At 50.0% G+C, this 264,958-nt stretch overlaps 17 protein-coding genes across 29 annotated transcripts; 7 read left to right on the forward strand and 10 right to left on the reverse strand.

The window, feature by feature from the left end:
• Positions 1-12,842: 12,842 nt before the first annotated feature.
• Actg1 (actin gamma 1) lies at positions 12,843-15,689 on the reverse strand. The gene is given in 7 exon segments (XM_028853566.2): positions 12,843-13,574; positions 13,576-13,689; positions 13,787-13,968; positions 14,075-14,513; positions 14,796-15,035; positions 15,123-15,251; positions 15,580-15,689. Coding segments are annotated over 6 exon segments (1,128 nt in total). The 5' UTR covers positions 15,246-15,251; positions 15,580-15,689; the 3' UTR covers positions 12,843-13,544.
• Positions 15,690-27,188: 11,499 nt separating this feature from the next.
• Positions 27,189-33,225, forward strand: Fscn2 (fascin actin-bundling protein 2, retinal). The gene is given in 6 exon segments (XM_028853597.2): positions 27,189-27,826; positions 27,829-28,293; positions 31,671-31,827; positions 32,298-32,419; positions 32,634-32,885; positions 32,965-33,225. Coding segments are annotated over 6 exon segments (1,560 nt in total). The 5' UTR covers positions 27,189-27,468; the 3' UTR covers positions 33,171-33,225.
• On the reverse strand, positions 32,514-45,303 carry Faap100 (FA core complex associated protein 100). Of its 3 annotated transcripts, none has more exons than XR_005090314.1 (11): positions 44,104-45,303; positions 43,890-44,008; positions 42,298-43,253; positions 40,971-41,127; positions 39,513-40,282; positions 38,655-38,791; positions 37,592-37,708; positions 35,686-35,772; positions 35,251-35,386; positions 34,578-35,031; positions 32,514-32,871 (listed from the first exon to the last, which is right to left on the reverse strand). XR_005090314.1 is itself a non-coding variant. In XM_028853596.2 (10 exons), the coding sequence occupies exons 1-9, from the start codon at positions 44,266-44,268 to the stop codon at positions 35,255-35,257; spliced, it is 2,640 nt and encodes an 879-aa protein (XP_028709429.1). In that variant the 5' UTR covers positions 44,269-45,303; the 3' UTR covers positions 32,514-35,031; positions 35,251-35,254. The 3 variants fall into 3 exon arrangements, 1 of the variants encoding a protein (XP_028709429.1); XR_005090313.1 differs by having other exon boundaries at positions 32,514-32,851; positions 32,947-35,031; XM_028853596.2 differs by having other exon boundaries at positions 32,514-35,031.
• Positions 45,304-45,905: 602 nt separating this feature from the next.
• Positions 45,906-105,258, reverse strand: Nploc4 (NPL4 homolog, ubiquitin recognition factor). The gene is made up of 17 exons (XM_028895379.2): positions 105,090-105,258; positions 99,119-99,199; positions 95,013-95,125; positions 88,415-88,591; positions 85,995-86,043; positions 85,196-85,290; positions 82,594-82,717; positions 80,463-80,642; positions 77,058-77,144; positions 75,107-75,178; positions 74,247-74,373; positions 68,939-69,099; positions 56,879-56,950; positions 53,673-53,768; positions 52,264-52,380; positions 50,459-50,561; positions 45,906-48,179 (listed from the first exon to the last, which is right to left on the reverse strand). The coding sequence occupies exons 1-17, from the start codon at positions 105,102-105,104 to the stop codon at positions 48,022-48,024; spliced, it is 1,827 nt and encodes a 608-aa protein (XP_028751212.1). The 5' UTR covers positions 105,105-105,258; the 3' UTR covers positions 45,906-48,021.
• Positions 105,259-110,182: 4,924 nt separating this feature from the next.
• Positions 110,183-115,299, forward strand: Tspan10 (tetraspanin 10). The gene is made up of 3 exons (XM_028853647.2): positions 110,183-110,304; positions 112,732-113,363; positions 114,721-115,299. Exons 1-3 carry the CDS (start codon positions 110,260-110,262, stop codon positions 115,082-115,084), a joined length of 1,041 nt encoding a protein of 346 aa, XP_028709480.2. The 5' UTR covers positions 110,183-110,259; the 3' UTR covers positions 115,085-115,299.
• Positions 115,300-116,767: 1,468 nt separating this feature from the next.
• On the reverse strand, positions 116,768-119,327 carry Pde6g (phosphodiesterase 6G). The gene is made up of 3 exons (XM_028853581.2): positions 118,909-119,327; positions 117,820-117,860; positions 116,768-117,359 (listed from the first exon to the last, which is right to left on the reverse strand). Exons 1-3 carry the CDS (start codon positions 119,052-119,054, stop codon positions 117,283-117,285), a joined length of 264 nt encoding a protein of 87 aa, XP_028709414.1. The 5' UTR covers positions 119,055-119,327; the 3' UTR covers positions 116,768-117,282.
• A 4,189-nt stretch (positions 119,328-123,516) lies between these two features.
• On the reverse strand, positions 123,517-124,963 carry Oxld1 (oxidoreductase like domain containing 1). Of its 2 annotated transcripts, none has more exons than XM_037200781.1 (2): positions 124,804-124,963; positions 123,517-124,082 (listed from the first exon to the last, which is right to left on the reverse strand). In XM_037200781.1, exons 1-2 carry the CDS (start codon positions 124,864-124,866, stop codon positions 123,675-123,677), a joined length of 471 nt encoding a protein of 156 aa, XP_037056676.1. In that variant the 5' UTR covers positions 124,867-124,963; the 3' UTR covers positions 123,517-123,674. The 2 variants fall into 2 exon arrangements, with proteins under 2 accessions (XP_037056676.1, XP_028709411.1); XM_028853578.2 differs by having other exon boundaries at positions 124,690-124,963.
• A 5-nt stretch (positions 124,964-124,968) lies between these two features.
• On the forward strand, positions 124,969-130,434 carry Ccdc137 (coiled-coil domain containing 137). The gene is given in 7 exon segments (XM_028853577.2): positions 124,969-125,127; positions 125,464-125,597; positions 126,577-126,799; positions 128,823-128,905; positions 129,126-129,205; positions 129,382-129,412; positions 129,415-130,434. Coding segments are annotated over 7 exon segments (867 nt in total). The 5' UTR covers positions 124,969-124,993; the 3' UTR covers positions 129,597-130,434.
• A 1,723-nt stretch (positions 130,435-132,157) lies between these two features.
• On the reverse strand, positions 132,158-134,591 carry Arl16 (ADP ribosylation factor like GTPase 16). Its single transcript, XM_028853580.2, has 5 exons — positions 134,463-134,591; positions 134,288-134,346; positions 133,767-133,880; positions 132,909-133,024; positions 132,158-132,753 (listed from the first exon to the last, which is right to left on the reverse strand). The coding sequence occupies exons 1-5, from the start codon at positions 134,521-134,523 to the stop codon at positions 132,582-132,584; spliced, it is 522 nt and encodes a 173-aa protein (XP_028709413.1). The 5' UTR covers positions 134,524-134,591; the 3' UTR covers positions 132,158-132,581.
• A 126-nt stretch (positions 134,592-134,717) lies between these two features.
• On the forward strand, positions 134,718-150,810 carry Hgs (hepatocyte growth factor-regulated tyrosine kinase substrate). Of its 4 annotated transcripts, none has more exons than XM_028853567.2 (22): positions 134,718-134,853; positions 136,138-136,222; positions 136,899-136,974; positions 137,359-137,451; positions 138,536-138,659; positions 139,643-139,695; positions 140,604-140,672; positions 141,327-141,451; positions 143,828-143,906; positions 143,988-144,086; positions 144,216-144,311; positions 145,088-145,126; positions 145,211-145,354; positions 145,443-145,502; positions 145,920-146,130; positions 146,464-146,636; positions 146,711-146,851; positions 146,930-147,104; positions 149,424-149,557; positions 149,640-149,759; positions 149,893-149,979; positions 150,242-150,810. In XM_028853567.2, exons 1-22 carry the CDS (start codon positions 134,817-134,819, stop codon positions 150,350-150,352), a joined length of 2,331 nt encoding a protein of 776 aa, XP_028709400.1. In that variant the 5' UTR covers positions 134,718-134,816; the 3' UTR covers positions 150,353-150,810. The 4 variants fall into 4 exon arrangements, with proteins under 4 accessions (XP_028709400.1, XP_028709401.1, XP_037057398.1 ...); XM_028853568.2 differs by having other exon boundaries at positions 145,923-146,130; XM_037201503.1 differs by lacking the exon at positions 134,718-134,853 and adding an exon at positions 134,902-135,081.
• On the forward strand, positions 150,689-155,939 carry Mrpl12 (mitochondrial ribosomal protein L12). The gene is made up of 6 exons (XM_028853652.1): positions 150,689-150,697; positions 151,310-151,656; positions 152,156-152,342; positions 152,584-152,670; positions 155,289-155,426; positions 155,556-155,939. Exons 1-6 carry the CDS (start codon positions 150,689-150,691, stop codon positions 155,670-155,672), a joined length of 885 nt encoding a protein of 294 aa, XP_028709485.1. The 3' UTR covers positions 155,673-155,939.
• Positions 155,940-158,737: 2,798 nt separating this feature from the next.
• Slc25a10 (solute carrier family 25 member 10) lies at positions 158,738-166,604 on the forward strand. 2 transcript variants are annotated; one of them, XM_028853629.2, is made up of 11 exons: positions 158,738-159,230; positions 161,838-161,957; positions 162,325-162,439; positions 162,531-162,579; positions 162,862-162,903; positions 163,969-164,012; positions 164,170-164,240; positions 164,538-164,630; positions 164,865-164,942; positions 165,382-165,438; positions 165,533-166,604. In XM_028853629.2, exons 1-11 carry the CDS (start codon positions 159,141-159,143, stop codon positions 165,632-165,634), a joined length of 861 nt encoding a protein of 286 aa, XP_028709462.1. In that variant the 5' UTR covers positions 158,738-159,140; the 3' UTR covers positions 165,635-166,604. The 2 variants fall into 2 exon arrangements, with proteins under 2 accessions (XP_028709462.1, XP_037056744.1); XM_037200849.1 differs by lacking the exon at positions 158,738-159,230 and adding an exon at positions 159,332-159,861.
• A 36,166-nt stretch (positions 166,605-202,770) lies between these two features.
• Gcgr (glucagon receptor) lies at positions 202,771-211,581 on the forward strand. 3 transcript variants are annotated; one of them, XM_028853639.2, is made up of 15 exons: positions 202,771-202,906; positions 203,387-203,585; positions 207,246-207,383; positions 207,471-207,573; positions 208,533-208,640; positions 208,719-208,840; positions 208,936-209,042; positions 209,131-209,287; positions 209,369-209,528; positions 209,603-209,663; positions 209,919-209,988; positions 210,323-210,411; positions 210,519-210,657; positions 210,724-210,765; positions 211,065-211,581. In XM_028853639.2, exons 3-15 carry the CDS (start codon positions 207,324-207,326, stop codon positions 211,305-211,307), a joined length of 1,461 nt encoding a protein of 486 aa, XP_028709472.1. In that variant the 5' UTR covers positions 202,771-202,906; positions 203,387-203,585; positions 207,246-207,323; the 3' UTR covers positions 211,308-211,581. The 3 variants fall into 3 exon arrangements, with proteins under 3 accessions (XP_028709472.1, XP_028709473.1, XP_028709471.1); XM_028853640.2 differs by lacking the exon at positions 203,387-203,585; XM_028853638.2 differs by lacking the exon at positions 202,771-202,906 and having other exon boundaries at positions 202,972-203,585.
• Positions 211,582-217,767: 6,186 nt separating this feature from the next.
• On the reverse strand, positions 217,768-224,279 carry Mcrip1 (MAPK regulated corepressor interacting protein 1). Of its 3 annotated transcripts, none has more exons than XM_028853609.2 (5): positions 224,227-224,279; positions 219,696-219,748; positions 219,499-219,617; positions 218,762-218,863; positions 217,768-218,610 (listed from the first exon to the last, which is right to left on the reverse strand). In XM_028853609.2, the coding sequence occupies exons 2-5, from the start codon at positions 219,701-219,703 to the stop codon at positions 218,546-218,548; spliced, it is 294 nt and encodes a 97-aa protein (XP_028709442.1). In that variant the 5' UTR covers positions 219,704-219,748; positions 224,227-224,279; the 3' UTR covers positions 217,768-218,545. The 3 variants fall into 3 exon arrangements, with proteins under 3 accessions (XP_028709442.1, XP_028709444.1, XP_028709443.1); XM_028853611.1 differs by lacking the exon at positions 224,227-224,279 and adding an exon at positions 223,901-224,115; XM_028853610.2 differs by lacking the exon at positions 224,227-224,279 and adding an exon at positions 223,781-223,884.
• A 100-nt stretch (positions 224,280-224,379) lies between these two features.
• Ppp1r27 (protein phosphatase 1 regulatory subunit 27) lies at positions 224,380-225,745 on the reverse strand. The gene is made up of 3 exons (XM_028853653.2): positions 225,421-225,745; positions 225,170-225,320; positions 224,380-224,869 (listed from the first exon to the last, which is right to left on the reverse strand). Exons 1-3 carry the CDS (start codon positions 225,608-225,610, stop codon positions 224,746-224,748), a joined length of 465 nt encoding a protein of 154 aa, XP_028709486.1. The 5' UTR covers positions 225,611-225,745; the 3' UTR covers positions 224,380-224,745.
• Positions 225,746-232,496: 6,751 nt separating this feature from the next.
• Positions 232,497-244,998, reverse strand: P4hb (prolyl 4-hydroxylase subunit beta). Its single transcript, XM_028853582.2, is given in 12 exon segments — positions 232,497-233,468; positions 233,995-234,081; positions 234,183-234,364; positions 234,478-234,598; positions 234,930-235,130; positions 235,342-235,467; positions 235,573-235,677; positions 240,763-240,900; positions 241,014-241,147; positions 243,639-243,818; positions 243,821-243,844; positions 244,762-244,998. Coding segments are annotated over 12 exon segments (1,527 nt in total). The 5' UTR covers positions 244,913-244,998; the 3' UTR covers positions 232,497-233,390.
• Positions 244,999-249,768: 4,770 nt separating this feature from the next.
• On the reverse strand, positions 249,769-253,477 carry Arhgdia (Rho GDP dissociation inhibitor alpha). 2 transcript variants are annotated; one of them, XM_028853604.1, is made up of 6 exons: positions 253,377-253,477; positions 252,003-252,214; positions 251,627-251,710; positions 251,338-251,414; positions 251,187-251,250; positions 249,769-251,101 (listed from the first exon to the last, which is right to left on the reverse strand). In XM_028853604.1, exons 2-6 carry the CDS (start codon positions 252,190-252,192, stop codon positions 250,902-250,904), a joined length of 615 nt encoding a protein of 204 aa, XP_028709437.1. In that variant the 5' UTR covers positions 252,193-252,214; positions 253,377-253,477; the 3' UTR covers positions 249,769-250,901. The 2 variants fall into 2 exon arrangements, with proteins under 2 accessions (XP_028709437.1, XP_028709438.1); XM_028853605.1 differs by lacking the exon at positions 253,377-253,477 and adding an exon at positions 252,829-253,096.
• Between the last annotated feature and the right edge of the window lie 11,481 nt (positions 253,478-264,958).

Below are 264,958 nucleotides of genomic sequence, written 5' to 3' on the forward strand. Positions count from 1 at the left end.
TCAGAGATATTCCATAATGGCCCTGAAAGAAAGAAATACGAACTCAGATAGTCACAAATGGTCACTTATCACCGGTCAACCTGGCAAGCATTCCCTGATGTAAAGGCAGATCTTGTGTGGGGAAGCTGGAGGGCACCTTGGGGAGAAGACGGGCTTAGGCGGTGGGATCTGCTGTTCCAGACCCTGAGCTTCCCACTAGGGAAAGGGAGGGGAGAAGACAAGTCAGTATCGATGTGTGCAGAAACTGAGCCCCAAGTGTCCGGAGTTTAGACTCTGCGGGACAATGACAATACAGCTCTGGCCAAGAGTGGCCGCAGGTGGAGGACAGGCTGACCTGATGTCTGCGCCCCTCCTCATTTTCAGTTCGGTTACTGTCAGATGTTTCCGTGACACCTTTGAGGAGGAGCCTGGTCTGGGGCTGGCCAGGGGCACTACGCTGGTGTAGGACCCCCTTGTGGTCGGTGGGAGGAAGCCAGAGCAGCCCCCAGAACACTGGGCATCCGCTCCAGTGACTCTCCGCCCCTCCCTCTGCGTCGCTGCCTGAAGCGTGTAGTGTGGGCACATTTAATTTAGTTATTTAAATGCTGCGGACTGAATATTTGATCTCCTCAGAGACGTCGTGGGACAAATACCTGAAAAACTAACTCCTGAGCTTCAAGCGTCTGATGCCACAGGCCCCTGGAGTTAAAGGCTATTTCCCAGATTCTGATGATCGGTTGACTGTGCTCCCTGCTGGGCCTCCTCTTGTACAAGCTTTGCTAGTGGGCTCATGTGCCTGAAGCCTGTGGCTGGAATCTCATTTTCGTGTCTTTGGGGTACCTAGGTAGGGGTGCAGCCCTGGCCCCTCCTTGGGGCTGACAAAATTGTGCTTGTCCCTCACAGAGATTCTACCCATTCCTCAATCTATCATCAAGACAGGCGAAGTCAGAGTGTCAAGGCAAGGGTTTTATTTGCAGCCAATGTGGGTATTATCAGCAAAAAGAAACTGAGAAAAAATATTCAAGTCTTAGTATACAGTGGGAAGGCCAGAGTGGCCTGAGCTGCAGGACCTCTCATGGAGGGCTGGGAACGAGCCATATTCCACTTCCGGAGCGTGACTCACAAACTGCAGCAAATCCTGGAGCTTCCTTACAAAACTGTGTGACAAGAGACTAAGACGGACACAAGCAGACACACAGACACAGAACAGCAGCCTCCCAGTGCTCAAGCCCGGCCTGAGTCTCCTCGCCCTCTGTGTCTGTGGCCACAAAAGTGATAATGCCTGTGGAATCCGGCCGTGGAAGCTGCCGTAGTTTCTGTCTCCCCCTTTCCATGAGCATTGCATCTGGCAGCGGGTAGAGCCACCACCGTAGCCCTAGACCCAGCCTGGCCGCACACCTCATGGGAGACCCTGAGCCAAGACCACTCCAGTCTGCCGACTGCCAACTCTCAAAACACTGTGTGAGGGAAGTAACAGATGTCTGCTTCAAGCTCCAGGGTTGTAAGGTCATTTGTTGCCTGGCAATAAAGAGCTGACGCACCATCTGCATCGGAGTATTTTTCTTTATTATAATGAAATACGGGAGATGGGCTCACTTATAAAGAAAAAAGCATTGTATACAGTTTTGGAGGCTGGAGGGCATGACATTGACATCCACTCTGCTCTGATGAGGGCTCAGTGGCTGTGTGTGTGTGCGTGCGTGTGTGTGTGTGTGTGCGTGTGCGTGTGTGTGTGTGTGTGTGTGTGTGTGCGTGTGTGTGTGTGCGTGTGTGTGTGTGTGTGCGTGTGTGTGTGTGTGTGTGTGCGTGTGCATGTGATTGTGAACCACACCACACAGGCAAAACTGAGGCATCGAGGCTGCGAGGCTTAATTCCGTAACTGGTAAGTGAGCGAGCCAGAATGAACTGACGTTGGCGACTGGCTCTGGGTCCACGCTCGGGCTTGCCTGGGGCAAAACCACCCGCTTTGCTGCGGTCTGTCTCCCAAGACGTCCGGCGGACCAGACAGGAGGGGCTGGGCATTGCGGGCGTCCATCCTGCCCAGCACCAGCACGAGCCAATCAGGGCACACCTGCCTGCCCTGCACTGTGATTGGCTCAGGTCATCCGGGCCTCGCCCAATCATAATGAAGTTCTCTTTGACCGCAGGGCTGCGGGGAGCCCCAGGCTTTTGTTCCTCCTGAGCTGGAAGGTCCAGATTTGCTGTTTGCTGAGCCACCGGGGTTGGGAACAGGGGTGGGGAGTGTGAAGGGCAGAGCTGGGGAAACGGAAGGGAAGCTCTACCTGGAGATGTAGCCTAATGTTGAACACTTAACCCCCGAGTGGAGCCGCACACGCGGCCCCGGACCAAACTATGCCTGAAGACTGTGGTTGCTGGATGCTAGCCGCACACTGCCTGGTTTTAGTTGTTTGAAACGGGGTCTCCCTGTGTAGTTCAGGTTGGCTTAGAACTCACTCTGTAGCCCTGAATTTGGAACATTTCCCCCTCAAGCCTCCCTAGTGCTGCCGCATACCCCATGCCCACCTTCAGGGCTTGCTTTATATACAGAAAGGCCACACAACTGGCCATGGTCAGTGGCTTGGGGTGAGCCCAGTTGTCCGCGAATCTCAGGCCCCACAGGATAACATGATGGCGAGGTGGTGGGGACTGGGCCATCATAGATGCCCATGCTCACCTTCTGAGAATGGCCCCCTGGGTTTCACTGGGCGCCCAGCCCCCCAGACTGTCTCCTCACTCTGCTACCCAGCGCTGGGGATCAAGTACCTACAGGCAAGAATCCTGCATGCTTTAGCGTAACTCCTCAAAAGCCATGGCTTCTGCTCCCCCAGGCTCTCAACAGAGCTGGCGTTCACCACAGAGGCATGCCCGCCCAGGAGGCAGCGCTGCCTCAGTCACCAGGAACGAATTTGGTTGCAGAGAACAGGATACCAATTAGCAGGAGATTCCGTTTACAAGAATTGTTTTTCTCATGTAATTCTCGATGGGGTGGGTGGGGGAGTTGGGGGTGGGAGTTAGGAGTGGGTGTGGTTGTCCAGTCAAGGTCCCGGATTCTGCTCTTTCCCCCTGCAACATCCGGGGCAGCTGGGCTTCCCTCCTTTCCTGGTTGCAAGGTGGCTGCAGGGACTACAAACACTGCAGGCCTCTCCAGAGTCACAGCACAGAGGCACTTCCTGTCTCTCAACATGTCAGCCCTGTGCTGCCTGGGGACTTAGCCGCACACTGCTCCCAACCTTGACCCAGAATCATGAACCAAAATAAATCCCTTTCCCTTATAACTTAAAAAAGATGAGGAAGAAAGAGGAGACAATGGAAGTCACGTCTGTCCTTTAAGAGAGAAATGGTAGGAGAAGATAACGGGAGGTGAGTAAATGTGACCCGAACACACTGTATACATGTGTGAGAGGGTCAAAAATACACACAGGCACGAATTCTCCAGGGGCCTCAGGACTGCAGGGTTTGCATGGCTTCACGGAGCCTGTGGTGGGACCTGATATTTACGAGGTGGGTGAAGCAGGTCTGAATGACTGACCAGCGTGTGAACTGGTTTTGTAGAGTGCTAAAGCAATGAACGGGTACAAAAATGAAGACGAAACACACAAGGGCGTCTGTCCCAGTCACCTGAAGGCAAACGCCAAGATTTGTGATAGGCTGGAATTCCCAGGGGAAATGGACAGAAAGCCAAATGCTGCACTGGTGAACTTCTGGGAGGCTTTAGAGCCTCAGCGGAGTTCACAGGACACTCGAGTGACGCAGCCATGAAGGGAACAGTTTAAGCCTACTCTAGCAGTGAGCAGTCACACCTCCCAGACCTGAGAACCACCACCACCCCACCCCACCCCCGCAAGAAAGGATACTAGAACCCAGAAGGGTCAAGAATTCTGGGCTACCTCAGCTACATAACAGATTTAAGGTAGCCTAGGCTACGTGACACCTTATCTCAAAATACTAGTACAGTAAAATTAATTAGGAGACAATACATGTTCAATCTAAGCAAACAAAGATAAAAATGACAACTGACTTACAAAAAGAAATATTGAAAGATAAAAGAGAAAAACAGAAAGACATATTAAAACTGCTAAAAACCAAAGTCTCAACCTAGAATTCTATCCAGAGAAAATATTCTTCCAACATAAAGGTACCTGGTAGTGGTGCAGGCAATCTCAGTCTCAACATGAGATGGGAGGGTCACAATCCCAGGCCTTCCTGGGCCACAGAGCAAGATCCTATGCCTGGAGAGACAGCTCAGTGTGTACTGCACTTGCAGAGGACCTGAGTTTGATTCCCAGAACCTGTGTCAGGAGCTCACAGCCTCCTATGACTCCAGCTCAAGGCATCATCCAGTGCGATCGCGCTCTCTCTCTCTCTCTCTCTCTCTCTCTCTCGCTCTCGCTCTCGCTCTCGCTCTCGCTCTCGCTCTCGCTCTCTCATTCTTGCTCTCTCGTTCTCACTCTCTCGGTTTGGTTTTTTGAAACAGGGTTTCTCTGTGTAGCCCTGACTGTCCTGGATCTCGCTCTGTTGACCAGGCTGGCCTTCAACTCACAGAGATCCTCCTGCCTCTGCCTCCTGAGTGCTGGGATTAAAGGCGTGCGCCACCGCCGCCGCCGCCGCCGCCGCCACCCAGCTCCAATGTCCTCTCTTGTCCTGGAGGGTACCTGCACTCATGTGCACATGCCCACCCAAAGACATACATACACATAATTAAAAAGAAAGTAAGTCCTTAGAATAAGCCGATACATTAATAATAAAAGATATTCAATATTACTACTCATAGGACAACACAGACAATGACCACATTGAAATAACACCCATATCTATGGGAATGACTTAAACTGACCAGCAGTGTCATTCAAGGGAAAGAGGGTGGGGCTACTGGAACTTTTCAGACATTGCTGATGTGTCAATGAGCAAACACAGTGTGAGATCATTGACAATTTGTACCAAGTTAAATTCCTACTTACATATGACACAGCAACTCCACTGTTTACCCAAGAGAAACAGAAGCCCTGGGTGTGGAGAGACACACTTGCCATCCCAGCACTGGGGACTGAGGTGGGCAACAGTCAGCAGCTTCATTTGCAAAAATGGCCCAACAGGCCAGGCATCGGTGTCGCAAACCTTTAATCTCAGCACTCGGGAGGCAGAGCCAGGCAGATCTCTGTGAGTTCGAGGCCAGCCTGGTCTACAGAGCGAGATCCAGGTCAGGCACCAAAACTACACAGAGAAACTCTGTCTCGAAAAACAAAAACAAAAACAAACAAACAAAGATGACCCAACAGTCCATCAGTGAGCAGTGATTGGCAGGATGCCACTTGTATATGTACACAGTTATAACCAACTCACTTTTGTTTTTTGAAACAGAGTCTCACAATGCAACCCTGGCTGTCCTGGAACTCTATACGTGCTGGGTTTAAAGGTGTGCGCCACCACGGCCCAGCTAGGGCAGCAAGTCTTTTTGTTTTGTTTTTGTTTTTGTTTTTGTTTGTTTGTTTTTGTTTTTTTGAGGCAGGGTTTCTCTGTGTAGTTTTGCGCTTTTCCTGGAACTCACTTGGTAGCCCAGGCTGGCCTTGAACTCACAGAGATCCGCCTAGCTCTGCCTCCCGAGTGCTGGGATTAAAGGTGTGTGTTACCACCGCCCGGCAGGGCAGCAAGTCTTAAGCTGCATGTATTTTACTACAAAATTTCAACACTTACCCACATCAATGCTGCCGAGGACATGGGACAACAGGGATTCTCTTCAACAGTGTTAGGAATGTGAAACAGTTCACCTTGCTGCTTTGCAGTTTGTGACAAAGGAAAACAGACCTTGCCTTACAACTCAGAAAACCCTCTAGGTGTTTTACCCAAATGACTGGAGAACACATCCACATAAACCTCAGTGACGTTTATTCATAATGGCTGGAAACGTAAAGGAGTTCTCCCTGGTCAGTAGGTGGAACACACTCGGGTTTTCTGGTGATAACCAGACTGTGGTAACAAGGGACCAATGTTGGCACAGAGCCTGAGGAATCCTAAATGTATACTTCCCAGGGCAGTAAGCCAATTGTAAAGGCCACCTACCATCTAAATCCACCTATGGGGCATTCTAGAAAAGGCAAAACTATACAACCACAACCACTGAGGGCTTGAGATGGGGCAGATTGAAAAGACAGTGAAGGTGCTTTAGGGTGGTGGACATGTTCTATGTATAATGATGGATGTCTCACATTTATCAAATTCTGCCAAGGACTGGGGTTGTGGCTTGGTGTCAAAGTACTTTGTGTAGCACATGGCTAGGCCTTGGGTTGGTATGGTACTGTCACTGCACCAGACAAAGACCAAAACAAAGAAACTGACACACAAAGAAACTTCCTGCAAGAAAAGTGAGTCATAATGCACACACAACTCAGGCATGGTGTTTCACACCTGTAATCCCAGTACTTAGGCTGGGACAGACAATCACGAGGTTAAGACCAGACTTGGCTACACAGCAAAGCCCTATCACACACACACACACACACACACACACACACACACACACACACACACACACAGAGAGAGAGACAGACAGACAGACAGACAAAGACAGACAGAGGACACATTTTTAGAAAAACAGGATCCCAGGATGGAATTCAGACAGTGACAGACAGGAATCTGCATTAAGAAATGTGCTGCATACCCTTGCTGAAGGGGAAGGTTGACCTCACTGAAAGGGGAACTGATCTCAGAAGCTGAAAATGAGTGCAAAGTGTAAGAACAAAGGCCAAGGTAGCTGGAGAGACTCTTGACTCTAGCCAGTGAAATCATCTTCATGGCTGGCCACACTGTGCCCACTATACCTGCACTCAGAACCCCAGGCAGAGCCAGGGAAAGGGGTGAGGAGAGGGCAGCGAGGGCTTGCTTGAGAATGCCCTCAGTGGGAACTGGTGTTCAGCGTCAGCACATGCTGCAGGCTACACACAGAGAAACATTGGTATGTGTGCAGACACACAAGAGTGAATACACACACAGGTACTCTCAGCTTCTGTCAGCTGGGAGGGTCCAGCAGCCAGCACACTCAAGGCCTTCGGGGGATACTTGTCTGAACCACGGCACGCAAGCACCAGGGGATCCTGAACTGCCTGACCTTCCATGTCCTGTAAGTCCCAGGATCCTCCACACCACTCAGACTCTTTGGGACATAGATAGCTCTGACCTCTCTTTGGGTTGGTTCTGCTGCCTGAGTTCTGAGGTGTTTCCTGGGCTGGGTTTCTGGTTTCTATAGAGCAGTGTCAAGTATTTCTTGAGAGGCCTGGAGACAATCCATCTGTCAGGGTTTGCAGCACACTTCCAGGGTGGCCACTTCTGGAGTCATGGGATGCAAGAAAGCTAACTGAGCGTGGGGCCTTGGGCCCATCCACATCAGCATGGCAGCTAGGTGCCCATCCACGTGGGCCCTAAACATAGTGGAAGATCTTTGTGTTTTAATAAGAATAGAGTATCAGCTCTAGGGATGGAGAGTTGGCTCAGTGGTTAAGAGCACTTGTTGTTCTTGCAGAGGACCCAGGTTCAATTCCAAGCACCGCATGATGATTCACAACCATCTATAACTCCAGCAAGCACATAAAATACTCATAAAATAAATACATCTAAAATAATAATAATAATAAAAGAATATCGGCTCTGGAAGATGAAAAGATTCTGAATGAGGAGTGGAGAAATGACTGAGTGATTAGGAGCACTTGCTGCTCTTGCAGAGAGGATCTGGGTTCGATTCCCAGCACCTATGTAGTGTAAGTCCAGGGGATTTGGTGCCCTCTTCTGGCCTCTGTGGATACCTGCACACATGTGGCATAACACACATGCACATAATTTTAAAACTACGTATTTATTTAATTGTTTTGTGTGTATGTGCCTGAGTGTTGTATGTGCACCACGCAGGGGTACAGGAGCCTCGGAAGTCAGAAGGGTGCCAGGTCCCCTGGAACTGAGTTACAGACAGTTATGAGCTGCCATGTGGATGCTGGGAAATGAACTCTGCAAGATGAAGTAAGTGCTCTTAAAATCTGAGCCGTCTCTCCAGCCCACATAAATTTTTCAAAAATTTAACAATGAAGAAATGAGTGCAAGCAGTGCCCTAACATAACTGTATACCTTTTTGTTATTTGGATGTTTTAAGATTTATTTTGCCGGGCAATGGTGGCACATGCCTTTAATCCCAGCACTCGGGAGGCAGAGGCAGGCAGATCTTTGTGAGTTCGAGGCCAGCCTGGACTACAGAGTGAGGTCCAGGACAGGCACCAAAACTACACAGGGAAACCCTGTCTCAAAAAAAAAAAAAAAAGATTTATTTATTATGGAGCTGGGCGTGGTGGCTAATGCCTTTAATCTTAATACTCAGGAGGCTCAGGCAGGTGAATTTCTGAGTTTGAGGCCACCTTGGTCTACTCTAGAGAGTTCCAGGACAGCCAGGGCTATGTAGAGAGACCATGTCTCAAAAAAAAAAAAAAAAAAGGAAAAAAGGGACTTATTTATTTTCATTTTGTGTGTATGAGTGTTTGCATGTATGCATGTATGTGTGAACACAACATGTTCCATGTGCCCTTGGTAGCTATCAGGTTACTGGAACTGAAGTTACAGAAGACTGTGAGCGGTAATGTGGGTTCTGAGACTGGACCCAGGCCCCTGCAAGAGCAGCCAATGCTCTTAACCAATGAGCAATCATCTCTCCAGCCTGGTGCTTGTTTTGAGACAGGGTTTTGCTCTTTAGCCTTGAACTCAAAGCAATTCTCTTGTCTCAGCTTCCACAGCACTGGTATTATAGGCGTGAACCACCACACCCACCTTTTAGATGTATACTTAAAAATGGTGGAGAGGGAGAGGGAGAGAGAGAGAGAGAGACCAGGAGCACCAAGGAGAGCCTGGGCTCATGAGTCAGAGCTGTAATTCTGGCTACTCAGGAGGCTAAGGCAGAAATATTTCAAGTCAAGGCCAGCCTAGGCTAAACTTTCTCAAAATCAAAATCAAAGAAGACAGAATCTATAGGTCAGTGGATAGCACTTCCCTAGCATACTCAAGGGCGTGGGTTCACTACCTAATACTGGTGGGGAGAAAAGGATTAAAAGGATAGATTTTGTTATGGATATTTGCCACAATTTTAAAGCCCTCACACAGCAGCTCACAACCTTCTGTAACTCCAGGTCTGGGGCACCCGATGCCCTCTCGTGTCCTACATAGGCTTCTGCATTCCTGTAGTGCACACAAACTCAAGCAAGCACATACATACTGATAATAAATCATTTTAAAGCCTTGGCTGGGTGAGTGGCTCAGTGGATAAAGTACTTACTGCACAAACTTGAAGACCTGAGTTTGAATTCGAAGAACCCACACACAGCCACACACAGAGGTGTGTCTGTAAGGGCTCTGCAGGCAGAAACAGGAGGATCCCCAGAAGTATATGCAGTAGCCAACAACAAAGATCCTGTCAGACGGGGTTATAATAGCACGCCATGCATGTGTGCACTCTCTCTCCTTCTCTCTCTCTCTCTCTCTCTCTCCTTCTCTCTCTCTCTCTCTCTCCTTCTCTCTCTCTCTCTCTCTCCTTCTCTCTCTCTCTCTCTCTCCTTCTCTCTCTCTCTCTCTCTCTCTCATACACACACACAGGCACACACATACATGGACACACACAGGGATACACAGACAAGCACACACATACACACATGGAGGGAGTCACACAGGCACGGGCACGCGCGCGTGTACGCGCGCACACACATACACAGACACACAGGCACAGACACACACATGGACACAATGGACACACACAGGTACAGGCACACACACAGACACACACACAGAGGCATACACAGAAAAGCAAACAGACACACACACACATGCACACACAGAGGCACACACACACACACACACACACACACACACACACACACACACTCTACTGAGGATGCAATTCAGTTGGTAGGGTTGTTTCACATGCACAAAAATGTGAGATTCAAACCCCAGCACCATATAAATCAGGATTGGTGGCCCACTCATGAGATGTAGGCAGGGGGGGTCAGGAGTTCAAGGTTATCCTTGGCTACACAGTCAGTTTGAAGCCAGCCTCTGGGATACCTGAATATCTCTCTCTCTCTCTCTCTCTCTCTCTCTCTTCTCTCTCTCTCTCTCTCTCTCTCTTCCTTCTCTCCCTCCCTCTGCCCCTCCCTCTCTCTGTCTCTGTCTATCTGTCTGTCTGTCTCTCTCTCTCACACATACACACACACACACACCATATACACATCTTAGCTGAGCATTGTAATGCATGCTTATGAAGCTGCACTTGGATGGCTGAGGCAGGAAGGTCAAGGTCATCCCTAGTTCTGAGGCCAGCCTGAGTTATTTGAGACCCGGGAGACCCGAGTGTTCCAGGAGCCCAGGAATGGAGTGATGAGATGGAAATGCTCTTCTTATGCAGGATGTGAGCTACACAGCTGGTGTGCCCAGGGCTGCATGGCTTCAGAGTTAACCTGGCTGGGGTAATGAGATCAGGTGGAGTCGCATCCAGCTGTAACCTGGAAATGGGTTTATTTTAGGCAAGTTTACTGAACACAGCTGAACGAGGAGGAGGTGGGTTAGCTAATCTTGGTGGGAGGTCTAGGGTTTCCGTCACCTGGGAGGAGGAAGCTGTGGTTGATGATTTCTGCATGCACAGGTTAATCGTTCATAATGTCTATACTTGAACCTGGGAGGCTTTGCCATTTCTCTGAAACCTACCTGGAGAAGGTTTTGGCATTTCCATGAGTCTGAGGCACTGAAATCCTTGATAAATGGCTGTTCCCATGTCAAAAACACATTCACTCTAGACTTCATCCACTCCCCACGATGGTATGCCACCCAACTCTAGGGAAGCCACTGGCATGTGCTACACTTCTTTAAAAAATATTTATCGTCAGCCAGGCAGTGGTGGCGCATGCTTTTAATCCCAGCACTCGGGAGGCAGAGCCAGGCGGATCTCTGTGAGTTCAAGACCAGATCAAGACCTGGTCTACAGAGCGAGGTCCAGGACAGGCACCAAAACTACACAGAGAAACTCTGTCTCAGAAAAACAAAAACAACAACAAAAAAAAAGAGGACAAGATATATTGACAATGGTGAAGGGTTAGAGGCCAGAGACACCCTATCCCGAGTCTGGGCCTGCTCTCCACCTCTTTAAAGAACATGTGATCATATCCCCAGAGCTAGTAGATTGCTCTTGCAAAATAAAACTAAGTAAAATAAAAAATGCCTTGATGTGACCTTCTCCTGTCATCTTACAAATACACATTCCAGGCAGGGCTGGCTTTGTGCCAGGTGTGAGGGTGCCCCCAGGCCTGGATCTCTATGAACCCCAGAATACAGGCTGGCTTTGGCTCACACAGAGTAGGTTGAGGACCAACACAAGGCTTTGGGCTAGTCTGGAGCTGGCGAGGAAGACCTACACATCAGAAACAGAGGGCAATGGGGGCTGGCTGTGGGTGGGCCTGAGCTCCACCAAGGCCAGTGTTCCAGGCCTAAAAAGGACCGGATGGATTGGATTTTCTGAATTTTTGGATTTTATTAATAAGAACTTTTAAGATTCCTGCTACACCCACTTTAGAGGTTCCAATCCATCCAGCATTGCAGCATTGTTCTATTATCTATCCATCCATCCATCCACCCACCCATTTTAGTTTTTTAGACAAGATCTTACTATGTAAGCCTAGCTGGCTTGGAACTCACTTGTAGACCAGGCCTCAAACTCAGAGATCTGTCTGCCTCTGCCTGGAGTGCAGCCACACCCAGCCCTTTACATTTTGTTTTTAATTATTTTGTTGATGTGTGTTTGCCTGTGTGTTATGTGCACCAGATCTTTCAGGAGCCCAGAGGCTAGAAAGGGGCATTGGCTCCTCTCTAACTAGTTAACAGTTGTGGGTCACCACGAAGATACTAGGAACTGAACCCAGAACCCAGGTCCTCTGCAAGAGCGCTCACTACCTGCTCCTAACTGCTGAGCCATCTTTCCAGTTCCCGGCAACCCCTATAGCCTGTTCTGATACAGGGTCTCAGGTAGGCCTGGCTGAACTCACTGTGCATGCAACACTTTTGAACTCCTGATCCTCTCGCTTCGAGTGCTGAGATAACAGGGACCTGTGCCCACACTCAATGTATATAGTTTCAGAAGATTCAACAGAGCCTTGTGTGTGCTGGCAAGCACTCCACCAGCCCTAATTCCAGAACCTCCTCACCCCAAACTGTTCACATTAAGGAGTCTCTCCACTGCTCTCAGCCCACACATGCTAACCAGCCTTTCAAGGTCCACCTGCACTGCAGCAGCACCTGCCAGAGCGCCACGCCTTGATGACTGTTCTACTGCCTGGCTTCTTCAAAACCTTCACTCAAGGCATCTGGGTTTTCTTTTCAGCTGTTAGGGTTAGTGCTGCTGTATTATTGGAGCAATTTTCCTCTTCTGGGGGAGGACACTGTGAGACTCCTAGACATGTGGTTAACCAACCAAGGACCTGCCCACAATGGACAAGGGCTGGTTCTGCCTGCTCTTCCCCTCCAGCACTCCCACGGCTGTCCTAGTAAGCAGGCCTTCCATTGACATCCAGCCCATTTCCTGACCTTAGTGGACAATATGGCCTGAAGCAGCGGTGGATGGATCCAAGGGGCAGGATCTGATAGAATATGCCGGCTTTAAGTTGTGGGGAACAGACACAAAACCCTGGTAATTAATTACAAGTCCCAGAGTATATTTTTGATGGGAAGGCTTTCCAGTGCTGAGCAACCAGGCTCATTTCACTCCTAACCTGCTCCTCAGCTTCTGGAAGCTGACCACAGGCCTCCCAGTGCCCCACCCAGCCCAGCCCCATGGCCCTTCCCCAACAGGACAAAGGTCGGTTACTGCAGCACTTTTATTTTCCTTTACACAATGACGTGTTGCTGGGGCCTAATGTTCTCACTGAACAGTAGAAAACCAAAATTTGTCATTTCTGAAAAGAATTGAGTACAAAAAACCTTACATAAATTAAAAGGATGAATACATTTACAGGTGACAATGCAAACTTTCCCAACTCAAGGCAAGTAACAACCCACGGCGGTCAGGAGGGAAACACCAGAACGGAAACCGGGTCCTAAGGCTCGGACTTTCCCCACCGTTAGACCGGCAAGACGGAAGTGGTAACTGGTTCAGGAACCCTTGCCAGCCTCGAGAAATCCTGGAAGTCAGCTGTTGGTTTTAATACCCTGCACAGATCACTGCATGGTGATTCACAGATCCACTAGGCTGGGGTTCTCCTCCACAGCTGTGCTCTCCCCAGCCACCAAGTGACCGAGCCACATGACTAAGGACTAAATCAAGATATGCACAGGGTATTAAACATATACCAAGGGAACAGTTAACTTGAATACAAGGTCAAAAATCAGCAACAAGTTCTACGATCCAGTGCTGATATTGGATACAAGCTTCAAGGACAAATTTCTTTTCAAAGGCTTATTCCAGTTTCATGAGGCTAGCATGAGGTGTGTACATTTGCCAGGGCAAATTGATACTTCAGAATTAGCTCATGCAGCAGATGCCTGGCACCTGCTCAGTCCATCTAGAAGCATTTGCGGTGGACGATGGAGGGGGCCCGACTCGTCATACTCCTGCTTGCTGATCCACATCTGCTGGAAGGTGGACAGTGAGGCCAGAATGGAGCCGCCAATCCAGACTGAGTACTTGCGCTCAGGGGGAGCAATGATCTGCAGAGGAAATACAAGGAATAAGGACCTGTCTCTCGGAGTTCCAACTCCCACCCACAGGTGCTAGGCCTGCTCAGGCGGAGTGGCAGGCACTTACCTTAATCTTCATCGTGCTGGGTGCTAGGGCTGTGATCTCCTTCTGCATCCTGTCAGCAATGCCTGGATACATGGTGGTTCCACCAGACAGCACTGTGTTGGCATACAGGTCCTTGCGGATGTCCACATCACACTTCATGATAGAGTTGAAGGTGGTCTCGTGGATGCCACAGGACTCCATACCTAGGGGACAGAGCTCGATTAGCCACTACCTCCCATGTGGTCTGTCTGTCCCTTCCAAGAATACAAGAGCCCTGGGCTCCTGCATGCACATGTTCAGGACACCTACCCAGGAAGGAAGGCTGGAAGAGCGCCTCTGGACACCGGAAGCGCTCATTGCCGATGGTGATCACCTGCCCATCAGGCAGCTCATAGCTCTTCTCCAAGGAAGAGGACGACGCAGCAGTAGCCATTTCTTGTTCAAAATCCAGGGCAACGTAGCACAGCTTCTCCTTAATGTCACGCACGATTTCTCGCTCGGCCGTGGTGGTGAAGCTGTAGCCCCTCTCAGTCAGGATCTTCATGAGGTAGTCTGTCAGGTCCCGGCCAGCCAGGTCCAGACGCAAGATGGCGTGGGGCAGGGCGTAGCCCTCGTAGATGGGCACAGTGTGTGTGACCCCGTCCCCAGAGTCCATGACGATGCCAGTGGTGCGCCCAGACGCATACAGGGACAGCACCGCCTGAATGGCCACGTACATGGCTGGGGTGTTGAAGGTCTCAAACATGATCTACGGAGGGACAAAGGAGACCTCAGTGAGTGACACGGACCCACAGCCACCCACACCCACACTCTACATGCTGCATGCCACAAATGTGATGTGTGAAGGAAAAAGGAACAGAACGCAAGCAGAAACGCAAACAGAAACCTGGAGGCTTCAGGGAGGAAATGCCAGGAGAGGAGGAACAGAACCCTGGAAACACCAAAGAAACACTTGAATATCAGGAAATGAAGCCGAACAGAAAATGACTCGTCAGACTCAAGGACAGCAGAGGCCCGGACTTAAGCGTACCTGCGTCATCTTCTCTCTGTTAGCTTTGGGGTTCAGGGGGGCCTCGGTCAGAAGCACCGGGTGCTCCTCAGGGGCCACACGCAGTTCATTGTAGAAAGTGTGATGCCAGATCTTCTCCATGTCATCCCAGTTGGTGACAATGCCGTGCTCGATAGGATACTTCAGGGTCAGGATGCCTCTCTTGCTCTGGGCCTCGTCACCCACATAGGAGTCCTTCTGGCCCATGCCCACCATGACGCCCTGCGAGAAAAGCGCCGGTCAGGTTTGCCCCACCCACCGCGCACCTGGGGCCTAGGGAGGACCCGGGGGAGTCCACTCTCCACTAACCTGGTGCCGGGGGCGCCCGACGATCGAAGGGAACACGGCCCTGGGGGCGTCGTCGCCAGCAAAGCCAGCTTTGCACATGCCGGAGCCATTGTCAATGACGAGTGCGGCGATTTCTTCTTCCATGGCGATCTGTGCGGGGACGCCACGGAATCAGCGCAGCCCTCACCCGACCCGGAGGAGCGCAGCTCCCACCCCACCCCACCCCACCCCGCTCCCAGGGCGGCCTCCGGGCCCGCGTAACCGTCGGCAACCGGCGGCCCCCGTTCCGCCGCGGCGCCGAGGGGCTGCGCACTGCGTCGGGCCCCGCCCTGCCCCCAGCGGGATCCGGAGCCGGGGATGCAGCCCTCGGTCCACCCGCCTGGCGCCCTGGGCTCCGCGGAGGTGCGGCAGGGCGGCCCGGCAGGAAGCGAGCCCCAGAAGGGGTCCGAGGCAGGGGCGAGGGGAGCGGGCCGCTTACCGGCGAAGGACGGGGCGACGGAGCAGCGAAAAGACACGCAGCGCGAATCGGCGGCGGAGTGTGAGACCGACCGCGGCCTCCCCCGCCGGTATTTAAGCGGGAGCGGGCCGCGCGCGCGGGCGGAGGCGCGCGCGGCCCCAGAACATGTCCATATATGGCGATCTTTCCAAAAGCCGGGCGCCTATTGGCCCGCCCGCCAGGGACACGTGGGGCCCGGGGCCCGCCCGCCCTAGCCCGCGCCTCCGCCAACGGCCCCGCCCGCGCCGCCCCCGCGTGCTCGAGACCGGGCGCGGGCCTGGCCTCCGGGGGTCGCGGCGAGTGGCGCGCACCGGTGCTAGGCCCTGCCCTGCCCCGGTACTGCAGCAGGGAGGGCCCGGGCTGCGCCCCGAAACTGCAGGGCCGCAGGTGGGCCGCGCCCCGAGCTGGGGTGAGTCCCGTGGCCCCCGCCCCTCTGAACTCTGCGCCCCGTGCACCCCCCGGAGCTCTCCCTGCAGGCTCAGTGCAGATCTGGGCCTCAGCAGCTGGTGCCTGGCTGGGGAGGGGCCGTCGGGGTCCCCGGGGGTCCCGGGAGCGGCCACCCCCGGGTCTCAGCCACGTGGGAGGGGTCACTGGTTACAGCCACGTCCGCGTAGGCCCCTCCACCGGGGGAGGGTCGTACACATGCGGCCCGGGCTGGTTATCCCTGGACATCCTCATCAGCGGAGGTGGTGGTGTGGGGGGCATCGTGTCTCAGGACATTCCAGGGAAACTGAGGCGAGGGAGAACTTCTGACTTTCAGAGTGGTCCAGCCCCGCCCCCCGTCTTAGGCAAGCTGGGCGAGACACCTCTCCATTGATAATGAGATCCGGGTCAAACTGGTTTTGGGCACAGAATGCATGTACCTTAGTCGCCTCCAAACAGGCGCGCGATGGGGGGACATCACTGCCCTTCTCCCCAGGAGACAGCTCAGGGGACCCTGTCACCCTTGGCAGGGTCGTGGCCGCACCTTCCAGTGCTCCGTCTAGACTAGACCCGGAGGGGAGCTGGCACTGCCCTGCCCTGGGTTTATTTGTAAGCCTTGGAGTGGCTCAGTGCAGCGTTAGGCAGAAGGGCAGCAGTGAGGGGCGGACCCCAAGGTCACAGGACGTGCAGCTAGCGGACGGGGCAGTGCCCCAGCAGCCCTCCCTCGCACGGGCGCCCTGCAAGGTCAGCTCCCGTCCGAGACGGGCCCGCAGCCTGCGCCGGCTACCCGCTGTCCAGACCCGTGCAGCAGTCACCTTGTCATCGGGCCCAGAGAGAAGGGCGCAGGGCCCGCGAGGAGCCTGGCGTACAGGGGTGGCCGGGGGGCTGGACTCCCCGACCAGGAGAACCACGAGCCCGCAGGGGCTCCCGCGTGTCGGTGGGGTGGGTGGACGTGACTGCACACCCCGAGACGGGACGCGGGTTTCGGTCGCCGCTCTCGCCCAGTGACCGTCTGGCGCACGCCCCTGGCCACCCGAGCGCCGCCCGGGGCGGGCGCTGCGAACCCCGGCTCGCTCTGGAGCGCCTTTGTCTGCCTTGTGCAGAGGGCACTGGGGCTCGGGGCGGCCTCGTGCGGCCGGCTTCCTCCCGCCGCCGGCGGGGCGCCGTGTCCCCGGCGGGCGGCGGGCGCGCGCGGCGAGGCCAGGTGCGGCTCAGGTGTGCGGTGGGGGCGGGGCGGCGGCGGGCGGCGCGGCCATATTTGGCGATTTCGACCCGCGCGCTCCGCCCGCCGCCGCCGGAGGCCCGCGGCCGCCCTGAGTCACGGGGGCGGACGTAACGGACGAGGCGCTCCTCGCCTTATTTAGTCAAGCAGGCTACCCATTGGCCCGCGGGACAAAGGGGCGGCGGTCGCGGCCGGTGCGCGCCGCAGACCCCCTCGGCCGTGCGCTGGGCTCAGCCCCGGCCCTCCCCGGGGGCCGCGGGGGAGGGGCATCCGGGCGGAGCGGAGCCGCGGCCGGGCCTCCCCGCGCCCCGCACCGGGTGGGGGAGGTGCGGGGGGGGGCGTTGTGTCCGCGCCGTGATTTTTCTGCTTTGCAACCGGGCAGTGCGAGGCCTCACCCAAGGTCAGGTCGGGGCCGCTCTTGGCTGCCGCGGAAGCTGGGGGCCCCACCCCTCTTGGAGCGGGCAGGCCGGGGGCAGCGGCTGCAGGTCGGCCAGAAGTGGGCGTGCCCTCCCGTTGTAAAGAGAGACTCAGTCTAGAGAAATGACAGGAATTTTTGTTTTCCTGTGTTGGCTTTGGTCGGTTTTTATTGTGACCTCGATGCATCTTATTTCACATTCTGGTCGCTTAATGGATGAGAAAACAGCAGTTCAAAGAGGTGAGGAGGTAGGGAGGGTTAATGCAGGCCGCCCCCACCCTGAAGCCCTCCCGTGTGTTCTCTGCAGCCCGTCAGTCCCTTCCCGCTGCGGCCACTTTGGATGCTCCCTGGACTCCTGGTCACCTCTGTACTTGGTCCCTCCATCCTCCAGCACGTGCTCCACCACTGGCACCCTCCGTACTCCTAACAGGATGGCTTCTTGTTAGGCGAATGGAACAAGAAACTTGGTCTTGGGTCTACGCTTGGTCTCTGCTATTCCTGCCACCAGGGATGTCAGCCTGACTCTGACAGAGAAGAGACTAAAAGCTTTGAGACTCAGGGCAGGTTCGGAATGTAAGTACCAAGGCTGACCTTTCGGTGAGGGCGGGCTGCGGCGCTGTAAGGTGCTGTCGGGGCGAGAGCCGAACTCCTCTGCTGTCTTTGAAACGTTTCTGTAAGTCTAATTAACCCATAATAAAAAGTAAAATGTCTGGGGAAACCAAAATCTAAACACCCTGAGCTCACTTTCCTGCCCTAGGCCTTTGCAGACACATCACTCGAAAGTGGGTATTTCTTGTCTGTCCAGGGCCGGCAGGCCAGGAGGCACAGGACTGGCCTTGCCCCTGAAGGGGGCACTAAGCTGAGGGTGCGGCTGACCAGTCTCCAGTGGAGGGCATTGAGCCAGAACTCGGCACATTACAGCCATGAAGGTCAAGGGTCTGCGGACATCATGGACACGCACCACATGTAACACAGCATGTGAGCCCACTGTGAGCTCGCCCCTCCCACTTTGGGGAGGGCTTCTGCCCGGCCTGAGTTGATTCCCAACTGCTCCGAGATGTTCCCAGGTATTCTGTGTTCACTTAGTGCCCCTCTGTGTCAGACCTGAGGCTAGACTAGGCAGGACTGCCCATCTGTGCCTTGGCCTACTCTCACAGACACAAAGAGAATAATTCTCCCCCAGCCAGGGGTGGTGGCCCACACCTTGATTCCATCACTGCAGCTGCAGAGGCGGGCAGATCTCTGTGAGTTCAAGGCCAGCCTGATCTACACAGTGAGTTCCAGGACAGCCAAGGACCTTGCTCTCTGTTGGCTCCACAAAGTAGCCCTATAGCCCAGGTGTCCTCTGCCCTTCATTCTGCTGCTCTGGGGGGTGGTGTGGTAAGTGGTCCCGGGAGAGTGTGCTGAGGACACCCTGCTTCCTCCTCCCCAGCCCAGCACACTGAAAGCTGACAGTTCTTATTCTCAGCGCTCTCTTTGTGAACAACAGAAGGCCGCCAGTGGCCACCCCAGTCCACTGACCCACCACATCTGTCTAAACCTGCTTCTGGCTCAGCAGCAGGCTGGTCCGTCACCACAGTGAGTTCTGCATCTCCCATTTCTGTCGCTCACACGGCCTCATGCTCTGCGCCCTGCCCCGGGGCCCTGGGGCCCTGGTGTAGGTTAAGCCTGAAGCTCCATTCTTGCTTACTGAACCTTGCTCCTGACCACTGCCTGGCTTCCACCGCTGCCCCCACCCCTCGGCCCAGAGATCTGAGGCTTCCAGTTGTACCCACTGAGTAGCCACAGAAGCCCTGCCCTGCTGAAGCTGGATACCCTTATGCATGGGAAGCCTGAGCGGAGCCAGATGGAGGAGAGGAAGGGTTTCCCAGCTCTGGAGGAAGCAGAAGTGGGCAGGGCCTGGACAACCAAGAAAATGGGGCAGATTGAGTTTCAACTTCCACCCTGACCTCAAAATGCAGGGATTGGAGCAGAGGGAAGGAGAGACTCCCATTCTCCCAGGGTCCCTTTCCCGTTCCCAGTTCATCACCATTCATCGGCTCTAGTGACCCCATACAGACCAAAGAGCAGCTACCTGGCTGAGGGCTGCAGGGGACAGACAGGTTAACCGCCACACCATACAGGGAGTAACCTGCAGAGCTAGTCTGGGTCAGGGCCAGCAGCCACCCTGAGGAGGCGGGGCCAAGCACCTGACTGGGAGGCAGGTCAGGTGGACAAAGGGCACTCAGGCCAAGTCCAGTGTCTGGCCCGCTATGATAGTGCGCCAACCAGTCCAGCTGCTAGCCTCGCGCCACCTGCATCCTCGGAACCGCTGGTATCCCGTGGAGAAATCTATCTTTAGAGGGCACAGTGGGCCTCGGAAGGAAAACCAGTGGGGTGGGTGGTCGGGAGTGCGTAAAGGCCGCCTGCCTCCCCCTCACAAACTGCAGGCAGGAGGAAAGCTAGGCGCTGCTGAGGCTACACCTCCCCTCCCTGAGACCTGGGCCTGGGCGGGGATGAACGCAAGGCTGGCTTTCCAAGGTGGGCGCAGGCTAGGGGCGGCTTCCCGGGGGTTCAAGCTTGGATTACACGGCCCAGCAGATGGCGCCCCTGGCACGGGCCATGCGGAAGGCAGATGAGTGGCAGGCCAGTGTCATTCCTGTGTGGACCGCCAGGTGAGTCCTGCTACTGCACTGAGGTCGAGAGTAGGGCAGCTCAGTGCTTCATCCTCACCTGAAGGCCGGCCGAGAAGGACCCTGAAGCTAATAACCGTGCAGGCCAGGGCTGCCACATCGCTGAGTCATCTCTACCAGGGTAACCAAGGCTAGGTTGTGGCCAAGCACGGGTGACCTCAGCTGGTACTGACGCACGGGGGAAAGGTGGGGCTGGCGCACCCAGAACAGATGACTCTCGGCCAGATAAGACCAGCCCATTGGCTGTCTGGAGCACACACAGGGATGCCCTGACCCAGTGTATGTTTACTAGTGTGTGGGGGCGTTTGCTCCCAGCTGCCTTGCCTTGCACCCCTCGGTGTCACTGGTCACGCCCCGTCCCTGAGCCACCTACCAGCCATCATTTCCCAGAAAAGGAAAAGGGCGGCTCAGAGTGCAGAAGGCAGTGCAGGTCACGGAGCGGAAGTGGTCTAGAGTGGAGGTTAGGGCTCCGAGTCCCCTCCACACGCACCTGATCTGCTCCCCATTGAGTCAGAGGTGTTTTGTTTTGTTTTGTTTCTTCTACCTCTTTATCTTTGGTTTTTGATTTTTGAGACAAGGTCTTACTATGTAGCTGCTCTGTAGACCAGGTTGGCCTCAAACTCACAGGGATCCACCTGCCTGCCGCTCCCTCCTGAGTGCTGGGACTAGAGGTGTGCACCACCACTGCTCAGCTACAACTAGATCTTTTAATCCCAGCACTCGGGAGGCAGAGGCAGGCAGGTGGGTCTCTGAGTTCTTAGTGTCTGATGTGGGAGGACCCAGCCCATTGTGGGTGGTGCCACTTGTTGCCTGGCAGTCCTGAGTGGTCCAAGAAAGCAGGCTGAGGAGCTGGAGAGATGGCTCAGAGGCTGAGAGCGCTGGCAGCTCAGCAGAACACTATGTACATAATAAGTAAATCTATGCTTTGTTTTGTTTTTTTCTAGACAGGGTTTCTCTGTGTAGTTTTGGTGCCTGTCCTGGAACTCACTCTATAGACCAGGCTGGCCTCGAACTCACAGAGATCTGCCACCACCGCCGAGCTATAAATAAATCTTTTTTTTTTTTTTTTTTTTTAAAGATTTATTATGTATACAATGTTCTGTCTGCATGTACACCTGCATGTCAGAAGAGGGCACCAGATCTCATTACAGATGGTTGTGAGCCACCATGTGGTTGCTGGGAATTGAACTCATGACCTCTGGAAGAGCAGTCAGTGTTCTTAACCGCTGAACCATCTCTCCAGCCCTATAAATAAATCTTTAAAAAAAAAAAAAAGCGAGCTGAGCAGCTATGGAAAACAAGCACCCTGTGGCCTCTATTTTATCTCCTGCCTCCAGGTTTCTGACTTCTCTGGATGATGGGCTATAAAAATGTAAGATGAATAAACCCCTTCCTCCCCAAGTTGCTTTTGGACATGGTGTTTGCCACAGCAATAGAAATCCTAACTAAAACAAGTAGGTTGCAGCAGTGTGTGCCTGGGATCCCTGGGGAGGGAGGGATCCCTGAGGCTTGCTGACCTACCAGTTTAGCTGAATCGGTGAGCTCCAGTGAGAGGTCCAGTCTCAAAAAGAAAGGTGGGGGCTGGAAACATGGCTCAGGAGGGAAAGGCATTGACTATAAAAACAGGATGACCTGAGTTTGATCTGGAGAACCCACGTAAAGGTGGGAGGAGAGAACTGACTCCACACAGTTGTCCTCTGATCCGCACACACACAGGATAAATAAGTAAATAAATAAAAAAGAAGATGGAGAGCAATTGAAAGTCACCCAGCATCGATTTTTGGCCTATTCATACATCCATGCACACACAAAAGACACACACACATTGAAAGTCTTTGACTGATGTGAGGAGGGTCTGGTTCATGGAGAGCAAGCTGATCTCCTCAGGCAGTTGTTGCTGTGTGCCTGGGCATATCTGGGCCTTTGTGTCCATAGAAATGGTAAGATCTCAAAGATGGGAGCTAGGCGGTGTTGAGGGCTCACATTGTCCACACAGGTGTCTGTCTCCTAGGAGCAGACCTAGTGAAGCCCACACATTGAGGGACTTGGGCTCAGACATCTCATGAGTGCTCCCTCCTGCCCTGAGGTCACAGACTTGCTCTGATGCCCGCCCTCTGTTGTCCCTGTGTTCGTTCCTCTTGGAGACTCTAGGTCTTGCTGGAGCCTTGGATTTTCTGACATGACAGAGTCCCTGGTCCCCGTCCCTTGTCTTAGCTTATGAAGCATCACTACTTTATGGTTTTTAAAGTGATGGAAGCCAGGAGATATCATGGCTTCTGTTTGTGAAGGGGACTGGGGTGGCACAGGAGTTGACATACAAAAGATGTTTTGGTCTTTTGTGTGTGTGTGCTCTGGTGGAACAAAGGTCTCACGTCTAACAGGTAAGGAAAGGTCTGTCACTGGGCCAGAGCAGCAGCAGAAACGGGTACTTTAGCCAGACATGGCTTTTCATGCCTGTCATTTTTTTATGTGCATTGGTATCTTGCCTGTGTGTATGTCCTATGAGTTTGAAAGAGCAAACAGTGGTGTAAGAAATGATGTAATTATATTATAATCTCAAAAATAAAAGACAAAATGGAAAACGGCAACAAAAAGAATCCAGGTGTGTCAGTGAGCTGCCTTGCTCAGGTTGGGGTCAGGGAGTTTGCAGGGGAGGAGTGGGAGGGGAGGGAGGGAAGAGGAGGGAGGGGAGGGAAGAGGAGGGAGGGGAGGGGTGGAGGAGAGGGGAGGGAGGTGCTCACTGTGCAGTCAAGAAACTCTCTCCCCATGCTCTTCTTTCTGACATGACCCTCCCTTGTCGAGTGGAGCCTGTTACCCTAAACCAGGTCTGCAGGCCTCGGTAAGTGAACCTAGGCAGAGTAAATAAAGCGAGGCCCCTCCCCCTTCGCCGTGTGTAAGTGGAACTGCAGAGCCTCGCATGAAAAATTGATTCAGGAGCCCCGCGAGGGAGAGCACACCAGGAGGCGGGGCTTGGAGCTGCGCCAAGCGGGACCCGGGCAGGAGCAGGTGCCCTGCACAGAGATGAGGAAACCAGGGTTGTGGGTCGTGTTGGGCAGCGTGGTGCCAGTTGGGTAGCCCGCCCTTTTTGCAGGGCCAAGGAGCCTGGGAGAGCAGGGAGGGGTCGGCTACAGGGGTTGATGGGGCCGAGATCTGAGCCTTAGCAGCCGCTGAGCAGTGTGGGTGGAGAGCGTCTCTGGAAAGGTGAAGAGCCGGGGTTTCCTGGTTTCCCTGAAGAGCTGTGAAAGGTCAGCCCTTGGCCACAGGTCTGCCCAGCTGCTCCCCAGATTCCAGGGCTCTGGGCCATCAAGGGGGGAAACACCCATTCCTGCATTGACGGGCCTGTACCAGCTCGCACCACTAGCATCAGTGCTGCTGGGCACCAAGCCTGGCCCACGTGCTGGTTGCCATGGCAGGCAGCATGCTGGCAGGAGCCCCAGATTGGGCTAATCTGGATGGGGATGGGGAGTTATCTGGGTTCTGGGGTACTATTAACGTTATTGGGGGCCAGCTTGGGGGAGAGGGCAAAGAGGCCCTGTAGTGGTCAGGGAAAACCACACCCCAGCACTCTGAGAAATGTTTCCTAAAAGCGAGGTGTGTGGTGAACACCTTGAGTCTGGGGGCCTTCAGGGCACTCTCTGCCCCTGCCCCCCCAGCTGGACTCTCATTGAGAAGGGCAGACCCCTGCCTTTGAGTCCCAGCTATGATTAGAATGGCCCACTCACAGTGGACTGCTCTCTGAAGTAGAGGTTGGTCATTGCTCACACCAATGGCCTCTCAGAGTCCATCAAAGGTGCTCCTCCCCCAAGACATACATGCTGAAGTTGGTGCATCAGGTAGCCTGGCATCTGCGCCCAGACCTGGTGCAATAGCGTCAGACGGCCATACTTTGGGCATACCATCTTCCCCTCTGGTTCAGGGTGGATAGAGGGGATCCTAGAGGGGAGGTTCCCAGGGTGCAGCCTGGACAGCCTGTAGTGCAGACACATACGTGAACCCAAAATAAGAGGTGTGCATGCCGAGCAGTGGTGGCCATGCCTTTAATCCCAGCACTTGGGAGGCAGAGGTGGTCTGATGGTCTGATCTGTGAATTTGAAGCCAGCCTGGTTTACAGAGAAAGTTCCCAGGACAGCCAGGGCTACACACAGAGAAACTCTTGTCTCAAAAAATGGAAAAAAAAAAAAAAAAAAGGTGTGCATTGGGGCTGGATAGATGGCTCAGTGGTTAAGAGCACTGGCTGCTCTTCCAAAGGACCCAGGTTCAATTCCCAGCAACCACATGGCAGTCTGCAACTTTGTGTAACTCTAGTTCCAGTGGATCTGACTACCTCACACAGACATATACACGGGCCAAATACCACCACACATAAAACGTAAATGAATAAATAAAAATTTAAAAGGAAAGAAAAAAGAAAGGTATGCTTTCTATCATCTAAGTACCTTGAAGACGGGCGGGAGAACCCAGCCTGTCTAGACTTGTGTATAGCTGGAATGTGACCTACACCCTGGGTAGGGGAGCCTGTAGACGGTGCCCAGCCTGACTGTTACGCCAGCATACACATCAGCTGGTGTCTAGGGCAGCCCCTTCAGAGGCTGGTCTGACTCACCAGGTGACTACAGTGACTCGGCCCAGCCCCTCCCTGTGAACCTTCACACACACCAACACAGATAGACTCAATACCCAGACCTGCCAACAGTATCACGACTTCCCACAGAACCACAGCTCGTTACACAGGAACTAGACCCAGCATCAGTCAGACACCGAAGAATCACCTAGTCTGTGACAGAACCCCTGGAGGGATCCTTAGTGGGCAGTGATCATAGGCTTTGGAGTCAGCAATGGAGGAGACCCAAGAAAGCTGCCTCCCTGCAAGCAAACCCTCCTCACACACCCTGGGCCCACAGGCCTCAAATCACACAAACACCAGTAGCTTTGCTCCACCTGGGGCTGTTGGGGGGAGTGTTCCAAAATTAAGCAGCCACACACTTCTGGCTGTATTACCAAGAGACTGTCCAGAGCCAGGCCACTTAGCGCCTGGCGGCCAGGCCTCCTCCCGCTAGGCACCTGATGCCGGGGAATCCTGCCAGCACCAGTCAGGCTAATGAAGCCATTATGCCAATCAGAGGGACAAGACACACAGGGATCTTCTGCAGCCTGGCTAGGTGAGGCTAGGGCACATTTGGCACAGCTGGCGCTCAGGCCTCCCCCCCAACCCAGACCAACCTAACTAGTCCCTTGGGACCTGATTGATGTGAGCCTGCTCCAAGCCAGGGACACTTCTCAGTATGGACACCAGCCTGGTAACGGGGGGCTTTTGCATGGACATCATGTCACCCCAGACTGTCTCTAGGGCAGTACTTGGCACACAGCCTCATCACACTTTCAGATGGTGCCTCATATATGTGTGGGTCACAGACGTGAATAAAGCAGAGAGAGCTGAGACCAGAGCGGTTAGGACATGACCATCATTCATGAATCCCACCCTGAGCCCTCTGCTGAGGACAGCTCCCTTAGCTCCTCAGTGTCTCCACGTGTTGGATGGATCTACCTCACCCTCTGCATGCTTCGTAAACACAGACACCTGTGCCAGTCTGCCCCTGCATAATCCCTACCAAGGCCACTTGAGGGTGGAGGGCCCAGGCAGAGGGCAGGACTGGGCTGTGGCTGGAAGTGCTCCACGTCCTTCTGTTACTGACCCCCACGAAGGCCTTCACACACTGTTATGGGCTTCCCAGTCCACAGCAGTCACACACTGTTAGGAGGAAGAAGACACCAGTTCTGGCTCAGGTCCAGGATGGGCAGCTCTGGTTTCCTGCTTGGCTCTGGTCCCCTTAGGCAGGTGCAGCACACGGGAAAGCAGGGTAAAACTGAGCAGGGCCACTAAAGCTCTCTAAGATTCCTCTCAGACTCAGGATGGAGAGGGTACAGTCAGGTGGTCCCAGGGGTAAAAAGGAGCCCGAGGTCATGTGTGGCCAGCTTCCAGCATCTCCTGAACTGCACATCCCATGCCCCACTCTTGGATTCCATGGGGACACCTTTGGAAACATAGGGAAGACTGTGCCCCACACAGCCTCCTATATTCATCTTTAAGGCCATGAGTCAAGCCTGTTACCCCCTGTGATCTGGGCAGCAGTAATGGGGTCCCCAAAACTGCTGAAGGCCCTGAAGCTGGATCACCCTGAGCTCCCTGCATAGAGGAGAGGTACATAGGAGCCCTGGCACCCCCTGGTTCTCTGCCAGCTACAGGGATATTTTTCCACACAATACTTCCTGTGAGCATCACACCGTCTCCCTAGCTCACCACACGAGGCTTCTCTTCCCAAACCAAGAGAATCAGGAATACCGACCAGGGCACCTGTCACAGGGTCACGGTGTCCCAGCCTTACCACTGGCCCTTACACCCTTCCTGCTGCCTTCCGGCCCACAGACAGGGACAGTGTCAGACACAGGGCCACACACGGATAGGAACCGTGGGCTAGGGGGACAGGCCAGGACGATGCTGCATGCTACAAGGGGCCATTTGCTCCTGGCAGCAGGAATCAGAGATGCAGTAACTGGATCCTGCAGAGGATCTGGCGGCCACTGAGGGTGGAGGGCTGCGATCAGGTTGCCGCCCTGCTGTGAGTTTTCCACTGGGCAGCCTTTTCTACCTTGGGAAAGAGCTGGACTGGACTGGGGGGGTCTAAGCTGGGGGGTGGAAGGCTCTGGAGCAATAGGCAGCAAGAAGAGAAGAGGTGAGGGACCCACAAGATAGGACGTAGGACCCAGTCAGCCGTGAGTGAGGACAAGGAGGCGGTCAGTTTTGCTCTTGTCCTGCTGGGCATCAGGCTTTGGACTTGGTGCTATCCAGGAGCCACTGAAATCCAAGCTGGGGGTAAGGCAAGGTGGCTACTCCTCCTAAGCCGGTGTATCTCTGATCCGCCCCCCTCACCCGCCCTCGGCTGCCCGCTGGCCATGTAAGATCTGCCGGGGTGGCCAGGGCCACAAGACAGAGGCAGTGTTGGAGCAGGTAGTGTCCATGTCACTGGCTAGGCTTGGAGGCCAAGGGCCAGCTGAACAGAGCTGGGCCACTGGGGAGGCCACAGGGTCCCTGAACACTCAGAGCTTCCCAGGACCCTGAAGCAACGTGGCTAGCTTCAAAGATGCCAACCAACGGATTGCACCAGGTACTGAAGATCCAATTTGGCCTTGTCAACGATGCCGACCGCTACCTGACAGCGGAGAGCTTTGGCTTCAAGGTCAATGCCTCGGCACCCAGCCTCAAGAGGAAGCAGACGTGGGTCCTGGAGCCTGACCCCGGGCAGGGCCCCGCCGTGCTGTTTCGAAGCAGCCACCTCGGCCGCTATCTGTCAGCAGAAGAAGATGGACGTGTGGCCTGTGAGATGGACCGGCCGGGCCGTGACTGTCGCTTCCTGGTCTTGCCACAGCCTGATGGGCGCTGGGTACTGCAGTCAGAGCCACACGGCCGCTTCTTCGGTGGCACCGAGGATCAACTGTCCTGCTTGCCACGGCTATTTCCCCTGCAGAGCTGTGGACTGTGCACCTGGCCATCCACCCGCAGGCTCACTTGCTCAGTGTGAGCCGTCGGCGCTACGTGCACCTGTGCCTGCAGGAGGACGAGATGGCGGCAGACGGTGACATGCCATGGGGTGTGGATGCATTGCTCACTCTCATTTTCCAGAGCAGGCGATACTGCCTCAAGTCTTATGACAGCCGCTACCTGCGCAGTGACGGCCACCTCGTCTGGGAGCCTGAAGCCCGTGCCTGCTACACTCTAGAGTTTAAGGCAGGCAAGCTGGCCTTCAAGGACTGCGATGGCCGCTACCTGGCACCCATGGGGCCAGCCGGCACACTCAAGGCTGGCCGCAATACAAAGCCCGGCAAGGATGAACTCTTTGACCTAGAGCAAAGTCACCCACAGGTGGTACTGGTGGCTGCCAACCACCGCTATGTCTCTGTGAGGCAAGGTAGGTTGTGTGTGTGTGTGTGTAGCTAACATTGTGTTGTGTGTGCTACATGTGCCGGGTTGGGTGTGTATCCATTGGAGATGGGTATTTCTGCATACATTATAAGCCTATGGGCCTACTGAGGCCTGGTGGCTTCAGAGGAGTGCTCATCACTCGAGACATCTAGAGAATGTCAGCTGAATCTGGTGCCTGCTGGACTGCAGCTCTCTAAGACTGGAGGGTGAGGCAATGGCAGAGTCTGAGGGCAGCGGGAGGGTGGGAAGCAGACTGGAGAGGTCATGCACTTTCTTGCTCTTCTGCCACCCCACTTTCTGGTCTTTGAGGGAGACGAGGGAGAGCAGGGCAGAGCAAGGATACCACTTTCATATGCTTGACCAGTGGGAACGTTGTGGGGCCCCAAGAATGGGAGAGTTCATTGTTATCTTCAGTGTTAGCAGATACAAGCCAAGGCCACCTTGCCCAGAACCTGTGCTTCTAGGGGAAAGGCGCACAGAAGTGTGGGTGTGGCTTGGCTCTTCACTTCCTGGCCACTGATCACTTGTGTGACACCTGAGTAGTTTGGGGTAAACATAGTGTTCCTACTGCCCCAGAGGAAGCCAAAAGTCTTAGTGGCCCTAGGCTACTGGCGTAACCCTGGCCTAGTCTAGAAGGCAGAGTTGTTTCCATCTTGGGTTCTGGGCTCATGTACCCCCAGGGTGCCTAGACATACCCTGACCTGGGTTCTCTGGGCTCAAATGAAGACGTGAGGCAGGCCCTCCCTACTCATGTAGACCCCTTTCATGCCAGCACTTACCAGAGAAAGGGCAGTTCCCACGAGCCTCTCGTACCACTGGCCACTGCAGCAATCCAGTCTCTGGGCATCTTTGGGTCCTCTCCAGATGGTCAGGGACACCCATGTGAGAGGCCAGCCTGCCCAGGACCTACAGCTGCAGTCGTGGCCTTTAAGGCCGGTCTGAAGCAACAACAGGCATTGGAGTCACCAGCATGTGTCCTTTCCCATCACCACCCCAGCAGTCCTGCCCCACCACCTGGCCTGGAGAAGGCTCAAATTGTCCACAGTCCTTAAACTAAGCAAGCTAACTGGGCCAGTGGTAGGGGAGTGCTTCCTGGAGGAGGAGGTGATGGTAGACAGAGTGTACGAATAGCCTGTAAAAGAGACTCCGGAAGGAGGCGCCAACAGTAGTGTCAATACTGGTGGCCATGCTATGGGGCATTGGTAGTGATGTTAATGAGGTGATGGAGGGGTGGGAGTGGTGGAGGGCTGGAGATGGTGGTGGTGGAGGTGTTAATAACGGGATGGTGGTGTAAGGAGACATCTCACTGACTTCTTTTCAGCCTCTTGACCACCCTGTATGTGATTCCATCCCTTTGGTGGGGGGTCTCCTACTAAGGACTTGGAAGTAGAGACACCAAGTGCTCATCTTTGCTTCTCTGGGCTGGTGATGCCTGGCAGCTGTCCCAGCCTTGGGATTGGTGTTGGGGAGAAGGCAGGTCTTTGTGTGTTAGGGTGGAAGTGATATTAAGTTCAAGGCAGTCCGAGAGGTGGATTTGGGCTTGTTTGTCCTGGCCAGCCTAGCATCTATGGAGTAGCAGCCCAGCTTGACCTGGTCACCTGGAGAGACAGTCCCAAACTTGTCTTCTAGTCAGGAGCTGCTTATGGGCCACCAATTTACAGCTTGTCCCACTGGACTTCTTTGCTGTCCCTCCACAGCCATGCCAGGTGGTGTCTGCCTTCACTGGCACTGCAGGGCTCACGGGCAGCCCAGCTATACGCATTTGTTTCTGCCAGTAACAGACTGACTCAACCATTCCCTGAATCCTAGCAGATATACCTCGTACTCATTATCCAGAACCAACCCCTCAAGAGGGGCAAAGTCATCACTGCGATCATTCTGGATCCTGTGCTCCTCCCACTGCCAGTCAGTTCCCTAGAAGCAGGTGAATATGAGGAAGAAGACGCTTGGTAGCATTCTGTCTGCAGAGGCAGGTGATGTGGACACAGAGCACCTTGGCCTGCAAGATGGTATGTGGCATTGGCTGAAGCCAATGATGGTGCTAGTTGGCGTGCCCAGCTCACGGCCTTTGACCTGGTTCTGCCCGCTGTCCCTGCAAGCTTTACTGAAAAGCCCACTTTTCTTGCAGCCTGTGCATTCATCCATGTGAGACACATTACCGGGACTTTCCCATTGGCTTCTGCTCACCATGAAGCTTGGTGCATGAGACTGAGGCCTCTCCTTGGTTCCGGCCATCCAGTTTAGTGTTTGTTGCTAGGATGATGGAGCTGGCAGGGGTGGAGACAGTGAAAAAAAAAAAAAAAAAAAAAGACTGGGGTCTTTGTGGGCCAGGGCTGGGGAGATGGCTCAGCCGTTAAGAGCACTGGCTGCTCTTCCAGAGGACCCGGGTTCAATTCTCAGTACCCACATGGTGGCTCATAACCACCTGTAACTCCAGTGCCAGGGGATCTGACTTCCTCTTCTGGCCTCTGAGTGCACTGCACACAAGTGGTACAGAAATGCACACAGGCAAAACACTCATACACATTAAAAAAAACCAACTCAAGAAACAGTCAGACCCTTGTCTGGGATATGCTAGCTGCTCTTCTGCATGGAAGCAGTGACCCCCAGTGTGAGGGTGCCTGGGCACAGCCTTTGGGAGCTAGAGAACGGCAGTGGACCTCACCCTCTCCACTAGTGGCTGCCATTTGGTTGGCCCTCTCTTCTCCTTCAGGGTTGGATCAGACGTGGCCCCACCTTTGGGCTTTTCCCCTCCCACCTCATTAGTCACACCTTGAGCCCGCCACACTCAGTTGCCAGGAAACTGATGGGTTTGTGGGAGGGGCCAGGGCTTATAGGACAATCCTGAGGAGGCTTCAGTGTCTGCATGCTGCACCAGGACGTGGAACAGTTGTCCGTCTGTTCCATTACACGAACACTGGGCAGGTCCTGGGCAGCCTGCCTTCCCCTAGGGCTCCAGGATACCCAGTACATGTGTGGGAGTATGGCTGGTTCCTAGTCCCTGGCTATGATCTAGGTCACCTCAAGGGGAAGGTCAGAGACCCCCCCCCCCAGCAGCTTAAGGGTGAATTATAAATAGAAGCTGCTTTAAATCCTGGGTCAAGAGAGCAGGAACAAGCAGATTACTTGCTGATTAGCAGAATGAAAGGTAATATCTCAGGGAGTGAGGAAAGAGCTGGGTATGTGTGGGGCACACTGGTATCTGGATGGTCCTGGGCAGAGTTCCCTTGCTTCTGATAGGTGGCTTCCAAATCCCAAGATGAGAGCTCTAGCTGAGACTCTGTCTTCATGGCATCCCAAAGCATGCTTCCCCATCTATGCCTCCCAAGAGCTTTGAGGAGCTTCACTGTCTTCTCCCTCCAGGAATCAATGTCTCAGCCAATCAGGATGAAGAACTGGACCATGAAACCTTCCTGATGCAAATTGACCAGGAGACAAAGAAGTGTACTTTCTATTCCAGCACTGGTGGCTACTGGACCCTGGTCACTCATGGGGGCATTCAGGCCACGGCCACACAAGTGTGAGTGCACCTGTCCCTGTCCCCATCGCCCCTCTGCCATCACCTCCATCACGGTCACTTACAAACACGACCATCACTATCGTCCCCCACACACCTTTCTTGTTTTGTTGTTTGTGAGACAGGGCTCACTGTGTAGCCTTGGAACTATTATAGACCAGGGTGGCCTCCAACCCAGAGACGTGCCTCTGCCTCCTGAGTGCTGGGATTGGAGGCACGTACACCACCGCACCCAGTGACCACGATCACTTCTGTCATCACCTCCACAACCATCATCCCCCCAGCATCTGAGCACAGCTTGTCTGAGGACAGCAGCCCGACAGCAGATGTTCACTGGCGTGGGGAGCAGCTCCCATCAGCCATGGATATTTCTGCAGAGGGCAGGCTCCTATTTCATCCCTGGAACCCAAGGATAGGGAGACCAAACTGCACCTCTCTCTCTGAGATCTTGTCTGTGTCTCACCCACCCCCAGTTCTGCCAACACCATGTTTGAAATGGAATGGCGTGGCCGGCGGGTGGCACTTAAAGCCAGCAACGGGCGTTACGTGTGCATGAAGAAAAACGGGCAGCTGGCCGCCATCAGTGACTTTGTGGGTGAGCACTCCCTGCCTTCTGTAAGTTGGGGCAGCTTTCCACCCCTTGCCAGTGCATCTGAGCCCCCCCCCCACTTCATTCATCAGGGAAGAAGTCAGATCCCAGGGTCTTTTCCTTTACTGTCTCTGGGGAACCCTGGGTACTTCCTTAGCCCCTGTACATTAGGAACGTCTAGGTTCTGTCCGTTAGGCTCCTTGCCACAGCAGCACACCAGGCAGTGGCACACCTGGACCCCCAAGTCCACGGCCTGCATAGGACAAGTAGGGGCAGGAGCGGTCCACAGCGTCCTCTCCCTTAGGCGAAGACGAATTGTTCATCCTTAAACTTATCAACCGACCCATCCTGGTGCTGCGTGGTCTGGATGGTTTCGTCTGCCACCGCCGAGGATCCAACCAGCTGGACACCAACCGCTCCACCTACGATGTCTTCCACCTGAGCTTCAGGGATGGCGCCTATCAGATCAGAGGTGCGGGAACAAAGGATGCAGGGAGGCAATGGGAGGCATGGGGTCCGAGGGCCCTGCTGACCTCCAGCCTTGCCCCCAGGCCGTGGAGCTGGGTTCTGGTACATTGGCAGCCACGGAAGCGTGTGCAGTGACGGCGACCTGGCAGAAGATTTCCTCTTCGAGTTCCGAGAGCGTGGCCGCTTGGCCATCCGTGCCCTCAGTGGCAAGTACCTGCGTGGCGGCGCCTCGGGGCTGTTGCGTGCTGATGCAGACCTGCCTATGGGGGAAGCTCTCTGGGAGTACTGAGGACTCACGGGGCGACCCCAGTGCCCCACTGACCCAGCATTAAACCTTTGTTGCGCAGCTGTGCTGGGCTCGCACCACCCAGGTTGGGGACGGGAAGGGTATGCACCTGGAGTTCACCCTTAGGGGCCTTCACCCGGGCCGTGGCTGGAAGTGGGGCTGCCTCTGTCCCCTCAGCCCACCTTGCTCCAGCAGTTGCTAGGCTTTGGGTCAGAGATTGAGGAAGGCCATCCTAACGTAGGCTGACCTGACCCTACTTGGGGCCCTAAAGCCCTCTCCAACTACCCAGGGCAAATGAGACCCATGGAGAGTTGTAAGTCTAAGAAGTCACTCAGCCAGAGCATGTGTGGGGGTGGGGAGGCAATGTATGGCTGGCAGGAAAGGCAGGAGGCATGCTGGGAAGGAAATTATGGCTGGATACCCACCCTACCCTTAGGAATAAGAAAGGGACTGTCCTTGGCTTACTCAGAGCGACAAGGGTCACACATCAGGGCATCCCTATTAACTCTCAGAGCTGACCTTAGCGGCCTGAGCAGGCTAGGTCTCAGAAGCTGGTGGGACCACGGCCTGCAGTGTCCCGGAGGTCAGGCGTTGCCTGGCATGTATGGGGGACATCACACAGGTGCTGGACAAGACTGGGGGACCCCGCTGGAATAATGGTGGCTCTTACTCCATGATGACAGCTCAAGGGAGACTCTCCAGCTAAGACTGGTGCTGGGCCCTACTAATTCCGCCAGTGCCAAGGTGAACAAGGCAAAGCCCTGGTGCCCCATCCCCAGCACCTGCTGGAGTTTAGGCTGAAGACAAACCTTGCAATTTCTGAGGACTATAATGGCAGGTAGGGGACACTAGAAAATGTCAGCTCTGACAGAGACAGAAGCCAGTTCAGCCTGAGAGACCTCTCTGCTCCAAGGCAGGCCTGCTGTCCTGTGGGCTGACCCAGCCTCGCTAACTTGGTCAGAGCAGATAGTCAGGCACACTGCATGATGTAGCTAGAGGCTCCCACTCGGAAGGTGGCAAGGGTAGCCTTGGGGACAAGCTGTGGACAGGGTTCTTAGCAGGCCAGCAGGCAAGGTAAGCTGGCAACCCTGACACTGAGCACCTTGTTATAAAAGCCAGGCTTGTACAGACTGCAGGTGTGTCCAGAGGCCAGTCCATTTCTTAATGGCCTCCATGGAGGACTCTGCCCTGTAGGACGGACAAACGCCTATGCAAATACCCTGTGAGGTGAGGGTGGCAGGAGCCCAGTCTGTCCAGACCTTGAGGGGCAGATCTCTGGCCCCAAATGGCCGCAGGAGCCTTGGTGGAGGGTAGCTGGGCACTGTGAGGAAGCTAGGACGGACTGCCCACCCTGCTGGGCAGAGCAGAGCAGGCTGTGAAGAGGGTGAGGGAAGAAGAAGTAAACATCACCTGACACGAGTCATGGGAAGAGCAGCTTGTCGGCACAGCACCTCACAGACAGCCCTGCAGACACGCTCTCCTCCCGTAGTGAGGACAGCAGCACCACCAGCAGCAGGGCACTGCCCAGCTGAGGAGGAGGCTGGAACACCGGCTGGAGGCGGCTTGGGCCGGCGGCGGCATCTATGAGCCCTCCCATGGTCTTTGTGCTTTGGTTGAGGGTGAGCACTCTGCCACCTGGTGGCTCCAGAGGCAGCCAGTGCTCCTGGGATGTGGTGGGGTCAGCAGCAGAACAGTCCTAAACCCACGAGTCTGAGCCCCAGAAACCCTGTGTCTCCATGGCCCGAGTACATGGGCAACGATCCTTCCCATCAGGGGTGCGGAGGTTCCAGTGGAGGGGTGCTGCCAGGCCAGCCCCAGAACCAGCCTGAGGGGTGTCCTGCCGTGGGGAGAAGCTGGCCAGCAGCTGTCGGGGAGGAAGAAGGCGTGAGAGGAAGGCAGCAAAGCCCAGTGGGTTCAGATGCCGCCTGAATCCACCTCACACCCCACTTCTTCAGCTCCCCTGGCTGACGAGCCCGGAGGCACAGCTGTCTAAGCCAGTGAGCCAACATGTAGCCTTTTCCACTGGGGTAGAACCACAGAGGTCAGCACGCTGGACAAAGTGGGACAGAGGACCAGGACCCACCTAGTCACAACAGGACAAGGCTAGGGTTGCGTAGCTGCTTGTAAACCTGCAGGAGCTTCTGGGCTGTGGAGTAGGAGCTGACTTCATCCTCCGTACACAACTGGTCCCGCAGTGTCTGCACCTCCCGGAGCAGTTCCTGTGGGCAGGCAGTACAGCTCAGCCTGCGCCTTCACCTAGGAAACGTCCTGTACTTGGGAGGTAGTGGGTGGTCCAGAAAAGAGCACTGGGTCACAGGGCCTTAAACACGTGACATACAACCACGTGGATATAGGCAGGCAGACAGGAGATGGACATGACCCTGCACATCTTGATCTCATCCAGAGAACCCAGCCCACGCTGAAAACTGGGCAGTCCCACATGGCTGGTGCCCTCTGAGTACTGGCTTTCCTACATGCCATCTGGGGACATTCCTCATACCCAGGAACTGGGGCTCACCTGGTGGTTGGCATGGATCTGGTGCAGATACTGTATTCGGAGGTCAGGTGGGCTGGAGCCTTGGGCAGCCTGCTCTGTGACCATAGTCTGGGGAACAGAAGGGTTGCGGGTGGGTACTGGAGAGTGCTTCCCAGAGCGAATGCCTCCGTCAGAGGCCAGGTCTTCATGTCCTCAGATCATAGTGACCACTTCTTATCTCTCCCCAGACGCTGTCTCCTGTGCAGAGCCTACTCATTCCCACCATGTTCCCCAGGCCTTTCCTCCTCACAGACGCAGGAGCTCCCACCCACAGTAATTAAGAAAGACGTTTCTGGAGTTTAAGTCAGGGCCTTCAATAACCCAGGGTAGCCTTAAACTTGCTATGTAGCTCAGGCTGGGCTTGAATTACTGATCCTCCTACCATAACCTACCAACTGTCAGGATTTTGGAATGTACCACTAGGCCTGACCAAAGACCCCTTTTTTGTTTGTTTGGTTTTTCGAGACAAGGTTTCTCTGTGTAGTTTTGGTGCCTGTCCTGGATCTTGCTCTGTAGACCAGGCTGGCCTCGAACTCATAGAGATCTGTCTGCCTTTATCTCCCAAGTGCTGGGATTAAAGGCATGCACCACAATGTCCAGTTTAAAGCGCCTTTTTAAACCCTTTTAAACCTAAACCCAAATCTTGACTCTTGACTCAGACAAACTTGGGCTGGGCCTTAGGCAGGAGCCCCATCTGATATATTTGCTCACTCCCTCTGCAGGCTCACTCAGGGCTGGGCATTCATTCTTGCTTTCTGAGGGCAGTCTAGCTTGCTAAAGGATCTTTTTAGATATGGCAAAGCCTTCGGAGCAGACCTGCCTAGGCTGAATATCCACCCCAAGGTCCTGGACAGTGTTACTTTGGGGAAGCAACATCTGGGCAAGGTCCCAGTGGCTGTGGGAGATTCCTGTCTATAGACCATGGAGGTGCTTGCCTGAAGTTAGCCTGCTGAATGATATCTAGGGGCAGTTGCACCATGTGATTCTCTATCAAGGATCAACTGTGTCCCCTTGAAATCACACACCAAGTCCTAACTCTAGTTCCTCTGAAGGCAGCTTTTTCTGAAATGGGGTCTTTGCAGATGACCAAGATAAAAACCACTGGGGTGGCCTTAATCCTATGTGACTGTGTCCTTATAATGGGAAATTTGGGCAAATGGTGACAGAAGTTCTTGGAGGCTGGTGGCACCACTGCTTTGGAGACTACCCTGCTAGTGGTCCACAGCATGGGGACTGGACTCCCGGACACACAAAGCCCACAGCTGTGTTACGGCCCTGCTGCTGCTACGCCACTCCCTTTGTAGGTGAACTTCACAAACGGCTCAGGACAGGGGAGTCCTGCGCGAGGGCTGACCTTCCGGCTCTGCAGGCAGTGAGCCCCTCCACCTGGCCCTCATCACAGAGCATCTCCAGCTCTACGGCCTGATTCGCACACAGGGACAAGTTCCAAGTGGGGTTGGTGGCTACAGCCAAGAACTAACTGCAGAACTGCCAGGTGGCCACTGTGGACCTTGACTGGAGGATGGGCCACACCAGTCTCAAGTGGGTAATGTCTCTGTGCTGACGTGGCTTCTTCTGCACTGATGAACTGTCCTGGGCTGATCCATCTACTCATAGCATAGGCGCTTGGCCTGGAATCCATACCTGGGGCTTAGCCCCAGATATGACAAGCAATGACTAAAAATTTATCAGACATATAGATCTGGCCATTTCTGAACTTTGGGGTGACACGAGCTGATAGCACACCTAGAGTGTCTTGTTTGCTCAGAGGGCCCACCCATGCACCGAGATGCCCAGAGCTGTGTGGGTCCACAGAAGAAACCTAGATAGCTGCCTAGTGCCTTCAGAGCCTCCTTCCCCAACCTCCCACCCCCGCCCGCTGTGGTACCTGTATTCGCCTGATGATGGCATGGTGCGCCCTGCACATGTTGGCCAGAGAGGAGCTCTCCACTTGGATCTCCACAGCCTGGATGGGCCCTGCGGGGCTCAAATCCGTCACAGCGACCTGTAACACACGAGGCTCTGAACGGCTGCAGCATAGCCTGGCCTGCTCTTCACATTTTAAAGGCGAGCAGGCTGGAGAACCACGGTAAGAAACCTGTTTGCAATGGACAGCCATATCAGGACGACTCAGAATCCAATCCTGTAGGAACCACCTCATTCTGAGCTGCACCCAGACTAAACTTGGCTCTATGTCAGGAATGGAATGAAGGCCTAACACAGGGAGTTGAAGTGCCTGTCTGTGGATATCTCAGCACCCTTCAGGAGGTCTGACTGAGCTAACTAGACAGGCTGAGGGCTGGGTAGCCCTGTCTTGCTCTTTACACAGTGGCATAAGACCCAGAGCCTGGGGACTGTAGAACGGCCTTGGCCACCAATGGTTTCTCCATGCAAGCACAGACTCTGTCCACTGACCAGGACCACTGCTAGTTCTCAGCCTTGGCAGGGATCATCTGGCTTAGATCTGGTTGGATGAAGGGGCAGCGCAGGAGGCAGTGAGGGGACTGGAGTACATGGCCTGAGCTCTGGGAGTAGAGGTCCATGGTCCTTGGCAGACAGGGCTTCCTCTCCAAGAGTCTCTGACAGTAAGATGTAAAGGTCTATTGCAGGGGATTCTGGATACTAGGAGGACCCCCAAAAGAGGCTGTACGAGAGGGAAAGGCCAGAGGGGGTGGGCTGTCTCACTTGACGCTCCCCAAAGGGGCCCACTGCCCTTTGGTGGTCCAACAGGTTAACTGATACTGGCTTGGGTTGGTTGACCACCAGTACTGTATTTACTATCCACTGTGACCCTGGCAGTGCACGTGATGGATCATACAGGGATGGTCCTCCCAGTGGCCCAGACTGACAGGCCAGTTAAAGTAATTCTCCATAAGCAATGGCCTAAGGACCCACTGAGGATTGTGGGCCCTGAGTCCCATCCCACGAACATGCAAGTGGCCCCTGCTTGCCTCATGGACGATGAGGTTGACATCAGTACCATCTGGGGCTATTCCCTGGATGGAAGACAGTGTCTGGGCCCTCACAACATCCACAGCAGCGTTCTCGGCAAGGAGCCACTGCAGGGTGGCGCTGCACAGGTGGAAACCTGGAAGAGAGAGGTGCCCGCTGGAGTGTAGGCAGGTCATACTAAATGGCACCTGTGTGGCTTCCCTCAAATGTTCCTTTTCCAATGCCACTTATGTGTCCCAAATGCCCACAGTCTTACCACAATAGGGAGCTAAGCTAGTTAGTTACCCAAGAGACAGGAAGGAATAGGGGTCATCAGGAAATCATGGACCTAGAGCTAGAACCTTACTCGGGGAGGTCCTCCAAGGCACAGGGTACAGTCCTAACTGCACTGTGGTGCCGACAGAAATGCTGTGCAGGATGGTTTCAGCCCTCCCCAGGACAGAATGAAACCAGATATATAGCCCAACATCCATTGGGAGCAGGACAGAGGAACCAGCAACCAGGACACTTCTGCCACACATCCAGTGCCAAACAATACAAACAGTTCAGCACACTGTGGGAGCAGAAGCCAGGCCCAGGGCTATAACAGACCTCAGACAGACCAGCTTCTGGTCTGGAGACACCCGGTGCTTGATGTGAGACCTGACCAGGCTACTCTTTGCTGACACCTGTCTCTGCTCGGCTTGTGCCTCCTCAGTTTTTAACACACAGAGGACAGGACAGGACGACATGACACAAGACTCCAACCGCAATCAGGACGCAGTGAACTCCTAAGAGCCACAGGCAGAGAGGGGAACATCCTACTTCCACAGGCTGCAGGGCCCTGAGGCCAAAGGGAAGCCAGCAGTGCCACCAACCTGAGTGACCGCCCTCCAGGGCAGTCCTGAGGAGCGCCGCTGACACCCTGATGGATGCTGTGGATGGAGGCAGGTACTTGGCCCGTAGGGAGGCAGCGCCAGTCGGCTCACTGCCAGGGGCTTGGCAGGTCTTCAGGAAGGTTTCCACAGGCTCACAGGCAGGGCCAGGCGCGCAGGGCGCCTGTGCAGGTGGTGAGGCCACACCCGGGAAGCGCAGACACTGCAGCATGTCCACTGTGCGCTTGCACAGGGGCAGGCAGACACCCTCTTGCTTAGGAAGGTTGAGAGGAAGCTTCTCCAGATAGGGGACCTCTAGAGGATCTGAAGGGGCCAGGGCCCCACCCACCACCTCCCTGAGGCTGTAGAAGAGCCAGCAGGACATGGTCACTGGCAGGTCAAGCATGCCACTGTCACTAGGGCCCAGGGGCAATGTCACTTCCCGCCGACTTCCTGGGCCAAGTCTGTCCACTGGGATGGTGTAGGTAAAAGCTGAGCCAGCCCCATCCAGGTCTAAGGCAGAGGAACTGGTAAGCACCTGAATACACAAGGTCCAGCCCTGGTCCAGGCTGAAGCTGCTCGTGTTCTCTAGTGTGCAGGTGGCCATCAGCACGTCTCGCAACTCCAGGCGGCTCCAGGAGACAGTAATGGTACATGAGATGGGCCGGACACCCTCCTGGCTGGACAGCAGGGCACAGCTCACATTCATGGCCTCATTGAGGCTTGTTATGGCCTTGTTGCGCTGGTCAACAGCTTTCTTCAGAAAGGACACTCTGCAAGGAACAGACACAACACCCAGGACAATGAGGTCACGGCAGAGGGAGCCACATCTGTGCACCAGCTCTCGGAGGATGCCGGGGAAACCCTTCAGAAGCCACGTTCAGTTGCTTGACCTGATCTTTATTCTTGGCTTTGGAAGGCAAGAAAGGGTGGAGACGCTGAACTGGCCTATACCTGCCAGGGATGAATTACCCCACAAATCACCTCACAAGCTCCCAAATAGCCCCCTTGCTCCTTGGCAACACTCCACAGTGACAGTGGGTGGTAGACCTATGGGAATATCCCCAAATCACAAGGCCATAAAGCCCACAGACCAGCAGCTCTAGGCCCAAAGTCATGAGGAGCAAGAGGAACTAGCACTGGCCGTGGCTGAGGGGAAAGTTTGGGTGTTGGAAACTTGGCTGAGAGCAGGAACACATTGGCCTCAAGGAGGCATCCACAGAAGCGGGCAAGCGATTGGTGCTAGCAGGCTCCTGGATCCTGTCAGAGGGAAGGTGAAGGACTGAGAAGAAAGGGGTCTCTTGTCTTCTGAGGGCTTGAGTGCAGACTCTTTGGCCCCTGATGGAGATAGCCACACACATGGTTGTTATGCAGAACCTCCCTAGCCTGAGTCATCTACCCAGGATGCTGGCCCCCAAGAACAAGATACAAGCTTTTCGTGAGCCAGAGCCTGCAGCTCACCTCTCAGACACATCACCGATGTCCAAGAGCAGCTCCTTAATTTTCTGGCCTGCATTTGCCATAGCCATTTTGGCAGGCACACGCACCTCTGAGTTCAAGTCCAGGCTGCAGGTGATCAGACGTCCTTTGGAAGACAGGGCCAGGAGCTCGGTGCTACCTGATGATGAACACATGCAGGACCAGTCAGCAGTGTTTGCTCTGGACTCCAGGAAGAGGGTTGGCAAAGGGCAAGGCAGAGTCCAAGGAAGGAAATGAGGTGCTTGTGGGGAGACCAGGGAAGCCCACACCAAGGGGCTGGACAGAGGTGACCACTGGTTTCTATACACATTCTGGATTCCCTACTCGAGACAGTGTCAGCCCAGATGTGATGCCATGGTAGTGACTGATCCACACAGAAGGGACAAAGAGGGGCCAGAGGAGGACACTGTGTGGCATCCAATCATTCAACAGCGTCTCAATCTCCAACAGGCCACACAGAGCAAAGCTGCTGAGCCTTCCAAAGAGAAGTGCCCTTGGAGGCCGAGCTCTGGTCACCTCATCCTCACTGGGCACATCTCAGGAAGCCTGGCTTCTCCACCACATCCTCCTGCCGTTTTCTTGGCAGTGAGGGGACAGAGGCTGCCCCTGCCAAAGGTCTGCTTGCTTCCTGACTCCCAACATAGCTCTTACCATGAACCCTGAAGTGGGTAGTTTAGCAGCTGGAAATAAGATCATTGGTGCCCTAGTCTCCAGCCACACCTATCCCTGCCCTGACCCTGTGGTAGTTTGGCTCTTCCAAGTGTTTTTCTCCTGATAAGCGTTTTCTGCAGATTTAACCTACTCATAGTGGATCTTTATGGGAAAGCACTGGGGAGAAAGGAATGTCTTCCTCTCATCCCAGAGCCTGGCAAACCCAGCTAAAGCTGTCTTAGAGAACTCTGAGACACCCTCTGAATGGCTCATAAACAGGTCATACAGCAGTGAAAGCAGGCTCATCTAGCCTCAGAGGACACAGGAAGGCTTGGCCTGACCTGATTTGAGACCTGCTGTGGGGGGATGCTCTTACACCAACCTCATAAGCCACATGTTGTGAGCTGGCACTCAACTGAGGAGCCAGGGCACACCCAGGTAGAGTAGCACACTGCCCAATCCCAGGCAGGACACACATACAGAGGTACCTCAACCCCAAGACAGGAGTGAGTGAACCGCTGGTCTGTGATAGGCCTGGCGAGAAAGCCTATACCTGCCACCTCTGCAAAGGTCTCACCAAAGAAAAAAAGCAAGGAGCAAGGACAGCTCGGGGGAAAGACTGTCCTAAGGCCCGGTCCGATCCAACGGCAGCTCATACCTGTAGATGCGCTGGAGGATACGTAGAGAGTGACAGCGCTGCAGATGTTCAAGCTGGCTGGGCACAGCGTGGAGGGCAGACCTCCTACGGCCCCGTCTGGCTTCTCAGGGTTCCAAGGAGTTTCTCTCCGAGTCAAGTCTATCACGCAGAGGTTTGACGGGGTGCTGTGGTACATGTGGCCATCCCCGTCACAGGCGGCACAGAGCACAGGCCCGGGGAGGCAGTACTCACGAAGCTCTGGCACCAGATTCCCTGACTCACTCCAGCTGGCCTTGATGGCCAGTGTCCGGCCTTGGTGGCCAAGGGCTACCAGGCAGTCAGAGTGCACATTCTCCTCAAGCAGCAGCTCTCTTGCCTCTTCCTCAGCATGTGGCTCTGCCCTCAGAGCCCCAATGAAGACCACAGGCTCCTCCAGGTGATGGAGGATCTTGACCAGGACCTTTGGGTCACCAGGGGCTAACCCACAAGGGACCAAGGTCTTCAGAACCACACAACAAAGCTGGCCATCAGGAAGACCGCAGAGGATCACAGGGGACTGCAGGAGGCTGGCATCAGCTCCAAAGAGTAGGCCAAAGAGAGCCTCCTCTAGCACGAAGCAGCCACAGCCCCGTGGGTGGCCGTGAGGTGCCCTGGAGCCTGGCGGGAACACACAGCACAGCACCGGCAGGAAGCAGGGTGCTGCAGGCTTCTCCGGCACCCCACCTGGAGGGGTGCAGGTAGACAACTCCACCTCACCAACCACGCCTCCAGGCTGAGGCTCCTCCCCTGGACAGGGACGCTCAAAGAGCTGCATCTTCCACTGGGTGGGGCCCTGTACCAGGGTGATCAGCATGTCATCCAGCACAGTGAAGGCACAGAGGGCAGCATCGGGGAGGACACAGGCATCTGGGTCCACAGGGATCACAGGGTAAGGGCGAGCCTCATCCTCTTTGTCCTCACAGGCCTGGATCACAGACCTTCAGGAACAATGGAACAGAAGTCAGTACTGGATGGGGTGGCGTCACCTTATGTTCAACAATAACCTGACTTGCTCTGAGCAGGCTAGGCAGAGACATCACAGCAAGTGCCTGAAAAGCGTTCCCATGGCATCCACAGGCCACTCAGCAGGTCACATACGCCACCTGACACACGGATCAGCCAGAAGCACAGCTGCACAGACAATGCCCATCGTGTGGGAATGCTCCCCAGTGTGGCGTCTGGGCTGTGTCTGTTGAGTTTTCCCAGCACAAGCCACGGGCCACGGAGCCTTTGCCGTTACTACCAACAGGAGACACCTCAGACACCTGAGGGCAATAGCAGCTGTGCTCCTGGCTGCTGCAGACTTCACTACCTGAGCCTCACAGTAGCTGAGAACTTCGTGGAAGCAGACACTCTAGGGTCATAACTGTTGGGGGCAAGAGGTTCCAAGCGCACATACAGATGGCCTAGACTGCAGTCCCCGCCTCCTGCATGTTGTCAGTGGCCGGTCAGTACGGACAGGGGCAAACCGGGCACTGCTCAAAGGAGGATAGACAGCAGGTCTACCATGTGGAGGCCTCCCCGGGACCCGACTTGTGAACTGGCCGGCGCCGCGTGGGGCCACGCCCCCTCACCTGGGCTGGGAGTCCAACGACAGACAGTAGATGCCAGTCCGTGCACACAGGACGTAGAGTGCCCTGCGGATGGCCAGGAGCTGCAGGTGCCACACCTGGTCGGGAAACTGGTACACCGCCTGGGCGCCGGGAGAGCGAGGTCAGGCGAGGGCACACGCGGCCCCGGCTCACCTCGGAACGGCGCCGCCCGCCCGCCCGCCCCCTCCCCGCTCACCGTCAGCATCCCTCCCTCCTGGTCGTACACATAGACGAACTCGCGCCCTGTGGACAGAAAGACCTCCGCCTCATGACGCAGCACATGCGGCTTGCCCCCCGCCCGGCCTCCGAGCGGGCAGCAGAAGTCGGACAGGTAGTGCACGCGCGAGGAAGCTCCCGCCATGGTGCGGGCGCCGGGCCAGGGCTCAGCCGCGAGAGGCGGTGCCGCCTCCAGGCTTTACGGCCGCCTACAGCGTGGCACGGCCTCCGCCGTAAAGCGGCCGCTGCGGAGGCGGGGTTGGGGCCTGTGCAGGGGCGGGGATGGCGGCCCGACGGTCCTGCTAGCCCGCGGGAACGCCCCGTCACCACGGGCGCGCAGACACCGTGGCTTAGCAGAGCCACGATTTAGAGCGAAACGCAGGAAGGCCGAGGGCCGCCGGGTGGGAAGCGGTTTTTCAAGTCCACTCCGGCCCAGGTAGGGGTCCTTGCTTCAGACCCCAGTACAAGGCTGCATGCCACACCCGGTTTTGTGTCAGCACTCGGGAGGGTGTCACCAACACAGCACAGGCTCTCTGGAGTTGGGTGGCTCAGTACACTGTGCAGTCCCTTGATCAGGGAAAATAAGGCTTCCGGCCAGCCACCCAGAACAGCCTTTCCTCCATGCTCGAACTCGTCTGGATGCAAAAGGGATTCTGAATTGGAGCAGAGGATGGGGAGAGGCCTGAAGAGCAAGGTCTAAGAGGCGGTTTCCATTGTTCTTCAATGACAGTTCTACTTGCTGCTCTTTGAGGGTGCTGGCTGAGATGAGAATCCTACTCAGAAACTAGATGCCACTACCTATGTTCCTAGAGCGGCAGCTCCTCAGGCTGAGGCAGGATTGCTTGAGTTGAATGTGGGGTCAGCTCAGGAAACCTTGTCTGGTAAAATGCTAGTCTGAAAACTTCAGTGGCCAAATCTAGGAGTAAAGGTGTCTGGGGCACAACCAGACACAAAAAATGGTTGTGGGCTTGGACATAGTTATAATCCTAGCATAGCTGTTCACACACAGTCCTGGGGCTGGAACACGGCTCAGCAGTTCAGAGCACACACTGTTCTTGCACAGGACCCAAGTTTGATTTCCAGCATCCACAACCCCTGGCAGCTCCAGGGGCTCCCAGATCCTCTCCTGGCCTTTCTATTCATGTGCACAAAAACACACAAAAAGAACAATAAGCTGGGTGGTGGCGGCAGCGGCGAACACCTTTAATCCCAGCAAGCACTTGGAAGGCAGAGACAGATGGATCTCTGAGTTCTGAGGCCAGGCTGGTCTACAGATCAAGTTCCAGGACACCTGTCTTGAAAAGCCAAAAAAAAAAAAAAAAAAAAAAACAAAAAAAAAAAACAAAAAACCCCAAACACCTAATGTTTTTTGGAGATAGACTGTGTAGTCCTGGCCTATCTTTACCTCCAGAGTGCTGGGATTAAAGGCATCCACCACCATGTCCAGCTGTAAAAAATAAAATGAAAAAAACAAACAAACTAAAAACCGAACCACAACCTGAGGGTGGTAGTGGTGGTGAACCTACTGCACAAATTCTAAGTGGCCTTTGGAACAGATCTCTAAGCCCTGTCCCCAGGCTGCTCTGAACACACCTTGGCTGGAAATGCCTGGGGGATGAAGTCTTCCTCTGCAGCATCTGAGTCTCTTCCAAAGAGTTGGAAGCATCTTCAGCTTATCTTCTGCATACCAGATTTTAACACTCAAGACAGCACATGCACATACACACCACACATGATACAATTGGTGGATAACGGTTCTGGGCACAGGAACAACGCACTGGGAGCAGGGCAATCGCTTCAGGCGCTTTTATTAGGTTCCACTGCAGGGCTAGGGTCAAAGAAATACTAGTCCACACCCAGCCAATGCACACCTATGAGCCCAAAGCAGAGCCGAAGCGGGAGCACCCATGTCCCAGGAGCAGGCTGGTCAGAGCAAGGCCAGGGCTAGGCCCCATTTCTGAGCCTGAAGAGGACCATGGCAGCCACTGGGTTCACTTGGGTAGGTATACCCACAGGCACCCCTTTCTGGGTTATAGTGCCTGGTGGCAGGAGGGATTAGAGGTGGGACTAGGGCCACCTCCATGTAGGAGGAGGTAGCTGAGAGGCTCAGGCCCGAACCTTCTGGAGGGCTCACCCTAAGCTGGTAGCATTAGCTTGACTCTCTTTGGACAATAAAATAAAGTGCATTACTGAACAAAGAGTAACTGAAAACCATAAGCAGAGAAATCACAACAATTTCTTTAGCTAAAAGACAGAGAAAACAAGAATTATTTGGATGCCAGAACATGAGAAAAGTAATTAACTTTGTAGACAAAGGTGAATGGGGAATAAGTAGTGGCAAAAAGGTCTCCAGAGTCTGTGCTGCCCAGCACCTGCCCAGCATGTACAATGGTGCCAGTACAATCAGCATCGGGAACACAGCTATGCTAGGATATCCAGTCCACCAGATTTCAGGGACCAGAAAAGACAGGGAGACTACCAGGAAGGAGAAAGATAGCCCCCAGCACTTTCTCTGTAGGCTGTTGGTAGGTGGCTGGAGAGACTGTTTGCTCTCTACCTCCTCACCCTCCAGGATGGCCCTGTCAATACTAGACCAAACTCAATGGGTCCAAAGCCCCTGGGCCTTTGACTTCAGATTACATGCCAGGTGAAACCAGTGGTGCTGACCCTAGCCCTGCCCCATGAAGACCTAGCAGACAAGTGTCCTGCCCACAGGGCTAAGGATGCGGAAGGCAGCATGGCCGCACTCTACTAGAGTGACACATGGCCTCCAGCAGCCTGCGGTTAGCATGGTCTTTCCCAGGGTAAAGGACAGCTGACTTAGCTCTCATTAAGGCAAAGAGGCATCAAGATATCCATATCTTAACCTGGGTAAGGGCTGTCACAACACAGCCACAAGGGACCCTCAGAGGCCATTTTTAATTGCCCACACCTGTCCAGGCCTCATGGTGGCCACATGGGCACCTTTTCTAGACTGTCTCAACTGCTACAGCACTGTGCAAGGCCACAGTGTAGGGAGGCCTTGGGGAAAGGAACAGTGCTGGGAGGGGACCAGAATCCCAGGGCTGGCCCATATACTCGAAGGGACTGACTGCCAGGCAAGAGCCACCACTGCTCTGCTAAACCACCCAGGCTACCAGCTGCCACCATCCTGTGGCATGGTAGGAAAGTCTCAGGCACTGAGGTTTGCTTCCGAGGAGAACTGATGGTGGCCCCTGCCCACAGCCACCCTGACCACCCCAGAGGGGGCTGCACTCCAGAGGAAAGAAAGCAGAGTTACATCGCTCTCACTCCCGTCTGTGCAGTTTTATCTGAAAAACAATAAATAAAAGTTTTCTGGGCAGGAGTTACTGATAACTGCTGATTTCAGGCAAGGGCAGGGACACACCACACTGCAGGCCAGGCCGAGGACCACAGCTAGCCACCCATGCTCCCAACAGGAGGGACACGTCCCACAGCAAGGGAACAGAGACAGCAGGAGCATCCATCCAAACACTGGGGAGAAGGTGGGAGGCAGAAAACAAAAAGCATAGAGGAAGGAAAGACAGCGGGGTGACAGCAGCAACCTCTCTGTGCACCCCCAATTTCAGGTGATTGTTTGGAGGTGCTCAGTCCTTCCAATACAGTAGGGAGCTATTAACTAGGTGAGGCATGTGGGGTGCTCTTGGGCAGGGCTGCACTGCCCTTCCAGTTGGGAGGTTCTGTTCAATCCCAGCACAGCAGCTGGGGCTCTTTCTCTTCAAGATCCGCACTGAGAAGCCTCAGTGTATCTGGAATACCAGGGTAGCGGCCCCACTGCTTCAGGGCTGTCGGCTCAGGCCTTATAGGAAACATGTGGCGCTCCAGGCTTCAGAGAGGGCTGGGCTGGCCCAGTCCAGCTCAGTAGAGGGCCAGAGCCCTAGGTCCTGGGGAGGCTGCACATCTCGCAGTGGCCAGTGCCAGGCTGGTTCATGAAGGTGCAGTGCTGACAGGCCCACATGGCAGAGGGGGCAGCACGCGCCGAGCCCCCGACTGCACCGTACTCATGGAGAGCTGGGAGCTGCACACCAACAGTGCCTGCAGGGTAAAGAGCAGGGAGAACACATCACTTCTGCACACAGCAGACATCTCCTCGGGCTTCTACGGCCAGGGCAGAGGTGGCTCCAAAGTCCCAAACTGTCGGCATGACAGCTGTTCTGGCTCCAGTCAGCAAACGCCCCCCCCGCTGTGCAACCTCGTTGCTAGGTATTCATTCCTATGACAACATCACGCCCTGGGGTGGGTCTCTGGGTAGTTTCTTACATAAACTCTTTGTGGACTTGAATCTTACTTTCTCCTGGTAAAGGTCCAGCTGCATCAGAGGCCAAGTATCTGTAGCACCACCCCCACCCCAGACAGGGTTTCTCTGTGTCACAGCCCTGGCTGTCCTAGAACTAGCTTTTGTAGACCAGGCTGGCCTCAAACTCACAGAGATCTACCTGTCTCTGCCTCCTGAGTGCTGGGCTTAAAGGTGTGCACCACCACCAGCTCTGTAGCATTTCCTAAGAAAGTCACAGCCATTCCCAAGTAGAGTTCAAGTCCTACCTGCCCCATGTTCAACAGTGCCTGATGCTGTCAGGTGTGTGTTGTTTTTCATTTTAGCTACTCTGATGAGTGAATGTGCAGGGGCAACCCAGGTTGTTTTCTTTTTTTTTCCTGTTTGGTTTTTTGAGACAGGGTTTCTCTCTGTAGCTTTGGAGCCTGTCCTGGATCTTGCTCTGTAGCCCAGGCTGGCCTCAAACACACAGAGATCCACCTGCCTCTGCCTCCGAGTACTGGGATTAAAGGCGTGCGCCACCACTGCCTGGCTTACCTGTTTAATTTTCAACATAAACAATCTTTTGTTCCTGGGCAAGCACTATACCAACAAGCAACAACACCAGCCAACCCTGAACTCAATGTATAGCCCAGTGCTAAGTGCTGGGATTTACAGGTGAGTGCCACCACTGACCAATTTACCAGGTTTGTGGTTGGTGTCTGTCTGTGCCCTACCCCAAAGTCCTGAATCCTAAAAGAGCTTTTGCTTACTCCAAGATCTTTAAGACATAAAGGTCTCTACGCCCCCCACCCTCCCGTTGTTTTTAGACAGGGTTTCTCTGTGTAGCCCTGGCTGTCTTGGAACTTACTCTGCAGGTCAGGACAGGTGCAGCTCTGGTTAAGAACCCCAGGTGTGTGCTGCAGTTCCAGCGTCTCGGCACTCTCCTGTGAGCCATCCTTCTATTCAGGTGGCCGCACTAATCCATGCTCACGCTTAACCAGTGTGTCAGATTATCTGCCTTCCTGTCAACACCATGTTGTTGGATCACTGAAGCTTTATGCTTGAGGTCAGACAGGTGACTTCTCTAGCTTTTCCCTTGCCTTTCAGGTGGCCTTGGCTTTTCTAGATTTTCTGTCTCTCTAAATAAATGTTAGAACCTGTTAATTTTACTTTACTTAAAAAAAAAAAAGTTGTCACAAAACAAGACACTTGGGAACACCTTGTATGTATTAGGTAAGTTTTATGCTGGAGCTACCATGACACCAGGAGAGTTGATAAGTATAAAGTATGCCAACTGGCGGCGGCGCATGCCTTTAATCCCAGCACTCGGGAGACAGAGCCAGGCGGATCTCTGTGAGTTCAAGGCCAACCTGGTCTACAGAGTGAGATCCAGGACAGGAACCCAAACTAGAGAGAAACCCTGTCTTGAAAAACCAGAAAACTAGAAAAAACTGGCTCTGCTTCCCAAGTGCTAGGATTAAAGGTGTGCACTACCACTACCTGGCCTTGTTTTTTGAGACAGCGTTTTACTGTATAACAACCTTGGCTGCCCTGGAACTCACTCTGTGGCTGGCCTCTGCCTCCCAAGTGCTGGGATCCAAGGTGTGCACACCATGCACAGCCTGGCGTCTTGTTTTATGACACTGTTGTAAACAGTACTTTGTTCTCACCACCGACCTTGTGCACAGGATTGGAGAGTCAGACGTGGACTTTTTAGGATCTGGGCTAATGAACATAGGAGTGTGGACTGTCGCCCGCAGCACTGGGAACTGTCCTGTTACCACACTGAAGTATGGGGACAGCGACACACAAGGTGCTCACAAATACCTTTCCAGACCAAGGACCTGGCTGGTGCGTACAATCACAGCGTAAAACTCTACAAACCCAAGGATTACAGCCTGGATAGTATGTGGCCACATCAGCAACCATGACATATACCCAGCCATGGGGCTGCCTGTGTTTGTCCCTTTGCCCCTTTCAAGGAGGGAGCTGGGTTAGAAGTCCAGGGTTTAAATGACAGAGCTCATGCCCCTGGCAGAGGGGAAGAGAGGACACTTACTGCAAAGCTGCTCAATGGTGGCCCACTGTTCAGATTTTTTCCATGTCTGTGCTAGCTCCTCGTTTCTGGTCCTCACGGCTTCTAGCAGCAGGCTGATACTGTCCTGTAAGAAGTCACAACAAAGGTTCCACTTTGCTCTGACTGAGGGGAAAAGACTCTTAGTATTTTTTTTTCCCTTAACATCAATAACATCTTTCAAAGAAAATTGAAAATAATCTCAGAAGCTGTCACTACAAAATGCAAGATGTGTTAGATCTAACTGGGAATTCAACTTAGTGGCAGAGTACTTGCCTAATGTTTAAAGCACTGGGTTAAATCCCCAGGAGAGAGAGAGAGAGAGAGAGAGAGAGAGAGAGAGAGAGAGAGAGAGAGAGAGAGAGACAGAGACAGAGACAGAGAGAGAGACAGAGAGAGAGAGACAGAGACAGAGAGAAAGGTATTAAATAAATACATTTAAATGCTAAAGTTAACTAAAACTTAATTGCTTCTCACATAGCCCCCACAACAAAGAAGACACATACTTAGGTCCTAGAGACAGTTTAACAGGAGGAGCCCACGTCTGTAAGACCTACCCTCCCTCACAATCGGCCCTCTGCTTTTGTTCTTTGCCATCGTGCCCGCAAACTATCTGTCTATAGCCTTTGGGGGGTCAACATACAGAGAGAAGTCTCTACAATGTTATCAAGGGCTCTCAGTACCTCTCAATGTTTTCTACCAGGTAACTGCAAACACAGTCATGCTGGATAGAAAGGTGGTCCTGATGCAGACAGACCCTTCTGTCACCTTGTATTCAGAGAGAGGTTTTACCCTGAATCCAGAAGGCTGACCACAACCAGGAAAACCAGGGTTCCTCATGGAGAGTATCATACTGGGTGGTGGACATGTTAATGTGTATATACTACGATGTATATAAACCCAGCCAGATAAAAGGATAATTACAAGCTGCTGGATGGAAATACCCTGGGAGTGAGGCCACTATTTTGTCCTCCTAGGGAAAGAGGTTGAGTTAGTGCCATCAAGTTCAGAGAGACTTGTTCTTATCTCTTTGGCATTTCCATGGATCTCAGGCAAAGAAAGGCCACAGAAAAAGAACACTCATGCTGTCGATGCCCAAGGCATACACACAGGATTCCTGGGGGACCTGCTGCCCTGCCCTGTTCAGAGAGCATCTACCATCTGCAAAACATTCAGTCATTTTCCTTTATTGTGTATCTTAAAAATGCCAGCTGTGCAATGGTGTATGCAGGACCTGGAAACTGGCCAAACTTTCTGGGCTCAGGCCATAAAATGTTCTGGCTCACCAGGCAGTGGTGGCGCACGCCTTTAATCCCAGCACTCGGGAGGCAGAGCCAGGTAGATCTCTGTGAGTTCCAGGCAAACCTGGTCTACAGAGTGAGTTACAGGAAAGGCACAAAGCTACACAGAGAAACTCTGTCTCGAGAAAAAAAAAAAAAAAAAAAAAAAAAAAGTTCTGGTTCATAAGGAGAGATGGCATCAGGAAATAGCAAAGGCATTGGCTCTGAGGCTGTGCAACAGGAACTGTCTGGACTGCAGGACGCCTAAGGCTCCAGACCAGAGGACAGACCTTATTTCCCTCTGCTCTCCAGGCGTCTAAACAACTCAATTGTTCTACACCACAGAGGCTAAAGATCAAACATCTCCATCAACAGTGAAGTTCCCTTGTGAAGTGCTGTGGCCTGTACATTCTCACACACTGGGCATGGGGCAGCTAACTCTTGACACTAAGCTTCACCCCAGTACTTGGGATCTGAGGAAAGCAAGCAAGAGGGCAGCAGAGCTTGTACCTGCAGTGGCATGACTTCATTGGTGACCAGAAACAACAGGAGATGGAAGTCAGAGATGGTATCCAAGAACACGGATGAGGTATTCTGGGACAAGTAAGTGGCCAAACTATGAAAGTCCTAAGGAAAGAGTCAATAAAGGGGGAGGATTAATATTTTATCACAAGTCCCTACCACTTAACCAAGAAAGAGTGCTGCCTCTTACTAAACATAGGCACATTAAATAGCAGAAACACATTATCCTGTTTCAGTGACCACCAAGGGAGTCCAGAAGAGGCGCAGAGAGCTACGGGCTAGTGTGACTCTGCTGCCCAGTGGAAGCCCTCAGCACATCTGACCCAGGTATATAAGGAAGCAGGTATTTAAGCGGCCCAGATCCAAGACATTGGTCAGATAAACAGGCCGGGCGGTGGTGGCGCACGCCTTTAATCCCAGCACTCGGGAGGCAGAGGCAGGCGGATCTTTGTGAGTTTGAGGCCAGCCTGGTCTACAGAGTGAGATCCAGGAAAGGCACAAAGCTACACAGAGAAACCCTGTCTCGAAAAACCAAAAAGACATTGGTCAGATAAACAGAAAACACCCCTTTACCTACCCTGTCTTTGAACTATATGTACCAGGCTGGCCTTGAAATCACAGAGATCAGCCTGCCTCTGCCTCCTGAGTGCTGGGATTAAAGACGTGTGCCATCACACTGGTGAGGGTAGCTTTTAAACAACCAGACACAAGCAAGAGGATCACTGTGAACATCTCAAAGGTCTGCCAAGTAAGTGGCAGTGTCCCACAAGCATCTGACATCCCTGGGTAGATAGGTTTCAAGGAACCACACCAAAAGTAGATGTTATTTATGGCTATTCCTCAGGCAACTCGTATTCTGAAAGTATTGGTATAGCCTAAAAACTAAGTACACAGACTGTCTGTACTAGACAGTAATGGCAACTCAGGTCAGGTGGCTCTGTAGTTAAAGCAAAGGACAGAGGAGGAGATATGAGCAACAAAGCCCATCAACACCCCATGCCACCAGAGTCCTGATGGACCTCGCAAACTCAAACAGAGAGCAAGGGCAGGGCAGACCAACAGGGAGGGAGACTGTCTGCACTGCTCTACTGTACGGGACAGCAACAGACAAAGAAAGCTTGGTAGACAACAAACAGTGATGAATAGTATTGGAAACGTTAAAAAGCCAAGTGAGAATGGATTTCTGGCAAGTCTATAGGCCAAGGGCTTCAGGAGATTTAAGCATGGTTATCTATTACCTGGTGAAAAAAGGGAATCCAAGTAACCAACAATACCCAGAACGGGGCCTCATGGGACTTGCCAGATAATGAACCAAGGGAGTGTGAAAATGGCATTTTTGGGGAAAATAAGACAATGAGAAGTCCCTTTAAATTTTGTCTCTAAGACAAAGAGCTTACCTGTGTCTCACCCAACACATCCCGGTTTTCAATAGGAAATGGATTTTGCGAAATAGAAAAAGTGTAAACTGGATCCTTGGGGAAGGTGGTTGTGATCTAAAGAACAAAAAAACATACTATGACCATGTTCCAGAAACAGGACGGGCACTCTGCCTGTACAAGCTGTCTAGACAGACCTTCTGAGACAACAAGCTACGTGTTGAAGGGAACAGGAAACTGTGTCATCCTCAAATAATAAACCCAGACTCTGGGAAACAAACTAAAGAACGTATCTTACAAGTGCCAACACTTGGGCAGCCTGGCTCTGTTCGGGGCTCACACGACACCTAACTGTCGGGGCTTGCGCCACTGCGCTCACTTTGCTATGGATGTCCAATGCCAGTTCATCCTGGTCAAGTCAGGGAACTACAGAAAGGAACGGAGAAGGCAAGAGACAGACTAAAGGCATAAAATACTCAACACCAGGCTTGGTGGCAGGTGTGGAGTCATCACCAGTTACCTCCAAGAGTCTCTAAGAGGCTCTTCGTGAGAACCAGTTTCCGCAGGCAGGACTGAAAGTCCTGGGCGCTGTTTTCCTCCAAGGCGAGGGACCTAAGTCAAGACTGACCAAAGGTGAGCCGATTCTCTGACCCCAGCATGCTTGAGTTCATGGCAGAGGGCATTTTAAATCTAACACATATCAACAGGAGCCTCGGGGTCACTGGTGAGTGTGCAGGATCAACACAAACACAGGTTTTACTCCTCTTGGCAGAGGCCTTCCCACAAGAGCACCTACGTGTGCAAGTCACCACCACTTGTGTCTGACGTACTTCTCTGTGCACACGACGTGAGCATCGTCGGGTCACACCCCTTCCAGATATAGAACAGCTATTCTAACTCCCGTGGTCGCTGTGATCTCTTTTCTACATCAGCAAAGGCAGCGGGCTATTTCTGGACTTGGCTGTGCCAATGTCAGCACTCTGTAAGGACAAGCTGAACCATCAGATGCATCCTAGATGGCTGGTCCTTTACAGACAAGTATTTGCAGCAGTGAGGCCAAGTCTACAGACCCGAGCCGTGGGCTGGCCATATGGCCCAGGTTCCCACCTAAGAGGCAGATGGTGGGAGTGGTTCCCACAGAAGCACCGAGTGCGGCACTGACAACACAGTCCCAGCCATGTCTGAACACCAGACACAAGGACTATAATCATGTTGTAAGCAAAAGCCTGGGGATACTCAAGTCTCTGCTTTTGGGTAGGCACACGCAGGAATGGAAGGGTGGCTGCAGAGTATTTGCTAGAATTTACCAGTAATCCAGAGTTACTTGTGGTACACATCTGTAACCAACCCAGTTGTTCAAGACGCCAAAGCAAGAGATTATGAGTTTGAGGGCTGCTGGACAACTAAGGGAGAGCCTATCTCAAAATAAAGAAAACCTGAACAAAAAGGGACAGGGGTGTAACAGTGTGCTTGCTTAGTACATACAATGCTATGCATTCAAATCTCTAAAGGGTGAGGAGTATTTCACCTTGCAGGAGACCCTGGAGAGCAACACAATCAAAGTCTGTGTTAGCTCCAGGGGAATCACTTTAGGGATCCAGTTTCTCTTCATGTGCTGAAGGCCATCCCTGCTCAAACTGTCCTGGGTTTATGAAATAGCCATCCCAGAACTTGGGAGATGACTCAGTATGCAAAATCTTTGCTGTGATACAGTTATCATACTCTCAAATTTAAGAACAGAAGGTATGTTGGGTGGGGTGGCTTACATCTTTAATCACAGCACTTAGGAGGCAGAAGCAGGCAGATCTCTATAAATTCAAGGACAGCCTGGTCTACAGTGATTACCAGGACAGCTAGAGCTACATAAATGAGACACTGTCTCAAAAAACAAAAACCAAACCAAAACAAGACAAAAGCAAACCCCAAACAAATAACAACAGCAAAAGCCGCATGGTGGTTCATACCTCTAATTCCAGCCCTGAAGAGGTAGAGGCAAGATTACAACTTTGAGACCAGTGAGGGCTATATAGCTTGACCTTGTCTTTAAAAAAAAAAAAGGGGGGGGGGGGATACAGACAGCCCAAGTCCAGATCTGTACTATCTCTGGAACCAGGGAAAGGGCCAAACAGCACCCTTTGGGCACCCACTCTAAGACTCTCCCAGGCCTCATCTTCATAGGGACAGAGAACATGGATACTATAGGGTAAATGGTTCCCCAGCAACCCAGTGATGCTGAAAGGTGTGGCGAAGTGCTGGGGGCGAGGATGGGGGGTGGGGGATGGGGTGGGGAGGTAAAGGGAAGGGCTTAGCTAAGAAGCTTATTCTAAATCATGCTGACTCCTCCATCAATCTGTTTTCATCTTAATTACACCCCAGGTAGTATAAAAACAGATGCCTTTATGGCCTAGGTAATAAATATGTTCTCAGGAGCTGTCAATTGAAATGGAGCATCTATGGGCTAGGCTCAGGGGGACTCACTGCTCCAAATGCAATGATATTTTACTGCCTGAATTATATACCCATCCTAAGTCCAAATGCAGCCTGAATAGATATTCTGGCACAGCAGTAATATAGAAAATCAGCCATCTCCAACCCTCCCCAGAACACCAGCAGGCAATGATACTCCAGCTGCTGTGTCCTGTAGCATTCACTGCCCTGTGGCCAATGGCATGAATATGTCTCTGTGACCATCAGATTTTTCTAGAAAGGAAGAGAAACTCAGAAGCAGCAGCAGAGCTGGCTCCTCTCACCTTCTGGAGGTGTGCCCAGAAACAACACTGGTCCTCACTATTCACAGGCACTAAGTTATGGATGTGTCCCCAGGAAACTCTTAATGGAGTGGCCCCCAGGACTACTACTGCTGGGTTAGGCAGGGCAACATCTGTTACCTCCTGGGCAGCGGGCAGCTACCAGCCCACATATACAGAACCATTCAGATACCCTTGACGCTCAGCCCCATGAACCCTGCCTTCCAGAGGCCACAGGGTGGCACTGTAGGCAGGTGTCCTTTGTTTGCACTTCAGCACGAGGAAAGTTTAATCCCTAGTTTGTTGAAACTGTGCAGTTTCTGGAAAAATGGGGATTGATAATCAAGAAACAATCCTTGAAACAAGAGCACTGACTCAAATCTCCCTGGCTTCCTTCCACAAATGGCCACCACCCAGGAGTCTGGCCTTCAAGGGGGCTATGGTACCAGCCAGTGAGTTTGAGTACAAAAGAGTACTTACATCTATAATCAGATACTCCACAGGCAGGGGACGGGCCAGCTGGGTGATCTCATTGCCAAACTTGTCTATGTCCTGAAACAATCAAATGTCAACATCAGGTGAGTGAAGGTGAACAGTGACAGTATTCTTTTCACACCAGTATTTCAACTTTTAAATTATTATTTTATTTTATTATTATTTTTTATAACAACATCTCAGACTGACCTGGATAGAACTTACTGTGTGGACCAGGTTGGCACTGAACTTGTGGCAATCCTAACTCTGTTTTGCCAGGGCTAGAATTACAGGTGCACCTCTCTATGCCTGGCTCTTTCAAGATACTATGATTTAGCCAGGCATGGTGGCACTCACCTTTAATCCCAGCACTTGGGAAGCAAGGTAAGAAAATCTCTGTGAGTTCAAGGCCAGCCTGGTCTACTTAAGTGAGTTCCTAGACGGGAGACCTATCTCTAAGACAAAAAAAAGAAAGATTATTATTTTGTTGAAGTGCATAAATGAAAGGCAGAAAGGAAAATCTACATATTTTTGCAACTATTTCCCTGTATTGATTGTTTCATTGTTTCTTAGAACTTTGTATTATGGCCATGACCTGAAAAAGTTCCTGGGCACCTCTTAAGAGGGAATATACTACGCACCCATCCCAGCTTAACCTGGCACCACAGATGGTTGAGCAGTGAAAACAACCTGAAGGTTCTTCAGACTGGACTCTGTCCCTCCACAAACACTCAAAAAGTCTCATCTTAAGAATCTTACACCTCTGACTAAGTGGTGGCGGCAGTGGCATATGCCTTTGGGAGGCAGAAGCAGGCAGATCTGAATTCTAGGCCAGCCTGGCCTACAAAGTGTGCTCTGGGACAGTCAGAGCTAGACAGAGAAACCATGTCTTGAAGAACCAAAAATAAATAAAATAAAATAAAATAAATAAAAAACTTGCACTTCTGAAAACTGGACTTTGTAAAAACTTAGTACATATACAAAATAAAGGCATATACAAAAAGGTGTATGTGTACACACACCACCACCACCACCACCACCACCACCACCACCACCACCACCACCACCACCACCAATATGTCAAAGTCTAAACCTGTTTTGCTTTGTCAGATGCACAGAACATAAAGTTTAATTATGGGGAAAAATGGCCAACATATGTTCATTAATCATAAAATGACAATTAGATCTGATTTATGTCAAACATGCTGAGTTCAAACAGAGCTCTAGAAATAAATTCCTAAGAACTGATGCTTTTTATTAAAAGATCCTACAAGAGGAGTCATATTTTCTATCTAAATCATCACTTAACATTATGAGTCATTCATGAGCTGTATATAAACTATGTGTCCATTATTTCTAATTATAGATCCTTACATAAAAGTTTGTTTATTGAAGCCCTCAGACCCACACTGTTTGCCAACCATATGTTCCCAAGGTGTGCCATAAGGCCACTCCCAGCACATCCACACCTTTCAGAGACCCTCAGAGAGCCAGGCCATCCTTTGAGACAATTACTGCAAGCTATTCTCAAGTCAAGGCCATCATCTTAACAGGACATCACTGGCCCACACTAGTCCCGTTTCCTGTCTATCACTTGCAGAGGATCCAACAAAGACTTGCCCTCTGCCCTACTAAGGAAGCTAGCCAAAGTATATCTATCTATGTAGTACCTATGTGAAAAGTGTGGGGTTTAATTTCATCTTCATGTCAAACCAGCAGGGATCATGCTCCCACAATACCTACTATGCTCTTCCTGCTTTCTGTGAGGGTGACATTCCACTGACTGGGGAAAGGTCACTCGTTCTTGCCCACACATGTGATCACAGGGTCAGGACGGCCTCTACGTTCTGCTTCTGCTATGTATGACAGCGGGTCCCAAAGATGTGGGCCTACTGAGGGGATCTCAGGCCTCTGAGAGACAGTGTCTTGATGGAGACAGGGTAGGAGGCAGGAATCAAGCCCAATCAAACTAAATCACCATTTCCAAAAATACATGCTTGCCCCTACAAGAAATAACCTGCAACAACTCACATATAATTAGCCCATCTGGAATTCATCTTCAAATCTAATTAAGCTCTAATATGCAGAAACATTTTTCCAGCACCTGTTCACTTCACTCTTCTCCTCCAGGGAATCTTCTTGTTAAATGCCCCCATCCTTGCTTTGTGTTGTGCTATTCTCGTTCAAGTTTAACTACCCAACTGTGCCTTTCCTTCTCACCACAGAAATAAAGGTATTGTAGCCCCCGTTTCCCCTACGGGAAAGCCAGCTAACTTCTACCTCTCCCATGCCTTCACTCAGTGCCTTTGCCAGCCAATCCCTAGCCCTACACACCATTTTAAAGGCACTTACTTTTTATGGGCTTTAGCAAATGTCAGACAGAATACACTAGGAGGAAGACATCTTAATTCTAAGTTTGACAGCTGCCAAAGTGTCAGCAGTTTTATCTGCACCTGGAGCAAGACAAGGCAGAGTGAGACATCATGGTCCCCAATGCCTTACTGCCTACCGCAGGCCATGTCTGGAAGCACGGGCGCCATAATCTTGACATGAAAAAGAAACACAGATACTGATGTCTTTGTTATCATCCAGCCAACATAGGCTTTGTGGCTTGGTGGGTGACTAATTTGTGTCACCCTGCTTTAGAGAAGTTGCTGCTCCACTAACGACTGGTAGGACAGCCCAGCACTACTGCCTGTGAAGCACTCAGAACACAACTTCTTGTGGGACAAGGAAGCCCCACCCACATAACATCTGCAGGGCGCCTGCCGAGGCCACGGAAGCAACAGCTGGTGCTTCTCAGACATTTGCCAGGTTGGATCCTGCATGCCCTAGTCTGCCTGGCTCCAACTGCAAACGTCACAGGCACCGTCCTTCAATAATTCGCTAACCCAAGATGTAGTGGACAGTAGAACCAAAGGAATGAATACTAAAGAGCAAGTCCACCTATATCCAGAGCCCAGGCTCACACCTCGACCCAGCAGGACTGCAATGCTCAGGGCACACTCAGACCTGAGTTGTGTCCTCCTGGAGTCTGGAGCTCAGGCTCCGTTCTGGCAGCACACTTGTCACTTGTATTGACCCTGAAGAACAAACTACAGCGGATTTCATGACCACAGAGTCTTTTCGTAGATCCAAACAACATCACTGTGTTGAGAGGTGAGGAGACCTGGACAAACAAAACCACATTTCCACCTGTACCAAGATGATGCACAAAGTAAAATTAAACCATATAGCACCATACACACACACACACACACACACACACACACACACACACACACACACACACACAGGAATTCTAGCTGGCACAGTGCAGCAAGCTTGAAATCCCCAGCATTTGGAATGTGAAGGCAAGAGGATCCCAGGTTCAGGGGCAGCTAACCTGGGCTACATAGTAAGATATGTTTTAAAACCAACCAACCAACCACCACCACCACCACCACCACCACTACCACCACCACCACCACCACCACCCCAAATAATTTTATTTATTTCTAACAGATGATGACAAATTTTTAATTTTTTTTTTAAAGATAGGGTCTCACAAGGGGTGGTGGTGGTGCATGCCTTTAATCCCAGCACTTGGGAGACAGGCATGTAGACTTGGCTAGCCTTCACTCACAGAGATCTCTGCCTGCTTCTGTCCCCCCCAGCACTAGCATTAAAGGTGTATGCTAACAAGCTTGGCTTTTATTTTTTGAAACAGGCCTCAAGAAGCCCTAGATGGCTTCAAACATTATGTAGCTGTGGATGACCTTGAACTCCTGATCTTCCTACCTGTATCTCCCAAGTTCTCGAGTTACAGGAATGTGCTACCACACTAGACCAAAAGCAGAAATGATAATGAAAAAAAACAAACAATTCAGCGACTTTACACAACATACAGAGAATAAAACTCTGACAAAATATATTAAGAATGTAACACATGGGGCTGGTCAGACAGCTCAGTGGTTAGGAGCACTGGCTGCTCCTCTAGGACTCAGGTTTGATTCCCAGCACCCACATGGTGCCTCATGACCATCAGTAACTCCAGTTCCACAGAATCTGACGCCCTCTTCTGGCCTCCAAAGGCACTGCACACATGTGGTATATAGACATACAGTCAGACAAAACACCCATATGCATAAAATAAACTTTTAACAGACTGAGGCCAGTGGCGATGACTCAATTGTTAAGGTTCATTGCTGCCAAGCCTGACAACCCGAGTTCAAATCCAAAGGACCTACATGGTGGAAGAAACTACTCCCTACAAGTTGTCCTCTGACCTCTACATACATACACAGATAGTATGTATAATTTCTTTTTAAACTAACACATACAGCGGTGGGAGTCCCTGAAACAGAGATGGAAACTGAGCACAAGTTCTCAAAAATAGTCAGTGAAGGCAGGTGTGGTCTGCAGCCCAGCCAGCGCACATTCATCCCAAGTATTAAGTCATGTATGCAGAAAGAACTAGTTATAAGAAACCTAGTGAGCACTGTTCATGCGGGTGCCATAGCAACTTCCATTCTACTGAGTATACAGCCTCAGCCTCAGAACAGGGCTCACGGATGTTAGAGACATCCTTCCTTCTACCCCCCTGGAAAGAAGAATGTCTGGGGCTGGAGAGATGGCTCAGAGGTTAAGAGCACTGCTTGTTCTTCCAGAGGTCCTGAGTTCAGTTCCCAGCAACCACATGGTGGCTCACAACCATCTGTAATGAGATCTGGTGCCCTCTTCTGACTTGCAAGGATATGTGCAGACAGAACACTGTATACATAATAAATAAATAAATAAATCTTTAAAAAAAAAAAAAAAAAGAATGTCTGCTTAGTCCCTGCCCAGGCCACTTGTCAGCACAGCTCTTGGCGTCATTCCTTCTGGTGGGAGCACTGGCTCTGGTCCCTCCACAGCTGGCACTTACAGGCCAGTGTCCTCGGTTTGCCCAACGTTCCCTGTTGTCCTTTTATTGAACTGTTGCTACCTTTAAAGCCACGGCTATCCGAATCAGCAACTGCAACTCCACCAGCAGCGGTTAGCCCGAGAGCACCCTGGCCTGAGGGAACTGTCCCCTCTGACTCTGACTAGAAGGGAACAAAGGGAACGTAACCAAACCCCTGTCCCTCTAAAGAACTCCAGATTCAAAGGTTAAGGTGGAATTCTGCTCTTCAGAGAGACTGAAGAGCCTGTGGCTCACCTCCTCTCCCTGCTCCTATCTCCCAAAAGCCCTTGTGAGTCTCTTCACCCCTCCTTAAAAACCCTTCTCCACCTGGCTCCTCCCTGCCACTTCCTGTCAGCTATTGCTGACGCAGCCTCCTAACTGCAGGTGAATTTTATTTAAGCAAACACATCTTTGCATCATTAAACAAATATCCACAGCATAAACAAAAGTAATACATTTTCAAGTAATACTCTGCAACAATTCCCCTCTTGCCTGAGTTTTTCAGCCTCACTGGCAATTGCCTGAGGCTACCATGCCAGCCCGGCCCAGCTTCAGACACCAGTGTCAGCTGGGCATGGTAGTAGACACCTGTAATTCGGGAGGCTGAGGCAAGAGACTCCTGAGCCTCATGCTATACAGAAATATCCTATTTTCAAAAATGCAAATGTTGGTGCCTGATCTCACCATCCTCATACACAGGCCCAATACACTGCACCACAATACCCCTGCTCACCAAGAGGCTGGCTTGCTCCTGTTCCTCATTGTGTCTCTGCAATGCCTCTAAATCTGCAGCATCTACTGAGCCCACCAACTCCACAGTGGACTAAAGAATGGATCTTCTACAACAGAGACCTCTTCCTCATTCCCACTGTCTAAAGCCTATCCAGTGCAGCTTGTAACCAGGCATGGGCCTTGTCCCACCCCTCTGCTCTGCTGCCCCTCCTAATTAAGGCCCCTAGAATCTGATACTTGACTGCCAAGCCTTTTCTAAATGACATCTAATAGGAATATTCTAAAACCACCTTCCACATCACTTTCTGTGGCCTGACACATCCACCATCCACTATATTGACAAGATTGACCCTCTGGATACCTCAAGAAGTGGACCTGCTTGGCCTCAGCTCACCTCATGCTCTTTCTAGTCTTAGCTCTGGGGTGCCTACCTGCCTGTCCTACCCTGGGCAGGAACACCATCCAACTAACTCTTCAAGGAAAAGAGCCGGGTATGACTTGCTGATGGTCATAGGCCCAAGAGAAAGTGCTCAGAGAACAATCTCTAGATGAGTAAGAAGGGCAGCCTGGCTGTCAATCTACTGTGGTTATGGTTGTGGATGTGAGAGCATAAGGCAAGGGCTTACCATGCTGAACCCACGCAGCATCCTGATGTCATCTTATGTGAAGTCCCCTTTAAGAAAAAACTCCTCTCCCTTCATTCTCTCTTCTCTTTCCTCCCTTTCCCTGGTTCCCTCCCTTTTCTCTCTCCCTCTTATAATAAACTTCCACGTGGATGCTGTGCCTAGGATGTGAGTAACGTTCCACTGTGCCACGCTGCCTGCCACCGCATCTGCAATGGCGTGTCTCCCTCACCCACCAGAACACCTTGGCCCAATCTGCCAAGGCCTCCGGGGCACCATACATGTGATGGGAGCTGTCTGATGATTTCCTGTAAGTTTATAATTCCTGATTTTCATAAGTAGATATGTGGTTTTACATTAAATGAAAATGTTCCACGTGTTAACTTTGCAGAGTCTGGTGCTGTCTGATGAACACAAACCTTAAAGGGTGTGACCAGGCTGACCCTGTGGCCTGCTCCTCTATCAGCCTTCATAGACCCTGTGTAGATTCTAGGTCCACACATCTCCACCTCTGGCCTCACTTTACCTTTCTGTGGACCAACCTCACCCATCCCCACCCGTCCTCCACTCCCGGTGCTGACTTGTGGCTGCGTTCACCATTCACTAAGTCGTGCTACTCAGTACCGTCCCTTGTGAAGTCTACTCACTGCGCTCACACCAGTCTTGGCAGTTTACATACAAAAGCCCTCCAGTGAGAACACGTGGCCCCACTCTCTGCTGCTTTTACTTTGAAGAACAGCTCCTTGAAAGAGCACAGAACTCGGGCAGCCTCCTATCACTAAACTCTATGCAGATCAAGCTAGATTCTTCAATCCTCCTTCAAGCTTCCTAGACACCTCAGCTCTCCCTGGCATTAGATTTTGGTCTCCTTTCCCTCTCTCCCTTCTGCATCCCTGATAGAGACCCACTTTTGGTCCTTCACTCTCTCCTCCCATGCTGTCTAGGCCAGTGGCCTTGAGCAACTCAACACTGTGCCTCCCATGCCTCGTTTTTTTTTTTTTTTTTTTTTTTTTTTTTTTTTTTTTTTTTGGTTTTTCAAGACAGGGTTTCTCTGTGTAGCTTTGCACCTTTCCTGGATCTCGCTCTGTAGACCAGGCTGGCCTCGAACTCAGAGAGATCCACCTGGCTCTGCCTCCCGAGTGCTGGGATTAAAGGCGTGCGCCACCACCGCCCGGCCCATGCCTCGTTTTACACCTTCCTCATTCTCTTAAGCAATAGCCGCCACAGTGGCTCCTCAGGATGACACAGTCATAAGTCGAATATCTTCCACAGTGCCCTTTGGGACCTGGCCTGAAAGTCTCAGGGGTTCCTGCCTTGTTTCTTCTCTCACTGTATATACTAAGCCCCAGGAAGTCCTGGCTTAAACAAGGCCCTTACAGATTCAGATTGCTTCTTTACACCACTAAGGCTGCTACTTGACCTGGCTCCTAATCGTTCCTTTGCCATTTCAGGCCTTGCCTCCTTGGCCAACTCCCAGCTGTAGGGAGCTTAGTGTAGTTCTACACACTAAGCTTGTGCAGTGAGATCTCGAGTCAACGCTCTTACAGTGGTCCATACCATTGAATGCACCCTTCCTGACTCTGCTCCAGCAATACAAGCCATGCTGCTTATTGTGCTCCATATTAGAAACAGGCGCCGGGCAGTGATGGCGCACGCCGTTAATACCAGCACTCGGGAGGGAGAGCCAGGTGGATCTCTGTGAGTTCTGAGACCAGCCTGGTCTACAGAGCGAGGTCCAGGGTAGGCACCAAAACTACACACACACACACACACACAAAAACCCGTCATGAAAAACAAAAACAAACAAACAAACAAGAAACAGGCTGCTGCCTTGCCTGGAATAATCCTTCCCAGATCCATGGGCCAAGCCATCACTACCTATTAAAACTCCACCCAGTTAAAAGCCCTCTTTCTCTACTACAACAGTCTCTGAGACTCTGCAAACAATGTCTGGTGTTTCCAGGTGTTCTCTAGACACAAGTGATTTGAAGACTATATATAATAGTTGCAAGATGTGGCCAGTTTGTAACAACAACCAGAAATAACTGAAGTATCAACACCTAATTAATATTCAGATTTGGTCACCAATTAATAAAGGTACTCATTTATTCTAATGACAATTCTTTTCTTTCTGTTAAATTAAAAAGCATCTAAAGCCGGGCGGTGGTGAGTTCCAGGAAAGGTACAAAGCTACACAGAGAAACTGAGGGGGTGGGGGGAGGGCGGCAGCTAAAAGCAAAAGTTATCACTGGGGTTAAAAAATGGCCCAGTACTCGACAGCACTTGCTGCTCCTGCAGAGGATGCAAGTTCAGTTCCAAACACCCACATGGTGTTCACAACTGCCTGTAACTTGCTACATGGGATGCAATGCCCTCTTTTGGACCCCTTGAGCACTGTATACATGAGGTGTACATACATACATGCAGGCAAACACACACAAAAAATTAAAATAAATCTTTTTTAAAAGTTGTTATCATTAAATGTCTTCTTCTTATTTTTCTGCAGAAACCAAGTGTCCACAATGAATATGCTCAGCCAGTTGCCAATGGTCCTCATGTGGAATACAGGCTGAGAGAAACAAACCAACTCCTAACCCTCACACCTTACAGTCCTGGGAATAAGCAGCAACAGCCTGATTCCTTGGGGGATAACTTTCTATCCACACACAGCCAATATGCCTGCCTTGTTTTCCTTACAGCACACAGTGATCACTGCACATCTAGGTCTCCCAGCTAATCTGCCAGCATTAGGAATCTCAGCCCACTGCCCTTTCCTGCTTCCCAGCTGCATGCACAGAATACGGAGCACAGCACACCTTCCACTGCATACTCATGCAGTCCTGAGTTATGAGTCTGTTCCACCCTATCTATGAATACAAGAAAAGTACACAGACATATATAAACACCTACATGTTTACAAAACACAAAAGATACTGGGATGACACTCCATATATCTGTTTTTAATTATAGATGAGGGGTTCTATCTGGTATCTCTAACTAACTGGCTAACAACTGACTGAAGGGGTCACACAGCAATCTACCATGGTATGTGTGATTATTTATGTTCCTTTGTTAAAGGACTATGCAATCATTTTAGTTTTATGACCACAGGTGACACTGTGATGAACAACAGACTCAGGTGAATACTGGTGCAGGTTTCATTTACACAGGGTATTTTAAAATCAACCACAAAGTCCACAGGAGGACTAAAAGGATTGCTTCCCTGTCTGCTGTTACAGTTCTCTTTGCTCCAACTGATACTTCCCTAAAACACATGATGAATGGGCATCTCAACCCCAAGGAGCTATAAACAACTCAGAAGCATTCTTGCATGTTCTCACTAACACAGGCCAGATAAACAAAGGAAAGGAACAGGATTAAGGAAATACCAATACTGTCTCAAGTACAATTATACAAGGGAGACACACACACACACACACACACACACACACACACACACACACACACACACACAAAGGGTTTCCTATCTGGTAAAAGACACTTAAAACCAAACACCAGACACTAAACTCATAGTTAATGATGAAATCCTGAAAGTGTGTTCTTTAAGATTAGAAAAGGCAAAGGCTGGGCGTGGTTGCACACACCTTTGTTCCCAGCACTCGGGAGGCAGAGGCAGGCAGATCTAGTGTGAGTTTAGGCCAGCCTGGGCTACAGAGTGAGTTACAAAGAAAGCAAACAAAAGCAAGGCAAAGGCTGGGGATGCTGGCTCCTGCTCATCAAGCCAGCACACGGAGGCTGAGACAGCAGGACTATCAATCAGGGGCCAGCAACACAGTGAGGTCCTACTCCCACCCCACCCTCCACAAAAGAGAAAAAGGAACAAGGAAGACAGAGGTGAACACAGTCATTTGACATTGTTTGGGAAATATCAGCCACCACACAAAACCAAACAAGAAATAAAACCTCATCAGCGGACTGTCTACACAGGACACCCAAAGAGCTGCCGCACAACAGGTAGCAGCAGTGCTGATAAAATGTTACTTTTCCCTTTTTCGAGACAGGGTTTCTTAGTGTGGCTTTGGCTGTCCAAGAACTCGCCTGCCTCTGCCTCCCAAGTGCTGGGATTAAAGGCGTGAGCCACCTCTGCCTAGCTAATTAAATCTTTTTTTGTTTGTTTCAAGAGACAGGGTTTCTCAGTGTAGTTTTGGTACCTGTCCTGGATCTCGCTCTGTAGTCCAGGCTGGCCTCGAACTCACAGAGATTCGTCTGCCTCTGCCTCCCGAGTGCTGGGATTAAAGACGTGCAGTGAGAGAAGAAAAAAAAAAAAAAAAAGGCTAGAAAGATGGCTCAGTATTTAAGCATACTGGCTGATTTTCTTGAGGACCCAGGTTCAATCTTCAGCACCTCCATGGCAGCTAACAATCATATTATTTAAGTTCCAAGGGACCCAACGCCCTCTTATTACCTCTGTAGGTATCAGGCATACATGTGGTGCACAGTCATACTTGCTGGCAAAACACCCATACACACAAAATATAAACAGTGCTAAGTGTGGTAGTGTACACCTTTGATTCCAGCACTCAGGAGAGGCAACCATATCTAGTTAAGTTTGAGGCCAACCTGGTCCTACTTAAGACAGGCTATAGAGTGAGAACCTGTCTTCTCCCTCCTCACAAAAAACTCAAAATAATAAAATACCTACATAGAGCTCTCAAACAAACGAAGCAGGGAACATGACAACAAATGCCCATCTCTGTGAGGAGGAAAGGCTGTGAGGGGTCCAAGAGAGCACACAGGCAACATTATGACTGGACACAAGGAACCAAAAGTAACCAGGAGTAAAACCAACCCCAAGAGAAAGGGCCACAGGGCCACAGATAAGGACGTCAGAGCAGAAACAACCTTACCCTGTCAAGCTATGATGTGCATTATATCGGTAATGTGAATAACTGTCATGTGAAATCTGAGCTCACTCAAATGCAAGTGGGGCTGACCCCACCCCATTTCAGACCCAATTTGAGTTGTTTCAAATTATTGTCTAAGGCTCTTTTGTCTGGGGATGTGCTGCTCCCCTCAACTCTGTGACAGGGAGAAGAAAACAAAACAACACAAGAGTAAAAACACTTAAGGGCCAGACGCCAACTACTTCCAGGAGCTTACTGATGTTCTTCCCATGCTATCCAAGTTCCTAGAGTGGGGAAGAAAAACTGCAAGTCCAGCCATCAACTTCCCCAGCTGGTTTCTATGGGTGCTGTAAAAACCTGAGTTGATGTCATCTCTGTTGCTATTTGTTCTTTTACTTGAAGCCTCACTCAAGGAAGACACTGCTCTGCAAAGATACAGGACTTTTGATTGGGATCTCCGCCTGACTGCATTAGGAGGGATCCTTAGTCAGTTTCTGCTGGATGTTGTTTGTAAGCCTCTGATGTGAGGATGTTTCCTTCCTACTGTTATTTGTTCTTTTACTTGGAAGTTTCACAGCAAAAAAAAAAAAAAAAAAACTGAGTAGATGTAGCTGACAGAATTCCAACAATGGTCCAAATGGCTCTCATCTTTACGAAGCAAAAGTAGGCTACAATGGACAGATCTGGTATAACATACCCAAACCAAACACGTCTGACTCCTTTTCTGGCTACGCCACACAATGCCATCAGAGCCTGAGTAAGTAACAATAAGCTCCAGAAATGTGATAAATGCTTTGGGCTCCAAATCGCAATAGCTGACACACAGGTAACACTCCAAAGTATAGCAAGATCACAAGAGTCCAGGACAGATTCACATCATCCTATGTATGTTTAATATTTTTTTGTTCTCCTGTTATTTTACCTTATAAAACACATCAGGAACATACTGCTCACTGCTGGACTCCTTGGCATAGCCGAGCTCAGGGGCATCCTTACAAGGTAGAAGACATTCATCTCGGACCAGTGCCATGCACTGATTGGATACCTGGTACCCTTCAAAGTGAACCTGGTTGTCTGGACCACCTGTAAGAGAAAAACCTTCTAAGAGAATCTACCAAAAAGGATAATCAGAAGCATTTCATGGCACCTATCTTCCAACTTGTAGGAAGCAAACAGTCAAGACTCTGTTAGGTAATCTGGAGGATGGCTGGAGCACGAGGCTTTGACACTGCTCACTCCTCCACAGCCAATGAATGGTCACACATGACAGGTGGTCAGAGTCCACTGTTCCACCCCCATCTCCAGAGCTCTGGGGTTGCTTAGTGCCCTTAAAGCACATAGACTACCAGTTTGGAACAGGAAAGGATAAAGACAGATATCATCCCACATCCCACCAGCTTTAGCACCTGAGTGAAGAGGGTTAGAAACAAGAATAGACTCATTTCCAGGCAAGGGGGTTGGGAAGGCAGGTATAGAGGTAGGTAACATAACAAACTATATGGGGCTGATTGCTGAGTTCTTGTCTTGTATACATGAAGCCCTAGGTTCAATCTCTAGCATAAACCAGGCATAGTGGTGAATGCCTGTAATCCTAACACTTGGGAGGTAGAGGTAGGAGGATCAGAAGTTCAAGGTCATCTTCTGGTACATAGCAAGTTCAAGGCCAGCTTAGGCTTCATGACAATGTCTCAAAACAAACAAAACCACACCAAAAAGCTCAGCCATGAGTATCTGAAGACTGGCCTGGGTTTCAGACCTACAACTCACAGAGGAAAAAGAGAACTGACTTCCACTCCTATATGCACGCACACACACACACCCAATACCACCCCACACCCTCTCTAAATAAATAAAGAAAACTGATCCTAGCACACAGATCAGCATTCCCCAGATTACAGAAACCTATGTGGTCTGGTCGTATCAAGTCAGTGGCCCGGGCATCTCATACTGTGATACCTGGACACTGCCCAAACCTATAGTAATGAGTACCCCACCAGTCTCTTCACAGCCCTCCATGCTAATGCTACATATACTGCCCTGTAGTACATTCCTCTTTCCCAAGCACATCCATAAGGATTTAACATTAAGGGCGGCTGGAGAGACAGTGAGTAAAGGCACCTATCGCCGGCTTGAGTTTCATCTCTAGACCCCACATGACAAAAGAAAAGAAATGACTCCTGCAAGTGGTCCTCCGACCCCTGCATGCACTCCACAGCACACAGGCTATGGCCCGTGTCTGCCGACAAACACAAAAGGTACACACACAAAACAAATACAAAAGTACATATATGTGATACTGTAATTTATAATAAAACATGAATTTGGTTTTAAGAAAACATTAAATTAAGGATAAAGATAGTATAAATGGATATTTCAGAGAGAGCCATCCAGACAGTTACACTGGAGCCCTGAAATTAGGAGGGTGAGGATAGGGTAATGTCGCATGGGTAGGTGTCATCCAAGAATCAGGCTACACACAAGGACAACTCCAGTGTCTACTATTTTTTTAAATGATTTATTTTTATTTTATGTACACTGGTGTTTTGCTTATATGTATGTCTATGTGAAGGCATAGGGTCCCCAGAACTGAAATAACAGACAGCTGTGAGCTGCCAGGTGGGTGCTGGGAATTGAACAGTGGTCCTCAGAAAGAGCAGCCAGTGCTCTTAACCACTGAGCCATCTCTCCATCGTTCTTTTCTAGCATTGGAGATTTAAAAAATCCTATCTCTACTTCAGTTTGAAAACAGTTACAAATCAAGAAAGAGACTCAGTCTGTCTGGTTTTCAAACACATCTGACTGAGAAACACGATCAGAGAATGTGGAACCAAAGGCAAGGTGGCCCCTGAGCAGTTCACCACTACACACCCAGGGAAGTGCCAAGTGCTGCGCACCAGTTTCCAATGTCCTGTTCAGAGAGGGCCTCGCGCTTTCCCCTCAGTCCTACCGCAGACCTCCATTACATGTCCTCAGCATGGCCAGGCTCAGCTGTCCAGTGCGTCTGACAGCAGACACAAAGCCCATACTTGAGCTCACTGGCTCAGAATGCAGAGACCAAAGTTGGAGGAATTCAAGAAAGTCATCATATGTACAACTATTTACTCAGGATACTTCAAACTGGGACTGGTTTTCAGATCAATCTTTAAGTGTGACAGGTCACTAGGAAGAGAAAAACTTAGTGTGAAGAGGATGGTAAGTAGTATCTATAAATACAAGATTATTTAAAAAAAAAAAAAAAAAAAAAAAAAAGAGCATCAGAAACCAGGCATGGTGATGCATGTTTCTAATTCCAGCACTTGTAAGGTGGAGGCAAGAAGATCAGGAGTTTAAGGCTAGCCTGGACCACATGAGATCCTCCCCTCCCCCAAAAGAGCTCAGGATATAGCTCAGTAGATCCAGCGAGCTTGAGGCCCTGAATTCAATTTCCAACATCACAAAAAAAGGGGGAGGGCAGGAGGAGTAATTTGTCCACACAGGTAGTCTCTGCAAGTAACTTGAGCTACACACATATTCCTTTTCCAAGTGGAGAAGAAATACATGCACATACACATGGTTTACTTCTCTTTTAGGAAACCTCAAAAAGGCTGGTCAGGTGAACTCATTCCCTATACAAAGCACCTGCTAGGATGTCCACACACAAAATGAAGCACATGCTGGAGAGTGACAGTGACAAAAAGGACTGAGCTGTCTTGAATCTGAGTCTCCAGAAAGTCATGTTTACAGCCCAGGAGCTGGACATGTACCTCACACATAGTGTGGCATTCATTTGAGCAAACCACCATACATATCCAAGCCAGAAATGATACGAAAATCACAGGGGGTCAGAAAAACCTGTAGGCAAAGACAAGAAGCCCTGGTATCCAGAAGGTACCCAAGCTAAGCCTGCAGAAGGGCCAGCCCAGCACAAGAGGTACTGACTCCTAGGGTGTATCTGTAAACATGCAGGCTCACAACTTCCTCCAACAAGGGAGATGGAACTGCAGCAAGTACTTCTGCAGGGTCCCCGCTTGCCCTTGCCCAAAGGACCCTAAGGAGAAAGAGTACACTTTCCTCTGAGTTAGAAAACCAGTGTCCCCGCTGTGGTGACCAAGACCTTGGTTAGGATCTGCAGCACTGTACACAGCCATTCCTCAGCCAGTGCCCCATCTGGAAGATGATGAGAACAAGCACCAAAAGTGAGGAGTCAACACTCAAGAAAGTAAGCTGACTACAGATCTTACTGCAAACAAGGTCAGCCACTACCTCAAGCTCCAGATCCTTTTTTTTTTTTTTTTTTTTTGGTTTTTCGAGACAGGGTTTCTCTGTGTAGCTTTGCGCCTTTTCTGGAACTCACTTGGTAGCCCAGGCTGGCCTCGAACTCACAGAGATCCGCCTGACTCTGCCTCCCGAGTACTGGATTAAAGGCCTGTGCGCCACCACTGGCCAGCAAGCTCCAGATCCTTTAAGAGCCAATTCCGGAAGCAAAAATGTCACGGATCTGATTTCCAAACTCAACGAGCAATGTGACTCAATAGTTTAAGGTGGCAGTCTCTAAGATGTAAACTACTTAAAATCCTAAAAAAAAATGTGCCAGTCTGTTGGCCCATGGGACAAATTTCCCCATTGAAACAGTAATTAAAAAGGTTGAATTACTATGGAAACCCACAGCACCCAAAACAGCCATTCTCAGTGAAGGTGACGGTTCTGGAAGTCTCTGAAGGTGTTTTTGGCTGTCTCGATGAGGGGCACTGCCAGCTTTTGTGGGATGAAGATGCTAGGCATCCTGCCAGATACACAAGTGTCACAAACAATAAGAACTATTTTATATCCTCACCCCCTACACATTCATGTAGGCAACCCCCCTTTTGTCTATCAGGATCCAAGATCAGAATCGATGTTACTTTATAAACCACCATGAAAACATACATACACGACTGTAATACCCACTGAGGACGCCAGGACCACAAAATTGTGAAGGGGCACACAGCTTGGCTTGAGCAAGATAAAGCACAGAGCATCTCAGGAGGTCATCACTCCACCAATCAGGATAGAGGTATGTCAGAGCTGCTGTTCAGCCTTATGTGTATCTGGACCATAATGCAGCCTGACACCTGCCACTGGTGTCAGTGCCCTCTGCCTTACTTGCCCACAACAAAGGACTTTCTGGTGTCGTAATCCTAGCCAAACCTCCACTCACTCAACTCCAGCAACAATTCAGAAAAATGTCACCAATCTGTATGTGCAATAATTAACATGCCTCTATTATCAACATAAGAGAGCAAAGATGCCACCAGTATCTCTCACTCCTGAAAAGGTTGTTCCCTCAAAAAAAACAAAAGGTACTTGTCAATCTAAACAGGCTATAGGAAAGGCAAGCTTGCTAGCATTTATCAAGCCTTAAAAATCCTGGCAATGTGACAGTCTCTCCAACCAGTAACCTAATGGCAACAGAGACCTGATCTAGGTCCCTGCGTTCAGCAGTGTGAACTGGTAGGGGTACTCTAAGAACCAGAAGAAGTCTGAACTAGGACACTGAATGCAGGCTGTGTGTGAAGTGGTAGGAACACTGTAAGAACCAGAAAGTAGGTCACCTAGACAAGAGGACTGTTGGCTCCTTTGAGAGGTGAGACCTTCAGAGTCAGAATCAGTGCTTACTTTAAAATCTAGCTAAGTGGATCACATGCTTACACTTTGGTTCTCCAATTTCCAAATCCCTATACCTTTACAATTCTATGGCCCTATGTCTGACTTTTCTGTATGACAGCACCTTAGGAATGTAATCAAACATCTGGTGCATGTTTGTATAGGCTACGACCTACTATATATTTATAATATATAAGACATGTATTCTCTAACACATATCACTCCCAAAAGAAGTTTATGGAAAAATTTCAGAATGGCAGTCCCATTCATAATGTAAAATGTACAGGAATCATGACAACAGGAAGTCTTTCTTCTTCCAGTCCTTTCTAGTTGCTGAAAAGGAGCACATATCCAAAAGCAAGAGTTACTTTAGACTTGTGATGAGAACATTAGTCCTGAGGATAGCCATGGAAAAGTCCTGACTTGGCTCCAGTCGCACGGATGATGCTAAACTCAGAATTTTTACCGTAAACAAAAGGAAGAATCTATGCCCCCGAAAGTTCATTAAGAAGCTTATTATAACAAAGTTAAGGATGAAAAGCTGCTGCAAAGAAGAACAAACATTAATGGGCAGTAGTATCTATGGCATTACTCTGCCCCATTTATACCTGTGGCCACTGCAGTAACAAACTTGGATCCAAAATGACCATCGGGAGAGAGCCGGCAAATGTTGGGGTGCTTGTTTTGAAAGTCTCCTGCAGTGATGCATTCTTCTGAACTCAGGAAATAGGTGTCCTAAGCCAAGAGAGGCGGTATATCAAATTTTACAGCATGTGTCAAAACAAGCTTCTATTTCTTCTGCAGAAAATATTAAGAGCTGGGCTAGCAAGATGACTCAGCAGGTAAAGATGCTTGCTACCAAGACTGACTGACCTGAGTTCAATCCCCAGGCCCCCCATGGTGCAAGGAGAGAAACAACTACAAGCTGTCCTCTGACCTCCACACGTGTGCCGTGGCACCTGTGTGTACACATGCACAGTCAATAAATCAAATTAAAATGAAAACAAACAAGCAAACAAGAGCGAGCTTCTAATGCCAGCACTTGGGAAGCAAAGGCAAGTGGAACTCCGTAAGTCTGAGGCCAGCTTAGCCTGTATGGTGAGTTCCAGGCCAGCCAACGCTACATACTGAGATCCTTGTCTCAAAAAAATAAAAAGAGCTAAGCTACAGCATCTCAAAAATACTTGAGGCAAAACACTGAGACAAATACCTGTAATTCCTAGCCATTAGGAATTCACTAGTTAAAACCACCCAAACTAGAAGGGCAGAAGGCCCTGGGCAACCCACTCCCACAGGGCTGCAAGTCAAGGTGAGTGGGATTTTCTCTGTGGGATAGAATCAATAGGCTGAGACTTAACTAAGAAGAGTGTCTTGAAAGTTATTTGCAAGCTGTGCAGATACGAGAGATCCACGTCAGCACTACCTTAATGAGGTTTCAGGCCAAGTAACACTCCTGTCTCCATCTCACCTTATTCCGACTGTATCGGACTGTACCCTTTCGGGTATCTTCTGAGACAAGGTCCGTGAATATCCATCCAACCTTAATGGAAAAGGAAAGCATCTTTTGAGTATCTCCATACAACAGATGGCTTCTGTCCAGGAAGCATAAAAGCAGTGCCCTTCAGACAACCCTTCCGGCTCCTGAGCCAGGTAAAGCTGAGAGCACAGTTCCTTGGCTCTGCTGCCAGGGAGAAACTGGCACCTTCCTCTGGTGCTGTCGTGACAGACTCTGCTCGGGACCACTCAAGGCCACACTTTGACAGAAGTCAGAAGAGGATGTGGCAAGAAGGAGCTTAGGCTCCAAAAAGGAAGACAGACAAGAAGCAAGCGGTAAGGTGTCCTGGGCAGGTCCTCGACCAGGAAGAAACAGAGTCCCTGGAGAGAGGCACCTACGATGAAAGGAGTTGCTCCAGCAGAGGCCTCAGCTTGCCAGGCAGCACAGGGAGCAGCTGAGGGCACAAGCTCTAAAGCTGTATCATTGGGGCCCCACAAGCCAATCCCAAGTGCCCTACAGTGACAAGGTCGGCTCGCTCTATCATCTAGGCTTACCTTGGCCTCCAGAGTCAGAAGACAGTAAGAGCCTGTCAGATTGGAGCTAGAGGACAAACAAAGCATCCACTTGCATCCTTGGGAAAATTGAAAGATGGCCACCACCCTCTCCAGGAGACCCCGAGACTCAGCTCTTCAAACCACTCTCACAGGACTGCTACACTATGGATCACTACTGTTATAACAGTGCCCAGATGAGCACAAACCAAAAAGGATGGATCAGAGAAAACAAGCACAGAGGATCCATTTCACTGGCACAGTCCAAATCAGGCTGAGGTAAGAGCAAGCCAAGGAACTTGGGTTTTGAGAAACTAACTTAAGTTACTTCAGACTTTATATTATGATGTTATAAAACACAAGTCTGGGCCAGTTTCTCTCCTGAAAAAAAAGAACTTTCAGAATTTGCACTAAACTATGACCTGACATTAAGGTGCTGACTCCAGAACCTGTGGGGTATTTTGCCTCAACAAGGTAAAACTACGCTGTGACTTTCTCAGTCATGTTCCTAGGTTTTCCTGCCCACCTAGAGAGGTAAGACGAAGCAGTCCACACAGATTGATCCTCTCTGTCCAAATAAAGGGCAAAACTTACATGGCTACTAATACTGAACTAAACTTCCACAATGTGTTCAAATTCATGATACAGTGAGTCTGTAAATTCTAACAAGCCAGGAATGGTAGCACACATCTGCAATCCTCACAGGGGGAGGCTGAGGCAGGAGGATTTAAGTTGAGACCAGTGTGAGCTACAAAACAAGAACGAGTCTTAAAAAACAAAAAACACATCCTAGGACCCTTATCAAGAGTGTGAAACCAACGACAGCAATGGACTGAAAGGACTTTCTACTCCTACCCACTCATTGTCCCAGAGACACAAGAAATCCAAAACTGACGCAGGAAGGGTACCAGCACTGAGTACCTAGGACAGAAAGTGAATCAAGCCACGTGAACACTCCTATAGTGTACAATGTGGCAACGTTCCTCAGATACTATGACTGGCAAGTTGAAAAGTTGTGTCTTCATGTCTTTATTTTGGATTTTATAGTTGAGAGTCTTGTTCTATGCACCAGGCTAGCCTTGAACTCTTGATCATCCTGCCTCAGCCAGCAGGGGGGGACGGGAGGGGGACAACGACAGGGTTGACACACATGTGCCATAATGCTCACCTTTGCTTTTATATGTCAGAAAATGTTCTCACCTCAATCTACGTCAGAGAACATCAAAACTATTTGCAGCAATGAACACAAATGAGGGTCCAAAGTGGTTGATCCTACACTTGATCTTGTCACAAGGGGTTTGGTCCCAGACCAGACTTAGCCACTCCACCTGTGGGTTTCCCCAAAGGCCACCTGGCTGGCAGAGGCCTCATACCTTCCTCAGGCCAAGTTTGGCAGCAATCTCATCAACCACCTCAGCTTTCGGATCTTCCAGAAGCTCCAGGCTGTTCTGTGTACCGATCTGTGAGGAACCATAGTTAGAAAGCAGTTAGAAGGCAGATTGAAGAGTGGCACTTCTACAACTTCCACCTCAAGCCTCAACCCTGCTGAAACACACAGCTACAAACGTAAATGGGCCCAAGGAAAGCTGAACTGCTGTTTGCTTGAAAGGTGCCTTCACCTGGGGAATGGAGCTGCTCTCAGAACTCCCGTGGATAGGTAATTCTGCTCTGACAGGTGGCTGGCAGACAGACTGCAGCTGCAAGGTAGCAGACATCCCAGAACCATTTTGGTACATTGTTCCTCTGGCTCAGTGTCTTGGCTATAGGACCAGGTATTGCCAAGACACTGAGACAGCCAGAGGCACAATCTAACAGAAAATAAACAGATAGCCCAAATTAATCTGTGCAGTAGGAGGAGCATCCAGCTGGATCATCTGATAGGCTCTGGGTGTGGCCAGTGCATGTCAACCTAAACTGTCAGCTCAGACATGAGATCTGCATCATGATGACCAGTTTACCCCAGAACTCATGGTGGAAAGAGATAACTGATTCCCAAAAGCTGTCTTCTGACCTCCACTATGTACACACAAAGTAAATAAATGCAAAAAAATTAGAGGCAGTCAGGTGGTGGTGGTGGTGTATGCCTTTAATCCCAACACTCAGGAGGCAGAGGCAGAAGAATTTCTGAGTTTGAGGCCGGCCTTGTCTACAGAACGAGTTCCAGGACAGCCAGGGCTATACAAAGAAACCCTGTTTTGAAACAAACAAGAAGAATTAGAGGAAAAGAATTTTTAAGTGATAATAAGTGATACTTCCTGAAATGGACAAAGCTTACCCAAAATCTTTCCTCTCCACTTAAATGCAGGCCCAAGGTCATGAGTAAGTACCCTTCTAAGCCAAAACCCCAGTCACAGGGACTTAAAACACAAAGGAGCTTTAATGGAATTCAGTCCTGTAAACCAGTCAAGTTCTAACAAAACAGCAATGGATTTTATGTTTGCTGGATTTCACCAGGTAGGAAGCGCTACCACTTTGAGAACACATGTCAAATACCAAGCACAGCATAAATATAAGATGCTTGCCCAATAACATGGTAGCCAGGGCTAACTTTGTATGTGCAGATGGTGTTAAGAGGTCAAGGATTTCAACCACTGGGACTCCCCAACATGGAAACACTGATATTGACAGTAGCAGTCAGAATGCCAGAAGTTTCTGTTCTTTCCCAAAAAATATGTGTTTTTATAGTTGTTGGTTTTCTTTTTTTTTTTTTTTTTTTTTGGGGGGGGGGCGGTTCTTTTGAGACAATCTCTAGTTATGTGGTCCTGTCTAGCCTCACTGTACACTAGCCTCACTGTACACTAGGCTGGCCTGAAAAACAGCTGACAGCCAGGCGTTAGTGATGCACACCTTTAATCCCAGCACTTGGGAGGGATTAAAAGTTTGAGGCCAGCCTAGATCTACCAAGTAAGTTCCAGGACAGCCAGGGCTACACAGAGAAATTCTGCCTCAAAGGGGGACGGGGGTGGGTGGGGGGCCCCTGCAACCATCTCCTGCCTCTAGCCTCCTCAATGCTAGGATTAGTGGTGTTGGCTACCACATCCTGCATTTTTTTTTTTTTTTTTTAAAAAAAAAAAAGACAGTTTCTCACTTTTTAATCTAGACTGGACTCAGATCACTATGCAGCATAGGCTGGCTTTGAACTTCATTCGATTCTCCTGTCTTGGCCTCCCAAGTGCTGGGATCTAAGGGATGAGCTGGGCTTCAATTATGCTTTTAATAGAACTGCTACACTATCCATGACAGAAACTTACAAAACCGAGCTGAGGCTCTGTGCTTACAAAGCAGCACTTCAATCAGAGAATACTCCACCATCCAAGGTCTGTATAAATAGATTTCTCTGTAGGGTCTCTGTTACCATTGACTAGTGGGAGGTTGGGGAGGGGGGTAAGGGAAGGGTGGCACATGCCTTTAATCCCAGCACTGGGGAGGCAGAGGTAGGCAGATCTCTGTGAGTTTGAGGCCAGCCTGGACTACAGAGTGAGTTCTAGGAAAGGCATAAAGCTACACAGAGAAACCCTGTCTCAGGAAAAGAAAAAAAAAAAAAAAAAAAAAAGACTTCTACAATTATCTTGGTGGTAGTGTCCCACACCTTTAATCCAAGCACTCAGGAGGCAGAGGCAGGCAGATCTCTGAGTTCGAGGCCAGGATGGCCCACAAATCAAGATCCAAGACAGTCAGAACTGTTACACAGAGAAACCATGTCTTGAAAAAAGAACAATAACAAAAAACAAAACAAAACTCTCAGAGGAAAAAAAAAAAGACTTCAATTTACAAATAGCTCAATACAAATGCTAAAATGTCAAAGTGGGGTGTCACACACAGGAAATCCTTGTAACAAAGGCAGGCAGGCACGTGCACTTCTGCAGAGGCCATGCACTGTACTCCTACAGGCATGTCTGCAGACCCTGAATTGTGCCCCAGGATCAGATGGGGCCCTGGGTCAGATGATCTAAAAAGCAAACCAAGTGACCTCCAGAACACTGAGGTAAAAGAAAAGTGGTTAGTGAGATTTGCCACTAAGCCTGGTAACCTGAGTTTGACCTCTGGAACCCACACAGTGGAAGGAGAGAACCGACTCCAGGAGGTTTTCCTTTGACCTCCACACATGTACCGTGGCATGCACAGACACACATATATAGAGATACAAATATACTAATAAAGAGAAAATGAGCCAGGAGTGGTGGTGCCGGCCTTTAATCCCAGCACTCAGGAGGCAGAGGCAGGTGGATCTCCAAGTTCGAGGCCAGCCTGGTCTACAGAGCAAGTTCCAAGACAGCCAGGGCTGTAAAACCAAACAAACAAACAAAAAAAAAAAAAAAACAAACCCCAAACCCACAATGCATCTGCTCCTGTATATCGGCTTCCCTTTGGCAGTCAGATTCTCATTTTTTTGGTGCAAGGTCTCATGCACCCAGACTGGCCTCCACCTCAATATGTAGCTAAGGATGAGCTTAAACTTCTGATTCTCCTGTCTTCATTTCTTCAATGCTGGGATTGATTACAGGGATATACCACCACACAAAGACTATAAAGTGGTAGGGACTGAACCCTGGGCTTTGTGAATGATAGGTAAGTACTCTACCAAAGGAGCGATATCCCTACCCTGTGACATAAGGCTGTGATCTTAATTTTCTAGTAATTTCATGCCCATGTATTGTGTGATGTGTGCATGCTCAAGAGATAGAAAAGCTGTGGAAAAAGCAAAGTAAGAGAGGCCACCTGGAAAGGGTACATCCCAGACTCAGCTTTCACACACAGTAGATCCTGCACTTATATACCTGAGGAGGCTCATAAATTGCAGCCACTTCAGCCCTGATGCCGAGGGGAATGTCTTTGTGCTCTGTGTACCGTCCGTATAAATATCCGAAATGTTGATTTCCTGTCTTTCTCCAGAAGTCAAGGAAGTGGTCAGCAACAGTGTGATTCTCAAACATGATATTGTCCACATGTCTGTATTTCTGTAGAATTAACAAACATAGGTTTAAGTGAAAAAAAAAAAAAACCATTCCATCACAATGTTATTTTTTCAAGAAAAAAAATCTAGTGAAAACATTATCTAGATTTTTGTTAAGATTTAGTTTTGTTTTTTTATGTACAGGAATGTTTTGCTTGTTTGCACCACCCACGTACAAGGTGCCCTTGGAGGTCTGGGACCATGGTTACAGACATGTGTGAAATACCATGTGTGCTGGGAACTGAACCTGGGACCTCTGAAAGAGCAGTCAGTGCTCTACCCTCTGAGCCATCGCCCCAGACCTGATTGTTTTTATTCCAGCTTGGACCCAGCCTTATCTAGTTCTTTCAACAAGGTAAACAGGCTTGGGGGTGTAGTTCAAAGACATGGCCACTGGTAGATCATTGACTTGCCTAGCATGTGCACTGGAGTTTAAGCCCCTAAAAACAAATTCAAGAACGTACTCTGATCCATCCCAGCACTCAGGAGGCTGATGCAGGAAGAAGACTGCCATGAGTTTGAAGCCAACCTGGACTAAAGGAAACAGCTGAAGACTGCTTCTAAAACATGAGGGAAGGAGGGAAGGATGGAGGGAAATTAAGGAAAACTATAACTATCTAGTCTTCAATTGCATCAAAGACCTCAGAAGGGTATAATATTATCTAAGCAAACAGGAAGTGCATTGAAAGCAACTTCCAAAACTCTAGAAATGATAAGAGACATCCGGCTGCCTGGATAGTCACCCAAAGTTCCTATGCAACATTGGGGCACCCATCTTCAGTCTAAAGGCCTAGCGTCTCTGGCAGACTTTTTAGTGAAGCAGGAAATTTGAAGGACTGTCTCGCCTATTGGCAAAATCAGTTGTTTCTCCCTGAGTCCTGCAGAACGTCTGGCAACTCCTCTGTGAAGCAGGAACCTGAAGGGCCTTGCAGAGTTCAGTGGTCACCTTCCTATGGGTCCTGCATATCTTAAGTAGTTGAGGCAAGGGTATTTTTTTGCCCAGTGGCTAACTTTTCGCCACAAAGAAAGCAAACTCCTTATATGGACTTTCTTCAATGCCCATTATCTTCTCTGAAGTAGACTGGTGCTACCAGACATGTCTCAATGTCCAGAAAAGTCTAAGTTCTTAAAACATTTTAAATGCCATATTCTGTAGGTCTTTGAAGTGGTTTTGATTAGACAGAAAAGGGGAAGTGCTGTGGGATGTCTTTCTGTATGCTGTGAATATGTGCTGCTCTAATTCGTTAATAAACAAAGCTGCATTGGCCTATGGCAGGGCAGAATGGAGCCAGGCGGGAGATCCAGGATGGACAGAGGGAAAATGCAGGGTCAGGAAGACGCTGTGAGCCACCACCAGGAGAAACAAGATGTGAGAGAGCAGGTAACGCCATGGCCACGTGGCAAAACATAGATTAATAGAAATAGGTTAATTTAAGATGAAAAGGCTAGGCCGGGCGGTGGTGGCGCACGCCTTTAATCCCAGCACTCGGGAGGCAGAGGCAGGCGGATCTCTGTGAGTTCGAGGCCAGCCTGGGCTACCAAGTGAGCTCCAGGAAAGGCGCAAAGCTACGCAGAGAAACCCTGTCTCGAAAAACCAAAAAAAAAAAAAAAAAAAAAAAAATGATGAAAAGGCTAGCTAGCAAGAAACCTGAGCGATAGGCCATATAGTCTGTAATTAATATTAAGCCTCGGAATGATTGTTTTATAAGTGGCTACAGGACCTCAAATGGGAGAGATTCATCTGGACCTCAGGGCCAGGCAGAACCAGAGAAACTTCTGGCTATGAAATGTTATCTGAAAAACAAACAACTACAACAAAAAAAACCCACAAAACAAAAAATCATGTAACTAAAAACATAAACAAACAAATAAATGAAGCACCACAGAATTTGCCACGAAGGAAGTGTCCACTTGTTAGGCATGAAAACAAATCTCAGGGACACAGGTAGCCTCACCTGTCTGTTCAGCGTGATGGCACTAGGTTGGCATTTGGTGCAGATACCATTTGGCCATGGGAGGTGTCCCTCACACCCTGACTTAATCTTGCAGCTGATGTTCTCCAGGGCAACAAACTTCCCCCTAAGGGAGAAGACGAGAGACTGAGTTAAACACAACAGCAGGATTCAGGCAGGAGACAGGAAGGGTGAGTGAGACACCTTACACCCCCTGGGCTGTGCAGCTAGGGGCAAGAGTGCAAGACAATGCACTGAAACCACTCTACTTTTCACAGTGCCTCGCAGTGGGACACATAGCTCCTTCTACAGAAATCCAGTTTTTGTTCTCAGCTCGTTCCCACACCCATCAGATTCTCAAGAACACTGATGAATACCTATTATCTAACTTGTGCCACCAAGAGAAAAGGAAGCTTATCAGTGACTGATGACATTATTAGCCCAGTATCTACTCATTTGTATAACATCTTTATTCTTAGGAAAAATCTGATTAGGATACAGAACAATAATATATTCATTCTATTTGCTTTTAGCTAAAAGCAAAAAGCACTGTCTTTGGATATCAATGAGGAAGTACTGGGCCTACCACTGATACAGGGAATTTCTGTACACGTGATGTTGGTTTCCTCAATCACAGAATGCCTCCATTAATTCCACCTTTTTCCTTTGTAATAGTTGTTTTATTACATTTTACATATTTAGTGTGTGTATGTGTATGTGCATTCACACATATATGTACACGTGGAGGTGAGAGGTCAATTTGCAACAGCTGGTTCTCTCCTTCCACCATGTGGGTCCTGGCCGGGGATTGAACTTAGAACTTGGGTCATCAGACTTAATAATGTTGCCTTGTCATCTTACCAACCTCAATTTTCCTTCTTACCCCTCCCCCAGCTTTATTAAGACATAACTGACCCAAAAACTTATACATATTTAAGTTGTAAAATGTGACATTTGTTTTGTAAATAAAAATTCTGTTTTGAGTGTTCATGATCATTCAAAATACTTATTGCTATGATGGCTAACTTGAGGTGAATTAAGACTATCTTACCTAGCTGGGCAGTGATGGCATAAGCCTTTGATTCCAGCACTCAGGAGGCAGAGGCAGGCGGATCTCTGTGAGTTCAAGGCCAGCCAGGTCTACACCATGAGTTCTAGGACAGCCAGAGCTACACAGAGAAACCCTGTCTCACAAAACCAAAACAAAAAAAGGATTCCTTTGCCTGACACTAAATGCTTTTTCCCAAGCCAAGGGTGCACTAGCCTCTACTGCATAAGGTGAGCTGCTGCTCACAGGCTCTGTCTCCACAGAAGAGGAACATTCCTTGACCCAAAATGACAAGAAGATGAGCAGGCACCTCCTACAGTAAATCTACCTGCTTCCAAGAGAACCCCACAGCCTTCCCCGCTGAGAGTTAAGTGTGTGTGTTTCTGGTGGTGTTTTGCTCCTAGTCTAACATTTTTATTTCTTTGAAAGTTGGTTTGTTTTGTTTTTTAATTTATTTATTTTTATTTTATGTCCATTGGTGTTGGGTCCCCTGGAACTGGAGTTACAGAGAGCTGTGAACTGCCATATGGGTGCTGGCATTGAACCCAGGTCCTCTGGAAGAGCAGTCAGTGCTCTTAATTGCTGAGCCATATCTCTAGCCGGCCACCACACCCCCAGTCTAACATTTTTAAATGGTCATCTTGGCTGGACATAGTAGCATACGCCTTTAACCTTTAATCCCAGCACATGAGAGACGGGAAGATCTCTGCGTCTGAGGACATCCTGGTCTACAGAGCAAGTTCTAAAATAGCCAGGGAAACACACAGAAACCCTGGCTCAAAAAAAACAAAATAAATAAAAAATAATTTTGGGTGTCAGCAGGTTGACTTGGACCAGTGCCATCTCTTACCAGTGACAGGAGTTACAAAGCTGCCAGAAGGTCTATTATTCTCTGTCAGATGGACACAACAGGAGCTACACAGACAGGCAGATTAAAAAGAACAAACACGGCCAGGAGGGACAGTATACATCCGTAATCCCAGCACTCAGGAGGCCAAGGCAAGAGGATCTCAATCAAACAAACACCAGTCTTGGTTCACCTTCCCGGACACCAGCATTCAGGTGAAGAGGAGGCTGCTTGTGCCATCCACCTGACCAAGTATGTTAACTAAAGCCCCCGTGGTACCAGAATACAACCCATAGATAAGTGTTGTGGCTTCACCCCCGTTACAGTTGTAAATGTGAACCTGACAGACAGACAGAGCCCTGGGGAAAGAGCAGGCAGGAGCAAAGGTTGGTGAGCTGAGATCCTTATGGGGTAGCTGTCTTTCTGAAAAGCAGAAGATGGTTCAGACTCAGGGATTCACCAGGCCATTCCACATCTACCATCAGTTGTGAGTCTGTCTGTTTCCCTGCGTACTGTGGATGTACAGCAGGACAGATGTACAGCAGGACATCTGTCAGACTCTCTCCCCTGCTCCTAGAACAGACAATATTCAAGACTCCTGCTCTCTGCACTGCCTTCCTTTACTTTTGCATTTCCATGACAGTAACTATAAACAAAACCATCAGACAAGCATGAAGAGTTTGAGTGCTAGGGCCAGAGTAGATACTTACTTGTCTGCCCCTCCAGTTAGCTTCCGGATGTAGGCATGGAAGGACATGTGCTTCACAGGAGGCTCCAAGTGGTTCAGATAGTCCTCATCAAATGGCTATTAATAATATACAGGAAATGAGTGGTCACGGTCTGCCAGGGTACATGAAACTTCAATCTTACTGTGCAGGGAGTCAGACCAGACAGCACAGAGATATGGAGGGAGGCTAAGCTAGGTCTTCACACTTCAAGGTCAGAATCAAGTTTTTTCCTGTTACATTTTCATGGTAAAATGAACTCCTATTAAAGACAAAAGCTCTAAGAAAATTTTGCAAAGTCACAAAAGGCCTGAGGATACAGCATAGTAGCAAAGCCCTGAGTTCAATCCTCATCAACACACACACACACACACACACACACACACACACACACACACACACACACACACACACAGGAGAAACAGACAGACAAATCACAGCAGACATAAGCCTCAGACATGGTAAATCAAAACCATGACAAGCAGGCACCGAGAAGCCCAGCTATGTGTCAGAGAATAATTATCTAGGAAGACAACTGTACATATTCTTCATCAGCAACACAATGCCTCAGCCATTCACAATCCCCCTAGAAGGTCACTCCCATAAATAAGTCTCAGATTCTCTGTGCCACTTGTACTATTGGGAATACAAGGCCCAAGACAATAAATAGAAAAATTCTTTTAAGAGCCCCAACACCCACGTTTTGGGACCAGAAAGTGCTGAGATAGCTCTATCAGCAGCCAACCACACTGCCCAGCCAAGAACTCCCTCTGCACAGACTTACCTCCAACGGGACACAATGGACACACTTCCCCAAGGGGCCATGGCGACATCTGGAGGGTGCACAGAGTCAAAGAAAAGCACAGGGACACAAAGGTTATTTTCTGTTGCTACATCCCAAGTTTTTTGATATTTAAAATGTACATCACACTTTGGTAAAATGCTTCCCTACAAATAAAGAATTACTGTTGATGGTACACAGATAAATGTTCCCATTGTAATAGTTATTATTTATTCTGATATGTATCAGAAAAAAAACTACTACATGGGATGACATAAGCCTGTAATCACAGCACTCAGGAGGCAGAGGCAGAAAGACTCAAGTTCAAGGCCAGTCTGACTGACAGGGCTGTCTCAAAAGAGAACGGGAAAGGGTAGAGGGAAATGAAGAACGGGCTGGAGAGGAGAAGAAATGGAAAGTGAAAAACCTGCCACATTAAACTCGTGGTTTCATGAATACTAATTGCTTAAAATGATACTAACTAAAAATAAAATAGTGATTATCAAACACACAAGGTGATGTTCCCTCTTTAGCATAAAAAATAAAAATGTTTTGAAGTCACATTAAATAAAAATGTTAAGGAAAAGCTGGGCAGTGGTGGTGCACACCTTTAATTTCAGCACTTGAGAAGCAGGGACAGGCAGATCTTTGTGAGTCTGAGGCCAGCTGGATGTATAGCTTGAATTCCAGGACAACCAGAGCTGCACAGAAAAACCCTGTCTTGGAAACCCTACCCCTCCCCTCCCCCCCAAAAAAACAAATACTTCATGGATAAGGCAGAAACCCTGACACACTGCATAAGCAGCCCTTAGTCTGAAATGTGTACATCACACACACTCAGGAAACATATAAGGATGCCAGGATCTAGGGGTTTGGGATAGACAACATGTACAACAAATGGAGAGATGCTTAAGTGTATGAGGGCACAGTGGCATCATCAGGACAGTTAAATTGTTTGAAGTCCTGCAAAGGTTCAAATGGGGTCAGAATTCTTAGATGCATGTGATTTATAAGAAACAGAAGAGCAAGACTAGCTGGGCAGTGGTGGCATAAGAGGCTCAGGAAGAAGCTGGTGGGTGCCTTGCCTAACCCTGATGGTGGTGGCACACACCTTTAATGCCAGCATTCAGGAGGCAGAGGCAGTCAGATCTCTCTGAGTTCAAGGCCAGCCTGGTCTACACTGTGAATTCTTAGACAGCCAGGGCTCAGAGAAACCCATCTTGAAAAACCAAAAAAGAAAAAAGAAAAGAGGTAGATTCTGTATTTCCTATGTCAGTAAGAGGCAGGTGTATTTCTGAAGAGCAGAATTAACACATAAAAAAGATAGCTAATGGAGGGAGACATGAAAGCCCAGATCATAATGAGTTCCCGGGAACAAACACAAATGGAAGGCATCTTAGAGGCTCCAGCCACTGCAGCTGAGCAGCATTTGTGGCTATTCCATCTTACAAAAAAGTTGCTGACATAGCATTTAGAATAGCAGTGTGCCAGTGGCAGTATCTTATCACATTCAGAGAGTGATGCACTTAAAAGAGACGCACTACAGAGACAAACAGCCTCCGCTCACATAATTTCACATTGCTGAGTGTAAATCCAGATGTTTCTAACTGGTTTCCCTATTTTATTTTTTAATTTTAATCTGATTTTATGGGTATGCGTGTTCTGCCTTTATGTGTATCTGCATACATGCCTGGTGCTCTCAGAGGCCAGGCAGCTGTAAACCACCATGTGGGTGCTGAGAATCAAACCTGGATCCTCTGCAAGAACAGCAAGCACCCTTAACTGCTGAGTCATCTCTCCAGTTCTTAACTGGTTTCTTTTAAAAGAATTGCAAAAAAGTCTAAAATAAGGAATGCACACATGCACTAGCACTTTACACAACCGGGTACAAAGTAAACAGCAAAGCATATCTACAAACCAGACACTCACTAGAGGCACACTCTAGTACCTAGTGCCCAGGTTATTCTAACAGCATTCGCTCTGGAGAAGTCAGAGCCAGCCCTTGTATTGGTAAACACTGAACCACTGGTCCTTCTACCCCTACCTCTGCTGGTGGGAGGGGACAGGTATCTAAGGAACACCAAAATAGAACCTACCTGTGCCTAGAATCTCTTAGTATTCACATACGCCTAATAGTTTTTGTTTGTTGTTTCTTTTGAGTAAAATAATGTGACAACAGATGGCCACTCAGGTCTTTCACCTCACCAAGACACTTACTAGCATGGAACTTGTTTAAACTGTTTTTTCTTTTGAGGCAAGGTTCTCATAAGCTAGCCTGAGCTCACTGTGTCAACTACACTGACCTTGAACTTGACCAGTCCTCCTGCTTTTGCCCCCAAGTGCTAAGATTACAAAAGCTCTTAAATGTTTCCTTTAATGATCCATTAAGAGCTCCACAGGCAGGAGCCTTATAGAGCACTTACAGCTGTGGGTCCCGGCTCCTATAAATCTTCCCGTCCTGCTTGCTGAGATATTGATCGATCTCATCTTCAACCACATTAGGAGCACCAAAGGCCTTTAACCCTAGTGAGGTCGATGTCTCCATTTCAGATGAAGGTCCAGCAAGGCTTGAGGGAAACAGGAACAACAAATCGCCATGCCTGTTCAAAGGACAAAACATCAAACGCCATCCTTTCCTCCAAAATCAAACCACATAGTTTAGTGGTTTATCCTGATAGCTTCAAAAGAAATTGGTACAGTCTAAAGCTCTACTAGGGAAGTTCCTGATTTTAAGAGAACAGAATTACTTGTTTCTTGGCATTATACACATCAGTGCAGATTCTTGGAAATTTAACTTCTCTCACCAATTTATTTTAAAAGCTATGAGGGCCAGGCAGTAGCAGTGCACACCTTTAATCCCACCAGTTGGAAGGCAGCGACAGATGGATCTCAGTGAGTTCAAGGCTAGCCTGGTCTACAAAGCGAGTTACAGGATAGACAGGACTGCTACACAGAGAAACCCTGTCTCAAAAAAAACAAGACTGACCTGTAGGCAAGCCCATGGAGCATTTTTGTAATTAGCAACTCATGTGGAAATGTCCAGCCCATTTATTGGTGGTGCTACCCCTGGCCAGATAGTCCTGGAGTGTTTAAGAAAGCAAGCTGAACAAGCCATTAAAAATGAGCATTTTGGGGCTGGAGAGATGGCTCGGAGGTTAAGAGCACTAACTGCTCTTCCAGAGGTCCTGAGTTTAATTCCCAGCAACCAGATGGTAGCTCACAACCATTTATAATGAGATCTGGTGCCTCTTCTGGCTTACAGGCATGCATGTATGCAGAATACCATAATCATGACAAATAACACTTTTTTTTTTTTATCTTAAAGAATGAGCATTTCAGCAGAGGCAGGCAGATCTCTGTGAGTTGGAGGCCAGCCTGAGCTACAGAGTGAGTTCCAGGAAAGGCTCCAAAGCTACACAGAGAAACCTTGTCTCAAAAAACCACAAAAACAAAAGCAAAAAAAAAATGAGAGCATTTCTTCATGGCTTCTGCTTCAGTTCCTGCCCTTCCCTTCCCTCAGTGGATTGTGACCCAGGACATGTAAGCCAAATAATCCCCTTCCTCCCCAGCTGCTTTTTGGTTGTGGTGTTTTATTACAGCAACAGAAATCCTAGATAATGACTCATTTAAAAAAAAAAAAAAAAAAAACCCACATCTTACTATGTAGCCTAGACTGACCTCAAACTCAGTATCCTCCTGCCTCTACTTACTAAGCGCTAAGATTACAGATGTGTGCCACCAGTTTGGCTTCATATTCCCCAGGGAGGTAGGCTCACCATGCTAAAGGGCAAGTCTGCTGATTTCTGCCACTGTGAAGAACATACCCACAAACAGATGCCAACACTCACTCTGATAGGACAGATTCCCAGGCACAGCCTTCTGTTCCAAGACTGTGGAAGGTTTGCTTTCCTAAAGAGCTGCCACAAGTCTACTTGCTGTGTGCTCTAACTTGACATGACTTGTAGCTAAAGGATGTTTCCCATCGTGGGTCATGCCCGACCAGAGATGGCTTGTGGCACTAAATCAGCTCCAGCCTCTGAAGACAGGAGGCAAGAGAACAGTTGGCAAACTTTCAGCTGCCATCAACAGGACACACAAGAAAAAAGCTGAAAGAACAGCTGGCCCAGTGCTGAACAGCAAACCAAAGGAAGAGCAGAGTCTGCAAGACATGCAGCCCCCCAGGAGCATGGCTGCAGCTCTTCTTATTCCTCCATAATTCATAGGCAATAAAACTGCCAAACTGTAACCAGGAGTTCTGCTTCTAGCAGGGGATTAGATATTCCTAAACACCCTCTAGCTATGAACTACTTGGCTCAGACCCTGGATCAGTTTTGACAAATATACTGTAAAAATGCTGCTGAGCCCTAAAGGGTTCAGAATACCCAGGTTTCCCAAAGCTGGCAGTGAGGTCAGTAAGAACAGAAGAGGACACAGCCATGGTCCCTTGGCCAAGGCCGTGATCAAGAACTTGATCAAGACTTCGGGGTTCGCTAGACAACAGATTAGGCCTGGAGCTCCCTGCCTCATGAAACTGTTAGCCTGGCCAGGCAGCACACCTTTAATCCCAGGACTCAGGAGGCAGAGCCAGGAGGATCTCTGTTAGTTCCAGGACAGGCTCCAAAGCTATGCAGAGAAACCCTGTCTCAAAAAAACAAAAACAAACAAACAAACAAAAGACTGTTAGCCTGGGCTGGAGAGATGGCTCAGAGGTTAAGAGCACTGCTTGCTCTTCCAGGGGTCCTGAGTTCAATTCCCAGCAACCACATGGTGGCTCATAACCATCTGTAATGAGATCTGGTGCCCTCTTCTGGCCTGTGGGGATATATACAGGCAGAACACACAATAAATAAATAAATCTTAAAAAAAAAAAAAAGACTGTTAGCCTGAAACTCCCACATAAAGCCAAATGATTAGCCAGGCTTGCCAGTGCACACCTGTAATCCCAGCACTGAGGACGGTGAGAGCAAGAGGATTACAAATTCAGGGTATTTTAGCTTCACTTCAAGATCAAGGCCAGCTTGGATTACATGAGACCCTGTCTTAAAAAAACAAAACAAGCCGGGTGGTGGTGGTGGTGGTGGTGGATGTCTTTAATCCCAGCACTCTGCAGGCAGAGGCAGGCGGATCTGAGTTTGAGGCCAGCCTGGTTCACAGATTGAGTTCCAGGACAGGCTCCAAAGCTACGCAGAGAAACCCTGTCTCAAAAAACAACATCAAAAAAAAAAAAAATCACAAGCAAATAAAAAACCCAGGTGACTAAGGGAAGTCTGAACAACTAAGAGAATCCAGGAGGTCAAAACGGGAGCCAAGAAGAAATCCAGTCTGCTTCCACCAGAAGCACAGCAGGGAAGTTACCTCCAAGGCTCTAAGCAGAGGCCTGCATATGGGAGTGGAATCTGAGCTGTTTGGGGATCTGGAAGACCAAAACCAGAAAGGCAAGCAGTCTTAGCTCCACAGCACCCCCTTGTGCTTACACAGCAAATGCCACTAAAATGAACTTGCATCGAATAGAACTATGCTTCCTCACACCTCTCCCAATAAAAAAACAAAGATACAAGGGACATAAATTCCCTCAAGCAAGAGTAGACAGAAACAAGTGCTGAGAGAGAGAGAGGAAGGCCTAGGATTCAAATGCTGGAATTACAAGACACAAACACAAACTCCAGAGAATGGAACAGAAACCTTCCAAGAAAGAGCTAGGAGTGATATGGAACCGTGAAGTGCTACATACCAACAGCTCCGTGTAAAAGGGAATCAAACAATGTTTTGGCTAGGCCTGTAAACCAGCTACTTAGGAGACTGAGAAAGAAGGCAAGTCCGAAGCTAGCCTGGGCAACACAGAAAGACTGTCTCAAAATAAAAAGTTTACAAGTCGGGAGCAGAGACCTGGAGTCACAGCTCAGGTTATAGCACTTGCCTGGTGTTCATAACAGTACTCACTGCAAGTTGATAGCAGTGCTGAAAAAAACAACAGGGCATTTAAAGTGAAAGTGCTACAGTGGTATGTATCTGTAGTCTCAAGCAGGAAAATTCCAACTCAAAAAATAAAACAATATGAAAAGTGAAAATAGACGCGCTACACTCCTAAAGAAGAGGGCAGCACCCAGAGACTGTCGTGTTAACCAATCAGGTCTCCAGATTCAACATGAAGAGCAAGGAATTGAGATCAAGAAGAGCAGATATGAATGCAACCCACAAACTCGCAATCCTCCTTAGTCTCCCAAGACTATGTGTCAGTAAACTCAATTCAGACTTTTTCTTTCTAAGTTTTGTTTTTGTTTTTTGTTGTTTTTATTTTTTTATTTTTTCTTTTTCCTGGAGCTGAGGACTGAACTCAGGGCCTTAGCACTCTACCACTAAGCTAAATCCCCAACCACCTAAGTTGTTTTGTTTTTTTTAAAGATTTATTTATTTATTATGCATACAGAAGAGGGTGCCAGATCTCATTACAGATGGTTGTGAGCCACCATGTGGTTGCTGGGAATTGAACTCAGGACCTCTGGAAGAACAGTCAGTGCTCTTAACCTCTGAGCCATCTCTCCAGCCCAGTTTTTTTTTTTTTAAATAATTTATTTTTATTTTATGTGCACTAGTGTTTTTACTTGCATGTATGTCTGTGTGAGGGTGTCAGATCTTGGAGTTACAGACAGTTGTGAGCTGCCACGTGGGTGCTGGGAACTGAACCCAGGTCTTCTGGAAGAGCAGTCAGTGCTCTTAACCGCTGAGCCATCTCTTCAGCCCCTCTTTTTAATTTTTTTGAGACAAGGTCTCATTATGTAGCTCTTGCTGTCCTTTACTTTCATGTATTTTTAAAATATTTCAAATTTTATCTCATAGGTCGGTGGTGGCACATGTCTTTAATCCTAGCACTTGGGAAACAGAAGCATTGGAGTCAGATCTCTGTGAGTTCAAGGCAGCCTGGTCTACAGAGATAGGTCCAAGACAGCCAGGGTCACATAGAGAATACCAAAAACCAAAAAAAAAAAAAAAAAAAAAGGTTTACCTCATAGGCAAGGCTTGGTGATGCACACCTTTAATCCCAGCACTTGGGGTGTTTGAACACTTGCCTAACATGCATGAAGATTTAAAGCCAACCCCCAATAGCAACATCAAAAGCCCTGCCCCAGCTGGAGAGATGGCTCAGCATCTCTGAGTTTAATTACCAGCACCTACATCAGACAGCCCACAACCACCTGTAACACACAGACACACACACACTCACATACACATTTAAAAAAAGTGTCACAAAAACCATAGCCATTGTTCTTACTACACTCATGTGAAAGAGGCATAAGGATAGCAAGACCCAGTGAAATGAGGAAACTTTCCAAGGCTCACAGGCGGGAAGGAATGGCAGCATAAGTTCAAACTTCCTTAACATTCGTGAAAAATGAGTTGACTCTGGGAGCTGGTGAGACGGCTCCGTGAATGAAGGGGCCTAAGACAAGTCCAATGACCTGAGTTTAACCTCCAGGACCAAAAGGAAAAACTCATTTCCCCAAATTGTCCTGTGACCTTACACTCGAGAGCATGCTCATACATGTGCACACGCATAAATAAAATGGAATAGATTTTGTTGTTGTTTTGAGACAGGGTCTCAATACATAGCTCTGGCTGTCCTGGATCTCATTATGTAGACCAGGCTGGTCTCAAACTCACAGAGAACTGCCTGTTTCTGCCTCCCAAGTGCTGGCATTAAAGGTGTGTGCCACTATGCCTGGCTATAAAAAGTTTTTTAAAGAAATGATTGATTTTCAAAATTTGAAAACCCTTCACCAGGATGTAGCTCAGGGGTAAAAGGGTGACTACCATGTTCTAGATAAGACGTTCCACTTCTAGCTCCATAAAAAAACTAAAGGCTGGCCAGGTGGTGGTAGTGCACCCCTTTAATTCCAGCACTCAGGAGGTTGAGCCATGCGGATCTCTGTGAGTTCGAGGCCAGCCTGGTCTACAGAGTGAGCTCCAGGACAGGCACCAAAACTACACAAGAAACCTTGTCTCGAAAAAAACAAAAACAACAACAACAAAAAAAAAAAAAACACTAAAGGCCAATCTGATCTACCTATCTAGCAAAATCTTACCCCCAAATATATTAAACACACAAACACACAAAGAACCAAACTTTCTTAAAGCTCAAAGAAAATATGTCCTTGGCCACCCTGGAAATGGTCACAAATAACAATAGTGAAAGATACTAATTATAGGGATAGGCAAACAGGGACCAAGTCTTTGCAGAACAAATAAATGATATCACTATATATTTCTGTTTGCCACATTATCCTACTATGATAAAAGTGGTAAAATTGCCAGACTAGCCTACTGTTCTGTTCTGTCTAATAAACAGGCATGCAGACAAATGCCTGCAGACTGAGCCATACATGCAAGTAAACACTCATACACATAAAATTAAAAAAAAAAAAAAAAAAAAGACTGATCACTAATGCAGATGCCCAGTTTAGACGAGGCTGAACAAGCTTGTCTATAAAAGGCCAAACAGCCAACATTTTGAACTCTGCAGGCTACGTGTTATAATCACTCACCTCTGAACTGACAGCATGAAAGTAGTCACAGACATGACTGCGTTCCAATAATACCATAAACAGGAGTGTGAGTCAGAGGCCTTTGTCAAAACCTCACTGACAAGTGAAAATGGGCCACCATATCTCCCCGGGGCCTTCTTAGTAAGCAGGGCTGACATGGCATGATCTCTTCTCAAATACTTGTGCTCTAAGTAAGTCGCCTGCTCCAGACAAGACGTTGACTCTACTTCAGATATGGATCCAAGACCATAACCTTCTCCTAACACCATTCCAGAATTCCATAGTCAAACCTGATCAACGCTAACTGCTGGTCTAGTACAGCTGTTGTACACCAGCTAAGCAACACAATCTCTGTCTGTGAGCAGTTAACAGGGCCGTAATTATAGCAGTACCCAGAGGATAAGGGAAATCCAGGCAGCCTCAGTTGGAGCACTGGACCTAGTCCCTCCCGCTGCCTGTCTCCCACCAGCTGGACACTTACTTGATTTTTAGCAAATGAAGGGATTTGCTGGACGATGCTGTTATCTCTCCAGTCTTGTTTCTATTGATGTAAACTGAGAAGCCGTTGTTTTGGAATCCAAACTCCTTTGCAACCTACAAGCCCCAAACAACAGAAATGTAATGAAGATCCAAGCTGGCATACCACAGGCTGTCAAGACCACTGGAAAACACTTGGTAAAGTTAGGACATGCTCGCCAGGCGGACCCCTTGTCATTTCACTCTGGAGAAAAACCAGTCATCATACCAGTGCCACTTCAAATAAGTAGCCCACGGGAAACATGGAAGAAACGAAACTGGCCAAAGTCAAGGCCACGTGTGGCAAGTTAACCACTCCTTTTTAATCAATAGTAAAAACCCAATTCCAATCATAAAACCTAACAACAGAGAAAAAATGGAGTATAGAGTGATGTCACCAATCAAGAAAAGTCAGCTGCTGGGCATGATGGCACTCGCCTTTAATCCCAGCACTCAGGAGGTAGGCAGAGGTGGGCAGATCTCTGTGAGATGGAAGCCAGCCTGGTCTACAAAAGTGAGTTCTAGGACAGACAGAGCTGTTACACAAAGAAACTCTGTCTCAAAAAAGCCAAGAAAAGAAAAGATGGATGGATGGATGGATGGATGGATGGATGGATGGATGGAAGGAAGGAAGGAAGGAAGGAAGGAAGGAAGGAAGAAAGGAAGGAAGGAAGGAAAAAGAAAGAGAAAAAAGAAAGAAAGAAAAGTCAGCTGCTGGGCATGGTGGCACATGCCTTTGTTCCCAGCACTCAGGAGGCAGGCAGATCTCATGAGATGGAGGCCAGCCTGGTCTACAGAGAGTTCTAAAACAGCCAGAGCTACTCAGAGAAACCCAGTCTCAAAAAGCCGGAAAAAAAAAAATAGTCAGCTGCAGCTAGCAAGATCTCACAGCAGGTAAAGTGCCTGCTGCTAAGTCTAATGGCCTAAATTTGATGCTAGACCCACACAGTAGGAGAACTGACTCTTGACCTCCACATGTGTATCCTGTCATGCATGCTAACCACCACCCATCTCAACAAGTGGTAGTGTAAGTAAGTAAGTGTAAAAGATTTTAAAATATTTTTTAAAAAGAAATGTCAGCTGGGTATGGTAGCACACTCCTGTGATCCCAGCACTGAGAGGATGGAAACAGAAGTATCAGGAGTTCAAGACTAGCTACACAACAAGTTCTGGACTATATGCAGGAGATCCTGACAACATGACAAAAACAAGGAAAGGAGGAGGGAAAGAAAGAGGAAGGAAGGAAAGACAAGGAAGTAGGCAGGTGGGTAGATTATCAACTCACTTGTGCTACCGGGAGCAATGAAATCACTTAACTCAACAGACATTAAACATCCTACCAAACGAGCTCTCGGGGTTCTGGTTTCTGAAAACCAAACAACCAGACCTTGAAATGACTGGTCTCAAATGAACCAATCACTAAGATCCCATGAGCTGTCTTCTTTCTTTGGCTTGAGTCCACGTGGAGGAGACAGTAACACAGGTCTCAAGTAATTTGGGCTAGCTTCAAACTTAGAACACAGCTAGAGCAGGCCTTGAACTCCTGATCTTCCTCCTCTATCTCCCAAGTGCTGGTCTGTGAGCTATTTTCAATGTAAACAATCTCACCACACATGCCAACATCAATTTCTTTACAGAGCATAAAGCCACATATAAATACCATTGAGCACAGACCACCCTGCCCAAACAAGATTCACAGGGCTCAAGACCTGCTTTCCAAGCAAGTTTGTAAGGATACAAGGAGGCTGTTTTAGAGACCATTTGTTGGGATTTTATTACTAAACAAACAAAACAACAACAAAAAACACAAAACCACACACACAGTATAATCTCACTTACATGAGATATCTAAAGTAGTGGAAATCACAAAAAAAGAAAACAGAATGGTGGCTACCAGGACTGCAGTGAGGAGAAAAGGGAAGCTGGTGTTCAGGGGCATGGATTTCAGAAGTGCGCAATGAAAGCACTCTAGAGACATGATTCACAGTAATGCAAGGATACAAGGAACTTGATGTGAAATAAAGATAAGTATATAACACAAGGAAAGAGAAAAAGAACACCATTACCATAGATGTACATCTGTATCTAGTAGCAGAGAACCACATCTATAACACAGTCCAGTAAAAAATAAAAATAAGCAGGGCAGTGGTGGCGCACGCGTTTAATCCCAGCACTCGGGAGGCAGAGCCAGGGGGAACTCTGTGAGTTCGAGGCCAGCCTGGTCTCCAAAGCGAGTTCCAGGAAAGGCACAAAGCTACACAGAGAAACCCTGTCTCGGAAAAAAAAAAAAAAAAAGTTATTTGGAAATCATTTTAATTGTATATTACTCTTATGAATCCATAAGAAGGAAAAACTGGTGAAATTAAAGGGGTCCATCTGAACAGCGTTCTGCTCACAGGGTCTAGCCCTGCTGTATCAGTTTCTCTGTGCAGGTCCTGTCCCAGAGGGTCTTCCTCTGCCAGTGTTGAGAGGAAACTGACTCCCAGTACCCAGGCTGCTCATTGCATTTTAACTAGCAGAGCTCAGCATCCAACTTTTCCCTTCTTTGGTCATTCACTAATTGGCTTGTTTGGTGGGGTAGCAAGCTAAGCCATTTAGAGGGACAAGTTTACCCAAGCCCAGGCAGGTGTCAGTTTGGACACAGACTTGGGCCATGTTGTTTACAAGGTGTGCCAGTGTCCAAGGTGACATTATATGTCCATTTGTGACCTGTTCTAACGTAATTACGTTTATTTATTTTTGGCTTTTCAAGACAGAGTTTCTCTGTGTAACCATGCTGGCTCTCTTGGAACTCACTCTGTAGACCAGGCTGGCCTGAAACTCAGAGATCCACTTGCCTCTGCTGGGATTAAAGGCGTGCACCACCACTGCCTGGCTTCATTGTTTTTATTTTTTTTTATTTTTATTTATTTTTTTTTTTTTTTGGTTTTTCGAGACAAGGTTTCTCTGTGTAGCTTTGTGCCTTTCCTGGAACTCGTTTTGGAGACCAGGCTGGCCTCGAACTCACAGAGTTCCGCCTGGCTCTGCCTCCCGAGTGCTGGGATTAAAGGCATGCGCCACCACCACCTGGCTCCAAATAACTTTTAAAAAGTACTAAAGCACAAAATAAAATTCTAATGACAAGGGAAAGCAAGTGTAATTCCATTTTTAGTTTCCTAGGTATACATAGTGATATTCCTTTGGAAGCTCGATTATGTCTTAGATTTGAAGAAATGTAGCAAAAGCATCAGTAAGGTTGCCTCTAACATTTTAAATACTTCACCAAGCAGGGCAGTGGTGGTGCACGCCTTTAATCCCAGCACTTGGGAGGCAGAGGCAGGCGGATCTTTGTGAGTTTGAGGCCAGCCTGATCTACACAGAGTTCCAGAACAGCCAGGACTATATAGAGACCCTGTCTCAAAACAAAACAAAAATAAATAAGTAAGTAAATAGAATGGAATCATTCTAAACATTTTGTTTTCTTTTTTTTACAATTTCCCTTTAACAAACACAAGTTTTTCTCCAAATTCTGTTTGTTTGAGACATGGTCCTTGCTCAGTGTGTGTGAGAAAGCATGTCATTCCATGGATCTGGCTGGTCCACAGTTCACTACAAGGCCTATGCAGGCCTTCAACTTCTCTTGTCTCAACCTCCTGAGATGAGATAACAGGTATGAATGAGCACCACACTCAGCTCTGAATTTTCATTCTCAAAAATTACTCTTGCAAAGTACTTTGACATCTGCCATGGCCTGGTAGAGAGCAACTGTGTCAAACATCTGAGCCAGAGTTCTGCATGGTGACTCATACATGTAACCCCAGCAGCACTCAGGAAGCTGAGGCAGAATTGCTTAGAGTCCAAGGCCAGCCTAGAGTGAGACTTTGTCTTTCTGTCTCTGTCTGCCCCATCTCCCTCTCTCCCTCCCTACCCTTACCCCCTCCCACCACCACGACAATCCAGCAGGTAGCCAGTTCAATCACACAGAGAAAAGCCACACAACTGACATCTTGGTGGCAGGAGAAAAAAGTTAACAAGAAAAGGCATGGACAGGCACACTGGAGGGAACAACCCCACAAGATTGGCCACAGGTACCTTTTTCAAAAAGGTTGCAGCTGTTTCTCTCTTTGTTGCTGTGATCCGCTTCACTCCATCCGGGGATTGGACACGGATTATCTATTGTAAATGAAGTAAGATGGTTACTGTACCTAATGAGACATCCATTTTATAAGACTTACACTTGAAGGGCTGGAGAGATGGCTCAGCAGTTAAGAGCACTGGCTGCTCTTCCAAAGGATCTGGGTTTAATTCCCAGCACCCACATGGCAGCTCACAATTGTCTGTAACTCCAGGGGGGACCTGGCATCCTCACACAGACATACATGCAGGCAAAAACCCAAATATACATAAAAAGTAAATAAACTAATTAAATTTAAAAAGGCTGTGGTGCACGCCTTTAATCCCAGCACTCAGGAGGCAGAGGCAGGCAGATCTCTGTGAGTTCGAGGCCAGCCTGGTCTCCAAAGCAAGTTCCAGGAAAGGCACAAAACTACACAGACAAACCCTGTCTCTAAAAAAAACCAAAAAAAAAAAAAAAAAAAAAAAAAAAAGACTTATACTTGAAGTCTTTTGGCATCTGGACTATTGAAACTGAAAGGTAGGAGTCACTCTTCCCCACCTTTCTTTGGTGTGTATGTTGTGTGCTTGTACCTATGTGCACAAGTACACCCATTTGTGCACATCCACATGGTGTCAAGGAGTCAACATAGGGCATCTTCCTCTACTGCTCTCCACATCATTTTTGGGGGACAGGGCTCGCTGAACCTGGAGCTCACCACTTCAGCTGCACTGGCTGGCCAACAAGCAACTGGCTCCTCCCACCTCCACTTCTTGCACTGCAGAGTTACTGATGTACACCACTGTGTCCAGCTTTCCCACAGGTGCTGGGATCCAAACTCAGGTCCTCAGGCTTGCATAGCAAGCCCTTTATCCATGAAACCATCTCCTCATTCTCAGTCCTCCCCCTTTGAATCCCCAACTGCATTTTGCTTGAAGGGGAAACAAGAGAGGTGAGTCATATCAACACATGAAAGACGGCCTAAGAGTACCATCCTGATTCAAACACCCTATAGTTTCATGTAGAACATGCAACTTCAAGGCTAAACACGGTAGGAATACCTATAATCCCAAGCACTCCAGAGGTGGAGGCAAGAGCAAAAGAAGAGGCCAGCCTGGGCTACATGAGACCACCTTAAGATAGATTTTTTAAATTTTACATGTATAAGTGTTTTGCCAGGGGCTGGAGAGATGGCTCAGAGGTTAAGAGCACTGGCTGTTCTTCCAGAGGACCTGAGTTTGATTCCAGTAACCACATAGTGGCTCACAACCATCTGTGATGAGATCTGGTGCCCTCTTCTGGCCTGCAGGAAACATGCAGCTAGAACACTGTATACATAATAAATAAATCTTTTTTTTTTTTTTTTTTTTTGGTGTTTTGAGACAGGGTTTCTCTGTGTAGCTTTGCGCCTTTCCTGGAACTCACTTGGTAGCCCAGGCTGGCCTCGAACTCACAGAGATCCACCTGCCTCTGCCTCCCGAGTGCTGGGATTAAAGGCATGCACCACCACTGCCCGGCTATAATAAATAAATCTTAAAAAAAAGAAATATTAAATAAGTGTTTTTTGCCTGCGTGTATGTCTGTGCACCACATGCATGCATTGCCCTTCAAGGTTAGAAGAGGGCATCACATGAAACTATCTTTAAAAAAAAACAGAAGAGCTGGAGAGATGGCTCAGCTCTTGAGAGCAATAGCTGCTCTTACAGAAGATTGGGTTCAATTCCCAGCACCTACTGGCAGCTCTCAACTGTCTGTAACTCCAGATCCCTGGGATGAAATACCCACTTCTGCTCCACAGAATCCTGCATGCTTGTGGGGCACATAAATTTCACAAGCACACGCACACACACATACACATAAAAATAAAAGATAAATTAATTAAAAAGTAAAATAAAGCCGGGCCGTGGTGGCGCACGCCTTTAATCCCAGCACTCGGAGCAGAGCAGGCGGATCTCTGTGAGTTCGAGCCAGCTGGGCTACCAAGTGAGTCCCAGGAAAGGCGCAAAGCTACACAGAGAAACCCTGTCTCGAAAAACCAAAAAAAAAAAAAAAGTAAAATAAAATAAAGGCCCTTAATACCATGATAAATTCTATCATTAATAGTTTGATTTCTAGGCAGTCTTAACAAAATGTATTTCAAAGTCAAGGCAAAGCTAAAAACGTTGGCTGCCTTCAAGACTCCCAGACATGGACCAGTTTCTAGGCCTTGATTTCTATACTGGTCCAAGCCTTCTGAGAACATGTCATTCATTATGCTGGCATGAACTGGCATGCCCTATAAACCAGGCAGTTTCTGCCCGGCCACCCGAGGGCTAAGAGGGAAAACACAAATACCTCAGAAAATGCCGCTGCGGTACTTCCTACTCTGGCAGTCATTAACGGTACACTATATAGAAAACGCTTTGCAGATAAAAAATGTTGACAAGGCATTGTTTAAAGATTTCTAATGACACATTGCAGAACTCCATAATGGTTTACAGTCAACTGAATTTTGTCTACTTTCATCAAACAATTAAGAATAATGTGAGTTTTCTAAAATAGCACAATCATGTCTCTTAATTTTTGGTGACTTTCACTTGGCTTTGCCATGTATATTCAACATTTAGATTTTGTTCTGGATAGTCCCTATGAATATCTTGATTGTTAAAGGGCATAGAATTGTGTCCCATTTCCTCACCCTGCTCACTCATCTGTATTAAGTGCAAATGTAAGTGACTTCTGATTTCTAGTACTCTTCACTTGGGATTTGATACCAAAGAAAAACACCTTTATAAATGTAAGGAAACTATTTGCACATATTTCATTCTTCAATCTGTCTTCAACACTGAGACATGTCAAAAAGTAAAAACCTCTGCTTCTCTGAGGAAGGCTCTGTAATCAGACATTTCCTGTCCAGACTGCTTGTTCCCAAATACCCAGCAGCTGCTTCCCAAATTATCACACAGAGGCTTATATTAATTATAAATGCTTGGCTGGTAGCTTAAGCTTATTACTCACTAGCTCTTACACTTAAATTAACCCATAATTCTTACCTATGTTTAACCACATGGCTTGGTACCTTTTCTCAGTACAACATTCTTATCTTGCTTCTCTGCATTTTCTGACCCCCCTTCCTCTTCCCAGAATTCAATCTCTTTCTGCCCAGCTATCAGCCAATCAGCTTTTTATTAACAAATGAGAGTAATACATATTCATGGTGTAGATGTAACTCTGAATGGTTTTATTAAATAAGAAACACAGAGCCAAATGCAGAGTTAAAAGCCCAAGGTCAGAGCAGTAGCTAAGAACTGAGACCAAGACTGCCTTCTTACCCCACCCCCTGCGGCTGTCTTTCCCCTGAGGAGACCTACTTCCTGTGTGTCTGTCTTTTTATTGACTTTCTGTTCTGCCTTCTCATTGGTTGTAAACCCAACCACATGACCTCCTCATCACTGCCTGTCTATACAGACCTCCAGGTCTCTATGGTTGGTATTCAGATAAAAGGTGTGTGTCTCCAAGCTGGCTATGTCCTTGAACACACAGACTCTGTCTGCCATGTGATCGGATTAAAGGCGTGCACCTCCACCGCCTGGCTTCTGCTATGGCTTGCTATTAGCTCTGACCCCCAGGCAACTTTATTTATCAACATTCAAATAAAATCACATTTCAGCACAAATAAAATATCACCATACATGGTGTAGAAAAGGATTGTTCCACACAAGGCTCTACAAATGCTTCCTCATCCAATTACTCAGAAATGGGAGTCTGTCACCCAAGCATTATGAGAAAAAAGTCCCAAGGAAGAATCCTTTTGTTTGGTTGATTTTGGTTTGTATACACCATGTAGTCCAAAGTGGCTTCAAATCCTCTATCCTCCTTGCCTATCTTCCCAAGTCCTGGATTACAGGCCTATGTCCCAACACCTAGTTTACCAAAGAAGAATTCTACAGTGCAAGTCACTCTGAGTTTAAGAAGAAGGAAATTTCTACTAACAAAGTTTTAGATTAACCTCTGACACAGGCTACAAAAGAAAATATATGGAACAGACAGATGGGTCATATGGAGAACACAGGTTCTGAATAAGTTAGATGTGAGAGAACAAGCTGGAGCGCTGGTTCAGCGGTTACGAGCACTGGCTGTTCTTCCAGAGGACCTGGGTTCAATTCCCAGCACCCACATGGCAGCTCACAACTGTCTCTAACTCCAGTTCCAGAGGATCTGACACCTTCACACCAATGCACATAAAATAAAGTTAAATAAATTATTTTGAGAGAGAGAGAGAGCACTGCTTGCTCTTCCAGAGGATCTGGGTTCAATTCCCTGCACCCACACGGTGTCTCACAACCATTTATAATGCCAGTTCCTGGGGATCCAATACCCTATTCTGGCCTCTTCGGGAACCAGGCATCCAAGTGGTACACATATATGGAGGCAAAACACCCATACACATAAATACATAAACTTAAAAGTAAAACTTCTGGGAGCTGGAGAGATGGCTCAACAGTTAAGAGCACTGGCTGCTCTTCCACAGGACCTGGGTTCAATTCCAGAACCCACATGGCAGCTCACAACTGTCTGTAATTCCAATTCCAGGGGATCTGGCACCCTCACACAGATACACTGAAGGCAAAACACCAATGCACATAGAATAAAAATAAATAAATTTTTTTAAAAAAAGTAAAATTTCTGAAATCAACTTCAGAAGAGTTTACTGATTCCTCACAACCTGAGAAAGTCAATTTAAGACCCACCGGTACCCATGAGAGCCTTTGGAATACCTGAACAAATACTTTACCTCAGTAAAGATCATTACAGTGTGTAGAAAGTTTAATAAGCAGTTCTTAACTGCTGATACCTCACCTATTTCTAGGCAAGTCATCTAAGTTAGTAAATTTTAGTTTTAAAACTAAAGTCAGCCTTTGTTTTAAAAGTCAGGATGGAAAATACAGAGAGAACAGAAGACCCCTAAATGAAACTGTAGGGAAAGAGAAGCCTCCCTCAGAGAAAAGCCTTAACTCTTAACCTACCAGAAGTGACAGCCCCTGTCTGCAATCCCAGCGTGAGGAAGCTGTGGCAGGAAGATGTCAAGGTCAAGGATGGTGTGGTATAAAATGGTAAGACTGTCTCAAAAAGTAAAACAAAATGCTTCAAGAGCTGAACTTCCCTGGAAACCCATGTAATCCAGAAAGAAGTGATGTTATTTCGAATGCATGGAACCACTACAGAACTGTCCCAGGCCTAAGGCACCCAACATGGATCCAATTTCCCAGAAATCCCAAATACCCCTTAGTGTTGACCACAATTCTTCTGTCAGACCAGCCTGTTACTCACGCCATTCCCCAACCCCTGCCACATTTACTGTGGAGACAAGCTCCCACAGGTTAACTAAAGGCTATCCGCTGGTTTTCCTCTCTCTCGTTTTAACGGCATATTTCATGGTGGGGTGGGAGGGGGACAATCTATCTCTACTGTCAGGCCAAAGGGAAATCAGCCTTCTTTATCACACTCCTTTTAAACGGGTAGTCAGTTGTCTCTGCCAAAGAGGGGCCGGTCCCTCCAGGTTGCTGTCTAACCCCCTGGGCCACTTCCTTTGTGGGGAAGGGGTTCCCTACTGATGCCCTTCTCCCGACTACTCTTCCGGAGTGAAATCATGACGAGGCACTGCTGGGATGGGGGAGGAGAAAGCCCTAAGGGCAGGAGGAAAGGACGTAAGCGGCTTCGGGGCCTGGAGGAGGCTGGGGTCGCTCGGAGCAACCTGCGGCAGCAGGGAGGAGGGAGGCCGCTCCACTCGGACCGCTCGGCCTCCTTCCCGCCAGCCTCTCCAGGCCCAGCTAAGGTACCTCCACAAACCCAGGGCTGGTGAGGAGGAGCCGCAGGCGCCGAGCACCATCCCGCGCGGGCCCGCCCAGGACGCCGGCAAATCTGCTGCCTCATCCCGGCGCCCCGCTCCCTCCCGGCCGCCTCACTCACGATGTTCTCGGCCATGGTGGCCGCTCCTGCCTCCGGGTTCGAGCCCCGGGCTGCCGCTGCCTGCCTCCCCAAAGGCCTCGCAACTCCGGCCTCGGCCTCAGCCCCGGCCTCGGCCTCCCGCCGCCGCCGCCACCGCCGCTCCAGCTTCGCCGCCCGGCTCCGCCAGCCGCCGACGTCCAGTGCTACGCTCAACGCACTCCGCCGGGCGAACACACAGGCGAAACAAGGTTCCGGCCCCGCCAACGGCCGCGCGCATGCGCAAGTGGAGCCGCGTTCACCTCGGCCCCGCCCATACCCGCGCGTCTGGGCCCGGCCTCCTATGCTCAGCAACAGACCCAGGGTTCAGAAGAAGCCTGCAAAAAAGACTTGTTTCTGAACGTTCGAGCAATACAGAAAAGCCCCAAGAAGAAAAAGCATCGAGATGTCACCCCAAAACTAGTCGTTGAGCGAGTTCTGTACCGTCTTCACAATTTTCCAGCAATGAGCGGGGCCTTCTTTTGCACTTGCACATGATTTGAAGGAGACCTTATGGAAATCTTTTAAGAGGCTAAAAGCCACCTATTTGTTTGTTTGGGTGGTTGGTTTTGTTTTTGTGTTTTGGGGATTTTTTTTGTTTGGGTTTTGTTTTTTTTGGGGGGAGGGGAGCGTTGTTTTTCGAGACAGGGTTTCTCTGTGTAGCCCTGGCTGTCCTGGAACTCGCTTTGTAGACCAGGCTGGTCTCGAACTCACAGAGATCCACCTACCTCTGCCTCCCAGGTGCTGGGATTAAAGGCGCACGCCAACCCAGTTGACTAGATTTTTTTTTTAAAGATTTTATGTGTTATATGTGTATGAGTGTTTTGCCTGCCTGTATGTATGCCAAAACACATTCGGGCCTGGTGCCAGAGAAAGGCAGAAGAGGGAGTGGATCCTTTGGAACTGGAGTTTCAGATGATTGAGACCCACCACGTGGGTGCCAGGAGCCAAACCCAAGTTCTCTAGAAGAGCATCACATGCTCTTAGTTGTTGAGCCATCTCTCCAGTCCTGAACTTGAGCTTTTGATTCTCCTGTCTCCACCTCCTGATGCTAGGACTACAGGAGTGTGCCGTCACACCCAGTTTTATAGATGTTGGGGTAAAACCCAGGGCTTCATGTGTGAGGAAAGCATTCTACCAAGTAGTCCACATTCCAAAGCCCATTTTTAGTCAGGGTCTCCTACATTTGAAATCTTCCTACCTCTGCTTCCTGAATATTGGGATTGTAGATGTCCACCACCACACCTGGTTCCCCTCTTTTTAATTTCATTGAATCCATCATCACTGCCAATATTAGTGCTGATAACACATGTTCTTTAGCCTCTGTTATTTAAATTTTGGCGTATTCTTTCCATCAATATTTTTTTAAAGATTTATTTATTTATTATGTATACAGCATGTATGACCAGAAGAGGGCACCAGACCTTATTACAGGTGGTTGTGAGCCACCATGTGGTTGCTGGGAATTGAACTCAGGACCTTTGGAAGAGTAGTCAGTACTCTTAACCTCTAAGCCATTTCTCCAGCCCTCCATCAATATGTTTTACTGCATGTAACAGCGTTTGCATGGCTCTCACACTGGGAGTAGAGTAGAAAGGACATAGGTCCCTGCCTTGGTGCAGGTACCCCAGAGGCAGACCAAGTTGCAGATATGTAACATCAGGTAGCTATTTATGATAAACACACAACCAAAGTAAGAATAGATAGAGAGGGTGTCTTAGGGTTTCTATTCTATTGAAGAGAAACCACGACCATGACAAATCTTACAAAGGAAAGCATTTAATTGGGGCTGGCTTACTGTTCAGAGGTCTAGTCCATTGTCATCATGGCAGGAAGCATTGTGGCATGCAGGCAGACATGGTGCTGAAGAGGTAGCTGAGAGTTCTACATCCAGATTCAAAGGCAGCAGGAAGAGACTGTGAGCCACTAGCCTAGTCTGAGGATCTAAGACCTCAAAGTCCCCAACCTGTAATACTTTTCTTCCAACAATGCCACACTTACTCCAATAAGGCCACATCTCCCAATAGTGCCAGTCTCTATGAGCCTATGGGGGCCATTTTCATTCAAACTACCACAGAGGCTGATAGAATATGTTTAAAATAAGATGGTTAGGAGCTGGCAAGATGGCTCAGCAGTTGAGAGCATTAGCTGCTTTTCCAAAGGATAGGTTTACATTCCCAGCACCCACATGGTGACTCCCAATCTGCTGTAACTCCAGTTCCAAGGGAACCAATGGCCCCTTCTGGCAAGAAGATGAAACACTCATAAAACATACAAAATAAAAATAAAATGGTCATGAGGCCAAGTAAATCAAGGTGCATGTGTCAAGTCTAATGACTTAAACTTAATCCCCTGAACCCACAAAGTGGAAAGAAAAACAAATTATTGGAAGTTGTCCTCTTAATGTCACACACACACACACACACACACACACACACACACACACTATAGTACATACGCACACACTTTATTTTTTTGCGATTTTTTCTTTTTCTTTTTTAAAGATTTATTTATTTATTTTGTATACAGCATATATGACTGCAGGCCAGAAAAGGGCACCAGATCTCATTACAGATGGTTGTGAGACACCATGTGGTTGCTGGGAATTGAACTCAGGACCTCTGGAAGAGCAGTCAGTGCTCTTAACCTCTGAGCCATCTCTCCAGCCGTGATTTTTTCTTAAGATTTATTTATTTATTATGTATACAGTATTCTGCCTACATGCATGCTTGCAGGCCAGAAGAGGGCAACCAGGTCTCATTACAGATGGTTGTGAGCCACCATGTGGGTGCTGGGAATTGAACTCAGGACCTCTGGAAGAACAGCCAGTGCTCTTAACCGCTGAGTCATCTCTCCAGACCCCACTTAATTTGTTTTTAAGATGGGGCTGGGTATGATGACACCCACCTATAACTCCAGCACTCTGGAAGCAGAGATAGGTGGTGCTCTGAGTTCAAGGTCACTGTGGTCCACATAGCAAGTTCCAGGACATTCAGAACTATGCAATGAGACCCTGTCTCAAAATAAAATAAAGATGCTCTGGGTTGTCGTTCTGCTCAGCTTTTATTGTGAGTTTGACAGGACCTAGACTCACCTTGGAAAAAGGAACTTCAGTTGGAATGGCCTTGATCCCATTGGTTTGTGGGGCCTCGCTGTGAAAGACTGTCTTCACTGTGGTTGTGGTGGGAGGGCCTATCCACTATTGGTAGCGCCATCCCCAGGCAGGTGAGGCTGGGCCCTTTAACACAACTGGCTGAGAATGAGCCAGAAAATAGGCCAGTAAACAGTATTTCTCTGTAGTCCTTTTCCCGGTTCCTGCCTCCAGTTCCTATCTGACTTCCCTCTTTGGTTGGGTATAGTCATCATCAAGGAGACCTTCAAAACCATTAAAGAAGCATGCCTGAGCTGCTTTTTGACTGGCCGCCAAGCCCATCAGGAATTTGGTGCTGTCTCCACCCTGGTCCAGATCCATGTAGGGGCCAGGTATATGCTAACATGCCCTGCCTGAATATTACATACAAGAGGAATTGAATAATATGTGATTTTCGAAGGGTGGTTGGTAACGCATGCCTTAAAACCCAGCACTGGGAGGCAGAGGCTGGCAGATCTCTGAGTTCAAGGTTAGACTGATCTACAGAGCAAGTTCCAGGACAGCCAGGGCTACACAGAGAAAACCTATCTTGAAAAACAAACAAAAAAATGTGACTTTCATATCTGCCTATTTTCACTTTTCACAATGTTTTCAAGGTTCACTCATGTTGTGGCACTCTATTCCTCATAGTCTTCCTCTTCCTCCTCCTCCTTTTTCTTCAATACTGGGAACAGAATAAGAATCCAGAGCCTAATACAAGAGTGGTAGACAAGTGCTCTCCCACTGAACTACAAACCTAGCCCAGTTGAGAACATTTTATGTAAGTGGATTTATACAGTGGCAGGCTGCTGCACCCTGGGCTATAGTGAAAGCCTGGATGGAAGAGGTGTCTAAAACTGGCAGAGATCCTGGATTCCATCCCCAACAATGGGGTTAGGGAGAAGAAAAGGGAAAAAAAAGTGCTAACGACTGTGGAAGACACTGGGGGGCTCCAGGCAATGGGGGATGACACAGGTGCTAGACCATTTGAGGCCAGCAAATTTGTCTGGACTACAAAATTATAGGCCAGAACAATGGTAAATAAAGCTAAAATCAGGGGGCTGGAGAGATGGCTCAGAGGTTAAGAGCATGGGCTGCTCTTCCAGAGGTCCTGAGTTCAATTCCCAGCCACCACATGGTGGCTCACAACCATCCGTAATGAGATCTGGTGTCCTCTGCTGGCCGGCAGGCATACATGCATGCAGAACACTAAACTCAAGGGCTCTGGGGTGGAAATGGAGGCGGCATGTGGCAGGTACAGTAGGACCTTCTCTGCCCTAAACATGTCGATGATATCTATGAAAGTCCTGTGCACCTATAGTGATACTGACAAACACATCCACATCTCACACACATTCCAATCAGAAGCATGGAGACCTGTGGAAGGCCACACCCAAGGCCACACAGAGTTAGTGTTTGGTAGGGTCCAGTGTTGACAGCCTTTGACCATGTTTTCTGTTTCCATAACAAGTGATATCTTTAGACACAAGGACTGTATGGTGATCATAACAAAATCCTGCTTTTGAGAAGCTTGGAGGGAGGGGACATCTGGAATGTGAATACTGATTTGTTTTTGTACTGGATCAACTAGGGGGGAGAGTTGGCATTTGTGCTGCCCATTGGTCTCCTGGGAGACAGCATTGTGAACCAGTTTGCAGAGATCTGTTCCTTTGAAGGTGCTGATAGAACAGCTGATGAGCTGAGACTCAACAGTGATGACCATGAGGCCAGCACCAGAGCCACTTACCAAATGTGCAGATATTAGGGGCATCCCTAGAGCCAAGGCCGAGAATTAGGGGCTAAGAAAAAGACCAGTTGCATCTGCAGAAGCAAGGGCCTGCCTTAAGCCCTAAAATGTGACTCCTCACATGATCCCACTGTGATCGCTGCGTGGGTGGAGCTTGCAGCTCTCCAGCTCTGAGGTGTACAGTTTACAGAGCAACCAAGGAAGACCATCACATCAGGAACACATGTAACCTGTCCAGAGAGGCCCCAGGCCACCTGTCTCTGTGGCTTTCTCAATTCATGTGGAGGATGGAAGAGGGAGAACGCAGCCCCCTGCTATCTCAGGTGAGCAAGCGTCTAATGGCCTACTTCAGGCTGAAGATGTTTCTCAGTCCTATGGTCTGCCAGGAGGCCCCTGGACCAGGTTATAGTCGACCTGACTCCTGGCTCCACCCCCCAGTGTAGTTGTGTGCTAGGATCTGTCATTAAGCCGATGCCAATGGGTGACCCTCTCAGACTGGGGTGGGGCTTCACTAGTCAGATGGCTCCCCTTACTGATGGCTACACTTGGGTGGTAGCCTCGAAGGGTCTCCTGTAGGTCTGAAAGAAACTCCGACACTGGGCTCAGGAGCAGGTAAAGGCAAATGTCCTTTGAAGTTGAATGTGGTCATGTCTGTGGCCTCAGACAGTCTTCATATTGCTGAATGGGCTCCAGCAGGCTATCCATTTGCTCTGAGAGACTCCAGCTGACAAATAATCTTCATATATTCTGCTTCAAATTCGGGATAAAAGAGGCACCCACGCAGCTGGACTAGCATGGTGGAAGTGATGGGATTGACTGAGATGGCATGGAACCCTTGCCTAGACACCTGGTGTAGTCTCTTCCAAGTCAAACTGTCATTAGAAAAACCAGCTGGGCGGTGGTGGAACTCCCAGCACTTGGGAGGCAGAGCCAGGCGGATCTATCTCTGAGTTCAAGGCCAGCCTGGTCTACAGAGCAAGATCCAGGACAGGGCACCAAAACTACACAGAGAAACCCTGTCTCGGGGGCAGAAAAAAAGAAAGAAAAACCAGGTAGTGGCCAGGGCAGTGGTGGCGCACACCTTTAAACCCAGCACTTGGGAGGCAGAGGCAGGTGGATCTCTGTGAGTTCAAGGCCAGCCTGGTCTACACAGTGAGTTCCAGGACAGCCAAGGCTACACAGACAAATCCTATCTCAGGGGGAAAAAAAGAAAGAAAGAAGGAAAAAAAGGTCACGAGCGGGGTTTCCCCAGCTCCCTGTAGAGGGCCTCTCTCACGTCTTCCTGCTCAGCTGAGCCACCTGGTAGAGGGCATGTTTTCCCTGCCTCCCAGTCTACCAGCTGCTCCTCTCCCTGACCAGAAAGCCAGGCAGGCAGGATCCAGACAGTCCCTCCCTGTATCCTCCACACTAGGTCAAGCATAGTATCTATACTTGGCCTAGGTTCAGTTGGTGGGTCCGAGGTGAGGCAGAGAAATCAAGGTTGATTTCACAGAGGACGGGGAAGGATGGTCACAGGAGCAGCTTCTCTGTCCCGGGCAGCCTGCGTTTCTGGTTTGGATAGGAAAGTCCCTCCTGTGGCTGTACAAAGTCACTGCTGGGGCACTGCGGACTGATGCAGGGGAAGCAGGCCCACCCGCCACCCTCCTGCCCTGGGGGAAGAACAGAACGCCTGGGCAAGGTCGTGGAAGAGAGGAAGTGGGCGCATCTTTTCTCTTTTTTTTTAATTTATTTATTTTTTTGAGACAGGGTTTCTCTGTGTAGCCTTAGCTGTCCTGGAACTCGCTCTGCAGACCAAGGTGGCCTTGAACTCACAGGGATCCTCCTGTCTCTGCCTCCCAAGTGCTGGGATTAAAGGCGTGCACCACCACCCCCCGGCCTGGCCTGGGTGCATCTTTTAAGTGCTGTCCTGCCTAGTCTTTACCACAGACCTTCTGGGGCGCTGCCATCACACGGCCCCAAAGGAGGCTGACTATGGTGATATCTTATTTGTATTCAAATGTTATTTGTATGTTAATAAATAAAGTTGCCCGGGGGTCAGAGCTATTAGCAAACCATAGGAAAACAGGGCAGTGGTGGCGTATGCTTGTAATCCCAGCACTTGGTAGGCAGAGCTAGGTAAGTCTCTGTGTGTTCAGGGATACAGCCAGTATTGGATACACATGCCTTTAATCTCAATACCAATCAATAGAAAACCTGGAGGTCTATACAGACAGGCCGTGACGAGGCAGTCATGTGGTTGGGTTTACAATCAATGAAAAGGCAGAACAGAAACACTATAAAAAGACAGACACACAGGAAGTAGCTCTGATTCAGAGAGGTAGGACCACCGCAGGAGGAATGGTAAGGTTTTAGCTCTTAGCTCTGACCTCTTGGCTTTCTTCTTTGCATTGGTCCTGTGTTTCTTATTTAATAAGATGGTTGGTTACATCTGCAGCTGACCTCATCTCTACCCAGGTAGGCAGTGAGCTAGGACCCCTCACTGCCCGTCTGCTCCCTGCCTAAGCAGGATGAGGCCACAAGTTCCCAGGCCCCTAGCTATCCAATTCTCCCTCCCACAAGCTTCCTCCAAGCCCACCCCATCCTCTTAGCTCCTCTCCAGTGAGGCCTCACCCCTTCGGATGTCACAGAGTCTGAGTGGCTGAGAACTCATCAATACATCCTCTAAGTTTTCTTTCTGTCTGCAGGGTACTGCTGGTTCTGAGTGCTGAGAACTCATCAATGCATCCTCTAAGTTTTCTTTCTGTCTGCAGGGTACTGCTGGTCAAGCGCAGCCACTCGCCAGGAACAGTCCACCTGCTTCAAACATCCCAGGTCCAGCACTCCGGGAGGATCAGGTAGGGGGCTGGGGCTGCAGATGCTGTCCTGGGGCAAAGCACCAGGCCTGGAGGGAAGACCAGGCCTCCTCTCTCTCACTTCCCACAGGAAGTAGCTGTGTCAAGTATCTGACTTTCCTCTCCAACTTCCTCTTCTCCCTGCTGGCCCTGTGGGCCCTGGCAGCAGGGCTCTGGGGCCTGACTGTCAAAAGGTCTCCGGAGGGTGGCTGGGGTGGAGCCCTGCCCACGGACCCCATGTTGGGGCTGCTGCTGGGAGGCCTGCTGGTCAGCGTGGTGACCCTGTCTGGATGTCTGGGTGCTCTCTGCGAGAACAGCTGCCTACTGCGCTTCTACTGTGGAGCTGTCCTCACCTGCCTGGCCCTGGAAGCCCTGGCAGGGGCTCTGGTGGTGGCCCTCTGGGGTCCACTGCAGGATGGCCTCAAGTATACCCTACATGTGGCCATCATCCACTACCGGGATGATCCAGACCTATGCTTCCTCCTCGACCAAGTCCAGCTGGGACTGCAATGCTGTGGGGCAGTTTCCTACCAGGACTGGCAACAGAACCTGTGAGTGCCCCCCGTACCCCACACGGGCAAGAGAAGGGGTGGTCTGGGTGCCTCACTTACCCACTTGAGCATGCATGCGTATACATGTGTGTGTTCTCGTGTCCACATATAACCACACGCCTTGCACTTCTGCTTCCACATGCCTGCACACAAGTTTCCTTGTGTGCATACAAATGCACTCTCATATATCCCTTTTGTGTAAACACAAAACAAAGTCTCATCCTGAGGCACACACATACACCACATATACACAGACCGACATGCCAATGTGTGCACTTACTCACAAGGTATGTGGCACTTGCCTTTGCCTAGGCCATGGGCCTTAAACTTGAATGAGCCCAACTTTTGGCCAACTCTAGAGCCCAGACTCAACTTCTCCACACTGTCCCTCCACTATGAGGATCAAATGGAGAGGCCAAGCCAGAAGATACCAGGAAAGTAATTTTTTTTTTTTAAATCTCAGGACATCTCAGTGTCAAGAAAAATACCGTAGGTTAGTTGAGTTCATGACTCCACAGGTCTGTATGCATGTGTTCCTGTGAGTGTGATTGAACTTCCGATTTAGGCATGACACAATATTTTATGTTCTGCTTGAGAATCCCTGTTTTGTCTATATCTGCCAATGCACAGACACCCTGAGCCACGCCTGTCCTCCCTGTAACAGGCAGGATAAACACCGTGCTCCCTCCCTGAAGCCTCTGAGGCCAGTTAATATCGAGGGATGGAGACAGAGGAGGTTCTAAGAACCGGTCATTTGTTCTGAACATAGCCACAATATATGGTGCCTACCATGCTTCTGGGATCCTGCAAAGCATCCCCTCTAACCCCCCACGTCCCCCACCTACCCACACTCCCCGGTTTCTGGGAGAACCTGGTCACAGAGAGTACACTCTGTTGGTAGTTGTCAGGGCCTGGTGAGCAGCTGAGGCTCCTTAGCCACCAGCGGGCTCCTCATAGCTCTGATCCTTTGCTGCTGCCCACTACCACCCTTCTTATTGCAGCCCATTCTACACGCTTCTCTGGGAACTCAGTCTGCTTCCTCTCTGATGCTGCCTGCTCAAGTGAACTCACAGTGTGGATGGGCAAGGTCTTCTTACCGCCTCTTCTTCAACCACCTCACTGAACATTTCCTTGCCTGCCAAGATAGACACCCCACCCAATCCCCACCCCCTGTCTGCAAGTACAGAGGGGTGTACGCATGTGATACAAGAAACTGAGTGTCCTGTGTGTGTGTGTGTGCGCATGTGTATGTATATGCCCCTTCATATGTACACAAGGGTGCGTGCGTGCGTGCGTGCGAGCGAGTGAGTTTGAAGGCAGGCCTCCTCTCCAGGACTAAACCTTGTATGCCTTGCAGGTACTTTAACTGCAGCTCTCCCGGGGTACAAGCCTGCAGCCTTCCTGCCTCCTGCTGCATCAACCCCAGGGAAGAGGGAGCTTTGGTGAACACTCAGTGTGGCTTTGGGGTGTTGCACCTGGACCCGGATGCAGCTGGACAAGTAGTATACTTGCAGGGCTGCTGGCCTGTGCTGCAACAGTGGCTGCGAGGGAACATGCGGGCCATAGGCAGCTGTGCCATCACTGTTGCTGTGATCCAAGGGACTGAACTCCTGTGGGCAGCCTGCCTGCTGAGGGCCCTGGCTGTCCAAAAGGCAGCAAAGGACACAGAACCCAGCCCTCTGGGAGGCGCCAGTACCACCCTCCCCACTGAGCAGAGCTGAAAAGACCCTGGTACAGGACAAGTTCCAGGCCTCTCCTCATCTTCCAGGGAAGGTGTCGGAGGTCCCCATGGAACAGACTCCTGGACTCCACTCCTGGCCCACTGCCTCTTTGCTACGTCTTTCGGTCTCACCTATGTACCGAGAATCTTAAAGGGTCTTAGTAATGAAAACAAACCTGGAGCCAGGTATTGGAGTGAACTGAAAGATCAGAGAGACAGAACAAGCCACATCCAACCTCACCTTGCCAATTCCTCAGCTGGTCTTGTTTCTTCAGACTGAATGCCTGAGTCCTCATCTGGAATGAATCTCAGCTGAATTGCTGCTAAAAAGCCTAAACGCTTACCCAGACTCTAGTTCCTGGTCCTCACGCCTTATATATCTTTCTGCTTCCTGCCATCACTTCCTGGGATTAAAGATGTATGTCACCATGCCTAGCTGTTTCCAGTGTGGGTTTGAACTCACAGAGATCCAGCAGATCTCTGCCTTTGGAATGCTAGGATTAAAGGTGTATGTGCCACCATTTTCTGGCCTCTATTTCTAGTGGCTGTTCTGTTCTCTGACCCCAGATAAGTTTATTAGGGTGCACAATATATTGGGGAACACAATATCACCACACACCTAGACTGACTCTGTGCTGCCTCACTCCTGATTTCTCGGGACGCACCAAAGCCCATGGGTGTCTTTTGCAAAGGCTATCATGGTCTGTGCCTGAGCACGCCTGCTTCCTACTAGGCTGGTAGGAAAGGGGATCCTGCTTCCAACCTCAGCTACCTACCCTGATCTAACTCACCCTGACTGACTCTAGATCCCCATTTCCACAGGACTGGTTTCTCATGGGCCTCCTCCTGCTTTCTGGTCTTTGGTGAGATGTAGGGTATGGCTCAGGCCACACCCTGTAGAAAGCTTCTTTTGGTAGAAGGAAGTCTTGTTTATTGGTGTTTGCACTCACATTTGCATAGTAAACTACAGATCTCACAATGACCAGGACTGTCTTCCTCAAATCAAGATGGAGACAATTCCTCATTTCCCAGCTAAGGTTGAGTGTGAGCAGCCCAGTTCTGATTTCATCTGTAGAGTTAACATGGTCAGTCTGTGGCTGTCTCGTAAGACGAGTCTTTTTCTTTTCTATTCTATTCTTTCTTTTTCAGACAGAGCCTCGTGTATTGCAGGCTGGCCTTGAACTCCCTGAGTAGCTGAGGTTGACCTTCCCCCTCCTGCCTCCTGCTTACAAGTCTGAGATTACAAGGGTGCACTGCAATGCCCAGCACACAGGGTCCTTCCGAAAGCCATTTCCTGGTCATTCAAAGGGATAATCATACGCTTACCCTAAGTATTGTGGGTGCTTTGGGGTGCCCTACCTCTCAGAGTGGAACTCTCAGGTTACTGGGGTGCACAGCAGGTGTCAGCTCAGGCTTAGGATGACTGGCTGGGCCTGTGTTTAGGTTTCTAGTTTGGTTCGTTCCTGCCTTCTTGGAGAATCCGCTTCATTGACTATGGCCACCAGGAGTGAGGGTCAGGGCCAGGCTCATATGTCCAGGACCTCCAGGCCAAGCCTCTGTGGAGTATGTGATTTATGGGAGTTTTTTTCTTTCTCTCTCTTGCCAATCTCTCCTACTTCTACATGCCCTGAACCTTCCCTCCATGGTACACATAAAGCAACCCTACTGTAGGTGCCATGCCCACCAAAGCACCTCAGATAAGCAAGGATATGCTAATTTTATTTTGCAATAGGGACAAGGGACAGAGTATGTTGGGAAGGCTGGTATAATGGGTGGAGTAACCTCGGTCTCTCTCACCACATCACCCCAGGACAGTGTCCTACCCCAAAACACCCATCTGGAAGGGTTGCAGGACAGAGGAACTTTCTTACCCACAGAAGGCAGTTCAGGGAAACATTATTGGGGAGTCCACTCCTGCATTCCAGCCACAAGAAGGACAGGAGGTGGGGCTGGGTCCCCCTCCCTTCTTTCTTCTGACCAGGGACTTCAGGTCAGCAGAGTGGCCTGTGGGAGGCTGTCGGCTCTGGTAGCTGGTGTCAGGGCATGAAGTTGTCCCACCTGGAGGCCAGGGACAACCTGGCTAGGGACTCGGGCTTGGGCTTGGGCAGGGATCCTGGACAGGGCTTACAGAGGGTGGGCGTGGTAGAGAAGAGCGGGTCTCCAGCAGGCCTCTTCCACGGCTAGCGTAGCAGGGACTGACTAAATGATGCCGTACTGAGCCAGCTCATGCAGCTCCAGATGGTTGAAGGCCTCCCAAGGGCAGATGACAGTGATGTCTGCAGGAAAGGTGTGGTTAGAGAGGGCTCCACGAACCCAGCACTGACCACAGCATTCCCTGTGTCCTGCTTTCCACTCCCCAAATAAAAGCCATATCTGCCTAGGATGAGAGTCTGAACTCTGGTTGCGAATCTTCCTCCTCGGCAGGAAGCACCAACTTTGTCTTCTGGGTCCTGCCTCTAGTAGAGAGGAATGTGGCAGGCCCAAAGGGGGAGCTCAAGGACCTTTTGCCGAAGTTGGGGGGATCAGCAAAAGTTTCTCCTGTGCCTAGAGATTCTACCCCCATGGAACAACCCCTCTCAGTGGGATCTGAAGTTTGATGTTGGGAGAGAAACAGAGGACAGGATGGGAATCAGGTTAAGCAATAAAGAGAGGAACCTGAGACCTGTGGGAGTGTGTCTGAGGGATGCAGGGGACTTAGGAGGACTATCCAGAGGCAACAATCCTGAGTTGTCTTACCTGTTCCCAGGCCTTCCATCCCAGGGATGTCATCTCCAAACCTGCAAGGACAGAGTGGTCAGGGGTGATGTCTCCAGGTCTAGATCTAGCCACCCATGGAGACCAGACTGAAGGCTTCCTCCCCAACATCTGCTATGGGGCAGGGTCTGGGGGATCCCTTCCACTAACACAGAGCTAGTGTGCTTCCCAGAGATTCACAGGCTGAGGACCAGGAAAGAAAGAGTATGCCCAGGTACACATAGGCAGGCACCAACACAATGTTGCGTGGGTAGATTTGGGCTGTGGGTCTCTACAGGAGTGTGACATGGAATATGTGAGTGAGTGTGAGGGTGCTGTGTGTGTCTCTCAGTGTGCCAGCTGTGGTTTGTCCCTGAAAGGCACACATGCTAGAAACTAGTCTCCAGTGTGCAACAGTATTGAGAAGTGGTGGGACTTTAAGAGGAGAGCTGAACAGAGAGTGTTCACAAGGGACCATGACCATGGACTGATGCCATCCTCACAGGACAGGCTTATAACTCTATAGACAAGGTGGCTATAAGGGAGAGACTGGTTCCTCTTGGCTTTCTAGTTTTCTCCGTCTCCATATGATCTGGCGCTTTTACCAGCACCCCTGCCTCGATTCCATCCTCTAGGCTGTGCCATAGCCACAGGGTCTTTACCCGAGGTCAAACAGTTGAGACCACCTCTCCTGGAACTTTCAACCTCCAAAACAGCGGGCACAACAAATCTTTTCTGCACAAAGGATTCAGCTCCCATTATTTTGTCATAGCAACATAAAACTGGCCATGATGTTCACATGTAGGTGTTCACATGTAGGTGTCTGTGTGTGCGCAGGTGAATGTGGTGGGTGCACACACATCCCTGAGGAGATTCAGGCAGTCTGCTCTCCAGACCTGCCTGGCTGCATTTACACCTGGAGTAAAGGATAGGCCCTTGGTTCCCCCAAAACTCCTGAGGCCCCAGTTATCAGGAGGAAGACATATGCAAAGAACCATGGCCGGAGACCCACCCCAGCTTCCACCTTGTCCTCCCAGCAGCCTGGGAAGAGTGCTCCTCGTGGGAAAGGCTCCCCTCTGCTGTTAGGCTTACCCTTGGACGCCTTTCTTGGGGGGCTTGCTCTTGAACTGCCTGGTTTGCCGTTGCTTAAACTTAGGTGGTCCTTTCCTGGGGGTAACTGGTCCTCCTATAACCCGTGTGGCTGACCGAATCTCGGCCTTGGGTGGCTCCAGGTTCATGGTGAGGCTGTCAGAGACACTTCAGTGACCCTTAGCTTCTGGACTCTGTCAGGCTGGGCTGTACTCCTCATGCAGGCTGGGGCAGACCAGACAGACGGATCTCCATTAGCCCTTGCTCTTCCCTTCCAACCTTAGGAGCAGAGTGCCTGGGACAGCTGCCTGCATTCCAGAGAACCACCGCCAGCTCCACAGGGCTCCCCAGCACTCTCCTTCTGGTACCATCCGACCCCTCCCACTGCTGGCAGCCATACACAACTCATGAACTCCCTTGTGCCCATCCCATACTCCTAACTCACATCACACACACACACACACACACACACACACACACGCACACGCACACGCACACGCACACGCACACGCACACGCACACGCACACGCGCACACACACACACACACCATGTCCCCAGCCAGGGCTTTTTGCTCCCTCCCTCCTTCTCATCCACTGGAATCTGATCCAGCCACATCACTCTGTGAAAAGCCTTCTGAGGACTCCTGGGATGGTAAACAAAGAACACTCCTTCCTGATCCTGCAAGTGATCCCCACAGCCTCTTACCTTCTCTTCCAGGTGACCAGCCCCAGGCTGCTTTCACTGGTACCAGGTCCCTTCTCAGGAAGTCCTCCTCTGACTCTACCTCATGTCATTCTGTATTCCAGTCCTAATTTATGTCTTCATATCACCTTCTGCTAAATTCCTCATTTATTTACGTATGACCCTTTAAGTACGTTTGTTCATATTTATGTACTTGTTGGTTTTGGCAAATATCTGTCCCTTGGGGTTGGACTTGTTGCTGATACTTAATAATAAATGCTCCACAAAGTAGAACACAGAGATGCCCTAAGGAAAGGGCCTGTCTTTGAACCAGAAACAGCTGAACTTGGTACCCCTCACTTTCATGGCTCCGTTTCAGAGGGCCAAGCCAGAAGCAGGTCTCAGGGAGGGCAGTTACACTAGGATTATTCCCTTAGGCTGCTCACTAGCTCACTGACTTGGGGCTTGTTCTTGGTTAGACATCATCTTAGGGCTTTGGTGAGGCTGAGTTGCCCTCGCTGCCCTGTATCAGGCCACAACCCAGAAGACACTATACAGGATGATCCCTCCTCCTCTTCCTAAGAGCTCTAAGCCCCAGTGACTTTGGCCAAGGACGGCACAGCTTTCTGTAATCCTATTAGCACCCGAAGGAGACTCCTAATCTCCCAGAGTTTCTAGGAAGCTGTATAAACCTCACATGCTGCTGAATACAGGTGACCCAGACAGGAGGTGCTGCCTCAACCCAAGGACCCTTTTCTGCTCTCGGTCCTATGTGGTATAGTGCCCATCCAGCCTTAAGCCATTGTCAGTGGTCTGCTGGAACATCAGGGCTGAGACTAGTCAGCAGACAGGATGAGTTTGTTGTAGGCAGTCCGCCTCTTCCTAGTTTCAGCCTCTATCTTTGAAGTTAGCACCAGCTTAGGAACCAGGACTCAGGAGCTTAGACCAGGCTTCTCAGTCCCTGAGGCATCCATCCCTTACTTCCCAGTGCTAAAACACTTCTCTAGCCAAAGGCCATGAACCCCCAACAGAGCTCCAGTGCTGTCTCCATGGAAACCATGCCTGAGATGCCTAACCCAGACTGACCTAAAGCTGGTGCCATTCAGTTATATGATCAGGTGGCTGGCTTTGGTAAGGCACTACCATTTGATATTGTGGAGAAGCAGAGGAGGTAACTGGCAGAATGTCCTCTCCAAAGGACAGGGAAAGGGGACAGGCGCCTAAAGACTCAAAGCTCAGCAGAGGCAGTAAAAGCCTGTTGGCTTCCCCCAACTCCAACTCTGGCTGTCAGAAAGGGCAATAAGCTGGTCACTACTCACCAAGCACTGGACAGGTCTCAGGGAGCCGCAGGTGCCAGTTGGCTGGACCTGGGTCAGCAGAGCACTGGCCTAGGAATTTATCCTTTCCTGGTGAGCAGATTATGACTGTCTTCTCTGATGCTACACTAATGAGATTGCTGGGCCTTGAGGGAGCCACCACTGACTGGGATGCTGGGGGTGGACAGGAGGGGTCCAGGTGCAGCAAGGGCCTGAAGGAAGGACATCCAGTTCCAGAAGGTGGTCAAGAAGGGAAGGAGAAGTATTATCTTCACCAGCTGTGGGACTATGCCTCCAGAAACAACAGGGCCATCTTCCAGACAGTTCTTGCCTGGGCTTACCCCTCCCTTTCTGTCCCATCTACGAGGAACCTGACTGTGGACCTTGATGCTCTATGTGGCAGCCCCTATTTTTTCCCCTTTGCCTTTCAGCCTTGTCTCTTACATTCCAACCCCAAGGCCTCTGCATGTGCCCAGTGTCTTAGGGGCCCTGCAGGCTAGGATAGGACACCTATTTCAGATCAGCTTTTTTTTCTTTACACTCATTTGTATGTTTGGATAGAATTGTTTGGTTTTTTGTTGTTGTTTTGTTTGTTTTTCGAGACAGGGTTTCTCTGTGTAGCTTTGGAGCCTGTCCTGGAACTCGCTCTGTAGACCAGGCTGGCCTGGAACTCACAGAGATCTGCTTGCCTCTGCCTTCCAGGTGCTAGGATTAAAGGTGTGTACCACCACCACCTGGCTAGAAATCGTTTTTTTTTGTTTTTCTTTTTCTTTTTTTTTTTTTTTTAAAGATTTATTTATTATGTATACAGAAGAGGGCACCAGATCTCATTATAGATGGTTGTGAGCCACCATGTGAGTGCGGGGAATTGAACTCAAGACCTCTGGAAGAGCACTTGGTACTCTTAACCTCTGGGCCATCTCTCCAGCCCCTTGTTTTTCTTTTTAAAGACATGGTCTTGGGGGGAGGACAGGGGAATCTGTGGCTGATATATAAAATTAAATTAAATTATGAAATAAAAAAATTAAAAAATAAAATAAAATAAGCTGGTAATTTAATAAAATAAGCGTGGTTCTGTGGTCAGAGTGGTCCAAGCGATTCCAGCGCGTGGTGGCGCACGCCTTTAATCCCAGCACTCAGGAGGCAGAGGCAGGCGAATCTCTGTGAGTTCGAGGCCAGCCTGGGCTACCAAGTGAGCTCCAGGAAAGGTGCAAAGCTACACAGGGAAACCCTGTCTCGAAAAACCAAAAAAATATAAAGTAAAATAAAGTAAAATAAAGACATGGTCTTATGTAGTCCTGTGCTGGTCTCAAACTTTAGGATGGTCTTGAAGTCCTTGTCCTCAGCCCTCCAAGTGTTGGAATTACAAGCATGTGCAAACACAACCAGCTCTGCATGATTTTGTGTTAACCTTTGTCTTCTACACTGGAGGGGTAGGGGAGGCATGTTATACTGCTAGTGTCTGGTCCACTATGGAGCATTTCACAGATGCATGGTAGTAAGTACCTGGGAATAAAATTGATGGATAAGATAAGATGCAGGCCAGTGTGGTCAGAGTCTGAGAACTTAAGTGCCACATACCCAGAAGCAGACATGGACCCACTGCAAAGGGATGGTCAATGACTTTTCTTTGAGGGCATCTCATACTGCCTGGCCTTACTGTCAAATGCTGGAAATGCTAATTTTTATAGGACTCACTGGTGTTAACATTTCCTGGAGATGTGAACAAATGTCTACCTACACTAAGTATGGCCCACTCCTTTAATCCCAACACTCGGGAGACAGAGGCAGGCAGATCTCTGTGTATTCAAGGAGTTCCAGGACAGCCAACACTACACAGAGAAAACCTGTCTAGAAAAACCAACCATCTTTTGAACCTCTTTTCAGAAGGAAATGTTTCAATCTACAGTAAATAGCTACACAAAAGTCTAGGATCTAATAGATGTCACCATTATCATGTTTAACTGGGCCCAGACTATGCTGAGTACTTTGGATGGCATGCATCATCTGTCCAAGATGCCAGCCTAAACTGTCTTCTGTCACCCACTAGCAAAGTGCCCAGACTTTCTGGTCTTAGTTTTGTCACAGATCTGTGTAAGACACCAAACCTGGAAAAAGCCTTATTTATCAGCTTAAAACCAATAGGAAGTCACTCTATAATCCTAGCTTTCCCCTTAAACAAAGTTAGGTAGGTACAAATACATATAAGCTCAGCCCTTGCTAGTACCTTGCAGCTGATTCTGGAGCTTGATGTCCTAACTGCATCTAGCAGTATTCAGACCTCTAAGGGAGGACCCTATAGTACTACAGGGAAGAAAGAACCCCCTCCCCACACCCCGACCCCCCCACCCCCTGACCCAGGAGGAGGCAGGGAGCAGCTAGCCCCTCTCACACGATGGCTCTCATTTACCACACAGATGGGAACCAGAGCTTCCTGTTAGCAGAACATCCCAGGTCCACTGGGGCCTGGAGGTGCTCCTGTCACAGGATGTTCAGGGAGATGAGGGTTTTAGTTCATCTTCACCAGTGAGGAGAGCTGTGGCTGCTCAGCAGGGACACACAGCTAGCCTACGTATGCTTTCTTTGACAACACAGGCAGAGGGACAACACAACTTGGTTGTCACAGAGAATTTATTCAGAGGTGAAGTTGTTACACAATAGTTTCTATTCCTGGTGGACATGTGGAATCTCCCAGACTCAAGAATAAAAGTGGCCCTGCTGCTTCTAAAGGGTGGCATCTGTCTACAGCGAGGAGTCCCAGGTAAACTGGCTCAGCTTCTACTCTGTGTGCGGAGCCGGATCTCCATTCTGAGGAAGGCCTTGAGGTTCTCATCAGTCACATGCTCCTCTAGAATGGCCAGGGCCTTCTCCCCACCATCCTGGTAGTGCCTCAGCAGAGCTTCTGCATAATCTACCCACACACAGTTAGGACAGCCACTCATGCAGCAGTTTGTGGGAGGCTGGAGCTCAGGTGACAGAGAGTCCGGGGGTCTTATGAGGTTCTCCGGGGGCAGGGAGGCCTTTGGCTTCCTGTCATCCTCTGCACCTTCCCTGTGGTCCATCCCCAACTTTCTGCAGCTCTCAGAGGCTTGCACTGGAGCATGGTGTCTGTGGAGAACACTGTGTCTTCCTCGGGGAAGACGCTGGCAGCAGTCCCAGCCGGAGAACTGTTGTGACCCCTGTGAACATGGGATAATCAGTATGACTCTCCAGGAAGCTGGGAAGGCATTGGGAATGTTCAGCCTTCCTAGCACTGGACCAGTGGCTCAACATCCTTCTCAGCCTCCTCACTTCCTGCAGGACCATAGACGAGTTATTAAATTTCACTCCTGTGTACTGTTTCCCTGTCTGTGAAATGGACATATTGGTTGGTATGTGAAGACATTTAAGGGCCTGGTTCAGTGCCAGGCACTGGGCCTGAGCTCCAAACAACTGCAGGAGGAACAGCTCTAGAACAGACGACTAGATGGATGACTGATCGTGGACAGGACGAGGCGAAGGCCACAGAGCCGGCTGACCCTCACCAGCCAGTTTTAACTAAGCACGTCTCCTCTGACCGTTCTGACTATCCGCACCCTCCTCAGTCCTGCATCTTCCTTCCGTCATTTCACAAGAGAAGCTCAAGGGATATCGGGTCACCCCGTTCTCTGCCTCTAACGCCTCAAAGACACTTGAGTCTGACGTTCATCCGTGACCCTGGTCACTAACTGGTACTCTTGCAATTTACGTGCCCGCTAACTCGTCTGGGGCCCAAAACTGAAGAAAGCTCTCAGTGAGCGCGCTGACCGTGACTCCTCCAAGGGCGGGCTGGCCTCCCAGACTTGGGACACCCCGGCTGTGCGAAAGGCTTCTGGCAACCCAGCTGGGGCACTGCGGCCCACTCGGCCCGCGAGTACTTGCCCAGTAGCAGAGCTCCGTTCCCACCCGGCCTCGCCGGGACAGGCTCTGCAGCAGTATTCCCATAGCTGGTGCAGACGCTGAGGCCAATGAATTTGGGAGGGAGCGCAGGAAGCGGAAGTGATGCTCATAGGGCGGGGTCTTGCAAGAGGGCGGAAATGGCTTCGTGCTGGGAGCTCCTGGAGTAGTAGTAATGGCAGGGTCTGGACGTGCAGCCGCGGCAACCGCCCGGTTGGCGGGTCTTAGAGGCTCGGGACAGCCGCACGCGCGGCGGCAGCAGCAGTCGCAGGGACAGCAGCGCTCGGCCTCACGGCCCGGACAGCGCAGGTGGGTGCGGTCCCCAGGATCGGACTCAGCTGGGAGCTTTTCTACATAACTCAGGCCAGGCCCGTTCTCAGCCATGTGTTGAATGAACGGTGTCTCAAGTTTCTTGTGAGGCACGTTCCGGGTATGAGGCCATGGCTGCTGCCTCCCTGGGCTTTCGTAGCGCCTTTTGCTTTAGCAAGCTGAGAAGATCCAGTTCAAGGCAGCCTGGGTCAAGGGTGAGGAGAGGACCGTCTGTTCATGGCCCCAGCACGGCTTCTTTACAGGCGTAATAATCCTTATTTTGTTTCTGCTTATGTTGTACTAAGGAAGGGTCTCACTCCTGGGTTATCTTTCCAGCAAAGAAAAGAAGAAAGTGAATTGCAAGCCCAAGAACCAAGATGAGCAAGAAATCCCTTTCCGACTCCGAGAGATTATGAGGAGCCGACAGGAGATGAAAAAGCCGCTCAGTAACAAGAAGAGAAAGAAGGAGGGTATGTACAGCCCTTGCTAGGTGCCAGCATAGCTTTGTCTGTACTCATCCAGTTGCCCAAAGACTTAGAGGTGTTTGAGGCAGGGGTGCAGAGTATGGGAAGAAGCACTGAGGGGAGGACGGCGGAGCACTGAGGGGAGGATGGAGGAGCACGAGGGAGGACGGAGGAGCACGGAGGGGAGGACGGCGCAGCACAGACTTGACAGCAGTCTTCTGTAATTCACCACGCTTGGACTTTTGAGATTTTTTTAAAATTATGTCCAGTCAAGCGTGACTGGTCGGGAGGAATGTGCGTGCAGTTGCTAGCAGAGGCCAGGAGAGGGTGTTGGATCTCCTGGAGCTGGAGTTACAGGCCTTTGCTGCCCAATGTGGTTGCTAAGGAGCCAAACCCAGGTCCTTGAGGAGTACATATTCTTAATGGCTGAGCTATCTCTCCAATGGAACTGGTGTGTTTTTTATTTCGGAGACAGGGTTTCTCAGTGTATCCCTGGATTTCCTGGAACTTGTTTTGTAGAATAGGCTGGCCTTGAATTGAGGGAAATCCTCCTGCCTCTGCCTCCAGAGTGGCTGGGATTAAAGATCGGGTTTTGGTTTTGGTTTTTTTCAAGATGGGGTTTCTCTGTGTAGCAGTCTTGGCTGTTCTAGTACTCCATTTGTAGACCAGGGTGGCCTCAGGCTCACAGAGATCCACTTGCCTCTGCCTCCTGAGTGCTGGATTACAGGTGTGCACTCCTGTAATGCTGGAACTCTGGTTTCTTTGTTCACCTGTGTTGGCAGTGGACATCTTTGACAGGAGCCAGTGGTCATGAGATCACATCTGTAGGGCTGCTCTGTACTGAACATTTTAGATCTCTGTCCTTAAGCCTGGCCTTCCCTTCTTGTTGCTGTGGGAGGGAAATGGTCATGGGCTGCTTACCTGTCAACAGCCACTCTGTCCTGAGCATCGTCTTACACCTACTCTGGGTGTCCTTTGTCTTCAGCCCAGGTGGCTTTCAGGAAGACCTTGGAAAAGGAAGCAAAGGGAGAAGAGCCAGACATCATTGTCCCCAAGTTCAAGCAAAGGAAGGGAGAGTCTGATGTGGCCTACATCCAGCGCATGGAGCAGGAGGCCCAGCATGTGCTGTTCCTTAGCAAGAACCAGGCCACTCGGCAGCCAGAGGTGCAGGCAGCTCCCAAGAAGGAGAAGTCTGAACGGAAGAAAGCGTGAGTTGAACCTGGAGCCCCAGGGCTGTGGGTTCTGGTGACAGGAAGAACTGAACAGGAAGGGCACTTGAATGCCTTGGGTGAAAAAAGATAAACTTGCTGTCTGCTACAGGAGAACTTGCTGGATGCTAAGACATTATCCCCAAGGAACTCACCCTGTGGAATGGCCCCTGTGAGGCTGGCATGCCGCCTGTCACCTGCTCTGAAGTGGGTTTATCTCTAGTGCTCTGCTTGGCTTGAAAGAGACTTGAGTCTGTCTCGTTTGTGCAAGTTCTGTACAGTCTTGGCCTGGTGTCCCTGACGTAAAGAAGAGTTAATGCCACTGTCACGATGGTCAGCCATAGGGATGGTGTCCAAGGATGGAAGCCTACCACAAGCTTGAGTCCCCCAACCTACTCAGTCACCTCCTGCCCAGGCTGCCCCTGGCTTGTGTGCAGGCAAAAAAAAAAAAAAAAAAATATTTATTTATATGCACGAACTACAACTTTCAGGAAGACAGAATTGCTTTTTCTTTTTCTTCTTTCTTTTTCTCTCTCTCTCTCTCTCTCTCTCTCTCTCTCTTTCTTTTTTAAATTTTTTTGAGACAGGGTTTCACTGTAGCCCTGGCTGTCCTGGAACTAATTCTGTACACCAGAGTGGCCTGGAGCTCAGAGATCTGCCTGGCTCAGCCTGGGCTTTCATTGAAGTTGAAGAAAAATTCCAACCATGCATGGGTGGCTCATGCCTATAATTTCAAGATCCAGGAGGCTGAGGTTTGGGGCCTGCTGTGAGTTCAGGCCAGACAGGGTCTCAAACAAAAAGATGACCAACAAAAATGGCTACATTGCCTACTTTTTCTCCTCACTAGTACAGGAAATGTGTCCTTTTTATTCTGATGAGATTGCTTTCTACTTCCTTCTAGTATAATAGTCACATGAACCAAAGCCCTGTCTAAAGCCACAGTAGTCTCCAAATGCTCACAAAGAGGTATGGTGTGAGCAGGGTGGAGGTGGCACCCACCTTTAATCCCAGCACTCAGGAGGCAGAGCCAGGTTGCATCTCTGTGAGTTCGAGGCCAGCCTGATCTACAAAGTGAATTCCAGGATAGGCTCCAAAGCTACACAGAGAAACCCTGTCTCGAACAAAAAAAAAAAGAGGTGTGATGTGTCACACATACAGTACTTTGCAAGTCCCTTTCTCACAACTGACATTCAATATGGAGTGCATTGTTCTAGGTAGACAGCCCATGGCTCCTAGCAGTGTGGCCATGCTTACTGTAAGGTACTTAGCCACATCCTTGCCATCCTTTTGACAACCCAGAATGTCTAGGCTTTATCATTGTTCCTTGGAGCTGAGAACTGCTGACTGGTATAGCTGAAAGTTTTCCTGTGTTCCACCCGGTCAGCAGCTGCTCAGACTCAAGTAAACGCACAGAGGCTTATGTTAATTAAAACTGCTCAGCCATTAGCTCAGGCTTACCACCGACTAGCCCTTACTCCGAAACTCAGCCCATTTCTGTTAATCTATATGTTGTCATGTGTTCCGAGGCTTTTCCTGTGTGCCATTACATGCTGCTCCCTGGACAGCAGGCTGGCGTCTCCTGCTCAGCCTTCCATGTCCCAGAATTCTCCTTGCCTGCTTATCTTGCCTTTACTTGCTGCCTGGCCACTGGCCAATCAGTGTTTTTTGTTGTTGTTGTTGTTGTTTTTTTGGTTTTTCGAGACAGGGTTTCTCTGTGTAGCTTTGCGCCTTTCCTGGAACTCACTTGGTAGCTCAGGCTGGCCTTGAACTCACAGAGATCTGCCTGGCTCTGCCTCCCGAGTGCTGGGATTAAAGGCGTGTGCCACCACCGCCTGGCCAATCAGTGTTTTATTAAACCAGTGTACAAAAGCATTATCCCACAGCATTGGGAAGCCTGTTGGTTGCAGAGCATGGGTTTGCCTCCCAGCTCCACATCTTGTAGTCCTTGAGGGCAGGCTGACCTTTGCTGCCCCTAAGATGGAACAAGAGCTTAGGAGTCTGAAAAGCATGTACTTCCGCCCAGGTTTCAGAAGCGGCGACTTGAAAAAGCCCAGAAGAAAAAGGAGGCACGAGCAGTGGAGAGACTGGAGCAGGAGCTGCTCAAAGGTAGCTCTTCCCCTAGGAGGCACAGAAGCTGCAGTCCCCTTAGGGCCCCACCTGGTCTTTCCCTTAGATCTCCTTGGGGCACCTGTGGACTCTCCCAGGCTCATCACTAGTGGGCCAGTGGTTGAGTGAGTTCTGAAGCCCCCAAGAAAGGGAGGGTGGGTGGTGAGCCAGAAATAGCACAGGCTCTGTCAACAGCGGTTTCTGGTCACTGTCTTTGCAGACACTGTGAAGTTTGGAGACGTTGTGCTACAGCCCCCAGAGCTGACAGTCCAGCCTAGAAGGAGCATGAGCAGAGATGCGGTATGTGGGGACCAAGTAATGCAGGGAGCGGGGATGGGCAGGGTCCTTGCTGTTTCTGCTGGGGAACAAGGGCCCCAGCCCAGGAGCTTCTTAAAGGACTGTGAGCTACTGCACCGGCCAAAGCCCTTTGCCATCTGTTCTAGCTCAGCTTGTGCCACAACGTTCTCTTTCCTCAGCCTGGCAAGAAATCGCTAATGCTAAAGATGCTTTTGGCCCTGGTGGTGTGTCCCCGACTCCAGCCACCTCACTGGCCCGCCAGCGGATCCTGGGGGAAGAGCGGGAACGTGCTGTGCAGGCTTACAGAGCCCTGAAGAAGCTGCAGCGACAGGAAGTGACGCCTGCCCAGCCACCTGGCAGCTCTTCTCAGAGGAAGCTCCAAACTTGTCTGTGATTCAGAGACCCAGGGGTCCAATCCCCTGGAAACTGGCCTGGGAGCTGCTAGACCTGGAAAGGGAAAGACAGCAGATGCTTTTCTCTGGATAGGGGCCTGAGCATAAGCTTTCAGTATGGGGAAGGGTGCTTTCCTTTCCCCTTCCCCTTTTAAGATCATCCTTCTCAGAGTGACCACCCAGGAATCCCGTCCCGTACAGGGCACAGAGGAGAGGGCTGGTGTTTCCCTGAGCCTAGCTTCATTCTGAAACAAGACTCAGGGAAGACAAGCCAGGACCACTGCAGAAAGGACTCAATTCCTAATCCAGCTGATTACTGAAGCTGCTGATGAAGGTCAGCCTTGTGTCTTAAGAGGCTCCCCGGGTTCAGTGCAATGCAAGGCAGGGACGGGGCAAAGCAGGTTAACAGGACCGTGGAAGGGCAGTCAGCACCTTATTTGCCTGCAGGGGTCTGTACAAGAGGCCAGAGCCCCAGTCTAGGTTTGGTTTGGATAGAGATGGGGTGTCAGTACTGGCTGAGCACCTTGAGGTATACACATAGCCAGGTTTCAGTGGTAGGAAGGGCAGAGGGGTTATACCAAGAAAGTAGGAACAGGTCCATGTCCTGCATAACAGTCCTCTGGGAAATAGGGCAGGCCTTCTGAGAGGACCAGGGTTGGAATCTGGTTGAGCATGTCTCCCATAGTACCAAAAGAGGGAGTACCTGATCTAAACTCACCTAAACCTCAGGAGTGTGGTACCACCCAATAATCCTGGCACCTAGGAGGTAGAGGTGGAAGAACTGGGAGTTCAAAGCCAGTCTTGACTACATGAGACGGTATTTAAAACAAACAACAACAACAAAAAAAACAGCAACAATAAAAACACATGTAGACATCAAAAGAGCTAGGCTTGGGCCCTGCTGGGGAAGCACAGTCTTACAAATTTGCTGTCTTTGAAGTCTGGACCGTTGCTCTGACGCACTGACTCAGTCCCAGTCAGTGCAGGTCAGTGTGACTGGGGTGAGTGCATAGACACAACACCCAAAAGTAGCACTGGCCACTTGATCTCCCACTAAGCATCCGGACGAGAGCCAGGGCCCAGAGCCACTGTTACTAGAACTGCAGTCGATGCAGCTTCTGTTCTTTCCAGAAGCAGGGTCATCATCCACTGAAAGCACAATTGGCCAATTCTGTGAACTGCAGTAAAGTCTGGGTAACTCTCTCTTACCATATGTACTTTTGGTATGTCTTTAAAGCCCACACCTATGCTTTCAGGTATTATTTTTTTGTTTTTTCAAGACAGGGTTTCTCTGTGTAGTTTTAGTGCCTGTCCTGGATCTCACCCTGTAGACCAGGCTGGCCTCGAACTCACAGAGATCCACCTGGCTCTGCCTCCTGAGTGCTGGAATTACGGCATGTGCAACCACTGCCTGGCAGTATTATTTTTAAAAAGATTTATTTAACACATACACAGTCTTCTGCATGCAGGAATGCCTGCATGTCAGAAGACACCAGATCTCATTATAGATGGTTGTGAGCCACTATGTGGTTGCTGGGAATTGAACTTGCAAGAGCAGGCAGCACTTTCAACCCCTGAGCCATTTCTCCAGCCCCTCAGGTATTATCTTTTAAGTGCAAGTGCTTTTCTTTCTCAGAAATCCTATAGTAAATCTCTGATTTAAAAACTGCTTTATTACAAAAGGATTGTTTACCTGTGCTTAAGCCTTCTCAAATGGATCTTGGACCTAATGATGGTATGGAGCCACCTGTCTAGTATGGTCTTCCCATTCTTCCCACTTCTGGTGTGGAAGACCATAAGGCAGCTCTTGCTCCTTGCCTACTCCAAGGTCAGGCCTGGCCTTTGCTACCATTTTGGACTCCTGACTCTTTCAGAGCAGCACTCTTTAAATATTAACAGGTAGGCTGGGGCATCCCCACTGTTGCCTCAGTACTGACTAGGTACTGACATATAAAGGTAGAACACCTCTGGGGTTCCCCAGACCTCCCCACTTTGTCCTGGTTGAAAACCAAGCACCTTGATCTTAGTAACTGGCTACAGGTTCTTTTCAGCAGATTTAAGCCCAAATCGGGCACTTCAAGATGATCAGACTGATGCGTGGGTCAACCCACTAAGTATTCTCTACCAAGCTGATCTAAGATGACGAGTCCTGGCCCAATGGACCCACCCCTGTGCCATCTGTGCCTCTTACTGCTCGCCCGTGGGAACTCGTACCCCTGTGCATGGCTTTGAGCAATAAAAGTTCACTGAACAAATGAATCAATGAAAACACTTGTTTCTGGTGAAGTAAAACCTCCCCATCTTTTTGGTTTTTTTGAGACTTTGTGTAGACCATAATGGCCTGAACCAGATCCTCCTGCCTCTGCCTCCCAAGAAATGTTCCCCACACCTGGTTCCCCACACCCCGTCTTTTTGAGAGAAGCTCTTCTGACCCCAGTGTTGCCTCGGTTCTTCAACCCCTCAACTCAAAATAATTCCTCCACTGTGGTCTCTTTGAGTAGCTCGAGCCACAGGCCTGCACCACCACATCCTGCCTGGTTTTTGTTTCTCATTTGAGACACAGTTCTTATACTCACTTCATGAACTTTATATTTTTTTCTGGAGAACATGGTCAGAATATCAAACTCAGAAGGGCAGAGCTTGTACTACAAAAAAGATCTGGTCTCAGTGGAGCAGTACAGTCCAACGCCCTCAGGCATAGGTCCAGAGTTTCCTGGTGGGAGTCCCAGCAGCACTTTTATCTAGATGGCAAGAAGACATCCAGCCACCTGCAGTTCTGTCCTCTCCCAGTCTTGGGGACATTCTTCAGAGGCAAGCTGACAGTAGTGTCTACAGTGTATGCTTGTTCACCCGTCGCTGCATAGGTCCCTATCACTTAGGGATGCTCTGGGTGGGTCTGCTTCTCTCGGAACAGACCTTCGGAGGCCGCCTGTCACTCTTGGTTGCCTAGGCACTGGGTGGGTCAGCCATAGTTCTCCATCTTGCAGTCAGCTGCTGCATTTGTGTTGCTCCTGGAGCCAGAGCAGTACCGTCGCCAAGCCAGTGCCGTTCCTGGCACTTATTTCTGCTGTGGTGATGTTCTGCTTGGCACAGGCAATGATGTCTGGAAGCCTGATTAATGACTTTATTTCCTCCATGGTCATGTAACAGGGAAGGTCACTATGGTTAAAGAAACACTTCATCAGAAGGTGACTGCCACAAACTTACCCTACCCAAAGTTGCACCTCCCCAATGTGGATATCATGGTCCAGGCTGCAGTCAAGGACAGCAACTCCTTGGAGCATCCTGTCCTTCATTAGCCCCTAGACCCATACATTTTATTGAAGAGTATCAGGACCGAGGCTTTTGAAAGTTCTTCTGCAGAAAGGAGACCCAAGAGCTGCATGCAGGATGCAGAGAGCTGGGTGGGGTTAGAGGCATCCATCACGAACTAGGGAAAAGGAAACATTTGCTAAGGTTTTCCTGGCCAATCCTTGTAGTGATACACTATGTACCCTAATGAAATTTGCCTGAAGATCAGAGAACAGAACAAGCCACTAGATTAAACACAGATGCCAGGCAGTGGTGGCACACACCTTTAATCCCAATACGTGTCACAAATCCTCCCCCTGGGCATTACACAAGAGACTCAGGGAGAGCATACAGAACTTTTTAAAATGATCATTTAGGACGCTGGGGATTGAATGTAGGGCTTCAAGTGTGACTAGGCATGCACTCTGCTGAGCTGCATGCCTGGCCTCACCGTGGCTTTTAAGCAAACAGGTTTTGGAAACACGCAGCAAAGGGAGTTATGTGAGGATGACTTGGTGTCACTGGTGTCTTTTTAAGTACATAAAGTCTACTCCGGTGGCCATCAGTTCGTCATCCCAGAATTTGGAGGCCTTTCCTCGTGGGGATGTGACAGACCATAGGGATACGGAAACGTTGGGCATATTCAGGTACCACGGCAGAGAACGAACAGTGCCTTCAGGAAACCCTCCTGGAGTCTGAGCCCTGCTCAGGAGCTCAGACCAATGCCTAAGAGCAAGCAAGCAATGTAGCCTAAGTCCTGTTTCCTTGAGCACAATCATCAAAGACCCCAAACCCTATCGCATATAAAGCAGGGTCCGCTACTTGATGACTCAGGGAGATGGACACACTGCTCCCAAAAGAAGCTCGAAGTGTTGACTCACCAGGAGCGAATGGCAGTTTCCGTAGTAACTGGACCAGATGGGGCTCATGCAACCCCCGAGCTCTCGGATGGTGATCTTCCTGTGGGCCACGATGTCAGTGAGGTTGGTGCCCACCTTTGGGAAAAAAAACCATGGCGCACAGCGACCAGTGTAAGCGCTGTGCCATTGTGAATTCCTAGATGGCAGCTCTGCGATGTGGGTGGGTGGGGGTGGCTAAACCTCGAGAGTGACAACCGTTCAAGCCCTTCCGCAGGGCTCGCCACCAAGAGCAGCAGCTCTCTGGGGCTCCAGGCCAACGTCAACCACAGAGATGGGCCCTGAGGGTGACAGCGAAATAAGTCCCTCGGGAGGGGAGAGAAAAGTGCCCACGGGAAGATGGGCTTCGGGTTCTCCGCAGGTTCGGGAGTTCTCTCCCGAAGGCAGTACCCAACCCACCGACCGCCTGGAGAAGCCAGAGGCGCCTTCTAAGTCGCAAAGGTACCCCGCGTTAGCTAGTCAGACCTGGGAGAGCGGACACCTACCGTGGGCCGCGTAGGCGGAGGCTCCCCCAGGCCGCCCTCGCCATCTCCCGAGCTCAGCTGTTCGGGTGGTCAAGGGCATGAGTGAGGCAGAGGACGCAGTTCCCGTCCCGGATCACCCCGGTGTATCCCCCGCCCTGCCGGGGGCCCTGCCCGCCCACGTGGTACGGAAGGATATTCTGCAGGCGTTTCACCAGCAGGGTCTTCCCGACTCCCGCAGCCCCCAGCAGGAGACACATCCCGGGCCGCTCAACTTGGCACCCGTACCCCTGAGCGCCGCCGCCGCGAGGCCCGCCTCCCTGAGCTTTCATTGGATAGACCTCTCGTCCAAATTGCTCATTGGTTAGTCGCGCGGTCCAATGACGCTCAGAGTCAGTGAGCGAGCGCAAGGCCTTGCCTTGGGGCCGGTCTCGGGGTGGCGCGGTGACGTGCGCTTGCGCGCGCAGAAAAAGAAAGACGGAAGCGGAAGTTGGGGGGCGCGTCAGCTCCGAAAGAGGGAGCGCCCGCGGCGTCGGTCCGGAGTGGGGTCGCCATGGGGCGAGGCAGCGGCACCTTCGAGCGTCTCCTAGGTAACGCGTCCGCCAGCCAGCTCGCCGTCTGCCCTCACGCGCACCCGCCAGACGCTGCCTCCATAGGTCTCAGGGGAGCGGGCCGGCCGCTCTGACCAGCCGGCGGCCTCCCGGGATCAATGCACCTTTCCCGGGCCTCGGGTGTGGCCGTCGGGGTTGTGCACCGCGACCCTGGGTTCCAGTGAGGAATGCTCTTGGGGAGTCCGCGATGGACCTCGCTTCCTCCCGGTCCGCCGCCCCCGAACCGATTGGGCCAAAGTCCTGAGTCATGAAGTATATGACTCAGATCTTAGCCTCATGCGGGTCCTTTGACCCTAATCCCAGCCCGAAGGGTGGAATCGATACTGCCCTCAAACCTTCTGAGGCCCTTGGGGACTGCCTTCTGGGACCCCAGCCCGCCCCATCCTCTTTATCCCTTGGGCCCTGGAAGTGTCCCTGGGTTTTGGAAGACATTTTCTCTCGTTGTTGTAGGTGCTTGTTGATCCTATTTGATCCTGCTGGAGAGTGTAAATTTTAGGAGGGACAATGGGTTTGCCATGCATGCCCCATTCTCTCAATAAAAATGTCTCGTGTCCAGGAACAAGCGACAGGGTGCCACCATAGTCCGTTCATTTGCTTCTTCCTGAACTAGGGTTTTCAAGGGGGCTGTAGATGAAGCGTTTTCCTTACTCTCACTTCTGGGGAGGTTCAACACTTTAGCTATGAATCCAGTAATTTGCTGGATCAGTAACGAAATTGGTGTGTCTTGGGATAGCTCATTCTTATAGAAGGGAGGTGATAAGAATGTGAAGAGTGTTAGCTGGGGAATCCTTGGAGATTTTGTTTTACCCCCTCCACTTGGAGTGGAGAAGGCATGGTCCCTCCTCATCTCTCTAGTGATTGCCTGGCTAAGAGCTAATATAAAGGACAAAACATCTAAATGATGAGACTCTGACCCCGTTGAGAGGCAGCGCATGGCGATTCAAAGTGCCCAGCAAGCTGCGGTATAGGGCATCCACTTCCCTCTATCTTTAAAGGGGGTGGAGGTAGTGCCTATCTCATGAAGTTCTGAGTGACTTCGGAGTTTGAAATGACAGCTGATAGGGAACAAGCGCAGCAGCCATTGTTTTCTAATTTCCACATTATTTGCTTCTTGCACGGAGGATGCGATTCGAAACGTTGTCAGTGCTTCAAGAGTATTTTCTGTTCGGTTCAGCTGTTTAACAAGAGGGAACTTGCTAACCTGGGAGCCAACCTAGGAAGCACAGCACAATGGGCCCCTTGAGTGACATCTTTCTCTTTTAGACAAAGCCACCAGCCAGCTTCTATTGGAGACGGACTGGGAGTCCATTCTACAGATCTGCGACCTGATCCGTCAGGGAGACACACAGTAAGTGAGGAGGGCCTGTCCTGTAAAGCGAGGGGCAGCCACGTACGATGCTGACATCTTTTGGTGCCCACTCCTCTTCCAAGATTAAGTTGACCACAAGAGTTCTTTATGTAGACAATTGCCTAGTCTGCATCCTGGGTGTTTTATTTTGGGACGATTAAAGCTGTACAGTTTGTAGATACTTAGAGGTCTGAAGGATGGCATGTGGTAGGCCAGGCATATAGTTCAGTTGGTAGAGTATTTGCCCAGCATGTATAAAACCTTGGGTTTCATCCCCAACACAGCACAAGCCGGGTACTACGGCATTGCCTGTAGTCACAGCACTTGGGAGGGAAAGGCAGGATAAGAAGTCCAGGGTCAGCCCAGCGGTGGGGGTGGCGGCGGTGACGGCCTTTAATCCCAGTACTCGGGAGGCAGAGGCAGGTGGATCTCTGCAAGTTTGAGGCCAGCCTGGTCTACATAGTGAGTTCCAGGACAGCCAGAGCTACACAATGAGACCCCATCTCAAAGTCCAAGGTCTTCTGTAGCTACACATTGAGTTGGAGGCCAGCCTGGGCTACATGAAACCCTGTCTCAAAAAATAAATAGAGATGGTGGAGAGCTTTCCTCATGTTACTGAGATGTTTCCCTTCCTTTCCTCTTACTGCTGTTACTAATGCTTGTTTTTTTCTTTCAGAGCAAAATATGCTATAAATTCCATCAAGAAGAAGGTCAATGACAAGAACCCACACGTGGCTTTGTATGCCCTGGAGGTAACTAGAACCCTGCTGCGTGTCTTTTGGTCTCCACTGTCAGGCAGCCGTGCCCAATTTCCAGGAACACAGCGGCCAGTGGAATCCCTCTAGCACTAAGTACAGTTGTGAGCATCGCCACTGAGCTTGAGCAGGCTTATGGGAAGAGAGGAAGTAGCAGAGATGCTGCTTCTCCACCTGTGGTCCAAACAGACACCGTGAAGGATGAGATGGCGGTCACCTTTGACCACAGGGTGTTACCAGGCCTGTAGCCTGTCTTGGGGTGCTGCTGGGGGTCTCTGACAGGTTGAGTGGACTCAGAGGCCTGTGGAGGCCTGTCTTCCAGCAAGAGAAAGGCCCTGCCCCGGACACAAGCTAGGCCTTTCTCTTCCTTGGGATTTTCAGGTGATGGAGTCTGTGGTAAAGAACTGTGGCCAGACAGTCCATGATGAAGTGGCCAACAAACAGACCATGGAAGAACTAAAGGAGCTGCTGAAGGTATGTGTCATGAGAGAAGGTGGAGGTAGCTATACTACCAGCTCCTGTAAGTGTTTGTGGTCCCTACGGCAAGGGGAGCAGAGGGTGTGAAAGAGGAGGTCCCTGTGAGTGGTCAGGGAGTCCGTCCTAGGCCCAGGGAGAGACACCTCCAGGCTCATGTGCATGAGGAAGACACTGTTCTTGGACCAGGGAAGGCTTCAGAAGCAGGGCATGGGGCTGAGTCTTTAAGGACTGTGGGCAGAGGTGGTCATGGAGTATCTGTGTAAGTAGGAGCTTGGGGAAGAGGTTTGGGGTAGCACACTCGGGTGGGAGGGACCTGAGCAGTGGAGGTGCAGAAGTTAAAGTTTAGGTGTACCTGTGACAGAGTCAGGAGGGCAGAATGGTAGAGCAAGGGGCTGCCCCAGGGAGGGAGGAGGGAAAGCCTCTGGATCCATGTGAGATTGTCCCCGGCACCACCTGGGGGGTTGTGATGTGGATGGTGGTGCAGCTGGGTTGTTGGGTTGGGCAAAGTGATGCTGTTTCATGGGACACAGCATCAGGCTTTGGTCTCACAGGAGGCTCCACCCTCGACCCATGCTGCCGAGAACCTGTCTCAGGCACTGAGCTGTTAGCTGGGCCCTTCTCACTTGGGGCCTGACTCAGACCTGGGCCAGTTTATTGCATAGCTGGAGGAGGGCAAAGCATCCAGAGACCTCCTGCTGGCATGTCGCGCACTTGGTTCTGTTATCCTGCAGAGGTACCAGGATGGGTCATGACCTCCCTAAGAGAGTGCCTTTTGTGGATCCAGTTGTGGGACTGTCCCATGGAGAAATGGAGAGGGAAACATGGTTGTAGATCAGGAGCATGGAGCAGTGTAGCTTCTGGAAGTCCTCTGACCTCTTTCAGGATTAAGAACTGTGACGCTGCGCATGTGTACATACGCAGGAGAGTCGCTCCTGCGTTAGATTAGTGCCTGGCACCCCAGGGACTCCCCGTGGCCTTTATGCCACTTGTCTCTATTCAGGGCAGTTGGTCTGCTCGACGCCTCTTCCCACTGAGGCCTCAGACCCTTCTCCTGCAGCCCTCCCCACTTCTTGCCCCACAGAGGCAAGTGGAGGTTAATGTTCGGAACAAGATCCTGTACCTGATCCAGGCCTGGGCACACGCCTTCCGGAACGAGCCCAAGTACAAGGTGGTCCAGGACACATACCAGATCATGAAAGTAGAAGGTGAGTTAGAACTGCCCGGCTCCAGGCTGGGAACAAGGCCACCAGGAGCCTTAGGGTTGTTTTGCTAGCAATTAGCTAAATCGTCCCAGTGATAAGGGACAAGGGAGGGTAGACTGGTCCTCCCTGAGTGATTGGCGTGAGACTAAGGAGGTGGTGTTCCCCACGGAGAGAGGTCAGGCTCTGAAGAGCCCTGCTTTCTACACCTCCACCCAGCAGGGAGACAGTAGACTATATTTTCAGGCAGAAAACAGTCAAGTCTGGTGACAAGTATACTCAGAGTGATATGCTTCTTGACGTAGCACAGGATGAGCAGTCTTGGGAGACCTCTCAAGTCAATACAGTGGATTCTAGGAGTTCTGAGCAACCCCAGGACCTTGGCACAATTTTTTATTTTTTTTTTTGTTTTGTTTTCTTGTGTATGGATACTTTGCCTGCAGTGTATATCTGTGGACCACATGCGTGCCTGGTGCCTCTGGAGGTCAGAAGAGGGTGCTGGACCTCCTGAGGACTAGAGTTACAGATGGTTGTGAGCCGCCATTTGTGGGCTGGGTCAAACTGGGGTCCTTTGGAAGAAGCAGCCAGTGCTTAACCACTAGGCCGTCTCTCCAGCTCTGCCTTGGCACCTTTTGCAGAGCACTCCAGTTCAGACCCTGGGGTCAGAGTGCACTGGACCTGCTGGAGGGACAGAAGAGTGGCTCGTGCAGAGGAGAGCAAGACCAGGATGTGCTATTGCTGTGTGTGTAGCAGGAAGTCACTCGCAGATTTTAGACCAGGGCACGGCGACTGAAGAGTTTTTCTTCCTGTCTGTCTGTCTGTCTGTCTGTCTGTCTGTCTCTCTCTCTCTCTCTCTCTCTCTCTCTCTTTTGGTACACAGGGTTTCTCTCTGTAACAGTCTAGCTGTCCTGGAACTTGATATGTAGATCAGGCTGGCCTCGAACTCACAACCTGACCTACGGTAACAACTGCTTTTTTTTTTCTTCTAGGACATGTCTTCCCGGAATTCAAGGAAAGCGATGCCATGTTTGCTGCTGAAAGAGTGAGTTCTGGGTCATCCACTGCTAGTCAGTCTTAGAAGCTCTTTTGGGGAAGGAGGAGGGAGGTCCTGGGACTCTGTAGGGATGGCTCATGCCTTTAGTCCTAGCATTCCAGAGGAAGATTGCCATGAACTCTAGGACATCCTCTGCTAAGTATGTAATGAGACTCTGACTCAAAAGAAAGAAAATGTGAAGCCTTGGGGATTTAGCTCATTGTAAAGCTTTTGCCTATCATGAACGAAGTGATTCAGGGTTCAGCACTCAGCAAAGAAAAGAAAAAAAAAAAAGCAGTTGTTCCTGTAGGTCAGGTTGAAAAGGGTTCATGATTCCATTGGGCTGTAGCTACTGGGTTCATGTGGCTAAAAAAGCGTTTAGGCTTAGAGTGTGCTTCAGGGGCAGAGCATTTACTTGGCATGTACAAGGCTCTGGGTTTAATCTCTAGCACTATTTTTAAAAAAAAGAAAAGGAAGGAAAGAAAGTAAGAAAAAACAAGGGAGTGAATTCCTTTATACGACCTTAGAACGAGGCTAGTTGCAGTGGCGTACACCTTTAATCTCAGAACTTTGGAAGCTGAGGCAGGCATATCTCTGTGAGTTTAAAGCCAGCCTGGTCTACACAGCGAGTTGCAGGACAGCCAGGGCTACATATAGACCCTATTTCAAAAATATAACAATGACATGAAACTCCACATCCACAAATCAGGATTATACCTTTGACAGGAAATTTGTTAGAAGAAGGTTTTTTTTTCGAAGCAACTTAACCCTGGGTCATGTGGTTTGGGCTACTGATTTGGGGAGCTTGGCACATTGGGACCCTCTCTGGGTGCCTTTCCTATCTGGGACATGGGGTAAGTTCTGCCGTCTCGGGCACTTGGAAGGGAATGTTATGTGATCGTGATTGTTGTCCCTAGGCCCCTGACTGGGTGGATGCGGAGGAATGCCACCGGTGCAGAGTACAATTTGGGGTGGTGACCCGTAAAGTGAGTACCCCAGGCACTTGAGTGCTCAGTTCCACGCCCCTGCCATCTTCTCAAAAAGCCATGCTCCTTTTGAGTGATTCTGTCTCTTCTGCTCCAGCCTGATGGTTTTTGGAGGCAAATCCAGCTAAGAACTGGTTGGTACTTGAGGCAAGAGCTTGGTATTTGGCCTCTATGATGATCAGTACCCTCATTTGAAGTTTGCCTCTTGGGCAAGACCCAGTTTCACCATGGGGATCTGACATCCCAAGCTTAGGCTGAGGTCTGAGTCAGAACCACTACTGTAGTATTTCTCCAGGGTTGGGTGAAGACTCATTTCTTCTTCTCCTCCTCCTCCTCCTTTTTTTTTTATTCGAGTGTAGCCCCAGCTGTCCTGGATCTCGCTCTGTAGGCCAGGCTGGCCTCAAACTCACTGAGATCCGCCTGCCTCTGCCTACTGAGTGCACTGCCCTGCCTGTTGTTTAATTTTAATTCCTTTCTTTTCCTCCAAATGGTGGCTGAAATTGAGTTTCCTACAAGTCTCCATCTCTTTTACTCTGCTTGTCCTCGCCCCTGTCCCTGCTCCAATTCGTAACACTGTCCAAGGCAGTTCTGGCTGATAGGCAACCAGGGTAACCGTAACCAATGTCACTGGACCTGTCCTGCTCTATCTCACAGCACCACTGCCGGGCATGTGGACAGATCTTCTGCGGCAAGTGCTCTTCCAAGTACTCCACCATCCCCAAGTTCGGCATTGAGAAGGAGGTGCGCGTGTGTGAGCCCTGCTATGAGCAGCTGAACAAGTGAGTTGTAGACTCCCTGGGCACTCGGTCATGCTTCAGGGCTGTAGACCTCACAGGCTCCTGAAGCACCTCAGAAGTGTTAAGAGGCAAGCCCATGCAGCTATACCAGGCAGCTCCACCATCCCAGACTCCAGAACAGGTGGATGGGTAGGGTGACATGGCCCCACAGTAGCCCAATCTACATAGCAAGTTCCAGATCAGCTATGGTCTACGTGAGACCCTGTCTCAAAAAGAACGAAAACGAAAGAAAGACATAATGCTTACAGAAAAGGGGCAAGTGTGGTACAAGGTGTGTCTACAGGGACACGTGTGCAAGCCCTTTCCTTGGGTTCCTCGGCGGTGGTTTGTCTGATCAATCTTATCTTTACCCCCCCACCAACACCTTTGTATCTGTTTCTATCTTATTCTAAATTTTAACATTTGTTGGGATTGGGAAGGAGTCATAATTGGGTGTGAGTGCTAATGCTATGGTTGGTGTGCCTATGGGGTCGATTCTCTTCTTTCTGGGGAACAAAATTAGGTCCATCTTGCTGGCTCTGCAGGCACTTTACACCCACTGAGTGATTTTGATGGTCCTGAAGTGAGTTGTGTGTACTTCATGGTCCTTTATGCTTGAACATGCCCAGAGATGATCTGAGGTGTCGGTGCTGTGTTGTCATAGGTCATGTGATGTTGTGTTGCTAGCACCTGTCCTGTGGGTATTCCAGTTTGACCACTGTCCTAGAAAGGTCTTTGTGGCTTTGTCCCTGTTGGGATCTCTCAGGGCTTCAGAGCACAGTCTCTGTATTATCATACTTTCCCAGGTTCCTTGACCAGGATAGTGTTTTCAGCCTCTGTTACGTGTGATGCATGTTCCCAGGGTGCGGGCCCTGTGTACATCCCTCCATGGGACCTGTCCGAGGCCACTGGGTGCTTAGCTGCAGAGTGTATGTTTCTGGTGAGAGCCCCGGGTGCGAGGCTGTGACCCTCTCCCATCTGTCACTGATGACCGTTGACCAGTTGGGTGAGGAGGCTGCTCCTAAAGAAGCTCTTGTTTTTTGTTTTGTTTGCCCTCCCCCCCTTTTTTTTAATGTTCCAGAATACACTGACATTAAATAGGTAGGGTATGCATTTCAGTGAAGTCTACCGTGAATGACTGTGGATTTTGAAAAGCTTCACATGTAGTCAGAGCCAACATCACAGAAGCAGATAAGAGAATGTGTACCCAATCCCAGTTTATAGAGGGATCATTTCTTTTTTTTTCTTTTTCTTTAAAGATACATTTTTTTATTTTTAAAGATCTATTTTATATATATGAGTGCTCTGTCAGCATGTACACCTTTATGCCAGAAGAGAGCATCAGATCCCACTATAGATGGTTGTGAGCCACCATGTGGATGCTGGGAATTTAACTCAGGACCTCTGGAAGACCAGCCAGTGCTCTAAACTGCTGAGCATCTCTCCAGCTCACTTTTTTATTTATTTTTAATTATATGTAGTGTTTGTCTGTGTATAGAGATGTGCAGGTGTATGCAGGTGCCTGAGTAGGCCAGATGCATCAGATCCCTCTGGAATTGGAGTGACCGGTAGTCGTGAGCTGCCTCATAGGGGGCTAGGAATCGGGTCCTCTGGAAGACAGAACATGTTTGTAGCTGCTGAGCCATCTCTCTAGCCCCCAGTACAGTGGATTTCTATGGCCAGTTGGTCACACTGAACATTGCATCACATCACTTGTCAGGGCACAGATTTTGCTAAAAGAAGCTCTTTTGCCTTAAAATGGGAAGGGCCTTGCTCCCAGATGAGTCTTGGCCTCAAGCTTTTGCACAGTGCTTTCCATCTGTGAAACCTACCCTCGTTCCACAGAGGTCCATTTCCAACCATCATATCCTGTAATGCTGACTGCTTGGCTTCCTTCCCCTCAGTGTGTGTAGACATGCTTTAGCATGGTTTTTCTTTTAGAAAAGAGCATGTGTGGGTTGGAATCCTGATGGTGCTATGTACATGTGGCCCTCAGCCATGCTTTGTGGAGAAATCTCTGATCTGTCTCAGACTCCAGAAAATTCTTGGCCTGCCTGGACCTTGCTGCCCTTACTGGCATCTTCTGAGGGGAGGCCCATCGCTGGTCATGGTAGGTGCAGTAGGCAGTGTCTAGGTGCTATAGAAAGGCCCTTGCTCAGCTCAGCCAGGAAAGGGTTTTGAATGGCCATTTCCAGGAGAGGAGCTGACTTAAGCCAAGTGACTCACTCATGTTCTGCAGCTGGCTGAGGGGCAAGGGTCCCCCCTGCCATTCCCTGGAGTGTGCGCATGGGGCCACCTGTCCCTGTAGGACCGTCATTGGTGGTCTTTGGAGGCTGGTGTCAGTGTGTGGTCACTTACAGTGTCTCATCTTGCCTGCAGGAAAGCAGAAGGAAAGGCTGCCTCTACCACAGAGCTGCCTCCCGAGTACCTGACCAGCCCCCTGTCACAGCAGTCTCAGGTACGAGGCCCCTCCTCGTCCCCAGAATACCTTTACCTCTCTTCCCTGGGGCCCTCCTCACTCCACCCCGTCTGTCCTCAGCTGCCCCCGAAGCGGGATGAGACAGCCCTGCAGGAAGAGGAGGAACTGCAGCTGGCTCTGGCTCTCTCACAGTCAGAGGCTGAGGAGAAAGAGAGGATGGTGAGCCACGGGGCCCTGTGAGGGCTGATGGGGGGCCCCAGATGCTTGGAGAGGAGGTGTGTGGAGGCTCTCTTCCTTAGCCTGGGCCACATGCTCCCCTAATGATGTCTGTTCCTGGTTCTGCTTCAGAGACAGAAGTCAGCATACACAGCGCACCCGAAGGCAGAGCCTACACCCCTGGCGTCGTCTGCACCCCCAGCCGGCAGTCTGTATTCCTCACCTGTGGTGAGCCGTGTCAGCCAGGCTGGCTTCTGTCCTTCCAGGGATCACCAAAAGGGTTCTGCTGGTTTGGGGCTTTCTTATGGGGTACAGAGGACACCAAGAGAGCCCTGCCAGGGAGATGAACCTCCCACACTTCCTTGCATATATTAATCATTACAGCTCTCACCTCCTGGAGATCCACCTCACTCCCACCCTCAGTCCTGTAAACAGGATGGAGCTGACTTAGAACCTCACCCGGAAACTGCAGAGTTCTGTAGAATGCTGATGGGCAACAGATGGGCTGGTTGAGGAAACGCCCCCTCCTCCCCAGGTCCACACACTAGGGCTTCATTAGAGCTCGGCACAGTGTCCATGCAGAGTGTTGGCACCTGTCCTAGGAAGTCAGTAAGGCCTGGCCAGTGCTGCTGCCCTGTACCTTATAAAGATTTTAGTGATACATGACAGTTTCATAACTCAGGATCTTAAGAGTTTATTGCCCAAAGTGCGTTCCAGGAAAGGCACAAAGCTACACAGAGAAACCCTGTCTCAAAAAAACCAAAAAAAAAAAAAAAAAGAGTTTATTGCCAAGAAGGAAAGTGGATGCCAGCCCCAAAGGGCCTGTGAAGGGAAGGGCTGGCAGGTGCCAGACAGGTGGCTAGGACGTTGGCCAGCCCTGTGACCTCAGCCCTGTGATCTGCTGTTATTTGGTGCCGTCCGGGTTCCTGTCTAAATGACTGCTTGGGGATCACATCATTGCCTCCTTCCTCCTGTCATTCCTCAGACTCTGCTTGTCTCCCCAGAACTCATCGGCACCTCTGGCTGAGGACATCGACCCTGAGGTAAGCAGCACAATGTCGGATGCTATACGCTGCTGCTTCCTAACTCACACCAGTAACCCCTCTCCCTCCTTTATTGCTTCACAGCTTGCTCGGTACCTCAACCGGAACTACTGGGAGAAGAAACAGGAAGAGGCTCGGAAGAGCCCCACACCATCTGCACCTGTGCCCCTTACGGAGCCAGCTGCCCAGCCTGGGGAGGGGCATACAGCCCCCAACAGCATGGTGGAGGTAAGACTCCTCTGCACTCTTGACTGTCAGACCTTAGGGCAAGGTATGAAGCTGGCCAAAGATGCCCTTATTCTCTGATCTCTTCCAGGGTCCTCTTCCAGAGACAGACTCTCAGTCCATAACTCCCTCCAGTGGCCCCTTTAGTGAGGTAAGCTCTGCATCCTGTCCTGGTTGGAGGGCTATGTTAGAGCAAGGAGTCTCTCAGGCTCCAGCTGCCCTGTGGTCCCCATGCTCCAGAGAAGCTCAGAGGAGGCCCTCCCTCTCCCTCAACTTCTGAGCTGTCTGCCCGTGATACCCAGGCAGGGGTTTCTACCCAGCTCTGAGTTGAGGAACAGTGTCCTGGTGGATGAGAGCCTCGGTTTACGCTTTGTTGCTTTGTGTGTAGACCAGATTTCCACTTGTCAAGCAGGTTAAGGACTAGATCATTGTCTGTGCCAGGCTCTAAACACAGTGGGCAACGCCTGTCTGCCAGCCTGGCACCTTCACAAGGACACTTCCTAGGCTTAGGAGGCAGAGTGTTCACCCCTGGCGTGGTGGTACTCAGCCACCTGCTTTACGTCTCTAGCAGTACCAGAATGGGGAGTCAGAGGAGAGCCACGAGCAGTTCCTGAAGGCCCTGCAGAATGCTGTCACCACCTTTGTCAACCGTATGAAGAGCAACCACATGCGGGGCCGCAGCATCACCAACGACTCGGCTGTGCTGTCGCTCTTCCAGTCCATCAACAGCATGCACCCGCAGCTGCTGGAGCTGCTCAACCAGCTGGATGAGCGCAGGTGTAGGTGTCCAAGCGCCTCCGAGGGTCACTCTAGAGCCATGGTGGGCGTCACGGGTTTCAGCTCTCACAGGCAGTTGTCTTGTGAGCCCCATTTGGTGGTTAACTTAATTGTTCCTGGGTCTTGTGAGACCCAGGGCTCCTTGCCCATACTCGACTGAGGCTCTTGATTCCTCCAGAGAATGCTCTTGGGCAGTGTTCCTGTTGGTAGGGCCTGCTCTGCTCCTTTCCAGCCACAGCCCAGTGCCAGCAGCCCTGCCCAGACAGAGCAGAAGTCCATACCAACTAGGCCTCCAGGCTGTGAGCGATCTGAGCTGCCCTGTTCTTTGCACACAGTGTACTATGAGGGGCTCCAGGATAAGCTGGCACAGATTCGTGATGCCCGAGGAGCTCTGAGTGCCCTCCGTGAGGAACACCGGGAAAAACTGCGCCGGGCAGCTGAGGAGGCCGAGCGCCAACGCCAAATCCAACTGGCACAGAAGCTGGAGATCATGAGGCAGAAGAAGCAGGTGTGGCACCTGACCTGGCATGTGGGTAGGGGAGGCCCAGGCTAGCCTGACCACCACCTGTCTGTTGGCTTTAGGAGTACCTGGAGGTACAGAGGCAGTTGGCTATCCAGCGCCTGCAGGAGCAAGAGAAGGAACGACAGATGCGCCTAGAGCAGCAGAAGCAGACGGTCCAGATGCGCGCCCAGATGCCTGCCTTCCCCTTGCCTTATGCCCAGGCATGTGCTACCTACCCCGCTTTGCCCCTCATGGGCCAAGGACAACCACACTGACTGTTGGCTCTCCTTTGTCTCTAGCTCCAGGCTATGCCCACAGCTGGGGGTGTACTCTACCAGCCCTCAGGCCCAACCAGCTTTCCTGGCACCTTCAGCCCAGCAGGCTCAGTAGAGGGCTCCCCAATGCATGGTGTGTATATGAGCCAGCCAGCCCCAGCCACTGGCCCCTACCCCAGCATGCCTGGCACCACAGCAGGTAACCTTGCCAGCTTGCAGAGGTTGTGAGACTACTACAAAGCATTTTCCAAATTCTCTAAGTGAATATTTTTCTACAGTTGTTTTTTCCTGTCCATATGGAAACATCTGTTCATATACACAACTTCCTTCCTGATCTCTTCTAGTGTGAGGGGCAGGTGGAAGCCCTTCACCCACAATGCATTTCCAAAGTCAGGACGTGCTCACAGACAGGGGACAGTGGATCACAGCAGGTCACTATCACACTGCCCCAGCGAAGACTTCTGTGCTGATAGAAAAGCCCCTTGTCACTGTATCTGTCAGCCTGTCCCACCTTGTTCTTTTCTGAGCACTGCATGTTCTGTTTTGGGCTGCATGGTGCTGACCTGAGCACCTCATGAGCACCGTCCTGAAGTTGGAAAGTTGCCTTCAGTTTGGTTTGTCTGGTGGTTGTACTTGCTTATGCCATGGACTACACCTTTAGCCAGAAAGGCACAAGATGGAGCTGTGGCATGTGAGGTACATTGTGTTGCTTAGTACCGTCACTGCTATGGGGCTGCAGTGGCTCAGCAGGCTTCTCATCACTTCTGTGGGGCTGCGGTGGGTTCCACGGTCATCTCATCTGTTTCCATTATCAGTAGGTGTCATTTTAGAAAAGACCTTGAGACAGCAAATCCCTTGGTACTCAGACTCCTGCATCTTCTAAGTTTTGCTTGAACTTGTGTTTGCCAAGTGGTACCTTTCTCTTAGCCACCATCCTTCCTCCGGAGGAGGTGCTTTCCCTTCTCTGCCCTTGTCATTTATGTAGGTGTGAACGTGTGAACATTATGTTCACAGGGGAACAGTTCTTTACTGCTACAGACAGGGTCTCTCTGTGTGGCCAGGCTGTCCTCACAGAGACCCACCTGCCTCTGCCTCCGGAGTGCTGGGACTAAAGACGTGAGCTACCATCACCCAGCTGTTTGTTTTCTGAGATAGGGTCTCTCTGTGTGGCCCTGGCTGGCCTTGAACTCATAGAGATCCACCTGCTTCTGCCTTCTGTGTGCTGGAATTAAAGGTGTGTGGCACTACCCCTGGCCAAGTTTTATGATTTTGATTATATGTATATCTGTGTCCTTGTCTTAAGTATGTGCCTGGGAGTGCAGGTGCTTTCAGAGGCCACAAGAGGTAGTTGGATCCTTTAGAGCTGTAATTACAGGCGGTTGTGAGCCACCTGACATAGGAACTAAGCTCTAAACTTGAATCCTCTATAAGAGGAGTGTGCTCTGAGCCAGGCAGTTGTGGTGCACACCTTTAAGCCCAGCACTTAGGAGGCAGAGATAGGTAAATATCTCTGAGTTCAAGGCTAGCCTGGTCTACTGGGTGAATACCAGGACAGCCAGGCTACACAAAGAACCCCTGTTTGAGAAAACCGAACAAACAAACAGAGGAGTGTGCTCTTATATCTGCTGAGCCATCTCTCTGTCCCAGTTTCTGTTGACTTTAATGCTCATATTATCATTGGTAGGGCCCATGTGAGTCTGCCAACCACTTCTGTAACCTTTACTAGCCTGTCACCTTTTGACCAGGTCAGCTGAGTACTCTGCTTGGCTTGTTCATTCTTTGGATCTCTGGGATCCTGCTTCCTCTTTATTGGCATAGCCATTAGAAGCAAAGTCTCAGGCTGTGTATGGTGGTGTACAGCTATAATCCAACACTTGAGAGGTTGAAGCAAGAAAATCCCAAGTGCAAGACCTGTGTTCCAACAGACAGTAAGGCTTGGCTTCTTAGGGTGGCCACAGAGGACTTTGTAGAGTGTGTTGATGTGATATGCAGACTAAGTTCACTCTACTTCTTCTCATCCTGACAGCTGGGGGTGTCCTTTGTTGTCCCTGATATATTTGTTCATTTCTGTCCAACATGGTCTTTCCTGGAGTGTTAACCTGAGCTACTGTAGGAGCCCGTGTCTGTCTTTGCTCCTCTTGTCTGGATTGTGAAACTCCAAGTTAGGAGCTTCAGAATTCTCATGTCAACTCTTCTAGCCCCTTCCCTTCACTGTGACTAGCCCTTGTTTCAGTACAGTTTGAAGGGTGAGGCTGTAGTTCAGGTAGAGCACCTACCCAGCATGTACAAGACCTTGGCTGGGTTCAGCCTCTAGCACTACCAAAACAAAAAAATTAGGTTCTTTTTTTTTCTGCTTTCATTTTCTTTTAGGGCCTATTTTCTCCCTTATTGGCTTTACCTACATTTTATAGAATGTGAAACATGTACTTGGTTCTGAAAGACACAACAAAAGAACCCCAGGAAGGGGCATTCTCTTCTCACTCTGTCATTCTGAACCAGCTCATCTTTCTTGTCACAGATCCCAGCATGGTCAGCGCCTACATGTACCCAGCAGGTGCCCCTGGGGCACAGGCAGCCCCACAGGCCCAGGCTGGGCCCACCACCAGCCCGGCCTACTCCTCCTACCAGCCCACTCCAACCCCAGGCTACCAGGTATGTGGGCAAGGTAACCAGCTCCCTCTCACCTGTGGCCAGCCTTTGCCTGATCCTTCACTTCACCCCCTTCCTTCCATAGACTGTGGCTTCTCAGGCCCCACAGAGCCTCCCAGCCATCTCCCAGCCTCCACAGACCAGCACCATAGGCTACATGGGGAGCCAGCCAATGTCCATGGGCTACCAGCCATACAACATGCAGGTAAAGAAACCGAGTCTCTGCTGGGCTTAGCACAGGACAGGTCCTTCCATCTTGGGCTTTCTTCAAGCCAGAAAGATCTGTGTCTCTCTTGTCACAGTCTACTCAGTGTTGGGCTCCATCTCACTCTCCACAGAATCTCATGACCACCCTTCCAGGCCAGGATGCATCGCTGCCGGCCCAGCAGCCCTACATCGCGGGGCAGCAGCCCATGTTCCAGCAGGTGAGCCACTCCCCTGCTTCCCTTGATCCCTTGCACTAGGTTATACTCAGGCGCTTTCTCAGAATGGGGACATGCAAGTCAGTGCAAACACATGCACCTATATGCATGCATAAGAGAAGACAGATTGACAGGAGCCTCGTGAGTGCATTGGCAGTGTGGGCAACAACCGGACATCTACTCTGATGAGATGAAGCTTGTTCTAAACAAAAGCTCTTGTGTGTGAAAAGAAGGGTGATGAGGTCTGTCTGCTCTTCCTCTCCAGATGCCACCCTCCACTGGCCCTCCCCAGCAGCAGCCCCCTGTGGCCCAGCCACCGCCTACACAGGGACCGCCAGCACCGGGCAGTGAAGCCCAGCTCATCTCATTTGACTGACTGAGTCTGGCACTCATCATCCAGAGTAACACTACGGTTCACCAGAAACCACTTACGTGTCTAACTAGCCGTTTCCTCCCATCACTGCCCTGTAGTATCCCTTCTCCTGTGAGCAAGGGGTGGGCCTTCACCCCTGGCCCTCTTCCCTGTCCTCAGTGGTCTGGTTCCTGTCACTGGTTCCCTGCTTTGATCCTGATGCAGTCTGACTTTCCCTGGGCCTGGGACTTTGCAGGGCGGGTAGGACCTTCTCTGAGGAGTGCCCAGCTGTGTTGGAGCCTGCCACAGGATGCTTAGCCTGTCCCAGAGAATCTGGTGTGAACTATGTGGTGTCCAGGCATGGCTCTGGTACCCCGAAAGAACAGCAAGGGTGGAGGCTTCAGGCATCGCTAGCTTCCCTACTCCTCAGTCGTCGTCTCTCCAGTGCAGAACAGTGATAATAAAGTGTATTTCAAAAGCTGTCCTGAGCGTTTGGTGGGGCAGCGGGCTCAGTTTTGGACCAGGGTGGGAGGTACTTTTCATTGCCAATAGTCTGCATCAGTTCTGGAGTTTGGGAGGTACTGGTTGAGAAGTCTTAGATGTCTCCTTGCGAGTGGGGACCCTGTATTGACTCACGTGGCACAGGATATCACCCAGCAGTTGTAAAAGGGCGCAAAAGTGGGCTGTTTTTACAGCCTTAATGGGTCCAAACCACTGCTTACGGTTTCAGTTCTCAATATCTCACCCTGGAATGCATTTCAACCTGATTTCTGGTGAGGACATTGAAGCCCTAAGTGTTGCGCTTTCCCTCTCAGCTAAGCGCCTGCCTTGGTGGAACGTGCTTGCGCCTAGTAAAGAGCTCTCCGCATTGGGGAGGGGTTCCGGGCTGCTTAAGTTTAGGGAACTGCACTCCTTATATCGCTAATCTCTTGGGCGACTGAGCTGAATTCATGGGTCTACACGGGTGAGCTCCGCATGTAGGGGGCGCCTGTGTATTTTGCGGGAGAAACAAAAGGGTTCTCCACAGGGGTTTCGGAGATAACCGCTAGCCCAGCACTACTTCCGGGCCCAGACTGCGCCTGCGCGTCGCGCCGCCTAGTGCGTAATATCAGGAGCCAACCCAGACGAGAGCCGCCGTCCTCGGCGCCAATGCTTGGAGGCCTTGCTGCTAGAGCGGCCGGTCCAGCTCGCCTGCTCTCGGCTAGAGCGTCGCTTCCGCAGAGAGCCGCGTGTGACCTTCCCGCCTGCGGAGCTATGCTGCCGGCGGCGGCTAGCCGCCTGTGGGGGCCGCGGCTTGGGCTGCGGGGAGCTGCGCTCCGCCTTGCCAGGTATAGTGGGGGGTTTGGGGGGTCTAGAGCGCGGTTGCCGGGACGACGGGCTAGAGCAGGTCCGAAGGGAACGGGTGGCGGGCGCATGGCCACCTTCCGCGGCCCTGCTGGTGGGGCGTGGAGAGGACGGCTCGGCCTGGGCGACCTTGGGCGCAGGTACCTTTTCTCCCAAGCTTCCCACCCCTGAGACCCATCGCTGTGGACGGCAGCGTAGCCCGAGGTCGGCGCTTTGCAATGCTTGGTGCAGCAGAATGCACCCTCTAGGTTGATGTATTTCATTCAACCAGAAGCCTGCTGTTTCGTGCAGGATTACCGACATAATCCTTTGGGATCCTGAGACTCTTTGTCAAATGTAGGGAAGCTTTGAAGGCCCCTTAGCCCCAACTGGTGAATTTTGGGCCCAGTTGTGGCGGACTGAGCACATGAACCATTTGTGCCCTCCGGGTCTCCTCAGTCTCCCCCTTTCACGGGTCTGATGCCTGTTTGCATGGGGGTCTAGGCAACAGGTCCCCGGTGTCTGTGCAGCGCGGCAGTTGAGGAGCAGCAGCCAGCGAAAGAGTGAAGCACTCGCCGGTGCACCTCTGGATAATGCTCCCAAGGAATATCCTCCCAAGATCCAGCAGCTGGTCCAAGATATTGCCAGCCTTACTCTCCTGGAGATCTCAGACCTCAACGAACTCCTGAAGGTATTGGGAGAGAGCTCCACAGACCAGGACTAAGGTCCCAGTCTTCTGTTTGTATTTTGGGAGTTTGGTAATTTGTCAAACCAGGGTCAGAGGTCCCTGTCCCTTCTGGATGTGTTTCGGGAGTTTGGTAAATTGTCAGACATGCTTTCTGAGATGTCAGAGCCAACAGGCTTGTGCCTCCATCAGAAAGTACATTCGGGGTTTAACAGCCAGCCACTGAGACTTCTCTTCTATTCTACAGAAAACATTGAAGATCCAGGATGTCGGCCTTATGCCAGTGGGTGGCATGATGCCTGGTGCCGTCCCTGCTGTACCTGCAGCCCCTGAGGTGAGCCTAGGCAATAGGAAGAGCCATTTCTGTGTGCCTAGTAACTGTTGGCCTCAACACGTGGCACATTTCTCTAGCCCCTGCTTGGGTCTGCAGCTGTCATTAGTGTGTCCCCTTTGTGGGCTCCCCTGCAACACTTCTGGGAACTCTCTGCCAAAGGCATGCAAGGTCTTGTTCTGTTTATTTATTATTGTACTTATGTGTGGGTGTACACGTTACAGCACATGGGAAGAGGTCAAGGGACAACTTTCGAGAGTTCTCTCCTTCCACAGTGGGTTCTGAGGATCAAACTCATGTCCACAAGTTCCTCTGCGCTCTAAACTATGCTGGTCGGTAGACATTATTTCTTACAGAAGGAAGCACAGTGGTGTGAAGAGATGAATGGTAGCATCAGACAGCAGAGTCATGAGTGCTATTGAGAAAGTAGGCAAGGTGCGGTGACATGGTGTGAATGTTGGAGTGCCAGCGCCCCGTACGAAGCGTGCTTTGGGTTGGCAGGCCGGAGGGAAGCAGCTTAAGTCGGGTAGAAGGCTGGAATTTCAAAGAATGAAACCTGAAGGTGTTGAGGAAGAGAAAGCAAGGCACTCCTCACAGATCTAGCTGACAGACCCGAGCAATATTTAAAAACTGGGTAGGTTCTGGGCGTGGTAACACACACCTTTAATCTCAGCACTTGGGAGATAGAGGCAGGCGCATCTCTGAGTTCTAAGCTGTCCGGGACTAGATTCAAGTCAAATGTTCTGTTTTGTTTTAAAGGTTAATTTCATTCATATATGTGTGTATGTGTGTGTACCATATGTATGTGGGTCCCTAGAGAGGACAGAAGAGGGTGTTGGATTCTTTCCAGCTGGAGTTATAAGCCCTTGTGACCAGCCTGATGTGACATGGGTGCTGGGATCTAAACTGATGTCCCTCCAAAAGAACAACATATTCTCCTAACTTGAACTATTTCTAGCCCAAACTGAACTTCTGAAGCAAGGGTAGGATTCATTGTCTCAGGTGGAGTACTTTTGGAAAAGATCCATTCTGTGCACCCCCAATCCAGTCATGCCCCAGGGCTGAGCTGGGCCATAAGGTCTCTATATATCAGATCAGGAGGACCACGGTCCACCTGTCCCAGTGTGAGCTGTCTTTAAATGTTGTCATTTAGCCAGCCGTAGTAGCACACGCCTTTAATCCTAGCACTTGGGAGGCAGAAGCATGCTGATCTCTTGAGTTTGAGGCCAGTCTGTTCTGCAGAGTGAATTCTAGGGCAGCCAGGGCTAGTACACGGAGAAACCCTGTCTCGGAGGGGTTTGGGGAAGTTGTCATTGGTTATTGACACATAGGTCTTGTTGGCTGAGGACTAAAGTAGTCCTGATTTTCTATAACTTTATTATCTGCAAAGCATTTGTTATTCTCCCTGCCTCATAAGTACAATTGCTTGTTACCTGTGCGTGCTTACATGTGTTCATGTGGAAGCCTCTCTTGTTCAAGCACCACTCACCTTATTTTGAGATAAAGTTTCTTAGTTAGCCTGGTGTAATGAGCCTTTTTCTGTCCCGCCAGTCAGCTCCGAAATAATGACATGGAGACCTGTTATAAGTTATGAAAGCTTGGCCGGGCACCGGTGGTGCACGCCTTTAATCCCAGCACTCGGGAGGCAGAGGCAGGCGGATCTCTATGAGTTCGAGGCCAGCCTGGTCTACAGAGTTCCAGGAAAGGGGAAAAGCTACACAGAGAAACCCTGTCTCGAAAAAACAAAACAAAAAAAAAAATTATGAAAGTTTGGCCTTAGCTTAGGCCTGTTCCTAACGAGTTCCTTAAATTAACCCATTTATATTAATCTACATTTTATCACATGGCGTTATCTCTCCTTCATCTTGCACCTCCTATTTCCTGTTCATATCTTCTGCACGCCTAGATTCCTCCTCTTCCTTTCCCCAGGAATCCCGCCTGTACCTCCTGCCTAGCTATTAGCCATTCAGCTTTTTATTACACCAATTACAGCAATATATCTTCACACAGTGTACAAATATCCCACAACAGTCTAGAACTTGCTGAAAAGGCTAAGCTGGCTAGCCAGTCGGCCCTCAGGATCCTCCTGTCTGCCTCATTGGTGCTAAGGTAACCGGCACGAGCTGCCATGCCTGGACTCAGGGATCAGACCCAGGTCCTCACACTTGCCAGGCAAATGCTGCTTCATCAACTGAGCCGTCTACTCAGCCCCCCATCAGTTACAGTTTTAAAGAGGTAAAATGAGCCAGGCGTGGTCTCACACACCTTTAATCCCAGCACTCAGGAGGCAGTGGCAGGTGGATCTCTGTGAGTTTGAGGCCAGCCTGGTCTACAGAGTGAGATCCAGGACAGCCAGGGCAACACAGTAACTGTCTTGGAAACCTGGGGGGATGGGGCAAAATGTCAGGAGATGGGGGAATGTGAGGCTTGTTTCAGGGTCTTGCCCTGTGGGGAGATAGACACAGATCTAGATGAAAGAGTAGGGTCTGGGGTGAGTGGTGGCCTGCCTGGTATGATTTGTAGAGGTCAGAGCTCAGAGTCTACTTGGATCTTACCTGCAGGTCCTGGTGGGCAGCCTTACCTCACCCTTCCAATTTACCTCTTTGTTTCCACACTCTAAGGTGACTGAGGAAGAAGACATCCCCAAAAAGAAAGAACGGACACATTTCACTGTCCGCCTGACAGAAGCAAAGCCTGTGGACAAAGTGAAACTGATTAAGGAGATCAAGAACTACGTCCAGGGCATAAACCTTGTGCAGGTGGGACCCTATTCCCCGTTCCTGAGAGCCTTCCCTGTGTTGGGACTGAAAGAAAGGCACTAGGTCTTTCTTCGTTGGGCTTCGTAATGACAACTCAGTACCCCAAATGTTTACTGCTGTCTCTTTTAGGCCAAGAAGCTAGTGGAGTCCCTGCCCCAGGAAATCAAAGCAAACGTCGCCAAAGCTGAGGCTGAGAAGATCAAGGCAGCCTTGGAAGCAGTGGGTGGCACTGTAGTTCTGGAGTGACATCCCTGTTCTGAGGACTTTGGACTGGGGTCCCTGGGACCTGGGCACAGGCCTGCTCACACCTGCTTCGCTCCCAGGTGGTGTGTTGGGAGCAGCAGCTAATGACGCTGGTGAATTCTGCTGGGAGAGGACAGGACGGACCTACTGTGATGGGGACGGGCAGTTACAGCCTGAGAGCTCTCGAGATTGCCTTGGGAACTTACAAAGTGAACACCTCCCTGGTGGCTACTGAGAAAATACATTGTTGAGGCTAGGTGTGTACAGTGAGTGGTGTGTGTGTGCTCAGGGCTGGTGGTATAAAGGGTTACCTAGAGGATCTTACCCAGGCTGTCTGCCCCTGCCACTCCCCGTTGGCGGTGTTTGAGGGTCTCCAGCCATCCAGTCACTTCCCGTTTGTGCAGGGGCCTGTCCTCTGGTCCCCACAGCGGGTTGTGTACATACAGGCACAGCAGGTGGGAATGGAACTGGAGTTTGGCGAGGGTGGGGTGGGTGGGTGGTGATCTGAGATTTGGATGGGGAATTTCCATTTAGCTACTTGGAATTTTAAAAGTAACAAAGTGTAATACTGTCCCAACCTACCAGGACAGTCTTGGGTCCAGCATCACTCCAGTTGGTGTGGGTCGGGGCTGAGCTATTAACCCCAATACCCAAGGCAAGGGGGTTGTATGTATGGAGGTAACCACACTTAGCTTGCAGGGTGGGAGTTCTGGGGAACCCACCCGGCTGGGGCCCGGTGGCAGAGGGGGGCGTATGCTTGCAGGTCTTGGAAGACCCAAAGTTTGGGGTGAGTCACCCCACATGTAGGGTGTGGAGTAGCTATTTTTGTTCCTAGACCTATAGGCAGAGCCTGGGAGAGGAACAGAAGTTTCTTCAGCTGGTCTTTGACCAGAGCCCAAATCCTCAGGAGTGTTTGAGCAGAAGATACCAAACTGACCTTAGTCCTCCCGTTGGAAGAATTTTTGCAGTTTCTCTGAGAGACCAGAAGAGGGCAATGTGCTCCGCAGTGTTGCATTGTGAAGACTGCCTGAGATCCGGTAGCCCCACCCAGCTGTGAGCCAGTTCACGTCACATAACTAGGAAACCACAACTTCCTGGCTGAACTCCTGTCCCCCATGAGGATTGCTCATGGCCACACTGTTCTGGTTAATGATTCTCCAGCAGCACCTCAGGGTTATCACCACAAAGGTGGCTACCAGGAGGCCTAAGTATGACCTGCCAGATCCCACTAACACCTGGGGCAGGTAGTGAGTGAGCTCTAAAACTCCAGGTTGGACTTGGCTTGTGGCCTGGAAAGTTCACATCTGCACTGACTGTCATCTTAGCCAGGGCCAGAGTTTCTAGTCGGTGGGTAGAGTGACCTTGACCTCTTTGGCCGTTAAGTTAACCTTATTCCTGTGATTCTGGATGCTTTTCTGGCCATGCACTTAGAAATCTGAAGGCAGGGGCCCAGGAGAGATGGCTCCGTGGTTAAGAAGCTGCTCTTCCAGAGGACCTGGGTTTAATTCCCAGCACCCACATGACAGCTCATACCTGCCTGTAACTCCATTTCCAGGGGATGACACCCTCACACAGACGTACATGTAGGCAAAACACCAATGCACACAAAATAGAAATAAAGTATAGAAAAGAAAAAAGTCCGAAAGCAACTAGAGCCCCTAGCGGGTGGTAGAGCACTTGACTGGTGTGTGTAAGCCGAGTCCCTCCCAAGCACTGTAAAAAGCAAAACAGACCTGGGCCTTCAACAGACAAAATGCCTCCCCAGTCCAGGCCCCTTGGTTACATAATTATGTGTGTTGAGGGAGTGCCTTCCCAACAATTTGAGGCTGATCTGTGTTGCATATTAAGAACCTGTCTCAAAGATGAGATTTTAGTCCTCAGCTCCTGGCTTCCATTTCTCTGTTGGGGCTTGTCCTTGCTCTGTACCTTGTAAGCTTTTTCCCATGGGTTGAGGTCCTCTGGTCAGTAAATTCCCAGCTCTCAAAAGAAGGGTGGACTGAAGACATACACGTGTAGTCTGGTCATCTCCATTCTGATACCATGATTAGACTGCTGTTGGACTTGCACCAGGTAGACTAGGCAGCTGTAACCATAGCTTTGTTCCCATGCTGTGTTGGAGAGCCTGGGTGGACTTGGATATTCCTCTGTTTCTGTGAAGATCAGGCTCTCGTCTACCCTGACCCTCAGTTCTATAGCTCATGATTCTTAGATGTAGCTTTGAAGGTGTTTCCAGTGTTTTATACAGATGCAATGTCGTCTCCTTGCTGAACACCAGCCAGGCTTCCTCTGGCTTACGACCTCTGCTCTGCCTGGAGGTTTTCATCTAGTACCTCTCAGTGTCTGGGTAGGGCTGGTCTGTGTGGGCAAGACCAAAGGCTGCTTCTGGTCTCACAGCAATTCAGCTGTTCATTTACCCAGCCAGAGTGCCTGACCTAGGGTTATCAGATGTTGGCACCCGGAGACCAGCTTAGCCCCCAAGGTATGCATGTTGCCAACACCAGCTGCAGGAGAGGAATGGGTCCAGTGGGAAGTGACCCTAACCCCCTGCTGTAGGCTTTATCCTCGAGTGCAGTGTGCCCATGGACATGAGGAGGAATGCCAGGACAGAACAGCCCCTAGTGAGATGCCAGGAGATCCTGCACCGTGTAACAAGACATAGGTCTTTTTAATTCATGTGGCGAGACTTAAAGCAGCCTTGGGATTTGGAATTCACCTTGCCTAGCAGGTGCACCCTTGGGCTAGGAGCACATGGATTTCTTTGCCCATTGCTGGGAAGGTGGAGATGAGACCAAGCAGATTGGAGCTGCCTCCTAGGAGCCTGAGCCAGTAGCCAATCATGAAGAATTCACAGCTCAGAACCTTCTCCATGGTGGCTGCCTAGGGCTCTGTCCACAGCAAGGCCTGAGTTGAGTTGCACTTGGCAGGGACTCACTGGGTGTAGGCATGGGGGAGGAGCACTGCTACTCTTTACTAAGAGCCTTTTGTCCCTGGTTTCTATTTAATTTGCAAGCTGGCCCCAAGAAGGTTTCCATCCCCCTCTACATCTGGGCGGGGGCTTGGGGGACGACGACAGAGGTCCGTTGCTGCAGCACGTGTCCTTCGCCTGGGTAACACACCAATCCGCACCAGGGAGCAAGTTCAGGCTAGGGTTAGGGCTGGGGGGCTGGTAGGAAACCAGCCTCCTGATGAGTGGAGAATGGCTGAGCACCTTCGGATCTGCGACTCAGTGGCGTGGCCATGGGCTAGCTCCAGGGGTTTCATTGTCGTCTCTGGTGGACCCCCCTGCCTGTGCTCGCAGCGACCGCTTTAAGAGGGCGGGAGCAGTCCATCAGGACCCGCCCCTGGGGCCGCGCGGGCGCATTGGCTGCACCAGGCGCGGGCGCTCGGTGGCACTTTGAACCGGGTGTCAGGCGGCTGGAACCGGAGTTGTGGTGGTGACTGGGGTCGGGCCAGGTCGCTTCTGCTCTGGCCATGGCCGAAGTACGCTCATCTCGCTGGTACTTTGGGGGACTGGCTTCCTGCGGGGCCGCCTGCTGCACACACCCGCTAGACCTGCTCAAGGTGAGGCTGAGTTTCCAGGCCGAGTGCGCGCGTGAGCCCCAGTCGTTGGGGACCGTCCCGGGCCTGACGCCTACTGCGGCCGCCGCTTGACTGCGCACCCGTTAATTAGCGCCGGCAACGCCCACGCCGGCCTGAGCCGGCCGCCCTGCTCTGCGCTGTCGGGTTTGGGCCTGCGGGCGACACTGATGCTTCCTTCCCAGTAGGCAGCATGGAAAGTCCCCGGGGACCCTCTGCAGATGCTTTTCTCAGATGACAGGCAGCTAACCCTCAGAGGGGACATCCCCGCTCCTCAGCTGACCAGCTGGTTTCCCCAGTCTTTAACAGATGGCTGGCTGTCCCGCCTCAGCTCTGCGCTTTAATACCTGTGTGAACTCTTCCACCCTGAGCCATGCCTCGGCCGCAGACATTCGCCAATTGGTTAAAAGTTGTGGGTAGAGTTTCAGGGGCACAGTGGTTGAAACCTAAAGACCCAGCCTGGCTCCAGCATACCAGCGTCTCCTGGTGTGGTATGGCACCACCAACTGTGGGGGGTGAAATGGGGCAATGGGCCAGGTGGTGGTGTGACCTCGGTCATCCGCTTTGGGCTACCTCCGCTGGAATGGTTGCTGGGTTAGGATCAGCACACCACCAGGTGAGCGAGGAGACCCTGCATTCACCGGGCACTGCCCAGTTATACTGGCCGTCTCAACACATGAAACAAATGAGCCTGCCGGGTGGTGGTGGTGGCGGCGGCGGCGGCGCACGCCTTCCATCCCAGGACTCGGGAGGCAGAGGCGGGCAAATCTCTGAGTTTCAGACTAGCCTGATCTACAGACTGAGTACCAGGATGGGCCAGGACTACAGAGACTCAAAACACCACCCCCATGGGGAAAAAAAAGAGAAAGAAACAAACAAATGAGACACGTGGGTGTGTGTGGTTTTTTCCTTTAAAAAAAAAAAAAAAAAAAGCTTATATAGGGCAGTCTAGGACAGCACTCTTCCTGTTTCCCAGGGCCAGCCCCGGGGAATTTTTTCCTGATTCTGTCTTACCACAGAGAACAAATATTTCTATTGCTGCTGCAGGGTGACTGTGGACAGAGCAGACTGCCACTTCCCTCACACCCTGCATTGGATTGGCCCCTGAGGTTTGCACTGGTGATCTAGCCTCAGATAATTCTACCACTCCAGACTTCCAGGCTAGTTTCTGTCTCTGCCTGGGGACCATGTTTCCTAGGAAGAGCAGTAGCTCTTCTTTGTTGTTTATTTGTAGCCCAGGCTTACCCTGAACTCATTATGCAGCTAAAGCTGGCTTTGGATTCCTGCTCCTTCTGCCTCTACTTTCCAAGGGCGGTGATTTCAAGCGTTCATTATTGCTCCCAGCTAGCTTTTCTAGTTAGTAAGAATGCTGGCCACTGGGTTCAAGCGAGGACTGAAACCTCACTTGGCTTACAGAGGTTGAGCCCCTGGGCATCACCACTGCAGGTAGGGTCACAGCAAGAGTACTGGCTGCTTTGGGAGGGGCTTCTTGAGGTTATTTTCCTTTACTGGATGTGCCTGTATGGGCAGCCTTCTCCATCTTGGAGGTCGGGCTAGCTAAACTAGGCGTGGGCCCTGGAGGCCTCCCAGCCACCCCACTCGCAGCCAGTCCTCTCGAGTGTGGACCAGTTGTGACATAAAAGTCCCAGATGGTTGTTTGCTGTCCAGGCTCCCTCTGGGCTTCACTGCTTCTCAGCTCCACCCCCACTCCAATGTTCTCTTGGTGCCTGGGGGATGAAGAAAGGCTGCCATGGAAGCCGGACACCCTTGTTGGACCCACGCCAGTAGACAGTGCCCAGCCACAGAAAGGCGGTGGTCAGGGGGTTCCAACGAGGACTGCTCACGGAGACCACTTGAAAACCTGTGTGGATTTTGTTTAAGGCAGGATCTTACTGTACTGCAGGCTGTCCCCAAACTCATGATCCCCCTGCCTCAGTCACCTGAGTATTTAGGGTCACATGCCTGAGTGACTATGCCAGCTTTAAAAACTTGTTTTGAAGTTCCTTGGTGTGTCCGCTTTGCCCTGGCTTGGTCTTCTCATGCACGGGGGCAGTTGCCCTCAGAGCCTCTGCTCCCGGATAGGCCTACACCCCCGTCCCTCTGGACCCACATGCTGGAAGGTGACACCCTGTTGCTGAGTCCGAAGCCCCTCTGTCCTCGCCATCTTAGCTGTTTCCCCTTTTTGCATGAGTGTGAGCATGCTTGTGGTCACCTTTGGCTGTGGGTAGGCTTCTTTGGGGTCAGTACAAGGACTGACACAAAAATGCTCAGGACCAGTCCACCAGTATGGGCGTGGGAGTGAGGCAAGGCCCTGAGAACAGTAACTATAAAATAAAAGAGGGAACAATTACAGGCCTGAGGCCCTTTGGGGCCTCTCGTCGCCCCCGCCTTAGTTCCCTCGCCGCTAGGCATGGGTGCTGACAGCTGAGTCCACAGTGTGTGGACCTGGGAATAACCGATGCTCGCAGTGACCTCCACAGAGCTTGTGTGGGGCCTGGGCAGCAGTCTCGTTGCCTCCCTGTTCCTGCCAACTTGTGGCCAGGTCAGAGCTCTGCTCTGCGGACACCTCATGCCCTCCCGGCCTCTGCACAGGTACACCTTCAGACACAGCAGGAGGTGAAGCTACGCATGACGGGAATGGCCCTGCAGGTGGTGCGGACCGACGGCATCCTGGCACTCTACAACGGCCTGAGCGCCTCGCTGTGTAGGCAGGTGTGTGCGCAGGTCTTGGCTCTCTGTCAGGCTCATGACCCACAAAGTTCTTTCTTCTCTCTTCTTGGCACCAGCCTCTCAGGTCCTGATTCTGGGGCTCGGTCCTGTGAAGGAGCCTTAGGGAGTTCTAGATACTTTCTCTCCCCACTTGAGATTTATTACAGAAGAGACCCAGGGTGGGTACGGGGCAGATAGGAAAACTGAGGTTAAGGACAGCTGGGGCAGCACCTCTGGGTTTGTGAATTGCCTGGCTTGGCTGATTGCAAGCTCGGTAGCCTCAGAATGGCTACTCAGTGTCCCAGGGCCCATGGGGTCATGACTGGGCTGGGTAGAGTGCCCAGTCCTCTGAGCCGGGCCCCCTCCCCAGATGACCTACTCCCTGACTCGGTTCGCTATCTACGAGACCATGCGGGACTACATGACCAAGGACCACCAGGGGCCTCTCCCCTTCTACAACAAGGTGTTGCTGGGCGGCATCAGTGGTGAGCACTGGGTAGTCAGGGCAAGGGCCGGGCAAAGGCCCAGGACACAGGGAACCGTCACATATTGGCCCTGGCATTTATGTCACCACAGGTTTGACTGGAGGCTTCGTGGGGACCCCAGCAGACTTGGTCAATGTCAGGTGTGTGTGTGCCTCTCGTCCCCCAGGGTCAAGGGCTCTCCTGTTCCCAAGTGGGCAAGCCCTTGCTCAGGCTGCTCCCGGCCTCTGCAGTACACTCAGCTTGGGGCAAGCCACCCAGACTCTAAGCCTGGTTTTACGGAGGAGCTGAGTCCCACGATCCTACCCTGAACTCGGGTAGGCAGTCCTGCACTGCTGACCCCAGCCAGTGAGCTGACCCGGGGCCTAAGGGCTAATGTACGTCCAGCGGCCCACCCATCCCTGCCTGTTGTACTATTGTTTCAGGATGCAGAATGACATGAAGCTGCCTCTGAGCCAGCGGCGCAAGTGAGTAAAGATGGAGCTTGTCCCCGTAGGGGACGGTGGGGCTGAAGAGCCCATTCAGGGAGGACCCCGCACAGCTCTGCTGTGACTTAGCCAGGACTCACCGTGTTGCTCGTGGGTCAAATGGAGTGGGGAGCTGGTGGCTTTAGAACAGATACCATGCACAATTACCCTGATGTCACCAAGTGTGTCCCTTGGTCCCCTGAGACCTCTAGGTTCTTTGTGGGAAGAATCTCACTAGGCTGAGGGCCAGTTCCTACACTTGCTTTCTGGAACCCGCTGACACCAGGACTGTCATATAGGGCTGGGCCTCTTTGTAGCTGAGGATAGCCCAAGTCAGGTGTCTTTGAGTATAGGGGTGAGGCACATGAAAGAAGGGCTCACGGCCAGGAGGCCTGGGGAGGAAATGGCCCTCCTTTCCCACCCCAGGCCAGCCCCAGGAACAACATGGGGCTTTGGGATCAGGGTCTTCTGCAGTAGCCCTTTGCCCTTCCTAGAAGTGTCTGTTGTCCCTTCTTAGCATAGTCTGAGTCATCTCACTTTTCCCTTCCCCCGTGGGGATCCAGGCTGTTTCTAGTGCCCCTGCTTTTGCTCAGGCTGTCCTTGAAACCCAGATCCTCCTGTCTTGGCCTCCACAAAGCTAGGCTGAGCCAGTTTCTTATTTTTATTTTGGTATAAGGGTCTCATTCTATAGCACAGACTGACCTTGAACTGCCTACTGAGTGCTGGGATTACAGGTGTGAACTACCAGGCCTGGATTCTCCAGCCAAGAGGGCAGGTGATAATCTAGTGTGCTGGAAGCCACAGCAAGCCTGGGATCCTGTGGGGGAAATGGAACCTCTGTCCAAAGGAATAGCAGAGCGGACCACAGACAGGACAAGCATGAGCCCACAGGGTTCATTTCCTGAGTGTTTTTCTGTGGCCTGTGAGATACCCCCATTGAGTATGGTGCCAATGCAGGAGTCCTGTGGCCCACAATGGGGGTGTGGCTTTTCTGGGTCCTGAGGCACACCCTGCAGAACCAGGTGGATGTGGTAAATCTCACTGACCTGTCTTTGCCGCCGACAGCTACTCTCATGCCCTGGATGGTCTGTACCGTGTGGCCCGTGAAGGTGAGAGGAGAGGAATTTTGCATTATTGTAAATATGTATTCAATGTGTGTGAGCTGGGGGCTTGGGGTGGAAAAGCAGCCTGAGGAAGCAGGCAGAGTGGGAAATGACGCACAGCATAGGGGTGGCTGTTGGTGTCACCTCTTACTTCCTCCTGCAGAAGGCCTGAAGAAGCTCTTCTCCGGAGCAACCATGGCATCCAGCCGCGGGGCCCTCGTCACTGTAGGCCAGGTAGGGCTCCTGTGCAGAATGGGGCTTGTGGACGATATCTCTGACCTCTATTCTCAGGGATCACAGAACATAGCCGTGGGCACTGGGAACCTTGGGGAGATACCTGCTATCCTGGAGAGGGGTGGGCACGGGTGGGCTCAGCATGCAGCCGGCAGACCCTCACCTGCATGGCCAGGTGTGGCGATGGAGGTGCCTGCAAGTGCTTGCTCACGGCCAGGTGTCACTGTGGACCCTGCCTACTCTCCCTGGATCTAGGAGCTCTTCTTTGGCCATAACTGTCCCCATTCGTACCCACAGCTGTCCTGCTACGACCAGGCCAAGCAGCTGGTCCTCGGCACTGGGTACCTGTCCGACAACATTTTCACTCACTTTGTCTCCAGTTTTATTGCAGTAAGTGCCCCAGCACGGTTGGAGGAAGAGGAGGAGGAGGAGGAGGGCAGGCGGGGCGAGCCTGGTGCAGCCTCTCTGAGGCCACGAGTGGGATTCAAGTTCATATGTTAGCCCAGGCCAAGATGATTCCTGTGTCACCTCTCCTGGAGACACAGGTCTTGCAGCCCTGAGGCTCACGAATGGGGCGAAGGGCTCTTTTAAGGTAGCCTGTGGGTGACGAGTTCCCTCCCTCAGGGCGGATGTGCCACATTTCTGTGCCAGCCCCTGGATGTGCTGAAGACACGCTTGATGAACTCTAAGGGTGAATATCAGGTAAGGACTGAGCGCAGGCCCCAGGGCTGGTCTGTGACCTTATCCTGGAGCCGTGTGTGCTTCCCACTGGGGCATGGGGGCCCAGAGACAAGGCTGTTGTCCCCTGCTCCCTCCAGTTGCTCAACTCTGGGTAGCACTTGCCTCAGGGTGGGGCTGTACTTTTCCAAGGCCTTGGCCTTGGTTTTGCTTTAGACCAACCGCCAGTTAACAGAAGAAGCTCTTCACACGGTCGGTCGGTAGAATCTGGCCAGTGCCTTGAGAGCCAGTCTGGTTGGCTCTCTCAGCAGCCTATCAAGTTGGCCTGTGTGGCTTTTACTCTTCTGTCCCATTGATGTCACAGCCTGGCTCCTGCCGTGTCCCTGGGCACACGCAGAGCTGCCGTGCCCTCCTGTGCCCCGAGGGCTCTCCTGTGTGTTGAGTGCCCCTCACTGTCTCGTAGGGTGTTTTCCACTGTGCGATGGAGACCGCAAAGCTTGGACCGCAGGCCTTTTTCAAGGTGCGTTGGGGCAGTGAGGATGGCGGGCAGCTGGAGGGCAGCTGGGCCGGGTCTCCCTGGACCTGACGTCTCCACCTCTGGTGTCTTTACCCAGGGCCTCTTCCCTGCGGGCATCCGTCTCGTCCCCCACACCGTGCTCACCTTCATGTTCCTAGAGCAGCTCCGGAAGCACTTCGGCATCAAAGTACCAACCTGACATCACCGTGGACACCTGGGCCATGCTCAGTCACTGTGCTGAGCTCCTTGGAGGAGTGGAAGGGGAGTGGACCCCCCTCGTTGGCCTGGGCCCCTGCTCTATCCCCAGCAGGCTTCTGTTCCCCCCACCCTTGGACTGGCTGGGCCTTCTGACCCTGCCCAGGCCCGGGCTTACTTCACTGGCCTTTGTCCCTTTCTTAGGCCCACTGGAGTGGAACCTCTGCCCTGCTTGCTCCCAGGCTCTCCCCACGGGGCTTTTGCCCTGTGTTCCCACCCCACGATTCACTCAGGAGAAGAGGTTCCCACCTCCCCGGCTGCCATGCCGCCCTGCCTGACCTGCCTGGTGAGCAGGAGGAAGCTGACCACCTCCCGCTCACGGCTGGCCCTCTCTACACCCAGCAGCTTCTACCCAGAACCACGGTAGTGTGGCAGGGTGCGGACCATGGCAGCTTCTGCTTACCAGTGTTCAGAGCGTGCACGCGCTTGTCATGAGAGGGACCATCATGTCGTGTTCTTGAAGGTAGTACCTTCAGGAGAGGGAGCAGGCAGCAGGGACCACCATGAAGTGGAGTCCAGAGAAAGTGCCTGGGGTTCCCATGCGCCTCCTGCATTCAGCCTCGGCTGCGTTAATGGTCAGTGTTGCTGAATCCTCCCGGGTCAGCAGCTGCTGCCGTCATCAGGAGCTGGCTATGTCTGGCTTCCCTGGCGGTAGGGAGGCGTGCTGGCAGCGCTGGAGCCATGACGACTTGTATGTGCCCTACAGGGATTTGTCTTCCTATTGTATGGCAGCGGTCACCCCTCACCATCCCCCGGGCTTCAAAGCAGCCTGTGTTTCCCCAGATGGGGTTGGGTCCCATGAGGTTCCCCCTCACAGTCCCCTCAGCACGGGGTCCTCACCCAGGAGGTGGCAGTGGGCCCAGGGGCACTGTCTGCACCCCTCCTCAGGATCTAATAAACCAAGTGGCCTAGGAGACCTTCATGTCTTCCCTACATGCTCCTCACCTACTCCAAGGTGCTGGCTGTTCCTTTGAGCTCTCTTGCTGTATAGGACAATGCATCCACCAAATCAGGGACACTTTCTTCCGGAGGGTAGAGCCTATGGAAAGCTTTAGAGGTCAGTAGGAAGGCAGGAAGGCCACCTTAACCGACAGCAGGTGCCTCGAGTCCATTCCCATGCAGTTGGCCACTGGCCAGCAAGCCCAGGAGAACTAAGGATGCCCTGGGTCTACAATGCACACAAACTGACTGAGAAGCCTAGGCTGTGGCAGTGCACCGGCCTAGGTGGGGCTAGGAGTGTTCCAGATATATGAGCAGGAGCAGGATGCCAGCTCGGGGTGCCAGGGCCACAGTGCTGAATAAAGCCGGTCCTTGCATCAGATGAAATCCAATGTACTCATCTCAACTTAAGGAGCCCCAAGGCACTGTTGTATCATAAACACTTCAGTGGACATCCCTGAAGACAGGACATCTGCCAAAGCTACAGCTGTAGTTTGTTACACGTGGAAAGTGTAATGTGAGCTGGAAACGTAGTGATACATAATACTCTTGAGAATCCGGAATACCCAATAACTGAGCTATGAGGGTTTTAGTCTCTACAGTGCTGGAGGTCAGACCCTGGGCTTTATACTTACTAAGTAAACACTGAACTACATTCCCAGCCTTGCCTATGTACCTCCAACAGGAGGGTCTGCAGCCCCAGCCGTCCTCTAGTGTGTTATCCTCCTGCCTCAGCCTCCCAATTACTACGATGACAAGTGTGGACATGTTCAGTTTAAGAATTAGGTGTGTGCTGGATGTGGTGGCAGTACCCGGACAGATCTGAGTTTGAGGACAACCTGCTTTAGATGCAAGTTCCAAGAGACCTGCCTGGTCTTAGGGGGAGAAAAAAAAGGTTTGTGTTCTATGTGGTGGCTCATGCCTGTAGTCCCTGCACTTAAGAGGCAGATCACCAAGGCTTACAAGTACTGGCTACCGACTGAGGTCCTGACTTGGGATGGGGTGGGGTGGGTCTTATAAGTGGTGCCATAAAGTCCAACCCCAAAACCAGTGGAGAAAACTAGGTTGGGGTCCCACCTGTTGGCCACAGCATCGTGAGTAAGCATCCTGCCTTGGAGTCCGGCTGGCATTCAGTGTGAGGTCAGGGTCACAGGTGGGTAGGACTCTAGCTTAGAAGCCCACTCCTGTGGTTCCCCAGAAGGGCTGTTTCTCCAGACTCCAGCCAAAATCTTGCCTAAACCAGAAACCACTGACTCTTCAAGCTCTTCAGATAATGGAGCTCAGAGTAGGTCTTATCCATCCCTGGGACCTTGGCCACTGGGGAAGCCGATGACACCTAATCGCCGTTCAGCCCTGCCCAGCAAAGCCTCCCTGGAGGCGAGAAAGTACCCAGTCTGGTTTGGTGGGGTTAGGCCTGGCAACAGGCCCAGCAGGGCAGGGTGCATAAAGCCAGTCCCATTGAACTGGCAAGCTCCAGGTAGGTTCTAGTGAGACACTCTAAAAGGTGGAGAGAGGAAGACACTGAACATCGACCTCTGACCTCTAAACATGCACACATGGGCAAGTTCACCCTTACACACACAAAAGCTCTTCAATATATGGTGCCATGAAAGTTGCCCATGTATTCAGGGGTGAAGTTGGCTGCTTACCTCACACCAGCAGATCACAGACCCACAGGCAAGATGTCAGATATGGGGCTGGAGAGATGGCTCACTGGTTAAGAGGTCCAGAGTTTCCATGTCAGAGGGCTCAAAACTGCCTGTGACTCCAGTTCCAGGGCCCCGATACCTTCTGCTCTCAGGTCCCGGCACACACATGGCAAACACACGCACACTAAAGCTGAAAGACAGCAAATAGAAACAGCACTAGTGGAAATATGTGGGAAGCTGCCCTGCCCATCTTCGGCCCTCCCGGCAAGTGGCTGGACATGCTTTGTCTTTGGTACAGACTCTCTGTGGTGGCGGGAGTGTGTCGTCGTCGTCGTCGTCGTCGTGTGTCCGTCCGTGTGTCGTCCCCCCCACCCCCACCCCCACCCCCCGCCCAGCCCCGGGTGCCAGTGATTAGGTCACTCTTGCTTCTGATTGGTCTGGAGTTAGAAGTGGAAACAACGAGGAGGCTGAAATTATGATTGACTCTAGTCACTTTGAAGTATTTGCTGTTGGGGTTTGTGGCTTCCTGGGTCAGGTGGTAGAGCAGTGTCTCTCTCAGTCTCTCTCTCACTTGCTCTCCTTGCTCTCTCTCTTTCCTGGTGCTGGGAATGGTAAACAGCCTTACAAATGGTAAACTCGGTCTACCCTTAAGTGTACTCCAGCCCTCTTTTGTTTTAAGATTTATTTGTTTGTTTTGAGACAGGGTTTCTCTGTGTAGCCCTGGCTGTCCCGGAACTTGCTCTGTAGACCAGGCTGGCCATAAACTCAGAGATCTGCCTGCCTCTGCCTCCTGAGTACTGGAATGAAAGGCATGCACCACCGCCACCACCAAGCTTTAATTTAGTTTTTTTTAATTTTAAAATGTCTCCCCTGACCACCAGGCAGAGTTCCAGTACAGCCAGAGCTGTTACACAGAGAAACATTGTCTCAAAAAACAAAAACAAAAAAAGTAAATGAGTCACAGACACTACACCACCCAGGGATCACTGCTCTCCATGTGGTGGTATCTGGTGAGTCTTCAATAAGAACCCATGTCTGAGAACGTATAACCCATCTGGCCCTTTGAGTTAGGTTTACATGGGATTTTAGGTGAAAATTTATGTCAACACAGAGGGTCTGAGGGTTAAGTCCTAGAGTGTCGGGGGAGCTGTCCTTGCCAGATAATTCAGGGTGAGTGTAGGGCCACCAGGGTCCTCAGTTTCTGAAGCTCCGGTCTTCCTGGAATTATTTATCAATAAAGATTTTATTATAGTTTTAGTGTTTTGTTTTTGAAACCAGATCTTGCTATGTGTGTAGCCCAGGATGGCCTGGTATTCACTATGTAGCCTAGACTGACCTCAAAAAAAAAAAAAAAAAGCCTTGGGTTTCAACCTCCCAGACTCTGATCATTCAGGCTCCCAAGCCTAGATCTGTTACTTTTCTAGTTTAATTTTGTTTCATTTGAAACAAGGTGTCTGTCTTAGTTAAGGTTTCCATTGCTGTGATGAAACACCATCACCAAAAGCAACTTGGGTTTTTTTGGCTTACACTTCCCCAACACACCATCATCCAAGTCAGGACAGGAACTCAAGCAAGGCAGGAACCTGGAGGCAGGGCAGCTTACTGCTGTAACTCCAGCTCCAGGGGATCTGACACCTTCACAGTCACACATGCAGGCAAAACACCAATGCACATTAAAAAAAAAAAAAAAAATTAGCCAGCACAGTATCTCTCCATAGCCCACAGGAGCCTTGAACTCCAGATCCTCCTGCCTCAGGCCCCATGCTTTGGGATTACAGGCATGAACCAGCACTTCAACCAGTGTTATCAATAAGGTTTTAATGTGTTTTTTTTTTTGTTTTTTTAGATTTGTTTTGTTGGGGTTGGAGAGACAGAGATCAGTGGTTAAGAGCACAGGCTGCTTTTGCAGAGGACTCAGGTTCAGTTCCCAGCACCCACATGGCAGCTCACAATGATTTGTAACTAGAGTTCTGGAGATCTAACACCCTCTGGCTTCCTTGGGCACTAGATGTGCATGTGGTACATTAGCAAACATGCAGGCAAACCACCCAAACATGCAGTGTTTTCATTTTATTCTTTTTATTTTTGTTTGTTTGTTTATTTATTTAGATTTTCCGAGACAGGGTTTCACTGTGTAGCCCTGGTTGTCCTGGAACTCACTCTGTAGACCAGGCTGGCCTCGAACTCACAGAGATCCTCCTGGCTCTGCCTCCTGAGTGCTGGGATTAAAGGCCTGCGCCACTGCCGCTGCCACTGCCACCACCGCCTGACAAATGTTTTTAATTTTTAAATTCATTTTCAACCAGGCACCATGGCACATGCCTTTAATCCCAGCACTCGGGAGGCAAAGGCAAGTAGATCTCTGAGTTCAAGGCCAGCTTGGTCTACAGAGTGAGTTCCAGGACAGCCAGAGCTAGTGAGACCCTGAGTCAAATTTTTTTTTTAATTTAGCTGGGTGGTGGTGGCACACACCTTTAATCCCAGCACTCGGAAGGCAGAGGCAGGTGGATCTCTATGAGTTCGAGGCCAGCCTGGTCTACAGAGTGAGTTCCAGGAAAGGCACAAAGCTACACAGAGAAACCCTGTCTTGAAAAAAAAATTTTTAACTTATTTTTATTTATGTGTTTGTGTGTTTCTTTCTTTCTTTTTTTTTTTTGTTTGTTTGTTTTTTGTTTTGTTTTGTTAGACAGGGTTTCTCTGTAGTTTTGGTGCCTGACCTGGATCTCACTCTGTAGCCCAGGCTGACCTCAAACTCACAGAGATCCGCCTGCCTCCAGTGCTGGGATTAAAGGCGTGTGCCACCACCGGCCCTGGCGTGTTTGTGTGTTTCTTTGTGTGTGTACACACAGGTATGTAGTTCCTGCAGAAGCAAAAAGAGAGTATTGGGTTCCTGTGGAGTGAGTGGCCTGATATGGAACTGGGGTCCTCTGGAAGGGCAGTGTGTACTATTAACTGTTGTGACTGTCCTCCAAACCAAACAGCTACTGTTTTAGGAATTCAGCTGTGTCCCCACTTTGCAAAAATATCCCAACTGGACTTACTGACCATTTACATCCACAGAGGGTCAGGGAGGGTCATGAGACCCTCATCCGAGTAGCACCTCCCTAGCACCTGATTATGCCATGATGCCTTAATTACCTGAGGCCTCAGGGAGAGGCTAATACATAGACCAGGGGAGACTAAACGAGAGGGACTTCATATGGCTGCTTAGAGGGAGGAACACCCACGCTCCCATTAGTAACCCTTCACCTATACTCTACAAGGAAGCCAATAAACCCACTGGTCCCTCCAAGTGAACTTTGACAGAATTGTCCCTGGTTTGTTGTTGAATGAATGTTGTTCGCGTCTTCCCCAGAGAAGGAATTTTAGCAACAACTGCTGAGCAATCTCCACAGGTTTTAATTTTATTATCATTTTAAATATTTCAGTTTTAAGCTCTCTCTCTCTCTCTCTCTCTCTCTCTCTCTCTCTCTCTCTCTCTCTCGTGTGTCTGTGTGTGTGTGTGTGTGTGTGTGTGTGTGTGTGTGTGTGTGTGTATGTGCACATGAGTGCAGGTGCCCTTGGGCAGTTGACCCCTGGAGCTGGAGTTACAGGTAGTTGTAAGCTGCCTGATGTGGGTGCTAGAACTCAGGTCCTATGCAAGAGCAGTCCTTGCTCATAATTGTTGAGCTATCTCTCCAGACCTTTCTTTAATTTTTTAAAATTTATTTATTTGTTTATTTATTCATTTATTATGTATACATTGTTCTGCCTGCACACCAGAAGAGGGAGCCAGATCTCAGTACAGATGGTTGTGAGCCGCCATGTGGTTGCTGGGAATTGAACTCAGGACCTCTGGAAGAACAGTCAGTGCTCTTAACTTCTGAGCCATCTCTCCAGCCCCCTTCTTTAATTTTTAATCTTTTTTATTATTTATTGTGCATGGTGGTGGGAAGGATGGGTGACTGAGGTCAGTGGATAAATTTCATGAGTGTTTTCTCTCCTCCTACCATGTGGGCCCCAGGAATTGAACTCAGGTCCCAGGCTTGATGGCAGACATCTTTACCTGCTGATCCAGCCATCTCACCGGCCCTTGTCGTGGTTTGTTTTTGGAAACAAGGTCCATCTCTGTATCCCTGGCTGTCCTAGAACTCATTATGTGGAGCAGGCTAGCCTCAAACTCACAGAGACTCACCTGCCAAGTGCTGAACTTCTCAAGTGCTGGAATCAAAGGTGCGGGCCACCACACCCAGCAGAGTGCTGCACCCAGGATCACCTCTTACTGAGACCAGCAGACCATTCCAGAAGGTTCTATGGGAGCTCAGGCAATCTTCTTCCTCTCAGACCACACCCAGGTCCTTGCCATCAACTCACGGCAGTGTCATGGAAGGGTTTCCTTGGAATGGGGTGGCTCTTCCTCACTTCTCCCAAGGTAGCAGCCACCATGCTGGTTCCTAGGAATTTCCTTCATCACACCAGAATTAAAAGGAGAAATGAAAAACAGATAAGGTAGGAGAAAGCCGTGTTCTTCAGAAAAGTATTTTGCGCAAGAGAAATTAATTCCCAAGAAATGTGAACGCCTTGGGAAGGCGAGCCCTGTGGGTTCCTTTGCTTCTGCAGCCTCCTTTGTCCCCTTCCCCCCTTTCTGCTCGTCTTAACTGTGGATGAAAGGAAGATCAGGAAGGAGCGGGTATGGTACTGACTCCTTGGGTCATGTCCCCTCCACCATATCTGACCTCTTCCCCATGTCTAGAGGAGGTGACCCACACAGCAGAGGTTCCAGGTCTGTCCCTCCTTTCTCTTCATTATTAGCTCACACCACACCCTTCTAGGACACTTCCTGGGCCATTAGCACTTTTCTCTTTCCCACTCTCATGGTCCTAGAACTTCTGTGTTCTTTGCAGATAGACCCTGGCATGCCACCATGGCCTTCTCTGGTGGAGCCTGATCTGGAGTCTTCTTCAGTGAAGTCACCTCAGGCCTTAAGAGGTTTTGCAGGATGGAGAAGGTCTACATGGCCTCCTGGAAATCATTGTGGGGTATGCATCAAAGAAGACTATTCAGACACGGATTTAAGACAATAGATAGTCTCTATTAGTCTATTATCACTGTCTGGGGGACCAGCCTCCAGCAGCTCAGGGCTCAGAGGGAAATCCACCATGTTGGCATGTACTAGACTTTTCTATCTGAGGGGGTTAGGGAAAAAGACACTCACACTCTCTCTTGAAGATTTCCTTCTTTATTCTCTATTCTGTGTTCTTTCATTGTCGACTGAAGAAAGAAGGCACTCCAAGATGAAAATTTAAGGCCTACGTAACAATGGGAAGGTCCAGACTCTTCTGATGGACTGGACTAGACTGGACTGGACTGGACCCCTGAACAGCTGTAAAAAGGTGTATTTATTGGTTGTTACACAATGTATTTCCTCATACTAAGGTTCCCTAATCTTAATTCACATGTCTTACTGAAGGAGAGCATCACATGCCTCCATGACTCTAGTCCTTTATTATGTATTGTGTGCAACACACAATAATACAAGAGCCTCAGGTGTGCCTGAGACATCTTGTAATGAAAGTCATGGGAGAGATGCAAAACCCCTTCAGTAAAATAATCATTGTCTTACACAAGGAATTCAAGGCCAAGGTACTTCCAAAAAACAACTGTTCATTCTAATATTTGTCCTATACAGTGATTCTGCTAAATTCCTACAGAGTACAGGTAAAAACATGTATTTTTTTCACAGCCAACTCTTGTTGGCAGGCTGTATATTGAGGTTACAAAGAAAGAATCAATCACTTTACTATTTATCTTGAGGAATCTTAAAGGAATCAAAAACCTAAACTTTTATGCATAAAAAAGTCAGCTGTATTCTAGATCCTTAGGATCCCACTCATCAGTAATTTTTTATATGAGGAGATTGAAGGCAGAAATGGGTACAAGGAATTCATCATCACCTTTGACCATCAACCAACCACCCTAACATGAAAATACACCAGCTAGTAACAGTTGGGCTGCTCTGTATCGACCTCAGCTATGTGTCCCTGTGAACATTAGATTGTTTTCTGGAGTTTTTCATCTTAAGGCTATTATCAAAACATCTGATTTTACCTTAAGTTATTATAAGGCTTTGTTTCAGCTAATCATGCACACCCAAACCTGTGACTGTGCCTTTTAACATTAAGATTAAAGGAATTTGAGCCAGCCTGGCTCCTGGGACTCAACTGTTTCTCCTAATCATCAACTTGAGCTATGATCCCTGCAGCTCCCTAAGGGAAACTCATAGTGCCCAGCTGTGCAGCACCTCCCTGTGTCCACCTCCACTCATCAAAACTGTTACAAGCCAGGGCTGGAGAGATGGCTCTGAGGTTAAGAGCATTGCTTGCTCTTCCAAAGGTCCTGAGTTCAATTCCCAGCAACCACATGGTGGTTCACAACCATCTGTAATGAGATCTGGTGTCCTCTTCTGGCCTGCAGGGATACATGCAGACAGAACACTATATACATAATAAATAAATAAATAAATCTTTTTTAAAAAAAAAAAAAAACTGTGATAAGCCAATACCACCGCTATCAATCAGAGGGCACAGCTCAGGAAGAAAGCCATGCCCACAATAACAATCTACAGGTCAAAAGACATTCCAGGGTCTATGGTCCCAATGCCCCATCCAAATGAGATTCTCAGAGTGGGCTGGGGTGGGCTGACATCCTGAACTTCAACTGCCACACGCTGCTCCTCTGACATGGCCACTGGCAGTCATTATTAGCCAGCAGGCAACTACATAAAGGTTTTCTAGTGAGATCTGAGCTTACCTTACCCAGCAGGGCTGCATTAGAGCATTGCTTGACCGTGTATGTGGTTACCAGGTGATTGGAAAGGGTCTGTGCTTGGCTGAACTAGGGGGAGGTCTTTTGCTCCACCCTTTGGCATTCCTATAAAACGTCCTTTAGAAGAGAGAAGAGGCCAATGGATAATGATCCAGGCCCTCCGAGGCTATCCTGTGTTTCTGTCTGTCTCTCTTCCCCTCTATCCTTCTATCTAAATATTTCTCCCTCCTCCCTCCTCCCTCCTCAAGAGTACCCTGGGAAAAAACAAGGGCCTCCCACACTTGTTCAGGATCCCAATGTAGCCCCGAACTTTCTCAGGTGAGCTTTTAAGTACAAAAACCATGTCCTGGGTTGACATACTTCAGTTGACAAGAACAGTTAACCAGAAACAGAACTACAGAGGCCAAAAAGTAAGATTAGTGCATTTAGAGACTTTCCTAGAACTTTGGACTTTGATAGATTAGGTCTTTGCTTCGTTTTAGCAGATGGAGCTGTCTGTGTGCTGAGTTTTATGGCCTGGTGGTACTTCCATAATGGAGTCAGTTGTGCTAAGGCCTGGAGGCCTACTAGGGTATGAGAGCCTCTTACAGAAATGACTTGGGTGCTCTTCATCAAGTCACCCTACCAGGTTCCACGGAGAATGCTTCCATCTGCCCTGTCCTTCCTTCCTTCCTTCCTTCCTTCCTTCTTCCTTCCTTCCTTCCTTCCTTCCTTCCTCCTTCCTTCCTTCCTTCCTTCCTTCCTTCCTTCCTTTCACCACAGTCTCTCTGTGTCGCTCTGGCTGTCCTGGAACTTGCTCTGTAGACCAGGTTGTCCTTGAACTCACAAAGATCCACCTGCTTCTGCCTCCCTAGTGCTGGGATTGAAGCTACGCACCACCACTGCCCAGCTTGACCTGTTCTTTCTTGGTAAGTTTTTTTTTTTTTTTTTAATTTTTAAACTTTTTTTTTTTAAGACTTATTCGTTTTATTTTTATGAATGAGTGCTCAATCTGCATGTACAGGGCGCCAGATCTCATTATAGATGGTTGTGAGCCCATGTGGGTGCTGGGAATTGAACTCAGGACCTCTGGAAGAGCAGCTTGTGCTCTTACCTGATGAGCCATCTCTCCAGTCCGGTAAGTTGTTTTAGGAAAGGCTGGGTGCTCTCTCCTGGAAGCCTGTGGCCCTGGAACCCAAATGGACCAGCCCCAGCCCTCTCCAGTGTCCCTTCAGTGAGGAACATGAGAGGACTGTGCACAGGCTGAAGAGTTCATTTTCTCACTTGTGCTTTGGTTTAACCAGGGTCTTTTCAGTCACGGGGGTAGGGGTGTGTGTGGGGTGTGGGGGGTGTGGGGGGTAATTCTTTTCAAGGATAAGGTTTTACAAGAGAACCTGTCTAACAACAAAACAAAATGAAGCTTCCTTTTTCTCTTTCTTTCTTTCTTTCTTCCTTCCTTCCTTCCTTCCTTCCTTCCTTCCTTTCTTTCTTTCTTTCTTTCTTGTATAAACTTGTTGATCGCTCCAAGGTATGGTTGAGGTTGGAATGCTTTTATAGTAGATATGAGTGAGAGTACTGCCAGAGGCACCTGGAAGAGTCCAGAGGGAGAGAAGGTAGTGGACCGAACATGGCCAGCAGACTGGACCTGGTCATGACAGGATGGGTGAGCAGAGCCAGAGAGGGAGCCGAGAGTTCGGGCAAAGGAGACCAAGAAAGGGGAAGAGAGAGGGGCCAAGACAGCATCGGCCAGAGTGTCAGGGTTAAATAGGAATGAGAAGCTGGAGGAGGGAAGCCCACGACTGGAGAAGCTTGGGGTGGGGGGTGGGGGGCACTCTGGGGAGAGCTGAGAATGGCCAGAATGCCAGCATGGGTTCTGTAACAGGTACTTGTGATTCTGAGAGCCTGGGGTTCAGCATGTGCTTTAGTACTTACAGAGATCCACCTGTCTCTGCCTCCCAAATCCTGGGATTAAAGGCGTGCGCCACTGTGCCTGGCCTCTCCTTTTTTCCTTAAGTTTATTTATTTTATGTGTACTCAGGTGTTTTGCCTGCATATGTCTATCTATGTACCATGTGCATGCCTGGTGCCCATGGAGGCCAGAAAACGGTTGAATCCTGCAGGACTGGAGTTACAGACAGTGGTGAGTAGCCATGTGGGTGCCAGGAACTGAGCCCAGATTCACTGGGAGAGCAGCAGGTGCCCTTAACCACTGGGCCACCTCTCCAGTCCTCAGGGTCCCTTTTGAACTGTGAGGCAGTCTCTACATTGCCCTCAGACCTTTGGAGATGCCTCTCCTGCCTCCGGTGAAGAGCTTCCCTGCCAGGAAGTCCTTTTCAGGGGCTTCTGGTCTTCACTTAGGGTCTTTGCTCCCTAACTGTTCCCACCTTGGCCAGTTTCCTCTGTGGTTCCTATAAACGCCTTCACCTGTCCCCCTCTTGAGCTGACAGGAAACTTGGGTCTGTCCTTGGCTGTCCTCAGTTCCATCTGCTGTTGATTCAGACTACCACCGCCCTCTTCTGGTCCTTTTCCCTCTTCACCTCCGTCATGGTCCTTCCCAGGTGACAAGAGGTGAATTACAGCGACCCAGTCTGCCCTTTGCCCTCACTTGAAGCTGTCAAAGGTCAAGCCTAGACAACCTGCTGCCCTTAACTGGTTTCACTTAGATTCCAGCTGCAGGCAGGGACTTGCCAAATGAAACAGCTTGCTCTGTAGGTAGAGAAAGAACAAGAAAGCAGGAAGGAAGAAAAGTGACTGTGATTTCAGTTATGTCTGTGTAGGGGAGTCAGGGAGTCGAAACACAGGAAAACAACCACGCCCTAGCAAGAGGATTAGGGCAGAGGGCACTTCCTCCTCCTCCTGCTGTGGCCTGGAGCTAGGTGTGGTGTTTGCCTGTAATCCCTAACCTAGAGGTGGAAGCAAGAGGATTAGGAGTCTAACGCTCATTGGTGGATTGGAAACCAGCCTGGACTAGGTGACAGCCTAAGGCAGTGTGTAGGAGAGGCCACGGGGGATCTGGCTGCAGCCACTGGCCCCGGTTCCTGGTTAGTGTCAGCCTGGTGATATCTGGAGCTGTGGGACACAGGGACTCAGCACCTGTCTTAGTCACGGTTTCTACCACGTTCAAAGACACCGTGAGCAAAAGCAACTCCGGGAGGAAAGAGTTTATTTCAGCTGACAACTCTCAGTTCATGTTCTGTCTCTGAGGAAAGTCAGGAACCTGGAGGCAGGACTGAGGCAGAGGCCATAGAGCAAGGTGTTTATTGGATTGCTCTCTACAGTTTGCTCAGCCTGATTTCTTATACACCCCGTTAGTTGGGTGTGGCACCACCAACAATGGGCTGTGCCCCCACCCCCATCAATCACTAATTAAAAAAAATTCCCCACAGACTTACTTACAGGCTAATATTATGGTGACCTGGGGTTTTCAAAGCACACAGAGTTTGTCTCCTAGGCTCAGGCCAACTCGACAGCTGCTGATGTCCTTAATGGTCATCCATGGCACTAGCATCTCAGAAATGCTGGGGTTTCCACTGCAACTGAGACCTCACCTGACCTCTCATGGTGCCAAGCCTCAGCTGCTCTCCATGACCCCTCATATCTTCAGAACCAATGCCATGGGGCACTTGGGAGGAGGCACTTGGGAGTCAGTAGTGGCTGGATCTCTGTGAGTTCAAGGCCATCTTGATCTAGTATCGACGAGTTTCAGGCTAGCCAGAACTACATGGTAAGACCCTGTCTTAGAAAACAATATTACTTGGGAAAATCTTTTACATGACCAAGTTTGGCTGCCAGCATGAGGTACAACCTCCACCTGCTCTAGACCTCAGCTTTTGTGTGCTTGCCCTAAGGAAGTACTCGCAGACTTATGACTTCAATGGTGCTGGTCTCTTTTTATTTGTTTGTTTTGATGCAGGGTCTCTCTGTTTTCTAGCTCTGGCTGGCCTCGGACTCAGAGATCCATCTGTTTCTGCCTCCTGAGTGCTGCTGGGGTTAATGGCATGATCTGACCAGATTTTTTTTTTTTAATTTTAGCTTTAGATTTATTTATTTAATTTAATATGTATGTGGGAACACCCACAGTTCCACTCGTACATGAGTGAGTAGTCATAACAGATGAATGAATAAATAGTGTAGCACGTACATGCCACCAACTATAGTCCAGCTGTGTGTGTGTGTGTGTGTGTGTGTGTGTGTGTGAGAGAGAGAGAGAGAGAGAGAGAGAGAGAGAGAGAGAGAGAGAGAGAGAGAGAGAACATTCATGGATTCCAGAAGTAAATTTCAGCTGTCTTCCTTAATTGGTCTTGGATTTCCACCTTATTTTTTGGACAGTCTCTTTCGAACTTGCTGAATCAATAGACTGATTGGCCAGCACAGGCACTGAGGATAGCCTCCTGTCTGCCTCCATAGCACTGGGGGTTCAGATGTGTGTCACCACGCTCAGCTACACACACAGGTGCTAGGGAACCACACTCAGGTCCTCTGCTTGCAGACAAGCCCTCTCCCAACAGCTCTAGCTCCCCAGCCGCACTACTGATTTCCTCCCAATATTGTGGTTTGCTTTTTTGAGACAGGGTCTTACTATGTAGCCCAGATTACTACATAACCAGGCTTGGTTGATCCTCCTGCCTCTGCCTCCTAAGTGCTGGAATTACAAGCAGATGCCACTACACCTGGCTCAGTAGTGAGGCTTGAACCCAGGGTTTCATGTGTATGAGGCTGGGTTTCACCACATTCAATCCCAGTCTTAGAAAGAAGTGGGCCCTGCCACCTGCCACAACATGCATAAACAGTGTGGACATTGTGCACAAGAAGCCAGACACAGGACACATGTGTGATGCCACTTGCAGGTCCACACACTGACTCTCTTTAGACCACCAGCTCCCGAATAATGACATGGAGACCTCTTATTAATTATGAATGCTTGGCCTTAGCTTAGTCTTGTTCCCAACTAGCTCTTAAAACTTAAATTAACCTGTTTAATATAATCTACATTCTGCCACGTGGCTCATCTCTACTCCTTACTGTACATCTGACTTTCTCTGTGTCTCATTGGCAAATCCCAACCTCTCAGATTCTTCCCAGAGTTCCTATCTCTGCCTGGAAGTCCCGCCTATCCCTTCCTGCCTAGCTATTGACCATTCAGCTCTTTATTAAACCAATCAGAAGATGCCTTGGTAGAGACACATCTTCACAGTGTACAGAATGATTACCCCACAATAACATGCTAAGAACACTACAGAGAATATCCCAGGCAAGTGTTGCTTAAGGCTGGAGAAGGTGTGAGGCAGGAGGTTGACAGCTGCAGGGTGGGAGTTCTTTCCTGGAGAGATGAAAAGTTCTACAATTGACTGCAGTAGCCTGGTTAGGGGGTACACACCTGCAATCCTAGTACTGAGGGGTGGAGGCAGGAAGATCTAAGCCATCCTGTGTTATACAATGGTACCCTATGTTAAGAAACCAGGAGCCAGGTGGTGGTGGCCTATGTCTTTAATCCCAGCACTTGAGAGACAGAGGCAGGTGGATCTCTGAGTTCAAGATGGTCTACAGAGTGAGTTTCAGGACAGCCAGGGCTACACAGAAACCCTGTCTCAAACAAAACGAAACAACAAAACCTTTTCCCTTTTATTCGATTTTACATGTCTGGGTGTTTTGTCTGAATATGTCTGTGCACCACTTGCAATGCCTGGTGCACAGAGGCCAGAAGAAGGCATCAGACCCCCTGGAACCGGAGGTACGGGTTCCTGTAACAGTGGGTGCTGGGAACAGAATCCTGGTCCTCTTGAGCACCCGGAGCTAACCGCTGAGCAGTCTGGGTGACTGCTTCCTTCCTCCCTGACTCAACAACACTTTAATTACGTTTCGTGGATGTGTCAGAGCTGGATGGGGAGGGCTGAGGCCAATCCCTGGTGTCCACACTTGACACCTACGTGGAGGCCAAGTATGTGAAGCCTGGATGTCTGGGCAGCAGGCGCTGCCGCCACCTAAATTTAAGGACAGTCTGTAACTACCAGAGTGGCCTCTGGGTGGCAGCCACGTAGCGTGGACTGGTCTGTAGGCAGCAGTTGGAACCGGACTGGTCAGGGTAGATGATGAGGTAGCCCCAGGAAGGGTGTGGCTCAGGCAGATAGAGGTATGGCCTAAACTCAGAGGTGCCATGCTAGCAAGGCCTAGGAGTAGACGTGGCAGTCCAGGGTCCAGACTGAAACAGGAGCCCAACCCTAGGCTGGGACTCAGAGCTGGGCCTGCTCTGGCAGAATACGGCTGGTTACAGGTGGAGCAAGGGAAGATCCAGCCAAAGTTGGAGAGTTGGCAAAGTGTTTACTGGGTTTGGTTGGGAGCATTAGCAGGGTAGAAATACAAAAGTACAAAACTTTGGGGGCAGCTGGGGATGTGAGCAGAGTAAATTCTAAGGCAGCCAGGGCTGTAAAATAAAACAGTCTTCAAAGGAAAACAAAAATTGTCTGGGGCATACAGATTCAGAGGAGGGATCAGCAGCAGACGAAGGTGGGCCAGGCCGCCCCTGGGATGAAGAACTCAGGCCTGTGGGGTGGGTGACCAGGAGCAGTGTTACCTGAACACTGGGTCTGATGTGAGCGCCAGGGTGTCATTGGGCTGGTGGGGGACAGAAGCAGAAGCCAGATAAGTCGGCTGTTGTACTGGTTAGTTTTTGTAAACTTGGCACAAACTAGTATCACCTGGGAAGAGAACACCTCAACTGAGGGAGCAGCTTGGCCATGATGGGGGGTCCTCCTAGTCCACACTCAGTGGGACTCTTGGGCTGAGTCCTGGCCTGGCACTAGAGCATCCTGTGTCTCCTTAACAGGCATATGAGCCCCCACCCAAAGGGTCAACTCAGACCCCTACCAGGCTTAGCTGGGTGAGACTCAGTCTCTCTGTTAAAGCACAGAGTCTCCTCAGTGCATGCAGGTCTGGACCTCTGACATGTTTCCAGAGGGCAGAACATCTGCTGGAACCCTCCTGCCGCCCCTTCCTTCCTCGGTGTAGATGTCGGCAACAGCACCCAGAAGAACACTATTTTCTCTGCGTCACCTCCTCCTGCCTGCAGCCCAGCCCAGGATCTTCCCGCTGTGTCCTCCAGTAAGTCGCAGAGAAGGGCCCAGGGAACCTCCTGGGAAGAGTCCCCTGGATCCACCCCCATCCCTGGCAAGACGCTTTGGACAGCTTGTGTTTGCACATTCGGCCCCCACAGCTGCTTATTTGGATCACCCACTCCCCCCCTCCTCCTGCCTGCCAGTCCCTGGGATTTCCCTGCCTAACGGACTCAGCAGAAGAGTATGTGACCTCAACTGGTCTACTCTTGGGCTACTCGGAACTGGGAAACGCTTCCTCCTGAGGCATGGAAGCAGGCAGAGAAAGATAACATGACTCCTGTGGTAGCCCAAGAATGAAGCCAACACACAGAGCTGGCAAAACAGTGAAGAGGGAGCCAGGGCCCTGAACAAAACTTTTCTGAAGCCCACCTCATATCATTTAGTGCCATGAACAATTTCTCCTTCCAGCCAATTTGAGGTGTGTTGCTAGAGACTCATGACCAAAAATGTCATAGTTCCCACGGCCTGTGCTCATATGTACTTGAGTTGTTGGTGACTGCAGGAGCATTAAGCCCCTGGGTCAAGGCGAGTTACAGAAATGACTTCTCCTATAGCGAAGACGGAGGACACAGGTTGAGCTGCGTGTTGCATGCCAGGCTGTGTGTGTTGCTTGGTTCCAAGGCTCAGCCTCTGTGGCAGGGCCACCTCTTGCTTACCTTTACCTGTTAAGAATAATCTTTTTGTATACTATGAAGATGTGTCTTTGCCAAGGCGCCTTCTGATTGGATTAATAAAGAGCTGACTGGCCAATAGCCAGTGGTGTGGATCTGGGAGGAGACAGGGGAAGGAGTAGGACGTTAATACAAACAAAATACATTGCATGAAATTCTCAAAAAATTAATACAAGCCGGCGGTGGTGGCGCACACCTTTAATCCCAGCACTTGTGAGGCAGAGTCAGGTGGATCTCTGTGAGTTCAAGGCCAGCCTGGGCTACATACAGAGAGAGAAGGACAGGCACCAAAACTACACGGGGAAACTCTGTCTTGAAAAACAAACAAAAAAATTATATTTTAAATATCTTATTAAAAAAACAAAACAACAACAACAACAACTAGCCAGGGTGGTGGCGCACGCCTTTAATCCCAGCACTCAGGGGGCAGAGGCAGTCGGATCTCGGTGAGTTTGAGGCCAGCCCGGCCTACAGATTGAGCTACAGGACAGCCTAGATCAAAGGCAGGTGCCACCACAGCCCAGCTGATGGCTCCAATCTTAAGAGCATTCACTGCTCTTCCAGTGGGTCTCGCATGGATCTCCAGCACCCACAGGGAAACTCACAACAACCCCTGTAGGTCCATCCAGTTCCAGAGAGAGGCCACGAGGACTTCATTTCCTTGGTACAGCCCTGCTTTCTGAAAGCTGTAATGTAACCTTCTTCTGGGATCACTCTGGACAGGTCGCTTTCCACCTCCAGGTCTTTAGGGACCCCATCTGTGGGGGTTCTAGCTTCCCACCACCACAAGGCCCCACTTACCTACCCCATCTTAGCGGAGGTTTCTGAGGCAGGAGTCAGTGATTTGACCTCTCTTTGTCCCCATTTGCATTTCCTGTCTCTGCCAAGCTTTGGGAGGACTTCATGGTTAGGAGTATGGGAGTCACTCAGGCCTGGCCCCAGGGGAGCTGAGATGTTGGAGTGGCCCCTGGAGCCTCTCAGGCTGATTAGAACTCAGGAAGTGACAGTGTCTGGGGCAGTCTGGGAGCCCCAGATGATGCCTCTGTGGGGGAGGGGAGGCTGGCCAGCAGTCATGGGGTTTGGTTTCTCTCTCTTGGGGTTTTAGGCTGAGTTCTGGCAGCGCTGGACATGAGGTAGGACCTAGGCCTCAATTTAGCTTGGCGATATGGATGAAACAGTTTTGTTGCCTTTCACAGGCCAGTTACCTGAACGGCACTTAACCCCTCTATGCCTCTCGCCTATACCCAGGCCTCTGGATAACAGTGGCTCCTCATGTCAAGGGGCTCACAGGCCAGCCCACTACACTCCATCACTCAACAGCTCCAAGACATACAGTCACACCGAAACACACACACACACACACACACACACAAATACCTCAAATACAAACAGACATAGGCACACACACACACACACACACACACACACACACACACACACACACACACAGAGAGAGAGAGATATGCCGGAATAAGCTGCAGGCTCCCAGTGCCAGGGAGTTCCGAGCCTTCTGTGAAGGGAAGAGCAGGTCTGGAAGGCATCTGCAGTGTTGAGTCTCCTGTTCTCTTTAGCTGAAATCGAGGTCCAGTTGGCCAGCAGGGCCTGGGTTTCTGCCCAGCTGCAGGGCCATCTGGGAGTACGCTTTCCCTGAGGAGCCTCTAAATTTGCCTTTGGCTAATAGGACTGTCTGTGGCCAGAAAAGAGGCCAACTGGAGGGGATGTGGGCTTGTCAAGACCCAGATTCAACCTGCTGTGGGACAGAGACTCCCCCCAGGCCTATGGCTTCTGCCTCCCAGCAAGACTACCCAGTATTTGTAAAGATGAGTTTTGACACAACCTTATTGTTCTTGTAGAAGACCCAGGTTCAGTTCAGGTGGATCTCAGTTCGAGGCCAGCCTGGTCTACAGAGTGAGTTCCAGGATAGCCAAGGCTACACAGAGAAACCATGTCTTGAAAAATCATAAGCCAGGTGGTGGTGGCACACGCCTTTAATTCCAGTACTCAGGAGGCAGGGGCAGGCAGATCTCTGTGAGTTTGAGGCCGGCCTGGTCTACAGAGCGAGATCCAGGACAGCCAGGACTGTTACATACAGAAACGGAGAAACTCTGTCACAGAAAAATCCTAAAAAATCAATAAAATAAAATTTAAATTTAAAAATTCTCAGAAAACTACTAATGATTGGAAACATTCTCAGAAGGTGGGAGACAGGACTCAGAGAATAAAAATGCCTGCCAGGAAGTCTGAGAACCTGAGGCCCATCCAGAGTCCATATAAAGATGGAAGGAGAGGACCAACTTCACAAATTGTTCTCTGACTCCCCACATGTATACCACTGTGCCACACATATAATATATATAATAATAATATAATAGCCAGGTGGTGGTTGTGCACATCTTTAATCCCAGCACTCTCGAGGCAGAATCAGGTGCATCTCTGAGTTTGAGGCCAGGTTGGTCTGTATAGTGAGTTCTGGACCAGCCAGAGCTACATAATGAGACCTTGCATCAAAAAAAATTTAAATAATAAAACCGGAAAGTGCCTCTGAGTACTCTGACCTCCAGCATACCTCATGTAAACACTGGACATCTCTCCTCAACAGCCAAAAATAAAGCACCAAATCTCTCTCTTGCTGCTCCTGGACATTGTACTGCAGGTCACAGTTCCAACAATGAGTTACCAAAAAGTAAATAAAATCTTGCAGATTGTGAAGAAAGAAGATGTATTTTTTGCACACAGCGCATAGTTGTCTTCATAGAAAAAACTGAGGAATCTACAGATATGAGATAAGAGAGCTATCACATGGATTCAGCAAACCTAGAGACCAAAAACGTATTGCAATTCTATGTATTAGTGGTGAATAATTGGAAATGAAAGATTTTAAATATCACTGTGAACATCTGTGGTAAGGAGACAATGCTATTTTTGCCCAATGCTCTGAATGCCAAAGTGGGAAAATTCAATAAAATGCTAGTAAATATTGAATAACTATGACTCCAAATGCCGCATCAGCTAATTAGTTATATAAATCAATCAGCTAAGGGAAGTTAGGGGCTTGACAGGGTCAGAGGGGTGTGTGAGCTTATAGTTAGGAGTACAGGTCAGGGCTAAAGCGTTTGCCTAGCATTCCTGAGTCTCTGGACTTGGGAAAAATCATTTACACTAGTATAAAAATGATGAAACTGGAAGAAAACAAACAAAAAATAAAAATTCATATGCTAGCAACTACAAAACATTACTGAGGGAAATTAAAGAAAATCCCAATAAAAGGTCAGTTGCACAGGTGTACTATGTTTGTGGACTGGATAATGCTAAGATATGTGTCTCAAATCTACCTATAGTGTCTCCTGAATATTTTTTTTCTTTAGTGCTGAGAATTAACTGGGGGCCTTACATATACTAGGCAAGCAGTCTACCACCAGCTCTCCTACCAAATCTTTTTATTTATTTATTTTTATGTGGTGTTTTACCTGCATGTATGTCTGTGTGAGGGTGTCAGATCCCCTGGAACTGGAGTTACAGACAGTTGTGATCTGTCATGTGGGTGCTGGGAATCAAACCCAGGTTCTCTGGAAGAGCCACAAGTACTCTTAGCTGCTGAGCCACCTCTCCAGCCCCCACTGAATCTTAATATAAGGATGTTTGTACCAACTAAACAGCTGACTCAAATTTTTAAATAAGGAGTTACCTGCAATCCCAGCACTCAAGAGACGGAGGAAGGAAGGTTGAGGGTTGAGGACAGCTGAACTGCATAGGGAGATTCTAAGACACATATATAAAATTACACTCCTGTAATCCCAGAACTTGGAAGGTAGGGGCAAGAAGATTTGGAGTTCAAGGTCACTCTCAGCTACACAAAGAGCTTGAAGTCAGCCTGGACCATGAGATCTTGTTTCAAAAACAAAACACCAACAAAGTAACCATTCCATGAGATGGAATCCCATGCTTGACATAACTAATGTGGCCAAGAACCTGAGACTAGATAGGTCTTGGGCCTGGGGGAAAGCCTACTATTATTCTGATAAAGGGACATCACAATAAAAGTACTCTTAATGACATACTATGGCACTCATAGGTCAGAGCCTCACTCAGCTCTCATCAAGAGAAGATTTTTCTTACAGTAGATAATAACACAGAGACCCGCAACTAGGTAGTTGTACAGTGAGAGACTTTGGAGAATTTATCTCTAATGGGATTTTTTTTTTTAAAAAACTATACCTTTCTCCTCAAGTTTCAGGGATCTGTGTAGAAGAGGAGGCATAAAGATTATAAGAGCCAAAGGTGTTGGTGGAAGTTTCCCTGTCCCGACTGCCTGCTCCCAAATAACCAACACAGAAACAATATAAATTAAAAATTCTTGGCCAATAGCTCAGGCTTGTTACTAACTTGCTTTTACAACTTAACCCATTTCTATTAATGTATGTGCTGCCCCGAGTCTCACGGCTTTTACCTTTATTCCATTTTGTGTGTCCAGCTTGTTTTCCATCTGGCTGGAGACTCCTCTGACTCCACCCTTCCTCATCCCATCATTTTCGGTTTGGCTTTCCTGCCTGACTTTATCCTGTTCAGCTTTTAGCCAGTCAGCTTGTTTATAAACCAATCATAGAGACATCTATTCACACAGTGTACAGAAGGATTATTCCACAGTACACAGGTGGTGGAGGAGACACTACAGGATTGACGCACATATGAAATCACAGACTGCAACAGGATGAACAAGAGCCGCACAGGTTCAAATCAGACAAAATCCCAGCACTGAGATGAGTAGTGGACAAAAGTCCCACCCTAATCAATCAAGAATCTATTTGCAATTGATACCTGTTGGGAAAGGGAAATCTGTCTTCTCTAATGGAGTATCACTGGGTACCACATCTCATGGCAGGCGCCATCCCCAGGAGTAGTTGACCAAAACACAGTGGATTCCATGTCTGTGTGTGTATGGGGGATAGTTGTTTTATTCTGTTTTCTTTGGATATTTACATCTTATTGGTTGTTTGTTTTAATTTTCTTTTCTTTCTTTCTTTTTTTTTTGAGAGGGAGAGAGAAAGAACATGAAGTTGGATTGGTAAGGAGTTGGAAGGATCTGAGAGGAGTTAGAGGAAAAGGAAAATCAGGCTCAAAATATATTGTATGAAAAATTTTAAAGAAAGAAAGAGAAAAACTATCAAATAAAAATTCCCCCATCAGGGCTGGAGAGATGGCTCAGAGATTAAGAGCACTGACTGCTCTTCCAGAGGTCCTGAGTTCAATTCCCAGCAACCACATGGTGGCTCACAACCATCTGTGATGAGATCTGGTGCCCTCTTCTGGCCTGCAGGCATACATGAGGCAGAACACTGTATACATAATAAATAAATAAATCTTAAAAAAAAAAAAATTCCCGTCAACTGAAGAATGGATGAAAAAAATGTGGTACATATACACAATGGAGTACTACTCAGCAGAGAAAAACAATGAAAACATGAAATTTGCAGGCAAATGGATGGAACTAGAAAAAATCATCCTGAGTGAGGTAACCCAAACCCAGAAAGACAGTCATGGTATGTACTCACTCATAAGTGGATTCTAGATATAAAATAAAGAACAATCAGACTACAACCCACAGAACAATGGAGGCTATATGTATAGCATGGAGGTCCCTAGGACGACTGAGGCTAATAATAAATTTTGGTTTTACTCAATTACTGAGCAAACCTCAATGAAACATCTCACTATTCAGATAAGAATACATACTCTATCAAGCTGATAATAGAAAAATAAATTAATTAATTAATTTTAAACAATAAAAAATAAATAAAAATAAAAGAAAAAGTTGAAATATTAAACAAACAGTTTACTAAAGTAAGAAAAGGGAGAACTAGGGACTCATCATTCCTCTCCACATCCTATTCTTTCCCTTGCTTTATATTTTTAAAAATTTTTTTATCAGTGGATTCTGCTGGAGTTTATCGGTGGATTCTGCTGGAGGATCTGATGCAGTTAAGCACTGGAGGGCTCCTGTTGCAAATCACCCTCTGGAGCGATGGAAGGATCTTTCTACTAGCACGTGGAGGAGACCCGATCTAGTGTTGGTGTGGCCCCGGGGTTCTGTTTATGTCTTTCCTCAGGACAATGAGGTTCCTCTTTGGATTCCTGAGCACTGAACACGCCCTGTGGCTGCTGCTGAAGCCCAACATGACAGAGACCTAATGGGTCTTCATGAAAAAATCTACCCCTTTTGATGCCAATGGAGTTTGAGAGCCCAATATGGCCAGCTTTGGCAAGCATTAATGTAAGCCTAGGAACTATAGCCATGAGATTGAATTCTCCAGAAGAACTACCAGCTAAAGTCATACTCGGATCAAGAAAAACGGGCCTTGGCGGTTCATGTCCTGGAGTTGTGTCCATGCCAGTGGATGTCCACACACTCCAGAAGAGAATTTGACATTGCTGCTGCCACTGTTGCTGTTATAGCAATGGTGCACACCGCTGCTGCTGTTTCTGGGATTACCATTTCATAATTGCTTACTACAGCTAGCACAGTGGAGACCCTGGCAACAAAAGTAGCTACCATAGTTAATCTTTCATTCTATTGGGTATGATAAATTTAATTCAGTAGTTATAGACATCTCAATTGGCTTTGAAAATTATAAATTTATAAACTCAAGTTCCAGTTGCTTTTGGAATACTGTCTTACAAGGACTCCAACGAACAGTATGGCTCGTTAAGGAAGGGAATGGCTCAGTTGCCTTTAGCCTACTGGCTATGGGTGAGATAGGACCTCTGTTGGTCTTTTCTATATCGAACACACAGATTGCAAGCCCAGTGCCACTTTGAGATCTTTGGCAGCAATTAACCATGCAGCTCACACACGATTGAGCCTGTATGATAATGAGTATTCAGAGATGGGTAATGCCTGGGGGGCAGTCACCAACCTAAGACAGAGCACCTGTGTGGCCTGGGCAGGCGTCTCCATGACAGGTAAGGTGACCTGTTGACGTCCCACGCAACCCAAGTCAGAAGCTCATTTTTTAATAAAAGGGGACCTGCAGGGCCCTGCCCTGTTTTGGGTAAATGTTGCCTTGCTTGCAGACCTTGACCTTGATATCCTCCCAATGCTAATTCCCTGCTAGGTTCCCCCGTCCTGAATCCTTAAGGGAAGTTCCTTGTCTGTGTATCCTGAATAACGGACGTTAACAGCTTAGATGCAAGATTGTAAAACATCAGTAGTGAACTTCTGCCCTCCGGGTTCTCCATTGTGCTGTAAGCTGTATTTAATCTCCTACCCCTTCAAGAAATGACATTCGACATTTAAAATTAAAATATATATATATATATATATATATATATATATATATAATTGAATGAATACTGCGAATGTAATCTATGAATACCACAAATGTGATTAGTATCATGAGTGTAAGTAATGAATATCATGAGTGTAATTTTTTTTTTTTTCGAGACAGGGTTTCTCTGTGCAGTTTTGCGCCTTTCCTGGAACTCACTTGGTAGACCAGGCTGGCCTCGAACTCACAGAGATCTGCCTGCCTCTGCTTCCTGAGTGCTGGGACTAAAGGCGTGTGCCACCACCGCCTGGCTCATGAGTGTAATTTAAAAAATAAATAAAAAAAAAAAAGAAAAAAAAAAAGAAGTCATTTGCACCTCCACCAGACACCAACATCCCCTAAAATTTCATAAGTTAAAATGTAGTTTCACAAAGTCTGGGACCTTTAAACATCTTAAATCAGTCAAATAAAGATATATTTCCTTGGATTAAAAAAAAATTCCATGAGCACCAAGTATGGTGGCACACACTTTTAATCCAAGCACTTGGGAGGTAGAGGCAGGAGGATGTCTATGAGTTCAAAGTCAGCCTGGTCTATAAAATGAGTTCCAGGACAGTCAGGGCTGTTACACAAAGAAACCCTGTCTTGAAAAAAAATTCATATATATATATATATATATATATATATATATATATATATATGTGTGTGTGTGTGTGTATATATATGTATATATATATACATATATACGCTACCCTGAGGCAACACGCACACACACACACACACACACACACACATTATAAATATATAGAGAGACATTGCCTCAAAAAATTTCATGACACTATGAATCCAGCTCCCTAAAATATATTATCATTCCAGGTGTATTAGTTTGAAGTCATAGGGACCATCGGTTCCCCAATAATGTCACAGATACTTATCATTAATTATGAAAGCTTAGCCAATAGCTTAGGCTTGTTTCTAACTAGCTCTTATAACTTAAATTAACCCATTTCACTGGGCGGCAGCACACACTTTTAATCTCTGCACTCAGAAGGCAGAGGCAGGCAGATCTCTGTGAGTTCAAGGCCAGCCTGGGCTACAGAGTGAGTTCCAGGAAAGGCTCCAAAGCTACACAGAGATATCCTGTCTCAAACAACAGCAACAACATCAAATTAACCCATTTCTATTAATTTACTTTCTGACTTGTGGCTTTATTACTTCATCTCTATATTGTCCATCCTGCTTGCTCTGCATTTCCTGGCATCTCCACCTTCTTCTTCTCAGCATTCTCTCTGCCCCAAAAATCCTGCCTAGCTATTGGCCATTCAGCTTTTTATTAAATAAATCTGAGTGGCACATCACAGTGTACAAAAGATAATTCCACATTCCCCCCCCCTTTTTTTGTCTAAATAAAAAGGAAACATTTTAACTCTAACTCAGTAAAACTATATTCAATAAGAACAATTACCAGGTAAGAATTATATTCACAATGTCCAGTCCATTTGTGTTTAGCAACTTTGGAGAAAGTACTGTATTACCTATCCTATATTGGTGAGTCCAAAGTTTTGTACCTAATTTACTTTCTGTCATGACTAAGGAAAACTGTAACTATAACTACCTAGTCTTCAACCCCATCAGAGACTTGAGAAGGATAAAATATTACCTGAATAAACAGGAAGCGCAGAGCAAGCAACTTCTAAAACTATGAAATAACAGAGACATCTGGTTGCCTGGGCAGTCACCCTAGGGTTCCTCTGTAATGTTGGGGCATCCATCCTTGGCCTACAGACCTAGAATATCTGCCAGACTTTTTTGTCTAATCTTTTTCCCCCTTTTCTTGTGTTTTTTTGAGACAGGGTTTCTCTGTGTAGTTTTGGTGCCTGTCCTAGATCTCGCTCTGTAGACCAGGCTGACCTCGAACTCACAGAGATCTGCCTGGCTCTGCCTCCCAAGTGCTGGGATTAAAGGTGTGCACCACCACCACCCAGCTGCCAGACAGTTTTGTAAAGCAAGAATTTTGAAGGACTGTCCTACCTTGTCTTGGCAAAGTACAGCAGTCACTTTCTTTTTTTTTTTTTAAGATTTATTTATTTATTTATTTATTTATTTATTTATTTATTATGTATACTGAAGAGGTCGCCAGATCTCATTATAGACGGTTGTGAGCCACCATGTGGTTGCTGGGAATTGAACTCAGGACCTCTGGAAGAGCAGTCAGTGCTCTTAATCTCTGAGCCATCTCACCAGCCCCCAGCAGTCACTTTCTTTTGTCCTGCTTGTCCAATTTGGACAGCATACTGTCAGCAGTTGAGGCAAGGGCAGTTTCTTTGCTCAGTGGCTAGCTTTCACCACAAAGAAAGCAAACTCCACATGGAGATTCTTTAATGCCCATCATCCTCTTTTGTAGTAAATTGGTGCTGCCAGGAGCAGATGTGTCTCACTGTCATGAAAAGTACTATGTTATTAAAACATTTTAATTGTCATATTCTTTAGGTCTTTGAAGTGTTTGAAGAACACCTATCTATCTAAAGTATATCTCTTTATGACCTTGAAAACATAACTAAAAATCTATACCAATGTAAAATATTTGTGACTAGTGGTTCTTCAAAAGTAGACTCAACAATCTATCCTTGTATCTCATTTCTATACTGTATCCTCCTTTTTCCCTTCAGAAAGAGATCCCTGAGTCTAATCTTCTTTGTTTAGGTTTCTCCCTTACCATGAACAGTAACAATTTGTAAACAACACCCCTAAACGATGACAAACATTCATAACCAACGAAACAAACAAAAAACATCCACCTCACCTCTTGGGAATGTGGGCATCATGTTCTCTAGATTGCTTCCGGTTGTCTGGGGGGGTATTGACATCTTTAGGGGACCCTGGGAAAATTGGGATAATGTTCAACTCCTGGGAGAGTAGCTGTTTTCTAGTCTCAGTGTGATGGAAAAATGTAGGGCTTATCTGAAGTCTGGCTAAAGTAGTCTGTGAGGCTGGACCATCTCAGCCAGCAGCCTTGAAGCTGTTCTGGATACAGAACTCTGAGGAAACTGAAGCTCACTTGGGCCACCCATTTTCATTGGTGTTTGGTGCCCTTGCTCTGAAAACTCACAAACTTTTAAAGGTGACATACGTATCTGTATTAACACAAGTATGGACTGTGCATTGTATATAAGTCAGCCAAAGATGATTTTTTATTTCACGTTTGAGCAGGTAAAATATATGTCACCTCTCTTATAGTTTCTCTAGGTTTATTTCATCTGTAGGAAAGATTTTCAGGGGGTCTTTCCCAATCAAACCTGATCTTTATCACCCTTGAATAAATCCACAGCTTTCTATTTCCTTTGGAAACAAAAGCAAAACCTCTTCCTCAAAGCAATACAGTTTTTGACTTCCATTTTTAAAGTTAAGGCATTTTTTTTTTACATAAAATAAATTTTATTTTTATTTTTTTATTTTTTTTTAATATATTTATTTATTTTTATTATGTACACAGAAGAGGGCGCCAGATCTCATTACGGATGGCTGTGAGCCACCATGTGGGTGCTGGGAATTGAACTCAGGACCTCTGGAAGAGCAGTCGGTGCTCTTAACCTCTGAGCCATCTCTCCAGCCCCATAAATTTTATTTTAAAGAATGTTGAAATGAGCCAACCTATTTAAATACAAAACACTTCTCAACTTGACAATCATTATATTAAAACAGATTTGCCAATCTTATTCACGGGTGTTAGAGTTTACAGATCCCTCTATTTCTTCTTCCTCTTTCTCCCATTGCATGGCTTACACCTCTTTGTCTGTTAAACTGACAACTGTGAACACCTGTCTCAATGTTGTCTGGAGTCTTACTAGTCTGAAAGGCTTCAGCTGACTATTGCTAATATCCAGAGAAGAGCTGGAAGGAGGGTCCTAGCTGGTCAAGGGGAGATCTGATTCTTCCTGCTGGCTATTAATTTCTAGGCCCATAAGGCATTCTTGAAATATCTAGGCTGGTTTATTTCAGCAGTCCCTCTTTTAACCCCATGTCTCTCAGCAGCTGTCATTTGCTTATTAGCAATCAAAAAATTAAAAGACAATACAATGCCATACAGGATCCAGACTCCCTGTGTATTTTTCCTCTTTACATGGTTTATTCTTTTTATATTACTTTACTTTTCTCTTTAAAGACTTTATTATTTTTGTTGTTGTTGAGGTCTAACTTTAAGGCATGGTGGTCTGATAAGATACAGGAGGTTATTCCAATTTTTTTGTGTCTGTTGAGATTTGTTTTGTGTCCAAGCATGTGGTCAATTTTTGAGAAGGTTCCATGGGGTGCTGAGAAGAAGGTATATTCTTTTGTGTTAGGATGGAATATTCTGTAGATATCTATTAGGTCCATTTGAGTCATAACATCTGTTAGGTCCTTTATTTCTTTGTTAAGTTTCAGTCTGGTAGATCTATCTTTTGGTGAGAGTGGTGTGTTAAAATCTCCCACTACTAATGTGTGGGGTTTGATGTGCGTTTTAAACTTTAGTAGTGTTTCTTTTATGAATGTGGGTGCTTTTGTATTTGGAGCATAAATGTTTAGAATCCAGACTTCATCTTGGTGGATTTTTCCCCTGATAAATATGTAATGTCCATCCTGGTCTCTTTTGATTGATTTTAGTTTGAAGTCTATTTTATTAGATATTAGGATAGCTACACCAGCTTGTTTCTTAGGTCCATTTGCTTGGATTGCCTTTTCCCAGCCCTTTACTCGGAGGTAGTGTCTGTCTTTGGAGTTAAGGTGTGTTTCTTGTATGCAGCAAATGGATGGGTCCTGTTTTCTTATCCATTCTGTTAGCCTGTGTCTTTTTATAGGTGAGTTGAGACCATTGATATTGATGGATATTAATGACCAGTGATTGTTAATTCCTGTTATTTTTTGTGGTTGTATTGTGTTGTCCTTCTGTGGTGTATGTTGGTGTGGGATTATCTATTGCTTGATATTTCATGGATGTGTTTAGCTTCTTTGGGTTGAATTTTCCCTTCTAGTGCTTTCTGTAGGGCTGGGTTTGTGGACAGGTATTGATTAAACCTGGTTTTATCCTGGAATATTTTATTTACTCCGCCTATGGTGATTGAGAGTTTTGCTGGGTATAATAGTCTGGGTTGGCATCCGTGGTCTCTTAGTGTCTGCATGAGGTTTATCCATGATCTTCTAGCTTTCATAGTCTCTATTGAGTAGTCTGGTGTTATTCTGATGGGTTTGCCTTTATATGTTACTTGGTCTTTTTCCTTTGCGGCTCTTAATATTTTTTCTTTGTTCTGTGTGTTTTGATTATTATGTGGCGAGGGGACTTTTTTTTTGGATCCAGCCTATTCGGTGTTCTGTAAGCTTCTTGTATCTTCATAGGTATTTCTTTCTTTAGGTTAGGAATGTTTTCTTCTATGATTTTGTTGAATATATTTTCTGTGCCTTTGAGTTGGTATTCTTCTCCTTCTTCTATCCCTATTATTCTTAGGTTTGGTCTTTTCATGGTGTCCCAAATTTCCTGGACGTTTTGTGTTACGACTTTTTTGTCTTTAGTGTTTTCTTTGACTGACGAATCTATTTTCTCTATCGTGTCTTCAGTGTCAGAGATTCTCTGTTCCATCTCTTGCAATCGGTTGGTTATGCTTGTTTCTATAGTTCCTGTTCGTTTAGTCAGGATTTCTATTTCCAGCATTCCCTCAGCATGTGTTTTCTTTATTGTCTCAAATTCATTTTTCAGATCTTGGAATGTTTCTTTCATCTGTTTAATTGCTTTTTCTTGGCTTGATTTGATTTCTTCCCATTTTTTGTTCGTTTTTTCTTCCATTTCTTTAAGGGAGTTTTTTATTTCCTCTTTAATGGATTTTTTCATTTCCTCTTTAAGGGAAGTTTTTATTTCCTCTTTAAGGTAGTTTTTCATTTCCTCTTTAAGGAAAGTTTTTATTTCCTCTTTAAGGTAGTTTTTCATTTCCTCTTTAAGGAAAGTTTTTATTTCCTCTTTGAGGGAATGTTTTATTTCTTCTTTAAGGTCCTCTATCATCTTCTTAAAGTCATTTTTAGGGTTGATTTCTTCTGTTTCTTCTGTCATGGTATGTTTAGGTCTTGCAGGTGTAGAATCACTAGGTTCTGATGTTGCCATATAGGTCTTTATGTTGTTGCCTGTATTTTTGCACTGGCTTCTACTCATCTCTTCCTCTGTGCGGTGCAGGTGGTGTCTGTGTCTGAGAGTGCCTCTCTTGTTCTAATTTTTAGTCTTGGTTTAGTAGGGGTTCTTGGTTAAATTGGTGCTATTGGGCTATTTTTTCAGGGGCAGCTGATTTTAGTTGGTGAATTATATACTTATGATTCTGGTGATCTGGTTTGGTGGCTAGGCAGCGCCTTCTGTGTTCCTAGGTCACGTTTTGTTCATTTGTCAACTCCTCAGCTGATCTTGTTTCTTCAGACTTCAAACTGTAGGCATCTGAATCCTCTCCCAGATGAGTTTCAGCTGAGCAGGGTAGTCTCATCAACACCTCCAATTTGTTGGGTTTCACAGGATCAGCAGCTGGGCCCTGGGTTGTCTTCAGATGGAGTGTTCAGATTCGTTCTGGTTCCGACCCACGGAGATAGCTTCTTACCCAGGTGTTGGGTTTAGGGGCGTCCCTGTTCCAAGCTGTGTCTGCTTGTCTCTGTCCCTGGGCCTGTCTACCTCTGCGGTCTGCTGCCGGGCCTGTATGTCTCTGCCGCTGGGCTGCCGCTGGGCCTGATGTCCCTGTCGGCCGCCGCTGCCGGGCCCGTCTACCTCTGCGGGCTGCCTCTGCAGGCCTACCCGCGTCTGCTTGTCTCCGCTGCCGGGCCTGTCTACCTCTGTGGGCTGCTGCTGCGCCTGTATGTTTTTGCCAGCTGCCGCCAGGCCTGAATGTCCCTGTCAGCCGCTGCCGCTGGGCCTGTCTACCTCCTCGGGCCTACCTGCGTCTGCTTGTCTCCACCGCCGGGTCCGTCTCAAGACTTTATTATTTTTAAACTATTTTTTCTATGACTGTTTATACCCATTTTTTTCTCTTTCTTAAGCCTACGCACATTTTTAAACACACCTGTTCAGAGGGTTTTGTTTGTTTGTTTTATCTGAACCTGCTTTACTGCATATATCTAGCCTTTTTTCTTTGCATGAGCAAAACTTAAACTGCTTCTCAGCTTAGCTGATGGCGCACTGGTGGCTCAAGCCTGCAGGCAGTGGCTGGGAGATGCATCTCCGTACCTTGGCCCACATGAGAGACTGTGGGACTAGGAAACCACGTTTGGCTCCATTTTTGTGTGTTTGGAACCTTTTTTTAAGCTCTTAGGTCTTATGTGGAAATATGTGCCCCACATTGGGGACCATTTGAAGTCAGACTTTTTTGTAGGTACTGTGGGCTCCCCAGTAATGACACAGAGACTTATTATTACGAAAGCTTGACTGATCACTTAGGCCTGCTTCTAACTAGCTCTTATAACTTGAATTAACCCATTTCTATTAATTTACTCTCTGCCTCTGCCTTTTTACTTCATCTCCATGCTGCACATCCTGCTTGCTCTGTGTCTCCACCTTCTTCTTCCCAGCATTCTCTCTGCCCAAAAAAATCCTGTCTAGCTCTTGGCCATTCAGCTTTTTATTAAACCAATCTGAGTGACACATATTCACAGTGTACAAAAAGATTATTTCACAACATCAGTTATGTTCTATTATGATAAAATACCACAGCTAAGGAAACTTATAAAAGGAAGGGTTTGCTTGGGCTTATGGTTCCAAAGGGTTGAATCCATCATGGCAGGAAACATGGCCCAGAGAGGCAGCAGGAGCTCACAACCTCCAACAACCCCAGAGAATCCGATGCCTTCCTCCAGCCTGGTCAGGTACCTGTATGCATATACACAAACACACAGATACATACACATAAATTAACAAAATAAATATTTTCCCAAAGTATGATGTAGCCAGTCATAGTGATTGTTATCTATAATTCCAGCACTTGAAAGACTTAACTTGGGGCAACTTGAGCTATATAGTCCTGAGCTATCCTTAGCTACAAAGGTAGGCTGGAAGAAGTCTTCAGCTGTGCTGAACTTCTGAGATCAGCCTGAGCTACAGGAGATCCTGTCGGCAAACAACACAGGTACTGCGCTACCCCAGTAAAGAGACCTAGACACCGGGCCGTGGTGGTGGTGGCGGTGGTGGTGGCGGTGGTGGCTCACGCCTTTAATCCCAGCACTCGGGAGGCAGAGCCAGGCAGATCTCTGTGAGTTCGAGGCCAGCCTGGTCTACAGAGCGAGATCCAGGACAGCCACCAAAGCTACACAGAGAAACCCTGTCTCGGAAGAGAGAGAGAAGAGAGAGAGAAGAGAGAGAGAGAGAGAGAGAGAGAGACCTAGACTACAGCTACCTGCATGCACCAAGACCTGGATTTCATCCCTGCGTGACATGAAGGAAACAGAAATGGGAAAGGAATCCAGGCATGGTGGTGAATGCCTGTCATCCCAGCAATCAGGACGTGTTCGTGGCAACATCAGTCGTTCAAAGTCATTCTTGCCTACATTGACACTTCAAGACTGGTTTGTGGTATTCGGGAGAGAAGAGAACTTTGCTGTTTCAGGGCCCCGCATCACTGTCTTTTGCTCCTTTCCCTGCATTGCCACATCTTATTTTCTGAACAAATATACAGCCTGTCTTGGAACACAAAACAGTGCATTTCCTGGGAGGTCCTTCTCACTAAGAACCCCCAACAGCATGGACATCAGGCGCCATCCGGGGCCCAGGCCCACAGACACTGGCTAGCTACACGTGGGAAGGCCCAGCCCCCTTCATTCTCAGCTCCACTCTGTTTATGTCTTTTGATATGAGGAACTCAGAACTAAATGGTCAAGAGGCAGAAACACTTTATTCAGAGTTCTTGTTATGGGGTAGACACCCGCATCTGGAACTGAGCTTAGAGCACATGACCTGTGGGAACCAACAGCCCATGACAGCAGATCCTGGGGCTCAAGGAAATCTGGTACATCAACCAACAGGATTCATGCCAAAGGCAGACCAGGGCAGGGGAAAGCAGCTAAGAGAGATGGAGGCTGAGTAGTCTGTGCTCCCACAGACTTTAGGCTTATTGCTAAAACTGGGCATAGTGGTACAAACCTTTAATCCCAGCATTTTTGAGGCAGAGGCAGACAGACCTCTGTGAGTTTGAGGCCAGCCTGGTTTGCAGAGCAAGTTCCAGGACAGCCAGGGCTACACAGAGAAACCCTGTCTCAAAAAAAGTTGCATTTATTTGTTTATGGTATGCATGTGTTGGAGTGTGGCGCATGCATTGTACAGTGGACAATGTGCAGCAGTTAGTTCTCTCCTCTACCCTGAGGGTTCCGAGGACCAACCTCAGGCCCTCAGGCATGGAAGCAGGCAACTTTACCTGCTGAGCCATCTTGCCATTGCCAAGCAGGATTTTTAAAAATTTAATTATTAAAGGCTGGGGAGATGGCTCAATGGTTAAGAGCACTGGCTGTTTTTTTTTTTTGTTGTTGTTGTTTTTTGTTTTTTTTTGTGTTTTTTTTTTTTTTTTTTTTTTGTTTTTTTTTGTTTTTTTTTTTTTTTTTTGTTTTTTTTTTTTTTTTTGTTTTTCGAGACAGGGTTTCTCTGTGTAGCTTTGCGCCTTTCCTGGAACTCACTTTGGAGACCAGGCTGGCCTCGAACTCACAGAGATCTGCCTGCCTCTGCCTCCCGAGTGCTGGGATTAAAGGCATGTGCCACCACCGCCCGGCTAAAGATTTTTTGTTTTGTTTTGTTTTTGTTTTTGTGGCTGTTTTTTTTTTTTTTTCCCCAGAGGACCAGGGTTCAGTTCCCAGCACCCACATGGGGCCTTACAACTGTCTGTAACTCTAGCTCCAGGTGATCTGGTACCCTCTTCTGGCCTCTGGGGGCACCAGGCATGCATGTGGTGCACAGACATTCATGCAGACAAAACAACCCATACACATAAAATAAATTAATTAATTAAAAGTATTTTTTTAAAAAAATGTAATTATTAGCTGGTTGTGGTGGTTCAAGCCTTTACTCTCAGGAGGCAGAGGCAAGTGGGTCTCTGAATCTGAGGCAGCCTGGTCTACATAACAAGTTCCAGGACAGCCAGGGCTACACAGAGAAACCTTGTTTCAAAAACACCAAAACCAAAACAAAATTTGTTGTTATCGTATGCATGAGTGTATGTGCACACACACACACACACCCCTGCCAGTGGGTGTGATCAGAGGTGTCTTCCGCTATCACTCTCTGCCTTCCTCGCTTGAGACAGGGTCTGGAGCTCAGTTTTTCAGCTGGGTTGGCACCCAGCAAGCCCCAGTGACCCCTGTCTCTATAATCTCCAGCACCAACTTCCAGATGCACACAGCTGGTGTGTGTGCAGGGATTCCACAGTAGATCCTCATGCTTACCCTGTGCTCTGTCACTCACTCACTGAGCCTTTCTCCAGCCCCTAAAACTGGATCTCACAAGGCTGAGCACTCATGGGATCACCAACAGGTCCAGGAGCCTGATGGAGCGTGAGCAAGCAGACTTCAGTGAAGTGAATCGGGAGCCCACCAGGGGCCGGGCACCTGTTATGGCCAGGCCTGTGTTGACCCACCCCTACTCTCAAGACTGTCTCTTCCTGCTGCCAGAGGGTAAGGTCCTCAAAAGATCCCACCAGGAAAGCCCTCCATCCTCCAAGGAAGACTTAGCCTTGAGGTTCAGGACGCCCAAGCGAACCACAGAATAACAGAGGCAACTGAAGACCCATTGCCTGCTCCCACTCTGCCCCTGACCACTTATGAGCTGCCACCCCCAGCTCAGGGCCACAATGGTGCCGAGCTCACCTCTCACTCCTGAGTCTCATTTCCCAGCTCACAGAAGGGCAGCCCTTGGCTGTGGCGCTCAGTCTGTGCCCCAGGGAGGTGGGACAGGAACTGAAGGAGGAGCTGTATCTGTCCCTCAGCCTTGCACAAGTGGCCCCCATACAGCAGAAGCAAACAGAAGGTCTTTGCCTTCTAACCTTTGCCTTCTGGTCATTGCCTGGAGCAAATCGGAGAGACTGGCTCCATGCAGGATTTCTGGAAAATGAGGACAGAGAAGACAGAGCAGCAGGAGCATCCCTCTCCCTGAGTCCTACAGCACAGGAGGAGGATTAGGTGGCAGGGTTGTCCTGTGGACCCGACACATGTACAAAGCAGGAGCTGCCTAGTAGGCCCTGGAGGGTGGACTGGCTCTCCAATGGGGGTCCCATAGCTTGGGGCACAGGATTCAACATCCCCTAAAACAGAAATGGAGTCCTGGAGAAGGACAGCATCTGACCAAAAAATTGACCCAAAGTCCAGAGGGGAGTTCTGGGGAGGAGGCCAGTGGGTGACAGAGAAGAGACCAAATGTGTTCCAGAGGACATAGACACTTGGTGATGGCCTGGGCTCCTGAGAGGTGCCTCGGGTTCACGCCTAGGTGATCTGCACGTAAGAGGTAAAGGAGACACCATGCAGATAGGCAGCTTGGAGCTCAGAGTAGTCAGTCTGGGAACTCTGGAAATTGAGGAGGATATCTCCATGAAAGCAGGAGAAAGTGAGTACCCATGCTGAAAGCCACAGCCACACGGAGAACTTTCTAGAAAGCAACATGGCCCCCAGTGTTACAGGATGTGGAGAAGCTAGAGAAATGGAAATCCAAGAGCACCCGTGGGAGTTTCTGACCCCAAGGTCACTGGGCAAGAGGGGAATGCCCCGGCAGAGGTGAGGCAGCAAAAGGTGGTTCAAGGGCTCACAGGAGTGGAGCGGCGGAGCGGGAGAGGATGCCCTTCCCAGGGCTGAGTCTAGGGGTGAAAGGTGGACTGTTGCTCGGAACATTTGACTCCTCAGAAAAGGACGCTTCGAGGAAAGGAACGGATTGTGCAGACTGAGGTCCGGGTCAGGTCAACGGCTGTCAAATGAGCGGTGTTGGAGGGGACTTACTGGACAGGACGAGCCCCTGCGGCCCACAGCGGATGTAACCTGGCAAGGGAATCGGAGGCACTCTTAGAGGATCCCTCGTCTGAACCCTGCAGGGCAGTCCATATGCCTTGACCTCCCCCACCTCACCTGTGGTGCGCGTGGGACAGCTGCAGTAGTTTCCTTCACTCGGGAGCCAGATGGGGTTAAGTAAGGGACTTAATCCTTCCGGGAAATCAGGACTGCAACCTGAATGCAATGGTGCGACCCCAGGACAGCGGACGTCTGAAGAGAAAGGGGCGCGCTGAGTCACACCCTCACTTCTTTCCTCCGCGAGCTCAGACCCGCCAGCACCCGCACCGGCCAGGTCAGGATTCACCCGCGGAGGGTCTCTGAAGTCCAGGTGCAAGATTGGATCTGCAAGGTTGCGGTACACCAGGCGAGGGTCCTGGGAAAGGACCCGTCGGGTCGGAGTCCGGGTCAGGGCCTGCGCAAGGCTCTGTGTGCCAGAGGGGAGGGGAAGCGGGTGCGCGAGGTGCAGATCCGCAAAGCAAGCGCCGCACGCACGGGAGAGATATCATCGGGGTTTCACCGAGAGGGTTTGAGGGCTTGCAGCAGGTCCGCTGCGCTAAGGCGAGGGCTCGGACCCTCGGCTCTCCCCTTCCCCTGCCGGCCGCTCCCGCCCCCACCCCTCCCCCTTCGCCGCCGCCGCCCAACGTCGCCGCCGGAAAGTTTGCAAGCCGCTGGCTGGGAGCCGGCGCCGACCCCGATCGCAGCGCCGAGGAGACCATTGGCAGCCAGCTCCCAGACTCGAGCGCGCTCGAGGACCGCGAGGAGCCCAGCCCTAACCCGAGCGACTGAGCGCAGTGAGCACTAGGGTCGGGCCCCTTGGGGACAGTCCCAGGCGGTCTGTGGGGCGCCGGAGCACGGGCGTGACCAGGGCGCACAGAGAGGGTACTGAGGAGCTGACCCGCAGACCTGGACGTGGGCCAACTGTTCCTGGAGTCTTGGGCATTGCGGTTCTCGACCCCGTCGAACACCTCAGTTTCCAACCCCGGGGATGTGTCCTACTGTTTGGACGGTCACCTGATCCCTAACCGTCTGGAAGGTTAGGGGTCTCAAGCTCTCCTTTCTGTCCTCCGGGAGCGCGAGAGGGTGGGAGCAGGCGTGGGTCTTGCTGGCCCACTGAGCGCCTAAAGCAGTTCAGCTCCGCGCTCCTCCTCCGATGGCTCGCTCTTTCCCCTCCTATGTGTCCCTAATGCCCAGGACTCCCTAGCAGTGACCCAATCTTGCTGGGATAGGGTGAGGTGCGTAGGCACCCTGCCTCGAGGGCTTTTCTTCCGCAGCTCACAATTGTTCACTTTGACCCCTGCGAGCGCCGGTCACTGCCTTGTCCTGCTTCCGGCTCCCCAGCGACCACCTTCCCACTTCAGACCCACGCAGTTCACCTCTTGGCTCTGGCACCCTCCTCCGAGGATCGACCAGGAATATTTTGCTGTCCTGTCTTGGAGACATAGTAGGGGGAATCTGAGCTCACTGTGGCAGGTATCTCAGGGCCTGCCCGCCCTCTTTAGGGGGAAGGACTCAGGAATTAGGTTTTGTCAACAGCCTGTGGACCCTGATCCTCTTCTTACTCTAGGGCTGTGACCTGGGCTAGTTTCTCTGTTTTGACCAAAACCCTCTTCCAATCCATACCTTTATGGATTCCTCAGAACAAAGACTTTGCTACCCCTCCAACTTCGTCTCCTAGGGAGCCAAGAGCCTCCTCAGTGATGCCTCCCTTAGCCACAGGGCCATCCATCTGACCCTCAGCCACCTACAGACAAAAATCAGTGGCTCACTGGCCACACTGCAAACACCGGAGCGTCCTTTGTCCTGTTGGAGCCGGCTGGGAGCAGTGGTGGTATGGGGCAGTGCCAGTCTGGCCGGTGTGCCAGATCTGAGCTGTGAAGAGGGCATAGGCAAGAGCATAAAGACAAGACGGGCTGACGTCTTAGGAATTCAGACTTACATCTTCACGTTTCACCTACAGTTGGGCCTCATGGAGTCTGAGACCTGAGAGGGATTTCAGCGGCCTGGTCCAGGAAGGGAGGAGGGCGGTGTCCCTGGCCCATTGTCCCCACCCCCATCTGTTCCTTGCCAGGGAGGGTAATAAGGTGGAAAAGGCAGACCTGCAGACAGCCACAGGAGCAAAGGTACCACATGCACCCTGACTGTCCCCGCAGGGCTGGCACTGTGCTCCCAGTGCTGACGGGCTCTGTCTGGGTGTCAGTGTTTACCCCCCACTGCGGGGACAGGAGGCAGACTGCACAGGATACACAGACTGAGCAGTCCTATCCCACAAGCCCTGTACCACCCAGTGGTGCATCCCCTTCAGTGACAAGAAAAAGGATTCCCTGTTGGTCCCTCTTCACAGGCTTCAGCATGAGGCCTGCCTGGGTGTCCTCAGCCTTGTGGGACTGAAAATCAGTCCCCATATCCTTGATGTTCTCTATCTCACCATTCAGAGAACTATCTAGAAATCCCCTTGTTGTTATTCCCCTACCACCCGCAGGAACAGAGAGTTCACCCACTCTACCCTTCCCTAATTTCTATGAGAGACTCAGTGGAAGGTTACTGGACCCTTAGTAATCTAGCCCTTAGTGTTTTTGAGCCCACCCACCCTGATCTGTGTGGAAGGAAATCCTCAAGGATTCTCAGTCTCACCTTTGTTCTTCTTTGTTATTTATTTCTTTTTGTATTTTTCAAGACAAGGTCTCACTATGTAGCTCTGGCTGTCCCAGACTTCACTGTGTAGACCAGGCTGGCCACAAACTCACAGAGATCCACCTAGCTTCTGCCTCCCAAGTGCTAGGATTAAAGGCTTGTATGACTGTGCTCAGCTTCAGTCTTGCCTTTATGACTCTCTGTGGTATGGGAGTATGCCCCTGGGCAAGCGGCCCTGAAGAGAGATCTGGGGCCATGAGGGCCCAGGACAACCCATCCCTCCTTCTTTGGGGGCTTGCTTCTCTCTGGAGTTCCCAGATAAGCATCAGCAGCCTTTCCTACACTCAGCTCCACGGTCCTCCTAGCCTGGGGAGATAAGTAAGGTGGGCTTCAGAAGTTGACATTTTCTCCTGCCCCCCCAACCCCTGAGGCAGGGTCTCTCTGTGTAGCCCTGGCTATCCTGGAACTTGTTCTGTAGACCAGGCTGGCCTCCAACTCAGAGATCCACCTGCCTCTGCCTCCCAAGTGCTGGAACTCCAGGCTGCTGGACCACCCAGCTGCTGAACATTCATGTTTTCAACCAGGGCTGTGGAGGCAGACCCGGGCTCTAAGGACTGTTTGCCTGTACTGGACTAATTTCCACCCTTGCAGGGCCTGGGCCAGTATCCTTCCTTCCCATGCCCCTTGTCTGTATTCCCACTATCTATCCACTCACACTGGTCATCCTTTGTCAATCTCACTGTGCCCCGAAGCCTTCCCATCTCCACCCTTCCTTTTTCAGGGCCTCTGGGAGACCCCAGAGCTCTGGAGTGGGAGCCAGGCATAGTGGGTGAAGGACCAGCTTCTGGCTTCTCCATACCAGTCCACTAGTGACCTGGGCAGTGAATGGGGCGATTTGAATCAAATCAGGAGAGTAAGGCCGCTTGGTGACCCAAAGATAGGAATTCCTGAACTTCCTCTCCTCTTCAACCTGTTTGCTGCTTTGTTCCTAGCAGGAACCCTCTACTCTATGGGTATTTATTTTGCCCTGAGGTTCAGGTACCAGAGATCTAAAACTCTTGGATCTTGCCTCCTGCCAGACTCAGGAATCCCATAGTAGGCGGCAAGTCAAGTGTGACTGAAGGGCCAGAAGTGTGGGAGGGCAGAAGTGAAGGGAAGCCCTATCTAACTGGTGCCTCTAGAACTCAACGGGCCTTACCATAGCAGGCTGAAATCCAGGGGTCCCCCTTTCTGCCAGCTGAGACCCCTGAAAATCCCTCTACCTTAGCCATATCCATGTTCTTCTCTTCTCCTCTTCACCATCCCCTCTTCCCCACCTCAAGGGCATCTTGCTATGTAGTCCTGGCCGGCCAAGAACTCACTCTATAGACCAGGCTGGCCTTGAACTTTGGGTGGCCCCCCTGCTTCCACCTCCTCAATGCTAGGACTAGAGATATATGCCATCATACCTGGCTCTGTATTTATATTCTATTTGTGGGCACACAGGAGAGAGGCCCATCTCAGCCCTGGGAAGCTCATAGTGTGACTACCCTATAGTGTGAGGCCCTAAGAAGCTCTTCTCTCTTCTCCCATGAGACTCCATCAGAGCCAAGCAGAGTTTTGAAGCAGTGTGGGGCTGAGGTGTGAGGCTGCTGCTGCTGCCCGGGACCTGTCACTAGGTTATCAGGTCCTGCCAGCGACATCCAGCAGAGGTGCCCCTTGTCTGGGCCATGGCAGCGGCTGTGCTAATCTTAGAGGAATGTGCTGCCAGTTTGGTGCTCCGAGTGACCACGAGGCCCAGTCTGAGAGCCTTGTACAACACACTGGTCCTGGGAAAGGGGACATACAGGTGGCAGAGACAACCTGAGCACGTGCCCCCTCCCACCTCTGGCCCCTGACAGTCTAGGAACTTCTCTGGCACAAGGGGCCAAGTGGCGATAGGCCCAGGCCCTGCACCCTCACTCTTTATCCTGGGTTAGATTGTCTGGCCAGTTGGCTTTCCAAGGGTTAAGAATAGGTGGGGCCGGGCAGTGGTGGCGCACGCCTTTAATCCCAGCACTTGGGAGGCAGAGTCAGGCGGATCTCTGAGTTGGAGGCCAGCCTGGTCTACAAAGTGGGTTCCAGGAAAGGCGCAAAGCTACACAGAGAAACCCTGTCTTGAAAAAGCAAAAAATAAAATAAAATAAAATAAAACAAAATAAAATAAAATAAATAAAAGAATAGGTGGGGAGGTCTAGGCCCAGCCAGGGCAACAGGACTGAGGGAGGAGGAAGTAACTGAGGTGTTGGTGCCACTCTGAGAGAACAGGGTGGCCAGGTAGGAAGGCTGACTACTGTCAGCCAGCCAGCCCCAGATAGCAGGAAAACAGTTGCCCATGGTCACCTATCCCTGACTGGGAGCTGCTCACATGTCCCTTGCACAAGCCTCAGCTATCAGGAGGCCTTAGGCTCAGAGGTTTAGTCTTAGGGGACAGGATGCTCTATAGACTTCTCCAGACTCCACTGTTCGGCTTCTCTCTAGCCTGAGGAGGGGTGTACACACCCCCAAGGACCAAGACGTTCAGCCCCCGCCAGATGTGGGGGGTGGCCACCCGGAGGAATGCCTCTCAGGCAGCCCCACAGTCCCCACCTGCTGCTGCTGCTGCTGCTGCTGTGCCTGGTGAGTGCTGTGCACCCCACACCCCGCATGGAGGGCTGCCTGCTCTGCACAGAAGTGCTGACGGCTGTCTGTCTGTCCGTCTCCCAGCCAAGGGCACCCTCTGCCCAGGTAATGGACTTCTTGTTTGAGAAATGGAAGCTGTATGGTGACCAGTGCCACCACAACCTGAGCCTGCTGCCTCCACCTACCGGTGAGTCCCACCGACAGACTCCTGCGCCCGCCCGTCACCCTGCCTGAGTGTGCAGAGACCTTCTTACGGGAATGTGACCGTGACACTCAATGCCTTTTCCATGCCCAGCCACCTGCCCCCAGTTACAGGCCAGGTGACTGACCTCCAGAGGCAAGTGGCTTCCCCAAGGCTGCATGGTCAGGAAACAATAGAAATGCAGAACTGCCTTACAGCTGGCATGCTCTGCTGTCCTCCCTGCTGCAGGGTGTCCCTATCCCCAGCCAGCTGACACCTCCGCTGTCGCGGCTCACAGGGGGCAGACAGTGGATAAGGTCAGTGGTGGGCGCCAAGAGAGACTGGGGCCATATCATTGTTCAGTTGAGGGGGATGACCAGTGCCTAGGATGAGGGAGAAGGATGTAGGAACTGTGGTGGGGCCTGGGCCTGGAAAGGATGCCAACCAAACTGGGATCAACATCCGGGAAGGAATGTATTACAAGGAGGGAGGGGCCGGTGGGATGGCTCAGCAGATAAAGGCTCCAGGACCCACAGAGTGAAAACAGATAGATGATTCTTCCAAGTTGTCCTATGACCTATATGCTTATGTCCACACGTGTGCTTCTGTGCGCTTAAACATGTACATGTGCACAACACACACACACACACACACACACACACACACACACACTAAAATAAATGTGAAAATTTTAAAAACTAATTTTTAAAAAAGGCAGTTTGGGGCACATTTGAATGGGAGACCCTGAGGGAAAGGGACCTGGGGCAAACTCAAGTGTTGGCTGAGCTAGAGGGGGAGGTAGGCATGGAGTCCAGGAGACAGGGTAACTGGCCCCAGGGGCTGCGCCTTGTGCCCCACATCAGGGAGGCAGCCCCTTTGGATGCAGGCTCACTGAAGTGGTGGTGATGCTCAGGGGGCGTCTGGTCCTGGTTTGGAACCCTCTCCCACCCCCTGCATCTTCACAGAGCTAGTCTGTAACAGAACCTTTGACAAGTACTCCTGCTGGCCTGACACCCCTCCCAACACCACAGCCAACATCTCCTGCCCCTGGTACCTGCCTTGGTACCACAAAGGTAACGATGGAGGGCCTGGGAAGCTGAGGGGGTGCGGCTTAGGGGTGGGCTGATCAGAGCCTTGCACCCGTGCCCCAGTGCAGCACCGCCTGGTGTTCAAGAGGTGTGGGCCTGACGGGCAGTGGGTGCGAGGGCCACAGGGGCAGCCATGGCGCGACGCCTCCCAGTGTCAGATGGATGATGAAGAGATCGAGGTCCAGGTCAGCTCTGGAGGGCTTGGGGTGGTGTCACAGTGGGGCCGGGTGGGGCCAGGGTGTGAGGCACTGCCCAGCCCCGCTCAGTCTCTGGTTTGCAGAAGGAGGTGGCCAAGATGTACAGCAGCTACCAGGTGATGTACACTGTGGGCTACAGTCTGTCCCTGGGGGCCCTGCTCCTTGCCCTGGTCATCCTGCTGGGCGTCAGGTATGCAGCTGTCACTCACAGCTCATACTCCGTGTGGTAAGGGGGCAGAGGGACAGGGCAGGGGTGGTGCTGACTTGCTGTCGTACAGGAAGCTGCACTGCACCCGAAACTGTATCCACGGGAACCTGTTTGCATCCTTTGTGCTCAAGGCTGGCTCTGTGCTGGTCATTGATTGGCTGCTCAAGACACGCTACAGCCAGAAGATTGGAGATGACCTAAGCGTGAGCGTCTGGCTCAGCGATGGGGTGAGCCCAGATCTGAAGGCTCGCCAGCCTGTGTAGGGTGGCAGGGAGTCGTGGACCCCATTCATACCTCACCTTGCTCAGGCAGTGGCTGGCTGTCGAGTGGCCACAGTGATCATGCAGTACGGCATCATAGCCAACTATTGCTGGTTGCTGGTAGAGGGTGTGTACCTGTACAGCCTGCTGAGCCTTGCCACCTTCCCAGAGAAGAGCTTCTTTTCCCTGTACCTGGGCATTGGCTGGGGTGAGTAGGCTTGTGGGGAGAGTGGGGAAGCAAGCTAACCAGGGCCGTGGAACCACAGCTGCTGCTTCCCACAGGGGCGCCTCTGCTGTTTGTCATCCCCTGGGTGGTGGTCAAGTGTCTGTTTGAGAATGTCCAGTGAGTATGAGTTAATAGGCTGGGCTGGAGCAGCTGAGGCTGATGGTGCTGGGCTTTGTAAAGAGACCCTAGGGTGGGGGGAGTCAGGGTGAGGGTCACACTTTGACAAGAGATGTAAATCCAGGGTTCTAGAGCTGGAGTTCATTAAAGGCTCTCACTTTTTCTTTCTGGGGGTGTTCAGTAAATCCCAGCAGACAGGGATAGGGGCTGGGGAGCTGCATGCATCCCCAGGATGTGAGCGACCGCCCCCTGCAGGTGCTGGACCAGCAATGATAACATGGGCTTCTGGTGGATCTTGCGCTTCCCTGTCTTCCTGGCCATACTGGTGAGGAAACAAGATGCTTGTTGCCCTCGGCGGGGAAAGGGCCACTGGCTTGGCTCTCCCAGGTCCTTGCTTCCTCAGCCTTCTAGAAGTGTAGCAGGAGAACACATTCTGCCCAGGGATGGAGGGTGGGTAATCCCAGCACTTATCCAAGGGCTGTACACCCTGGGCTGTGGGTCAGGCTGCCCATCCTTGGCTGGATGCCTGCCTGCCAGCCCTAGAACCATGTGTCCAGGGCTTACTTGGCAACAACCTCACCTGCAGGGGGGACACATGAGCACCGTGCAAGGCACAGGAAGTTCTCAGGCTGCCTCTGACCTTTGTCTTCCTCACACAGGTCAATTTTTTCATCTTTGTCCGCATTATTCACCTTCTTGTGGCCAAGCTGCGTGCCCATCAAATGCACTATGCTGACTACAAGTTCCGGTGGGCCAGGGCCCAGGCCAGAGAGGGTTGGGGTTGGGGGCCAATGCCTTTGTGGGGAGAGCCCAGAAGCCCTGGCAGGTAAGGGTGCTCAAGTTCTGCCTCTGCAGGCTAGCCAGGTCCACGCTGACTCTCATCCCTCTGCTGGGGGTCCATGAGGTGGTCTTTGCTTTTGTGACTGATGAGCATGCCCAGGGCACCCTGCGCTCCACCAAGCTCTTTTTCGACCTCTTCCTCAGCTCCTTCCAGGTGAGCCCCCACCATACCCCATCCCTAGGGCCCAGAGTGCTGCCCCTGACCACCCTCTTTTTCCAGGGTCTGCTGGTGGCTGTTCTCTACTGTTTCCTTAACAAGGAGGTAGGTAAGGCTGGAACCAGGATCAGAGCATGGCACAGAGGCCAGCCCTGCCCTGGTATGACCATACCTTCCTCCCCATTATTATGGCTGCATGTGTTGGATGTCAGGCCCCCCAGGTCCTCAGGGAGTTGAGTCTGTGGGGTGATGCCCACCTTCCCTGGTGACAGATGGCCCTAATGTACCCAGTGTGGGAGTTTGACTTTAGGTCTGCTTAGACTAAAGCTGGGCACCTCAGAGTGACCCAGGCAGGATCCTAGCGAGGTAGGATGACAGAGTGGCCCTACCTGTGGTTCCCCTAGGTGCAGGCAGAGCTGCTGCGGCGTTGGAGGCGGTGGCGGGAGGGCAAAGCCCTGAAGGATGAACAGATGGCGATCAGCCATGGCAGCCACATGGCCCCTGCAGGGTCGAGTCGTCGGGATGATCCCGGGGAGAAACTTCAGCTTGTGAGTGCAGGCAGCAGCAACGGGACTGGCCATTGTGAACCCTCTGTGGAGATCTCCTTTGTCAGTAGTTTCTCAGGGTTGGCTCACAGCCACATCTGAATCTCCATTGGAGCCCAGCCAGGCTGGATTCAGATTACAGGACAACTCAGGACCAGACAGATACCTGGCCAAGGCTGGGGAGACAATGCAGCCAGACAACAGCTTGCACTGTCCACACTCCCCAAACCTGCCCCGACCCTGGTACAGGCCACACTGAAGGAGAGGGGGTTGAATATGATGGAGAAGTTGTGTTATAGACTCTGGGCGTCCCCATGTGCATTGACATGTCCCATGTGCTCAGATATATGTCCTTCAATAAAGAGCTCAAGTAGTAGCTGCTATGCATATCCTGGACAGCAGGGCTTGAAGCAGCGGGAGAGCTGGGCCAGCTCGAGGAGTAGGAGCAGCTGTGGATGGGTACTCACCAGGCAGAGAGGGCTAATGCGATCCAGCAAATAGCTGTCCCCAGCGTGGTGCTTTGGGGTAGGGGCTGCTTTCTCCAGGATCACCCTGAGCCTAAGCTGCCCCTTGAGGAAGTGTTTTTGGTGAAGTCTCCTGCCTCAGCCATGCAAACCAGGGCCTCGTTGGGCAGAACAGGACATAGGAAGGATTTTGGTCAACCTCTGGGGTTGTCTCTTTGGCCTGTGCTGTGAAGATAGGGTGGCGAAGGAGTCAACCAGGTACCTCTGTTGAAGTTGCTAGTAGAAAATGGTGCAGGACCCTGGGGGAGGGGTGCACACAGCCTGCATCAGGCCACGTGGGCTGTAGCTGCTCAGGCAGAGCAGGCTAATTGAAGCAAATGAAGGGACAGGAGGCCTCTCAGGAAAGGTAAATAGAATGACTCACCTGCCAGGCCAGGCACTGGGGCCTGAAGGGGGCCTTACCCTGCCACCCTCCAAATGCCTGGGAGCAGCAGGGAGGGAAGTGAGGAGGAAACATGCAGGAGGCTGGGTTCGGAGGACTGGTACACCTCTGGCCCAGGTGGGTGTTTGCATTACTAGGACTGGTAGGAGACAAAGGGCTGGAAGCCAGTGAAGCTGGCTGCATCTGCTTGAGACCCGGGGCTTCTGACCTTGCAGTCTTGGGCAGCTCATCCCAGACCTCCAGACTCCAAGCCCCAGATCCAGAGCTCTGGGTGCCTGGGTGCCTGCTGTGGGCACAAAGCCACTCCAGGCCAGCACATGAGTGTGTACATTCTCCTTCACGCCAGCTGAGCTCAGGGTTGGTGACTGCCTTGGGGGATGCAGCTCACTTGGGGCCTCCTGACAGCCCTCCCCATCCTGAGTCCTTCTGCCCTTGTCCTGCTTCACCCCTGTCCCCATCTCTGTCCCCAAGGGAACTGGAGCAGGCTGGTGCAGGCAGGGGAAGAGGTGGAAGCCAGGCAGGTTCACCTGGTCAATGAACACGAACCATGAGCTGGCAGCTCCACAGTGGTGGAGGAACTCTTTCCAGCTCAACCCAGGGTCCATGCAGCATCACTTTCATTTCAGGGGACCCTATCCCTTCCCCAGGGTTCTCTCCCCTCCCTTAGTCCTGTATGTCAGTCTCCTCCTCCCCATAGGAATGTTGGGTGCTGTTCAGCAAAGTGTGGGAGTGAGTGTGCACAGGCACCTCAGAGGGACACAGGTGTGTGAATGTGAAGGAAAGGAAATGGAACCCTGTGGCAGGTGTATAAGTGTTGTGTTCCAGAGGAATGTGTGTTGTTAGAAGAAAGATGACTTGCATGTGGTCCCCTAGTATCTGGTATGTGGACATTCATACCACAAAAATGAAGATGGAAACAAAAAAGAAAAAAAGACATTGATCATCAAGGATCAAACTTAGAGTTGAGCTGTGGATGACTGCTTAGAGGAGGGGACCTCAAGCCAGAAAAGGGCTCCAGAGAGTCTCCTAAAGGGAGTGAAAATGAACAGATTGGAGATTCAGGTGACTGGGTAGAGTTCAGGCTTTAGGATTAATATACAGGAAACTAAGCAAACACAACCAGATGTGGTCATTCCAGTACTTGGGAGGACGATAAAGACTTGAATGCCTGGAGCTACATAGCAAGTTCAAGATCAGCCTGGGCTCCATGAGACTTCCAAAACACAAAACAAATACCTGGAGGTGCCAGCTGTGGGTCACGGTGCACGTGCACACCTTTAATCCCAGCGTTTATGAGGCAGTAGCAGGCAGGGCTCTGATTTTGAGGCCAGCCTGGTCCACATGGTGAGTTCTAGAACAGTCAGGGCTATATAGAGACCCTGTCTCAACAAACAACAACAAAACCCTAAAGGGAAGAGGATGCAGAGCAAAGGTGGAGTGTTAGCCTACTGAGTATGAAGCTGTTGGGTCCCACAAACAAGGCAGAATGAAAGGGCAACATGGTGTGCAAGTTCAATCTCAGTTCTGGGAAACCAGGAGGAGCCAGGGCTTGCCAGCCAGCCAGTCCAGCCTGAGTGACAAGTGATTCAGGCCAATCTCCAAGGAGGCAGACAGGCTTCCTGGAGATAGCATTCAAGGTGTTTCCCGTTTCCACTCATGCACATACATGTGCACCTGCACATACATAAACGTGCACATACATATTTACACATACACACATACAAAGGTAAGGAAAAGAAACAAAGCAGATGGAGAAAGAAGGCAATTAGTAATTCCACGGGGAAAAAATAGAAAAAAACAACTCACCATATGGTTGGCCTTTGAATACAAACACAAACGTCATAATGTAATCATTCAATTTTTTTTTAGATTTCTTTATTATGTATACAGTGTTCTGTTTGCATGTATCCCTGCAAGCCAGAAGAGGGAGCCAGATCTCGTTACAGATGGTTGGGAGCCACCATATGGGTGCTGGGAATTGAACTTAGGACCTCTGGAAGAACAATGGAAGAGCAGCCAGTGCTCTTAACCTCTGAGCCGTCTCTCCAGCCCCGTAATCATTCAATCTTGATGCAACCAAAATTGAGGGAAAACAAAACTATTGGAGGGTTGGGGATGTAGCTCAGTGGTAGAGTTCCTTCCTAGCATGATCCTCAGCATAAGTTAGATATGGTGGCACATGCCTACAACCCCTATGTTTACGAAGCTGGAGGGAAGAAGGGTCAGAAATTCAAGGCCACCCTCAGCTACATAGTAAGGGTGAGGCCACCTTGAGATCCCGTCTAAAGAAAATAAAGACTAAAACAAAACCACTGTGGGGACTGGAGAGGTGGCTTTGTGTTAGAGCACTGGATACTCTTGCAGAGGACTGGAATTCAGATTCCGGCACTCATATCAAGCAGCTCACAATTGACTGTAACTACAGTTCTTGGGGATGCAATTTCTTCTTCTGGCCTCTATGGACACTCTGACACATACACATTGAAAAAAAAATTAGCTGGATATAGTGGCATACACCTTTAACCTCAGCACCAGGAACACAGGTGGACCTCTGTGACTCTGAGATCCTGTTTAAAAAAAAAAAAAAAAAAAAAAAAAAAAAAAAAAAAAAAAAAAAAAAAAACTTAAAATAAATAGAATTTAAAAAAAAATCTAGAGAAGACTGGACAGGAACAGCCTGGTGCAGCGTTAAGTGGGAAAATCAATAAATGAAAAACTCAGGATAGCTGGTTGTGGTGGCACATGCCTTTAATTCCTACAACATGGGAGGCAGAAACAGGTTGATCTTTGTGAGTTCCAGACCAGCCAGGTGTGGTGGTATTGTGCTCCCCAAAATATTGTGTACTCTAATAAACTTATCTGGGGTCAGAGAACAGAAAAGCCACTAGATACTTAGGATAGGCTGTGGTGGTAATCTAATTGTACTGAAATATTATTTTGATTGTATGTTAATAAATAAAGTTGTCCGGGGGTCAGAGCTATTAGAGCCATAGCAAGAGTGTGGCGGTGGTGGCACACGCCTTTAATCCCATAGATCTCTGTGTGTTCAGGGATATAGCCAGCATTGAGACATATGCCTTTAAGACCTAGGGGGCTGTACATTCAGACAGTGACGAGGCAGTCATGTATTTGGGTTTACAACCAATGAGAAGGCAGAACAACATACTATAAAAAAAACGAACAGACAGGAAGTAGGTCTCTTTTCTCGAAGCTGGGACAGCAGGAGGAAGGGTGAGATTTTAGCTCTGAGCTCTGACCTCTCGGCTTTCTCCTTTACATTGTTTCTGTGTTTCTTATTTAATAAGACGGTTAGTTACATCTACAATAGGCAGTGGTAGCACACGCCTTTAATCCTAGCATTCCAGAGGCAGAAATCCATCTGTTCAAGGATACAGCCAAGCATGGTGACTTGCGCCCTTAATCCCAGAAAGCGAGACTTTAATCCCAGGGAGTGATGGTAGAAAGCAGAAAGGTATATAAGGCATGAGGACCAGAAACTAGAAGCATTTGGCTGGTTAAGCTTTTAGGTTTTGAGCAGCAAAGTTCAGCTGAGATTCATTCGGATATGAGGACACCGAGGTTTCCAGTCTGAGGAAACAAGATCAGCTGAGAAGTTGGCCAGGTGAGGTAGCTGTGGCTTGTTCTGTCTCTCTGATCTTCCAGTGTTCACTCCAATAACTGGCCTCAGGTTTGATTTTATTAATAAGGCCTTCTAAGATTCCTGCTACAGCCAGGCCCATCTACAACAAAAAAACCAAAAACCAAACAAACAAATAAATCCAGGCTTGCTTTACTTTTATTGTCACCGTTGGTTGAAAGCTAACTGTGATGTGTGGGTTTGCCTCTGTGAACAGCACAGGAGGAGGCACACTGATCCACAAAGGTGCTTGCATCCTTTTGCTCAGCTCACTTTGCTAACCACTAGGTCTGGTAGCCCTCTGGATGGCTAAGGGTTACAAGTATCACTTAAGTACTGTGGTGACAGAGTAGCTTCAGGATGGGCCTGCAGTCAGGGTGGACAGGAGACCTGGTGCAGGTTTCCAAACCCTGATCCTGACCCCTTTCTCCACAGGGGAATTCTCACCCTGTGGCACTGACTCCAAGTGGTAGCCCTCGGCAGGGAGGGAAGATGGGTGTGTTGTGGGGGGGGGCACATAACAAGGGGCATATCTCCCTGAGTCCTTGAAGCAGGTCAGCCCCACCTACCAAATCCTGTTTTCCCCTCCCCTGCTCACCTTTTGACCTGGGATCATCCAGCACGAGGCTCCATGCAGAGGGCATGGGTACTGGGATGTCCCTCTCCAGCCCTCCCAGGTGTTTAAACTCTAAGGCAAGGACTCCTGGTGAACTGAGAGGCAAAGCACAGAGGCCTAGGTGGCTGGGGTTAGGAGGAAGAAGACAGAACCCACAGCCCAAAAGAGGACTGATCCAGTTGTTAGGACCCAAATTATATGGCTCTCCCCGTCCCACAGACAGAGTTTCTCTGTGTAACAGTCCTCGCTGTCCTGGAACTCGCTCTGTAGACCAGGCTGGCCTCGAACTCACAAGAGAGCCGCCTGCCTTTGCTTCCCAAGTGCTGGGAATTAAAGGTGTGTACCACCACCGCCCAGCAATTATATGGCTTTGATGCATTTCAGGGGCATTTAGTACGTCCATGTGCTATGTGTCACTGAGCTCACTATATTGGGCTAACCTTGTCAAGTGAATCCATGAGTGATTAATAGTGGCAGCAGGTACTTAGCCTGGGAACCACACAGGAACCAAGTACTGACTACTTAAGAGGTCGGGATATGACAACTTCGATGAAGGTCATGTGTGTGGCACCAACCCAGCCAGAGTCCAAGCCCACTACCCCTGCAGGAAAGGCCAGGAGGCTTCTGGAAGTGCTCTAGTAGAGCTGATATGAATCAACCCCACTAGGAGGCAGAATGTTCTCGGGTTAGGACTTTGCTTGATCCCTCAGTGGACACACTGGATCCCAGGTTGTGTGCCCACCCACCTTGTCCTGATGTCCCCTTCCAGTCCTGACAATGGGAAGCAGATTAGGTACCAACAGCCTAGGACACTGAGCCTCTTCAAAGAGTCCAACAGGCTCCAGGGAACTAACAATGCCAACTCACGGGGTGGCTTGGCACCTAGAACAGCTATTTCTCACTGTCCTGTATTGCCTGCACCTCCCTGAGGAGACTTGTCTTGCCCAGCCCACACCCAGGAGATGCCTCTGGGGGCCACTTGAGCCCCGGAATACTCTTCTGGGAAAGCATGTTCCTGAAATAAATTCCGCTTTGGCATCTTCTCAGGAGCAGGAGCATTCCAGGGCTGTTTCCATGATTGAAGGTCAAATGCAGCCAGGTCTCTCATGGGCCTAGCAGCTGCCCCAGACAGCCAAGGAGCCAATGCTCCTCAGAGTCCATAGACCAGGCCAGCAAGGAGTTCAAGGTGATAAAAGAAAAAAAAAAAAAAGTGTGAACTACTTTCAGAGCTCCATATGAGGAACAGCAGCTTGGATACCACGAGGATCTGGTTTTATCACTCACCAGACTCCTCTGGGGGGCCAGGGGCTCACAGATCTGCAGGGCTCACAAGGCCTGAGTCTCCAGCCCTGTGCAGCTGTGTGGGCTTCAGAGCAGGGCCTAACAGACCGCTAAGACACCACTTCCAGTGCCACCCGCCTTTATTCACAGACCCCCAGTCTCCAACACAGACACTTGGATTCAAGAGGGTACAAGAAAAGGGGGCCTTGGTAATCCTCCCAGCACACCCCAGAAAGCCAGGACAGGCCTGGCAGCACCACTCCTTCAAGGCCAGCCTTAGTGCCCCTGCTCAAGGGCACTGCTGTGGCCACAGGGCTACAGGTCCCAGGAGACCAGGCCTGGTGGCTAGAGGCCACCACTGTCCTCGGCTCAGAGCTGACTCCACTCTGAAACTGAGGCCAGAAAGGGGCAAGATGGACAGTGGGGACAGGGGGGCTCCCCCAACGTCCAGGCCAGAAGAAGTCTCCATGGAGAGACCCACACTAGATGCAGGTGGGACTGCACATGTCCTAATTTCTGGTCATTCAAGGTTCCAACAGCCAAAGAAACAGAGGTCCCTTTTTCCCTTTCCGACCCTGAGTGGCCAGGAAGGAGAGGGCGAGGAGGCATGGCAGGTAACAGCAGAGAGAGCAGGACCAGGTGCGACCCAAGATGCAGCTGGCCAGGGGAAGGGACAGGGGATGACACAGCCAGACCCCTGTTCCCCCAGTGACAGGGGCACCTTGACACCCTGGAGAGGAAAGGAAGGGCCCTGACCATCAATCCTGCTGGCTCTGGGGATTATGGCCCGCTAGAGCACTCTCTCCTCCCCCCTCCCAGGAGCAGAGCCACTGGAACAGAGGGAACCAACATCAAGTGCACCCTGATCTTGTGGAGGCCAGGGGAGGGGCGCCAGGCACTCTAGGACTTCTTGGCATCCTGCGTGTTCCGGCGCTTCAGGTCACTCAGATCGATGGGCTTGAAGGCTGTCGGGGTACAGTCTGGTTGGTGCTGGGAACAGAGCCCCACCCAGTCCCCATTGCTAGAGGCTCCCAAACCCAGATGTCTGGGAAAGGACAACTGTGCAGGCAGGAAGCAGGGCCTTCCCTCCAGCTCCCTTAGGCCTGCCCTACTCACTCTTGAGGCTGGGGTTGGGAACCTTCTCCACATACTCCTCCACTAGGCCCCGCTCACCGCCAGAGAGCTGGCTGCGCAGGTCTCGCTCAACACCCTGCCAGGCTGCAACAAGAGGACACTGGGTTCAGTCTCTGCAGTATTCAAGCCAACAGAGCATCTGCCCCTGATGCTGGGCCAAGCAGACCTTCCTTCCCTTCAGCAGCATTCATCTCAGCTTCTACCAGTCTCCCTCTGTCAGCTGAGGGTGTCCTGCAGAATCCCAAACTGTCTTCCCGCTGCATCAGCTCCTCCAGAAGGCCAGTCCCTTCTGTGCAATGGCCTCCCCAAGCTAGAGGGCCACAGATGTGCCTTAGAGGGTCCCACCCACCCCCACCTCTTTTATTCACCCTACCTCCCAGTACATTTGTTCCAACTCCAACCATACCACCTCTGTCCACTTCAGTGACACACTGTGCTCACAGCTACTTCCTCTCCCAAGGAAGCCTGTAGCCTGAGGACTGCCTCCAAGACAGTGCCTCTTCTGGGGTTCTACCCAAGCCCACGCCCTCTTCTGGGGTTGTCGTCACGTGTCCCTCTATCACCAGCCTTGTTTGGTCTAGAGTCTATGGCCACTCCAGTATGGTGCCCTTCTCACTGAAGGTCTACTGTCGGGGGCCCAGACAGAGTGGGAAGAGTGGGGGCGGGACATTCACCCACGGCAGGCAGTAGAGCAGAGCACAGGCGCCAAGGGCACCGACCTTCATAAATGAAGCGCACATTCTCTTCGTGTGCTGGCGTGAAGATCTCACTGCTGTTGGTGGGAGAGCGGGGAGAGCTGTTCCTCTTGCCGTTGTAGACGACTCTGGAGACAGGAGAGCTGGGGAAAAGCTCCATGTGTGAGAAGGGATTAGTAGGACAGATGGGGTCCCAACTCCCACACAAACCTAAGACCCACCTGGTCATTGCTGGGATGTCTGGTCCTGGTGCTTGGCTGCTGGATCCTGCGGCCTATAAAACAGAAACCCCAAGGCACTGCAGATGTCGCCTTTCCAGCAGAAAGAGGAACAAACTATGTGGCCCTGAGTCCACCGGGGACCCTTAGTGGCCAGGGGGCTCCAAGCAATCCTGAACTGCTGTGGAGGTGTCGGTGTCCGAGACACAAAGGACACAAGCAGGCCAAACACTGCTTAACTTAGCCACTGGGACCATGTGTTCAGCCCCATCTCCCAACCCATCCCTGTCTTCAGTCTGCAGATCCTGCACAGTAGAGCACAGCAGACCCTAGCTCCACCCCAGCGGGCTACTAGGACTCATTCATGCTTCCACAAAGCCTAAACTCAGCTTCCTAACTGTCCATGGGAACTGCATGTTGAGAAAACTAGCTATCCTGAAGCTCAGTGACATTTGACAAAAGATCCCAGGAACACTAGAGCATCAAAAATAAAGTAGACCAGGAGGAAGATATCTCTGGTGGGAGCAGCCAGACCTGACCCAACCTAGTGACCAGAACCCTGGGGTGCAACCTGTTTATAGGCCAGAGGATTTTTGCTGCCAAGTGGGTGGGGTATCTATGTTTAGGGTCAGAATCTCATAATTAACCAGCTGAGGACACACACAACCCAAGACAAGGAAACCAGTCATACAGGGTTAGTTCTAAGCCTGGCCTTGGTCCAGATGGGACAACCCCAGATGCTGAAGGCAAAGGAGATCCAGACAGTCCCAAGCATGTCATACCAGGCTCTTCTATGGTTAGTGATCATTAACTATTCAGACGCCTCAATGGTATCAATCCCATAGGAGCTCTAGAACCTGTGCCACTCCTCAAACCTGGCTCCCAGCCCCCACTCTCTCTTAGTCTTTCCCAAAGCTGCCAGCCCAGGACATCAACGCACAGAAAAAGCCCTCTGAGGTGCGGTGATGGCAGTGAGGCAGGGTGGGGGAGCTCGTTACAGGCCCCTGAGGAGAAAGGCAGGGCTCAGGGCCAATCCCACCTTAGTGTCCAGGCTCCAAGCTGCCTTCTGCCCTTGACACCCTTTTCTGTCCAGGATTCACTGCTACTTGTCAGTACCTGTCCCCTAGGCCACTATTCTCTGGTGCAGCCTCTACCCATGCAGCCTCAGGCTCTGGTGGTCACATTCTCCAATGCCCTCTGCCTGGGTGCCCCTGCTGGCACTAGCCTAGCTGGCAGCAGGCTTTATGTTTGGTAAAGCAGAGAAACCTGAGCATGTTTACTGGCAAGGAATAAAGTAGTATGGTACCAAATAAGCAGGGTCTCTAAAAAAGGTTTAACGTGCTGGGGTCCAGGACCAAAGCGGTACAATGGGCTAAGAATGGCAGTCTGCCAAAGTGCCAAGGATGTCTAAAAACCTCTGAGATCACAGACTGTTGCTCAGCAGCCCAGGTAAAGGGGGTGGTGGTCTAACGAAGGCCATCCATAGAAGGGGGCATCATTTCAGGTGAGCAGCCAGGGAAAGAGCCCTACTTCAAAAGAATTCTTGCAGTACCCAGGCCTCTATCCCCTGGGGCTCCCACCAGGATGAGAGCAGGGGCAGAGGTCAGGCAAGGCCACCTCAAGCTCCAAACCCAATACTTCCTTGCCCTGTTTTTCTTCTCTCTCTGTTACAAGTGTTTTCTCAATACCCTAGCCACAGGTAACTCATTCCATCAATTCCACAATACTTTTTGGGTCTTTCTCCCGTTTGTGTTTAAAGATAGGAAGCCCAAGCTGGCCTCAAAATCACTGTGTAGTCGGGGCTAGCCATGAACTCCTAGCTCTCCCGTCTTCACCCCCAAGTGCTGGGATAACAGGCATGAACTGCTACTAGGCCTGGCACAACTCCACCACACGTTTCCTCCGCATCTTTGAACTCTGATGTCCCAGCAATCGCACACACCCAAGCCGAGCAGCACTTTCCCGTAAACCAGGCTCGTGCATGCGAGGTAAACTGCACCTTACATGTAGCCGCTTCCTTCTTTACTTCTGAGACGCAGTCTAAGTCACCAGGCTGTCTCTGAACTTACTGTTGACTGAGCAGGCCTTGGCCTTGCAATCCTCCTGCATCAGCCTCCTGAGTAGCTAGGTTATGGGCCTGTGCTACCAGGCCCCACTGTTGTGTATACACGCTGTTTTTAGTGAACTCATGAAATAAGGCACAACTAATAATGACTGTGTCTCAGATCTGATGGCCCTCTGACATACCCCTGGGCCAAGGACTCCTGACTTGCACGCCCCCCTGCTGCCCCAGCTCCCCCTAGCTCCACTGTAGACACAAACAGCTGGCAGAGCAGTCTCCTGACACTTTCCACCACTCCCCATTGGGAACCACTTGAGCTATACACTGTCATCGAGTTCTTGGTCCACGATTTCTGGTGTCACCAGCTACTATACTGCAGCCCCCATAGCAGTTAGTTGTAACCTTGTTTCCCGTCTTCCTCTGTAGGTACTTTGGCCATCTGCATACCTGGGTGACAAAGTCCTCTTCATGAATAAACATGGTCCCCCTAAGGTCAGACCAAGTCTTTCTTTCTTCCTTTACTTTCTCTCCAGCTGCCTTTTAAAAATCTAACAGAACTAAAACCATTTTCTATTCCCTGATCTTCTGTTCAGAAGTACCCTGGACAGAGGTCTTCCAAACCCTGTGGCTTCCTCTCTGAAAGGGCACTGGTCACCAGGAACAGTTAACAGGCCCTCCTGCTCCAAAGACTGAAGCATAGCCATATGAAGCCTGTACCTCAAATAAAGGACCTGCAGCTCCTCAGCCAACATAATGGACATGACAGAGCCATACTGCATTACCCAGTGAAAACCAGTAACAAAAGGGATGCTACAGACCACTGAGTGTGAGACAGAAAATGTGGAGTCAGCTCATACTTAAACAGGGTGGAGATCCAGAGACTGAGAACCACACAGGCCACAGCAGACCCTTGCAGCCAAGGGAGGACCACAGGGCAGCCCTACCATGCTGGCCAAGAAGAAGACATGTGACCATCCTACTGCAGAGGATGGAGCGGCTGTCACCCGACATAGAGTGATCTGAATGACTCCAGCCCCCATCCAACCCGGTGCCTCACAGCTGCATTAGCCGGTAGGGTGCTAGATGCTAATTACCCTCAGTTTGCCTCAATCCCTGCCCGCATCCTACATCAGGTTCCTCTCCTCTCTGAAATGCCCGCTTTCCAGTGACACCCATGTAGGTGTGCTCACAGCCCTCTACTCCATGGAGAATTCTTATCGAATGGGTTTATTCTATGTAGAACCATCAGCTTCTATGGGACCCAAGGCCTTCAGAGACTTCCCGGAAGGCAAGGCGGGGAGATGGTACAGGGTGCAGGAGGTCCAGAACCCATTTCAACTCTTCTAAACACACTCAACATACCAGGGACATGATGCTAGGTGGGGGCCATACTTTGCTGCCCAACAAAGTGACAACGAGGGTGGTCCCCCACCAGAACCAAAGGTGTAAAGGCTGGGCACTCTTGTTCTTTTGGAGTTTCTGCTATCCAAATTTTCTTCCCTTCCTTCCTTCCTTCCTTCCTTCCTTCCTTCCTCTCCACACCCCTTTTAGAAAAAGAGGTCTCGTATAGCCCTGGTTGGTCTTAAATTTCTGATGCCCCTGACTCCACCTCACAAAGTGTTGGGATTACAGATACATGCCACCACTCCCTGCTTCAGATTTTCTGGTTCCTCCTTCCATGCCCTGCATTCTTTACAAATTGTTAGGCTTTTACTTAATAACTAACCAGCCAAGCAGGAGACTCTGCTGTGACAGGCTGGGCCTGCTTCCGGGTGATGACGGCAAGTCACTAGACCTCGAATGTAATGTGTATCCTCTTCTTTCCCTGGACCAGCAAACCCCAGGCCCCTCATTCTGGAGGACCAGGCTCCTGCTGTCCTCCTGTCCTCTGTGTGTGTGTGTGTCTGTCTGTCTGTCTGCCCTGGGCACTCCCCACCCAGAAGTCCACTAGCTGATCCCAACTCACTGGGGACCTTCGCTTGAGCTTGTCCCCTGCCTGAAACGTGGCGTTCAGAGGGAAGATCACCTTATCTAAGACAACCTCCCTAGGTCCAGGACTGCTTCTGTCAACAGGGGCACGGCACTTCCGGCCACCATCCCGTCCACCTTGCGGACCAAGAGCGGCCAGGCCCTGGAGCCACTGCACCTGAACAAAAGGGATGCGGGCAGGGCAGGGCAGAGCAGCAGCAAAGACCCGGGCGCGGCTGAGGGGCAGGCCTGCGCGGCCCAGAAGCAGGAAGAGCCCGGAGGCTGCCCGGGACTGCGAGCGTCGTTTCCCGGCGGGCGGCCGGGCAAGAAAGGCTCCTCCAGGCTGCCGCCACGTCCGCACCCCGCGACGACACCGGCCTCGGCTCTCCCCGCGCCGGCCAGGCGACCCAGCGACACCAGGGCGGGGCGGGGCGGAGCGGCCAAGGTCCCGCGGAGCCCGCGGCGCCCCGCCCCGCCGCGCCACCCGCGCCGCGCCTTCCTCACCTCGCCCTCCTCGCCGCCGCCGCCGCCGCCGCTTCCAGTGGGCCGGCCGGAAGTGACGGCACCGCGCAGGCGCAAACGGAGCGGGCCACGTGATCGCGGGCGCACGGGGTACGGCGAGGTCGGAGGCGCGCGAGGTCGTCCCAGAAACGCGGGCTTGGGGTTCTCGGGTCGCCGAGGCTCCAACCCCAGGCCGTGCGCTGCCACTAAGCCCCAGCTCAGCGTGCATGGCGATGGTCTTGCAGTGGACCGCGCTAATTAGTCTCCATCACAGCTTGGGAATCATGTTTATTCAAAAAGTAAAAAGTATCATCATAAAAAAAACCAAACAAACAAAAAAACAAAACCTGGAGAAAAAGTCAGGCCAGAGAAATGGGTATAGGGGCAGAGGAGTCATGCTCCACCACAAGTCCTAACAGCCTGGCTGCCTCACGGGCATGTTCATTGGGCACACCCTGGCCCCTGGGGCAAGGTCCTTGCCTCTTCTCCAGCAGGCACAAACCCCCAAAGGTCAGGGGTGGCTCAGTCCATGCTGGTTCCTTTGAAGAGTTCCACCAAGTCCTTGAAGTCTGGATCAATAAGGTCGGAGGGCAGATCGCCATCATCATTGGCTGCGTCTCTGTCTGCTCCCAAAGAGATGAGATACCTGGGGTGTGAAGGACTGTTGGTTAAAGCTTACTCAGCCCACCCAGGAACAGAGGGCTAGAATTCTGGGGTCACCTGTTTGTTTTTTCCAGGCAGAGTAAGGAGGAAGAAACCTGACCCCTTGGAACCTGTGGCCAGATTTTCCAGCCTGCTCTAATGTTGTAATCGGGTAGAAACTGCCAGAATCCCTCAGAGTTGCTGCCTACACCATCGGAGCTATATTTGGGGTTCACATGCTGGAGACCAACTGAAGCTTGGAGGGATTGGGATGAAACCTCTGAACCGTATTCCACAGTCTTACTTGGCTATGTCAGGGTACCCATCACTGCAAGCAATATGCAGAGGTGTCCAGCCAGTCTCATCCCTCTGGTGAATGTCAGCACCATATTTGACCAGCAACTTCACACAGTCCAGGTTTCCAGAGAGCACAGCTTCATGCAGGGCAGCCAGGCCTGGGCAGGGTGGGAATGCAGGGTCAAGGCTGTAACCCTCTGCACAGGATTTCCCCTACCTCCTTAAAGACAGAAGACCAGTCCACCAGTGCTTACTCACCTGAGGGGTGGATAGTGTCCAGGGAGACTTTCCGAGCCCGGATAAAGCGCCCCACCTGCTCCAGGTCGCCTTGGCGGATGTGGTCCAAGAAGAGAACATCATTAGAGAAACGCACACTGCGATCAGCCAACAGCCGCCGCCGCCGTTGTCTGGGGCTGTAGCGGGCATAGCGGGCAGTTCTGCTGGGCATCCTGGGGTTGGGGTGGGCTATCTCTGTGGTGACCCTACTTCAGCAGGTAAGAGTGGGAAGTATGCCAGCCAGACCAGATCAGTGTGTTAGCTCTCTGGCTGGACAGAACCTCAGTTCCAGCTTTTATATAGGGCTTGCGGGGCTATATAAAGCCGCACAGTCATGCTCGCAGACGGAGGGGCTGAACCCGAGCTGCTCCCCCCTCCCGGAGCACAGGATCATGTTTAGTGGCTCATCTTTCAGCACACCTGTCGCTATGCCCGGCCAAAGGGGTCAGATCCTTCCTGGCTACTACTCTGTGTCCGCAGCTGGACCTAGAAGGTGCCTTATAGAGGACAGGAGAAGGACTAGGAGAGTGCCCGTGAGAAAAGCTGTGGATGTGGGCTTAAGAGCATCAAGAGGGTCTGAGCTTGAAGGATGGCTTACCTGTCTACCTGCTGGAAACTGAATCCCCTCCCCATCTGAAGAGCACTGATCCATTGTCATTTAGAAGGCCTCAGCACTGTCCATTTCCCAACATGTTGTTCTTACCTTCCCTTGTAGCTTCTAGAGAAGATTCCCAGAACTGCCTTCAGAGTGTATCATACTGTTAGCAACTGCTGCTGCCCAGGCTAGGATCTCAGTCCTGCAGGCCAACACTACCAGCCCTAAGGCCCCTACCCACCCTGTGCACACACACACCCTGCCTCCGGGTTCTGGACCGTTTCTTAGAGACAAATGAAGGTGATATCCAGCCTGTTCCTAAGGGGCAGGGAGTGGTGCCCTTTAGAGGTGGAGAAGGGGAGGACCCCATATGCTAGCTTCCTGCAGACTCCCCCAGATATCTTGCTTTTGCAACAGCTTCAGCCAAGGTCTCAGGTGGTGCTTGGCTTGGGGGTGAACCTGGTAGATGACCTAGGTACAGCTAGGCCATAGGAGCCCAGAAACTTGTTTATGGAGGTGCAGATAGCCCGACTCTACAGCTTCCCTGAATTCCTGAAAGCTAATGGTTGCCTCTGTTAGGGTTGTTATGACAAAGGAACTCAGACCCGGGTCTCAACTCTCAAACAAGAGTTTGCCCTCATGGTCCCAGATGTTAGCAGCCTGACACCAGGGTGGACTCCTGGGGTTCTGAGAGAGCCCCTGTTCCAGGCTTCCCAGGCTCTGGAAGTCAGTCCAGTCCTTGCTGTTCTTTGGCGTCTAAAAACATTTGCCCAATCTCTACATTCATCTCTAATGGCTTCTGTCTCTAAGTCCTACCCCCTCCACCTTTTTTTCTATTCTTTTTTTTTTTTTTTATTTAGAGTCACTGGCATTGAACTCCCTTTTAAACTGCAAATCAGGGAAACTCCTGCGCATCCTGCCATTAGTTCCCACGTGCTGGGTTTCCAGGGGTTCACCACCACACTGAGCTACCCCATTAATTTTTTATTTCTATTTTTCCTCAGGAAAGGTGGTTGTTTTCCAGATTGGCCAGGCTTAAACTCATAATTCTCCTCTCTCAGCCTCCTCAAAAAAGTACTGAAATTACAGGCATGTTTCATCACATCTGACTCAGATTTTTCCTTATAAAGACACCATCCGGTAGATGTTCTTATAAAGACTTAGGGTACACCCTTCTCCAGTGTGACCTCACTTTATCCATTTATACTAACAATGACCCTATTTCCAAAAAAGTCACACTCAAAAGTACTAGGAGCTAGGACATAAATTTGGGAAACACAACCTACTATACTGATGAGATTCCTAGGTGGTCATGGGAGGCCTGAGACCGGGCAGCTCCTTGGCAGGCTGGGGAGCTGAGAAGGCAATGCGGTCAGCAGCAGGCCTTACATCACCTGGCTGCTTTCTAGCCTTCGTCAAGCCAACATGTTACACACCCTGTAGGTGTAAAGCTGAGGTCCACTGGCTACAAGACACACTGAACAAGAACTCCCTGCCTGGCAGGGTGCTTCCATATCCCTCAGTGCTCAGGGGCTGTTCCCTGAGTTTGAGTATCCCAGAAACTTGGACGGGCCTTGAGAGAATCTGCTGTGGATGGTTCTGTGACTCTGCATCTCCAAGGCTCGGTTCTAACTCCCGGTCACTTGAGAGGAGTCAGGTACCACGACTTCTAACTTGTTTACCTGAAGTGGGGAAACTAAACCTCCCGAACTACAGCTGGGTGATTGGACCCCTCCTTGCTTAGATGTGATGATTGTCTTTTTTTGTGTTGTGGAAAGGTTCAGTCTGCACTCCCAGCTCAGAGGATCAGATGAAAGCATGTGAAAGAAGGTGCTACCGTCAGAGCAGCAGGGAGGGCTGGCAGAACTACCCCTTCCTCCCCTCAGTGAATGGCCTCCAGTGAGACCAGGTCTGGGCACACTTAACACATGAGGCCTCTGTGGTTAGAGAGCACAGAGCTCTTAGAGCCCAGAGGTCCTTGAGTTTGGGGTTTCTGTTTGAGTCACAGTCTAGTTCCCAAAGCCTTACACACAGTGTTCCCGGGAATTGTGTGTTCTGAGCTGAGGTCTCTGCCTAGCATACCTCGACTTCCAGTAGGAGCCACAATATGCAAGTCTTTTATGGTGGTTGATGTTAGAACAAAGCCTGGAATTACATGCCTCTGTCCCTGATTCCTTCAGCCAGTATGGACTTATAAAGTGACTAGTCTATGAGATTTAGAATTTCTACTTTTTAGAGAATGGACTAAAACATCTACACAAAGCTGGGGTGGTGACAATTTCTGTAATTCCAGTGCCTGGGAGAGAGAGGCAAGAAGTTCAAGGCTCAAAAAACAAAACAAAAAAACCTCCAACATTTTGTAGCCCTCAAGCTTTTAATCTTCTTGCCAGCAGGGCAGTGGTGGTACACACCTTTAGTCCCAGCACTCTAGAGGCAGAGGTGGGTGGATCTCTGTGAGTTTGAGGCTAGGTTGGTCTACAGAGCTAGTTTTGGGACAGCCAGAGCTACACAGGGAAATCCTGTCTCAAAAAAACAAAAAACAAAACAAAACAAATCAATCCTCTTTCCTGAGCTTCCTAAGCATTGGGATTTCAGGCTTGTATACCCAGTCCCAATTTATGAAAGTCCAGAACTGGGAACATAGTTCTGGGGTAAAGCATTGCCTAGTGGGAAAGCCAGACTCTGTCTCAAAAACAACAATGAAGAATCCAGCACAAGTTTGGCATAGTAGCACAAACCTGTAATCCCAGCACTCTGGAGGCTAAGGCAGAGGGTTTGCCATGAGTCCAAAGTCAGTCTGAGATACAGAGTGAGTTCAAGGGCAGCAGAGATGGCTCAAGCCTAAATTAAACCAAACCAAAAAAATTAAGAAGAAAAAAGAGTCTGACAATGCCACCCAGCAGTAGTGAAATGTACCCAGTGCCTGGGGGCTGTTGGGTGTTAGGTAATCCAGCATAGGCACACAAAATGGTCAGTCTAGAATTAAACTTCAAAGCCTGAAGACCCCTTAGGGCAGTACTTTTTTAAAGTTTCAAGCTAATGGCTCTGGCTACCTGGGGGGATAGGGAAATTCCAGTCTACTAAACCCTCACCACTGCCCCAAAGAGCCTTCAGTTATTTTACTAATCCTAATTTCAGACACAGAGGTTTTAGACACTACCCTGTAGCTGCCCGGAACAGCCTGGCTTTGGAATGCTCCATTGGCTGTATCTGCAAAAGGGGAAAGATATCTCTGAGTCATGCTCCTCTCAGAAGCACATGACAGTGGCTGCCTAGTCTGGACTTTCTTATCCAGAGACCAAGTCCCTGCACAGCTGGGCAGTGGTCGCTGGCTGTCTCTAGGGCAGGATGTATAGCATACCTTTTTACCTGCTCACAGCCCTGCTGGATTTTCTTCCCTGGAAGCCCTGTGTCTTCCCTTAATGGCATGTCAGTCCCAGAGCCTTGACTCACATTTTGGGGACAGAATTTGCACCTTCCCATGTGAAACTCCAAAATGACTGTACCTACTTTAAGGTGATCATGGGCCATTGTGTCAGCAGGTCCCTGCTGAAGCTTCTGGAACTGAAGTAGCTGGAAACCAGCCCTATAATGAGTCACCAACAGCCAGTGAAGGCAGCATAAATGGACATCTGACCTAATTGCAAGTCAGAATGGACAGCATCAAGAATGGTAGATACCGCCGGGCGGTGGTGGCGCACGCCTTTAATCCCAGCACTCGGGAGGCAGAGGCAGGCGGATCTCTGTGAGTTCCAGGCCAGCCTGGTCTCCAAAGCAAGTTCCAGGAAGGCACAAAGCTACACAGAGAAACCCTGTCTCGAAAAACAAAAAACAAAAACAAAACAAAACAAAAAAAGAATGGTAGATACCTGGGCAATTGGGTGCTGCTTGAGGAGGTGACAGAGTCCCCTTCCCCTGCCTGTGTGCCAGATCAGCTTGGAACATCCATGGACTTTTATGGAAGGATAAGGTAGCCATGGAGGAGATGACCACATCCCACACTCCTAGACCTGGGAGATAATCATACGGTAAGTCCTTCAGTCCATCCCAACAGTTGGGTATTGTTTAAAATATTAAGGCAACTCCATGTAGTTAAAAGGGAGGTTTATTTTGTGGGGTAACTTACAAGTGAAGGGATAGGTTACAGGGTCTGGGAAAGGTGTAGCGCAATCCAGCGGTGTTCTCTGGAGAACTCTGCTTGGTCTACCTCCAGCGTCCAGGGTCCAGGAACCAAGAGAGCCCGCACATCCGGATCTCGGGTCTTCAGGGTCCTCTCTTGGCCCTGCCTTGTAGGCGTGACAGTTACCGAAGCCTCATTGGAGGTTGGAACTTCCAGATCAAAGCTGGAATGGCTACCCACTACAGTTGGGTCTGACACAGTGGTTATAAGCAGGAGGGCACCTATCCTTGGTGATGTAAAGATGTCTTACTCTGGATATCTTCAGAAAGTGTGTGTGTGTGTGTGTGTGTGTGTGTGTGTGTGTGCACGCACATGTGTAAACACAGGCTCCTAAGAATACAGGTCTCTGTCTGACCTCAGGCAGCTTGTAGCATTACTGTGTCAGGGCCCCTGTGAACACCTGAGCTCTGTGACCCTTTGGCCCTGTAAGCCTCTACTCACTACCCTGAGACTCTCAGACACTGCAGTGCTCCCAAAGGTGTCCATACCAGAGGGCAAGTCTCCCAAAGGTGTCCATACCAGAGGGCAAGTCTCCCAAAGGTGTCCATACCAGAGGGGAAGTCTCCCAAAGGTGTCCATACCAGAGGGAAAGCCAGACTCAGGAGCATCACCATCCCCATTGCACATGAGGTGGTAGCTTTAAGCCTTGGAAAACAACTGACTCCAGTCTTAGTTTCTCTGTTTGAACTGTCTTTTTTTAATTTATTTTTATTTTGTGTGCACTGGTGTTTTGCCTGCATGTGTGTCTGTGTGAGGGTGTTAGATCTCCTGGAACTGGAATCACAGATAGTTGTGAGCTGCCATGTGAGTTCCTGGAAATGAACCCGGGGTCGTCTGGAGAGCAGTGACATGGCTCTTGACCACTGAGCCGTCTCTCCAGCCCCTTGAACTGTCTTCAAGTTAAACTTTCTTATTTTTAAAGTCTCATGTAGCTCATGCTGGCTCTGAACTCACTGTGTAGCTGAAGATGAGACTTTTTTGCTTGCCCTTCTCAAGTGCTGGGATTACAGGTATGCACCACCATGCCCAGCCTTCTCTCCGACTCCCCCCCTGCCTTTTTTTGAGACAGGGTCTTACCTAGAACTCATTATGTAGACCATACTGGCCTCAAAGTCACAGATCTACCTGCCTCTGCCTCCCAAGTGCTGAGATCCACAGCACCCAGCTTTGCTTTCCCTTTTGAAACATTTTCATTTATATGTATATATGTGGGGGCGGAGGGAGGTACCCTCAGAGGCCAGAAGAGGACATCAGATATCCCAAGCTGTGAACTTGTATAAACAAGGATGACCGTGAATTTCCAATTTTCCTACACTTAAGCAGTAGGATTATAAACATGCTCCACCATTCCTGATAAAATATTCTAACACAGGCTTTCATGTAGCCTCAGGTGGTCTTGAAAACTTCAAGATGTGGATGAGAATAACCTTGAACTTCTGATCTTATTGCGTCCACATCCAGAACTAAGGTAACAGATATGCTATGGTCCTGGGGACTAAACCTTGAGCCTGAACCCTACCAACTGAGCTACATCCACAGCCCCAGAAGTGTCTTTTTACATTGGTTTTTCAAGACAGGATTTCTCTGTGTAGCCCTTTCTGGAACTCACTGTGTAGACTCAAACTCAGAGATCTGCCTGCCTCTGCCTTCAAGCACTAGGATAAAAGGTATGCCACTACCACCCCAATTATCAGGTTTTTCTTTCCTCGGAGAGCTGCATGCCTGGTTTCTGGATGCCTACTTCTAGAGGGCTCAATCCTGAATTTAAAGTTACTGTGGCCTGGCTGTGGTGGCACACGCCTTTAATCCCAGCACTTGGGAGGCAGAGGCAGATGGATCTTTGTAAGTTTGAGGCCAGGCTGGTCTACAAAAGTGAGTTCCAGGATTGTTAGGGCTACACACAGAGAAACGCTGTCTCAAAAGAGTTATCATATATGACATTATGTGTATGCAGGCATGCATGTACTGCAGCATGCATGGCAGGGTAACTTGAAGAAGTAGGTCCTACAATGACCCAGTACCCATCAACAGCATCACCTATCCCTAACACCTGCATCCAGGGTTGTGATGTGGTCATTGTACTGATCTTAGACTTAGGAGGGAAGCAGTAGAGTCAAACAGCCTGTGTGGTGAGCTATCACCACGGGTTTCTGCATTTCAAAGACAATCCAATGGGGGTAGTGGCATCCTCTTGACAAAGGGACCACATGACGCTCACTATCCCTTTTGGTAGCAGAATCTCAGCTCAGTTCCCTTGGCTCAGATAGAAAGCAGAGGCGACCATGGGTAGTTAAATTTCAACTTTATTTAGCCAATGTGCTCAATTCCAATATTATGGTAGAAATGCCTCAAGAACGGGCGTCTGAGTCAGCCCCAGTGTCCGTGGCTGACCCCCAGCCTGGGAATCAAGGGTCCCAGTTCTGCCCCACACAGGCCACAGGCCATGCTGGAGGAAAACCCAGCAGTCACAGAGTGATGTGCCCGTAGCCAGCTGGTTGGTAGTCCTGACTTGAAGAGCGAGAGCTGTCCAGGCCTGGCCTGGGCCCAGCAGCCAGCCACACAGTCTTTCTTCCACACGTGGGGGACCCACCCTCTGACAGGATGCATTAAGTCCCAGGTTAACTGAAAACTACAAAAGCCATGCTGCCATGGCAACTCCAGTACAAGGTGGAGAGAGACTGTACCCAACCCAGATCCATCACTTCCTACACAGGGCAGGAAGGAGTCTCAGGGAGACTTTATGGTGGAACAAGTGTCTCGATGTCAAACACTGTCTGAAAGATGAAATGTCTCACAGATGAAATTTGAAGCGGCAGCATAAACCTCTCTAACAGGAAAGACATTACCAGTGTGAGATCTCCAAATATTTCAGTGAGCACTTGGGACAAATCCACATATAAAAAAGTACATCACAATTAAAAAAAAAAAAAAATCAAAAACAAACTAACAAACAAACAGACCAAAAGATAGCTCTTTAAGATGGGCTGGCCTGGAGAGAGATCCCTTTCCAAAATTGAAAAGCAAAACAGAGACAGGTTTAAGTGTACGTGTGTTAGATGAGTGTGGCTTCGGAAGGATTCCCTGGGTTCTGATGACACTCCCTCCTTAGGAGATGTGGGCTGCTGGGAGCAGGGCCCACCGAGGTTTGGGTTCAGGTGCCCAGATCTGACTTCTCCACTACAGTTCATCCTTTACCGCTTTCTGATCATCGTCTTCCTCCATGTCTGGCTCTAAAGCTTCTTCTAGGTCCACGTCCTGGATGAAGGGAGAAGTTCCATTAAAGTACCAAAGCTGCAGTGTGGCTGCCCTCAGTGAGACAAGCCCTCATACTAAGGACCTGGCTGCCATCACCAGCAGTGGCTCTGGTTGATCGGAGCCCTGAGTATGGTAAGGCATGAGGCTTCTGCGTATAAGGCAAGATACAGCATGGTTTCCAGAGTCAGGAACCCCAGCTAAGTGCTCATGACCTCCAATGGGCACGGCTCTAGGAACTGCAAAGTTGCAGACCTGGTAGGACAGTAGCCCCAGCCCAAACCCTGACTGCTGGTCACCTCCCTGGCTGTGTGCTGCAGCGACAGGAAAGGCCACTTCCCTCTGCCCCACTGCTTCCTGCTTCACTCGTACTCAGGTGGACCTCAAGGACACACACCTCCCATGTCCTCAGTCCTGCCCTATCCAATCCTGACCTGCCCCCTCCTTCCCCCAAATTAGCAACATCAAGTCTCCAAGTCAAAGCCTGAGCTGGTACCTCCCACAAGAACCCCGAGCTGATCACACTCACATCATCATCTCCTGCACCATCCTGGCCACCACTCTCCAGGAATTTCTTAAAACCGTCTAGTGTTCGCTCACCATTATAATCAATGACCTGTAGGAAATGAGCACAGAGGGTGAACTGGGCCCACACCACAGACAGCAGCTTCCCCTCCATGCACAACAGCCCAGCTGAGCCCTGGGTGGAAAACGCACCGTTCTGTCTGCACTTGCTGGGAAGAACTTCAGTGTGGGGAAGCTGTGCACTTTGACGGCTTCCACCTCGTTGGCCGTGGAGTCCATCTTAGCAATGACGATGTTCTCGTGGTCCTTGTATGTCTCTCCCAGTTTATCCCAAATGGGGGCTAGCTGCTTGCAGTGACCACACCAAGGGGCATCTGAAAGAGAACAGTGCTGAGGGTCCATCCTGGACAGAGCCACCTGCAGATGTATGCTATAACCTGTAAGCCCCTATGGGGGACAGGCAGGGAAGCCAGAGACCCTCACTTACAGAATTCGACAAAGACGTTCTTTTTCTCATCAAAAGCAACCTCTTCAAAGTTTTTCCCAACTAGCACTTTTACTGGCTGTTTGTCCCAGTCTTCAGGCAGTTCTTGGCTCATCAGGTGGGGCTAGAAGGGAGAGAGAGAGTAGTCAGGGACAGCACTGCCCCATAATCCAATCCTGGCACAGCTGAGACACACACTGTCCTCCATAAAGCACCCCAGCTGATATTGCCAGGAAGCTGGTGAGAAAGCTGAGTCTTCAACATAGACCAACTGAAATACAGATGGTGTCCTGGTGCTTGAAGCTTGGCACTTGGTACATGGCAAGGCTAGCACACAAGGGGGGTTGTCTATGGTCCTCGCTCTGGGGACTTATGCTAATGTCTTCAGGAGCACAGGACACCAGATCCCACTCTGCAAGGAGAGCTGTCCCCTCAACCCAGGCCCGACTCCACACCTTGATCTTGCCCTCCAGGAAGCGGTGGCAAAATTCGGTGATCTTCTCAGCCGTTAGCTCATCTGACTCAGGTTTGTACTTGGTCATCTCTTCCTCTAGGGTGATAAGCCGCACAGCTGGACACTCCTCCTTCTTCAGGCCGAAGAACTCAAGGATTCGCTGGTTGTCAGTGTGGTCGCTGTCGATGAAGATAAACAGGATCTTGGGGGAGAAAAGGCACATTCAGACGGAACATGGACACATGCTCACACCCCAAAATGGCTTTGTACACCTTGAACCTGGGGCTGCCTCACCAGAGTAACAGAGTTGGCCCAGTGGGCCCCCATAATGCAGACCCTAGTGGGTAGCAGTGCGGGAGACTAGGCAGGCTTCTAGCTCCTGAAAAAGAAACCCACGTCCTAAGGTGGCCCACCTTGCCCTTGAAGCCCTCAGCTGCTTTCTTGAAGTTGCTCAGCTTGCCATCGTAGTCAGACACACTCTTGGGCAGGAACAGCAGAATGTGTGTCTTGATTTCACCTCCAAAAATCTTTGGGGCTGTCTGTGGGACAAGTAACAGTTAGTGGGTTTGAGTCATGAGCAGTTCTCAGACTAGTCTCTCAGTGGTCCTAGGGCCCCTACCACTCTGCCTTCAGAGAGGCCTCACCTGTTCAGTGAACTCGATGACCAAAGGCAGCTGGTTGTGCTTAATGAAGTCCAGCAGCTTCTCCTTGGTGACCTCGCCCTCAAAGTTGTTGCGGCCTTCATCAAACTGCAGACAGAAAAGGGGCTGTGAGCTTTGCTGTGGCCAGCCAGCCTCAAAGGACAGGCACTAACTGTCCCTGAAGGCCTAAACTGGATGTAGTCATCACCTGGAACCAGCAGCCAGCCCATAAACTTGGTGGCTTGTTCACACCTCATGCCTGACTGCTCATGGTCCTTCCGCTGCCTTGACTGAACGGCACGGGCATGAGCTACTGCAGTCTCTGCAGGCCAAGGCAGCGGCATCACTGCAGAGACTGCAGGCTCCACAGAACTCAGGAGAAATCTTCAGAGCGGAGCGCTAAGAAAGTAGCCACTTCTGCTTCAGAGACAGTGGCTCACAAAGCACGATCCTCGAAGGATGAGGTGGAGTGGGGCCCACAATGATGACAGAGGAATCCAGACCTTCTCAGGACATCTGCTAGATAAAGCTACTTTGCAGAAAAACAAAACGCTGGCTGGAGAGACGGCTCCATGGTTAAGAGCACTGGCTGTTCTTTCAGAGGACCTGAGTTCAATTCCTAGAAATTACCACAGCAGCTCACAACTGAGTCTAACTCCAGTTCCAGGGGATCCACTGCCCTCTTCTGGCCTCCAAAGCACCAGGCACATACATGGTGGTGCATTAACATATATTCAAGCAAATAATACATACATATTTAAGTAAGTAAATAAAAAAAATTAATGCTTTTTTTTTGAGGGGTGGTGCATGCCCACATGTTGAAATTCGGAGGACAATTTGTGGAGTCAGTCTGTCCACCTACCATGTAGGTAATGGGGGATCAAACCTGGGTCATCAGGCTTTGTAGAAAACACATCTATATGCTGAGCCATCTCAATTGCCCTAAACTACTCTTTTTTTTTTGTTTGTTTTTGTTTTTCGGGACAGGGTTTCTCTGTGTAGTTTTGGATCTTGCTCTGTAGCCCAAGCTGTCCTCGAACTCCCAGAGATCTGCCTGGCTCTGCCTCAAGAGTGCTGGGATTAAAGGCATGCGCCACTGGGGCCCGGCCCTAAACTACTCTTGAGAGGCACTGTAGCCCAAGCTGGCCTCAACCTCACCATCCTCCCACCTCAGCCTGCTGAGTGCTAGGATTACAGGCATACAGCACCATGTCCAGCCAAAGCTGCTTTCAGAACCACACTTCCTGGTGCCCATTTTCCCACTGAGTCCCTAGTTTGCAGCAAAGGGTGGGGGCTTGTAGGATGTGTTCAGCACAGACCAGAGGAACAGAAAAAACTCGGCTACCTCCCAACACACCAGACACAGAAAGAACTGGTGAACACATAAACGTCACTTTGTTGCCCCGGCTGTCCTCTAAACCTTGCAGTCAGACGATTCTCCAACCTCAGCCTCTGGAGTAGACAGCCACACATCACAAGCTTATCTACTGTAAAAAGAAAAACCCACTCATTCATTTCCAGTAACACCTTAGGTCTACCCATTTCTTTTGTTTTGAAACTGAGTCTCATTATGTAGCACTAGCTGGTCCTGAGCTCTCAGCAATTCTCATGGCTTAGCCTCTAGAGTCCTGGGATTACAGGTGAGACACCACACTCAGCTCTCAGTTCTAACCTCTAACATAGTATGTATGACAATGGAATCCACACACACAAGCTCTCAGGATCCTCCACCACCTCCTCCACCACCACCACCACCACCACCACCACCACCACCACCACCACCACCACCACCACAGATCAAGGCATTCTGAGGTCACGAGGCAGAGACAGCTATCCACCTCCATAACTTCGGGACAGGATTGCTTAGACCATCCAAGGCATCGCTTCAGATAAGGAGTGGACAAGAAACAAGTTCTGCAGAGAAAGTGTTTCCTGTGCTTAAAACTTTTCAGGTAAAAATTCCATGAGCCCATTACTGCTCTGAAACTTCTGAAATGAGGCTCTAGGAATAAAATTACACCCACTCCTAAGTATCTGCGTGGGCACGTGGTATTCCTTAACTCCTCCCATCCAAAATCCACACACCAAGTCCCTTACATAAAAGTTCATAGCATCTATGACCTGCTGTTTACATCCTCTCCAGATGGCTTTTTGTTTGAGACAGTGATTAGACAGCCCTGGCTGTCCTAGAAGTGACTATGCACACCAGGCCGGCCTCCAGCTCAGAGATCCAGCTGCCTCTGGGTACTGGGACTAAAGCCTATGCTACCACGCCTGGCAGATAACACAATCCTTCTCACTCTGTAGATCAGGCTGGCCTCAACCTCAGAGACCAGAGATCCACCTACTGCTGACGACATAATATTTTTGGCTTTTTCAAAACAGGGTTTCTCTGTGTAGCTTTAGAGCCTGTCCTGGAACTCACTTTGTAGACCAGGCTGGCCTCAAACTCATACACCTGCCTCTGCCTCCAGAGTGCTGGGATTAAAGGCATGGTCCACCACTGCCCGGCATGATGACAATGTAAATACTCTATGATTAGTTGTTACATTGTATGGTTTAGGCAATGACAAGGGAAAATAAAAAGCCTACTCATGTTAGGTACAGGCATAACTCTTTATTGTTTTCAGGTCTCAATTTTTAGCCTTGCCTGGCCTGGAACTTCCTATACAGGACTAGGCTGGTCTCAAGTCCAGTGGTGGGATTAAACCCCTACCACACCATGGCCAGCTTTTTTGATTTGTTTGGGTTTTTTTTTTTTTTTTTTTTTTTTTGGTTTTTCGAGACAGGGTTTCTCTGTGTAGCTTTGCGCCTTTCCTGGAACTCACTTGGTAGCCCAGGCTGGCCTCGAACTCACAAAGATCCGCCTGCCTCTGCCTCCCGAGTGCTGGGATTAAAGGCGTGCGCCACCACCGCCCGGCTTGTTTGGGGTTTTTTTATTTGTTACTTGAGACAGGGTTTGTCCTGTACTCCAGGCTAACCTCAAACTTGTGATCCTCCTGCTCCAGCATGTGAGTGCTGGGATTACAGACATGTGCCACCATGCCCAGCTTATTCCAGACACTTCTGCGCCAAGACAGTTGGATCCAAGGAGGTGGTGGGCTGACTACTCATCTTTCCACTACACTTCCCAAAAGTAACTTCAAGAGGAGGCAGATGCTGGAGAGACGGCTCAGTGTGCACCTACTCTGGAGCACAGTGACACTCCAGCACCTACGTCGGTCAGTTCATAGCTGCCTATTAACTGCAGCTCTAGGGGATCCAAAGCCCTCTTTTCCGTACTTGTACGCACAAACCCGTACAGCAGGCGTACAAATACACACGTAACTAAAAACTTTTAAAAGAAGAGGAGCAGGCAGTTGGGGCCAGGGAAGGAACCAGAAGTACTCATTTCACACAACCACAGGTTCCAGGCATGGAAATGTGAAAACTGGCTGAGGCCACTGTGTTTGCACCCCATCTGAGCCTACAGGGCACGGGTGTCCTTGTTATCTCCCCCAAACCAGCCACAATGGAGAGGATACTGATTGGAATGCATTTGGAAAACGAGTGGGTTAAGGGTCCCATCAGACACTCTCTCCAGGTATGATGCTGAGTCACCATTACCAACCAACAAGGCTCCTCCTCCAGCAGAACAATCGACTCCCACAACCTTTCACTGAAGGTTGGAAGCAAAACTGACTACCTGGTTTGGGCTGCCATCTTCTTGGCAATATAGCCACACAATTTGTTCCATCTACTACTATGGCAAAAAACAGCTCTCATTCAGCTGGGGACTGCTGCAAAGGCCTGGCTTGAGAGTCTCATTCAGATACCACAACACTGTCTCTGCTATACACAGCGGCCCCACCAGGTCATGACAGACATTATACCAGCGGCTCTGGCTGCCTTCCCTAGTTCCAGAGCTGTCTTCAGTCTAGGATGCATGTCATCTTCCAGGCAAGACAGAAAGTAAGCAGTGGCTGGCTGGCCTGGCCTGACTGTGAACTATCTGGCCCTGCTAGTCTGTTTCAGGGCAGACAGGAAAATCCAGCTCATTTGGTGGAAGTAGAGCTAACATCCCAAAGAGAAACAGTAGGAAGCCAGCCTGGGCAACAGAGTAAGTGTATAACTTAAAACAACAAATAAACAAAAAAAACCATAACAAAACCAAATCACTGGGTGTGGTGATACACTCTGAAGGATCAGGAATTCAAGGGCAGGCTCAGCTACACATAGAGTTCAAAACTAGCCTGGGGTATATGACACACTACCTGGGGGAGGGAAAAAAGAATCAAGGGCTGTCAAGATGGCTCAGCAGTTAAGAGCACTGGCTGCTCTTCCATAGGACCTGGGTTCAATTCCCAGCAACCACATGGCAGCTCACAACTGTCTGTAGCTCCAGTTCCAGCACCCCCCACAGACATACATGCAGGCAAATGCACATAAAATTAAAAGTAAATTTAAAAAAAAAAAATCTCTTTAAGCTGGGTGGTGAGGGTGCATGCCTTTTGTTTGTTTTTTTTCGAGACAGGGTTTCTCTGTGTAGCTTTGGAGCCTGTCCTGGAACTCACTCTGTAGACCAGGTTGGCCTTGAACTCAGAGATCTGCCTGCCTCTGCCTCAAGAGTACTAGGATTAAAGGTGTGTGCCACCACTGCCCGGCTAGATGCTCGAGCCTTTAATCCCATCACTCGGAGAGGCAGATCTCTCAGTTTGAGGCCGGCCTGGACTACAGTATGAATTCCAGGACAGCCAGAGTTGTCACACAGAGAAACTCAGTGTGTGTGTGTGTGTGTGTGTGCGCGCGTGTGCGTGTGTCTTTAAGGAGATGGAGTCAGGAGAACTACCATGAGTTAAAGTGAATTTCAAGCCAGCCAGAGGTACAGGGTAAGACCCTATCTTAAAAAGAGAGGGGAAGAGAGGGAAGGAGAGAGAGAGTGGTTCCAACAGCCAACTTGGTTACAACTTGCCATCACCACCACTTTGTATTGTTCAGGAGACCTAGTGTATTGGCTGTCACAGGAAGCTGGTCCAAAGGCCACAGTGTAAGGTGGCTGCCCCAGCATGACTCCACAATGACACAGCAGAGCCTTCATCACCATCCATCCATCCATCGGCCCCGCTTGGTTCTTCCCAATACAAGCAGGCAACACCACCCCCTGCAGACCAACCCCTGAACTGCTCTGGGCACAGCTGCCCAAGGGCCACTCACCTTCTTAAAGAGGACCACCCCATCCTTGTCCAGCTGGTACTTGGAGAACACACCACTGTTGGAAGTGATTCCGAAAGGTATGTCATCAACAGCCTCTGCTGCTAGCAAGAACTGCTTAGCAGAGTCTGACTCTACATCCTGGAAGAGGAACGGAAGGCAAGTTACCACACACCCCAACCTTCAGCAGTACCCAAGCCACCAGAACCCCTCCCTCTGTAAGGACAACGGACAGGCCAAACGGAATGCTTTACCTTGAAGAAGCCGATGACAACCACCTCACTTGAGTCCACCAAGGACTCCGCGGCTGCGGCGTCAGACAGGGTGGTGGCAGCAGGGCCTGTCCGCTTCTTCAGCCAGTTCACAATGTCGTCCGCTTCCCTGCCAGCTACACCGCAAACAAATGCAGGTTCCTGTCAAACAGGCTATCACCGACCCCACCGGGAGGCTCAAGGTAGGCCAGCCCGTCCCTAGAGCAAGGTGTTCTCCCATAGAGAACTGGCTAGCCTCTGGATTCCAGAAGAGGCTCCCACGATTGTCAAAGAGTGCACACATCTGGAAAGCAAGGCTTCCTCACCATCCATTTCTCCCCAGTCTGTGTGCATTTTCCAAATTTCCTTAAATGCTAGAGAGTTTATTCAGTTCAGTTTCTGCTACAGCGCTCTCACACCAGGCTACACCCCTGGAGATGTGGTTAGTCAACTCCAGTGCTAGTTCTGCCAACCCTAAAACAGGCTCGACTAGACCCCAACACCCAGGGTGGGCCAGGTGTTCCTGTCTGGAACTTGCCCTATCCACTTCCCAGATGGGTAAGAACTGGAAAAATATTGTGTGCTTGAGTGCACCCAAAGCAGACGTGGTGAGGAGAAAGAAGGCCTGCTCCTTCCTTGAGGTAGAGGCTGACAGATGACTCTTTCCTCCTGGACTGGCCACTTGGACTAATCAAGGTAGGTCTGCACATTAGATTTACCATGATTCTGGAGTGTACCACTACTACCTGGCTAAAAAAATTTTTTTCTTTGAATTTTTTTATTGTGAGGGCTTGCTGAGCCGGGCAGTGGTGGCGCACGCCTTTAATCCCAGCACTCGGGAGGCAGAGCCAGGCGGATCTTTGTGAGTTCAAGGCCAGCCTGGTCTACAGAGTGAGATCCAGGAAAGGCACAAAACTACACAGAGAAACCCTGTCTCGAAAAACCAAAAAAAAAAAGAACACTTGCTGAAGCCAGGTATAGTAGCACTTGGAATCCCAGAACAGCCAAGGCTACACAAAGAAATCCTACCTCAAAAAACAAAAACAAAAAAAGAGCACTTGCTGCTTTTCAAGAGGACATGGGTTCAGTTCTTAGGACCCACAATGGGTGGCCCACAACTTCCTGTTCTAGGAGATCCAACACCCTCTTCTGGCACAGAACACACAAGAGACACACATATAAAATACTAAGTTTCAGGAGCGTGTGCACACAAACAAAAAACAAGCAGGGCAGTGGTGGTGCACACCTTTAATCCCAGCACTCGGTTGGCAGAGGCAAAGGCAGGTGGATCTCTGTGAGTTCGAAGATAGCCTGGTCTACTGAGTGAGTTCCAGGACAGGCTCCAAAGCTACACAGAGAAACCCCATCTCAAAAAAACAAACAAAAAAACAAGCAAACAAAATGTCACCATGCCCAGTTTACTCAGTGGTAGGGACTGTATCCAGGTCTTCAAACATGCTAGGCAAGAACTCTATCAACTGAGTGTCATACTTTTCAGATGGTTTTTTATTTAGCTTTTTTTATTTTATGTGCATTGGTGTGAAGGTGTCAGATCCCTCAGAACTGGAGTTACAGACAGTTATGAGCTGCCATCTGGGTTCTGGGAATTGAACCCGGTCTTCTGGAAGAGCAGCCAATGCTCTTAACCACTGAGCCATCTCTCCAGCTCCCTCAGATGGGGTCTTACTCTGTAGACCTGGATGGCTTGGAAGCAACACCAGGCTGGCCTCAAACTTATCAGATACTCCTGTCTCTGCCTCCCAGGTGCTGGCCATACGTATGCCAACACATGAAGTTCCAGACCAGGAACTTTCTACTCCAATAGTGAACTCATGTAAAAAGTAGAGACATCCCAGGGAAGTGACCAGAGCGTACAAGGCTGCTCAAAGGGATATTTTATGAACACAGGCTATTCCATGAAACTGGCTTTGGAGATCCAAGTCTTCTTTTGCTAGTAGTAACTAATGAGTTGCCTACATGAAAATTGCTTTAGCAATGGCTGGGTGACAGTCTGAAGCTTGGATTTGCAGTCTGTAACCAACAACTAGGACGTTGTGACTGTGAAAGGGTCCCAAAGGGAGAAGTGCAATGAGAATGAGGAATGCTTGGCCTGGTACTGGCACACTGTGAGTCCAAGTGTCACGCCTACACTGTCTGGAAGCACCAATAGTTCAAAGCCCCGTGCATTCAGAGAGGCACTTATCTCCTTTTCCTCATTGGTCAACTCTAAGATAAGCCTCAGCCAACAGGCTACTCTGTAGGTCATCCTAGGCGTGACGCTCTTCCTGTCAGGTACTCCAAAAAGGGAACTTTCTTTCCATGGCCCTCAGATGCAAGAGGGGCTGGAGAGATGGCTGCTCTTCCAGAGGACCTGGGTTCAGTTCCCAGCACCCACATGGCAGCCCACAACTGTCTGTAACTCCAGGTCCAACACCCTCACACAGACATACATGCAGGGAAAACACCAATGCATGCTAAATTAAAAAAAAAAACTTAAAAATGCTGATGTAGAACCCTTCTTCAAACAGGGTCCTCTCTAAACCTCTGAAAAGATTCCCTACCTCTAAGACATACTTCTGGTCAGCTCCCAAAGGCTACACAATCATTAAAGGGCAGTGCTATGCACACCTGTATATTCCTTAGGAGAGGCCTTGTCTCCGTTCTTGAAGAACTTGATTGTAGGGTAGCCACGGACGCCATACTGCTGAGCCAGGTCCGACTCTTCTGTGGCGTCCACTTTTGCCAGTCGGATCTCAGAACCTTCTGCCTTCAGTTTCGCAGCAGCTTTGGCATACTCAGGGGCCAGGCTTTGCAGTGGCCACACCATGGGGCATCTGAAAAAGAAAGCAGGACACTGGAAGGCAGTCCTTGACCCAGGTCTACTGCTTCCCTCTACTTTGTACTTCCTTTCATAAAAACCTTATCAGCACTAAGATAACCCTCTTAACGCATACATGAGACTGAGCTGATAGCTGGTTGTTCTTGGGCAATATCAGGACAGAGGCCACGAGCGACAACCAACTCCAACCCCTACTTTGCCCTGTGACCACCAACACAGCAAAACAATCCTGCCTTGTAACTTCCTATTGCCAATGTATCCCTAGGACTTCCCATTAAGAATCCAGGGAAGGTTAAAAGGTTGCTGGCCCAGCACTATACACCTAGCAAGAACGAGCCCAGATGCCTATCTGAAGCTGCTCTTTCTAGTGTGGGAATGTGACAGTCTGTCAAGGCAGCCTGGCAGCTGTGTTCGAGTCCACATACTTGTGAAGAGAAGTAAAGCTTAGGATCTGGCCTGCTTCCCAGTGAGGATATGGCAGGTTACACGTAGGGTGGGCATAGTAGACAGGGTTGGACCTGTTCTATCGGAATTGCTCCTGCTCACGCAGCCCGTCCTGTTTTGCCCGGCTAACAGAAGGATCGGGCCATGTGGACGTCGGGCATAAAGACACCTTCCTGATTCTCAACCCCTCAGTCACCCTCAAGGAGCCCTGAACGCAGCGATTTCCACTTCGGGTAGGAAGGATGCTCTCTGGAAGGCTGGAAGCAGCGAAGCTGACAGTAGGTGCTCCCAGCGAGGTGCAGCCCGGGACCCGCCAGCCCGTGCTCCATGGGGCGAGCCGGGAGCTACGTCCACCGCACCCAAGAGGGGCCGGCCGAGCAGGGCAGTGCTGGGTGCCACCGAGGGCGGCCCTGAGCTGCGGTCTGTGGACCAGGGGCCCTGCCCGCCCAGGCCCCGCGGCTCACTCACAGAACTCCACCAGCAGGTAGTTGTGCGCCGCCAGCGCCTCTTCGAAGTTGCTCTTCTTCAGCACCAGGACGTTGTCCTCCTCCTCCGGGACGTCGGCGCCCACCCGGGCCACCCAGGCCAGGGCCAGGCACAGCAGAGAACGGCTCAGCATGTCGGAGGTCGGCAGCGGGCAGGTCGGTTAGGTGGGCGCCGCCGGGACAGCCGAGGCGACGAGAGCGCGCGTAGCTCCAGACCTCGCCTTTATAAATCCTGGGCCGGGGACGCGCCCACACCTCCCCCTCGCCGCGCGCGTCAGGCGCCGTGCGCATGCGCCCCGCGCCGCCGTTTGATTGGTCGAGGCGCGGAGCGGCCCGCCCTCTTCGTGCAAAGACTGGACACCCACTCAAGGCTTGGCCGCAGAGTCCAGAAAGACCCGAGGCCTTCCCGTGCCCGCCGAGGATTGGCCGGAGTGCGCGCGCGTGCGCGCACACACAGCGCATTCCCCAGCCTCTGATTGGCTGGCAGAGGCGAACTTTCTCTTTCTGGACTTCTGACTGGAGACTTTTCCCACGCCTTCCTTGCGTCTGGAATGGTCGCGGCTTCCCACCGCCGGCCCCGTGGCTCCTGATTGGCCGAGAGATGCGCGCACCCTGCGCGTTTCTTCGTCGAACGTGGCAGTGGGGTGGAGTCCCGGGCCCTTGGGCGGAGCCACGCCTGCGCCTCTGAAGCCCCTCGTGTTGCATTCTGACTGGACCGCGTCTCCGTACTGGTGCCGCCCCCGCGGCGCCTCCCGGAAGCCAGGCGATACAGCTTCCTGTATGCGTGCGGCCCGTGCAGCCGTGGCCACGTTCTGGGCAGTGTGCCTCTAGGCTCGGGGGTCCATCCGCTTCCAGGCCGGACAGTTGTCGCCAGCCAGTGGGCGTCGCGGTCCCAGCCAGGTGTCCCCAGAGCCTGCAGGCACGCTTCCCGGGCGCTGCGCTTTTTCTTTGGGTTTTTCGAGAAAAAGCTTTTCCGTGTAGCCCTGGCCGGCCTCGAACTCACAGAGGTGCTCCTGCCTCCAGAGCGCTGGGATTAAAGGCGTGCGCCACCACCGTCCCGGGCGCTTGGCACCCGATACCGCGCGGAGTGGAGTGTGCTCCAGACTTTGGAGGCCCGAACGGAGCGTGGAGAAAGCAGTACCTTGTCAGGCTCTAGGTGTTTAGACTACATGTTGAAATGGCATTTGTGCGTGTTGGGGTGGGTTAATAATGGAAACTCTGGCTTCTGTAAACCAGCATTTAGGGTTACATAAGAGACTCACATTTTATCTCGGCGTATTCCAGACTCTATTGTAGACTCTATCTATTCACTGTCTTCTTCTGGGTTTGAGGCTCTCTAGCCCTGACTTGCTTGGAATTCACTGGCCTCCAACTTGAAGCGAAACTTCCAAGCTCTGCCCCAGCCTGCTGAGCGCTGTGGTTACAGCTGTGAGCAATCCCTGTCAGTGTTCGGTCCACCCTTTCTCCTTACTGCTTAACGCCTGTCACCCGACTTCTGCACCCCCACCCTCGGACGCTCTACTCGCCTCTTCTAGCAGTCTCCCCTTTTTTGCGCTTCCTGCTACAAAATCAATTCTGCTAGTTAAGGGTCATTAGAAAAGGGAAACACTCCCATATTAAGTGCATACATTGACTAATATTGTATTTATTACATTATTATTATAGTTATTACATTGACTAATATACTGCTCTCAGAAATGGTGAAAACTGAAATAGGCTTTTGTATTTTGATAGTTTCTTTTGGACACTGTAAATGAGGGCATGTGTCACCTTTCCTACATGGAATCCCCCTTAGATTTTCTTACCTTGAAAACCAAGTCTCCTGTGCCTCAACCACATCCAGTGTAGGAAGATCGAGAGTCAGATACTGATTGTGCCCAGTGGGAAACCTTCATGTGTCTAAAAGGTGATTTTACAGGCCTAGGAGGGCTCAGATGTGCACTTGAAGACCACTCTGAGGACGCCCTCTCCTCCCCAGTCCAGCAGCAGCTGGGTTAGGTGCTTGTCCCTTCCTCTGCCTAACTGAAGTGCCTGTGCACACTCCAGCTCTTTGGTATGATGGAGGGTGCTTCCGGGCTGCCGCACCATCTCCAGTGTTTTTGTGGTTGCCTTGACCTGTTTTACAATGATTTGGAGCCAAGAAGAAGAAAGTCAGCTGGTATGGTAGTGTTTCCTTGTAATCCCAGCACGAGAGAAGCAGATGGATAAATTATGTTTTAAGTCTCGCTCTCATTCTCTCTCTCCTCTACCCCCTCCGAGCCAGCCCTGTTGTCTTGACACTCACTGTGTAGACCACCCAGGGCCTGAGTCTCAGCAGCCCTACTGCCTCTGCCTCCTGACTCACTGGGTCACAAGTGTGTTCAACTGCACCTGGTAAATACCCTCAAAAGTCTCAGGGTTTTGGTAGCAAATACTAGGGGTGGGAACAGAGTAGGAGGGTGTGAGTATGTTAAAGACAACTTGCCTCCAGGACACAGAGGTAAAATATAAGAAAGAAATGGACCAAGTAGAGAAGATCGTTCCAGATGCATACAAGACAGATCGAAGTAGGTAGGACTGCATCTCAGCTCACCTCTGGGCGGCCAGCGGCAGACACAGTATGGGTAACACTCTCAATGCAGGCAGCTGCCCTATCTACAATAACAGGGTAGGGCTACTGACATTGTGTGAAAAGAGGGGCCAGCCCTGAAGCATGTTGTCTCCTGTATGGTCAGAGTCTTAGACTGATGAATGTCTGCTCTTTCCGCATTGGTCTTCTACACAGACCCAAACACAGACACAGCTCTGAGTTCTTGAGAAGCCAGAGGGAGGCCTGAAATTCCCGGTCCTCTGGGTTTGTTGAGTAGTCTCATAACATACAGGTATTATGTTATGAATGCAAGTTGGATCATCTGAACATCTTGGCCTTGAGGGCTAAGCTGGTAACTTAATTGTGCTCCCAAGCCTGTCTTATACCTTCAAAGAGCAGCTCCCACTGTGGAAGAGGTAGTTTGGACACCCTAGAGTCCAGGTCATGCAAGACCCACACTGGCTGTAACACATTTCTCTGGCCATTGGAAATGTATCAAAATAACCTTCAGGAAAGAATCTCACTCAGAGAAAGTACTCATTAACTAGGGTTGAGTTATTGATCATTTTTGGTTATTACTGTTAGGAGTTCTCAGAACCAAGCAACTCCCTTCAGCTGGCAGGATGAACAGCAGATTGATGCTACTGGTCACAAGATCTGTGCTGGAGGGTGAACTGAGTGCTGGGGACAAGTGGGAAGCAGGACAGGGCGCACACAGCCCCGTGAGTATAGTAGCTTTGGTTGGTACAGGATGGTGCTGGGCATGGGGAAGGTTCCTGTAAATCAAACTGGCTGATAATTACTGCTCATCAACTGACTACCTACAACCCATCACTTTCCTCAGGGAAGGTGGCCTGTCCGGAGGTGGCTGAGAAGCTAGAAACCGGGGGATTCCTGGGAGTCATGGATAGAGAGAAGTTGGTGGGGGAAAGAGGTCAGGCTTGGAACACACCACAGGAACAGGTTGGGGTGAGATAGGGAAGATATAGTTAGACTTGGGACCTAAGGAACACGTCCTGCACTTTATTAGACCTTCGTAAGTTAACCTGCACAGGGAGGAGTCGGAGCAAAGTCCTCGCTGTTGGCAGTGTGCTTGCACACTTGGCACTCAGGGTCTGAGTTCACATACCTACCAGGCCAGGACAGACCTGGAGCTGTAAGATTGTTTCTTAGTCCAATTCCAGCTTCAGAAGGCCATGTTTGATAAACAGAATTGCTGACAGAATAAAAATTTGAAGGGTGATCTAGGAGAGTTGACTGGCTGGTCCTGTATTTGTAAGGCTGCAAAGCTTGGGGAAAGGGCCTCACCCTGCTCAGGCCCGCCTGACTGCTGGTGCCAGGAACATTTTTGGGAGAGGCTTGGGTCAACAATTTGACTGCCTACTGCAAGGGGCTGCTATTACCAGGTCAGTGTCCGGCAGAAGCCTAGCTCTGGTATTCTGTGGGCTTCCACGGACCTGGTAAAGATGGTTGACATGACCCGACTTGTGATCAGCTGTCAGTGGCAAGATAAAAAGGCATTGCCTGACCAGCTCCAGTAAAAGTTTCACCCCACTGGTCAACATTGGTGGACCCCAAAGGCAAGACTGGGAGGGCTGCAGGGAAGCAGCTGACCACTACTAGCTGCATGAACAGTACAACCACTTTACTGAAGAACTTAATCAGGCCAAAAATGGAAGGTTCTGGAGTGACTCCTTCTTGATGTTGGTCACCGTATACACATCCCCATAAGGGCAGGGAGGGGTTTGAGGTTACTAGATGTCTTTCAATGTGCTCAGAGGCAGACAGGTAATCCTGCCTCTCGGGTCACTTGAGGACTATGTAGGAGCTAGTGTAGCACTGGCTAGGACCAGTGGCTTTAGGCTTCCATGTAGTGCAATGGTCCTGTCCTGTATGTAGCCTTGTAGGTGCTCTAGAGAGCCCTCTACTGGAGATACGGGGCGATGCTTCCATGGCGGTGACTTGCTGATCCAGCCAGCAGGGAACCCCTCACACAGAAGTTGTGCAGACCCACATCAGTCTCTCAAGGTTCTAGATCTTTCAGCAGAGTTCCTATTCCATAGACATCTCCTGTGAGATAACCCAAATGATGTACCCAGGGGTGGCATGCAAGGCTCCAATATTGAGGGCAAGCTCCCGCTAGGGTATGCTTATCCAAGCAATCTGGCTCTACACTAGGGCCGACAGTGACCTTAACTCCAATCCCAACTGCCAGCCAGGGTCTAGGTTTATGAGTCGTGTCACCCATGGATCTGGGGTTTGTTTTATATTCACTTCTCCACAGGAAGCCAGTAGCAAAGACACAACAAGGCTGTTAGCAGCAGACAACCTCAGCCATATCCACCTGAGGGACCTCCACCCTCCACTCGAGTCTTGCCATTCCCTCCAAACCCCACAAGTAGCATAGACCACACCACCCCAGACTCCTTCAGGGGTGTTTATTTCCCAGTCAGAAGAGAAGCAGGGACAGGCTCCTCTGCCTGTTGAGGCCTAGGCCTGGCAGAAACCACACAGGGAACGGGGATGGGGAGGGAGGCACAGGAGACAGCTCCCAACTGTGTGCACTTGGTCCCACGTCTGTCCTGGCTGGGTCCGGAGAGGGCCTGCCCAGGGATGGTGGCACCAAGAGCCAGGGCAGAGGCATCAGGCCAGCTGGCCCAAATGGAGGCAATAAATACTGACAGGCCAGGCACGAGGTTCAGGCCATAGGGCCCAGGTGAGACAAGTAAGGCTCGGCTGGCTTTGTCCCTCGGGGGCTCTCTGTGGGGACAGGGGCTTTGAGTGCTGCCTAGAGGACAGAGAAGGCAGAGGAATGAGGCACCCTATCCTGCCTCCTCGATGGGGCTGGAGGCATTGAGTTTTGGCAACTGACCCTCCCCTCGCTACTGGAGCCACCCTCAGCCCTGGCCACTGGGAGAGGGGACGAGCTGGCCAGGCCTGCAGGAAGCTACGGCAGCACACCCCAGGCCTCTCGGGGTGGGTCACCAGGATGGGGATGGCAGACAAGGCAAGGACGGGGAGACCACATGCTCATGCAGACGGGGAGTTAAGAGTTAGCGACGGCCCCCAGCACACGCTCCACATGTTAAGGCATCATGGTTAGACAGTGACTGACAGTGACGGATGACCTGGCCAGGGAGTGGTGGGGTGGAGGACAGACAGACAGCCCTTGCTCATGCTGAGGAACCTAGCTCAGCTGGGGCAGAGACAGAGTTGGCTGGGCAACCCAGACAGTGTTCCATTCCATTCTAGAAGCCAGGGCCTGAGGAAGGGAAGACAGAGGGAACCTGGAGGTACACAGCAGATTGGAGGCCTAGGCTGGAACCCCTCCCCCACTGTACAGGCAGAAGCAGCAACGTGACACTGGAGACCACGGGGGCCTGCAGGCAGGAGGTGGAGGAGGGCAGACAGAAGAGCTGCCCGCCTGAGTGGACCAGGGAGGAATGGTGAGGGGGGGTCCTGTCAGCACTTTGGTTTGGGGTGGGTAGGGGTCTAGGGTGGGGCATGTCGGTCCTTCTGTCTGTCCGTCGCCCTGCCCACCTCCCAGCTGGAGCTCAGTCCTTCCATTCCTTTTTGATGGTGAGATTCCACTCCCAGGACAGGTGGTCAGTCTTGTCATCATCTGTGAAGCGGGACTTGATGTTGTAACTGCCCCGAGCAAGCATGCCTTTGGGGGCCTCCTCCATGGGTGTCAGGAACTCATACTCCTCAGCCCGGGGCCCATAGCTCCCGACCATGTAGTCAGTCTTGTCAACTGTGGGACAGGAGAGGCATGGTTACTGGGGATGCAAACCCCCCTAAACGCACAGACTCTCCACTCTATAGGTCCACCCACTTACTTTTGACCCCTTTCCTGTATGTGTGCTGGATGTACTTCATGCCTGAGACGATCTCTCTGTTCACCTGTGGAGACACAGAACGAGGTCAGCTGACTCCCCAGTCCTGCTCCTCTGCCCCTCTTTGCCAGGACTCTCAAGGCCTCCATCTTACCCGGAAAGAGATTTTTATCCGGTATTCCACACCTTCCTTCAACACAAATGACTGTTTCTTGAAGCTCTCCAGATCACCTGTATTGGGGAGAAGGCTCAGTTGATTGCTTGGAGGCTTTCCACGCTGCCCCTACAATCAGCAGGCCCTTCCTTGACACAAAGCAGAGTTTGAGAGCACCTAGCTGCACTTCCCCTCTGCCCCACCAGAGGGCACCCATGTAGAAAATTATTTTTAGGGGCAGTGGCTGGATGCCAGCTGGCCCCACCCAGGAGCTCCAATACCCACTCACCTGTCAGGTCCAGTTCCAGAGGGCCCGGGGCGGTGCTGCACACCAAGGTCAGGCGGGTCACAATGACGTTGGGGACATTGGGGTCTGGAGAGTGAGAGTCAAGAGTCAGGGGCTGGAGAGATGGCTCAGAAGTTAAGAGCACTGACTGCTCTTCCAGAGGACCTGGGTTCAGTTCCCAGCACCCACATGGCAGCATATAATTGTCTGTAACTCCAAGATCTGACACCCTCACACATGCAGGCAAAACACCAATAAAAAAGCAAAAAGGTCAGATCCCCATTCCTTAGTTTTTTTTCCAACTCCCCGGAAGGAGGGAGGCAGACTAGAAAGGGAGTGGTGACAGGGTCAGGTGACATCCTTACTCCTACCCACTTACCTGCAGAGACAGCCACTCGGCCCAGCAGGGCTTCCTTATACTTTCGAAGGCTCTCATCATCCTTGTCCAGTTCCTGGATCTCCTGGATGCTCTTCTGGGCTGGGGGCTTGTAGTTGACTGAGTGCTCATCTTCCTCATTCTCAGCCGCTATCTGGGCAAGCTGCTCAGCAGTGGGTTCCTGTTCTGCCATGCTCACCTCTAGCCTGGGACACCTGTGGATGGGGAGTGAGCAGGACTGTGACAGCCTGGAGGCATTCCAACCTAGAGAGACCCTGACACCTGCAGAGAATGATGGAGGCAGCCATGCGGAGAACTTGGAGCAAAGAAGTTGCTGCCACTGCCCAGCTAACTCAGAGGCTACACCCCGAGTACATCAGAAGCAACAAAATGGGGATCGAAGCCTGTTCCTCAGAGAAGAAAACACCCTTCCTCCCGATACAGAATAAGTAGCCTCCAGACCGAACAGAACAGGCAGACGCATCGCTAAATCCCTTGGGTCCTGCTCCTCCTGCCCCTAACTGCCCAGGTGCTAATCCCAAGACACTCTTACTGGGTCATGGAGGTAGGTTCTCTTATAACGGGATGCTCTATGTCTTAGCCACGTGCAGGACAAGGGTCTGTTCGTTCCTGCCAATGGAATACTGTCCTAAGCTCAACTATGAGGCGACCGCTTAAAAGCCTAAAGGAGATCCTAAATATGCAAGCCTGTCCTCGATTGTGAGGGTCTGCAAATGCAACTTGGGAGCTGGTGCATCGCTTGCAAATAATTTCAGGAACCTCTTTCTGGGCCCTGACTCTAACGCGTCAGCGGCGGTGCAGAACCAACCAGGACGGAAGCGCCTCGGGTCCCTTTCAGTTCCGCAGATCCCCAAATGTCTCCCAGAAACCCACTCGGATCCCTGCAGGCGATGCGCAGGGATCAGCCCTGACACAAGGCCCCACGCCGTCGTCCCTCTGAGGGGTGTCCGCCAAAGAAACAGATAAAGCGGCGATCCGGTCCAAACCGGGAGGCTCCAGGCGACCCCGCCCGACGCGGCCAAGCGTGGCCGCGGGCGACAGCATCCAGGGCGCGGCCCGCACTTCCGCAGGGCCCGCAATCTGGGCGGGGCGGGGCCGCGCGGCGGGAGCTCCGGACGAGGCCCCACGCAGGACCCCGCCCGCGCGGCCCGGGATTGGGTCCCGCTGGCACCTGGCGCCCAGGCCTGAGCAGCGGCGGCCCTTCGGGCAGCAGCTCCGAGGCGCCCCCGGCCCGCCCCGCCCGCCGTCGTGACCGCGCCCCGCCCGCGAGCTCCGCAGCTGCCGGGGTCGCGGCACAAAGCCAACCCACTCCCCCCGCTCGCGCGCCGCGCCGCGCCATGCAACGCGCCCACTCACCGGAGGCTCGACCGCCGCTCTTCGCGCTCCCTCCCGCACCAAATGACGAACGTCGTCCGCCGCCCGCCGCTCGGACGGTCACTTCCGGGGTCACAAGACTTCCGCTCTCGCGGGCGGGGTCGCCGTGCGCATGCGCCGGCAGGGGGCGCCGGTCGGCGCCGGCGCCATTTTGCGGCGGGCCTCGTGGGCGCGTCCCTCGTGGGCCGGCGGGCTCGCGCCGGACATCGAACGTCTAGCGCTTGTGTTTGTGTGGCGAGGGCCTTTTCTTCCAGAGCAGCGGCGCGCGGCCACCTCGTGGCTCCCAGGGTTCCGTGATTGCTGCGCCTGGGCCTTGTCCCATTGTCCCTAGAATCTGCAGAACCAGGGTCCTCCGATGCGGCGCCACCGCGTAACTGCGCCGCCGGCGCTTCGCTCTGGAGGCCGTGTGTCCTCCCGAATCCCCATGCATTCCAGTTTTAAGGACAGGACGCCCTTACTGGAGGGAGGGCCTGGCCGGGGGCTTCCCGTTGTGTGATTGAGCCAGCAGCTCGTTCCTCCCGAGGATTCAGTTCCTGCTACTCCGTAAGAGCGCTCCGTAGTGGCCTTTCCCAAGGGTAGCCTCACACTGAGAGGAGGCAGGAACTTAAGGGGATCTACGGAATTTCTGTAATCCAACAAAAACCATCACTTGGTCCTCTGTTGGGCATACCTGCCCTGTGGCATCCAGAAGACAGCTGCTGGCCCCGGTCATCAAGTTTAAAAGTACATTAGGAATCCAGTGGTCCCTGTATCTGTCTTCAACAATTATGGCCGAGTTATTTCATCCAAGCCCTTATATCCTCTGGCCACACATCGCAACTTTGAAGCAAACCAACTACTGTGCTTTCAAACGACTATTTCGAGTAGTATTTTTGTCTCTAAGGAAGATGGATCTGCAATACCCTATCCCTGCTCTTCTATGGAAAACTTATTTCAAAACCAAACTCCATCAACACTTGATTATTCCCACTCTTATTCTGAGATTTGGCTTGCCTTACACACACATACACACACACACACACACACACACACACACACACACACACACGCCCAGAAGTGTGCCAAGCTAGCTTTTCAGGAGGCTCATGGTCCTGCAGGGTGGGCCTAGTTGATTGAACTGTGACTCACTTACAGCTCCCTAGTTTAAAACACTTGGCTCCAAGTGCAAATCTTCCAAACAGGCTTCTTTTTGTTCCTTTCCTGGATCTCACTAATCAGCTGCTTGATCTATTGCTGCGCATTGGCTTTTTTTTTTTTTTTTTGGCTTTTTTTGGTTTTTCAAGAAGGTTTATCTGTTACTTTAGTTGTCTAAGAACTGCTGTATAGACCAGGCTGCTCAAATCAAGAATTGCTTACTTGTTCCAAGTGCTGGATGAAGTGAGTGCACTACACGGGTTCTTTTCTTTTCTTTTTTGTTTTTTCGAGACAGAATTTATCCATGTAGTTTTGGTGCCTGTCCTGGATCTCCCTCTGTAGACCAGTCTGGCTCGAATCAGAGACTGCTGGCTCTGCTCCGAGTGCTGGGATTAAAGGTGTGCACCACCATTGCTTGGCTTTTTTATTTTTTAGATTTATTTTTATTTTATGTACATAAATGAAGCGCAAATCTATTTGGTTTTTAAAAACCCGGAGTCAGATATTGAGAGTGAAAGCTGAAAGATCAGAGAAGCAGAGCAACCATCCACTAGAAGGTTCTTACCTCTATGAAATCTCAGACTGAATGGGGAGCTGACTTCCTGATTCCACCCTCCTTATATTCTTGTCTCCACCTCCCAAGTGCTGGGATTAGAAATGTGTGCCACTACAGCCTGGCCTCTATGGTTAACTAGTGGCTAGCTCTGCCCTCTGATCTAAAGGCAAGCTTTATTTGTCAGAATACAAACAAGATATCATACAACATATAAATGCTTTGCCAGAATGTATGTCTTTCACCATGTGTATGCAGTACCCACAGAGGTCAGAAGAGGGCGTTGGAAGCTCTGCAATTGGAGTTACACTAGTTGTGAGTGCTAGAATTGGACCTGAGACCTCTCTGAAAAGTACCCAGTGCTCTAAAATGCTGAGCTATCATCTCCAGCCTAACCCTGCCTCCAAGTTTTTCCTACTATGGTGATTGACATTTGGGGAAAAAAAATTAACAACAAAAATCTTTAAAAACTCAGTCAGTATTTTCCCTGATTATATTGTGAATTCTTTTAGTTTGCATCATAATTTGTAAGGTTTGATGCTTAAAAATACTGATGGAGGATGGTGGTGGCATACGCCTTTAATTCCAGCACTCAGAAGGCAGGCGGATTTCTATGAGTTTGAAGCCAGCCTGGTCTACAGAGCTAGTTCCAGAACAACTAAGGGTATACAAAGAAGCTGTCTTGCCGGGCAGTGATGGCACATGAGTTTTAATCCCAACACTCGGGAAGCTGAGGCAGAGGCAGGTGGATCTCTGTGAGTTTGAAGTCAGCCTGGTCTACAGAGTGAGTTCCCGGACAGCCAGCACTTCATAGAGAAACCCTGTGTTGAAAAGCCAAACAATAACAACAACAAAGCAACTAAGACATAGATATAGATATAGATATAGATATAGATATAGATATATAGATAGATAAATAGATAGATAGTTAGTTAGTTAGGTATGTACACACATACACATTTACAAAATAATAAGGGTCTGGAGAGATAGCTTGGTTGCTCGCAGTATGCATATCAGGCAGCTTACAACCACTTGAAACTCCAGTTCCAAAGACTCTGCCCTCCAAGGGCACCTTCATGTATGTGGTATAAGAAAAACTCATACACCCTCCATCCCCCCAACACACACATACATAAATCTTCAAAAAGTACGAACTTCAGCATTTTCTTTCCTTCTTTCTTTTCTTCTTTTTCTTTTTGAGGATTTTTCCATGTAACAGCTGGCTGTCCTGGAACGCTCTCTGTAGACCAGGCTGGCCTCGAACTCACAGAGATCTGCCTGGCTCTGCCTCCTGAGTGCTGGAATCAAAGGTGTGTATCACCAGAGCCCAGCCCAGACTTTCCTTTTTTTAAATTTTATTTTTGGAACTAGGGATTGAAACCAGGGTTTCACACTTCAGGCAAGCTGTCTAGCACTGTGCTACATCTCCAACCTTATTTTTAATTTTGTATGTGTAATGCATGCACATGAATGTGCAAATGCATGTGTCTTTGTGTGTGCATGCAGAGCCCAGAGCAGGACATCAAGTGTATCTCTCTACTGTTGTCTCCTTTATTGTCTTGAGACAGGGTCTCTCACTAAACTGGAAGCTTGCCATATTGAGTTGGCTGGCAAGTTCTCAGGATCTGCCTATCTCTGCTTTCCTATCCAGTTTCCTGGGTTACTGGCACCCAGAGCCATATCCAGCATTTTCTTGTGTTTTTGCTTGCTTCTTGTTGTTGTTTTTTGAGGCAGGATTTCACTGTGGAGCCCTGGCTAGCCTGCAACTCACTATGTAGGCCAGCCTCAGAGATCTGCATGCCTCTGCTTCCTGAGTGCTTGGACTAAAGGTGTGTGCTACCGCACCAGGCTGATACCCAGCTTTTTATGAGGGTTCTGGGATTCACCAGGTAAGGTTTTGTGCTTTGTCCAGAGCAAGTGCTCTTATGAAGTAATCTTCCAGAATCACCCAATTTTATTTATTTAGAGTGTAAGTGGGTCTTTGTTGTGTGTTGGTGTTTGTGTGTGCACACAATTGGAGTCACGAGGTCAACTTTTCAGTTTTGTGGGCTTCTTGTTTCTTAGATAGCTGCTCACTATGTAGCCCTGGCTGGTCTGGAACTTTCTAAATAGATCAGGTTGATCTGTTTCTATATCCCAAGTGTTTAAAGACATTCACCAGCAAGCCTAGACTGATGTTACTCTGATAGAGCTGTCTGTCCATCTTGGGTTTTTTTTTTTTTTTTGAGGCAGGTTTTTTCACTTGGCCAGGAACTCAACAGTTGGCTAGCTGGCAGGCCAGGAAGCTCTGGCGGGCCAGGAAGCTCTAGGAGCCTCCCCAGTACTAGAATTACAAGTGCATACCACTGCACCTGGTTTTTGTTTTTCCACTTTATATTCTGGATCCTTAACTCAGGACCTTGTGCTTGAATAGCAGTCCCTTTACAGCTGAGGTATGTCTTCTGTCCCCACTGTGTGACATAATTCCTGAGAAGACACTCATGTCTACTATCTTAGTCATTGCTCTGTTGCTGTGAAGAGACACTATAACCATGGCAACTCTTATAAAAGGAAGCATTTAATTGGAGCTGGCGTACAGTACAGAGGTTTAGAGGTTTAGTCCATTACATTATGGCAGAGAGGATGGTGGCACACTGGCAGACACGATGCTGGAGAAGCAGTTAAGAGTTCTACATCCGGATCCACAGGCAGCAGAAAGAGTGACACTGGGCATGGCTTGGACTTTTGAAACCTCAAAGCCCACCCCTAGTGACACACTTCCTCCAACAAGGCCACACCTCCTAATCCTTCTCAAGTAGTGGTACTACCTACCTGATGACTGTGCATTCAAATGAATGAGCTTAAAGGGGCCATTCTCTCATACCACATCTAACTAACACCAGAGCCAGGAGGTGGTGGTGCATGCCTTTAATCCCAGAACTCAGGGAGGCAGTTCTCTTGAGTTCAAGGCTAGCCTGGTCTACAGAGGGAATTCCAGGACAGCCAGGACTACACAGAGAAACCCTGTATCTCAAAAAATCAACCAACCAACCAGTTAACACAAACACCAATGACAGGCCAAATTAAAAACCCCGAAGTCCAACTTGGTGAAGCATTGAGGTTTATTGGGGTTACTTACAGGAGGATGGGTTAAGGTATTACAGGAGCAGAAATGACTCAGTCACCAAAAGCCCACACCACTCCAGCGTGATGGTTCACAAAAGCTGGAAACCTGGAGTTCACTTCATGACTCAGGCAGCTCAACAAGTTGAAGACTGTCTCTTCCAGACAGTTCAACTGGTCTCTGCCTCTTGCAGGCAGTTTGGCTTGTTCTGACTGTCCCTAAGCAGTCCTTACTACTTATATAAGCTTGGGGGTGGTGGTAGTGAATCTGGTTAGATTTAGGGACTTCTTGAAGCTACCTAGTTGTTTACTTCCTGAGTTTTAATGAGCTGTCCTGAAGGATGGAGTGAATTTTTTTTTAAGATTTATTTTTATGTGCATTGATGTTTTCCCTTTGTGTATGTCTGTGAGAGGGTGCCAAATCCTCGGGAACAGGAGTTACAGACAGTTGTGAGCTGCCATGTGGGGGCTGGAAATGGAACCTGGGTCCTCCGGAAGAGCAGCTAATACTCTTAACCATTAAGCTGTCTCTTCAGTCCTGGAATGTGTTTTTTTTTTGGTTTGGTTTTTCAGACAGGGTTTCTCTGTGTAGCTTTGTGCCTTTCCTGGAACTCAGCTGTAACCCAGGCTGACCTCGAACTCACAGAGATGCGCCTGGCTCTGCCTCCCGAGTGCTGGGATTGAAGACGTGCGCCACCACCGCCTGGCCAGCCGGAATGTTTTATTTTAGAAGAACTTGCTATAACAGTCCCCAAACCTGTTTTTTTAATCCTTGGAAACAGGGACTCACTACATAGTCTGGGCTGGCTTTGAACTCACTTTTGTAGCCCAGACAGGTCTTGAACTTTGTTGTTGTTGTTGTTGTTTTGAGATAGATCTCACCATGAGACCTTAAACTTTCACTCTTCCTGCTTCAATCGCCTGAGTAGCTAATTAGCTAAATTTTTCTTTTTGTTTTGTTTTTGTTAGTCTTTGTTTTTCTTTCTTTTTTTTTTTTTTTTTAAAGATTTATTTATTTATTATGTACACAGAAAAGGGTACCAGATCTCATTACAGATGGTTTTGGCCACCACATGGGTGCTGGGAATTGAACTCAGGACCTCTGGAAGAACAGTCAATGCTCTTAACCTCTGAGCCATCTCTCCAGCCCTAGTAATGTTTTTCAAGACAGGATTTCTCTGTGTAGCTTTGGAGTCTGTCCTGGAACTTGTTCTGTAGACCCGGCTGGCCTTGAACTCACAGAGAGCCGCCTGCCTCTACCTCCCAAATCCTGGAATTAAAGGCATGTGCCACCATGCCTGGCCTGTTAATTTGTTTTTAAATTATGTGTATGTCTACATGTGGTATGTATGTGCACAGTATCTCTGGAGGCCAGAAGGGTACTAGACCATCTGGAGCTAGAGTTAAAGGAAGTTTGTTGAGCCCCCTGATGTGGACCAGTGCTTGAAACACAACTCCAGGATGCACTTTTTTTGTTTAAAGGTGTGTATCACCATACCTTCCTCCAGTATACACTTTTCACTCTAGAAACATCTCTCCTGCTCCTAATATTAACTCGTGTGTGTGTGTGTGTGTGTGTGTGTGTGTGTGTGTGTGTATGGGATAGAAACCAAGGTCTCATGCATGCTAGGCTACATGCTATCCTGTTATACTACCAAACATTTCACGATACAAATAAAAATACACATGGGCAGTCAAGTACAGTTGCACATGCCTGCTAGTCTAGCACTTGGGAAATGAGAACAGGAGGATCAGGAGTTCAAAGTCATCTTCAGCTACACAAAAAACTTGAGGCCACCCTGAGATATGTCTCAGAAACATTCATCAAAATAAAGTTTACCATGGAAGTAAAAAATAAATGTTTCCAACTGGGGCTGGCAGAATGGCTCCCTCAGAGATGGGTAGTGAGAAGGGATTTTCTGCCATAATAGAGTGGTGACCTGAGAATGTATCATTGGCATTTCACAAGTGCATCCAGGAAGTGGGCGTCAAGAAACACATCCCTTAGTGCACAAAGAAATCCGGATATCTGAGTGAAGATGGGAATTTAGATGTGCGTTTTGATGCCAGGATCTACAAAGATATCTGGACCAAAGGAATAAGAAATGTTTCACGGTATTATCAGGGTATATTTATTCAGAAAACAAAATAAGGACCAAGAGTTTCTAGCCGGGCAGTGGTGGCGCACGCCTTTAATCCCAGCACTCGGGAGGCAGAGCCAGGCGGATCTCTGTGAGTTCGAGGCCAGCCTGGGCTACCAAGTGAGTTCCAGGAAAAGGCCAAAGCTACACAGAGAAACTCTGTCTCGAAGAAGAAAAAAAAAAGTTTCTAAATAAGCTCTATACTTTGGCAACCCTATTAACAGTTTAAAAAAAAAAAAACAAAAAAAAAAATTTTTTTTTTTTTTAAAACTACAGACAGTCAATGTGATCTGTGAATTTGAGGCCAGCCTGCTCTACAGAGTAGCTTCCAGGATAGCCAGAGCTACACAGAGAAGCCTTGTCTTAAAACCCCCTCATTTTTTGTTTGTTTGGTTTCTCAAGACAGGGTTTCTCTGTGTAGTTTTGGTGCCTGTCCTGGATCTCGCTCTGTAGACCAGGCTGGCCTTGAAAGAGATCTGCTTGGCTCTGCCTCCTGAGTGCTGGGATTAAAGGTGTACGCCACCACTGCCTGGCTTAAAACCCCCTCTAAAACGTAAGATTTATCTCCTAGCTTTATATATTTATTAATTATTAAAAGCTTTATATATTTATTTATTTACATTAAAATCCTTAATGATGGAACTGGGAAACTGGCTCAGCAAGTGCTCTTCCAGAGGACCAGTTCTCAGCACCCACATGGCAGCTCACAACCATCTGTAAATCCTGGTATAGGGGATCCAATGTTCTCTTCTGGCCTCCATGGGCACTGCATGGGCATTAATATATGCGGGCAAAATCTACACATGCAATAAAAACAAATCTTGAGTTCAAATTCCTAGCATTCATGTAAAAAGCCAAGCACTGGGCCAGAGAGATGGCTCAGTGGCACTGGCTGCTCTTCCAGAGGTCTTGAGTTCAATTCCCAGCCACCAACAACCATCCATAATGAGATCTGGTGCCTTCTGCAGGCCTGCAGGCAAACATACAGGCAGAACACTGAACACTGTATACATAATAAATACATCTTTTTTTTTTGGTTTTTCGAGACAGGGTTTCTCTGTGTAGCTTTGCGCCTTTCCTGGAACTCACTTGGTAGCCCAGGCTGGCCTTGAACTCACAGAGATCCGCCTGCCTCTGCCTCCTGAGTGCTGGGATTAAAGGCGTGTGCCACCGCCGGGCTTAAATACATCTTTTAAAAAAATAGAACAATAATTTTAAAAAAATCAAAAAACCAGGCTTGGCTATACATGTACATTATTGTTTACATTATAACCTTATTGTTTACCATGGGGAAGGGGATTTGGGAGTAGGGTGGGATTGGAACAGGAAGATCACTGGGGCTTGCTGGCTGACAGCCTAGCTCTAGGATAGGCAAGAGACCCTGTCTCAAAGGTGTAAGGCAGAGTAATACAGCAAGCACGTGACATCCTTCTCTGGCTTCTGCATGCATGCACATGGGCGCATACACACACACAAAAGAAATTTTTAAAAATCTTTAATGACATATTATTTGCTATTTTCCAACAAATGGCTGGCGAGTTGGCACCAGATATTCAATAACAGTTAGTAAATGTAAATCATATAAATTACAAATTTATAAAAGTGACATAACCTTACATAATTCCTGAAAAACTAACATTTGTCAGAGTAAACTATGGCACAAAAAAAAAAAAAGTTGCCAGTAATCATGAATTGGGCACTTCCAAAGCAGACATGGGTAGAGTGCAAAGCAAAGCAGGCATGGGGCTGGCCAGACACATGGTTATTTTATGGGACAAGCCCTAGCTATAGAATTACAAGTTTGTTTATTTCCTTTTCTTTTTTGGAGACAGGATTTTACTATGTAGCCCTTGCTGGCCTTGAACTCAGAGATCTGCTTGCCTCTTCCTCCTGAGTGCTGGGATTAAGGACCTGGGCCACTACACCAGTTTGGTTTGCTATTTCTGATTGAATAGAGTGGTATTTGATATGGGCAATTGCAAAAAGCATAAACAGTTTAGTAGAGGTCTTTGGACTACTCAGGATTCTTCAGACCTATTTAGTTGTTTCAGTTAAGTGTGTGTGCTTTGCCGTTGTATTTAATGTTAAAATTAGCCGTTATAAGGAGCTGAAACAGAATACCAACTACTGTGATAAATTAACTTGTATACAAAGAACAAAAAGGCAGACAGAGAGACCCTTTGTTTGGATTTTTAGGGGATGGTGTTTTGAGTCACATAGCCCAGGCCTTAGTGTCCTGACTGTTGAGATTATAATCCTTAATATGGGCCTCACTTATATCTGGCTCACTGCAAATTCCCTATGTAGCCGAAGGTGACCTTGAACTTCTGATTTTCCTGCCTGTACCTGTTTAGTGCTGGAATGATAGGCATATACCACCAGGTCTGGTCTAGGGGCTGCTGGAGATCAGACCCAAGACTTTGTGCATGCTAGCTCTACCAACTGACTATACAGCTCCAGCTTTTTATTCCCTGACAACTTTTTTGTTTTTGTTTTTGAGACAGGGTCTGTTTGGTACTTGCTATGTTTACCAAGCTGGCCCCAAACTCACAGAGATCCTCTTGCCTCTTGCTTCCTGAGTAATGGGATTAAAGTGTGCGCCACCACACCCAGACAACTCTTGAAATCAATACTTTTACTACATCCCAATAAAGCTAAAACTCAAAAACTTCAGGACACACTGTAGTCTACTGAATCATGTAAGTGAAATAATTTGAGTCTCAGACAGACTGTTCCCTGTTATTCAAAGCAATCACAAGTAAGAGAAAGCAAGAATGGGTCCTGGGGTGTTGTGAGTCAGACACTAGGAGGAACTCATGGTTGTTCAAGTGTATACATGACTGGACAATACAGAAATACACAGTAGTGTAGACATGTGTCAGTGCCCAGGTTTTCCAGCTGTGGCCGGAGAGTGCAAGAAACGACAAGCTTACCCAGTGTTCAGATCTGGTTGCAAGATGCTGGTCTCCATCAGGAGCCCACGCTCCTTGGAGAAAGGGTGGCTCGAGGTGTGGGCAGGGAAAACAGAAGGTGGGTCTGCAGCATCTTAACAGTGTCAAGAAGGAAATTATTGCAGGTGGTGTTGGAGCACAGTGGCATAGATAGCCATCTCAAAGAGACCCAGAGACCAGAGATAAAGCTATTTGAACAATAAAATCCACTTTGATACAAAGGGCCAAGTGAATAAATGATGGAAGCTGTGTGTGACTGATATTTGTAATATCAGAAGGCTAAGGAGGAGGATCATCATTTATTCAAATTTAGCCTATCCAGGACAACCTGAGCTATAGTTTCTAAGACCTTGTTTCAAGAAGAGAAAAAAAAAAAAAAAGGAACAGGTAGTCCCAGATACAGTGGCACAGAGGCTGACGCAGGTGGATTATGAATTCAAAGATAGTCTGGGCTATAAAGACTCGATCTCCAAAAAGATTCAGGAGCAAAGTTATTTTAATCTACTTATCCAGGCTAGAAAAAGTACAGGATAACTGTATGTGCATTCCTGTAAAACCTAATACCTTCAAATGGGAGGAAGATCTGGAGTTCAAGGCCAGAGTAATCTACATGTGACCCTGTCTGGAAAACACAAAAACAGAAAGAATAAGCGCATAGAAACTAGTCTACAATAGAGTGTCTAAAGTAGAGTTACACAAGAACTCTTTACACTTTTCTATAATCATGGACATCAAATTACACAGTAACTTTAGAATATTCACAATTAAAGAGAGCACCTGCCACACAAGCCTGATGACCTGAGTTTGATTCCTGGGACCCACATGTAGAAGTGACTCCACCAAGTCCTCTGACCTCCACATACATACAGTAGCACATGCATGCCCACACCCAAGTAAAACATCATGCACTCACCCAAACACAATAATCAGTATTAAAATTAAAAAAAAAAAAAATAGGGGCTATGGATGAAGCCTAGTGGTAGTGTTTGTCCTGTAGGCATGAAGCTCTGGTTTGATCCCCAGTATTACATAAATTACTGTGAACATAACACCTGCAATCCCCTCGTGGAGGAGGCAGGAGAATCTGAAGTTCAAAGTTAGGACTGGGGATGTAGCTCCTTGGTAGAGTGCTTGCCTTGCATGCATGAGGCCCAAGTTTGAGTCCCTATTACTGCTAGACACACACAAAAGTCAAGGTCATCCTCAGCTATATATAAAGTTCAAAGCCAGCCCGGGGTACATGAGATTCTCTCCTGTAGAGGGGGGGACAAAAACCCCAAACAATAGGTAGATAGCTAAGCCAGTGAGGTGCCTGCCATGCAAGAAGACCTGAATCAAGGACCCTCAGCACCCATGCACAAGACAGGCACACAAGAGGGCTCAGTAGGTAACTGCACTTGCCACCAAACCTAGAGCATATGGTGGAAAGAGAAGCAACTCCAGTTTTCACTGGGGTCCACATGTACACTGTGGCACATGTGCAGTCCCCTCCAAATAAGTGTAATTTTAAATTAAAAGCCAGGCATGGTGGAACACACAAGAGACAGAGATGGGAGGATCTTTGAGTTCTAGGCAGTTACAGCTACAGAGTGAGATTGTTTCAAAATAAAAAAAAGATAGGGGCTATAGAAATGGCTCAGTGGTTAACATCACTTGATGCTCTTGAAAAAGATCCAGGTTCAT

The sequence above is a fragment of the Peromyscus leucopus genome, chromosome 8b, assembly GCF_004664715.2.
Source record: "Peromyscus leucopus breed LL Stock chromosome 8b, UCI_PerLeu_2.1, whole genome shotgun sequence".
In the NCBI taxonomy this organism is placed as follows: Eukaryota; Metazoa; Chordata; class Mammalia; order Rodentia; family Cricetidae; genus Peromyscus; species Peromyscus leucopus.

Coding starts and splice junctions, on each gene's coding strand:
- Faap100 (XM_028853596.2), bottom strand. CDS start 44,268: ATGGCGGGAGCTTCCTCGCGCGTGCACTACCTGTCCGACTTCTGCTGC. Junction 37,709..38,654: donor TCAACCTCATCGTCCATGAG/GCAAGCAGGGGC, acceptor CGTGTGTTACAG/GTCGCTGTGACGGATTTGAG. Junction 35,387..35,685: donor AGATCCATGCCAACCACCAG/GTGAGCCCCAGT, acceptor GCCTGCCCACAG/GAACTGCTCCGGGAGGTGCA.
- Nploc4 (XM_028895379.2), bottom strand. Junction 50,562..52,263: donor ATGAAGTCATGCCACTGCAG/GTACAAGCTCTG, acceptor GACTTCTTACAG/GACAGTATCAGCCTGCTGCT. Junction 48,180..50,458: donor CACCATTGAGCAGCTTTGCA/GTAAGTGTCCTC, acceptor TTTACCCTGCAG/GCACTGTTGGTGTGCAGCTC.
- Tspan10 (XM_028853647.2), top strand. CDS start 110,260: ATGTGGAGGATGGAAGAGGGAGAACGCAGCCCCCTGCTATCTCAG. Junction 110,305..112,731: donor GCAGCCCCCTGCTATCTCAG/GTGAGCAAGCGT, acceptor TTCTGTCTGCAG/GGTACTGCTGGTCAAGCGCA. Junction 113,364..114,720: donor CAGGACTGGCAACAGAACCT/GTGAGTGCCCCC, acceptor TATGCCTTGCAG/GTACTTTAACTGCAGCTCTC.
- Pde6g (XM_028853581.2), bottom strand. CDS start 119,054: ATGAACCTGGAGCCACCCAAGGCCGAGATTCGGTCAGCCACACGGGTT. Junction 117,861..118,908: donor CCCAAGAAAGGCGTCCAAGG/GTAAGCCTAACA, acceptor CTGTCCTTGCAG/GTTTGGAGATGACATCCCTG. Junction 117,360..117,819: donor GATGGAAGGCCTGGGAACAG/GTAAGACAACTC, acceptor CCTTTCCTGCAG/ACATCACTGTCATCTGCCCT.
- Oxld1 (XM_028853578.2), bottom strand. CDS start 124,866: ATGGGAATACTGCTGCAGAGCCTGTCCCGGCGAGGCCGGGTGGGAACG. Junction 124,083..124,689: donor CCGCCCTTGGAGGAGTCACG/GTCAGCGCGCTC, acceptor CCATGTTCACAG/GGGTCACAACAGTTCTCCGG.
- Arl16 (XM_028853580.2), bottom strand. CDS start 134,523: ATGTGTCTCCTGCTGGGGGCTGCGGGAGTCGGGAAGACCCTGCTGGTG. Junction 134,347..134,462: donor GCTGGTGAAACGCCTGCAGA/ATATCCTTCCGT, acceptor GACCACCCGAAC/AGCTGAGCTCGGGAGATGGC. Junction 133,881..134,287: donor CTCCGCCTACGCGGCCCACG/GTAGGTGTCCGC, acceptor TTTTTCCCAAAG/GTGGGCACCAACCTCACTGA.
- Hgs (XM_037201503.1), top strand. CDS start 135,042: ATGCTCTTGGGGAGTCCGCGATGGACCTCGCTTCCTCCCG. Junction 145,355..145,442: donor CCCCCAACAGCATGGTGGAG/GTAAGACTCCTC, acceptor GATCTCTTCCAG/GGTCCTCTTCCAGAGACAGA. Junction 149,760..149,892: donor ACCAGCCATACAACATGCAG/GTAAAGAAACCG, acceptor CACTCTCCACAG/AATCTCATGACCACCCTTCC.
- Mrpl12 (XM_028853652.1), top strand. Junction 151,657..152,155: donor GCTGCGCTCCGCCTTGCCAG/GTATAGTGGGGG, acceptor ATGGGGGTCTAG/GCAACAGGTCCCCGGTGTCT. Junction 152,671..155,288: donor CTGTACCTGCAGCCCCTGAG/GTGAGCCTAGGC, acceptor CCACACTCTAAG/GTGACTGAGGAAGAAGACAT.
- Slc25a10 (XM_037200849.1), top strand. CDS start 159,619: ATGCCTCGGCCGCAGACATTCGCCAATTGGTTAAAAGTTGTGGGTAGA. Junction 164,241..164,537: donor CCCTCGTCACTGTAGGCCAG/GTAGGGCTCCTG, acceptor TCGTACCCACAG/CTGTCCTGCTACGACCAGGC. Junction 164,943..165,381: donor ACTCTAAGGGTGAATATCAG/GTAAGGACTGAG, acceptor ACTGTCTCGTAG/GGTGTTTTCCACTGTGCGAT.
- Gcgr (XM_028853639.2), top strand. CDS start 207,324: ATGCCTCTCAGGCAGCCCCACAGTCCCCACCTGCTGCTGCTGCTGCTG. Junction 209,043..209,130: donor GTCATCCTGCTGGGCGTCAG/GTATGCAGCTGT, acceptor GCTGTCGTACAG/GAAGCTGCACTGCACCCGAA. Junction 209,989..210,322: donor CTGTCTTCCTGGCCATACTG/GTGAGGAAACAA, acceptor TTCCTCACACAG/GTCAATTTTTTCATCTTTGT.
- Mcrip1 (XM_028853609.2), bottom strand. Junction 218,864..219,498: donor TGTGCGCTTCATTTATGAAG/GTCGGTGCCCTT, acceptor CTCTTGTTGCAG/CCTGGCAGGGTGTTGAGCGA. Junction 218,611..218,761: donor TCCCAACCCCAGCCTCAAGA/GTGAGTAGGGCA, acceptor GTACCCCGACAG/CCTTCAAGCCCATCGATCTG.
- Ppp1r27 (XM_028853653.2), bottom strand. CDS start 225,610: ATGCCCAGCAGAACTGCCCGCTATGCCCGCTACAGCCCCAGACAACGG. Junction 225,321..225,420: donor GGACACTATCCACCCCTCAG/GTGAGTAAGCAC, acceptor CACCCTGCCCAG/GCCTGGCTGCCCTGCATGAA. Junction 224,870..225,169: donor GGGTACCCTGACATAGCCAA/GTAAGACTGTGG, acceptor TTCACACCCCAG/GTATCTCATCTCTTTGGGAG.
- Arhgdia (XM_028853604.1), bottom strand. CDS start 252,192: ATGGCAGAACAGGAACCCACTGCTGAGCAGCTTGCCCAGATAGCGGCT. Junction 251,415..251,626: donor TCTGGAACTGGACCTGACAG/GTGAGTGGGTAT, acceptor TCCCCAATACAG/GTGATCTGGAGAGCTTCAAG. Junction 251,251..251,337: donor GGATAAAAATCTCTTTCCGG/GTAAGATGGAGG, acceptor GTGTCTCCACAG/GTGAACAGAGAGATCGTCTC.